Source organism: Lepidochelys olivacea (genome assembly GCF_965140295.1).
Source record: "Lepidochelys olivacea isolate rLepOli2 genome assembly, chromosome: 9".
Classification (NCBI taxonomy): domain Eukaryota; kingdom Metazoa; phylum Chordata; order Testudines; family Cheloniidae; genus Lepidochelys; species Lepidochelys olivacea.
The window spans coordinates 61514535-61798685 of NC_140419.1; the positions used below are offsets into that span (position 1 = coordinate 61514535).

Below are 284151 nucleotides of genomic sequence, written 5' to 3' on the forward strand. Positions count from 1 at the left end.
TGGAAGCGTTTCAAAAAGAAGTGGTTCTTTTATATGACTACAGTGGATGGAAATACAATAAGTAATGCTAGGAAAGAGGTCTTGTTAGTAACTGTAGCTGGTGCAGAGACCCTAGATATTTATTACACACACACACACAAGTTAAAAAAAATGTAAAAGTTGTGAAGTCAAGCACTCAAGTCAGGAAATGCCAAAATGAAGGTTGCTCATGCAGCCTTCATCTCCTCCTCTTCCCCCTCTTTCCACCCTTCCCCCCAGTTGTACCTAAGCATTATGATACAGTCTTTAAATGAACTATTCATCTACCCTGTGCTCTGAATGAGGCAAGACTCCTGTGGAAAAATAGTATGTGAACACTTATTTAATGAGGAGCTATTCAATAGTTTGTTGTATCCTTATTGTTCAGTGCATGGTCCCTTGCCTTATTTACTGCATACTACTCAAACCCTGCTCATGAGCTTTTCTGTGGCGTTCATCACTGTAGTATCTGAGTGCTTCACAAACATTAATTTATCTTCACCTGTGTGAGGTGAGGGAGTAGTATCCCATTTTACAGATTACCCAAAAACTACAATCGCACAGTTGAGGAACCAGACTGTATTGGGTTAAAAAACAACCTGGCTTAGATGGAAGAGAAGGCAGCTATAAAAAATTATATATAAGAAATAGAAGGGGAAGTTGGTAATGATCAATCAGAAGGTAGGAATTATAAAAAAATTGATAAAGGAAGCAAAGGAGAAATCTATGCCCAGCAGAGGTAGGGACAAGTTAAATGGCCCTACACTCATTAACATTTTTATTAATGACCTGGAAGAAATCATCACTGAAAGTTTGCAGATGACCCAAAAATTGGGGGAAGACAGATCAATGATACAGAGTGATCTGGATCATTTGGAAAACTAGGGACAAGCAAATAATAGGTATTCTAATATGGCCAAATGTAAATGTATACACTGGGAACAAAGAATGTAGGTCATACTTACAGGGAAACTAGTTGACCCAGGGAAGCAGTGACTCTGGAAAAGAATTGGGGCTCTGATGGATAATCAGCTGAACATGAGCTCCCAGTGTAACATTGTGGCCAAAAGGACTAATGGAATCCTGAAATTCATAAACAGGGAAATCCTGAGTAGGAGTAGAGGTGTTTTTTTATTATTATTATTTTTATTTAAGAACATAAGTATGGCCATATTGTGTCAAACCAATGGTCCATCTAGCCCAGTATCCTGTCTTCTGACAGTGGCCTTCTGACAGATGCTTCAAAGGGAGTGAACAGGATAGGGCAATTATCAAGTGGTCCACACTGTCATTCAGACCCAGCATCTGGCAGTTATACTTTTGGCTTTCATGACATCTCCTGGCAATGAGTTCCACAGGTTGACCATGCATTATATGAAGTACTTTACTTCCTTATGTTTTAAACCTGCTTCTTACTAATTTCATTGGGTGACCCCGGTTCTTGTGTTATGTGAAGGGGTAAATGACTTTCTTATTCCCTTTCTCCACTCTATTCATGATTACACAGACCTCTCTCACATTCCCCCGCTTAGTCGTCTCTTTTCCAAGCTGAACAGTCCCAGTCTTTTTAATCTCTCCTCATATGGAAGCTGCTCCAGACCCATAATAATTTTTGTTGCCCTTTTCTGTACCTTTTCCATTTCTAATATACCTGATTTGAGATGGGGTGATCAGAACTGCATGCAGTATTCAAGGTGTGGGTGTATCATGAATTTATAGAGAGGCATTATGATATTTACTGTTTTTATTACCTATCTCTTTCCTAGTGGTTCCTACTAGGGCCGTCGATTAATCGCAGTTAACTCACGCAATTAACTCAAAAAAATTAATTGCGATTAACTCAAAAAAATCAGTCGCGCTGTTAAACAATAGAATACCAATTGAAATTTATTAATATTTAGGATGTTTTTCTACATTTTCAAATATATTGATTTCAATTGAAACACAGAATACAAAATGTACAGTACTCATTATTTTTATTACAAATATTTGCACTGTAAAAATGATTAATTGAAAAATACGATTTCTTTTGTTCATCTCAAACAAGTGCTGTAGTGCAATCTCTTTATCGTAAAATCGCAACTTAGAAATGTAGATTTTTTTTAACATAACTGCACTCAAAACAAAGTAAAACTTTAGCGCCTATAAGTCCACTCAGTCCTACTTCTTGTTCAGCCAGTCGCTAAGAGAAACAAGTTTGTTTACATTTGCAGGAAAGAATGCTGCTCACTTTTTATTTACAATGTCACCTGAAAGTGAGAACAGATGTTTGCATGGCACTTTTGTAGCCAACATTGCAAGGTATTTGTGTGCCAGACATGCTAAACATTTGTATGCCCCTTCATGCTTTGGCCACCATTCCAAAGGACATGTTTCCATGCTGATGATGCTTGTTAAAAAAAATAATGCATTAATTAAATTTGTGATTGAACTCCTTGGGGGAGAATTGTATGTCTCCTGCTCTGTGTGTGACCTGCGTTCTGCCATATATTTCATGTTATAGCAGTCTTGGATGATAACCCAGCACACGTTCATTTTAAGAACATTTTCACTGCAGATTTGACGAAATGTAAAGAAGGTAGCAATATGAGATTTCTAAAAATAGCTACAGCGCTCAACCCAAGATTTAAGAATCTGAAGTGTCTTCCAAAATCTGATTGGGATGGGTTGTGTAGCATGCTTTCAGAAGTCTTAAAAGAGCAACACTCCAATGTGGAAACTACAGAACCCAAACCACCAAAAAAGAAAATCAACCTTCTGCTCCTGGCATCTGACTCAGCTAATGAAAATGAACATGCATTGGTCTGCACTGCTTTGGATTGTTATCGAGCAGAATGCATCATCAGCATGGGCACATGTCATCTGGAAAGATGGTTGAAGCATGAAGGGACATATGAATTTTTAGCGCATCTGCCACGTAAATATCTTGCAACACTGGCTACAACAGTGCCATGCAAACGCCTGTTCTCACTTGCAGGTGACATTGTAAATAAGAAGTGGGCAGCATTATCACCTGCAAATGTAAACAAACTTGTTTGTCTGGGTGATTGGCTGAACAAGAAGTAGAACTGAATGGACTTATAGGCTCTAAAGTTTTACATTATTTTATTTTTAATGCATTTTTTGTACATAATTCCACATTTGTAAGTTCAACTTTCATGATAAAGAGATTGCACTACAGTACTTCTATTAAGTGAATTTAAAAATACAATTTCTATAAATACAAATATTTATAATAAAAATAAATATAAAGTGAGCACTGTACACTTTGTATTCTGTTGTAATTGAAATCAATATATTTGAAAATGTGGAAAACACGCAAATTATATTTATTCATCTATATCTATTGTGATAGGGTCGGGCCAGATGGCTACAGGAGATTAATAGAAGGCAGATATATTAGCCCCAGGTTAAGTAGGTCCCTTTTCCCTGGGTAAGGTAACAGGGAAGTTTTTTTTGTTTTTTTTTTGAAACAGAAAGAAAGTTTATTGGTAACGCTTACAGAATTACCAAAGGAAACAAAATAACTATGCAACAAAACAACGCAATCAGAAGGTATAACACAGCAGCTTTCAGGAGGGAGAAGTGTTCAGGCTAGCCTGGGCCCAGAGCGGGGCGGCTTCCTCGACACTCGTGGTCTTCCACCCCCTCGAGTTACCCAGTGCCGCGCCCAGTGTCACCGATCCTCCCTCTCCTGAGAGTGCCCGGTAAGATGGGCACGGCTGCGGGGTGGGCGGTTTAGGGAGGGGGGGGATGTATTATAGGACCCCTCCTAGATGACAGGAATGATGGTATCCAGAGCGGCAACGGCTGGGGCTGGCGTCTCTCACTCTTCCCCTCAATCAAAGGGTTAGGCGGAGGGAACCGGACGGGGTCACCGAGCAGAGAACCCCAGACAGCGCCCACCGCTCCTCGAAGGCGTCAAGGGAGTCGGTGGACGCCGCCCAGAGGAACTCCGCCCGGATACGTGAATGTACTGAGGATCGAAAAACAGGGAAGTTTTTTTTGAAACAGAAAGGAACCTTCTGGGGACAATTAAGACAGACAGGCTGATTAGAACACCTGCAGCCAATCAAGAAGATGCTAGAATCAATTAAGGCAGGTGAATCACGGCACCTGTGTTTAAAAAGGAGCTCACTTCAGTTTGTGGTGTGCAGGTAAGGAGCTGGGAGCAAGAAGCGCTAGGAGCCAAGCGTGAGAATGCAGACTGTTGGAGAACTGAGGAGTACAAGCATCAGATACCAGGAGGAAGGTCCTATGGTGAGGATAAAGAAGGTGTTGGAAGTAGCCCAGGGAGTTGTAGCTGTTGCACACCTGTTCCAGGAGGCACTCTAAACAGCTGCATTCCACAGGGCCCTGGGCTGGAACCCAGAGTAGAGGGCGGGCCTGGGTTCCCCCCAAACCTCCCAACTCCTTGTCAGACACAGGAGTTGACCTGGACTGTGGGTTCATGAAAATGGCCAAACTGAGGGCTGCTGTGAAGCTCCAAGGCAAGCAAATCTGCCAATAAGCGCAAGACCCACCAAGGTAGAGAAGGAACTTTGGCACACTATATAGTAAACAATAATAGAATAACAGTGCAATTAATTGTGATTAATTTTTTTTAATCTCTTGGCAGCCTTAGTTCTTACCATTGTTAGCTTTTTTTGACTGCCACTGCACATTGAGTGGATGTTTTCAGTGAACTACCCACAATGACTCCAAGATCTTTCTTGAGTGGTAACAGCTAATTTAGAGCCCCATCATTTTGTTTTAGTTGGGATTATGTTTTTTCATGTGCATTACTTTCCATTTATTAACACCATATTTCATTTACCATTTTGTTGCCCAGTCACCCAGTTTTGTGAGAACGCTTTGTAAACTCTTCAGTCTGCTGCAGAATTACTCCAGACAGTTAAATTTACATCATCTGCAAACTTTGCCACCTCATTGTTTACCCCTTTTTCAGATCATTTGAGTATGCTGAACAGTCCAGGTCCCAGTACAGATCCCTGGTGATACCACTATTTCCTTCTCTCCATTGTGAAAACTGACCATTCATTCCCACACTTTATTTCATATATTTTAATTAGTTACTGATCCAGGAGAGGCCCATCTCTCTTATCCCATGACTGCTTACTTTGCTTAAGAGCCTTGGGTGAGGGACCTTATCAAGGCTTTCTGAAAGTCCAAGTACACTATAGCCACTGGATCACCCTTGTCCACCTGTTGGTTGACCCCCCCCTCAAAGAATTCTAATAGAGTAGTGAAGCATGATTTCCTTTTACAAAAGCCATATTGACTTCCCCCCGACCCCCCAATCATGTTCATCTATGTATCTGATAATTCTGTCCTTTACTATAGTTTCAGTCAATTTGCCTGTTACTGAAGCTAAGCTTACTGTCCTGTAATTGCTGTGATTTCCTCTGGAGTCTTTTTAAAAAATTGGTGTCACATTAGCTATCCTCCAGTCGTCTGGTACAGAAGCTGATTTAAGTGCTAGGTTACATATGACAGTTAATAGTTCTGCAATTTCATATTTGAGTTCCTTATGGGAATGCAGTTCCCATTTGGTCCTGGTGACTTATTACAGTTTAATCCAGTGTTTCTCAAATGCGGCCACCAGGGGTTTTTTCTTGTGGCCACAGCCTCTGGGCGAAGATTTAGGAGGGTGGGGATGTTGCAAAGCATTGGCCCCTCCTCTGAGGCAATCAGTAGTGGTTGGACCCTGCCCCCCTCTGGAGAGACACAAGCTGGAAGAGCAGGCAGCCAGTGAGTTCCTCACCTTCCTGGGGTCAGTGGGGTCACCTTCAGACCTTGGGTTGTGGGTGGCAGGCTCCAGCTGTGGGGCTTCAGGTTCCATTCCCTGGCCGTGTGGTAGTGGGTTTGGGCCCGGGTGCTTCCCCCAGTGCCCCGCTGCCACTGGCCCCCACTGCCTCCATACCCATCTCCCCATCCAGGGCTTAATTTGTCCCCAGGTTTGCCGGACTGAGTAAGTCTGCTGTGAAAAGTGATATTTATATGTTTGTTAATACACTTTTCACAACAGACTTACTCTCTAGCAACTCTTTTTTTTTAAAAAAAGGCAAAAAACCAAAAGAAAAAAGACAAGAATGTGCAAAGCACCTTATTTGTGTTTCTGTTGTCTCTATTCTTAGGTTCAGTAAATAGAGACAACAAACAGTACATTTTTAATATGATCATTGGTGTGTACCCAGCACAGTTCAGGAACTCCCCTGACAGCTGTCCTTTTTGCAGCGAGAGGGAGACCCTTACACATATCTATGTGGGATGCATCACGTAGCAGCCCCTTTTCTGGCTCCTTTAGGTCTTAGTGAAGTTCTGGCTGCAATTCTCCCTGCATACCCTGATTTATGGACACGCCATCTATGACCCCACAAAATTGCAAGACTTCCTCATCAACCTCCTCCTGGCGCTGACCAAGTTTTGGCCATCCATCACTCCAGGAGGAGGAAGTTGGATGGGTGGGTGCTTTGCAACTGTGGGGCCTATTTCTGTTCCCTCGTGAAGTCATGCCTCTGGGAAGAGTTCTTCTTGGCAGTGTCCAGTGATTCCTTAGACACCTTTTGAGGAGTTGGGGGTTTTCAGCTCAGTGTCCCTTTCTAGTTCCCTGATCTTTTTTCCCCCCTTTTATCTTCACTCCTACCACCCCCCCACCCTTTTTTTTTCCCATTTGTTGTCCACGGTATTTACTTGGGGCTTGGATTCAATGGTTCCTCCCCCTCAGTTGAGGCGGAGGGCCTTTAGTATTGGGCAGGCTTAAGCCCACCATCTCCAGGTAACCACAATAGGTATGCGCCTTCCATGCATGTAGTCCAGCATGGAGTGTGCTGGCACACCTTCCTCCACGTTCTCCAATACAGCTGTCAGCTCTTCTTTTTCCACGAGTAGGGCCCTACCAAATTCGCGGCCATGAAAAACGCATCACAGACCATGAAATCTGGTCTTTTGTGTGCTTTTACTCTATACTATATAGATTTCAGGGGGGAGACCAGTATTTCTCAAATTGGAGGTCCTGACCCAAAAGGAAGTTGTGGTATTGCCACCCTTATTTCTGCGCTGCCTTCAGAGTTGGGTGACCGGAAAGCTGCAGCTAGTGGCCAGGTGCCCAGCTCTGAAGGCAGCACCGCCAGCAGCAATGCAGAAGTATGGGTGGCAATACCATACCATGCCACCTTACTTCTGTGCTGCCGTAGGTGGTGACTCTGCCTTCAGAGCTGGGCTCCCAGCCCGCAGCTATTGCCCTCCAGCTGCCCAGCTCTGGAGGCAGCATCACCATCAGCAGCAGTGCAGAAGTAAGGGTAACAGTACTGTGACTCCCCCTACAATAACCGCATGACCCCCCACAACTCCTGTTTGGGTCAGGACTTCTATAATTACAACACCGTGAAATTTCAGAAGTAAATAGCTGAAGTAATTACATTTACAATTTTTAAAATCCTATGGCTGTTAAATTGACCAAAATGGACCACGAATTTGGTAGGGGAGATGTCTCATGTGTAACACCCTGAGAGCTCTCTGAGCTGCTGGTCATTTATCAGGATGCCCTCAGGACCTGGAAGCTAGATCCTGTGACTAGGTCCATATTGGCCACCAAGGCGGAAGACCTCCTAATGGAACCACTGCTACACAACTGCCATCTCTGTGTGCAGGTGCTGGAGTCTCCCTTGGTGCACTGGAGGATGGTCCTGGCTGGTGCCACCAGAATCTGAAACCTCCTGGACTATGGCCAGAGGGCCTGGGTGAACCCCATGATGCTTGGCCAACATATAGGGTTGTCCATCCTGCGTGTCCCGTTATGTGCTCCAGGAGGTGGGGGCAGCATTGCCTCTTGATTGGATCCTGAGGCAGGAAGCTTCCCACCCATCTGCATCCTTTGCCCTCCAGAATTTGCCATCGGAACCTTGCCCTGCAAGCCTCTCCAGCTGCCCACCCAACATGCCACCTGAGCTGGCTGCATGACATCCAGCCAAGCCACCTCCAAATTGCACCTAAAGAACATCCATCTGTACTCATGCTTCACACCATCCACTTCCTCATCCCCATGGCTGACCCCAACAGCAAGTGGGGTTGCCACCAAAGGAGGGCAAAGAACTCTGGTTCAATTGGCCCACAAGGGGCATTAGTTGGTGATTGCTCCATGGGACCGTAAGCATGGGCATGTCACCTGATGCAGTTCATGATTTCCCTGGCACTTGTCCCTTTAGCGGAGAGAGGGAGATCCTTGCACACATCTATGTAGGGGGCATCAGGTTGCAGCCCCAGTAAGGTTCTCTCTTACAGATATTCTGGCTGCACTTTTCCCTGCACCTCCTGATCAATGAGAACCCCATCCATGCCCCTACAAAGCTGTGAGACTGCCTCATCAACTTCCTCCTGGGGCTGGTCAAGATGGCCATCCACCATTCCAGGAGAAGGAAGCTGTGTGGGTAGGTGCTCTGTAACTGTGGGGCCTATTTCCATTCCCTCCTATGATCACACCTCCAGACAGGATTCCTCCAGGCTTCATCCACTGAGCCTCTAGACCCCTCTGAGGAACAGTGGGTGCTGTCAGGGTTCTTCACTCAATATCCCCCACTGCATCCCTGACTTTCAACCTTTGACCCATTCCTGCTGCTGTTTGTTCATTTGGCACATCCCTGACCCCACTACTTCAAATAATACATGCCTTCTATGCACATAGCCTGGGCATGGAGCATGCTGCATGCCTTCCTCTGCTATCTCCGAGGGCTCCACTACAACCAGCAGTTCCATCTCCACCCACATGCCTGTGTTCCTGGCTCCGTGGAGCTGCCAACTAATATCTCTGGCAGGCTGTGGAACTAGAGTGGAGCACAGACTGACCCACCAGGCTTCCCCACCCTCCACAGGTGCCAACAGGTATGGGTATTTGACATCCTGGGGACATGCCCCTCCCTCCATAATTAAAGGCCCTCCCCCTTAGAGCACATGGGACATGAGTGAGGCAATGGAAGGTGTGAAGCACAACTGTGTCCAGACGTTCCCTAGGTATGGTTTGGAGGCAGATTGGCTGGAAGTAGTTCCATCTGCTCAGATAGCATGGGGCGGGGTGTGGTTGGGGAGGCTTATAGGGCAGGGGCCCAATGATGAGTTCCAGAGGGCCAGGGAGCACCCTCCCACAGAGCCCACTTGAGAGAAGCAGGAAGCAAGGAGGCCTTCACCTCCTGGAGCACAGAACACACAGGGTGGGCTGCCCCATGCTCTCTAGCCAAGCAATCCACCCACTTCCTCTGGCCAGAGTCCAGGTGGCTTCCGAATGTGGTGACAATAGCCAGAACCATTCTCTGGCTCCATTTCCTTAACTTCATTCTTGGAAATGGCTGAACCATTCTGGTTGAAACTTTCCAAAACAATTCACCTTGAGGCAGACGCCCAGCATGTAAAACTAAAGTTTGGCAAAGTTATAAGCAACTGAAAACAGAGTCCTTCAGTGGAGGGATGTTAGAACTAAGCTGCCTCCTGGCTCAGTTGCCTAGCAACCATGGGCAGCTGGTATAGGCCAGGGGAGGCTCAGCCTTCCCTGGTGCTGCTGTGGCCACCAGACCCTCAGTTGCAGGGTTTTTGGGGGGGAAGTTTTCAATTTATTATGTCCCATGCAGGTTCTGGGGCAGCTGAGGAGGCAGTATGTGCTACCACCTCCTCAGCCACCCAGGAACCTGCATGGGGCATAGCAAAAGCTTCTTTTGGAGAAGAGAGAGACACGCTTTTGGGGAGGGGAGGCTGCAGCTGGCCTGGGCAGGGAAGCTCGGGGCTTCGGCTGGTTGGGGGCTCCTCCGGGCAGGTGGCGGAGGTGTCTCAGGATTAGGCCAGCTCGGGGCTCCTCTGGCTGAGGGATGGAGGTTTCGGGGCTCCTCTGGCCGAGGGGGGGGTGTCTCGGGGCTTCAGTTGGCTCAGGGCCCCTCCGGCTGCATGGCTGGGGGGGGGTCTTGGGGCTCTCGTGGGCTTGGGGCTCCTCTGGGAGATGTGGAAGTGAATAGGCATAAACATTGGCATTAAGGAAAAGGTGCAGAATTGCCACAAATACAACCATTTTGCCAGGCAATGCAGCTAAGGCGTCCAGTGATAGTGCCAGTGATGATTCCCTACACTAACGGTCACAGGTGCTGGTAAACAGGGAAGTGCATGCCACTGCAAACTAAACAGAACTGGGAGAGTGGCTGCCCAGAGTCCAGTGAGCTAAGTGCCACTGAATCCACAAATGAGACCAAGTGAATGTCTGAATTTCAACCGAAAGGAGACACACAGAAGTCGGAAGCAGCTTCTTGGCACGAAGCCTTTTCCAAGAAATACACTTCCCCCCTTCTCACCCAGGGAGACAGAAAGCAGGAGCAACATCCAGAATGCAGTCCCGCTGCTCCGGACACAGGCGCCAACTTTTGTCAGTGCCAGTGGGTGCTCGTGCCCCGCCCCAACTCTGCCCCAACTCTGCCCCTATTGGATCCCTCCCCAAATCCCCACCCCAGCCCCTCCTCCTACCCCCTCCCTCCCAGGCTTGCCACGCAAAACAGCTGTTTTGTGGCACAAGCACTGGGAGGGAGGGGGGAGAAGCAGGACCCAGTGGCGTGCTCAGGGGAGGAGATGGAGGCGAGCTGGGGTGGGGCGGGGGGTGCAATTTTTCCCCGTGGGTGCTCCAGCCCCAGAGTACCCATGGAGTTGGCGCCTATGGCTCCAGAGGCACCTGGACCCTGAGGAACTAAAACTCCTCCACCAGACAGCTGGGAACAGGTTCGATCGAGCCTTGCAGAAGTTGCTTCCAGAGGAGCAATAGTGACCAGTAAAGAATTCTCCAAAGCAGTCAGAGAGCCAGACTTGCAGCAAACATCTTTGAACACACATGGCCCAGCCTACAGTGAAATACAGTTTCAGAAAGAAAGGATTTATGGAGGATCTTAGGTATGACTTTCTTGGGAAAATTCATAGAAAATTTGTCTGCTAAAACTAAAGATATGAAAGAACTGCTCCCGGGTTGGAATGGAAAAGGGCAGCTGAACATGAACAAGAACATGGCCACACTGCAATATTTGACATTTCCTGCCCTACAAAAAAGTCTACAGAGACTGCAAAAGATGGACTAGACACAGTACTACTTCAAAGGGAAGGCTGTGATGGGAGACCTGTAGCTCACACATCCAGAGCTTCACAAACATTTTAATTTTGGAGAAGGGGAGGATGTGTAGAACAGCTTTCGTGCAATGACGTGGGGTGAAACCAAAGATCCTCCTCCATTTTAGAAGATGGGGCTCTTGACTGCAAGGGGCAGATCAGAGAGAGGCAGTCTGCATCTTCTGGTTTCTGTGTTATGTAATGTTTGAATAAAAAGCATATAATTGTTAAATCCACACTCTGATTGATGTGATACAAAGATAACATAGGGGAGGTGGTGGGCTGCAGACTGGCAGAGGGATTGGGGCAATCCAAGGGACACTAGAGGGGTGAGACAGGCCATGAGACAGCAAAAGCAGTGGGGCAGGCTAGGGAAAGAGAAAGCAGTTGAGCAGACCACATGATAGTATAGGCCCAGCTCCTGAAAGTTCTGTCTCCTACACTCAATTCCCCAGCCCCAAAGGCTATCTTGGGGATCACAGTTCAGAAGGAGAGTCAATCTCCCAGGTAGGAAAGGCCAGCCCCATGGAGGGGTTTGAAACCCAGGACAGAGTCCCAGAACCAGACGTTGCATTCATAAGAACCCAGGAATTGTCAGACCATGGCTCTATCGAGCTCAATTTTGTCTCCCCAGCAGCTGCTTCAGAGGAAGGGATAAGAAAACCCAGAAATGGACAATTATAGAATAAATTGCCCATCGAGGAAACTTCCTATTAATCCCCTGTGTTAGGCAGTGTTTTATGCCTTGAATCAGAAGCATGTGACATGACTGAACACAACATCTAGGGGCTCTCACCCCAAAATACTATTAATCAAATCAGAAGCAAAGTAACAGGCTCCCCACAGAACCAACATTGCTTTCTCAAGGCACCCTATGTACATTTTATTATTCTACATAGTAGTTCAGCCCCCTCTCCCTGTCACAGGCCCAGGGACCTTAGTGCTGAATCTTTGGTCATTTTGACCTAGGAGAAGAGGCCTGCCTTCACTGAGGACAGCATGGTCCAGATAACAATGGACTAGGAGTCAAGACACCCGAAGTCAAGACACCCATTTCTGCCACTGAATGGCTGTGAGACTGGACAAGTCCCTTCCCCTCTCTGGGCCTGCTTCCCCCTCACCCTTTGTCTGTCTGGGCTATTTAGATTGTAAGCTCTTTGGGGCACAGTCACTGCACATTTGTATAGTGCCTATCTCAGTCTGGACTGTGATCTTTAGACAGCACTGTAACACCAATGAGTATGAAAAATAATTTTCCCCAAAGGTGTGGACTCCAGGAAGCCTGGCCTGGAACTGTCCTCAGTTCTTATGGGAAGGCTCCTAGATGAATGGGCACCAGCCTCTTTCAACAGTTGGCTCCTGCAGCAACATTGGTTGGAACTGAGGTGATTCGGGCGTTGCTGTTCTCCCCAGGCAGATGACCACTAATCTGACTCTACTTCCTACAGCACCTACCTCCACAGAAGTCAAAAGTTCAAAGTTCTTCCAAGCCAATAGCTCATCGGGCTGACATGGTAAAGACATGTTTGTAGCCAGTGGTACACAACGGAGGGATATGGCCAGCATCATGTCCAACTGCCTTTGACTGCCCCAGTCAGATGGGTTAGGCACCCATTTTATTGCTGGGTGAATGGGAGGCGGCCTTTCAGTGTGGTAGCTGAGTGGTTAAGATGCTCGACTGCCGAGAAGGAAGCCCTAGAAATCACAGAAATTACTAGCAAAAGACCAAACTCTACCAACTTTAAGGGTCACCTGGCAACATGCCAGGAACCTGAGGGCAGCAACTAACTGGCAAAATTCATTTCCCCTTAGAGATAATATGGGGATCCCATCAGAAGAACACAGGACTCTTGTCTCTCCCCCTCCTCATCCCACTGCTCTCTGGAGCAAGGCAGTCTCTGCCTGCCCCCTCCCCACAGTTCTCCTTTGGTGGATGTCTCCCCCAGTTCCTCTGTGCAATAGGAAATGGACTGCTCTCTGCAGCTTCTTTGGTCCTCTACCACCATGCAGCTGCAGAGAAGGAAGTTACTATCCAGGCTACAGGAGCTCTTCAATGAAACAGCCCCTTACCTCACCCCGGCTGTATGATGCAGATCAGTGAAGACAACAGATGTAGTCATTCTGGAGAAAAAACAGTCAAGGGGCAGAGAACTCTGCAAAAGGGGATGTTAGAGAGAGGAGCAGACTTTCCAGAGCAGAGGAAGGACCTGAATCCCCAAGATGTAGGGGACTGGGCATCACAGAGGAAAGGCCCATAGTCCTGGGGTGGAAGGGATGGGGCACTACACAGATACAGACGGAGCCTACAGCTGCCAGGGCAAAGGAGATGGGGCACCTGGGGGAAGAGCATGTCAGGGCCTGTCACAGAGAGACTTATGGCCTCAGAGCAGAGGCGATGGGACACTAGGGTAGCACTTACGGCCACAGAGAAGAGTAAGGAAAAGTGAGAGGGATACCCAGAGAAAGGTCCACAGCCTGAGTGGAGGGGAAGGCCTATGGCTTGGGGTCAGAGAGGGGTTCGTGCAGCACCGCAGCTCCAAAGCAGAGGGCAGATGGCTATGAGCCCACTGGCTCATAGCTCCCAAGTGGAGTGGATCTGCGCAAGGTGGGGGGGAGTCTCATGTCACTGCAGCAGGAGAGACAGGGCACAAGGAGAGGGGCTTAGGGCCCTGGGCTAGAGGGCTCTATGATGGAGGACAACAGCTGCTGGGGAAGAGATAATAGCCCTGCTGTGGTGCAGAGGGGGGTGCCAAGGACCCATAGCTGCTGAGATGAGGTAGATTGGTTTGAGGAGAGACTCGTGGCCCTGAGGCAGAGGAGACAGAACATGGGGGGAGGGGGAAAGGGCACATGGCCTTAGGGTATAGGGAATAGTATGCTAGGGGGCGCAGCTCCTAGCATCAGGGGAGGGGCCAGGGCAGAAGAGACAAGGGAGGGTTCCAGTCCAGGGCAAAAAAGGGGACAGAGTGTGGGGAGAAATGAAGGGACATGGCCCTAGGGCACTGGAGGGGAAAAGGGCCCAAGGCAGGAGGGACAGTGTACTCAGAACAACATGGGGAAGAGAAGGTTCCAGAGCAGAAAGAGGAAAAGAGGTTGGGGGATCTGGGCAGAAGGGACAATGTACTGCATGGTGGGGTGAAAGGGCCCAGGGTCCAGCTCATGGGGGAGAAGGGACAGGTCTCTGGTGGAAGTAGGTGGGGGAGGTAGCTCAGAGTACAAGGAACAGGGCGCTGTGAGAAGGAGGAAGGGCACTAGGGGGAAGGGCAGAGGAGACAGGGTGCTAGAGGGAGGGAGAAGGCACAGGGCACTGGAGGGGTGTGAAGGCCCAGGGCAGAGGGGACAGGGTCTACAAGAAGGGCGGAAGGGAAAAGGGCCCTGCAGAGAGTGGGGGGTGACAGAGGGGACAGGGCTCTGTGGTGGGGGGGACGGCAGACAGGACAAGGTTGTGCAGAGCAGAGCCATACTGTGGGATGAACAGAGTCCTGTGGTGGTGGGGGGCAGAGGGAATAGGGCTGTGCCTGTGCAGTGCAAGGGCAGAGCCTTGGGGGGGGGCAGAGGGGCCACAACCCTGTGCTAGTGGTAGGGGGCAGAGCCCTATGGTGGCAGTGGGGGGACAGAAGGGACAGGGTTGTGTGGTGGATGGAGAGGCAGAGGGGACAGGGCTGTGCAGTGGGGGGGGGGCAGAGGGGACAGGGCTGTGTGGTGGGGGGAGAGGCAGAGGGGACAGGGCTGTGCAGCGCAGGGGAAGAGCCCTAGAGAGGGGATGGGGCTGTGTGGTGGTGGGGGCAGAGGGGACGGGGCTGTGCAGCGCAGGGGCAGAGCCCTGGAGAGGGGATGGGGCTGTGTGGTGGTGGGGAACAGGGCTGTGCGGTACAGGGCCAAAGGGTACAGGGCCCTACCATGGCAGTGGAGGGCTAAGCAGTAGTGAGAGCAGAGCCCTGGAGTGGGGAACAGAAGGGAAGAGCTGTATTGTGATGGTGGGGGCAGAGGGAACAAGGCCCTGTGGAGCAGGGGCAGAGCCCTGAGGTGGGAGAGGGCAGAGGGAATGGGGCCCTGTGCAGTGGGTGTCAGAGGGACAGGGCTGAGCAGTGGGGGGAGCAAAGCCCTGGGGTGGGAGGGCAGAGGAAACAGGGCTGTGCAGTGCACGGGCGGAGCCCAGGTGTGTGTGAGTGAGGGGACAGAGCGCTGTATTGGTGGGGGTCAGAGGAGCAGGGCTGCGCGATGCAGGGCAGAGCCCTGTGGGGGAGCAGAGGGGACAAGGCCCAGTGGTGGGGGGCAGAGGGGACAGGGCCCTGCACTGGTGGGGGACACAGGAAATGGGGCTTTGCCATGCAGAGGCAGAGCCCTGGGTGCAGGGGGCAGAGGGGACAGGGCTGTGCAGTGAAGGGGCAAAGCCTTGGGGTAGAAGGCCTGCAGTGGCGGGGGGGGGGAGCGGAAGGGATAAGGCTACGCAAGGGTATGGGGCAGAGGGGACGGGGAAGAGCCTGAGGGTGGGCTGGAAGACAGAAGGAGCAGGGCCCTGTGCAGATGCGGGTGCAGAGAGGACAGGGCTGTGCTGAGGGGACGCAGAGCGCTGGGTGGAGGGAGCAGAGGGGACAAGGCCCTGCGGTGGTGGGGCAGAGAGAACGGGGCTGTTCGGTGCAGAGCCCTAGGTGCGGAGGACAGGGCCCTGCGGGGGACCGGGAGCGAGGTCCCCACTTCCCCGGTGGAGGGAGGCGGCGGGGGAGGCGCTGGCGTGGCGCGGGGGCCGGGCTGCCCAGGGTGCTGAGAAGGGCCGGGCGTTGCCCTCGGCTCGGCCTGCGAGCTCGGTGCCCCGGGGCGGGGGCGCGGCGGCGGCTGCTGAGGAACTTGCGCTCCGCAGCCAGGGTGCGCCGGGCCGAACGCGGCGGGTCAGGCGGCACCGGCCGGTTCGCGGCACGGCGGGGCAGGCGGGTCGGTGCCGCGTCTCCCCAGGCAAGTGAGCCGCCCACACGCCGCTACCCCGTCTCCGGGCGGGGCGCTCGGGTCAAGCCCGGCCGGCTGGGGGCGCCTGGCCGCGCATCCCCGCCACACAGGCGAGGCGGCGGGCTGCCCGGGGGGCCGGAGACTTCTCCTGCGTTCCCGGGCCGGAGGGACCGTGCCTGCCCTCCCGGGGCGCAGGCTCCGCCTCCGACTGTGGGCGCCTGGCTCCGGGCAGCGCGAGGAGAAGTTCCTGTCAGCCCGGCCGGCCGTGGCCCCCCGAGCCCGGTGTGCGGCGCCCCCGTGGCTGTGCACCCCGCCCCCTCCCTTGGGCAGCGCCCGTCCAGTCTAGCCCGCCCCGCCGGGTAAAGCCCGCTCCCCGGGCGTGGGGCGCCTACCCGCCCCCCTCGAGTGTGAAGCGCGGTTCCCCGCCCCGGGTGTGGAGCCCCCCCGCCCCGGCCCCGGGTGTGGAGCCCGGCCCCCCGACCCGGGATGCAGCGCTCGGAGGCCCGGCCCCTCCCCGGGCGTGGAGCCCCCTCCCCTGGCTGCGCGGCGCTGCGCTGCTGGGTGCGGAGCCCCCTCCCACTCGCTCCCTCTCCGGACTCGGCTGGCTCTGCACACCCGACCCCCCCCCCCCAGCCGTGCGGGCAGGGCTAGGCGCGGCGCACCCTGGGAGTTGTAGTCCCCAGGGCTTGGCCCATTCCGAGAGGGCGCGGGGGCGGCGGGCGGCTGGACTACACTTCCCGTCAGGCCCTGCGGCAGCTCCCTCTCGCCCTCACACTCCGGCTGCCGCTGCCAGTGTCTCCGCCGCCGAACCCTCGCTCGCAGCGCCCAGTGTCCGACCCGCAGCCTCGGGCAGGGGCCCGGCTCGGCCCGCAGCGCCGCGGCCCGCCCAGCTCGGGAACAGGTGCGTGCCCCTCCCGTCCCCGTCCCCGCCGCCCCGCTCCGGACACCCGGCCCCTGCTGCCCGGGCACCCCGGGCCCGTTCGCCCCGCACCCACCACCGGGGAGCCGGACCGAGCGGGCGGCCGAGCGGGCGGCCCGACCCATCGCCTCCGGCTGGGTCTCCATGGAGACCGGCCCCGGGACCCCCTCCGGGCAGCGGGCGCTGCTGGCGGCTGGGGCTCGGGCTGGCAGGGAGGGGGAGCAGCGTCCGGAGTGGGACGGGGAGGAGGGCAGCGAATCCCGGAGCGGGGGAGGGTGGGGACGGGGATCGCGAAGGCTGTGACAGCGGAGGCGCAGCGAGCCTGGAGCCAGCGTCGCTGGGCACGGAGGGATCCCGGCGGGGAGCTGCTGCTGCCTCCTCTGCACGTACCTGGGACGGGCTCCGCGTGTAGCCGCCGCTCCTTCCTCGCTTCGCGCCCCATCACCTGCCGCTCCCAGATCTAGCCGGAGGACGGACCCCCAACTCTCGGAGTGCATCCCCTCGACCTGAGGGGCCCCTTCTTGTGGCGGGGGGGGGGAGGGAATCTTCCGTGCTTTGCTCCCGACTCTTCTGTGCATGTGCACGTTGTTCTACGGGCTACACAGCTGAGACCCGGACCTGGCCCCTCGCTCCTTAGACAACGGGACTGGATAGCGTGGCTCCTGGAGTTTCGCAGCATGGCCCCTAGCGACCTAATCTCTAGCATAGGGGGTGCCCAGCAGAGACTCGAGGTCCCAGCCTGTAGTGCTTCATCTTGCTCCCCAGTGGATTCTGTAATCCCTCTAGGTTGGCAGAACCTCACTAGTAAAGATAAAAGAGAGGAGTCAGCTCCATATTTTGCCAATTAGGTGTTGCCCTTGGGGTCCTGGCATGTTGCTCTGGTGGCCCTTAGTTGGCAGAGTTTGGTCTCCTGCTAGCACTTTGTGATTTTTTTTTTTTTTTTAGGGTTTCCTTCTGTGGAGGTTGGTGCTGTAGGAAGTAGCATCAGATTAGTGGCCATCTACGTGGGGAGAACAGCAGTGCCCAGGTATCATCCGTTCTCCCTGACCTAGCTTCAGGAGCCAGCTGTTGAAAGAGGACAGTACCCATTCATCTAGGAGCCTCAATATCAGAATTGAGGACCATTCCAGGCAAGACCCCAAAGAGGGGCCTGGGCAAGGGAGAGTAACACTAAGTGCATATATTTATTGGTATTACAGTAGTGTATAAAGATCCTAATCAGGATTGTGCTAGGCACTGTACAAATGTATAGTAAGACCTTGTCTGCATTGGAGTTCTTTAGGTGATATCGCTTATACCAGTTCCCCAGTCTAAATAAGCTATACTTGTAAAAGGACTTTTTGCCAGTGTAACTATCTGCAACTGGAGCTTTTGCTGGCATAGATACATTGGTTAGGGATGTGATTTCCCCCTGCCCCGCACACTACCAGCCAACATATCTATGCCAGTAAAACTCTTGTGTGTAGTCCAGGCCTCAGCGACAGTTTCTGCCCCAAAGAGCTTACAATCTAAGTAGACTAGACAGACAAAAGGTAAAGGGGAAGTAGGCACAGAGAGGGAAGGGGACTTGCCCAAGGTCACACAGCAGGTCAGCGGTAGGATTAGGAACAGAACTCAGGAGTCCTGATTCCTACTGCAGTGTCCTAGTCCACGTTGCCACTCAACATTACTTTCACTTTGCTCCTGGTGTGATTAATAATGTTTTGGAGTGAGGAATTGCTGGAGAGGGCTCCCAGATGTTATGGCCCATTCTTGTACACTGCATTCAAGATGAAAATTGTGACATAATCAAATTCAGGGGAAGAGCTGCCTTTTGTACAGCTAGGCTCATTGGGGAAGACATTGATTCCTTTCATTTAACTTTGATTTTTTATGGTGGATTTGAGAGAGCACCAAGATAGACTTTTATGGGGTCGTACCAAGATGGGAAGTATTGGGATAGTCTTTTGGGTCCTGATCTTGCAAGGGAATCTATACTTGTGGCTCTGTACGTCGGTGGGGGGAGGATTTGCCCATGTGAATCCCTCTGCAGATTTGAGGCCTTAGGCTGTATCTACATTCGCTTTTTTGCCCTAATATTTCCCACTATTGCTGCCATCAGTATAGATCCTTTGCCAGTACTTTTACCAACATGTCAACTATCTCTGCAAAGAGCAGCTCTGAGAAATTTGAGAAAACTGAATCTAGTGTAGACAAAGCCTTAAAGGAATAAATTAATGGAGGACTTTGAGGGGGTAGGACGGAACTGGGGGTGGGGAAGCATGCTTTGGGATAGTATCATATGTCCTGGGCAAGGAAAACTAAAAAGATTGTAAGATTGTGTACAATGTGTGATTTTCTTCCGATGTCAGAGATTTTGCAAAGATTTTCCACCTTTTGGTGGATTCCCCTCCCTCCCCCCTTTTTTAAACCACCTTAAGAATCTGCTGTGATAGCCTTCCACAGGGACAGGCTTTTTTGTTAGGCTGCAGTCAGTGACTTAGGTACTAGCTATAGCTTTAGCCAGTAGGGAGGATGTACTTTTTAAACACTGCTAAATTTTCAGGAAACTTTCCTAGTTCAAATAGGGATGTATTTTTTTTTCTTAATTTAACGTTTCTGTGTATTATGCTGGTCACTGCAGTGACTTAAATCAGGGTTAGTGTGTCTTTAAACTGGCACAGGTAGATTCATGCACACAAGCTCAGCGCAGCTGTAGCCAGTGGTCATACTATGCAACAGAATGGAAGACCCAAGTTTAGATCCAGATTATCATCTGCTCTGCAGGCCAAATGCAACATGAACAGTTACTACTGAAGACTAGGGTAGATGTAGCCTGGCTTATCCAGGACTGAATTTGGCTAGAGATTGGTATGACTTTATCACTGCTATGGTTTCCAAACTCTTTAAGGTAAGTAACATGATATGGTTTGCATTCAGTATTACATTTTTAAAACCTTTTTTCCAGTTGGATTCAAGACCCATGTATGACCCCTGCGAGGGGTTTTTATAGTTCTGTTGCAAACAGTTTAGTTTAAATGGTTTGTATGAAATGTGGGTGGAGCTGAAGCCATGTGTTCGGACAATTCTGGAAACTCTTTCAATTTGTGCTTATTTTGGACTTCAAAGGCACTCTGTCACCTCAAAGATCACATATGGTAAACAAACATAATTTTTTGCCTGTGTTACTAATGGTATCAAAGATAGTTAAACTGAAATTTTTAAAAAGTAAATGTGATTATTACTGGTGATGCAATTTGTTTCCCTTTGGCATTTCTGTAAGCTTCGCTAAAAATCAGTCAGTTTAACTTTTTTTTTTATAGTCACGCCCACTCAGGTTCTCAGGAGAAGCATCTGGGTTGCATCCAATATAGATGATCATTGATTTGTTCAAAACAGTGGTTTCCACTGGAGTTTAAAAATATAATAGAAATATCATATTGGGCTTAGGTTTTGTAACCCCTTTTTAATGTATTGTACATTTTGGTCATAAATTTTATTTGCAATATCCAGTCTCAGCTATCTTGTGTTTCCAGGGTCAAAGTGCAACCCTTCTTAGCATTCCACAGTGCCCCCTGGCCAAATGAGTTGCAGAACACCTTAAAAAAAGAAAGTATCCATGTGCTCATCCTCAGAAATTCTTGCTACAGGCTGGGAAATCAAAAAGGAAAATTTCAAGGTTGATGATTCCCAGTCTCCTTCCAGTCAAGGCAGACTTCTAGAGTGTCTCACTTTAGAGAAAGCAGTGGCTGAGAGCCCATCAGAGGGGGAAAAGGAGGGACGGCAGGCAGGCAGGGTTTACAGTGTTCTTCAAGTGCCTGAACTCCAGCTGTGTGTTTTTCTCAGGCTGCTCTGTTAAATAGTGTTAGCATTGAAATGGTCCAAGTTAGGCACTGAAGTGAACATCATTGCCCTCTGCTTTTCTAACATTTGCACCAGGCACAATCACTGGTGTAGATGCATCCTAGTGCAGACGAGCAGAGCCACTATTGGCACTGGTGGAGCTTACCCTTACGTAACCAGGATGTGCTGTAATGGTGCAAATCTTGGCTCCCAGGGGCTTTGCCTGTCTGCATTAGGCATGGCACTAGTGCACCTGTACTACTGGCTGGCCACTGGGCAAATCCCCAGTGGAGACAATCCTTTGTGCAGATCCCCTGGTGATAGAAATGGTGGGAAAGCTAGTGTAGACTGTCTGTCAGTGTTTTTACCACCCTGCCATCTGGTACTTGCTCTGAGCAAGGCTTGGATGAAACTCTGGTAAACTGCTGGCAGCTGCTTTACATTAGTGTTCAGATTGGTACAATAGCAGTGGTCAGAGAATTCCCTAAAAATCTCAGACCTTGTTGATACATGGATGTGTGTATACCAGTATAAGTAGAACCAGTAAAGTGTGTAAAAACTATACTAGTATAATTAAAGCAGTACAGATTCCTAATGTGGGTGCTTATACTGGCATAGCTTATTTCCATAAGGGAATGGGAATATGCTATACTAGTAGAAGGCAACTTTATACTGGTAAAATTGCATCCACACTGGGGGCTGTACCAATGTAGCTGCTTTGGTAGAAAATCATGCCCCCAACCAACAGAGTTAAATTGGTACAAAAACTGTATGTGGACCAGGCCTTAGTGCAGCTGTGTCCTCTCATAGGCAAGTGGTTGGAAGAAGGGGGAGTTCACTAAGGGCTTGTTTTCCCTATTAAAAAAAAAAAGTGTGTTCTTAACTCAAGTTGGCTGACTTGAGTTGCAATCCTAATAAGACAAGGCAGTTGGTTTAACAGGAGTTAACAGGTTGAGTTAAACCCTAGGCCCCTGTACAGTCATAAACTTGAACTGATAACTCATGTTAAAAATACAACTGCCTGGTCTTCTCTAGGATATAAACCTAAGTTAGAGTATGTCTACAGAGTTATTCCAGAATAGCTCAGTAGTGTCGAAGGGGCTGGTGGCTCCGCCCTACGTTTCTCAGATAGATTTATCTCTGCACCTGGCACCTCCTGCTTCCAGTCCACCTTCTTGAGGGTCCTCTGATTCTTTTGTTGCTTCCTCTGGAATTGGGGTTTGAAACCACCTGAGTCAGGTGTTTTATTTTGTCTCTACATTTGAATGCCTTGATCCCTTCTCTTGGTTGGGATTCTAATTTCCCTCCCTATTTCTTCTTCATTCCCTGGGAAATGTCTGCCTTTGGCATTTATCTTGCATCCTCCTTGGATAACAGAAATCAAGAATTCATTTAACAATGTCTATTCTGTCACTACATCTTCCTAACTTTCTCCTAGAGGCCCTGCAGGTTTCATCATTGATCTCTTCTTCCTCATGCACTCAAAAATGTTGTTGTAACTGCTTGTGAAATCTTGCTATCAACCTTCTCTCTTTAATTGCAAGCCACAATGGTTCTGCCCCATCAGTGCTTTCCTAGAGGTTTCCTAGTTCAGTCTCTCCACAAGTTTCCATTCTGTTTAGCACAGTGGTACATGTCTCTCTCTCCCCACTCCCATACAAGATTCTCTTGGAGCGCTCCTAAAAAGTCTATGCTGCCATTGTACCCTCACTATCATATGCTTTCCCTTTCCCTTTTTTCAGTTCAGCCCAGGATGGTGACACCCCGCAGATTGATTGTTCCCCTATTTCCTTTGGGTTCTTTCATTTCTCTCCAACCATTGCAAGACTCCATCTCTTCCCACCCCAAGCCACCTTTCATTCTTTCCGGGTACAACCCAGTTTTCGGGGGTCTATCACTCTGCCCAGGTACCCATTTCATTACTTAGTATTTCTTCCCTTTCCAGGTGTATTTATTTTGGCTGCTAGTTTCTCTTCTCATTTTCTGACTTCTGGGTAGCTTCTCTTCTCTGCAGTCTCTGCCTGCTCAGCTAAACTCTTTCCCTCATCTGTGGCTCACTCTGTCCTCTCAGCCAGTACACTGGTATTTCTCTGGTTCCTCCTGCTTCTATGTCCCTTGTCTCTTCTCAAAAGAGTCCCAGAAACACCCCACTGACCTAGACTGTGCCTCTGTGTACCAGGTGTGTTCATACCTGACACTGAATGAGCACCTTCAGCTTTTTAGCTTTCTATCTGATTCCTCAAACCTTCAGTCTTCTTATCCCTATACAACTGATTCCAGTGTGGACTGATACTACAGACTATTCCTTGTCCTACCAAGAGCGTATGTTCTTCTGATATGTCATGTAGGCTGACCAGACAGCAAGTATGAAAAATCGGGACAGAAGGTGGGGGGTAATAGGCACCTATATAAGACAAAGCCCCAAATATTGGGGCTGTCCCTATAAAATCGGGACATCTGGTCACCCTAATGTCATGAAAGAAAAAACTATATAAGACTTTGGATCACATGCTGTCTTTAGATTTCCTTTCTGCTCCCCCAAGGATGCTGCCCATTTGTACCTCTTTTGCTTCATGTATGTAACATCTCTGATACAGGAACCTGTCTGACAATTTGCCTCCTTAATCTCTCTTGCCCAGTCTAACCTAGCCTGCTCCTGCTGGCCATGCACTTCAGATCCTTCCCTTCCCTCATTGCTCTACTAGTTTTTAGCTCAATTCATTCTCCTGAGCGATGGGACTCAAGTAGCAGCCCTGCTCTTAAAGTGCTCAATGAGACAACACTACTGCAATGGCAGGCATTTCTTCCCCCGAAAAATTCCATCACAGAGGCAGGTATCTTGAGAGTGATTTGAGCATCGGCCTGCTAAACCCAGGATTGTGAGTTCAATCCTTGAGGGGGCCATTCAGGGACCTGGGGCAAAAATTGAGGATTGGTCCTGCTTTGAGCAGGGTGTTGGACTAGATGATCTCCTGAGGTCCTTTCCAACCCTGATATTCTATGATTCTATGACTCTCAAATCTCAGGGTTCTGCTCTACTTTCTGTCTCTAACCCTTTAGAATGCCTGTCACTTCCTAACAATAGTAAAGGGGAATTCTAGCAGTGAAAGCCCTGCAAAGTTTGTCAAGCAGTGCCCCACACATACTCAGAGTTGGTTCCATGCAGGTGGACCCTAGGCACTTGATTGCCTGAACAGTCATCTTCCTCTCTGTACAATTGTCTCCTGAGCTGGTTAGTGTTGACTGATAAAGAAATATAAAAGATTGGACAATTCTGTGGTTTTATAAGTCCGTTGTCTTGGGTAAAGCTGCCTTCTGCCTGCCTGCTGTGTCTGGGAGACCTTCTTGAGGAAGTACAAAAGGGTACAGGGGGATGTAGAGGTGTCTGCACAGAGTGCTTTTGGGGGAGGCCAAGTCCTACTACAGATTGAATGGGTTTGGTGAAAAATCCTAGCATGAGTGTAAGCCTTGTGTATTGTCCCTGCCCTGAGTGTACCCCTCTCCTGAGGGCTTTTTGCAAACATACTTGTAGCTGCTCAAACTATGTACCCCAGTTGCTTGGAAAGGAACCTGCAGTTGGCAAGTAAGGAGGAGGTGTTGCCCGCTCCTTTTCTCAGTGGTCTGGCTTGCAGATGACCTCTCTGAACTGTACCACAGACTCACAACTTTGTTGGAGAACTCCAAGGAATGGAACTTAATGCAGGCTTTTGTCTTTGTGTTTTGTCTTTGCAGGCGGAGTGGCCCCGTGAGCCCCAGCAGGTCCTGGTTGGTGGTGAGCAGCTGTCATGATCTCTACAGCACCTCTCTACAGTGGGGTGCATAACTGGACCAGTGCAGAGCGGATTTGCATGTGTGGCCTCAACGAGGAGAGGTGAGGTGCGTGGGTAGCTTGTTAGGGGAAAGACTTTAAGCAGGGAGCTTGGGTCAGGGAATCGGAGAGGCTAGAAGCAGAAAGCATACTCAATCCTGTTTAGTGGCTCTCTTTGGGGCCAGTGCAAGCCTATTATCTGTTACAGAGCTGAGCTCATAAGGAGCACAGGGGTAGGACAAGGATGCATTAAGCAGTCAAGCCTCCTTTATGGTCCTTGTGTTCCATGCCCAAGGAAAAGAAAGGGTCTGATGCTTGCAGGGGAATGATACTGGAGGCTCTCTGCTTTCTGGGCTTTCTGGGCAAGAGCCACCAGCTGTATGGAGCCAGGGTGCTGCTTGTGGCCTTGCTACCCCAGTGTTAAGGCTGCTCATGGCGTTGTTGCTACACACTGTACCTTTGCTCTTTGACTTTGTTAGATTTGTGCTCTCAACTGACTGCCATTCAGCCTGACAGGTTGGGACCTGGGAAGAGGGCTACGTGGACAGTACAGGCTATGGAACTGAGAAGTGTTTCCAGTACGTTTGCTTGGGCAGTGCAGATTAGATCAGTGGTACTCAGCCAGGGGTATGTGTATCCCTAGGGGTAGGCAGAAGTTTTAAAGGGGTACATCAACTCATATAGATATTTGCCTAGTTTAACAACAGGCTACATAAAAAGCACTAGCTAAGTCAGTACAAACTAAAATTTCAAACAGACAAAATGCGAAAGTCAGCAATTTTTCATTAATAGTGTGTTGTGACACTTGTATTTTTATGTCTAATTTTGTAAGCAAGTTGTTTGTGAGGTGAAACTTGGGGTACACAAGACAAATCGGAATCCTGAAAGGGGTACAGTAGTCTGGAAAGGTTGAGAGCCACTGGATTAGATAATTAGATAGGTGAATTGCATGAACACCACAGTCTAGGGCAGGACCTGCTCCTTGCAGGAGTCCTGATCTGTCCCATTTCCTTGCCCTGGCAGTCTCCTCCAAACCCACAGCATTAGCGCCTATCTAATCCTGCAGTTCTCAGGTGTTGTCCTCAGAACTGGCCAGCTGTTGGCCTCCCTGGTGTCAGGATGCAGTGGAGCTTTTTCAGCTGTGGGAAATGCTCTAGGAGGGTCTGAAAAGTCATGTTATATTGACTAAAATGAGCCATGTTTGGTGCACACTGTCCTTCATTTGGGATGGTAGGGTCTCAGGCATTAGGGATGCTGATAACTGCTGTAACAGACAAGCAGGAGAACAGTGGGGTAAGGGAGATTTTGGCATGTAATGTACGGCCTCTCAGCTTAGTTACCCCTTCATAAAGGCTATGCAGGCCTACTACTTGATCCTAATAAATTTCAGTGTTTCAGGCACCTGAGCACTGAGGGGTCTAGTACCTTAACAGAAATACCAAACAGCCCAAATACAAGATTAAATCAAGACAGACAAACCAGGTTGATCATAACTGAATGGTGGGTTGTTGTGTTTTTTTTTTTTTAACCAGTTGTTGGCCCCTACGTAAAGTGTGTGGGTGGGGATAATCATTTGGGGGAACGCTCATTCCATTTCCTTCCTGGACCAGGTTTCACATCACGGAGGTTTCACATCACATTGTCCCAGCTGGCTCCCTTCCTGGCTGTCTCTCAGCGCAGAGGCTAAGGGCCCATGGAACCTAAGCTCTCTCTGTACCAAGAAGTGGCTTCCCTAAGGCCAGGCTGAGGAATGCTGGCAGTGAGCAGTGTGGGTGCAGCTTGTTACTCCAGTGCCCAGGTTGTATGTGCTCTGGGGCTAAGGAGAAGAGCTCAGTCTCTGGGGCTGACTCTGTGGCCCCCTTTGCCTGCACCAGAGTCATTGTACTTCCACCTCCCCTCCCCAGCAGTGTGACAAACAATGTAGTTTGTATCTCCATTAGCTTTTGGAAGAGCAAGCTGCTAGTTTGGCTTTTGAGACAGTGGCAGGAACAAGAGGGGGTGCTTGCCCTGAGGCTGTCTCAGAAGCTGAGTGGCCAGCTCAGCTCCTTGCCTGGGCTCCCAGCCAGCCATTAACCTGTGCATCACCAGCCTGGGTGTGCTGATCTGCTGAGCCTTCTGAGACAGGTGCTGCCCTGGGGGAAGGGAATCGCTTCTCCTCCAAGGCAGAGGGAATGGCGTTGGGGGAGCTTGAATGGGATGGTGGTCTCCTCTAGGGGGAGAGGGGTTATGTAGAACAAGAGGGTATGTAGGACATGCCCCTCTGGCAGGCAGGCTGCCCTCACCTGTTGGAGCCCTAGGATGCCGGAGCTGCTTGGCGTCACTGACTAGCTCAGTCCCTCGCCTGGGCCTGACTGTTGAAGCTTCCTGGGCTGTTGCAGGGCCAGGAACTGCACTCTAGCTCCACCTGCTGCCCTTGCCACGTCCCTGCCTCTGTCTCCGAGGGGACCAGGATTGGCGTAGGAGCAGGAGGTGGAGCCAGAGCGGGGCTCCCAGCTCTGCTGCACAGTGCATAGGCAGCTCTCTGTGCCAGTTATCCAGCTTGTTGTCACGGAGATGCCTGCCTGGCCAAGGTCTCAGCTCCCTAACACCCCTGCTCTTTCACTGATCCCATCCAACTCCTCTAGAGCCTACCGTGGCTCAAGGCATGTGCTGCTTTTTGGCAGAGATCCCACGGGACAATAGTTGCGGACGGGGTAAAGGCCATGAGGTTTTTGGCTCCTCTCAGCATTTCAGTGGGGGCAGGGTCGAAAAAGTCCCCTTAACTCTGCCTTTCCTGTCATACCAAGGCTCCAGCTTCATGGCCTTCGGAGGAGGGGGAGGCACAAGGGTCGATACATAGACACTGTCGATACCTCTCTTGCACGTTTTCAAAAGTCCCCAGCCTCACAGTTAATGCAATTTAGATGTCTCACAGGAGGACACTGGCGGGGCCAGCTTAGGCCTGAGGTCCTGGGAAGTTCCATCCGTGCCCAGCTCTGTGGCAGTAACAGAACACACATGCTTGCTGGGTAGAATATGTGGCCTGGCTACAAATCCTACCTGACTGACCTTGGGCATGTTCCACCCTCCTGTCTCCATCGCCCTGGCTAGCAAACTGGGCAAGAAGCAGGAACCTGATTCTGCATCTGAGCTATGTTTTCCTGGGTTACAAACTACTAAAAGCCTATCTCAGGTGTTAGTTCTAAGGGCCGTTCTCTTGCGATTCCAGCCGCCCCCATCCCATCACCTCTCAGCTGCCGTTGGATCTTGCTGCTGCCTATTGCAGAAACCTGATCTCCCCTTATTAATAACAATCCTCTTAAGCCTTTTGCGGCCTGAGTAACTCGGGAAATCCAGGTTTAAGAAATCCATGTCAAATTATGTTTGTAAAGAATAACAGCAAAGATGATGTCTGGTGGAAAGGGTGCAGGGGGCTATGCGAGGTGCTGTGCTTTTGCCATAACACAAAGGAAGTAGTGCAGCTGTGGGGAAAACCAGCATTGCATTTGTAACATAGCTGTACCATGAGGTGGGGAAGCTGGTGTGGGGTCATGATACTGAGGGCATCTGAAAAGGTGTAATGGGCCAATACCAAGATGTTTAAACCTGAAGGTCATTATTCAGGGTACAGCTGCAGCAGATGTGTCCCTTCGAGGGCAACCTTTGGGTGGCCAAGAGAGTGGAGTACCAGTACTGGATACTGGAGTGATGGGGTTGGAGGTTTGCATTGCTTAATCCCTGTAGTAGCAGACAAGGGGAGAAAAGAAAAGACCCCCAGCATCACAGTGTTTGTTCTGCCCCCACTAGCTTCCCCTGTACTTAACTCTCACAGGCTGTTGTGTCAGCAGACAGAAAACATTAGGGTGGGGCCTCAAACCCTCCTAGGATATTGAACCCTGTCCTGGGCACAATGCTGTCTCCCATGGGTATAGCTCCTGGTTCAGATGTTGACTTAGGCAGAAGTATTGTTTGTTTCCATCTCTCCAGTGTGACCATATCATGTGCACAGTTGTTGTCATTGGCCTCCCCCCATCTCCTTTCCTTGGAGCTGGTCACGGTCCTTACTCTGAATTCACTTTTCACCTGGGGAACTCCTTTGTTTGAAGCAGTGAACTGCCCTCTTTCTGTCTTGCGGAGGATAAGGGGTTAAAGCTCCAATCACACACTCCAGGTCCCACCTGCTTTGAGGCTGGAGGGGAGTGATAGAGCTGAATGTGCTCAGGCTCCTGGAGCAGTGACAGGACTCCGCAGCTATCTGAAGGGTCTATGAGGTGGAGACATGAATGACACTAGTGCCCTAGGGATGGGAAGAGAAATGATAGGTGAGAAGTATAGATGGTTCTCGGAGGAGTGTAGGGGAGATAAGACTGGAATACTGGGTAGGTGTGGAATTAAAATTACCTGGGGTGGGGAGGACTTGGTTTTGGACCAAAACCAGGGTTACTGGTTAGTGTGTGGCTGGAAGATGTGGGGGTGGGGGGGCGGGAGAGGAATCAGGGAGTAGTATGCCTGGTGGGTGGGGAATGAACAACAGATGTAATGTGTGGGTGTGTGAGAGAGACTGGGAGGGTGGGTGGGATAGGAATGTGAGTCTGGTGGGGAGGGCAGGATTGGAAGGTGGGGGTTGCAGATTGCGGGGGGGTTGTGGGGTGGGCAGACCTAGAATGTGCAAATGGGGGAAGACAGGACAAGAACGTGAGGAGGCTGTGGGAGGGTGAGAACTCCGAATGAGTATGGGGCAGGCAGGACTGGGCCTGGGGGGATTGTATGGGGCAGGGCTGGGGGAGGGAGGGACTGCGGTCAGGAGGGGGAGTTGAGGGATGATGGGACTGCAAGTGGGGAGGGGAGTTCTAGGGGGGCATTGGGGGAAGGTGGGACTGCCAGTTTGTGGGGGGGATGGAGCACCTGTGGGGTGGTGGGAGGCAGGACTGGCAGGCAGGAGTTTGTCGGGAACACTAGAGGGGTTGGTATGGGGGGGTGGGGCAGCTCCCTGCCCTTTGGGTGATGGTCATTTTGTGGGTCTCCCCATCCCCCACTCTGCCACTTTATTTGCCAACTGTCACTTCCCAACTGCCGTGGAACTTTTAGGCCAGTGCTTTCCATCTCCTTCTTAAAGGGGCAGAAGCCTAAAAATTACCTGGTGGCTGTTTCCCGGGACCTGGCTTTAGAGGGATCCCTGGGCCCCCACTGCCTGTGCACCTGAGGCGCTGGCTGGCTCCCCAAAGTGTGCCTGCTGTGCTGAATTTGGGAGCTTGGAAAGCAGCACAGGGGCGAGCCTGGAGAGGCAGGGATTTGGACTCTAGGGGAGGAGTCCCCACTCCCCTATGGCCAGCAAGCCCCTTCTGACTCCCTGTGTGCAGCACGGAGCTAACGGTGGGCTAGGAGAGTGCCTCTGGGGTTCATTGTGCCTCCATTGTCTTGTCTCATCTCTGTCATAGGAGAGCCCCGCTATCTGATGAGGAGTCTAACAAGAGCAGCTCCCAGCACTTGGGGTCCCAGGAATTTTGCGTCAGCAGCAGCCTTTCCAAGGTGAGCTCCTTGTACAGAGTGGCTGGGCTGAGGAGCCAAGGACTGCAATGGAAGGGGCCATGCATGGGAGTCTGACCCTGACCTGGGCCCAAGTGATGAGTGCTCTATGACAGCATGGTGTGCAGGGCCAGAGACTGTCGAAAGCAAGAGTGCAGGGCCTGGAAGCAGCACTGCTCCCCTTTCCTGTGGGCTTCTTTCTGTCCCATAAAGACCTAGCAGAGAGAGGGAACAGCCCTTCCCATTGGGAAATGCTGGCTTAGCTTCCAGGGAGTCCCTTCTCCCTTTCTCATTGCAGGTGGAGCTCACAGCAGTCAGTGGTGGCAGCAATGCCCAGGGGCTGGACGCAAATAACAGCGTGGAGGAAAAACTTGGGCCCAAGCTGGAAGAGCAGCTACCCAAACCCTACCCGAAACCAGAGTGTGCTGGGAAAGCAGTGATAGAAGATAATGTGCTGGGCGCTCTGGCAAACCAAGGAGATGGCAGAGAGCTGGAGCCCACAGTCCCAGGAGCTGTGGAGCCTGAGACCAGCAGCACTGACAGTGCCTGGATGCCTGCAGAGCTTCACAGTGACAAACAGGCTGATGCTTCTCCTGCCTGCCCCAACGCTCCAGACAGTGAACATGCTGGGAAAGAGAAGGGCACCCTGAATGCTGAAACACAAGAGGCAGGAGTGCCGGTGGAGGAAACTCTGCCTGTGGTTGCTTCCAGCTGCAACACCCTTGCATCAACCCCAGCCACCTTCACCTTGAATAGAGTGTGTTTTTCCACATCTCAAGCCCCAGCTATGCAAAAAATGCCCCTCTCCTTTCAGTCCGGGGCAGTTCTGGCCCCAAGCCAGCCCCTTGTGTACATCCCACCCTCCAGCTGTGGGCAGCCACTCAGTGTGGCTGCTCTTCCGAGCCCCATTGGGGTCCCCTCCTCCCTTGCTCTCCCAGTTCATCCCTCCTACCTGCAGGAGCATGGCCCGCCAGGCATTATTGCGCCCCCTGAGCTGCGCTCGTTTCCCTGTACCTTCTCCGTAGCCAGGCCCTTGCCTTCGGATTCCAAAGTGGTGTCTGTGGAGGTGAACCAGCTGAGTTGCCCTTCACCTTCAGGTGGGAACAGCACACAAGCTGCTGCAGCTGTTGATGGCCCTTCCCCACCCATGGAGGGCTCTTCACTTTCACCCAGCCAGCCTTCCCTGACAGCGTCATGTGGGAGTGAAGCTCCCCCACCAGGTACTGGCCTACACACCAGGGCCTCTGGTGCTCAGGAGCAGGTTGCTCAAGGGGCCACCACTTCGCTTTCTCCCCTGAAGTCCCCCCCACAGCTGGAGCGTGAGATGGTCTCCTTCCCAGAATGTAGCGAGATGCCTCTTGATCTGTCCTCTAAATCCAACCGCCAGAAGCTGCCTCCACCAAGCCAACGCAAGACACCCCCCATGCCCATCCTAACACCAGTGCACACCAGTGGCAAGGCAGCACTCACTACGGTCCTGTCCAAGTCCCAGCGTGCAGCCCAGAGTGCAGGCAGCAGCGTCACCTCATGCCTGGGCACCACTCCCCCCTTAGTAATTTTTCCTGACTTCCTGCGCAATGGTGAGCAGGGCTCCTGGATGAAAAACTCAACCGCACTGATTAGCACCATTCCAGGCACCTATGTGGGCGTGGCCAACCCAGTGCCTGCCTCACTACTGCTTAGCAAAGACTCCAGCATTAGCTTCACCAGGGACCCACAGCACCTCCCCAAACAGGAGCCCATTTCCATAATTGATCAGGGAGATCCCCGAAATGTTGGGCCACCCTCTGGGAAAAAAGGCAGCCAGGCTAGTGTGGAGGGTCAGCAGGACCCAGCTAAGCGGTTCCTCTATGGCAGAGTTGCCCCAGGGGCGCCTTTGTGCCAATCCAAAGAACTCTCTCTCTGGAATCCTGGTCAGGGAAGCATTTACCCCCGATGCCCAGTTAATGGGAAACCATCCAGTCCCCAGCTTCTGCCCGTTGGGTGGTCTCCCTATCACCAGACCCCTCTGCTTTCAATTGGTATCTCCACAACCGGACAGCTGCCCCTGAATCAGAGTGGCTCCTCCAAGCCATCTGGTGCAGGTGAGTTCCCTGTGTTTCCCAGCATGCAGCCTGTAGAGTCTGGCATGGCAGCCCCCAAGGCCCCAGAGGGACTGCCAAGGCTTCCGTCTCTGGAATGGGAAGCCATGTCCAAAGCCAAAAACTGCAGGGTCTTGCCCAAGTTCTGTGAGGAGCCCATCAATCCAGTCCCCATGGCTGTAGCTCCATCTCTTCAGGCCAATACTGTGGATGCAAGGGGCGGAAAGGGGAAGGCAGAAAGCCCTTCCAGGAGCCAAGGGTGTGATGAGCCAGGGGCTGACTCTGCTAGAGACAGTGTTGTACAGACTGAGGCTCCCCAGGGGAGCTGTAGCCTCAAGCTGTTAGGGGACTCAAAACCTAAAAACCAAGTGTTAGCTGCCTATCTGTCACATGACCTGCCTGTAGTCAGTCAGCAAAGCCTACAAACAGCCTCTGAGCTACCAGCTGCACCTGTGGAGAGTCAACGCAAGGAGCTGGGATATGAGGCGGCCCAGGAGCAGCCGGCCTCAGAGGCCCCCCAGTGTATGCACCAGGTGGACCTGTGCAGAGTCAAGAAGGAGCGAGTGGAATGTGATGTGCCATTTGCCTCTGGGGCTTGTCTGCAAGCTGGGGTAGCCCCCAACGGCTTTCCTGAGACCAAACTCAAGGGAGCAGCCCAAATCAAACAAGAGGGCAGTTTATGCTGCAAATCCAAACGGCAACACGATGGGCGGGCCAAACAGGCCCACAAGAGGCTGAAGTGCAGAGCCAGAGCTGGAGAGGAGGCCCCAAGCAAGTCGGGCAGCCGGAGCTTGCATGGATGGAAGGTGGGTGAGGAGCCACTGAAGAGGGTCACCAGCCCCACAGAGGGAGGCAGGCACAGATAGTTCTAGTGCTGGGACTCTGTACTTCCTAGAATAATATTGGGGGTCAAAACCAAAGTAAGGGGGGAGGGGACAGCAGTGTAGGGAAGAAGAGGAATCTGTCATTTGGGCAGCAAAAGGGAATGGCAGCTGGGTGCAGAGATCAGTTTGGGGAACCTCACTAGGGGCTTTTTCATTCCAGGCATCTCAGTATTGCCTGGCATTGGATTTATGACTGGAATATCAGAGTCTGCGGGTTGGGATTGAGGGGCATTGGCGGAGCTGAGTAGCTGGGAGGGCTGTGGGTCAGGACTGACCGGTATTGATACAGCTGGCAGTGGGGGACACTATTCTGGGGTCCTTCCCTTCCCGCTGTCCCAGCATGATGCTTGTATTAAAGCTTGGACTGAAATCTGTATCTGTCCTGTGTTTGCAGTGGCGAAAGCATCATGGGGACCTGCATGAGATCAGCAAACGAGAAAGCCGGGTGAGCCCAGGATCCATGAATGAGCACAATAGCCTCAGGGTAAAGCGCAAGCGCAGGAGGCCAGCAAAGACAGAGCTCCAATCTCCAGGGCATCGTGGGGACAGCCATGAGGAAGGTACTGTTACAAATTCTGAATAGTGTTCTTCCCTTGCAAACCCAAACTGTAGCATTGTCTTGGCACTCTGCTCCCTTGCCTGCCAGAAGATCTGGCTACCAGTTTTCCTGGAGCTGAGTTCCTGTAGGCTGTGGAGCTGGACACTACATACAGCAGGTTAGAATCCCATGTAGGGGTCCGGTATAATGTAGTGTGTTGTCATTCCCAGGCCAGCAGTCTTCTGTCAGCTCCTGGATTCCCCATTAGCTTTTCGGTGGCGTTAGTCCTCAGGGTTCTCCTCTCTTCCCAGGTTACCTTGAGAAGAAACCCAAGAACAATTTCCGTGACTTCATCCCAGTGGTGCTGAGCAGCCGGACACGCAGTCAGTCAGGTTGGTGATCTCAGCAGACCCTGGAGGCCAGCCTTTGCCGGGGAGATTCAGCTAGCCCGTATGGCTGAGTCTGAGATGTCCTGTCCACTAGGCACTACAGGCCCTGTGCCTGGCAGATGGGAGCAGAGCACTTGGTCTCGTGACAGGCTCAGTAGGGAGTTGGGGGTGGGGAGAGCGGGATCATGTCCCTGCCCACATAACCCAATCAGTTTTGGGGGCAGGAAGGTCTTGTGGGGTGCTAAGGAGGGGCTGTCCTGTCCCCAGTTTCCTAACTGGGAGTGTTCTTGTGGGCACTTCTGGCTCTGCTTGTGTCTAGAGGTCTCTAGTCACTGGACACACCTTGTGTGGTCCTCTCTGCAGGAAGTGTTGGCGGCTCCTCTGCTAGTGTGAGAGGAGAGTGCGAAGTGACTGGCCAGGAGATCTTACCGCTGCTGGAGGAGGAGCAGGAGGAGGAGACGACCTTGAAACGCCGCAGGCTGAGGAAATCCCACAGAATGTCCCACTATCACAGCCGCAGGGCCAGAGACAGGTCTCAGTCAGAAAAGGGCAGCTGCCACCTGAGGAGGGCCCGGGAGCTGCCCTGGAGAGTGGAGGCACCAAGGCAGCTTTGGGACCCAAATGAGGAGGACAATGACAGCCATGTCAAGAGGAAGAAGAGGAGACGGCAGAAGAGCCGGAAATACCAGACTGGGGAGTACTTGACTGAGCGGGAAGAGGAGGAACATATGAGCTGCTACTCCCATAGGAGGCGGAAATCGAAAGCAGGTACCGGCACTAGCAGAGGGGAGGGGTCTTTGGTCCAGCTGGCTATTCTGCAAGATCTCCTCCAGGCCAGCCTCTTGTTCCAGAACTGCTCTTAGAGTTCTGGCATAGAACCAGACCATCAGCTCCAAGTCCTATGGGCCAAGTGCTGCATGTACTGCTGTTCAGGGACCATTCCCTCCATTGTGCTGCCACTGCAATGGGCCACCTGTCCTTTACAGGATAATTACTGTAAATGATGGGGCAGGGAACCCCAAATTATGTGGCAGTGTTAATTGGGTGCTGACCTCACGCCACAGTCATAAGCTGGGCTGGGCGCAGGGAAGGAGGAGGCCCAGTATAATTGTGCTGGGTAAGTGTGGACCCTAGGGAGAGGCATCCAAGGGTAGTGCCTGCCTGACAGGTATAGGGGGAACTGAGGCCACTACAATTCAGACTGGCTTTTACACATACAGCTAATGCTTTATACACAAGTAAGCTCTAAGTCTTATGCAGGGGAAGCTTTGTCCAGCAGGAGCCTAGGAGAGAGGGTGACTTGGAAGCCAGGGGTGTGACAGAGCCAGGCAAAGTGCCTGGATCTGTGGTGTGAATCCTTTCCCACAGTGCACATACAGAGCTATAATAGAAAGGTGCAGTTGTTCCCCTCCCATCTCCTCCTGTTCCAGGCCCCAGGTCTCCATTCACCATCTTCTGAGCTTCCTACCTGTGGCTCAACCAGTGACCCAGATCCTCCTGAGTCTAGGTAGCTGCTTGCCCCTCCTCCCCTGATTCTTTTCTGGGCATTTTGAGATATCTGCTGCTTTGCAGGCCAGCTCCTCCTTTCCGTGCTGTGGAGGTGTTTGTGAAGCTTTTGGAAATCAGTGAATTTTGTCAGCTTCTGGAGCTGCGGAACAGCCTGGCTTGTTTGTACATTGCTCTGCTGGTAACCTTCTGGCTTTGCTTATATGTGCCCGTTGTGGGGCTGCTAGTATCAGGCAGGAGAATGCTGCTGTGATTGTACCAGAGGGGAGTGCCTCTTTGGAGTGCTCCCACTCTTGACCCTCTTCTTTATCAGCAGCTGCATGGTGAATTTGAGAGTGAGCCAGCCACCTTCTCCTGGGAATGAGGCACAGTGCGAAGACACAGCTGGAATATCCAGGGGTGTAAACCTGGGGTTGGGGCAGGGGAAAAAGAACTACCATGGCCCTTGAGGGACTGCAGGAGCTACTAATGACTTGTGATGGAGGGAGCCCTGTGGAGCTGCCTGGGAAAGTCATGTAGCCTACAGCCAGACCACCTTCTGAATGGATGAGTGCTAACTCGAGAGCAGTTTGACCAGTTTTCTTCAGAAAACTTCTCCTTTGCTTGGCAACTTGGGCCAAACCAATGTTTCCAAGCAAAGTTATTGATGGAAGGGCTGGGGGCCACTCACATAAGGCTGGTGGGGGAAGCTGGTTGCAACCTTCACTGTGAAGGAGCCATCATCTCTTTGCAAAGTAGGAGGACAAAGTGTTACCTATGGAGTTATAGTTATGAACTGCACCCATGTTGCCCTTACATAACTGTCATGTGCATGCATTTCCCTGGGAGGCAGGTGGCCTTGTCTCCATGGAGCAGAGGTGGAGAAGCAAAGTGACTTATCCAGAGTGACTCTCTTGCCCTGCACTCACTCTCCTCAGGCTTAGCCTTTAACCCAGTCAAGCAGATAGTGGTCTTCTCAGGCAGTGTTCCTATGTTGCCTGCAGAGAACTATGTTCCCCTGCAGCCCACTTTAAAGCAATTGCTAATCTCTACCCACTGGAAAAGGGCCAGCACTGCAAATGCCTGTGCATTGCTCTGTGCACAGGGGTTTTATTCTCACCTTCTTTTCACACAAGGGCTTTATTTCCTCATCACGTACTTTAATATCTTCCACTTATAATTGTGCCCTCACTGTAACAAGCAACCCTGTATTACATAGTAGGAGGGAACAGTCCATATTTCCATTGAGAACCTTAGCTCAGAATGTTCCTACTTCTGTGCATGTAAAATCAGAGCCTTAATATTGCTCTTAAGAGGAAGAAATAAGAAAAATCACTGAAAAGGCAGCACAGACAGCAGTGCAGGGCATGGTTTGGCAGGAAGTGGAATAGCAGTTGCCATCCGAGGGTAGGAAGATTCCCTATTTTTCCCCTTAGTTGTCTCTCACCAGCACTACTTAGCTTTCAAGATCCTAATAGATCACACCCGTGGCAATAAGGCTAAAGGATACTGGTTTTGTTAATGCCTTTATTAAACCACTGGAGAACATGCCAACAAGATGAAAAATCAGACTCTGTTCTCCTGGGTACAGTCACAGTGCAGAATAACAGGCACGCGTTGTCTGGAGAGAAGGCATATCCAAGTGAGTGTATAACCAGCTCCACACATGCTCAGCTTAGAGACCTGCATAGGGTCAGACCAGTAAGGCCTTCTGTCATCATGCATCCCACTGATGCACTTTCATTTTCAGTGTGCTGTGTTCATCTCCATATACCCGTATTCTTCTGTACTCTGCTTCTAGGCAGAGTAACCGTGGCTTTGGTGGAGAACAACTCTAGAACCCACTAGAGTTAAGTTGGACCTGGGCCCAAGCTGTCAGGTGTGGCCAACGAAGTGCTGCAGGGGCTGACTGCTCTTGACCCACAGAGGGAAGTCTGGGCCCCATAGTCTTTGTCTCTGCATCCTGTGGACCCTGTCTCTCCTTAGATTTCAGGTACCGGAAGCAGAAGGAATGTACCCAAGGCAAAGGCTCAGAGCTGCGATTGAGGAGCAGGCTTTCCCCATCGCCCCGGAAGTCCCAAGGGCGCCCAGACTTCCGAAATGGTTTTCTCCTGGATCACCCGGACAACTCCTCCATCCAGGAAGCACTGGAGAAACCATCAGGAAAACGCAAATGTAAAACAAAACATCTGGCAGGGATCTGTGAAGAGGGGAAGGTATGATTCAGGCCTAGGGAAGGGGGATCATCAACCCAGCATGTGTAGAGGGGAGGGGATATGTGGACCCAGCCTCGTCCAGCTACGCTGAGAAGCTTCCTCCATCTGTATTTTCCAGGTGAAAGGGCACTGGAATCAGCCCAAGCCACGCTCTGTGAAGAAGCCCCAGGAGCTGTGGCCGCTCTGCAAGTCACGGCGGGCCAGCCCAGGAAACTCCCCTGAATTGCCCGTGACCCAACATATCCCTCCTGAGGCTCGGCGGCTGATTGTGAACAAGAACGCTGGGGAGACTCTCCTTCAGCGAGCGGCAAGGCTTGGCTACAAGGTGAGTGCTGGGCCAAGAACAGCTTTTACCCCACATCCTTCTGCTGGGGTTTGCTGCTGAGTACCTCGGGAGCCATGCCCCTCTCTTGTGGTTTGTGTAACTGGGCCTCTGGTGGTGTCATTCCTCCAGGACGTCGTACTCTACTGCCTGCAGAAAAAGAGCAGTGAGGTGAACCACCGTGACAATGCCGGCTACACAGCTCTGCACGAAGCCTGCGCACGAGGCTGGATTGACATCCTGCACATTCTGCTAGAGCACGGTGCCAATGTGAACTGCAGTGCACAGGATGGCACGAGGCAAGCCAGCTCCCAGTACTACTAGCCCAGAGAATTTGGGGTGGAAGCTAGTGAGACAGCAGGGCTGTGGGTCTGGGAGTCTTTCAGGCAGCATCATTAGCCATCCTTTGGCAGTATAGCCACCTAGCAAGAAGCAGATTGTTTGTTTGCTCTGTGGACTGCACAGACCTCCTTTTTCTCTGGTAACGCTCTTGTCCCTTGCCAGGCCTGTCCATGATGCAGTGGTGAATGACAACCTGGAGACCATGTGGCTTCTGCTCTCGTATGGGGCTGACCCCACACTCGCCACTTACTCAGGGCAGACAGCCATGAAACTGGCCAGCAGTGAAGTGATGAAGCACTTCCTGAGTGGTAAGTGGGGCATGGTAATTACTGATGTTTATACGGAGTACCTTCCACCCCAAAAGAACCCAAATGCTTTACAAGCTGTAGTGTTGAATACTGCCGTGCAGTTTTGTATTTAAGGGGCCATAGTTAGACACTCAGTCATCAGTAGATGCCAGAGTGAAGGCAGATTGAATAAACGTACGTCTGCCCCGGTGCACATTGCTCCCCAGTCCAGTCTATACTGTTTCTCAAATACTACAATATAGGACATGAATGCTTCTCCAATCATAGATGCACAACCATCTGCAAGAACCTGTGATCATGTAACTAAAGGTAGTATCCTAATTCAGGGCAGGGCTGATATGTGTTCAAACCTAACTGGCAATTCCTGCCTTTACTATGCAACCTCAGCGCTCCATTAACACGCACTTTTGCAGCTGAGAAGTGATGTTCTCAATTCTAAAATTACTCCCTTTGAAGCATGTTTACCTGCCATTGTTAGCAGTAATGCTTCAGGTCACTGTGACTGCACGCTTAGAGTAAAATGTCTGTTTGCTTCCTGTGCCGTTTGTGTGGAATTAGTGTTGCTATTTTCTTGTTGTTGTGGGTCTTGCACAGAAGCAAAGCAGAGAGAAACAGTTAAAAAAAGTAACTGTAACGGGTTGACACAGGTGTTGCCTGAAACTGTATTTAGCTCCTTTTTATTCCTCACTAGATTCAAGTTGATAGGTACCTTTTGTATTCCTGTAGTTTTGGAAAGTTGTGCCCCTGTACTCTTCTAGACTTAAATAAATTCTTAAGTGTGTGTGTTGGGAACCACCCCTTTCAAATAGCTATAACCTGAACTCTAGTGGGTTCTAGATTTGTTCTCCCCCCACACACACTTTTTCTCCTGTTTGCAGTCCCTGGTCACCCTTTTGGAGGTTGGGGGGCATGTTCCTCATGGAGTGTGGTCCCTTGTCTACCATTGCCTTGGGCTGCGGGGGGGAGTGAGTCACTTCAGCTCTCTGCAGCTTCCCCCAAGAGAATGTTGATGAGAATGTTGTATAGCTGCTCTATGGGTGCCTCCCTGCCTTGCTTTCCTCTTGCAGATTACCTCTCGGATCTGCAAGGGCGTGCTGATGGGGACCCCCGAACAGCATGGGATTTCTACAGCAGCTCTGTACTGGGTGAGTTCAGCTGATTCTATCTCCCCCTGCAGGACAGAGCATGGTGTGGCCGCTGGATGCGGACTGGACAAGGGTCACACAGGCTGGGACTTGCTTAACCTGTGGGCCTCCCTCCCAACCCATGTATAGAAGGAGAAAATCATCAGGGAGCCCTCACTGGCATGTGATCTGCTATAGTTTCACACCATTCACTGGCTCAAGAATTTACTAGTTCCTGAAAGGGACTTTTTCTTCAAATATTTGTCCATACGGATCCCAATCGACGGTCACACGTACCGTACGAGCATGAGGTTAGCTTCTTTTGCCCAGTGTTAGTTGGAGCTATGCAGGTACCCCGCATGCTCTTGAGCTCCTCCTCCAAAGGCATAAAGGACAAGGGGCTCCAGCCACCACTCACTCCCTTCCTGCTGCCCGTGGCAGCAAGGTAGAACTGCCTCAGTGTGTTTCACTACCCTGTAGCTATAACTTCTTTGTTACTCTAAGTGCAGATGATGTTTTTATAGTTAATGTCTTGGTAGTCCATTGGCAAAATAAAGAAGAGAAAACCTTTTTATTCCTTCAGAGAGTCTTCCAAGGTATTGCAGAGGCTAAGTCTCTAGGCTTTAAGTCATGCCCAGCCTGCAAGGCAGTCATTCTTTTAAATGATGGGTATTTTAAATGTCTAGTGTTCAATTTTTGTATCTTTTTTGGCACAAATTCCAAAGGCTAGAGATGCACATTTAAAATTATTTTTGTTAGATTACTCCATGAAGGGAGGGTCTGATTCAGAGATCCTTTGGCAGAAAGGAGCCCCTACCACTCCATGACCGCATTAAATCAGTGCTTCAGCTATTTGTGAGGTTGCTCCCAGATCTCAAGTCTCTTTGTGTTCAAAAAGACCGGGTATTTGTCAAAGGCTGCTGATACTCCAGCACAGATCCCTTCAGGTGAGTCTGGCTCCTGCTGCCCATGACAGGGAAAAAAAGCTTCTCTGAAACTGTCCTGGCACTTATCACCATCCCCAATACTAGTTTAAAAACGGAGTGAAAACATAGCCCTCATCTGACTCAGTGCAGGCTCGGTCTTCTAAATCCTGATCTGCTGGCTACAACAACTATGGTACCAATTCAGCACCATTCCACATCAGCTACCACCACTTCGTCTATCTTGGGTGTCATCTTCTGTGTCACTCAAGTTGTTCCAGCACTGTGCAGTGACGAAAGACCAGCATTGGTGACCATTTCTGCTCCAGTATCTATGCAATCAGTATCGCAGATCTTGAAGTCAGCTGTTTTAGGCATATCTGGAGACCTGAGCTGGTATATCCTCTACTTGATGTTTCTCCCTTGTCAATAAATCTCTCATTGATACTGGAGCCAAGAGTCCCAATAATGAAGATTTCACTGCACCCAATATCTTCGGTTTCAGTTTCAATATGGCATCACATAGTATCAGGTTCTCCACAATTTTCCTCAACTCCACAAAGATCAGCACCTCTTTCAGAAGAGTGTATTCTTCTGCCTCATCATCATTTTCAATCTATAACAGAAGTCCATTGCCTAGCACTGCCTCCTTTTCTCCTCAGTCAACTTGTGAAGGGGTCCCTGAGAAAAGGGTTTCAAGATGTTGTTCTTCTTCTCATCATACAAGACAGTTCAGGAAGATCTCAGAATTGTTGGATCCCTCCCTCTTGGACCCACATGCCATATCCATATGGGATGCAATCCTGGCCATATGTCCTCCTTGGAGCCCACAGCTCCGTTCACTCCATATTCTTCTAAAGCTCCTCTAGTTAGATCCACCTTAGGATATTTATCTGTATCACAACCATCTCATCCACCCCACAAAGTGCTTCTCAACACCTGGTTCAAGAATTCCTGAGAATTCCCAAGGCATCCAAGAGGATGACAACATGGATTGCTATGATGACACTTTGGTTCCATTAGCTATTTCTTCATTTCCTTATGAAGTTATTAATCCTTAGGTGCCTTCCACTGTCAAGGACTTAAAGGCCTTGCAGAACCTTCTGAAGAGGATCGCTGACACCTTAAAAATTCCTAGCAGGTGGTGCAAGAACAGTCACATAGAATGTTTGATTCTATTGCACACTGTTTATGAGGGCTGTTTGGCGATACCCATTAATGGAGGCATTCTCGATCAAAGAATGGCAGACCCTGGCCTCCATCTCAGCTACCTCCAAAAGAGCAGGCTGTTGCTTTCATTTTCCAAGTAAAGGCTCTGAGAACTTTATACTCACCTGGTTTCAGGTTCATTGGCTGCTGCCTATGCACAGTCAGCCAAGATTTACTCTTAGAGACAAAGAACCAAAGAAGTTGGACCTATTTGAGAGGAAGGTCTATTCCTTGCTTAGCCTTCAAGCCAGTATTGCAAAATGCCAGGTTTTGCTACCCCAAGTATGATTGTCTCCAGAGGGAGCGTCTGCCAGTTCTTGTGTAAAGTTCCACAGGATTCTAGGGTTGAATTTAAGTTCCTGTATTTAGTGGGTCCTTGCAACAGTGGTTCTTCAAGCTGCATTTGATGCCTCCAACACTGCCACAAGTTCAATGGTAGCTGCAGACACCATGTGTACAGTGTCTGGGCTCCAGACAGCCCAATAAAGGATTTACCCTTTGATGCTCATGGCCTCTTTAATTCTAAAGCACATGAAGCATTGCACGCATTGAAAGATACCAAACTGATGCTTCATTCCCTAGACCTTTACACCCCAGCCCAAAGGAGGAAACCATTCAAACCACAGCACCAAGTGAGATAGATGCCTCCTTCCTCTTATTTTTAACAGCGGGGACCATCAGAAACCTTTAAGAAGAGGCCTTATTATCAGAAGCAAAGGGGTTCTGCTGTAGTATCTCACAACACATCAGGCCCGAGGCAGCAAGTTTGATGCCACAGTTGAATGCCTGAACCAAATCGAGCATTTCTTCCCTCCATTTGACATTTGCCTCTCTGATGCATTGGCTGCAATTACTAGACTGCTGGGTCTCAGAGTCATCCAGAAGGGCTATGATATACAATTCCAATCTGTGCCTACTCCCCGCCCTCCAAACCATCCTTTTTCAGGGACCCCTCTTGTGAGAGCATGTTTTCATCACTAATCTCGTAGAATTCCCCAGAATGGCTGTTAGGGATTGATGTTTGCATCTCGAAGTCCCACAGACAGTCTGGTGACAGATGTCCCCAAACAGGACTGGGGAGAGCACAGCTAACTCATCTGCTAACCCAAGATTTATGGTCCACCTACAGAATCCTAACTACACATAAACATACTAGAACTTGAGGCAGCTTGTCCAGTTTGCAGAGCATTTCTATCTCTGATTCATGTCCATCTCATAGCCTTACTCTTATCTGAATTCTAAAATAATGCAATGGATGTTCTCAGTAGAAAATGCTCTTTTCCTATGAATGTTCCCTCAAAAACTCAGTTTTATTGAGAACTTTTCAGAAGTGGGCCCTTCCCACCATAGATCTGTTTCCAACCAGTCTAAACAACAAATGTCCCATGCTTTGCTCCAGGGGAGGAAGAAGTCCGGGCTCCCTCTCAGATGCATTTCTGATTCATTGGGACAGGAATCTGCTCTAAGGGTTTTTCCCGCGATCCCTCTGATCCACAGTGTTCTTACGGAAATAAAACTAGACAGGGCTCAAGCCATCTTAATAGCCCTGGCATGGGCATGACAATTTTTGTACTCAAATATGGTACATCTATTGATTCAACCGCAATTCAAGCTACCAGTCACTCTAAACATCATATCCCAGAACTGAGATCTGATTCTAAACCCAGATCCAATGTCCTGAAGATAGATGTTGCTCAGCAGAGGTACAGAACATTCTCATTCAGAGCCAAAATCCTTCAAGGCTTATGGGGCCAAATGGAAACGTTTTCAGTATGGGCTTTCCACCCTAACTTTTCTCCTGTGGGTGTGTCTGTTCCTCTCCTCCTAGATTACCTGTCTGTCATTGAAGCTTTCAGGATTCTCCAGAAGTTCTGTTAAGTTCACTTAGCAGCAATATCTCCAATACTACAGGGATGCATTTCCCCCGCCCCCCCTCCCCCTGGTTCTCCAGTAACCAAATTTTGGTAGGGGCTGTTCTGTCTGTTAAGGATTCCCCCCTTCCCCCTTAAACATACATGCAGTCCCCCTATCTCAGAGCCTCCGTTTCAACCTACATCGTTCTGTTCTTTGTGTTTTGTCTATTACGACAGCATTCTTAGATTGGTGCTCTACTTGCAAACCGAGACAATCCAAGCTCTGATGGTAGGACCACCTTCCATACGGACAGTTACTCCCCATTCTCAGTCTAAATTTCTGCCTCAAATGTTCTCGGTCTTTCACTTTAATCAGTTTATTCTCTTACGAGTGTTCTTTCCAAGACCTCACTCATCCCCTGCAGATGCTTCAGAGTTTTAAGTGCTATCTTATATTACCTCAAGAAGACAAAACCATTGCACAGAACACCCAGGCAATTTGTCTTCTGGTGATTAAGTCCAGAGGACTGGCTGTTCTGACACACACACACTCTCAAAATGGATGTCAAACTGTATTAGAATTTCTAGTGAACTGAATAAAGAGTTCAGGCAACCTCCTCAGCCCCTTTAAGAGACATCTCTGTACTCAAAATCTGTAGAGCAGCTCCTTGGATCTCCATACGTTCCTTTATAAGCGGCTACTCTTTAGTGTCAGCCTTTAGATCTGATACACAGTTTGGCAGGGCATTCTTACAGATCTTATTCAAATAGGACTCCTGGCACCCATCTGCCAGACACCTAAAGTGGGATCAGTGTGGGCAAATACTCAAAGAAGAAAGAATGGTTACTTACCTTACAGTAACTGGATTTCTTTGGGATCCTTTGTCTACACAGATCCCACCATCCACGCTCCCTTCCCCTGACTGTGGAGTCTCTTTGCCTTGGGATTTCTGTATTGGTGAAAGAACAGAGTGGAGGTTGGGGCCACTGAGCCCTTTATGTCCTCAGGTGAGGGGCTTGAGGACATGCAGGGGCATGAGTGGCCCCAACAAATACTGCTGGCAAAAAGAGCTATATCTCATGTGCATAGGGCCCAGAATGGGATCTGTGGAGGTAAAACGTCCCAAAGAGTCACAGTTACTGTAAGGACAGTAACTTTTCCCAGCTTTTCATGAGCCACAGGACAGAGTCACCACCACAACTTGACCTGCTGAGTAACTAGCTGTCTGGTGCACACAGCCCACTGCAGTGCTCCAGCTTGAGCCATGGGATTGGGCCAGAGGCTTAGGCAGAATCTGGTGGCACTGGTCTATTAGCGGCTGGAGGGCATGGGCTCAGGAAAGATGTTATCGATTGAACAGTCCTGAGTCAGCATTGCAGGGAGGGACGAGAGCAGGAGCCCTAGGAGGGACTCAGCTGGTACTCCCAAGTCTGCCATTTGATTCAGAGCAGGGCAGGGAATTGCTGGACAATCCCTGGGGCTGAGCCCTTCCAGTGGGAGTTGCTGGGGTGGATGGGAAGTGTGAGCCTCGACTGGGTTTTGTTTCTGAATTTGTTGTGGTATTTTGTACTCGTGCAGGTGAGACGTTAGTGGCACTGGGTAGAGCTGGGCAGTTTGGGCAGACGTGCCAATTTCCTCCACATGCCCCTTTGCTAGTAACCCTCAATCCTGACCTGCAGTTGTGAGCCACATGTACCCTGTACTTCCCCTAGACTGGCTTCTCAGTCATGTCAGATTGATCTGGTGGCTTGTGATGCACATACATGGGCACTAAAGTAAAAATACGTCCGATTGAAGCCTGGCTTCTAGCAGTGGCTGTTCAGGGCAGTGGGCAGCTGTGTACGGGGATTCCTCCAGCAGCGTTTGCAGCCAGCAGTGCAGGTTTCATTTCTCTGATGGTACCTTTGTGACACAGATCACAATCTAGCAGGTGAAACCCCTTCTTTGGAGACCTGGAACACCACCTATAGTGTCCCGAGTGGGCTGGGAGCAGAAATATGCAGTAAGATACCAAGCCCAGATTCCTGCCCAGGGACTCTGAGCTTCACTCTTGGTGCAAGAACAGTTTCTGTCCCTCCCTCCATCTCCTCCCCAGTTCCTAGGGAAACACTGTGCACCGCAAGAGTGAAAGTATGGGAGATGCCAACACCTAATTTTGCTTGTTTCAGAGGGGAAGGATGGGATTGGGTGCGACCTTCTGCTCAACCCTCCAGGAAGCTCTGATCAGGAGGAAGAGGAGCAAGAATCAGACAGCTTCATGTTTGAGTTCTCAGACAAGCCCCTGCTTCCTTGCTATAACCTCCAGGTGTCGGTCTCACGTGGGTGAGTGTTACTTCCTCTTTGCATAGCAAATCCTGGGCAGAGCAAATTTGGGACCAATTTGGGCAACCAGTGAACGTATTGAGAAGTGGAAGCAGGAACAGAGAACATGAGTCCTCAGGGTTAGCTGAGAGTGGAAGTAGGCCCCAGGCTGCCCTCAGAAGGGGGAAGAGCAATATGCAGAGTACATGGGCTGTCTCTATACTGAGCAACAGATGATGCCTGCTTGAGCGCTTTCGAGAGCCTTCGGCGGTTGCTCACCAAGGTAACAGGCTCTGTAGCATCCCAATAGAGAATGTTAATGCTTTGCACGTACCTTGCATATTCTATTGGTAGGTCTCAAAGCACTTTGCCAAGATGGGCGAAATGTCATTATCCTGATCTGACCAACTTCTGTTGGTGAGAGAGACAAGCTTTTGAACTTACACAAAGCTCTTCCTCAGGTCAGAAGAAGAAGAGCTTTGTGTAGCTCAAAAGCTTCTCTCTCTCTCTCTCTCTCCAACAGAAGTTGGTCCATTAACGGATATTACCTCACCCACCTTGTCGCTCATATCCTGGGACCAACACAGCTTTAGCACCACTGCAAACATTATCATTATGTGATAGTTGGGCGGTGGCGGCATGGAGAGGTTGCAAGTTCCCCAAGGTTACACAACAAGTCAGTAACAGAGTCAGGAATAGTACTCAAGTCTCTTGGTTCCCATTTTGGTGCACTACCCACTGCACAGAGTTGTCTCATAAAAACATAGAATATGGACCATTGTTCCATTCAGGAATGGAAGGGAGGACGCAAGCCTTACAAACCCCAAATAAAAAGACAAAAATAAGAGGTCAGTAATCCTGAACTTTTGGGTGGAGAATAGCACAGAGGTGTGAAAGGTCCAGACAAGAGCAGAGTTGTGAGACATGGGGGGAATTCCATTCAAGAAGAGAATAAAACGCCCCAGGCTATGTGGTTTAGGAAGGAGCTCAGACAGAGGCCTATAAAAGAATGAAAAATGCAGATGAGAGCAACAGTTTCAGTAGTTCATTTGTTTGTGAACTTCCTGTCCTAAACTCTTGTTTAGTATTGCTGAACACTTTTACAGCTCTGACTTCCTGCCCCAGAGGTGGGTGTGTTTCAGTGTCGTAAAGAATTGGGTGGAGATCTTTTGGGATACATTTACAAATTTAAAGTTATTCTTATTTACCCTTTTCCATAAAACAAGCACAGGAGTCACTGGATTAAAAGACATGTCATTTCAAAATACTTAAGAAATAATCTTTTTCGAAGTGAAGTGCTTTTAAGAACTACTTAGGATGCAATATGAGTTCCCTGATGAACTCTTTGCTGCAGGACATTGAGGCAAACAGATGGATACATTTCATAGCTAGAGTAAATGCATGTATATGAGTGACATCTACAGTTACATTAGCTAGGATAAAATCACAAGGCCTATCAATCTTTAATCTTTCTGGCATAAGCACATTGCCAGTTGAAGACCTGCAGGGATATCCCTGTGGGACAGTATGGCAGTGGTAGATGCATTCTGCTAGGAATTAGTTACTCTTGGCTTGCCATACTCAGGAACCTGAGCTCTTCATACACTAGGAAACCTGTCTTCGTTTTTCCCTCCATAGCTGCACTTGCTTCTGTTCAGCTCCAAGAGTGGCAGTAACAGCAGCAGCTTGTGTAGACTCGCCTCTGCTGCTGGGTTTTTTAATCATCATGTATGTCATCTGACTCTGCTCAAGTCTAAGCGACACAGTACTTAAACACCCCCATGCCCTGTCTACACTAGCACCCCCACAAGTTGAGCTGTGCCAGTTGTAGCAATGGGGGGAAGCATCCTAGCGTAAACAGAGCCTTGAGTTGAGTGGGGCAATTAAGTGGGGGGTTTCAGTTCGTTGGCAACCCTGAAAAATCAAAAACAAATGTCAGGTCATGGTGAGGACAGACCCACACTTACCGGTTTGTGAATCTAACCTGAAAAGTATTTCTGGCCAAAACTATTTAATGAATTTGTGTCAAATTCAGGGAGAGTTTTGAGACTACCAAAACTGAGGCTTTTGGCAAATCTATTTCTCTGAAAAATTTTGCGCAGCTGTAATTTTGAGTATTCATCTTTGTTTTCTCCATCTGTGAAATGGGGCCAGTGCCCACTTCACTGTGTGGGTGAGGGGTTGAGGCTTAGCTGATGTATGTAAAGCACTCTGAACACAAAAAGTGTTAACACAGGGTTCAGTCAAGGCTCCCTAGTTATGGCTGAAACTATGCTTCTCTTAGAATCAAGGCATCTGTCATGGCAAACTGAACCTGAATTCTCCTGCGTGGGCCATGGATTCTTTTCAATATGCCACGGATTTTTTGTGTTGACACCATGTAGCTGCACCCTATACGTATGCAGGGGCAGCTGAGGAGAGGACAGTTGGGCCACTTGGCACCCGGGAGATTGCTTCAAACTGTAGGATAAGTACAGTTCTTCTTCGAGTGCTTGTTCACATCCATTCCACATTAGGTGTGCGCGCGCTGCATGCACGAGCGTTGGAAACTTTTTCCTTTAGCGGCTCCCGGCGGGCCCCCCGAGTGGCGCCACTGCATCGTGCATGTATTCCCGTGCCGGCCCGACCCCCTCCAGTTCCTTCTTACCGTCCATGGCGGCGTTGGAACAACCTCCCCCCCACCCCATAGAAGAGCAGTCCCTTAGCCTTTAGAGTAGCTGTTATCAGTTAGTCCACATACAGACTGTGGACACTTAAATCATTAGGTGCTTGGAGGCCTCCAGCACCTGCCCCGGGCCCACGGCTTCAAGGCTTGCACCACGTGCCACAAACCTATGCCAGTTAGTGACATTCCACGACTCGTGTCTACGTAGCCTGGGAGACGGACATCAAACTGAAAGGTGTAAGATTTGCAAGGCGTTTAAGTCAAGGACAAGGAAAGAAAGAGACTTTTGCCTAAAGCAACTGTTGATGGAGGCCGCATTGCAGCTGCCGGGCCTGGAGCCCTGGATGTGCGTTGAGCGCTGGCGTTCTATTTGGAGCTCTCCAAGCCCTTTCGCAAATCCACGTAGCTATTTGTGGCTGTAGCCAAGAGGATAGAATCATAGAATCATAGAATATCAGGGTTGGAAGGGACCCCAGAAGGTCATCTAGTCCAACCCCCTGCTCGAAGCAGGACCAATTCCCAGTTAAATCATCCCAGCCAGGGCTTTGTCAAGCCTGACCTTAAAAACTTCTAAGGAAGGAGATTCTACCACCTCCCTAGGTAACGCATTCCAGTGTTTCACCACCCTCTTAGTGAAAAAGTTTTTCCTAATATCCAATCTAAACCTCCCCCACTTCAACTTGAGACCATTACTCCTCGTTCTGTCATCTGCTACCATTGAGAACAGTCTAGAGCCATCCTCTTTGGAACCCCCTTTCAGGTAGTTGAAAGCAGCTATCAAATCCCCCCTCATTCTTCTCTTCTGCAGGCTAAACAATCCCAGCTCCCTCAGCCTCTCCTCATAACTCATGTGTTCCAGACCCCTAATCATTTTTGTTGCCCTTCGCTGGACTCTCTCCAATTTATCCACATCCTTCTTGAAGTGTGGGGCCCAAAACTGGACACAGTACTCCAGATGAGGCCTCACCAATGTCGAATAGAGGGGAACGATCACGTCCCCTAATAAAAGGCCTCCTAGTGTCGGCGCAGCGGATTTCATCTTGCTGCATCCGGGCATGCTATGAGCTCGCAGGTGTTCTGGCCCCGATGATCACAGCCCACTCGACCAGGGCGCAGGCGACTTCCATGGCGTTCCTGTCACAGGTCCCGATCCAGGAGATCTGTAGACCAGCCACCTGGTCCTCGGTGCACACCTTCATGACCCACTATGCAGTCAACCAGCAGGCCAGAGAGGATGCAGCAGTTGGCAGAGCGGTCCTCCGAGCAGTTGTTCCGTGACTCCTACCCTCCTCCAGAAATAAGCTTGTAATTCACCTAATGTGGAATGGATGTGAACAAGCACTTTCTCATAACTGTTGTTCTTCGAGATGTGTTGTTCACTTCCATTCCACCACCCACCCTCCTACCCCTCTGTCGGAGTCGCCAGCAAGAAGGAACTGGAGGGGGTCGGGCCGGCAGGGGTATATATGCACGGGACAGTGGTGCCACTCGGGGGACCCCGCCAGCCCAACGGGAGCCGCTAAGGGAAAAAGTTTCTGATGCTCGTGCACGCAGCGCACGCACACCTAATGTGGAATGGATGTGAACAACACATCTCGAAGAACAACAGTTACGAGAAAGTAAGTAACTGTTTTTTGCAGTTAAAACGATCAGTAGTAAGTGAGTTAATATGAACACTACCATTATGTTGGGCTTCAGTGCTAATTTCCCCTTCAGATGAACGAACCATTCCAACTGCTAAGTGTACATCCATGCTACAGCTGGAAGTGTAGTTCCCAGCTTGGGTAGATAAACGTGCTAACAGTATAGCTCTAGCAGCTTAGGCTAACCACCTGAATACGTACGTAGGATGTATGGGATTGTACTCTGGGGTGCTAGCCTGAGCAGCTGCCCCTGCCACCGTGGCTACTCTGCTGTTTTTAACTCACTACCCCAATAAGAGCTAGTGCATATTCATCTACACAAGCTGGGTATTGCACCTCCAGCTTCCATGGCTAAACAGCAGAGTAAAAGAGGCAGTTAGAGGCAAAAAGACATCCTTTAAAAACTGGAAGTCAGATCCAACTGAAGAAAATGGAAAGGAGCATAAACTCTTGCAATCAAGTGTAAAAGTATAATAAAGCAGGCCAAGAAAGACTTCAAAGAGCAACCAGCTAAGGACACACAAACTCATAGCAATAAATAAATTAAGTACATCAAAAGGAGGAAACCTGCCAAACAGTGGGGCCGCTGGATGGTCGGGGTGCTAAAAGAGCACTCAAGGAAGACAAGGTTGTTGTTCAGAAGCTAAATGAATTCTTTGCATCGGTCTTCACTGAAGAGGATATGCGGGAGACCCCTACGCATGAAACATTCTTTTTAGGTGATAAATCTAAGGAACTGTCCCAGATTGAGGTGTCAGTAGAGGAGGTTCTGGAACAAACTGATAAACAGAAATAAGTCACCAGGACCAGATGGTATTCATCCAAGAGTTGTGAAAGAACTCAAATACGAAATCGCAGAACTACTAGCTATGGTATGTAATTTATGGCTTAAATCAGCCTTTGTGCCAGATGACAGGAGGGTAACTAATGCAATGCTGATTTTTTAAAAAAGGATCCAGAGGCAATCCTGGCAATGCCTGGTACTAAAGGTAGTCTTACTAGCCTGTAAAAGTGGTTGAAACTATAGTAAGGAACAGAATGATCAAACCCATAGATGAACACGAGATGCTGGGGAAGAGTCAACAAGGCTTTTGGAAAGGGAAGTCACGCCTCACTAATCTATTAAAATTCTTTGAGGAAGTCAACAAGCATGTGGACAAGTATGATCCAATGGATACAGTGCCCTTGGACTTTCAGAAAGTCTTTGACAAGGTCCCTCACCAAAGGCTCTTAAACAAACTAAGCAATCATGGAATAAAAGGGAAGATTCTCTCCTGGATCAGGTTTCAGAGTAGCAGCCGTGTTAGTCTGTATCCGCAAAAAGAAAAGGAGTACCTGTGGCACCTTAGAGACTAGAAGTGAGCTGTAGCTCACAAAAGCTTATGCTCTAATAAATTTGGTAGTCTCTAAGGTGTCACAAGTACTCCTTTTCTTTCTCCTGGATCAGTAACTGCTTAAAAGATAGGAAACAAAGGGTAGGAATAAATGGTCAGTTTTCACAATGGAGAAATGGAAGTAGCAGGCTCCCTCAAGGATCTGTACTGGGACCTGTGCTGCTCAATGTATTCAGAAATGATCTGTACAAAGGAGGTGAACAGTGAGGTGTCAAAATTTGCAGACAATACAAAATTACTCAAGATAGTTAAGACCAAAGTTGAGAGTGAAGAGTTACATGGGAGTCTCAGAAAACTGGGTGACTGGGAAACAAAATGGCAGATGAAGTTCAATGTTGATAAGTGCAAAGTAATGCATATTGGAAAACACAATCCCAACTATACATATAAAATGATGGGGTCCAAATTAGCTGTTACCACTCAAGAAAGAGTCACTGTGGGTAGTTCTCTGAAAACATCTGCTCAATGTGCAGCGGCAGTCAGAAAAGCTAACGGGGTCAGGAACTATTAGGAAAGGTTTAGATAATAAAACAGAAAATATCATAATGCCACTATATAAGGCCATCGTACACCCACATCTTGAATATTGCATGCAGATGTGGTTGCCCCATCTCAAAAAAGACACATTAGAATTGGAAAAGATATAGAGAAGGCAACAAAAATGATTGGGGTATGGAACAGCTTCCATAGGTGGAGAGAATAAAAAGACTGGAATTGTTCAGCTTGGAAAAGAGATGACTGGGGTGGGGGGGATTTGATAAAGGTCTATACAATCATGAATGCTATGGAGAAAGTGAATAAGAGTGTTTATTTACCTCTTCACATCACACAAGAATCTAGGGCTCACCCAATGAAATGAATAAGCAGCAGGATTAAAATGTAATGCATAGTTAACCTGTGGAACTCATTGCCATGGGATGTTGTGAAGGCCAAACCTATAACTGGTTTCAAAAAGAATTAGATGAGTTCATAGAGGATAGGTCCATCAATGCCTATTAGCCGGATAGTTACGAACCCAACCCCATGCTCCGGGTGTCTCTAAACCTCCAACTGCTAGAAGGTGGGACTGGACAACAGGTGGTGGATCACTCAGTTGTCCTGTTCTGTTCATTTCCTCTGAAGCATCTGGCATTAGCCACTGTCAGGGATAGGATATTTGGTTCTATGGAGCATTGGTCAGACCAAGTATGGCCGTTTTTATGTTCTAGCATAAATGCACTCTTAGAAATATTCTTCAGCTGAGATTCTGGAGTACGGTGATGTGTCAATAGGTGGATTTTCCTGACTGAGTTCATGGCATGCACCTTGACTTGCAAACCTTAGCTTTTGATGTGAAAAGGACTTTTCTTTCAAACTCTTCATGACTGCTATTGATAGGACTATAATATTTTGCTTAAACTGCAAAAAAACAAACAAACAAAAAGGCAACATAAAAATGATCACTCCTCTTTCGGTCCCTGCTTACTGGAAAAATGTGAATGTTTCCCCATTTACATATTCCTACTGTCTAAATGGACATGTGCTCATGGATAGGATTGATAGCCAGAAACTCAAAAGCCCTTAGCATTGCTCATCACTAAGTGGGTTACTGTTATAGCAGACAGACATTTCAAGTGGCAGTGTTTAGTGTTTAACTTTCAATTGCAAAAACTGAAAGGCTCCAGTGTAAGTAATTTTGACAGGGAAATGTGTCCAGTGCCAGTTTGCAGAGGACAGAGTGGAGGTGGAAATAAGTGGTGGTATTTCCTCAGACTGCCATATTCTGAGCTTCACCCAGTCGTGATGCCAAAATAAAACAATGCAGATCTTCATAACAATCGCCCCTCGTTTTTCTTGCATGCTTTAACTGGCAGTGACCATGCAAAAGAGTGTTTAAAAAATTGGGTTTATCCTGCTGCATTGTTTTTGTTTCTTTGACTTATAAAGGAAGGGCTGGAACGTGAAGGTTTTTTCACTAGTTTTTTGCCTTAAGCCTTCTTTACACACACACATTGTACTGTTTAATTAAATTAGTTAGGCCCTGACATAGTTGAGTGGTGCAGCCCCCAAGTATAGATGCTCTGAAATAGATTTGAGAGGCCTGAAAGTGACTTTAGCTTAGTGCCCACATGAGGGGCTTGGCACCAGTTAAACTAAACCAGTTTCTAAACTGATTTAGTTATAGTACAATCCTTGTTACAAGATGTAAAAACTCCTTTCCCTTAATTGCTCAGCTTTTACTCTCTTGACTCTTGTGATTTCACCATTGCACTAGTTCTTCAGCCCATCAGTCTAGACAGGATCTGAATTTCTCATGCTTAAAATGAAGTAGAAATAAAAACTCCGGTGGGCGGCAATGGACACTTCAGCTTTTCTTGATGCATCATAACAAAAACTGGGAGGGGCACCACCCCAGCTTTCCTTTGGTACCTGGTCCGCATTCCCACCCTGCTTGTCCAGTCCAGGCAGAGTTTCTCAGATCCACATGGACACAGTACAGCCCAGTACATGTATTGTTTGTATATGCAATGTATGACTATACTTGGCTGTGGAGGACCGCAGCTGTTGTGAATGTGGCACTTGGACATCACACTACATTTGGAGGAGGGAGGTCTCTGGCAGCTGTGAAGGAGCAACCAGTACAATTCAGCTGGTGAAGTTTTTGGCATCAACATTGTTTGCTCTTGCCCAGAGACTGCCCTTATGTGCTAGCTGTTACACAAGAACACAACATGACAAGTCCCAAAGAGCTTACATTGAAGTCTTTTCACCACATGTTGTGGTATGCACATAGGTCATTATGTGCTGCAAATAATTTGACACACAGTTTTTATGCACATAACCCTATATCTGACAAAGAGACCACAGTTCAGGAAGACTTCTGCATTGGATGCTTTATTTCAAAATAAGATAGAAGCTGAATGGTGCCTGGTTTGGCCTTCCTTCTAGCTGCCACTGATTTCCCCACCTCAAATCAAGTCTGTGTGTTAGGCCAGCAACTTGTACCAAAGACTGGGCCTGAGACCTTCCTGGATATGTCCCTGTGCAGCTTCAAAATACCACCTGGAGTAGGTTTACTGAGGAGGAACCCAGTGAATTCCAGACTGACTTTCCTCTTTGGAACAAGAGGAGAACTGGGCCTCCTCGGTCCCGACCTATCTTGTAAGGATAGTTCTTAAGGGCTGCAGGAGAATGAGCTCCCACAGTGGATTTCGCAAGGTTCATGGGAGCATCCTTTCTTCCTTTTTATAGACCTAGGAAATTCCATCAGAAAACACAGGGCTCATTAAGGCTAGACAGTTAGCAGCCAGAAGTCAGAGGATGCCAGGCCTCATGTAATAAGGCATTATGATAGAGGCTTAAAGACATGCACATACTGCATTATTGAAAAAATAGTATATCATACAGCTGTTCTGACAGCCTTGAAAGCTGAGCAGTGACTGAGGTGGGCTCAGTGCGAACTTTGGCCTTCCCTGACTTCAGAGTGTTTGAGTGCAACTTGGACCTTCACCCAACACAGTGCAGTTGATGGAATTTCTCAGGATTTTTGTGTACTCCCCATAAGTGTAAGTTACTGAAGCCTGTGCCTGGGAATGACAGAAGTGCCAAGTGTTCTCTTGCCATCACCAGAGCTGGACTACTGCTGATAGCTGGATTTTCCAGCATCCCAAGCATGTGTACATTTATTGCTACATCTGGCAGGCCATGAGACCACCAGATCTTCACTCATATGCTGATTGCAGGCTTGCTTTTGTCCTGTTTGAGTTCCAATGCAGTGTTAGAGACCACTATCACAAAGCAGTGCTGTAACTGTCTTCTCTCAAAGCAACTGGCAGACAGTTTCCAAATAGCACCAACTGCTAATACCTAGCTGGAACACTTTGTTAGACCAGCTGCTAGCGCCTTCTTGCAATTAAAGTGAGTTTGATGGTAATGAGACCAGGCCCTCACTCAAGAAGCCATCACTAGACATTAATGACCTCACTAGTCTATTCAGGGGTAGTACCATATGACTGGAGAATAGCTCACAATGTACCTCTATTTAAGAAACAGGGGAAAGTGAACTGGGCAATAACATACTCGTTAGTCTTGCAAGGCTTTAGAACAAATTGTGAAGGAAAGGATAATTACATTCATGGAGTTAAATGGTAGAGTTGGATGTGATGCAACATAGGTTTACCAAAGGTAGATCATGCCAGGGTAACCTGACTTCCTTCTTTGAGACAATAACTGATTCTTTTAGAGAAGGGAAGTGCAGCAGATCTAATATACTTGTGCTTCAGTAAATCATTTGGCACAGTACCACATGGGAAATTATTAAATAAATTATGGAGAATGGGGATCAGTACAAGCATTGTAAGGTGGATAAGGAACTGACTAAATGGAAGAAGGCAACAGGTTGTTGTGAAAGGTGAATTATCGGACAGGATGGAGGTTACTAGTGGAGTGCCTCATGGATTGGCCTTGGGACCGTCTTAGTCAATGTTTTTATTAACGAGCTTGGCACAAAAAGCAGGAGTGTGCTAATGTAGTTTGCCAATGATACAAAGGTGGGAGGCATCATCAGTACAGAGGACGATCAGAACATTATACAAGAAGATCTGAATAAACTTGAAGACTGGAGTGACAGAAATGGGATGAAGTTCAATGCACTTAGGGTCTAATAATAAGAATTTCTGCTACAAGCTGGGGTTCATCAGTTGGAAAGGGCAGAGATGGAGAGAGACTTGGATGACTGGGTCGTCAGGATGACTATGAGCCACCAATGTGATGCAGCTGTAAAAAAGGTAAATGTGATCCTAGGATGTATCAGGCAAGGCATTTCTAGTGGAGGCTGGGAAGTATTAATGCCATTGAAATTCTGTGTACAATTCCAGTCACCCATGACTGGAACAGGTGCAGAAAAGACCAGGAGAATGGAGGGCCTATCTTACAAGAGGAGATGGGAAGAGCTTGGCTTATTTAGCTTAGCCCTGAGAAGACTGAAAGGGGATCTGTTTGCTCTCTGTAAATACATCAGGAAGGTAAATACCAGGGATGGAGAAGAGCTCTTTGAGATAAAGGATGCTGTTGGCACAAGAACAAATGAGTATAAACTGGCCATGAACAAATTTTGGGCTGGAAGTTAGAAGTAGGTTTCTAACCATCCGAGTAGTGAGGTTCAGGAACAGCCTTCTAGTACAAGTTGTGAAGGCAAACAACTTAATCAGTTTTGAGAGAGAGTGGGACAAAATTTCTGAGTCTGATTGTATGATGGGGTTGCTTTTGATAGTGGGGGATGGGCTTGGTAGCCCCGGGGGCGGAGGGTCTCTTCTAGATTATTTTATGTTTCTAAAAGTTCATGCTTCAGGGCTTCAGACCGCCATCTGCAAGGGTCAGGAAGGGATTCTCCCTCTTCCCCGCCCATGTATTCTATCTTTTTTTAAAATCTCTTTCCTCTAAAACATCAGGGATGGCCTCGGCTGGAGATGGGACATAGGATGGGGTGGGCCAGTGCTCTGAGGTGGCACTGAGCATTCTCTCTCTCCCAGGTGCTTGGCTGGATGGTTCTTGCTCACATGCTCAGGGTCTAGCTCAGAGGTGGGCAAACTATGGCCTGCAGGCGACATCTGGCTCGCGAGACCCTCCTGCCTGGCCCTGAGCTCCTAGCCGGGGAAGCTAGTCCCCAGCCCCTCCCCTTCTATCCCCCCCCTCCCCCCCAGCCACGCTGCCGTGTGGGCAGCAGAACTGCATGCTCCTGCCACTTTGAGTGGCATGGTAAGGGGGTGGCGGCGACACACGAGCGGCAGTGCGGGGGTTTGGTACGGAGTCTCAGGGGTCAGTCAGGGGACAGGGAGCGGTTAGGGGTGGGGGATACTGGGGGGCAGTCAGGGGACAGGGAGTAGAGGACGGTTGGATGGGGCGGAGGTTCTGGGGCGGTCGGGGGGGTTAGATAGGGCGTGGGAGTCCTGGGGGGCCTGTCGGCAGGGGGGTGAATAGGGGCTGGCGGTCAGTCAGGGGACAGGGAGCAGGGGGCGTTGGATGGGGGTGGGTCCCGGGGGGCAGTTTGGGGCAGGGGACCCTGGGAGGGAGTGGTCAGGGGACAAGGAGCAGTGGGGGTTGGATGGGGAGCAGATAGGGGGCCGAGGCTAGGCTGTTTGCGGGGGCACAGCCTTCCCTACCTGGCCCTCTGTACCATTTTGCACCCTGATGTGGCCCTCAGGCCAAAAAGTTTGCTTACCCCTGGTCTAGCTGATTGCCATAGGTGGTTGAGAAGGAGTTTTCCACAAGGTCAGATTGGCAGTGACTTTGGGGGGTTTTGCCTTCCTCTGCAGTGTGTGTGGGTGCGGGTCACTTGCCTGGATTATCTGGGTATCTCTCACTTAATCATCTCCCTGCCATAGCAGGGGCCTCAGATACAGTGTGCCTTGTTCTCTACCTGTAGCACATAACAGTCTAGTCTCCTGTGGACTGAGATACTTTGGTCTCATCTCAGTTGTTGGGTTCAGTGTGTGAGTGCTGGGTGGTGTTGGTGGCTTGTTATATACAGGAGGTCAGACTAGGTGATCCTTTCTGGCCTTACACTCTATGACTTTGACAAGACAGCTCTGGATTAATCTGGAGTCCTCCAGGCCTGGATCCCTATCATTCTAGTTTCTGGCCTGGGAATAGTTCACAGACAGGACCGGGTCAGGGTCAGTGATCTTCTGGCTGTGCAGACACATCACATGTCCGGGCTGCTGCAGTTGGCAGTCTTTCATTGATCATGCTCTGCTACTTATCTGCCCCTGAGGGTCCAGCAGGAGGAGATGGTAGTTGGTAGAAGGCTCTGCACCCTTCTACAAGGTTTTAGGGGCCATGTTGGGCAATTTAATATCCATCAGAGGTCCTTCTCATGGGGGATCCTTTCAGCTCAGCATTTACCTTCAGGGGTTCGTGAGCTATTTGAGGCTTCCATGACACTGCTCCATATCTCCTCATCCACTTCAGGCAGTGCCTGCTTCAGAGGGACCTGGCTGGCTCGCCACCCTCAGAGTGGTTAGAAGGGGAAAGTACCATGAGGAATTGATGAGGCTTAAGGTTGCTCCACTGCTACTGTGGTACAGCCATCCCTTGCCAGAGAGATTCACTGTCATAGCCATGGGGCCCCTGGCTACTCATGGGTTCCCAAGGAGCCTCAGTGAACGAACGAACAAACAAACAAAGGGAACCAATGCAGAGAGAGACTGACTGGAAATCCTGTGTGTTATAGGAATCTGGGAGATTGCAGGTAACTCTGCAGGGACCAAATGCTCAAACCGAGCTGCGCTTTCCTAGCGGGCTGTCCCTTTAAAGCAGCTGTTGGCTTTAATCCTGAAAGCACTGCCTAGTTTGGGATGTGGCATCTGTAGGGACCACATCAGTTACTGAGATCAGCATCACACTCTTGCTGACAGTCCTAGATCTGCCCTTGGAGCTGGGGGCAGGGAGCACTGCTGTGCAACTTGGTCACGAGCATCTGAGGTGGCTGACTTGCAGAGCTTGTTGTGAGATGCATCTTCCTGGTCCAGCCCACACTAGCCAATCGGCTTGGGTGAGCCTGTGCAGGGAGAGAAGCTGCCGTGGTGCCTGTTTAAGGTATCATGCTGCTGCTGTTACTTTGCAGGGAGAACTCAAAAGCAGCAGGTCCCAGGTGCATGAAAGCCAGTCACTCAGGGTCATTCCACATGGGGCTTGAGGACCTGGGGGTGTGCAGGAAGACTTGTTCCTTTGTGGGGAGAGAGGTCTGGAGAGATGTCAAGCCCTGCGATCATGCAGGGCATGGAGTGACTGAACTTCCAGAGTGGGAAAGTCTTGGGCATTTATCTCAGGAAGAGGGAGTGTGAGGATGAGCAGGGGACAATTGGGGGCATTCAAAAGGTGTGCATGGTGGGGGGGAGAGGCGGTAACTGCTCCTCCCCTTCCTTGACTCCGTGAGTTGGGCTGGAACGGGAGGCAACCAGTTCAAGCCTGAGGGGAGCACAGGGGCCCAGCATGTGAGTGCTCCAGTGGAGATTAGGCCATGAAGTGCACTTGCCCAGCAAGGTGTCAGTTTCACTAGCCAGTCTGGCCAATGGCTTCTTCCTTCTGTAATGGGCTCCAACTCCCAGGACAAGACAGAGTCAAGGGCAGGCCTGAATTCTTGATCCCTGGCATTGTGGGGGATGGGTTGTTCAATGTGGCTTTGGAGGGGAGGCCCTAGCCTCATCGATTCTAAGGCCAGAAAGGACCATTGTGATCATCTAGTCTGATGTACTGTATGCTATAGGCCGTAGAACTGCCCCCAAATAATTCCTAGAGCAGATCTTCTAGAAAAACATCCAGTCTGGATTTAAAAATGGTCCTTCATGGAGAATCCACAACAGCTCTTGGTAAGTTGTTCCAATGGTTAATTACCCTCTTTGTTAAAAATGTACACCTTATTTCCAGTCTGAATTTATAGAGCTTCAACTTCCAGCCATTGGATTGTGTTATCGCTGCTAGATTGAAGAGCTTACTATTAAATATTTGTTCCCCATGTAGGTATTTATAGACTATAATCAAGTCACTCCTTAACCTTCTTTTTGTTAAGATAAATAGATTGAGCTCCTTGAGTCTGTCACTCAGAGGCATGCTTTCTAATCCTTTAATCATTCTCATGGCTCTTCTCTGAACCCTCTCCAATTTATCAACATCTCTCTTGAATTGTGGTCACTAGAACTTGTCGCAGGATTCTGGTAGAAGTCACATCAGTGGCAAATACAAAGTAGAATAACCTCTGTACTCCTATTTGAGATTCCCCTGTTTATGCATCCCAGAATCGCATTAGCTCTTTTGGCCACAGAGTCGCATTGGAAGCTCATGTTTAGCAGATTATCCTCCACCTCCCCCAAATCTTTTTCAGAGTCACTGCTCTGCAAGATGGAGACCCTATCCTAGAAGTATGTCCTACATTCCTTGTTCGTAGGTGTATGCATTTACATTTAGACATGTTAAAATACATGTTGTTTCCTTGCACACAGATTACCAAGCGATCCAGATCTCTCTTTCTGTTGTGTTAATAATTTACCTCTCCCCCAATTTTTGTGTCATCTGCAAACTTTATCAGTGATGATTTTGGTTTATTTCAGGTCATTAATAAAAATGTGAAATATCATGGGGTAAAGAACTGATCCCTGCAGGACACCACTAGAAACACATCCCGCTTGATGATTCCCTGTTCACTATTACATTTTGACATGTATCTGCCAGTTTTTAATCCATTTAATGTGTGCCATGTTAATTTTAATCTTTCTAGTTTTTAATCAAAATGTCATGCTGTAGCAAGTCAAATGCCTTACAGAAATCTAAGTATCAGCAGTATTACGTTTATCTACCAAACTTGTAATTTTGTCAGGAAAAAAAAAAGTTAGTTTGACAGGATCTATTTTCCACAAACCCATGTTGAATGCATTAATTATATTATCCTCCTTTAATTCTTTATTAATCAAGTCCCATATTAGCCACTCCATCATATGGGGATTAGTGTCAGACTGACAAGCCTGTAATTAGCCGAATCATCCCATTTACCCTTTTAAAATATTGGCACAATGTTAGTTTTCTTCCAGTCTTCTGGAACTTCCTTGGTGTTCCAAGACTTATTGAAAATTAACATTAACAATCCAGTGAGCTCCTCAGTCAGCTCTTTTAAAACTCTTGGATGCAAGTTATCCAGACCTACTGAGTTACAAATGTCTAACTTAAGTAGATGCTGTTTAACATCCTCCAGCGAGAATGTTAAACAGAATGGAAAGAGTGTAATCATATGATATGTTTGTCATCTGTTTTTTGCCAAATACAGAACAGACATATTTATTGAACGCTTCTGCATTTTCTTCATTATTATTGATAATTCCATTTCCATCTAGTTAATGGACCCATACCGTTGTTAGAATTCTTTTTGTTCCTGTTATACTTTTAAAACTCCTTCTCAATTTCCTTAACTCTACTGGCTGTAGATTTCTCCTTGTGTCTTTGCTTCCCTTATCAATTTTCTGCAATTCCTAGCTTCTGATTTGTATTTGTTACTATCAGCTTCCCCTGTCTTCTATTTATTATAGATGTTTTTTAAAAAATTTTATAGCTGCTTTCACTTCTAAGTTGTTTTTTAAACCAATACTGCCTTCTTCCTTGATGGTTGATTTTTTTTTTTTTTAGGAGCTTTCTTAAACAATTCCTAATGATCAATCACATTTTTCTGAATAAATTCTTCCTCTCAGCAGATTTGGCTCATAATTGTTTTCAGCTTTGTGAGCTTGGCCCTTTTTGAAGCACCAGCTACATATAGCACTGATTTGGACTTTATTCTACGTGCATGTTATAAATGTGATCAAGTCCTGATCACTTGTACCTAAATTACCATTCATTTTAGTTCAGTGATCAGGTCCTCTCTGTCTAGGTCTGTCATAGCATTCCCCAGTGTTAGCTGCAGTGCTTTTTGAGGTAGGAAATTGTTGTCTATAACATTAGAAATTACAAGGACATTTTAGTCCTGACAGCATGAGACCTCCAGTATATGTTGTTCAAATTAAAATCCCTTGTTATGCGGCTTTTTTCCCTTTCTGTCCTAGATAGGTGCAGAGGAGCCAATTTTCATGTGATTAGCAGACACCAACTAATAGCCCACCTTGTGCTGGATCTGTGTGGCTGGGCTGTTTCCTGTTGTGCTGGTGGGGGAGGATGTAGAATCGGTCCCTCCTCACTAATCTGTGCCTCTCTCACTGCTCTCACAGGCCCTGCAATTGGTTTCTCTTCTCTGACGTTCTCAAGAGGCTGAAGCTTTCCTCCCGCATATTCCAGGCTCGCTTCCCGCACTTTGAAATTGCTACCCTGCCCAAGGCGGAGTTCCAGCGTCAGGTGTCCTCGAGCCAGTTGCTGGCCCAGGAGGAGGTGCCAGAGAGCCCCGAGCCACGCCCCCAGGGCCTTGCAGAGACTGTGGAGCTGGTGCGTTACGAGCCAGAGCTACTGCAGCTCCTGGGCTCAGCAGTGGAGTTCCAGGCCTGGAGCAGCTGACGGGGGCTGGAGCTCTCCCCGCATCGGACTGCGTCATGAGGCAATAATATGGACTGATGGGAAGCAGCCTTTTCAATGCCAGCAGCGGGGCCTGGAGTCTTTGGCTGTTTTGCTCTCTCCTTGCAGCCCCTGAACTCCGACTGGGGAGAGACTCCACTTGTCTCCAAGGACTTCCCAGGGTCCCTTTCTAATGAGCAGCAGCAGCTGCAGCTCTCTGCAGGTCCCCTTCTAGCTCAGCCGGAAAGCTTGGACCTGCCCCACTGGGCTACCTTAGCTGGGCCTCCTGGCTGTAGGACCATGGGCTCTGAAGTGAGGGACAGTGGGTGCTTCTGCCCTGCCCCGCCCCGCCCCATAGAACTGCGCCTCTCTCTCAAAAGCTGCCCTCCCCGCAATGTCTTCCATAGTATTTATTTAATTAGTATTTAATTTGTAATGTTTCTTTTGTTTCTGCTGAGTCTGTATCACTGTGATTATTTGAGTCCCAGGCTGTGGTGAAGAGGGCTTCCTCTGGCCCCTCTCCCAGGATGCGCCCAGAGGACACTGCTCTCCCATGAGTAGCTAGCTGTCCAGTGACCGAACTGCTGCGGCCTAGCAGCAAGGGACCAGCTCTCATAACAGTCCCCAGGTTAAATTTTAGGGCCTGTGGGCAGCCCCCTCCCTCACCAGCTTCTCTTGGGGCTGTTTCCTTTCCAAAAGCAAGGCCAGCTGAGAGGTGTTCTCCAGCTCAGGGTTCAGTCTCCCCCAGGTGCTCGCCTGGCTCTCATGCATTTCACTTACATCGCTTGTTTCTGGATTCTTCTGGGCCACTTTGGAGAGGCAGCTGCAGTCCGAGAGCCGCTCTAAAGCCGCAGGCAGAGACTCCAGCTGCCTCCCATCCTCATGGGCTCCTGCTGCTGCTGGAGGGCCGTCCTCCTTGACGCAGCATCTGCATGCAGACAGGCCCCTTTCTCCTCCGCTGCCTGTGCCCCTTTCTTCTGTTCAGAGGAGCAGTTCTACTGCAGAGCGCTGGCCTGAGGGGGCAAGTGCCTGCCCCTGGCAGGAGCAGAGAGCAGGGCTGCACCGCTGTGTAGATGGTACAGTTTTATTGTACAGGTGCTAACAAGGATGCTGAGGACTGGACAATCTGTTTCCTAGCTCTCCCCTGTCCTGCCCTGCAGTGGGAGTGTTGGGTGGTTTTTTCTTTGTGTTGTGTTTCGTCCCAGCCGGGGCAGTTGTAGCCTCCCCCGACCACCACTTGTCTGCCTCCCCCTCCCTGGGACCAGACAGCTCCTTTTTTAAGCTGAGGGTTATTGCCTTTGGGTGTGTATTCTGGCTGCTCTTTCTGATTTCTGTTTTATTATAAACAACCGGCTGTGGTGTCAAAAAACACTTATGTACAGAAAAACCTGCATCAGGCCCTCTGCCTCCTGCCTCTTCTCTCGCTGTGTGTGTAGTGTTCCGTTACCCGTGGGGGGGAGTGGCGGGGGAAAGCACTGTTCTTGGGATGAGAACGCCTGTGCTGGCGGGGTGGAGAGAGAGAAATGACCCTGCCCCTTGGGCTCTGGGAGTTCTCTGCTGTCTGCACTGTGAGATCCACTGCTACAGCGTCTTGTTACTGCTGAGTGAGAACCCAGTCCTGCACCCTTGCTTGCCTGAGGGTAGCATCCTCCTCCAGTGTGCTCTCCTAGAGCCTTGTATCTGCCAGGCTGGGGATCAGCTGAGGCAACTGAAAGCAGGGTGCTCTCTCTACCACTCTGGCCCTGTAGCCTGAACTGCTTTAGTGCAAGCAGAGGGCCACCTATGCTTATGGCTACAGCAGCTGTGTACAGTAAGATGACACAAAAAGGCAAGGCTGGGTTCTCGCTCACTCAGCGTTTTAAATCTTCAGCTGTGCTTCAGCCCAGTTCCATGGAGGAGCTGTTATTCCCAAGGAGAGTAGTACTGGCCTTGGAGCCTAGGCCTGGCCTCTCAATTTTTGTAACCACCTCAGCACACGTGTACAGAAGCTGCTGGGCACCTGCTCACAGGCCAGGGCAGCAGTAGTGAGTAGCATAAGAAAGAACTTCCACCAAGGGTTTGAAGGCCCAGGTATAGACCTCCAGCCCCAGGACCTTGGCCCAGGCATGTCTGCTCTCCAGGGCCTAATGAACAGTGGTGGCAGGGGAAAGAACTGAGCCTAGGCTGTGGTGGAGAGCAGGGGCAATGGAATGAAACTGGTGTGATGGGCCTTTTCTCCTGCCCCAGCCTGTGTATTCATGTGGGAGGGCTCAGTGGGTGGAGCAGGCTGCTCAGGGAGTGTCACAAACATACCCTTTTCCCAGGTGTAGATGATGATGTTGTGTGGGAGTCAGGGAGATAAGGCCATGCTGCTGTACCACTCCTAGCAGCTCCTTGAGATGCTGTAAGCAGAGAGCCTGGTGCTGGGGCATTGCATGTAGTCTCCTAGCTGCACCTTGAAGGAAAGGTCCATAGGGCCGTGCTACAGCCCCACCCCCAGCAAGCTTGGAAAGCAAGCCTGAGACTTCCAGTGCAGCAGGGGCAGCTGGGGGGATGTATGTTCCCTGGAGGAGTCGGGGGGCAGTCCTTCCCCACAGAAGAGGGAAGGGATATGTGCATACTGCCCATGCCCTCCCCTCAAGAGGCCATGAAGAAGCTGGCAGGTGGGGCCTTAGCACCCCATGGCAAGCACCACTCAGAGAAAGCACAAGTGCTCGTAGTTGAGCTAAGCCCAGCTTCTATGGCTGCCTGTTCGTGAGGGCACCACTGGTGCTATGTGGACAGAGTGCAGGCTGGATGCCAGGCCCTAGTGCAATGGACCGAGCTGCTGGGAGCAGAATACACCAGCACAGCCACTCCCATGGAGGGGGCAAGTGTCACTCTGTGGTTTGTGGGGGGGGGCAGTGCATGTACAGTGTGGGGGGAGGGGGGTGGATGATGCTCTTCCAAAGCCAGTTTGCCATGTTGCATGGCACCTGGGCTCTGAACAATGCTAGGCAGGCAGGCCTACCCCTGCCGCATGATCGGTGGACCTGCAGCCCACATGCTATGGGTAATGGAAGGGTTAAATGCCCCTTGGTTGGGAGTGTGGTGGGGATGCTCAGGGCTGGGGGAGGGCACTAGCAGTCTGGGAGTGGGGGGGAGGTCTCAGGGCAGGGGAATAGGGCATGTGAATGTGAAACACCATGAAGCTAGTGTGCGTGGGAGCCTGAACCTGCTCTGCCCTGGCTCTCTGGGCCCCTTGCAATGCCTTCTGGGGCAGAGGCAGTAGGTGCCCAGGCATGGGCCCCTGACTGGCACAGAGGCCAGGCCCTGGCTTGCTGCTCTCGCTCCATGGCCCAGGTTACACATGGGGCTGCTCTATTCTAGTTCCCTGATCATTGGGCTTGGTGGACACCACCAGGCTCCTGAAGGGCTGCTGCTATTCAGCACTGCTCTGTGACCACTGTCATAAAGGGCCCATAAAGCCAGCATTGCAGGGACACCCCATTGCAGGCGAGGCCCCCCCCAGCTCAGTATGCTAGGGGGTGTTGGGGCATAAGAGGTGGCCTAGGGCATCCCTTTTTGCCAGCCTCCCGCCCTGGCAAGGCCCACAGGCCATGGCACCCAGGACACAAGTTAGGGCCAGAAGAGGTCCCAGGAGCCCTGCACTTAGAGCAGTGCAAGCAGCACCTCTGGCTGCCTGCAGCAGCCCTAGTGCAGGGGCCCAGCTGAATTCCCTCCCTCCTGGATAATGGGGAGCAGCTCTCATTCCAGCAGCTGTACTCGGGGCCAGGCCCAGCCGCTAGCTCAGCCCCTTGGCTCAAGCCAGAACACTGCATATTGGGGCCTAGCGTCTCTGCAGATGGCAACTCCTGGATAAGATGAGGAGTGGCACAGCCAGGTGCTGCCACTGCCCTGCCACAGCCCACCACCAGAGTCTGGTGTAAAATGTCTCTTTAATGGGTGAGGGCAAGAAGCAAAGGGCATGCAGCCTGTGAGGCTCCCCTCTCCCAGCGTTCCTGGCCCCAGCAGTCCCCAGCTCTGAGTTGGATCCTGTCAGTCCAGGGAACTAGGCTTTCCCAGCATCCTTTGGAGCCGAGGGTGCATCTGCGCACTTCACACCACATCCCAGCATTCCTCCTTGATGTCACCACTGCCTAGAGACAGCAGAGCTGCAGGGCCTGGGGCAGAGCTGGGCGTTGTCAGGAGCTGAGCCATCCGCTCACCAGGGAACGCCGCCTCCGAGCTGATGGCTAATTCCAGTTCCACCACAGGTGTCAAGCCCACCTTTGGGTGGCTGAGTTGGGTGCAGCTGTCAGTGCCTCCTGCTGGCAGGGCTGCTGTTGCTTTGCCATCCTGGGAGCTGCTTAGAGCTAGTGCCTGGAGCTCCTGGACCTTTGCATGGTCGGGCAGGCTCTCCTGCTGGGATGCCTGTGTCTTCGGCACACCGGCGAGCGTGGTAGGATCACTGGAAAGCAGGCTTGGGAGTGGGTGATCCAGCATCGCCAGGCAGCTGCCGTTGGCCTCCATTGTCCCAATGATGGTGGCAACAACAGTGCCTGGCTGGCCAGTCAGAGCTATTGGCTGGAGCAGACTAGACAAGGAGTGCTGGGTGGCAGCAGGCAGGAGGGGGCCTGCTGCTGGGATATTGCTGCCCGGGCCTGGCAGTGGCTGGGGGAACCCATTCATGGGGAACCCAGGCTGGAGCGGGATCCTGTCCGGAGCAGGGGTGCTGCTTGCAAAAGGAGAACTGGCAGCATTTCCCAGGGCCAGCATTGTGATGAGTGGGATGGGCTGGAGAGTCAGGGACCCCAGCCCCAAGCGACCGGGCAGGAGCGGGGAGCTGGGGAAGGAGAAAGGAAAACGGTCACATGCTGGAGTGAATGTGCAGACTGGGCCCCACCAACCACTGTAGGTGGGGGATGGGAAATCCACCTCCCTCCCCATCCAGGCCCCCACCGCACCCCATATCACCCCTCCGCTGACAGCTGGGGCACGAGCCCCAGTGCTTGTGACCCCCCAGCTGGAGCCTGTGTGCCCAAGGCTCTGTGCTGCCTGCCTCTGCTGACACTGAAATGTTGGCATTGATTGTCACCCATGCACCATAACCCCGCTGCCCTGCCGTGGCTCACTCAGCCTCGGGTCCCCTGCAACTGCCTCTCACTGTGCCGCCCCATCGGGCCTCCTACCACCTCCCCTTCCTGCCCTGCAGCACAGCTCTCCTGCCATGCCTCGCCAGATCCCCCCTTTGCCTCCCATGCCCCTGCAATGTCCCACCAGCTGGGCTCCCTGTCACCCTGTTCCCGAGCCGCTGAGCCCCTCAACACCATTGGCCTCCTCCAGCCCCATCATCTGGACTCATCACCGGCCCTCTTTCCACAACCTGCCTGCCCTGCACCCCTTGTTCTGGGTCCAGCCAACTTCTCCAGAGAGCTGGTAGCTTGGCCATGGAGGGTACCGCTGCCTGGGTGCATGATGGCAGCCATGGTCCTGTGCCCAGGTTTGGCACAGAGGCTGGGCAGAGCCTGTGGCCCTGGCTGGATCCCAACTCCCCTTGCCCAACGCTGCTCTCAGGAGAGTTGGAGGGTCCTGCCTGCAGTGGCCATGGCACCTTTGCCCTGCTGAAGACAAGCTGCCACTGTGAGGGGCTGCCCTGGGGCAAACACCTCCTCCCCCCGGGCCAGGCCCAGCCCTGGCCTGGAGGTTGGTCCACTCCACTCAAGGCAGTGTCAATGCAATGGTGGGCGAGACATTGTGTGGCCAGAGTCCATGCAGCCCCCCCCCCCCCCCCCAAGCCTGTGCTGGGGGAGAGGGGCTGGGGCATGGCTGGCATTCCTCAGCCCTGCATGTTGCAGAACGTGCCCTTCCTCCAGGCACTTACCCCACGGCATGGGCGGGTGGCATGCTGGCCCCCCGCTGCACCTTGGGGGCAGGACACGGTGCAGCTGTGGGCTCCCGAGGCTGGGTCACTGGTGCAGTCTCCCTCTTGCTGCGAGTGGGGAACAGGGCACTCTGGAGGGGGGCAGTCCTGGAAGAGGGCCTGGGGGCCGAGCGGCTGGCTCTGGGGTTCACAGTGCCCACTGTTTCCCCCTCATCCTCAATCACCACCAGGTCCTTGGGCATCTCCTTGAACTGATATACCAGCCGCTGCCCTTCCACCTTGGCCAGAATGCCACGCTGGTAATAGTACCTGGGGATGTCACCAATGCAGCATGGGACTGGGATCTCCCCATCCCCCAGTGCCACAACCTCCCCCCCCCCGCCTCCTCCAGAGACAAAACCGACCCCCCATTGCTCTCCTGCATCCCCACTCCGGCTCCACACCCTGGCCCCTGCACAGCCCCCCCTTATCCAATCAGCTCTGCACCCTCCCATGGGGCTCACCCCAGCACTGTAACCCCCCCCACCGCTCCCCTGCATCCCCACCTCAGCTCCACGCCCTGGCCCCTGCAGAACCCCCCTTACCCCATCAGTGCTGCACCCTCCGACACAGCTCTCCACCCCCCACTGTAGCCCCCCACACCGCTCCGCTCCTGCCACCATCCCTGCAACCCCCACCCCCCCAGCTGGAGGACCCTACCGCAGTGCCCGGCCCATGGTTTCATAGTTCATGCTGGGTTTGTTCTTTTGCTTTCCCCACAGCCTGGACACTGCCTTGGAGTCCACCAGCTTGAAGATGCCCCTGTCTCGCTGGGTCCATTTGATGTACTTGGGGCAGGTGTTCCTGTCCTGGAGCAGTGCCAGCAGGAACTCCCACAGGTAGAGGGCGTTACCTGGGGGGGAGGGCAGGGAATGGTGGGCGTGAGGGGCAGGCAGTGCACAGCCCTGGGAAGGGGCATCCCAGACCCTCCTCTCCTCTGAACTGCCCCCTGTGCTGAGGAGCCCAGTGCAGCCCTTGTTGTTCTAAGGGCAAGGAGTCAGGGCCCTACTGAGCCCCCGTGAGCCAGCCCATTGCCCCATGCGCCACCCCATTGCTAGCCCGAGTGCCCTCCCTCTGCAGCAGTAGCGAATGTAAGCCCTAGGTCCACAGCCCAGGCAGAGTGGAGAGCTGTTAATCAGTGCACTGCGGGTGCGGGCCACTCCCAGCTGACGTGTTGCAGAGTCTCAGCTCTCCTTCACAATGGGCTCTAACCCTCCTGGCTGCAAGGAAACCGTCACCGCATGTAAGGCACAGACAGGAGGGATGCGTCTGTCAAGACCAGCTAAGCAGCTCAGAGCTGTAGGCGAGTGCAGGGGAACTGCTGGGAAATCCTCTCAGTATCAGCACTGTTGGTGTCCAAGCACCAAAGAGGAGGAGGAGAGGCCTGGATACAGCTGCACAGAACGTCATCGCCTGCGGGTGGCATCTCGTCCCGGCCTGGGCAGAGGGCAGAGCCTGGGGAAGTACAACCACTCATTTTCTCCACTCTGAACCCTGCAACTCTGTGCAGTACGGATGCTGCCTCCTGGCCCAGGGAGCCTGGACTGATCTAGGGACATTAGCAGGAGCCAGAAAGTTCACCCAGCAGCCCCTGGCAGAGAGCGAGTCACCATTATCCACAGCAACACTGGACTGCTCCTGTCCCACTAGGCCTCCCCACATGGGCTGGAGGCTAGAGCTTTCCCAGGCTGCCATCCTGCTGCGCGCAGTTTGTCATAGAATCATAGAATATCAGGGTTGGAAGGGACCTCAGGAGGTCATCTAGTCCAACCCCCTGCTCAAAGCAGGGCCAATCCCCAATTTTTGCCCCAGATCCCTAAATGGCCCCCTCAAGGATTGAACTCACAACCCTGGGTTTAGCAGGCCAATGCTCAAACCACTGAGCTATGTCTGCCCCCCAAAGCTATCCCTTTGTCCTGCTGTCAGGGGAAAGGGGACTCTGCCGGGGCTGGGGGAGCTGCCTGGGCTACATTCAGAGCCCAAGGTGAGAAGGGCCCATTGTGATCAGCTAGTCTGTCCCCTGCACTCCACAGGCCAGAGAGCTGCCCCACAGGAATCCCTAGGTGATGAGGGAGGGCACTCTGCTGCAGCTGCCAGGCTAGTGGTGGGATGGGCGTGTGGGCAGGGCTCCCTGCCCTGAGTCAGACTGGCCAGGGGGCTCAGCCAGGCACGAAGTGTCTCCCATTCGCTCAGCAGCCTCTGGCTGATGATTTGCCCCATCAGGTGCTCAGCCAAACTCGTCTGCTCCCTGCCAAGCTACAGGAGCCGTTTGCTGTGGCCCTGTCCAACCTGACATCTCCCAGCCTGTCCCCCCTCCATGCTGCTCACTACCTTTGCCGTCCTTGGTCTTCCTGCAGATTGGAAAGCCTGGGGTGGTGATGGGGGAAAGGCAGCGGGGGGACTTCGGCTTGCGACCTGCAAGAGGAAGACAGGAGAAAGGAAGAGCACAGCCTCAACCCTCCTACCACCCAACCTGCCTCTCCATGGGCCTCCCCTAGGCCACCAGCTATTCTCACAGCAGGCGCTGGACCTCCTACTCCTGCAGCATCCTCTGAGTGGGGCCTGGGCACTGCACCTCCCCTGGATTCACTTCAGAGAGCAGCTTCCCTCTGACAGGTCAGGCTGTGGACACAGTGTCTGTCTGTCTCTCCATGGACACACTGGGACGGTGCTGTGTACACAGCCCAGAATCACTGCCCTCCCCACTGAAACGTAGCCATCGTCCGCTGGGGTAAGACTGCCGCTGTTCAAGATCAGGACAGCATACGATCACTACTGCAGGGTTGCTGTCTTCCCATCACAGTCCTGCACAGCACCACACTCGCCTCCAGTGTATCAGTGCTGGGTGAGAGGGGGGTGACCGGCCAACACTGTAGGGTTGGGTCTCAAGAGTCACACAATGGTGATGGAGACAGGCTCAGACCAGAGCAGCTAGTGGGGGTGATGTTGTCTCCACACCCTGGTGCACGGTACTGGGCAGGGGAGGTGGGCTAGGAGCTGGGGGCGGGGCCAGCACTGGTCATGGGGCAGGATACAAGATAATGATACAAGATAATGATGTCTCTGGTCCATAGTGGCGGAGAGGCAGGAGGACAGCTGGTTTGGCCAGTGTGTGGGGAGCTGCAGTGCAGGGAATGGCGATGGAGGTGGGATGTCCCGGGCAGGTTGGGCAGGGCCCTGGGGCAGGGTTAGGGCTGGTAGCTGGGACTCACGGGGATGCGGCATGTGCGTGCCAACGAGGAGGCTGGCTCTGCGCCAGGCGCTCCCCGCCAACAGAACAGGACATGTCACAGGCCCCAGGAGCCCTGCTGGGAGAGGAGGGCATAGCATGCACAGGATTTAGGGGACCCAGGTTACCTTTCCTCCTGGGCTGCTTCCCTGTTTGCTTCCTGGTGGACCCAGGCAGGGGATTCTCCTCATCCTCAGACCTGAGCAGGCCGCTGGCTTCCCCCAGACCCAGGGGGCAGGCCCCTCTGTCCAGGGAAGCCCCCGTGCCACCAACTACAAGGGATACAATGGGAGGGAAGCCTGGCTAAACATGGGGCACCAGATCAGCATCACGCCCCTAGGACCCTCACTTAGACTGGGCCATGCCAGCGACTCCCCCGCCCACCAAGATGCAGCCACCCTGAAAGAAGGCCTCTAACCTGCAAATAGACCCTATCTAGGTGTGAGCACCTCCAACCCTCCTACCCCGCCCACAGGAGGGGAGAGCCACCTTGCCCTGATGCTCCCCCGTGAGTGGGGGAAGGCCCCCAGCCACCACTCTGTGAGAGGGCACGGGCCCTTGTACTGCCTGTGAGGGGGTGGGGCCAGTTCCTCCTCCCCATGAGATGGGAAGGGCTCTTGCCTGCCCTGTGAGAGGGGAAGGCCCCCAGCCCTGTCCCTCCCACAACCTAAGAGGGGAGGGCCACTGCCCAGGAAAGGCGACTCACGCAGGCGCTTCTCATCCAAGATGTTGTTGGGTGACTCCACCCAGAGCAGGCCCTCGCCAGCTGCAATGGGGGGTAACGGCTGCTCAGCGTCACCTGCAGAGTAACAGCCTGTGTCAGTCCAGCCCCCCCAACTTCAGGGGGAACGGAACCAACCTGGGGCACCCACCTTCTGCCAGGCTTTTCAAAGAGCCCAGCCCCCAGCAGCACCTATTGTTTCGGTAGGGATGATGGGGCCGTTCCCCCTCTCGGTGCAGGCTCCATGCAGACTCTGGCAGGCAGTGCTGCACAAGGTTTCCTTGACCCCATCAAGGCTGGAGCCATGTCACTGCCCCTGCCAGTGGAGATGGTGGTGCATAAACATGCGGCTTGCTAGCTGCATCATCATATGCAGGGCTGGAGCTAGACTGGCTCTGCACACCAGGGGAGAGCCCTGAGCTCAGCTCTGCTGGGTCTCAGCAAAGGCCTGGCTTTTGGAGTCTTAGGGGATCTGCAATGGATGAAACGCCCTCTTCCCCCTTTGCCCCCGTATGACCCACCTGGCACTGTGACACTGTCCCCAACAACCTGCGGCTCGGGCTTGTCCAGCAGCCCATCTGCCATGATGCCACTGGGGACCTCATCCAGTTCCAGCCCCGAATACACACACAGCAGGTCTGTGCAGGGAAGCTGCTCCTCCAGTGGGGCAGGAAAGGCCAGTGGGTCATCAAGCTGCAGGGGAACAGACATACATCATACACAGTGCAGCTTGAGACTATCCCCCAGCATGCTTAGCACACACCCCCAGAGATCTCAGGCCCAGCCATTGTGATGGGATGCCTCAGGTGCAACCTGGAACTGTGGGACCGCTGTGCCCCCTAAACTCTCTGGCCTGGGCTGTCTCTCCAAATGCTTTGCTAGTGACAAGCAGCAAACCCCTCCAGACGCTGTTATCACTCAGCACAACAGCAGGGGGAGCCCCACACCCAGCTGGATTGCATGAATGCTCCCTGAGCCACTCACGAATCACACAGAGAAAGGCACTGGCCAATTTCCCCCAGCTTCCCATGCTTGCACCCCAGAGCTGTACCGTCTTGCCCTGGTCAGAAGCTTGACCAGTGTAAATTTATTACCCGGTCTACCCCTCCCTCAGCATGGAAAGGTCATGCACCAGCCTTTGTAGCCTGAGCTGAGATTTCCCAAGCACTTCAACCAAACCAAATTGTTTTAGATAAAATTTCAGGATCCTGACACAGGGAAGAAAGGAGTCCAGGAGAGCTGGCTGTATTTTAAAGAACCTTATTGAGGTTACAGGGACAAACCATCCCGATGTGTAGAAAGAATAGTAAATATGGCAGGCGACCAGCTTGGCTTAACAGTGAAATCCTTGCTGATCTTAAACACAAAAAAGAAGCTTATAAGAAGTGGAAGATTGGACAAATGACCAGGGAAGAGTATAAATATATTGCTCGGGCATGCAGGAGAGAAATCAGGAAGGCCAAATCACACCTAGAGTTGCAGCTAGCAAGAGATGTTAGGAGTAACAAGAAGGGTTTCTTCAGGTATGTTAGCAACAAGAAGAAAGTCAAGGAAAGTGTGGGACCCTTACTGAATGAGGGGAGCAAATCTAGTGACAGAGGATGTGGAAAAAGCTAATGTACTCAATGCTTTTTTTGCCTCTTGTCTTCACGAACAAGGTCAGCTCCCACACTACTGCACTGGGCAGCACAGCATGGGGAGGAGGTGACTACCCTTCTGTGGGGAAAGAAGTGGTTCGGGACTATTTAGAAAAGCTGGATGAGCACAAGTCCATGGGGCCGGATGTGCTGCATCCAAGAGTGCTAAAGGAGTTGGCGGATGTGATTGCAGAGCCATTGGCCATTATCTTTGAAAACTCGGTGATCGGGGGACGTCCCGGATGACTGGAAAAAGGCTAATGTAGTGCCCATCTTTAAAAAAGGGAAGGAGGAGGATCCTGGGAACTACAAGCCAGTCAGCCTAACCTCAGTCCCTGGAAAAATCATGGAGCAGGTCCTCAAGGAATCAATTCTGAAGCACTTAGAGGACAGGAAAGTGATCAGGAACAGCCAGCATGGATTCACCAAGGGCAAGTCATGCCTGACTAATCTAATTGCCTTCTATGACGAGATAACTGGCTCTGTGGATGAGGGGAAACCAGTGGACGTGTTGTTCCTTGACTTTAGCAAAACTTTTGACACGGTCTCCCACAGTATTCTTGCCAGCAAGTTAAAGAAGTATGGGAAGGATGAATGGACTATAAGGTGGACAGAAAGTTGGCTAGATTGTCAGGCTCAACGGGTAGTGATCAATGGCTCCATGTCTAGTTGGCAGCCGGTATCAAGTGGAGTGCCCCAAGGGTCGATCCTTGGGCCGGTTTTGTTCAATATCTTCATAAATGATGTGGAGGATGGTGTGGATTGCACCCTCAGAAACTTTGCAGATGACACTAAACTGGGAGGAGAGGTAGATACGTTGGAGGGTAGGGATAGGATACAGAGGGACCTAGACAAATTAGAGGATTGGGCCAAAAGAAATCTGATGAGGTTCAACAAGGACAAGTGCAGAGTCCTGCACTTAGGACGGAAGAATCCCATGCACCGCTATAGACTAGGGACCAAATGGCTAGGCAGCAGTTCTGCAGAAAAGGACCTAGGGGTTACAGTGGATGAGAAGCTGGATATGAGCCAACAGTGTGCCCCTGTTGCCAAGAAGGCCAATGGCATTTTGGGATGTATAAGTAGGGGCATTGCCAGCAGATCGAGGGATGTGATCGTTCCACTCTATTCGACATTGGTGAGGCCTCATCTGGAGTACTGTGTCCAGTTTTGGGCCCCACACTACAAGGATGTGAAAAAATTAGAAAGCGTCCAGCGGAGGACAACAAAAATGATTAGGGGACTGGAACACATGACTTATGAGGAGAGGTTGAGGGAACTGTGATTGTTTAGTCTGCGGAAGAGAAGAATGAGGGGGGATCTGATAGCTGCTTTCAACTACCTGAAAGGGGGTTCCAAAGAGGATGAATCTAGACTGTTCTCAGTGGTAGCAGATGACAGAACAAGGAGTAATGGTCTCAAGTTGAAGTGGGGGAGGTTTAGGTTGGATATTAGGAAAAACTTTTTCACTAAGAGGGTGGTGAAACACTGGAATGCGTTACCTAGGGAGGTGGTGGAATCTCCTTCCTTAGAAGTTTTTAAGGTCAGGCTTGACAAAGCCCTGGCTGGGATGATTTAGTTGGGGATTGGTCCTGCTTTGAGCAGGGAGTTGGACTAGATGACCTCCTGAGGTCCCTTCCAACCCTGATATTCTATGATTCTATGAGTCTATGATTCTATAAACCAGATTTATTAACTACAGAAAGATAGATTTTAAGTGATTATAAGTGGTAGGCATAAGGGGTCAGAGATAGTTACCAATGAAAATAAAAGATAAGTGCACAATCTAAATCTTAAACCTTATTACACTAGGCAGTATTTGGATCAAGCAATTTTCTCATCCCACTGGATGTTACAGTTCTTAATACACAGGCCTCCCTTAAGCCTAGACCAGTCCCCTCAGTTAAAGATTTTGTCTTCTCAGCGTTCCTGTTGCTTCCAGCGTAGGTAGGGGAGGAGAAAGGTCAAGGCATGCTGCTGCTGTTCCCTATTTTATATCCTCAGTCCGTGTGCCTAGAAGACACTTGCGCAGACATGTCCTGGTGGGCTTTGCTGAGTCACTGGGCTGGGCAATTCCCCAGGGTGTGGTCTTGTGCAACTGAGATATAGAGTTGAGCAGTCCCATTGTGTGGTGTTTAGGCAGCCCTCTTTGAACTGTAAATCCCTTGATTACACTCCCCTGCTGATTAATGGTAGTTGAGCACCCTCCTGGAAAGGGGTCCTTTGTATGTCACTAGCAAACTTACAACATATTTCAGTAACAACCGTACAGCAAAATCTCATAGCTTCATACACACTAATGACAGATATTTGGACAGAACAACGAGTTTCAGCAGAGCATGACCTTTCCTAGGATATTTTATATGGCATGCTTTGTACAAAACAGATCACAGTTACATGACGGTGGTGAATATGGGGGTTCCAGGGTTTTGCTTTGAGGTAGACACCCATACATTCCAAACACACCTCTCCAGGGGCAGGCTCTCTCCCTGAAATGCATTGCACCCCATGCAACAGACAGTCATTCTCTAGGTTGGAAGGAGGGACAAGGAATCCCAAGCCCCTGCACAGCTCCCATCCCTCAGCGGCTCTGCTGCCTGGCTGCACAGAACCCCCCACCCCCACCTCTGCGTGCATGGCTGGCCAGTGTAGCCATTGTGGCTGCCCCACCCCACAGTAAGGCGCCCCACACACTCCTAGCAATGCCCCAAGGGGGACAAATTCCAGAGTGCCAGTGGTTGGATTGGCTGCTGCATGACTCGCTGCTGTCGGGTCACTGCGAGAGCAGTCCTGACCCTTTGCAGAGATGCAGGCACAGGGCCCGCTCTGGCACCCAGTAGCGCTGCTCTGAATGCAGAGTAAGGGCCTCGCAGGCTGGCTGGCTACACCACAGATGAGAGCAGAAAGTGGCCAGAGCAAGGGAGATGCAGGTACATGCCACTGGAGGGCAGCACTGTGTCTCCTAAAGAAGCCTCCTGGAACAGGGGCTGCTGAGTTGCAGCCAACCACTGATGGAGAGTGCACTGCTCCCTCCTGCTACTCCTAGCTCAGTCTGAGTCGGTCTGCACCTCCCAGCCCCTTGGCTTCAGCCCTGCAGCAGCTGTCAGCCCCCAGGAGTGCCTGGCCTGCTTCCCCAGTCTCCTCTCCCTATAGCATAGCTGGGTCTTTGCTGTAACAGGGCGACACCCGATTGCCTGCTTAGCCCGTATGGCTTACACCTGCCTAGCTGTGTCAGTATATCAGAGAGACAAGCTTGGCTCTCTCACCAACAGAAGTTGGTCCAATAAAGGATATGACCTCTCACATCTTGTCTCCCTAATAGCATTGCCATCACTGTGTAAATGTGTCTTCCTACTCTTCCAGATGTTTAAAAAATGAGAAAATGATTCTCTGGCTTTGCCAGTTCTTGCCTTCACTCCTTTAATGGGCTGGCCATTAGCAGACATTGTACTTAAAAGTTAACCAAAGTCATCAACTCTTTCATACTCTTCTCCATCAGTCATACATGTGTCAATATTGACAGCATTCTCTGCTATCCCCATAATCTTGGTCTCCTGCATACTGACACGAATACTGATTGGCAGCTTTTACATTTATGCTCATAAAGACTCTTTGCATTCCATCCACGTTGGTATCCATATGACTATGTCATCTGCAAACTCTAGGACCCACAGTTTATCTCCCATCTCTCCGTCACTCATCTCATTACAAAGTCTAAGACAATGCAGAAGAGAAGTGGGGAAAGTACACAGCCTTGCCTTACATCAATAACAATTTTAAACTGTTCCTTGTCTCCACCATGCAGACTCGTCATACAAAGCTTTTATCCATTTGCAATTTTTGCTGGAATTCCATAGTGTCTTGGGATCTTCCAGAGGGCTTTTCTATGGAAACTGTCGAATGATTTGTGAAATCAATGAAGTAAAAACCTTCTTCTGCTGGTATTCTAAGCTTCCCTGGCGGTGAAAACCTGATCTGAACACAACCTTTCGGATCAAAATCCAGCCTGTTCATTCCTGGGTACTTTGTAAACGGCAATTTTCATCCTATTCAAAATGAGCGTGCAAAACACTTTCCCAGGTACAGGGAGACGTGTCATCCCACTCCACGTAACACAAAAAGGCTGGGTCCCCGTTTTAGGGATTTTTACAGGTGACACCTCTTCTCCAGTCTTTAGGGCAGGTCTCCTTTCCCCAGCCCATGCTACACAGCCTGCACACGTAATTCACCATGACTTCCTTTCCAGCACTTAACATTTCACTGTGCATCTTACCACAGCTTGGGGTTTTAACTCTCTTCAGCTGACTTATGGTCTTACTTGTTTTCTCAAAAGCAATTACTCCTAATGAGATGGGTAAGTCCACTGTTTCCTCACAACTCGCAATGTGTGTTAGTGGTTCTGGCTGACTGAGCACAGCCTGGACATGAAACACTCGGTCCTTCCTCTGTGGTTAAAATCATATCATCTCGGGCTTCACAACACGACAACAGTTTGAGAACTGTGAGAACAGTTGTTCGGGTATTAGGAATCCCCTCTCTTATACAATTCCTCATCTTCTCTCGCTTTGGTAGCCATCCAGTGTCCTGTCTCTTCTGGCTGATCTATCAACTTCCTCGTTTTTGTCATGCTGCATAGTCTTGCTGTAGAACAGTTCTTTTACTGCTAGCTTGTTCACACTGAACTCTTCTTTAATTCTTTCCTCAAGCCTCCCTGTATTTAGTTGGAGCCATTCTTCTGTCTTAGATTTTCTCACTCCTGCACACAAGGCTCGTCGGGAGAAAAATAAATGCTCCCCTGAGCCAACAGAAAGGGCTCTGGGATGCTTAGAACTCCAGCGGGGACAAGTCATTGTGCAAATGCCCATTCCCTGCCAAACACTGCCCCCTGGTACTAAGGCAAGATCCTGCCATAGGGCTCAGCCCCAGAGCACCAAAGCATCAAGCTCAGAGTCAAACTCAGCTGGCTGATTCCCACTGGACTCTCAAGGGGGAACCCTTGCCCCCATTTGCAGCCCTTCCCCTGCTAACAGCACCAGCGGGGTTATGGTTTGATCACACGACCTCCCCTGGCAGGGATTTAGGACTGCCCCCCCTGCACATTTCATAGTATCCTCCTGCCCCCAGACAGACACACCGGTGAGGCTGGTCCCCACTGCAGACAGGGTAGGAATGGGAGTGGAGTGCGTGCATCTGTCCCTAGACCCTACCTGGTGTATCTCCTCCAAGCTGCTGCTGGCAAATTCAAATCCCAGATCAGTGGGGTGGGCAGCTAGTGACATGGCCCAGCATCAGAGACAGGCACTGGCAGGAGAGATGGAGGGAGCTGTGGTGCCTTTGCCCTGCGGGAGCCGGTGTGACAGGACTGCAGCTGTCCGCAGCTTCATAGGGATGGCAGGGAAAGGCTGCTCCGCACAACTGGCCCAGCCCAGGGATCTGGATGAGGGATCCCCTCGGCTACCGCTGCATGCTGAGCAATGTCTCCACAGGCCAGGGCCTGCCAGAGAGAGAAAGAGATGTTACTGCTCTACTGTGCGGGAGCCAGCCAGAGGGAGCAGCTCATCGGCCCCCCAAGGGCTCCCCACGCCACAGTCCCCAGGCCCCACTCCCCTGCTTGCTCCCTGCCCCTATATTCTCCAGGCCTCCCCCACCCCGTACCCCCACACTCCTGAGGCCCCACATGCTCCCCAACCCTGCAATTCCCACGCCTAGGATTGCCAACTCTGACTGAAGCTATTCCAGGAGATTTTTCCCCCGAACATGATGTAATGTCATTTTCTTAAAATATCCTACTAAAATCTCCTGGATTGCTTTCTGTAGTCACCAGGAGATGGAGGCCGATTCCGGGAGACTCCAGGCCAAGTCTGGAGGGTTGGCACCCCTCCCCAGGCCTCCCTCCCCCCACGCTGCAATTCCCAGGCCTCCCCCGCCCCACCATCCCCAGGCCTCCACCTCCCCGACACACTCCCTGACCCCGCACTGCCCAGGCCCCACAGCCCCGCATGCTCCCCGCCCCTGCACTCCCCAGGCCTCCCCCTCCCCGCAGTCTCCAGGCCTCTTTCCCAACCTCCCACATTCTCCTCACTGCTCTGACCCCCGATATTCCCCAGCTCTGCACCAAACAGGGTGATAAGAATTGGAACGTGTTCTGAGCAGCTCATGCAGGGGGCAGTGCATCACAAACCAATCCCAATATTCAGGAAACATGATTTCTTTACCCTAACTGCTTACTAGAGTCGTTCGTCTTCCCTCTATTAATCAATGCTAATTTCCTTGTCACTCTGCTGAAGTTAAAGCAGAGTCAGCAGAGGAATTGCAGTGCATTCTGCATTCTTAAACCAGACATTTTCATCTCGGGGCCAGGCTCCCCACAGGCTCCCTGCAGAGTGTAGGCATAGAGCAAGGTGCCCCACACACGTTCCCTGAGAGCTGCCAAGGCCAGGGCTCAGTTCAATGCCCACAGCATGTCGCCATGAGGTACCCAGTACTGTGGCAACACACCACCTGCCAATGTTCTGGTTCCAGCAGAGCCCGTCTCACTGCACAAGTGCTTTTCACTTGTAGGTGCAGTAGTTCGGCAATGCAGGGTACAAACTTTACACTGACTGCCTTTCTCTATCACTTCCCCAAGCGGGCAGTGGGTGTCATGTCCAAGCAGAGAGAAATCCTTGTGACCGAGCTCAATTTGGGGAAGAGCCAAGCCCTTTTTTGAGCCCCGGGGGTGCGCAAAAAATGGTAGAAGAACAAGATGATTTTGTAAAATGCTGGTTTTGGGGGGGAATATAACACAGGAACCTCTTGTTCAAATAAACCCAAAGGTGGATCTTAATCTGCCCCCACCATGAGGCATAACAAATTTCAAGCCAATCCAAATCAGCATGTGGATTTTAGAGCACGTAGAGCCCACCTTTAAACAGGAAGCCATGCTCAGCCTTAGTAACAGCCCAGCTGGTGCCATGCTATAACACAAGGGAGGCAGTGTGGCCTAGTGGATAGGGCACTGAACGAGTACACGGGACAGCTGAGTTCTAGTCCCAGCTCTACCACTGGCCTGCTAGGTGATCTTGGGCATGTTCCTGCACCCCTCTGTGCCTCAGTTTCCCCATCTGTAAAATGGGGATAAGGATGCTGACCTGCTTTCTAAATCGTTTTGAGATCTGCAGTTGAAAAGGGCTGTCAGAGCAAGGTATTAGTATCTCTTGGCAATGAGAGCAGGGAGCCTTGTTCCTAAGTGCAGCTATTCCCATGTCTGTTCCATGTAGGGTGACCAGATGTCCTGATTTTATAGGGACAGTACGATTTTTGGGTCTTTTTCTTATATAAGTTCCTATTGCCCTCCACCCCCGTCCCAATTTTTCACACTTGCTGTCTGGTCACCCTAGTTCCATGCAGTTGAGGTTGTGTGCTGTTGCATTGCCGGCAGGCCTGCAGTGAGCAAGTGGGGGTCGTGCTAGGAAAGGCTGCCCAGACTGCAGTGGCTGAGCACAGTGCTTTGTGTTCTGCATTTGCATGTTTGCACTCTCTGCTCCCAGGCACAAATAGAAACGTCAGCCTCAAAATAGATTCAATAGGAAACTGAAACCAAAATCCAGCAAACATGTCACCCTGCAGCCTCCTGCCGAGACAGCTCAAAGCTGGAGGGGACAGCTGATCTAGCAACCATCTCATGCAAAGGGAGGCGACTGGGGGCAGACCCTACCCCCTGCTGCAGCTCTGGGGCGAATCCCTGACAAACGCAACACAGCAGGACAAATGGCAAAACACCTCCAGACTCCATAGAGAAGAAAAAAGCAGTTTTGTGCAACTCTGCCAAGTGCTGAGGCTTCACACATCAGCACAACCATGCCAGCTGCAAAGCAGCCACTGCATCCGAGGGCCGGGCACTGAGCTTCGCGTGGAATGGAAAGTTGAACTGTTAGAATGGTTAGCCTCTAGGTAGCGCCGTGCATGATATGGTACAGTGCCGTGTATCTGAACCCCTCTTATTAGGACCTTTGCATTATCTGGAATCCCTTCTGTCCGGCAACATGCGAGACAGCGATACGCACCCTTTGCAGCATGGCGAGGGGAGGGTTGCCAGGTGTCCGGTTTTCAACTGGAATGCCCGGTCAAAAAGGGACCCTGGTGGCTCTAGTGGGCACCGCTGACTGGGTCATTAAAAGTCCAGTTGGCAGCACAGCAGGGGGCCGGGGCTAAGCCTGCCCTAGCTCCACGTGGCTCCCGGAGGCGGCTGCCAGTTAGTTCCCTGTAGCCCCTAGACACATGGTCGGCCAATGGGAGCTGCAGGGGCGGCGCCTGCAGGTGCGAGGGCAGCGCACGGAGCCTCCTTGACCACTGTCGCAGCTCCCATTGGTCCCGGTTCCCAGCCAATGGGAGCTGTGGACTCAGGCCTTGGGGCAGGGTCAGTGCATGGAGGCTCCCTGGCCACCCATGCTTCTAGGGGCTGCAGGGACCTGGTGACTGCTTCACGGGAGACGCAGTAAGTGCCACTTGGACCCCACACACCGAATCCTCTCCCGCACCCCAACCCCTGCTCCAGCCCCCTCCTGCACACCAATTCCCTCATCCCCAGCCCCACCTCAGAGCCTTCACCCCTAGCCAGAGCCCTCACCCCCCTCCCGCACCCCAACCCCCTGCCCCAGCCTGGTGAAAGTGAGCGAGGGTGGGGGAGAGTGAGTGATGGAGGGAGGGGGATGGAGTGATAGGGCGCAGGGACTCAGAGAAGGGGCGGGTCAAGGTCAGGGCCTTGGGGCAGGGGCGGGGCAGGAGTGTTCGGTTTTGTGTGATTAGAAAGTTGGCAACTCTAGGGGGAGGTGCAAGGAAGGGAGACATGCAAAGCGTACCCTCTGCAGCTAAGGTTGCCAGGTGTCTGGTTTTCAATTGGAACGCCCGGTCGAAAAGAGACCCTAGCGGCTCCGGTCAACACTGCTGACCAAGCTGCTAAAAGTCTGGTTGACGGTGCAGTGGGGCTGAGGCAGGCACCCTGCATGCCCTGGCTCTGTGCGGCTCCCAGAAATGGCTGTCATGTCCAGCCCCTAGGCGCAGGGGCAAATAGGGAAGCTCTACGTGCTGCCCCACACCAATGGGAAGCCGCTCCTCCACTTAGGGGCAAGACATGCTGGCCACTTCTGGGAGCAGTGCGGAGCCAGGGCAGGCAGGGATCCTGCCTTAGCCCCACTGCACCACCAACTGGGAGCTGCCTGAGGTAAGCGCCGTCCGCACCCCAACCCCCTGCCCCAGGTCAGAACCCCCTCCCACACCCTAACTCCCTTCCAGAGCCCACACCCTGCACCGCTCCCTGCAGCCCAACCCCCTACCCCATCCTTGAGCCCCCTCCTCCACCCAAAGTCCCTCCTGGACCCTGCACCCCACACCCCCTCCTGCACTCCAACCCCCTGTCCCAGCCCAGAGCCCACTCCTGCACCCCCAACCCTTCATACCCAGCCCCAGCCCAGAGCCCTCACCCGCTCCTGCACCCTGAACCCCTCATTTCTGGCCCCACCCCAGAGCCCGCAGCCCCAGCTGGAGCCCTCACCCCCTCCTGCACTCCAATCCCCTGCCCCAGCCCAGTGAAAGTGAGTAAGGGTGGGAGAGAGTGAGCGATGAAGGGAGGGGGGCTGGAGTTTAGTGGTGGCAGGGCCTCAGAAGGGGCAGGGCCTTGGGGAAGGGGCAGGGCAGGGGACAGGGCAAGGGTGTTCAGTTTTGTGCAATTAGAAAGTTGGCAACCCTATCTGAAGTGTGGATCTCATGGGGGGGCAAGGAAGGGAGACACACTATACATGCCCTCTGCAGCATGCATTTCATGGGGAGTGGGAGGGAGCAAGGAAGGGATTTGGCTAATGCAGAGGTTCAGGTAACAGAGCAGAGACCCCAGTCAGGACTGCAAGGAGGAGGAGAAAGACAAGCCCCCAGCCGGGGGGAGGCCACCCTGCTGCTGAATGGCTCCTCCAGCAACACAAGGAGCCCTCTGCAGCCCCACTGTTATGGGAGTGAGTGAGCACAGCTGTGTGACAGCAGAGCTGAAGGGATTTCCTGAGCTGCTGCAGGATGGGTGACACCCGATCACTGCAAGCACAAGGTGCAGGGAAGGCTGCAGTTCTGGTGGGCAGAGCAGAGTCCTGGCCGGGGGTCTTTCCTCTGCCCCACCAGAAGCACAACCTCCCCCTTTCACCTTGTACTGGCAGGGATCGGGTGCCACTGGCCCTGCATGGAGGGAGTCCTCTGCAGTCCTGCTGTCACAGGAGTGAATGAGCAGGGTAGAGCAGAGACTCCTAGCCAGGACTGCAGGAAAGGCCACCCTATGGCTGCGTGGCTCCTGCTCTCTTGATTAGCAGAAGTCCTGATTAGCCAAATAAAATCAGTGTCCTCCAGACTACTTGGACACCTGAGAGTGTATCGTATACCTTATCTGAGCACAGAACCGCCCTAGCTGGCAGTGCATTAAAGTTTCTTAAAGAGGGTACATCTTCAAGTATCCCTCTGGGGTGGAAACTCTGTAACCAGTCATTATCTGATACATGACATGCAACAAAGGTAAAGGCAGTCTAGCCAGTGCCAGAGAACAGAAACAGAAGAAAAGCAGCAAGAAAGGTTGCAGGGTCGCTCTCACCAACATGCCAGAGAACTTCAACTTCAGGGAACTTCACCTTTGACAGACCTTCACAATGGACAGACTGGAAGCAGCATTTTGCAAGATTTCACATTGCAACCAAACTCCACAAGAACACTGGAGACATCCAGGTATACTTTGTTAGTCTCTAAGGTGCCACAAGTACTCCTTTTTTCTGCAATGTATGTTATGGGAGAGATGGCAGAGCATTTACCTTTACCGAAGACAGTCACAAAGATGACTGGGAAAGTGTTCTGGCTATGTTTGATGCACACCTTGCACCTCAGAGAAATGTGGGTTATAAAAGGGCACGTTTTCACCACAGAATTCCACAACTGGGGAATCTGTTGAATCTTTTATCAGAGCTTCACATGCATTGGCTGAAAACTTATTTGGGGCCTGTAAAATATGAAAATATTAAAGATAGATTGGTTATTGGCCTTACAGATTATAGTCGGTCACAGCAGCTATAATGAAAACCAGACATAACCCTACACACAGCTATTCAAATAGCAAAGCAAACTATGAAATTGTGGCAGCAAAACAAACTTAACAAACTAGACAAACTAGAAACTAGCTTAGAAGCAGCAAACACGAGCAGCATGAGTGCTAGAAGTCATCATCATAAAAGCCCTGAGGCAAGGAGAGAGAAATTCCAGGCTAACTACAAAGCCTTTCAGACTAAATATACAAAGTGTGGGAAAATTCATAGCCCAAGAGATGTATGTCCAGCCAAAGGTGCAAAATGTCATAAATGCATAAAATATGGACATTTTGCAGTGTTCCCCATACTAAGGCAGTCAGGGAGTTGATTCATATTACAGCCAATCAAGGAGATATTGTTCCTGGGCTCCATCATGTGTGATGACACACAGTCTACCTGGAGAGTGAAACTAAATATTCATGGCAAGACTATTGACTTTAAAATTGACTCAGGAGTGCACGTCACAGTCATCTCAGAAGGGACTTCCAATCACCTTCAACCCCTCCCAAAGCTGAAGTCACCTGACACAGCTCTGACTAGCCCTGGAGATATTCTGAACTGCACAGGCCAGTTCACCACAGAAACAACTTACAAGATAAAAGCTTTATATTCAGAGTGCATGTGATCAAAGGATCAAAGACCAGCAACCTTCTCAGCCACAGCATGACAACCAGGATGAAGAACTCAACGGAGTGCTTCAATAGTAGATGATATTGAAATTAGATCCAGTACAAATAACTTTAGGAGACAATCCTGAACAATAGAGTGACTATTTTTCCAGATAGAAATAATGTACATGAAATACAAAACATGTTGCAATGGTATCAAAAAACTGAAGTGCACTTTTACTCACTTCAGTATTCCAGAACAACTAGTGACAGTCAGTGGAGTACAATTCACTGCAGCAGAATTTGTCATTCCAAATGAAATGTCATTTTGATTGTATTACTAGCAGCCCACATTACCCACAAGTGAATGGAGAGGCTGAGAGAGCTGTACAGACAGCCAAGAAAATCCTACTGCAGGATGATCCATTCCTTGCTCTTCTGATACCAGCTACTGGATATAGTCCAGCACAACTCCTAATGAGGAGACAACTCAGAACTACTGCTCTGACTTCGGAAAAAGACCTATCTGCAAAGTGCCCAGACATGAAGAGAGTAGCCACATCAGCTAAAAGGGCACAAGAGTTTCTGAACACTTTTACAACACGTCACTCAGAGACCTGCCAAGTCTAGAACCTGGTGACCATGTTCATGTCAAACTAGAAGGAGAAAAAGGATGGACAAGTACAGCTGTTATAAAGAAAACTAATCACTCAAATTATGTGTGATTGAGACCAACAGCGAAGAGTTCAACAGAAACCATTGACATCTACAGTTTGTTCCTCAGAAAGAACCATCAACAGAGCGAAAGCTACCGATGGCGGGTATGGAACAAGAAAAAGAAGACTCAAAGATTCCAAATCGACCAGAGCCAGTCATTACAACTAATGGACAGACAAGGGACCAAGTTGTTATTCGTTCAGGTCTTGTCATTAGAAAACCCGTACAATTCAGAGACACTTAGACTGATACCTCCTGAACTTCAAAGCCAGCGAGAGAGTGTAAATTTTGGTGGGGATGTAGAACTTAAAGGGAGAGATGGAATGGAATGCTTAATTGTGGTGCTGTCTGTCATACACGTTATCTGAGCAGAGAACAGCCAGAGTAAACAGTCCATTCAAGTTTCTTAAAGAGAACACGTCTTTATTTCTCTCTCTGGGGTGGAATGTCTGTAATCAGTCAACATCTGATACAAAAAGAAAAGGAGGACTTGTGGCACCTGAGAGACTAACCAATTTATTTGAGCATAAGCTTTCGTGAGCTACAGCTCACTTCCAATGAAGTGAGCTGTAGCTCACGAAAGCTTATGCTCAAATAAATTGGTTAGTCTCTCAGGTGCCACAAGTCCTCCTTTTCTTTTTGCGGATACAGACTAACACGGCTGTTATTCTGAAACATCTGATACATGACACCAAGCACACCTGTGAAAGCAGGTAAGCCAGCACTCACAGCATGCTCCTTCCAGAGGCCTTCAGCTGTGACATGCTGAGCTTTGTCCCCTTGGGAAAGTCACAAAGCTTAAAGAGCCCCAGGCCCAGCTGTCTGGAGCACTCACCCCCTATGGCGCCCGCATGCTTCTCTTAGGAGTCTCTTGCACACACACCTGTTGCACATTATACATCAGCATTACACAAAAACACCACTACTGCTCCTTGCAGAGCCCTCGTGGTGCACGCGACCCGAGCCCCCTGCTCAGCCCTCATGGTGCATGTGCCCCGAGCCCCCTGCTCAGCCCTCGTAGTGCATGCACTTTGAGCCTCCTGCACACGCCCTGAGCCCCCTGCACATGCCACTGCCCATTGGTACTCTTCTCTATTTTTAATAAATTTCTGATTTTCCTGCTCACTTTTCCTTGCGAGATCTGTGCCCCACAGCTCCACCACTATGGCTGAGAGGAGCCTGGGAGGAGAGCTGACACTGTGCAGTGGAAGTTGGCATTGCAGGGCTCCTCTCCTTTTGGAAATGTAAGTGCAGTCCCCAAGTCTGTCCTGTAGGAGTGTTTAGGGCAACCTGGCACTGCCCCGTGCAGCACAAATTGCCAGGGCACCCAACAAGCAGACTCAAGAGACAGCGGCAGGGCCAGCCAGCCAGGCCTCAGCAGTGCTGGTAGGGCCCAAGCTTAGCATTTGGCTCCATTTAATAGAAGTCAAAGCTCTCTGGGCCCAGAGCAGGGAGCAGGGACTGCACAGGTCAGGTTCTACCACACTTCCATGCTAAGCCCGCTCTCGCCGGGTCTCCTGGGGCCCTTCAGGGCCTGCAGCTACTGGGGTCCCTTGGGAAAGCAGCCATTCACTGGGTTTTGAGTTCTAGAGCTTAAAAAATGGCAGCATCTCTTTCTGGGAACAGCTGTACCCAGAATGGCTGGGTACAAACTGCACTGAACCTGCAGGGGCCTCGCTCAGCACTTCTGGAGACACTGGTTCCATCCATGTGAAAACTGTCACCTCTTCCAAACCTCACGTAACCCATGTGCAGCACCTGGCTGCAGCTCATTTCTAGAGCAGGGCCATTCCTCAGCCCGCTCAGTGCCATTTCCTGATGTTCTTTAGAAAGCCGCCAGTAGGGGGCAGCAGTTCTGCATGACCCACTCCTTGGGAGCTGTGCTAATCAGAGCTCATGGGTGGGGTTAGAAACACAGGAGTGACACTTGCTCTGTCCTATACCCCATGGAACAGCTTCAACAGGGAGAGACCTGCCCCCGAATGCCCCATTGGCAGGGGGCTCACCTGGGAGATAGGTGACCTAAGTTCCTGTCCCCACTCTGACTCAGGCAGACTGGGAATTTGAATGTGGGTCTCTCACATCCCAACATGGCCACCAGAGGGGCTTGGTGCAGGGGCTGATTCTGTGGGTGTCCTCCAAGGAAGCCTCTATGCATGCTACTGGCTGGGGCCTTGCAAGCAAACTAGGCGGAGAAACCTCTAGTTTGAGGATCCCACCAGGGCTTAGACACTGGGCAGCTCAGTGGCAGCCGAATTTAGGTAGCTTTGTGCATGCCACCAGCAGAAATGTAGGTGCCATGGGAATTTACACACCTTTAGAGCAAATCAGCAGCTGAGAAGGGGTTGTGAGGATCTAAATTTTGGACTTAGGTACCTAACATAGCAATTAGGCCCCTAAATCCTTTTGTGAATCTAGCCTTGGTGGCAGAACAGTGGCGTGAGACCAGGAGAGGGAATTGCAGCTGTTCCCCGCCATGTCTTTAGCCAAAGTGTTCCAAAGAGTCTTTTCCATCAGAGAATCAAACTGAAAAAATTCTCAGTGAGCACTGCTTTGGGACACTGCTGTAACAAAGATGTGGCTAAGCCACACCACAGGAATGACAATTCTTTTGTGTGAATGAGCATCATGTCATCAGAATACCTAGCTCTTTGATGGTTGGGATGAGGGGCAGAGTTAAGGTTGATATAGGAACTTTAACTTCAACAAGCTAATGGTTTCCTAGATAGACTCTTTGGGTTGCGTTGCATTTTTTTCTGAGGGAAATAGATTGTCCTGCCTAACTGACAGTATTTCTCTCTGAATAGTTTCCAGTTTTAAAAAGCCAAAACAGTGTGGCCTCCATCCCACTCTCCCAAGCAGGAAGCCTCTCCTGAGATTCAGCGGCATGTTCATTTTCTTGATTTCAACTCCTTGCTCCTAACTCTGGCACCTACTTACTGCAGTGATGGGTCCATTAGAAACACTACTGCCTTGTATTGCTTCCTTCTCCGCATTGATGCCTTTGGATAGCCAGGCTGAATTCGGTTAGTCTCTCTGCACAGATCAGCGAAACTAGGAGTTTGTCACCCTTGCACTCCCACTAATTTGCCTGGATCGGTTCTGGTTCTGAGAGGAGCAGTGACACCCCAGCTGGGACTCTGGCCACCCTGCTCCACGGTAGGCGGTCTCTGTGTTCAGCATGCAGCCTAGAACCACAGTGATCTACCTGGGTGCCCACACTCACACCATGGATTTGTGTCCATCTCTCCTGCCACCCCTGTTCCCCCCTTTTCTGCCCTGCTGAATAGCTGGGTCTCGGGTTACTTTTCTCCCAGGTGGATGGTAACAAGTTGCATTTGTTTAGGATCAAGCATTTAAAACATATTTTGTGCGGAGTGGGTGCTACAAGAGATGAGGGCTGGGCCTTTCACCTCCACAGGGCCAGTTCAATTCAGTCTGGCTAAGGGGCAGCTCAGAGATGGGGTAAGAGCCTTTCACCTTGAGGTAAGCCATTCAGGGGCCTGCTTCAGGGACCTAGGCTGGTGCAGGGGGCTATTCTCCCATCCTGTTAAGGGCTCTATCTCTGACTATTGTCCTCTGCAGCTCCTTCAAGACAACCCCACATGTACCATTGTGATATGCAGAAGATCAGTGCCTCAGCCCATTTCTCATGTCAGGAACATGCATTAATGGAGGGAAGGGCTGGAAGCTCCATGGCTGGGTTTAAAAGAGCACAAGAGATACTAGAAAATGTATCGTGAAGAGCAATGCTGCCATGGCCACTGGAGAATGTGCTGGATGTCTCCCTAGACAAGGGCTTTTCCAGCTCTAATTTCTGTGATTCTGGGGGTTTGCCCTGACCACCCGTGGGACTGAACTCGTCCTTGGGGGGCAGGATGCAAAGTGCCTGACAGGACTTTACATCGCTGCTGCAGAGGGGGTCCCAGGGGCTGTGCAGCTGTTTGAGTGCAGTCCCAAGGCATCCAGGCACCAAGCCAAACCATTGCTTCTGGCTGCGGAGGGCATGACCATGTGTGAAATTCTGTGCCAGGCCTCCAGCTCACAGCACTCAGCTACGCCTCAGCTGCGGGACGTCTGCCCGGCTGACCACAAATGCGACAGCAAACTCCTTACGCTGTGTTCCTGTCAGGGAGCCTTCAGACAGGGCTGTGCAAACCCGGCAGGAAGAGGCTCAGAAAGAAGCTCAGCCACAGCCCTTTCCTCCTGCACAGCATACGCCATGCGAGCTCCACTTCTTGTGTGGGAGAGGAGGGCCTGTGCACATGAAATCTCCATTTGGGGGGGCCAGACTGTCTCTCAGCTAGGAGAACTCCCAGCAGATCTCACTCCCAGAACATGCAGCATGCACAGGGCTGTGGTAACTTTACAGATTATCAGCGGTAGATGGGCGGGCAGCGGGGGGGCAACACATGGCTGTTTCTCATAGAAACGTGGCTCTTCCATCCACTGAGTCCTGGATGTTTGCTGCTGCTAACACAGCAGTGATACCTCTGCATGGGGCACCTTCTCACCCCAAGAATCCTCCCTGCATTGGGGACAGCTCTTCCAGCCTGGGGGGGGGGGTCAAAGCCCCTCCCCAGCCCGGGATAAACCTCCCATCTCAGAGCATACATTGCCCAGTCCCAAATTAACTTTGCTGCCGTCCATACCTGAGACATATGAGATGTGCATCTAAGGCAATGGAAAAGCATGCATCTAAAATAATCTGTGCCCCTGTAATTACAGACTGTACTATACTGCATACACAGAGTAAGGTTGTGCGTTCAACCTTAACTTTGCTATTTCCTGATTTCTGAGCACCCAGTTGTACAGCCTTAAATCTCATAGTGTGAGATCCTGGCCTCATTGAAGTCAATGGAAACCCCCCATGGACTTCCAAAAGGTCAGGAATTCACCTAGAGATTTTAAGGCCAGAAGGGCCCATTACGATCATCTAGTTGGACTTGTCTATCACAGGCTAGAGAAGTAGTAGGCGGGGAGGGATAGTTCAGTGGTTTGAGCATTGGCCTGCTAAACCCAGGGTTGTGAGTTCAATCCTTGAGGGGGCCATTTAGGGATCTGGGGCAAAAATTGGGGATTGGTCCTGCTTCAAGCTGGGGATTGGACTAGATGACCTCCTGAGGTTCCTTCCAACCCTAACCTTCTATGATTCTAAGTACACCCAGGGATTCCTGCAACCAGCCCCTCACTTTGGGTTGAACTAGAGCAGAGCTTTCAGAAAGAGACACTCAGGCTTGATGACAAGACTTCAAGTGATGGAAGATCTACCACATCCAGTGGTTGATTACCCTTATTGTTAAACATTTGCTATGCCCCATTCTAGTCTGAATCTGACTACCTTCAGTTTCCCGCCACTGGATCTTATTCTGCCTTTGTCTGCTACATTAAAGAGTCCTCTGCACTTAGAGATCTCCTCCATATTTAGATACTTATGGATCAGGATCAATGTCAGGCTAACTCATCTGTAGTTACCCAGGTCATCCCATTTACCCTGTTTACATACAGGCATGACATTAACTTTTTTCCAGTCCACTGGCACTTACCAATATTCCAAGAATTATTAAATATCACTATCGATGTCCCAGATGCTCCTTTGCCAATTCTTTTAAAACTCTTGAGTGTCAGTTGGATCCTGCAGATTTAAAACTGTTTTAAGTTCAGTAATTGCTGTTTAACATCCTGCCTAGTTGCAATTGGAATGGAAAGTATTTCATTGTCACTGTAAGGTGTACATCATCTTGCTTCTTTCTATAGACAGAACTATTTATTGAACTCTTCTGCCTTTTCTGCACCATTAGTGACGATTGTAATGGCCTTGTCCAGTAACAGCTCTATAGCATTTCTTAGGATTCTTTTGTTCCTGATGGATTCTTTCTTATTGTCCTTCAACCCACTGGTTGTAGATTTTTCACTGATTCCTTTGGCTTTCTTTGTCAATTGTCTGCATTTCCTAACTACTGATTTGTACTCATTGCTATCAGAGTCCTCATTTTTCCAAATTAAAATACAATTGTTGTATTTTATTTGTATTTTGTTATTGTTGCTTTCACTTTCTTTCTTATTTTCTTCTCACTTTTTTGAATGGAAGAGGCTTTATATGGATTGCAGAATTGTGATTTTTTGGGCATCTAAAAAATTGTTTTATACAATTCCTAATTATAATTCACATTGTTTTGTCTAATTTTTTTCCTCACATTTGAGTGACAAGGCCAACCTTGGTAAACCTCTTGGACTTAGGTCCTATTTACATTTTTATATGAATCATGTATTTTAAAGTGATCCTTGGTCAGTTTTGACCACTTTGTTTTTTTTTCCTATCTGTTTCCCACATCATACCTAATCTTTTACCTTTCCTGGTCTTCTCTACCTCACCCTTTCCCCCTCTCCCTCATGTCCCTGGAATGGAAAGAGGGAACCCAGATGCACCATGCCTAGACATGGAGCTAACAATGGCCCAAGCAAGGACACAATTCAGGCACCTGAGAAAGAAATATTTGGCCTAAACACTCCTTATGGCTAATATTATAAATTGTGTTTCCTGGACCAACTAAGGGGTGAATCACCTAATAAAAAGAAAAAGAATTATCACCCACCTAAAGACACTGAAAGCAGATATTATGATCCTCCAAGAAACTCACTTTAATGACTTGGAGGCAGAGAAATTTAGGAGTGGGTGGATGTGGGTAGCAGTGTGTAACAGTTTCTCCTCTGCAGCCAAAGGTGTGGCAATATTGTTTCACAAAAGACTCACTGTACAAATTCTACATGTAAATAAAGAAGAAGGCGGCAGATTTTTGCTGATGAGAGCTAAGATCTCTGACTCTGTGTATACTCTGATTAATATAGAAGGACCCAATAAAGAGGATCCAAATTTTTTTAAACAAGTTTTTGCCAAATTAATTAATATCCCTCTAGAATCACTCATCACAGCAGGAGCTTTAATGAGATGTTGGACCATTTTTTAGACAAGTGAGGCCGACTCTAGCATACACAATCCCATTGTAGAAAAATACAAGATACATTATGCAAGAATTAGGGTTTAAAAATGTATAACAATTGCTGAACCCTGCAACAAAGGCTTTTACTGGTTTTCCTTCCTACATTCTACATATTCATTAATAGATTTCTTCCTGATTTCTATGAATCTGGTGGACTCAGTACTTAATAATGAAATCAAGTCTATCACAATCTCTGATCATGCACCAGTGATACTAAATTTTTCCCCTCCCAAGACAAATTGGCCTTGTAAAAGATGGAGACTGAACTCCTTTCTTTTGAAAGATAAACATTTGTGTGTGATGGAACACATCCCTGTATTCACATTCTCCACACTACTGTAATAATCTTAGTACAAAGTATGCTTTATAAGGTATCATTTGAAAACTCATAATTTGCTGGATGTATTGTCGTGGTAAAACGTGTATGGCAACATTGTGGGCGAAGTTATAAGATTCCCCTGCATGATGTTATTAACACACGTTCCAAACCCCACAGCCCTGCCCAAACACAAGTTGGTAAACAGGTCTGCCCTAAAGAAAGGAAGGTGTGCTTGCCTTAATTTGTATTTATGCAGTAAGCAGAGTCATCGAGCAAGAAGGGAAGACAAAGGCAGCTCAAACAGGTGAAGAAGAAACAGCAGGGAACATCCTTCCACATAGATACTTTGTCTCCTGGATCTCATCTGGAAATGTTTTTTCAAGAGGGGGACTGAAACTATAGAAAGGAGGGACAAACACCCCAAGGCACCCCTCTTTCTCTCCCCACCTATTGCATTCACTGCACCTGAAGAGACAGAGGAAGCAGCTGTTGGACTCTGGGGGAAGGGTCCTGACCTACAGAGTTTGGTCAGTAAGACTGCTGAAAGCAAGTGGTGAGAAACCTTTGCTTTGAATCTCATGTAGTTTGTTAAGTTAGGCACCAGTAAGTGTTTTATCTTTATTTTTCTTGTAACTATTTAAGTACATAAGACAGCCATACTGGGTCAGACCAAAGGTCCATCTAGCCCAGTATCCTGTCTTCCGACAGTGGCCAATGCCAGGTGTCCGAGAGGCAATGAACAGAACAGGTAATCATCAAGTGATCCATCCCCTGTTGCTCATTCCCAGCTTATCCCTCCACCATCCCTGCCCATCCTGGCTAATAGCCGTTGATGGACCTATTCTCCATGAATTTATCTAGTTCTTTTTTGAACCCTGTTATAGTCTTGGCTTTCACAACATCCTCTGGCAAAGAGTTCCACAGGTTGACTGTGCGTTGTGTGAAGAAATACTTCCTTTTATTTGTTTTAAACCTGCTGCCTATTAATTTCATTTGGTGACCCCTAGTTCTTGTGTTATGAGAAGGAGTAAATAACACTTCCTTATTTACTTTCTCCAGACCTTATTTACTTTCTCCAGACCAGTCATGATTTTATAGACCTCAATCATATCCCCCCTTAGTCGTCTCTTTTCCAAGCTGAAAAGTCCCAGTTTTATTAATCTCTCCTCATAAGGAAGCCGTTCCATACCTCTAATAATTTTTGTTGCCTTTTTCTGAACCTTTTCCAATTCCAATATATCGTTTATGAGATGGGGCGATCACAACTGTACACAGTAGTCAAGATGTGGGCGTACTGTGGATTTATAGGCATATCATAGATTTATTTCTGGCTTTTACGTCTCATCACTTGTACTCACTTGAAATCTCTCTCTTTGTCGTTAATAAATTTGTTTTACTGTTTTGTCTAATCCAGTGTGTTCAAGCTGAAGTGTCTGGGTAACTCCATTTGGGTAACAAGTTGTGTGCATATTATTCCCTTAAAGGAATAATGGACTTATCATATTTGTACTGTCCAGGAGAGGACTGGGCAGTACAGGACATACATTTATGGGGAGAAGATCTGGGACTGGGGATGTGTTGGAGTCACCCTGCAGCATAACCCTGGCTGATAAGAGCCAAGGTGTGGCTGTCTGGCTGCCGCACACACAGAGACATGGCTGGGAGTGACTTACTGCTGGATACTGTTTGTGAGGAGTCCAGGCTGGAGGTTGCAACAGCAAGGCATGGTAAATGGCACTCCAGGTTAGAGGGCAGGGGTGACACACCCACTCGTTAGCTTGGATTGTCACACCCACTAACAGCTTTTATTAGGGGCAGGACCACTGCCTACTCAGCTGATAGGAAGAGGGCTAGCCAGGCTAACCAAACAAATCAAGCTCTGGATTTAGAATGTGCAAACTGCCCCACCCAAGGGAATCTTAAACAATTCAGCTTCGGCAGCAAGGCAATTGGTCGACTTCGGGCTGATTTTGCTCTTGTTAGACACACACAAACCTAGTGGGAGTCCGGGGCGAGAGCAGGGAGCTTTCTCACATACAGATTACAAGTGAGAGGTCAAAGATCATGAATAGTATGACTCAAAATCAGCACCAGGGCAGATTACGACTAATCAAAAAAAGCTCAGTGATCAGTTTTTGAAATTCTACCATTTACTATAATGATTCACCACCTGACCCAGAAGAACTGAATACCTGTGTTAAAACTGTTATACTCCCACAAACCTCAGAAGAGGAGTAGGCCAGACTAGACTCTCCCTTGCAATCAGAGGAAATAATTAAGGCCATGGAGGAAATGAGTCTGAGCAAGACCCTCAGCCCTTGTGGCCTACTGACAGAATTCTATCAAAGTCTCAAAGAAATGCTGGCTCCTAAGCTATTATATATGGACAAAGATGCCTAAAAAGAAAGATATGGTGCTGCCTTCTGTGCGGGAAGCCCTAATTAGCACTACTTAAACCGAGTAAGGATGTGGGAAAGTGTAATAGCTACAGATCCATCTCTCTAATCAGTATCCATACAAAAATGCTTTCACAAATATTGGCCAAGAGACTTGAACAAGTAATGAATGATGTGGTTCACCCCAATCAAGTGGGGTTTATTTTTAAAAGGCCTGGTTTAGGTAACAAACGTCAATTGATTAACGTATGGCATTTAGGGTGACCAGATGTCCTGATTTTATAGGGACAGTCCTGATTTTTGGGTCTTTTTCTTATATAGGCTCCTATACCCCCCAGCCCCTCTCCCGATTTTTCACATTTGCTGTCTGGTCACCCTAATGGCTTTCCACTGGCATTCTAGAAATTCCCACCCAATCATTTCACTCCATGGACAGAAAGCCTTTGACAGGGTGAAGTGGCAATACCTGTTGCTTACCCTGGATAAATTTGGGTTGGGGAAATTCTTTATTTTCCTGGATAAACCCAACTCTTGTACCCAAACAAATAGCACCCCCTGCCCTTTGATCTGTTTCAGGGAACCAGATATGGATTCCCCCTCTTCCCCTCCTTTTCAATTTAGCATTAGAATCACTTGCAGTACTAATTAGGGAATGCCAAGGGATCAAATCAGGGTCTCAGGAGACAAAAATCCTTCTATATGCAGACGACATCTGGATCAATCTATTCCAAATATCCTAAAAACGATAGATAACTTTGGCAAATTCTCTGGCTACCAGATCACTTGAGATAAATTGAAAACAATGAAGATCTCATTGGATTTAGTTGGAAATGGGTCTCCTATAGGGACATTTAGGTGGCAACAGCATCTTGGCATCTGTTCCCTAAGGAAATTAAAAACATACTCCAGGTTAATCTAGCCCCATTAATCATGCAGTTAGCAAATGATTTCAGCAGGTGGCAGGCACTGCCTCTCCCCCTTTGGGGACAAACCAACATCCTGAACCTGCTCAGGATCATTGAGATTCTGACCTCCCTCCCTAGCCATATTCCTCCCTTTTAATTTACCAAAATGAACACCAGGTCCATGCCCTTCTTTGTGGGTGCTGGCAACAAGCCCAGAATTTCCTTACACAGATTATAGCTCCCTGTCAGTACAGGTGGGTTCAGATTTCCCAATGTTACACTTCACCGTCAGGCAATAATTCTTATCCAAGCAGCGCAGCACCTCATTCCCTCATGCTGCGGAGCCCCCGACTGGCTTCAGCTGGAAGTAGAATTGATCACACCTTAACCCCTTTCCAGTGCACTGCACTAGGATTATGACCGATTCCCTAAAGAGCAACTAATACCAACCAGATTACAGCAGCCAGAAACACCTGGCGTACAATGTCTGCTGAAGTTAAAGATCACCCCCTTCTACACACCAAGGCCTCTATCGGAGGTAACTCAGAACTCTGTCTAAAAGGCAACCCCATCATTCGGCCAATTTGGATTAGGAAAGGGATTTTGACCATCAGCCAATTTATAGAAAATGATACCTCCCTCCCTTCGACAATATTAATGGAAAGTTCAATCTAGAGACTAAAATGGAATGGCAATACATCCATGCAATCTCCCATTTGTTTGGCCCCCATCCCTAAGCTACCCCTGAGTCACCTGAACTGCTTTCATTTCTCCAAATATTGTCCATATTGCCAAGTCCTATGGTAACACTATGTATACACTTGGCCAGCAAAACTGAATTAAACACAGATTCCCTAAAAAAGAAATGGGAGGAGAAACGAGGCCAATTGTTCTTTCCTAATCAATGGAAACAAATTTTAGTCAATGCTCTGACCTATTTCTTGGATCTCTGTTTAAGATTAATCCAGCGGAAAATCATATGGAGGCTGCATTGCATCCATCTCTGACTGTTCAAAACAGGTGCCTCTGAGCCACCAAATATTGGCACTGGTTCAGCAGGTGCTAACGTAACCCATATGTTCTGGGAATGCGCCTGCATCCATATGTTTTGGGCAGAAATTAATTGCAGTTAATTTTTTCCTATCAAATAAAATTGCTTTATAAGCTAAACTTGTCATTTTAAATCTGATGGATGTTAATGGGAAACTGAATAAATCTGAAAAACTCTGGCTAAAAATTGCTATAGGACTTGTACAACAAAAATATAAATCCAAAAAGCAACCAACTTGAGGACTCGATCATAGGCCTAAACTGGGCCACCATGGAAATCATCATATACCGTCAGAGAAATATCCAAGAAAATTTCTCAGAGACATGGGATGCTTTCCTGGAAGTATCTGAATGACCCTATTAAATGCTTGCCACCCCTCCTGCTTCACCTTTCTCCCTGCCCACTTCCTCAGCTCTATCTCCCGCCTCTGAATGTTGCTTCTATTTTTTATCTTAATGTAATCATTTTTCTTTATTAGCTGGATTTTTATAAACAAATTTTGTGCGTGTGCAATACAAATAATTGATATAATTAACTGTTTCAAATATAGTTAAGGTTAGTTAGTGAATGGTTAATATATTATGAGACGTTTATGTATAGTTTATGTTTGTTTTTATATATAATATATTTTTAAAAAATTGAATAAAAAAGTTAATAGAAAATGTTTTTCCTCTCACACTCAATTTTGCTTCCAGCAATGGAAAACTGGCTCTTTTTAAAGCTTCAAGTATATATATATATATATATATATATATATATATATATATATATATATATATATATATATATATATATATTGCCTTAACACAATTCTTTGCACTTGATTTCTTAGATTTCAGAAGGAAGAATCAAGTCTCCAGTCCCAGGACTGAGCCCTGGGGAAACACACAGACATCAGCAGAGTGCCCACACTAGTCTTTAACAACTTTAACTAGTCTTTACCTGCCTCAACTTAACTGGCAATTGCTTAACCAGAGGTAGAAAAGGCTAGCGTAGACAAACCTTGGGAACTGAGGGGCTCTGCTCTGTTCTATTCAGTACAGACACTCCATACCTCTGAGCACCAGCCAAGAATGCATTGCATCCCATGACTGGCATCTGCCATGTGTGGTTCTCTTCAAGGAGAAGTTGGGGGTAGAGGTTAATATATCCTGTGTACTCTGTGCTGTGTCGCCAATCCCAAGTGATCAAACATCAAGAATCAGGCCCCAAAAACTCATGAACCTGTCTTTAAAATAACAAATGTTGGGTATTTCTCTTTGCCTTCTGGTATGTGAGCCTTCAGGCTACTCTTGGGTCCCAGTTTCCAGCTTTTCTCTGCAATCACCAGGACTAGAAACTGACTTTCTAATGCAAGCTGAGATTCTTAGTTTCACCTGAACCCAGGAGCTGGGACTTTAAGAAAACCATTGCATGTTCCTGCCCATGCTATGTGTTTATATTACCCAATGCCGGGGCCCTGCAGAGCAGCTCACCTTTGGCAGGAAAGATGCTGAGGTGAAGGTTGTGGGGATTCTTAAGGTTGCCACAAAAGTGTCCCTGTTTTTGATCTGGAAAATGTGGTTATCTTAGCCCAGATGTGAATGACAGCATAAGGGTAGAGGAGGACCGGCTGTAAGGGACAGGGGAGTGCTGTCAGAAGGACCTTGCTCTAAGCACAGTTCTAGCTATGCTATTTACAGAAGGGCAGGCAGCTACATGTTCTTCCCCGCCAATGGGGCTGGTTTCGGGTTTGCATTTTGTGGCAGAAGAGGAGCACGGTCAGTTTCATTTCTCTTTATGGTCACTTGGAGCCAGACTTTCACAAGAGCTCAGCTTGGCTGCCCACGGGTGCTGAGCTCTTCTGCCTTGGGACTTTCTGGCCTAGCACAATGCTGCGACATCTGGGCTGTGAGCCCCACAGAGGGAGGCATTTCCCCTTAAACACAGAGCTGTGTGCACTGCTGTTGCTGAAAACCATTAGCTCAGCTATTTCTATTGCTCTCAGGCTTCACCTTGGGGGCTTCGCCTTCCTGGCTGTACCCCCAGAGGCAGCAAGTTTCACAGCAGACAGATGGAGGGGTACATGCGGCTGCCGCGGTGGCAGGTGTGAGAGTGTCTGAAGGCTGGTGCATGGCTGTATGGGGCAGGGGCATGTCAAGGTGTTAGTAAATGCACTGCATGCAAGCAGTCTGGGCATGTGCTCTGTGACTCTCTTACACACCCCAGAGAACATCCAGGGGGCAGAGGGCCTAGACACCACTGATTAACAGAATTTCAGTTAGGGTTCCAGAAGAATTACAAGGGGTGGGTTTCACAAGAGACTATTCAGTGAGACTGATATCCCGCTATTCTAAAGCTCCTGCCTGCTCTGGCACCGTAACAGGTAGCAGAGCCTTAAAGGTAGCAGGTCTCGTCCTCCCACTCAGGAGAGCCCAGGCATAAGGGATTCCTCAGTGAGCATGTGACTGGCAGCTGGTCTCCACACTGCCCCCCTTCTACCCCCAGGGACTGCAGGCCAGACTGAGCACAAAGTAGAGCTGCTCGGAGGCTGAGCAAGCCCTGGCTGCCCAAGAACACAGACAGCCCAAAGGTGGCTTGGGCAGCCAAGGAGCTGGAAGAAGGACTGGCTATGGGGCTGCACATGGAGATTCCCAGCTCACTTCAGGGACGTGCAGGAGGCATTGCCTTCCATTGCTTCTGACCTGTCACTGCTCCAGCTGCCCAGTGCATTTGAGTGAGAGAGCGCCTCCTGGTGGCATTTAACATCAGCGCTGTGTGGAGCTCCTTGCCCTCCCTCTTTCCCCCCCTCCCTGCTACTTTGCACAAACCTGATTGGCTGTGAGGGCAGTGCCAGTCAACCCCGCAGAATTAACTCTGACCTGTTGGGGGTGGCGCTGAGGAGCAGACTGGGCGGGATGGGGAAGGGTTGAAAGAGGAGACACAGGAACAGGAGGGAAAGAGGCTGGCGCCCTGAGCAAGGGCAGGGAGGGAGTGGCTGGCAAATGGGGACTTTCATAAACTCTCATCCTGGAGCTGAGGGCAGGTAACCGATCCACCATCCTGAGCTCAGCCCACCCAGAAGCACCCAGCTTGGACTGACCCAGGACGGGAGGCGTTTGCATTGGTGCGGGGAGGGGCAGAGAGTCCATGTGTGTCTAGCTAGGGGGCGAGAGAGTCTGTGTAACCTTTCTAGAGATCCTGGCCTGGCTCTACTCCTGGCTTGGCCTGGGTTAGATAAAAGGGTGGTGCTATTGTTAAGGGCGGTGCTTGTTCCCAAGACAACCTCTGACCCCCTAGGAAGGAGGGCTGGGTTTGGGCAGAGGTGCATGGCTAGGAGCTGGGACCCCTCTCCATGGAAAGGCTGCTAGGCCTGGGAGCCTCATTCTAAGGGATACTGTGTTCCCACAACAGAGTGGCTTCTGAGACAGCCTAGAATGGAGATGCTCTCAGAGTAACAGACTCTCAGATCTCCAGGGAGCTGCAGGCCAACCTAACAGCAGAGACTGGCTCCTCTTGAGGCCAAGTTATAGTGATGGTGGGTGAGTGTGTGTGGACAGGTGCAGCCACCTCATGTACAACACAGGAGAAGTCCTGAGTGGGCTGGACCTGCAGGTGTTCCAGCTGCTTTGTGCTGCTGGAGTGAACCTGGGAACTGGGCCCCTGCCATAAGAGCTGAGTGCCTAGACTGGCAGCTGATGTGGGTGGCTCATGGACAGCTTAGGCCATACCAGCCGCAAAGCTCCGTGCACAGAGGGGAGCAATGGCATATTGTGGTCTGTGCCAAGGGCCACAGCAAACCGCGGAGCTGGGCTGTGAGAAAGACCCTGCCCCATGCAGGCAAAGTGAGCAAGCTCAGCCAAGACACTGATGCTGGTGGCTACGTTTGGCGGAGGATTTGGAGTAGCTGTGCACTCGATATGGTACTGTGGACACAACATACTGCTATACCTTCAGGGGCTGCTCTGAGACCCAGGGCAATGAGCACTCAGCTACTTTGCGGAGCAGAACAAGCGAGGGCTCCTCCCACTCCTCCCCTTAGCTGCTGCATCGGGGCTTGGAGCAGTGTTTAGCTGGGAATTTGCTGCTGCAGGACCTTTTGAGCCTCACGTCACAGCTGTGGGATGTCAGACAGACAGTGCTAACGAAGGAGGAATTGATCACGCATTCAGCGCCGCCTCACATGGGCTGGACTCAACCACCCAGGAAAAGGAGTGATTCCAAACAGCAGAGCCAAGCCGATGTCTCCATCCTAGAGCCAGGAGTTCGGAGCCCAGCTCCTGGACGGATGGCGAGGAGTGGGCAGGGACTGGCCCTGTGTTCTGCCCTCCACAGCCAGCGTTAGGGGAGTGGAGGAAGCATGATAGTGGTGACCCTGCGACTGTGATGGGGATACCTCATGCATTTGCTGTGTGTTAGCAGACATTGGTGGCTGAGACTGCGCCCAAGGATGAGGAGCGTGAAGAGCATGCTGGGCCTGGCTGGGAGGGTGTTCCCATTGTGCTCTGCGGGGAATGTGGAGACCGTACAGACAGCGCCTGCCCCTGGAGAGAGGGTCACAGAGTGAGAGTGAAGGAGCGGGCTGGGGAACAGCCAGCCCTGTTTAGAAATGAGCCCAACAGGCAGGTGCTGGGAATCAGCCGCCCCCAGCAGGACAGCATTGGGATAGTTCAGTCTAAAGCAGACTGTGAAGAGCTACAAAAGGATCTCACAGAGCCGGGTGACTGGGCAACCAAATGGCAGGTGAAATTCAATGTTGATAAATGCAAAGTAATGCCCATTGGAAAACACAATCCCAACTATACATCTAAAATGATGGGGTCTCAATTAGCTGTTACCACTCAAGAAAGAGATCCTGGAGTCATTGTGAGTAGTTCTCTGAAAACATCCGCCCACTGTACAGCGGCACTCAAAAAAGCAAACAGAATGTTGGGAATCATTAGGAAAGAGATAGATAATAAGACAGAAAATACCATAATGCCACTATATAATGCCATGGGAGTGGGGAGCTGAACGGGGCAGAGTGTTAATCGTGGTGGGGGGATGGGAGGCTGCACAGGACACAGCGTTAACGGCGGTGGAGGGGAGCCATCTATGCTAGGGCTGCTATCAGTGCTGGCAGCAGTAGGCTGCTGTCAGGAACCCCTTGGTGCAGCCAGCCTTTCATGCCCGCAGTCCCTGGCCTTTGGGAACACCCCAGTGGGGGAAGTGTCCCACAGAAACAGCCTCAGGCCCAAAGCTAGCAGGAGGAAGTATGGGCTGGATGAATGCACTATAAGGTGGGTAGAAAGCTGGCTAGATTGTCGGGCTCAACGGGTAGTGATCAATGGCTCCATGTCTAGTTGGCAGCCGGTATCAAGTGGAGTGCCCCAAGGGTCGGTCCTGGGGCCGGTTTTGTTCAATATCTTCATAAATGATCTGGAGGATGGTGTGGATTGCACTCTCAGCAAATTTGCGGATGATACTAAACTGGGAGGAGTGGTAGATACGCTGGAGGGCAGGGATAGGATACAGAAGGACCTAGACAAATTGGAGGATTGGGCCAAAAGAAATCTGATGAGGTTCAATAAGGATAAGTGCAGGGTCCTGCACTTAGGATGGAAGAACCCAATGCACAGCTACAGACTAGGGACCGAATGGCTAGGCAGCAGTTCTGCGGAAAAGGACCTAGGGGTGACAGTGGACGAGAAGCTGGATATGAGTCAGCAGTGTGCCCTTGTTGCCAAGAAGGCCAATGGCATTTTGGGATGTATAAGTAGGGGCATAGCGAGCAGATCGAGGGACGTGATCGTCCCCCTCTATTCGACATTGGTGAGGCCTCATCTGGAGTACTGTGTCCAGTTTTGGGCCCCACACTTCAAGAAGGATGTGGATAAATTGGAGAGAGTCCAGCGAAGGGCAACAAAAATGATTAGGGGACTGGAACACATGAGTTATGAGGAGAGGCTGAGGGAGCTGGGATTGTTTAGCCTGCAGAAGAAAAGAATGAGGGGGGATTTGATAGCTGCTTTCAACTACCTGAAAGGGGGTTCCAAAGAGGATGGCTCTAGACTGTTCTCAATGGTAGCAGATGACAGAACGAGGAGTAATGGTCTCAAGTTGCAGTGGGGGAGGTTTAGATTGGATATTAGGAAAAACTTTTTCACTAAGAGGGTGGTGAAACACTGGAATGCGTTACCTAGGGAGGTGGTAGAATCTCCTTCCTTAGAGGTTTTTAAGGTCAGGCTTGACAAAGCCCTGGCTGGGATGATTTAACTGGGAATTGGTCCTGCTTCGAGCAGGGGGTTGGACTAGATGACCTTCTGGGGTCCCTTCCAACCCTGATATTCTATGATTCTATGAAGCTGTGAGGTGGAAGGAGGGAGGCAGGCTGTGCTGACAAAGTTGCGGGCAGGGATAGAGAGTGGGTGAGGCCAGCAGGGGGAGGAAGGATGCTCTGCATGACAGGAGCTGCAGCAAAGGCTCTTGCCCTGCCCCAGTCCAGGCGAGCAGAAGGTCAGCACTAGGGGAGCAGGGAGGAGATTGGAAGAACAAGGCCTACGAGAGAGGCTGGACCAAGCACTGGGAAGTGCTGCTGAAATAACAGGGAGGGCTGGGGAGATGCGGGAGTGGTGGGTAGCTTACTGCTCAAACCACAGCAATGTGTGATTTTTTTCAGAGTAACAGCCGTGTTAGTCTGTATTCGCAAAAAGAAAAGGAGTACTTGTGGCACCTTAGAGACTAACCAATTTATTTGAGCATGAGCTTTCGTGAGCTACAGCTCACTTCATCGGATGCATGCTGTGGAAACTGCAGCAGACTTTATATATACACAGAGAAAATGAAAAAATACCTCCTCCCACCCCACTGTCCAGCTGGTAATAGCTTATCTAAAGTGATCATCAGGTGGGCCATTTCCAGCACAAATCCAGGTTTTCTCACCCTCCACCCCCCACACACAAATTCACTCTCCTGCTGGTGATAGCCCATCCAAAGTGACAACTCTTTACACAATGTGCATGATAATAAAGTTGGGCCATTTCCTGCACAAATCCAGGTTCTCTCACCCCCTCACCCCCCTCCCAAAAACCACACACACAAACTCACTCTCCTGCTGGTAATAGCTCATCCAAACTGACCACTCTATGCTAGCTGCTGTAGGGGGCTGGCTACAGGATGCTGATACTGCCTGGAGGCCATTACTAGGAGGTACCTGCCTTTGTTATGTCCAGGCCTTTCCAGGGGCTGGCTGCAGGGAGCCCCTCTTGCTAACAGATGGAGGAAAAGGCTGGTGTGCAGCAGAACTGCTGTTGGTACTCCCGTCCAGACTAAGAAGGCTTGGGAGCCACAGCCACTCTGCCCTTGAGTGACGGCTTCTACCCTCCCAGCTGCTCACGAGCTCCAGGCTGGGCTCAAAGCTAGGCCTGGTGCAGCCCCAGACTCAGCTCTGAAATCAGTTGCATCCAGTGCCCTGGACCGGAACAGCTGCTAGTGAGCTGGGCTGCTGTGCCTTGGTCAGTGAAGGCTCTGACCCTGTTCGCTGGGAAGGTGCTCAGCAACCCCTTGAACAAACAAGTGACCCTAGCAATGCCAAGAACAGCTGCAAACAAGCCACTCCCTTAGACAGCAACAGCAGGGCCCTGCCCAGGCAGCCCCAGCCCAAGCCCTGCTGGGTCCAAACAACGGAGTGCACACAGCCCCTCCTGAGCTCAGAGGGGCAGCAACACGGCACTCGGCTCCCATAAAACTGCACAAGGAGAGGCTGAGGCAGGCTGAGGCCAGACTCGTTCATCCTCTGCCCCGCTCCAGAGATGGCTCACTGCACGGGGAAGGCACTCCCCAACCCCCAAGTCCAAGGTGAACGGCCCTCCCATCTGGGGTGCTGATTACAGTGACTGACTCAACGTATTATCAAACATTAACCCACAGGAGGGGCAGGCTGGGTGCTCCAGCCAAGGCGTGTCCCTGTGAACATACAGGCCAGTGAGTGAGGCTGCAGCATGCGTGGTGGGGAGTGCAGGTGAGCGTAGGGGTGGGGGAGCAAGGCTGGCAGGTGCCTGGGGGGTGAGGAGCGAGCATGCCCATACCCCTGGGTGTAGGGAGTGAGACTAGGACAATGAACCCAGGTGTGTGGCTGTCCTGGGGGGAGGTGGCCTGCTCCGAGGTGGATTTTCTCAGGGCTGGAGATGGGCGAGGACCCACATGCTAATGTTCTGAGTGCCAGAGGCTGCAGGGCGGGTTGTGTCACTTCCTGGTTAATAGAAGGCTCTGCCCCAGGCAGGGCACATGAGCAAAGGATCCCAGCCACCTTTGCTATACATGGCCAAATGCCCCAAGAAAGCCCTGCTGGCTACCCATACTCCCAACCCATCCCCACCTCAGCACCTGCCCCCAAAGCATGCTTCACAACCAGCAAGGTCTCAGCAGAGCAAATCCCGCCCCCCCTAGCTCTGTCTCCCAGCCATGTACCTGAGGGCGCGCGGCCATGCTCCCGTGCACGGTCCCTGGAGCCCCAGAAGCTGTGCAGGAAGCGAGGGCTTCCCTGAGTAATCCTGTTTGAGCAGGATGGGGAAGTGGTGACATTCAAAAAGGAGAAGTACAACTTGGGCTTGTGCAAGTGAGTCAGCGAGCCGGGCGTGTCCCCGGGGCCCGCCTCCGGCTCCCCTCGCCAATGGCAAGCGCTGCAGACATGCAAATACCAGGTGAGCCGGATGACTGTGATCCACAGTGAGGGAAGGAGAGTGCGATGGGGAAGAAGCTCTAGTCACCCAGCTGCAGCTGTCATCATGCCTAAGATCTAGTGCCCTTAAGCTGCAAACTGAGTGAGGGGGACTGAGTGTGCAAAACAGAGGGGTGGGGGACTCAGCATGCACAGTGAGTGAGAGGGCAGAATGTGCACAATGCACCAGGCCCCTTCACCACAGAGAATCTCTGCACACAGCAGCACAAAACCCAGGGCTAAAGCAGAGCTCCAGCCACTGTACGGTGAGCACATGAAACAAGTCAGAGCCAGGGGCCAGAACTCTGAGCTACGCCCTGCACATGCTGCAGGGACCCTGTCCTCTTGAAGCAGGAATGTGCCCAGGTGTGCCCCTAGGGTGTGATTAGAGGGCAGATCCTCTCTTCCCATCACTAATATCTCCACCTATCCCAGGATGACTCTGACTAGTTCTGGGAGGCGTCTATGCTGCTGTAGTAGGGGCCATGACATCTCATGGGCCCCACTGAGGTTGCAGGGAGATGCTAATGTGGCTGGGGCAGATGAGAGAGCCCTGTGGGACTCTACCAGTGAGAACTCTACAGCTACTGCCCAGCTTGATCTCCAGGGGTTGTTTGGATGCTGGATCTGAAGCAACCTAGTGCCCAGCTGCCAACTCTCTGAGATGTATCTGTAGCAGCGCCTGGCCAGCTGCAGGGGCAGAATGCCCATTCATACCTGACTGCCAGCACAGGAGAGCCCACATCAAGTATTGTTCTGTTCAGTGCAGTAGCACTGGATCCTGTCAGCCCCACTCCTGCCCGCCCCACTCCTGCTCTCTTTGCTGCTGGGAGCCAGGGCCATTAAGCCACTTGCCTCTCTTCCCCTCTCCTGCACCCACCCACACTGTCCAGCAAAGGCTATTGCGAAGGGTAGCAGCATGTGAGCAACACAGGCAGCCAGAGCACCTTGAGGGAGGCAGGGGCTCAGAGGTGATTTGAGAGTTGAGCGAGGAGCTATAGGGGAAGGAGGAAAAAGGAAGGGTGTTCTGGGAGCAGGGGCGATTGCGAGGGGGGAGCAGAAACAGACCAGGGCAGCAAGGGGGCCAGAGAAGGTAACCTCCGTAAGAAGGGCATGAATGTCACCAAGAGCATTAATGGGAGAAGGGAGCTGGAGCAAATCCAGTCTGGGCTCCCATGGGGAGCAGGCACTGGCGTGAGTGGCTGACAGATTCTGTGCAGGCATCTCAGAGAGATGCTTTCTGTGGGGCCACAGAGGGGACAGTCCCAGCCAGGGCAGAAAGGCAGCAGGCTCTGTCCATGCTGTTTGCACTGGGCCAGGCCTTGGGTGCATGGCAGAGGGGATGCGACCTTGGCCATACCACAGAAAGAAGTGTCAGGGTCCAACAAACCACACTCTGGAGTGTGGCTCCCACCTGTCCCTTCCACCCCCTCCTTACAGGTCCACATTCCTACTTAGCCCTCAGCCCCTGTGCATGGCTGTCCAAGCCCATGGAGCTGCTGCAATGAGGGGAAGTGGGTTTACTGGTGTGGGCTGGCTGGAAGAGGGGACTGCCCAGGTGAGCTGGGTTATGGGAGCCTAATACTGTGCCGAGCCAGTGCTGTTTTCAGAGTTTCCGCTGCTGCTGCTCCCTCTGGTCCCTGCAGAAGCCCATCTACCTTAGGATCTGCCTCACCGGCCACAGGATCTGAGCACCTTCCTGGAATATAGAGCGACAACAGGGAGGCCTGCGTGGGCTTACTGGAAGCTGGAGCTGGAGTGGGTGGGGTCAGCCTGTGTTGGGTGAGGGGTGAAACCTCTGGTTAGTGCTGCCAAGGCTCTATCGAAGATGGAGACCTTGGTATTCCCCAAGGTGCCGAGACTGGAGTCACCCGCTTCCCTCTGGAGGTTGGCTCCAGAGCCAGCTTCCGTCAGGAGAGAATGCTTTGCCCCTATGGCTAAGGCCTCGCTTCCTCTTGTGCTGCTGGCTGATGTGCTAGAGAGCTGGGGCTGCAGCGACAGAACCTGCAGCGGGGGGGCTCTCAATGGGGAGCCGACTCAGAGCAAAGTGTCCCACCTAGAGGGGAAACACGGCGCTTCTTGTCACAGCACTGCCCCAGGGAAACCCAGCCTGAGGCCCTGCTCCAGCCACAGGCCAGGCTGGTTCATTCCCCTGAGCTGCTAGCACACAGCTCCCGGGCATGCAGGCTCATTACGCTTGCACTGCTTCCTGGGCTGTGGAGCAGGGAGCATTGTGGGTCCTATTAGTGGGGGGAGGTGGGCATTTTGGGGGCCCTCGCACCACCCTAGGCACTCCCCTTAAGCTCCCTGCTGGCCAGCCAAGGCCCTCAGTTGATGGGTCCATCCAGCTTCCCCGGCTGGTACCTGGTGCTGAGGAACAACCACCGCCATGGTACATGGCCTGTCACAGAGCAGGTCCTGGCACCTGGTCACAGTACACTCCCCCTCCCAGGCGTGTTAAGGAATCAGGGTGTGAAGTGCAGGTTTTCAAAAGTGGGAGGGCAGGGCCCCTCCTCCCTTGTCTCCAGCACCTATGCGTTCAGGGCCCCTTGAGAATAATTTGGGGGTGGTAAGTGCTTGCTCTGCCCCCCCAGGGGGAAGCTTACCCAAAATCATCTTTGCTCTTCTGCAGCTTGGGCTCTACCAGCTTTGGAAGCAGACCCCAGCTCCAGGGCCATATGGCTAAGTGGCTTCCTGACTAAACACCCCCTATGGTGCTGTCCTGAACTCGACTAATGAAGTCCCCTTAGATGCATCAAAGCTGCTGCAGGCATGGCTGAGCTCCGCACTCCTGCATCACTCTAGGACCTCTCACTCCTCTTGCTCTGACTAGGGATGGTACACCCCGTACAGAGCAGCTGAGTCACACAGAGCAGCTCTACTGGACAAGCCTGTGGCTGCAAAGCCCCTCCTTGCTGGGCTGTGCAGCATGCAGCCAGCACTCCAACTGTGTCTACCTTGCAAACACTGGGGTTAAAACAGCAGTTAAAACCTGGTAAGAGGAAGTTATTCACCTTGTGCAGTAACGCTGGTTCTTCGAAATGTGTGTCCCTCTGGGTGCTCCACTTTAGGTGTCTGTGTACCCCTGCACCTCTAAGCGGAAGTTTTTGGTAGCAGTGTCCCCTTGAGCCCACGCATGTGCTCTCCCTCCCTCAAGGCTATTTAGCACTGCATGGGCGAACTCCCTTCGCTTCCTTCTCTACCACAGAGCCCTATAGAGAACTTCAAAGTAGAGGGGAGGAAGGCGGATTGTAGAGCACCCATAGGGGGACACATCTTAAAGAACCATCGTTACTGCACAAGGTGAGTAACTTCCTCTTCTTCTTTGAGTAGTGTCCCTAGGGGTGCTCCACTTTAGGTGACTCCAGAGCAGTACCCACCACTCGAGGCTAGGACTTCGGAGCGGAGTCTTTTACTACAGAGAATACTGTGGAGTCGAAGATGGTGTCAGTGGCCAAATCTTCAGTGATCGCATAATGTTCTGCGAAAGTATGAACAGAGACCCCAACCACTGCTCTATAGATTGGGGAGTTGGGATACCCCTATGGAATGTGACTGAGGTAGGAACTGATCTCATGGAGTGCGTATGGACGGGAGCAAGTTGCACCCTTGCTAAGTGGTTAATGCAACTAGAGACCCATTTGGATAGTCTTTGAGGAGATATCACAGAGCTTTTGGATCTTTCTGTGGACAAAAGGAAGAGTTTAGGGGATTTCCTGAAGTCCTTAGTCCTGTCCAAGTAGAATGCTCATGTCCTTCTAATATCTAGCATATGCATGTCACGGAGTCCCTGGGCAATGCTCTGGAACTGCTCCCTACGAAGCCAGGCAGGACTCTGGGGAAGTCTCCTTTGTGTGAGCAGACTATCTGCAGGACACACAGCTCACATGGCTTCCACCCTCCTGGGTCTGACCTTGGAGCATTCAGCATCCTCTGCCCCTCCGTGCGCTTCCCACAGCAAGTCCGCCCAGGCGGGCTCCTGGGGAAGCCAGAGGGTCCTGCACCTCAACTCTGCAGTCAGACGTGACTCTCAGCCGGCTAGTAAAACAGAAGGTTTATTAGACGACAGGAACATGGTCTAACACAGAGCTTGTAGGTGCAGAGAATAGGACCTCTCAGCGGGGTCCATTTTGGGGGGCAATGAGCCAGACAACCACGGCTGCACTCTACTCCTCGTCCCCCACCAGCCCCAAACTGAAACTCTCTCCAGCCCCTCCTCCTCTAGGCTTTGTCCTTTTCCCGGGCCAGGAGGACACCGGATTCCTTTGTTCTCCAACCCTTTAGCTCTCACCTTGCAGGGGGGAAGGGCCAGGCCATCAGTTGCCAGGAAACAGGGTGTCAGCCATTCTCTGTGTCTAGACCCCTGTACACACCTGCCCTCTAGGGCTCTGCAACAATCATACACCCATATCCCACCCCCTAGATACTTAAGAACTGCATAGGGGAAACTGAGGCACCTCCACAATATTCAGAGGAAATATTAAGAATAGTCCCGCTTTGTCACAATGCACAATTGTCTCCCAGTTATCACAATGTGGTTTTGGGAAAAAACAGTGAGATAGATCTGTTGGAAACTGGAAACATCTGTTGGAAACATATGGAAACTGCAGAAAAAGTAGGGAGAAACTTGGGATATGGCCTTAGAGGTTTTTTGTTTTTTTTTTTATTTAAAGACAAAGGCCGTGAATGATGGGTGTGCCAGCAGGGCCGCTATTTCTCCTATGTGCCTAGCTGAGGTGATGGCAATTAGAAATGCTGTTGTCATGGACAGGTGTAAGAGAGAACAAGTTGCCCTGGACTCAGAGGGAGGGCTAGTCCAAGCCCTGAGAACTAGGTTAAAGTCCCAGGGTAGTGTCACATGCGGGAAGAGAGTCCTAATGCCCTTAAAGAGTCTACACATTAGTGGATGAGCAAGCTCTGAGTGGGAAGCCATTTTCACCAAGAGATGTACCTTAAGGGAGCTAAGCGAGTGTGTAAAATGTAGCGCAAAATCAGAGGGAGGAAAGATGAGGTTGGGTCTGTCCATGTGGAATGGTACAAACTTGGAGTCGTTTCCATTTTGCAGATCGGTATGTGGAGTGGTCAACCTGGGGTTGTGTTGCAACATGTGTTTCAGCTTGTCAGAGCATTCTGCTTCTAAGCCTTGGAACAAAGAAAGATCCAAGCCTGAAGGCGGAGGACCCATGAGTTAGGGTGAAGGGTCAGCTCATTGTTCTGAGAGAGATGGTGAGGAATGGGCTGATGTCAGAGGAACAGGAGGGCATATTGCCATCTGCGTCAGGTAAGGGAGCCAGACTTGTCATTGTCAAGAGGGGAAATCACAATAACTCTCGCTTTGTTTTGTTGAATTTTCAACAGAATCTTGGATAGGGTAGGAAACTGGGAAAAGACATACAAGTGGGCCCTGTCCACTGTGAAGTGGAGGGCAACTGCCAGTAAATGTTTCCCCAAGCCGGCCCTGGAGCAGTAACAAGGACCTTTCTTGTTCCGATAAGTAGCGAAGAGATCCATAGGCCGGGTTCCCCAAAGGGTGGCTATATCCTGAAGCACCTCTGAATTCAGTATACACTCATTGTCATGAGAAAATTCCAACTGAGACTGTTGGATATCCTGTTCTGTATCCCTTGTAGGCAAACAGCTAAGATGAGCACATTGTGATGGGTGCATCAATTCCAAAGTTTGAATGCTGTCTTGCAGAGGGAGGGAGATCTGGCAGCTCCTTGGTAGTTTATACAAAACATACAGGTCACATTAAGTCCATCATAACCTTTGTGTGTTGTTTTTGATGAAAGGCAGAGAGTTTGTGCACAGGCACTCCTGACAGCCCTTAGCCCCAAAAGAATGATATGGAAGGTCATTTCTGTGGAAGGCCATTTGTCCTGAACCTTGTTGTGTAGGTGAGCTCCCCAGCATATTAGGGAGACGTGTCCCAGGGTGGTGAATGTGGGTAGTGAGAGGAGCGCTCTCGCTTGTACTGCATCAGGTTGGTGCTGATAAAGTCCAGTCACTGTACAGGGGTTAGTATGCCACTACAATGAAGTGAACCTTGGAGAATACCCTGTGTGGAGCAGTCTATACCTATAATGATCCTGCCCAAAGGTAAGCAGTAGGAAATCTCCTGTACGATAGTTGTATTGAGATATGGAAGTAGGCACCCTGTAGGTTCAGGGCTAGAAATCAATGTCTTTGCTTTAGAGCTGGTCCTAACTGCTGAGAAATAAGGTAAGGTGACTTCTGAGTGGCGTGACAGGTGTATAGATGGCAGCCAATGCTGTAAGGTATCATTGTTCAGGCTCCTGATCAGCTCAAAGTGCTTATAAGAGGCAGTTTAAGAGGTCATGGACTGGGGTGCAGACTGTTCTCACTTTTGAGTCCTGGGCCTCTTACACTGTGGCTCATAACAGCACAGAGATCGTGAGTATTGCGAAGATTGTGATCTGTGGTGTGGCTGAGAGGTATATCTTCTCTTCTGTTCCACAGTGTAGATTCCTAAGGAGTGTAGTGTGGTCCAAGAATCCTTCAGAATGTGGAGGAAAATCTGTCTTCTCTGCAAAGAGTTTGGCCCTTCAAATTGGAAGTCTGTAGCTCTTTGGGCAATCTAGAGAAGTGTAGTGAACAAAAAAAAAAAATCCACCTCAGTACCACTGTCATGGAGACTGGGTGGGCAGCTGTAACAGCTACATCCAGTGGTGTTTCTACGACCAGTCTGGTTATTAACTGACCTTCTCTAAGAATGGTCTGAATCTGTTCTTTTTGTGTTTCCAGTAATGTTTCAGAAACATCCTGGGTTTTCCAAGATTAACAAAATTGTTTTGGCCATGACAGTTTGGTCATTTATGACTCTAAACAGTATTGTTGTCGATGAATATGCTATCTTGTGAAGCCTGATCATATGGAGCTGACTAGGCATCATGTTGCTTGCTTCATGCATTAACCACATCCACTATGATGGAGTTGGGTTGTGGATGCTGAAAACAAAGTCTGCCTCTTTGAGTAGCGATGTAGGGTTGTTTTTCTTTACACTTGGTTGGTGTGATGGAGGCTGGCTCTGCCAGATGACTTTGGTAGAATCAGCTCATTAATTGGGAGGGCAGTTCTAGATGAGAAGGTAGTGTGCAGAATTTCCACCAAATTGTGATGTGTATCTGCCACCTCCTGCAAGGGAATCTGCAGTTTGTCTGCCACCCTCTTGGTAAGATCTAGAAAGTTCTTAAAAAGAAAAGGAGTACTTGTGGCACCTTAGAGACTAACCAATTTATTTGAGCATAAGCTTTCGTGAGCTACAGCTCACTTCATCGGATGCATACTGTGGAAAATACAGAAGATGTTTATATTCATACAAAACCATGAAAAAATGGGTGTTTTACCACTACAAAAGGTTCTCTCTCCCCCTACCCCACTCTCCTGCTGGTAATAGCTTATCTAAAGTGATCACTCTCCTTACAATGTGTATGATAATCAAGGTGGGCCATTTCCAGCACAAATCCAGGTGTTCTCCCCGCCCCCCTTTTTCACACACACAAACCCACTCTCCTGTTGTTAATAGCTTATCTAAAGTGATCACTCTCCTTACAATGTGTATGATAATCAAGGTGGGCCATTTCCAGCACAAATCCAGGTGTTCTCCCCGCCCCCCTTTTTCACACACACAAACCCACTCTCCTGTTGTTAATAGCTTATCTAAAGTGATCACTCTCCTTACAATGTGTATGATAATCAAGTGGGCCATTTCCAGCACAAATCCAGAGTTTAACAAGAATGTCTTGGGGGGGGGGGGGGAAACAAGGGGAAAATAGGTTACCTTGAATAATGACTTAGCCACTCCCAGTCTCTATTCAAGCCTAAGTTAATTGTATCAATTTGCAAATGAATTCCAATTCAACAGTCTCTCGCTGGAGTCTGGTTTTGAAGTTTTTCTGTTGTAATATTGCAACTTTCATGTCTGTAATCGCGTGACCAGAGAGACTGAAGTGTTCTCCGACTGGTTTATGAATGTTATAATTCTTGACATCTGATTTGTGTCCATTTATTCTTTTATGTAGAGACTGTCCAGTTTGATCAATGTACATGGCAGAGGGGCACTGCTGGCACATGATGGCATACATCACATTGGTAGATGTGTGGCTGATGTTATTAGGCCCTGTGATGGTGTCTCCTGAATAGATATGTGGGCACAGTTGGCAACGGGCTTTGTTGCAAGGATAGGTTCCTGGGTTAGTGGTTCTGTTGCGTGGTATGTGGTTGCTGGTGAGTATTCGCTTCAGGTTGGGGGGCTGTCTGTAGGCAAGGACTGGCCTGTCTCCCAAGATTTGTGAGAGTGTTGGGTCATCCTTCAGGATAGGTTGTAGATCCTTAATAATGCGTTGGAGGGGTTTTAGTTGGGGGCTGAAGATGACGGCTCGTGGCGTTCTGTTATTTTCTTTGTTAGGTCTGTCCTGTAGTAGGTGACTTCTGGGAACTCTTCTGGCTCTATCAATCTGTTTCTTCACTTCCGCAGGTGGGTATTGTAGTTGTAAGAATGCTTGATAGAGATCTTGTAGGTGTTTGTCTCTGTCTGAAGGGTTCGAGCAAATACGGTTGTATCGCAGAGCTTGGCTGTAGACAATGGGTCGTATGGTGTGGTCAGGGTGAAAGCTGGAGGCACGTAGGTAGGAATAGCGGTCAGTAGGTTTCCGGTATAGGGTGGTGTTTATGTGACCATCGTTTATTAGCACTGTAGTGTCCAGGAAGTGGATCTCTTGTATGGACTGGACCAGGCTGAGGTTGATGGTGGGATGGAAATTGTTAAAATCACGGTGGAATTCCTCAAAGGCTTCTTTTCCATGGGTCCAGATGATGAAGATGTCATCAATATAGCGCAAGTAGAGTAGGGGCGTTAGGGGACAAGAGCTGAGGAAGCGTTGTTCTAAGTCAGCCATAAAAATGTTGGCATACTGTGGGGCCATGCGAGTACCCAGAGTAGTGCCGCTGATTTGAAGGTATACATTGTCTCCAAATATTTATGGGTAAGGACAAAGTCACAAAGTTCAGCCACCAGGTTAGCCGTGACATTATCGGGGATAGTGTTCTTGACGGCTTGTAGTCCATCTTTGTGTGGAATGTTGGTGTAGAGGGCTTCTACATACATAGTGGCCAGGATGGTGTTATCAGGAAGGTCACCGATGGATTGTAGTTTCCTCAGGAAGTCAGTGGTGTCTCGAAGGTAGCTGGGAGTGCTGGTAGCATAGGGCCTGAGGAGGGAGTCTACATAGCTAGACAATCCTGCTGTCAGGGTGCCAATGCCTGAGATGATGGGGCGCCCAGGATTTCCAGGTTTATGGATCTTGGGTAGTAGATTGAATATCCCAGGTCGGGCTTCCAGGGGTGTGTCTGTGCGGATTTGATCTTGTGCTTTTTCAGGGAGTTTCTTGAGCAAATGCTGTAGTTTCTTTTGGTAACTCTCAGTGGGATCAGAGGGTAATGGCTTGTAGAAAGTGGGGTTGGAGAGCTGCCGAGCTCTTGTTCATATTCCGACCTATTCATGATGACAATAGCACCTCCTTTGTCAGCCTTTTTGATTATGATGTCAGAGTTGTTTCTGAGGCTGTGGATGGTATTGTGTTCTGCACGGCTGAGGTTGTGGGGCAAGTGATGCTGCTTTTCCACAATTTCAGCCCGTGCACATTGGCGGAAGCACTCTATGTAAAAGTCCAGTCTGCTGTCTCGACCTTCAGGAGGAGTCCACCTAGAATCCTTCTTTTTGTAGTGTTGGTAGGAAGGTCTCTGTGGATTAGTATGTTGTTCAGAGGTATGTTGGAAATATTCCTTGAGTCGGAGATGTCGAAAATAGGATTCTAGGTCACCACAGAATTGTATCATGTTCGTGGGGGTGGAGGGGCAGAAGGAGAGGCCCCCAGATAGGACAGCAGCTTCTGCTGGGCTAAGAGTACAGTTGGATAGGTTAACAATATTGCTGGGTGGGTTGAGGGAACCATTGCTGTGGCCCCTTGCAAGGTAACCTATTTCCCCTTGTTTTTTCCTACCCCCCCACCCCCCTTCCTCAGACGTTCTTGTTAAACCCTGGATTTGTGCTGGAAATGGCCCACCTTGATTATCATATACATTGTAAGGAGAGTGATCACTTTAGATAAGCTATTACCAGCAGGAGAGTGGGGTAGGGGGAGAGAAAACCTTTTGTAGTGGTAAACACCCATTTTTTCATGGTTTGTGTGTATGTAAACATCTGTATTTTCCACAGTATGCATCCGATGAAGTGAGCTGTAGCTCACGAAAGCTTATGCTCAAATAAATTGGTTAGTCTCTAAGGTGCCACAAGTCCTCCTTTTCTTTTTGATAATACAGACTAACACGGCTGCTACTTTGAAGAAAGTTCTTAAATCTTCACCTAGTGATGAGGGGTGGGGCAGCACAGTCTCATCTGGGAGCGATGAGGAGAAGTGTTTTTGAAGAGGTAGCTTCCTCTTCAGGTGTTTTTTTTTCTTTTTTTCTTTTCCCCCTTCTTTCCTGTTCTGAAAAAGCTTTCTCCTGCCCTGGCTCAGGTGCCAGGCTGTAGCAAACCATCTGGTGGACTCTCTCGGAGAGACACTTGTGCCATGTGTGTGTTTATACCTGAAGAGTTACAATAGGGCCTTGGGAGGGAGAGGCAGGAAGGCAGGCACGGGCGGTTGGCGTGATGGAATTGGGGGATGACCCTTGTAGTGTGGTGGTGGGCCACCTTGAGGGGCCAGGGAATGATCTCCTCCTGGCCTGTGTCAGATTCGTCAGTGGGTAAGGGTGCCGCTGACTGGGGTATTGGCAGTATACAGCCCAGTGCTAAGAGCGATTCTGGGTGCCGGAATGTGCTCGATACAGGGGTCCTGGTACCAAGTAATGGGGAGTGTGGTTCTTCCCCTATCATCAGGTCTCCAGGGTACCAGAGCTCATGCAGTACCATGGGTTCATTTGGTACCACACAGGAGTGTCCATGGTACGTTGTCAGTACCGATAGTTGGGCAGAGCACTCCCTAAATGAGAGTTTTGCCCAGTACAAAACATTTGTTGGTGCCACTTTTTTTAGAGATGGTATGGTAATTGTCTCTCCCTGGATACTGAGGCCACAGGTCTCCAAAGTGTCAGAGCACCTGTGTTACCATGGGCTCATCCAGAACCCCAAAAGAGTGTCTGTAGTCGGCGTCAATGGTTGGGAAGGTGCAGAACACTTCCTAGATAGGAGTTTTGTTGCACCGGGTACCAAAGGGTTTCTCTGTGCCGCTCTTTTAGAGATGGGTTTCAGAGTAACAGCCGTGTTAGTCTGTATTCGCAAAAAGAAAAGGAGTACTTGTGGCACCTTAGAGACTAACCAATTTATTTGAGCATGAGCTTTCGTGAGCTACAGCTCACTTCATCGGATGCATACCGTGGAAACTGCAGCAGATTTTATATACACACAGAGAATATGAAACAATACCTCCAGCTGGAAATGGCCCAACCTGATGATCACTTTAGATAAGCTATTACCAGCAGGACAGTGGGGTGGGAGGAGGTATTGTTTCATATTCTCTGTGTGTATATAAAGTCTGCTGCAGTTTCCACGGTATGCATCCGATGAAGTGAGCTGTAGTTCACGAAAGCTCATGCTCAAATAAATTGGTTAGTCTCTAAGGTGCCACAAGTACTCCTTTTCTTTTAGAGATGGTATGGTAATTGTCCCCTCTCCTTAGGGGATGGTACCATTGCCTCAGACCATGAGGGTGGAAGCCTCTGGTGTCTGGGTGCTGAAGCAGAGCTGACAGCAGGGCTTCTCTGTGCCGCTCTTTTAGAGATGGTACAGTAACTGTGCCCTCTCCTCGGTGCAGTTGTTGCCCAGAGTAGAGCTCAGAGCAGCACAGAGCTCACAGAAGCCCCTTGTCGGTGCCGAGGGCAGAGCTCAGAGCAGGGCAGAGCTCACAGCAGGAAGCCCCTTCTCAGGTTTCAGCTTCCAGAGCTTCCCTGCCCAACTGTGCGGGCAGCTGAGCTCACAGCAGGAGGTTCCTCTGCTCCTTTTGTCCTACCCAGGTGGCCGCTCTGAGGAGTCCCACTGGCTGGCCAGCTACTTGCAGGGATCGGAGCTGAGATGGCCGCACTGGGGAACACCCCTCTGGCCGGCCAGTTGCTCGGAGGAGCCTTTCCAGGGGGAGTCTGCTGGTGGCTTTTTTTCCCTCTCTCTCTCTCCTCATCTTCACCACTTGACCCCTTTTGAAGTGAAGGCTGCGGGGATGATCCCGATGATCCCCTGCAGACTGAAGTGTTTTCTCCATAGGGAGGAGTTTTAACTTCAGCTCCCAGCTCCTGCGAGGCTGCCAAGCCGTTTTAGCTGTGGCAGGTAAAGCACCTCTGTGAGGGTCTCCCAGGCACAGTGAGTGTCTGGCCATTACAGGAACTGACTCCTGGCAGGAGAGGCACCGCTTGGAGCAGAGAGCGCCAAGCAAGCCCCTGGGCAGGGGTGTCATCCTCTAGCAGGGAGGAATATGTAGAACAACATCCTCTTTACTTTTTTTTTTTTTTTTTTTTTAAACTGAAAAAGAAAATAATTATGAGTCTACTAGATGTCTTGGTGGGGAGGAAATGCCCCCAGACAGGGAAGGAAAGTGAAGTTCTTTCCCTTTTTCTCTTTTCTTTTTAAACCAAAGGAATAAAATAAAAAAAAACAAAACACTAGCCTGAGTACTTTTAGGGAGAACAAAGGTAACAAAACAAACACTACTTATGCTAAAAGAAAAGGAGTACTTGTAGCACTTTAGAGACTAAACAAATTTATTTGAGCATAAGCTTTTGTGAGCTACAGCTCACTTCATCAGATGCATAGTGTGGAAAGTGTAGAAGATCTTTTTATACACACAAAGCATAAAAAAATACCTCCTTCCACCCCACTCTCCTGCTGGTAATAGCTTATCTAAAGTGACCACTCTCCTTACAATATGTATGATAATCAAGGTGGGCCATTTCCAGCACAAATCCAGGGTTTAACAAGAACATCTGGAGGGGGGAGGGGGAGGAGGAAAAACAAGGGGAAATAGGTTACCTTGCATAATGACTTAGCCACTCCTAGTCTCTATTCAAGCCTAAATTAATTGTATCAATTTGCAAATGAATTCCAATTCAACAGTTTCTCGTTGGAGTCTGGATTTGAAGTTTTTTTTGTTGTAATATAGCAACTTTCATGTCTGTAATAGCGTGACCAGAGAGATTGAAGTGTTCTCCGACTGGTTTATGAATGTTATAATTCTTGACATCTGATTTGTGTCCATTTATTCTTTTACGTAGAGACTGTCCAGTTTGACCAATGTACATGGCAGAGGGGCATTGCTGGCACATGATGGCATATATCACCAGCAGGAGAGTGGGGAGGGAGGAGGTATTGTTTCATGCTTTCTACACTTTCCACAGTATGCATCCAATGAAGTGAGCTGTAGCTCACGAAAGCTTATGCTCAGATAAATTTGTTAGTCTCTAAGGTGCCACAAGTACTCCTTTTCTTTTTGCGAATACAGACGAACACGGCTGTTACTCTGAAACAGATAAGGAAGGGACAACTGCTCCTTCTGTCAGAGGCCAAGTGCGGTTAAGAAGAAAGAGAGGGGTCCCGTCCCCCCCAGTGCTAAATAGCCTCCAGGCAGTCCATGAAGGAGGGAGAGCACATGCGGGGGCTCAAGGGGACACTGCTACCAAAAATCTCTGATTAGAGGTGCAGGGGCACACAGACACCTAAAGTGGAGCACCCATAGGGACACTACTCAAAGAAGAATGTGGCTTTTCACTTAGGGTAGCAGCTTCTGTTCAACCCCAGGCTCCCTTACAGGCAAACTGGAGTTGCAAACAGTAGCCCACAGAGCTAGCTGAGGTATTTATTTTATTTTGAACTTACAGGCCTGTACTCTGTAAGACACTGACTTCAACAGTTAGCATAAAGCTTGAGGCCTATGAAGTTTGGCACAGGTAAATGGCCTAACGGTCACCCCTAAGTTTTGGGGAACTGGGAACAGAGTATGTAAGGGGGAAATTTGTCCATACCACCACCAGCCAACCACAGGAACATGAGCTAACACCAGCTTTTAGATGTTTTAGGATGGGAACATCTGCAGATGTCTGACCACAAGACTGCCATGGCAACAAACTGACATATATGATAATGAGATCATTAATATACTAACCTGTAGGAGAGGGGTACCCCAACATTAGAAAGGTGAGGAAAAACAAACAAGGAAGAGGGGAGAAACCCCTACTGAATATGCATTACATAGAGTGGCATAAGCATATAATATATTATACAAGTTGTAGCCCATCCTATGTGAGGGGTGAGAGAGAGATGGGAGGTGCCAGGATGATGGCCACTGATGATGAGGAAGGTGATGGCGATGAGGAAGATAATGGCTAACATTTCAGGGTGTTCTGGACGGGAAGGGTGAGTCTGTGGATGTGCAGATGGACATTCTGTATTATCTCCACTTACCTTGCAGGGTTAGAGTTTGGTACTTTGCTAAATGTATTAAACTACTGTAAATATAGAGGGGTTCCTAAAGTCTGAGTGTTGCAGCTGTGCACAGCGAGGCTCCCCACTGCAGAGTGATTTCAAGAATACTCGGCCTGATGTTGGGCCAAGAACGTGTCAAACCTCAGAGCGATAAAGTGGGGAATTTTTAAGTAAAAGGGTAAACAGGATGACCTGGGTAATTATAGTCTTGTCTTGTCTGACATCAATAGCTGGCAAGATAACGGCATGGCTGATATGGGGCTTGATTAATAAAGAATTGTAGGGCAATATAATTACTGCCCATCATCATGGGTTTATTGAAAATAGATTCTGTCAACCTATATATATATATATATATATATATATATATTTAATGAGATTACAAATTTGGTTGATAAAAGGTAATAGGGTTGATGTCATTTACTTGGACTTCTGTAAGGCATTTGACTTGGTACCACAACTTTTTGATTAAAAAATTAGAATATAAAGTTAACAAGGCATATATTAAATGGATTAAAAGCCGACTAACTGATAGGTCTCAAAATGTAATTGTGAATGGGGAATCATCATTGTGTAGGCATGTTTCTAGTGCAGTCTTACAGGGGACAGTTCTTAGTCCTACGCTATTTAACATTTGTGTCAACGACCTGGAAGAAAACACAAAATCACAACTGATGAAGTTTGCAGACAACACAAAGAGTGGGGGAGTTGTAAATGATGAAGAGGATAGGTCGCTTGGTAATCTGGGTAAACAAACAATATGCATTTTAATATGGCTAAATGTAGATGTATATATCCAGGAACAAAGAAAAAAATTGTTACCTACTTTTCTGTGATTGTTGTTCTTTGAGATGTGATACCCATGTCCAATCCACTGGAAGTGTACACGTGCCTCATGCAGAATTAGAGAACTTTTCCCCTCAGCGGTAGCTGTCAGGGCGGCTTGGTGCAGATATAAGGGGACAGAGCCACCCCAGTGCCCCTCTGTTCCTTACAGGATAGATTCAATAGAGAGGGGAAGGAGGGTGGGTCGTGGAATGGACACGTGCAACACATCTCAGACAACAAGAAGTATGGAAAGGAAGGTAACCATTTTTAGTCTGAGTAATTGCATATGTCCATTAAACTGTAGGTGACACACGAGCAGCTACACATGGAGGCAGGCTTGGAGTCTACCTGAACAGCAATTGTTGCTCTCTGAAATGCTGTCTGAAACTGGTGGTATTGCTGGACTGATGGGAAATGGCATAATGAGCAGCAAAGAGATACACTGATGACCAAGTCACCGCTTTGCCAAGGTCTCATATAGGTACGTGCACCAGGAAACCTGCCAAAACTGCTTCCAATCTAGTCATGTGACCCAACACTTTAGCAGATGGTGCAACATTAATTAGTAACAGACAAATGCAAGAAGAAATCCAGGAGGAAATCCTCTGAGTGGAAACCAGCTGGCCTTTCATTCTGTTCACAACTGCAACAAATAACTCTGGTGAGAACTAAAGGACCTGGTGCAATCCAAGTAGAAGGCTAAAGCTCTTCTCACATCCAACAAATAAAGTTTCTCCTCATCTGTGTGTGTGTGTGTGTGTGTGTTGGGGGAGGGTGGGGGGTGTTGCGCTTCGGGAAGAAAGTTTGCAAATAAGCTGCCCAGTTATTGTGGGAAAGGAAACCACTGTTGTCAGGAATTTTGGGTGAGGGCAGAGGTAAACTTTATCCTTATGGAGAACTGTATAAAGAGGCTCTGAGGAAAGGGTCTTAACTCACTCACTCTCCTTGCTAAGGTTATTGCAACCAGAAATGGTACTTTCACAGAGAAATGGAGTAGGGAGCAAAACGCGAGAGTTTCCAAGGATGGTCCCGTTAATGTTGCTAGCACCAGGTGGAGATCCCATGGGGGAACAGGTTCTTGCACCTGTAGGTATAACGTGTCTAACCCTTTTAGAAATCTGATAGCTATGGGGTTGGAAAAAAGCAGTCTATTACCTACTGAAGGGTGGAAAGCTGAAATAGCTGCTAACTGTACTTTAATAGAACAGTCAGACCTTGATGTTTTAGGTGCAACAGACAGCCCAAAATGTGGGTGATGGAAGCTTGCACTGGAGAGACCAGATAGAAAAATGTTTCCCTTTGGCCAGGTAAGTATGCCTAGCTGAAAGCTTTCTGCTACTCAGAAGCATTTCTTAACAGCTTTCGAGCAATCCCTTTCCAATTGGGTTAGCTATGAAGCATCCACACTGTCAAGTGAAGGGCTTGCAGGGTGGGATGGAGCAGATGGCCATCGTTCTGAGAATCACATTTGGAGCCAACAGGAGAGGCAGAGGAGCTCTCACTAACAACACTAGGAGGGTTACCAAGGCCACCCTGGTGCTAATAGTATGAGATAATTATGGTCCTGTTTGGTCTTGAACAAGACTGGACAGTGATGGTAACAGAGGGAAGGCATACAGCAGGGAGTTCTTCCATGGTAGTAGGAAAGTTTCTGCCCACGACCCAGGCTGTGACCCCTGCCGCCCCCTGACAGCAGAATTGATGGCATTTCCTTTTTTCCTTTGTTGCAAACAGCTCCATTTGGGGAGTCCCCCCGCAGCTAGAAGTGGCTGGCCACATCTGGACATAGTGACTATTCCAGCTGAGTGGAGAAGGACCTGCTCAGGTGATCTGCCAATGTGTTCTGCTCTCCTGGGAGGTGTAAGCAGCTTTGAGGTGAAGGGAGCGGTGATGCAGAACTCTCCTGGCACAGTTGCGATGAACGTGCCCCTCCTTGTCCGTTTACGTAGAACATAGTTGCTGTGTTGTCTGTTAATACTAGCAGCTTCTCTCTCACAATATGTGGACAGAAAGCCAAGCACGCTAGACGGATTGCATGTAGCTTCCTGATGTTTATATGAGTCCTCAGACCCTGTGAAGACCACAAACCTTGAGTTTGCAGAGTTCCCATGGTTACAAGGAAAGGAAGGGAACTCCTATACAACCTGTCCAAGTCCAGAGAGGACAGAGTTACCTCTGGATGATGTCTGCCTAGATAAGGTCGATTGGGACCATACACCAATGCTAGCCATTCCTGAAGCCTCCTGAGGCGTAGTCTGGGAAGCTGTACTACATAGGTATATGCTGTCAGCTGCCCCAGGAGTCTGAGGACTGTGCGCTGTGGTAATGGACTGTGCTTTCAGTTCCATGCCCAGGCTATGGAGCGCTTGGAACCTTGACTGAGGTAGAAACGCTTTGGCTTTCGTAGAACCTCTGATCGATTCTGGAACCTGTGCAAAAAATAGAATGTATTTGTCCAGACTGAGCAATTGCAGGTGGACTGGATGATGGTCATGCTGCAAATTACTTGAGACTCAGACTGGGCTCTCATGAACCAGTCGTCCAGGTAGGAGAATACGTGATTCCCCAAGATCCCAAAGGTATGCAGATACTGCCACCGTGCTCTCTGTGAAAACATGAGAGGCTGCTGAGGGGCTGGATGGCAGCAGTGTGAATTGGTAGTGGGCTCTATTCACTAGGAACTTGAGAAACTCCTGGTGCCTGGACAGATCACTATATGCAAATAAATGTCTTAAGTCAAGGGCAGCATACCAGTCCCCGTGTTCCAAGGAAGGAAGGATGGAAGCTAGGGTAACCATGCAGAACTTTATTCTCTTCAGATGCTTGTTAAACTCTCTTAGATCTAAGATAGGCCTAAGACAGTCTTTTGCTTTGGGAATAAGGAAATAGTGGGAATAAAACCCTCCCCTGTGAGGAACTTGCTCTATGGCCCCTGCTAGAAGGAGAGATTGGACTCCTGCTGAAGAATGGTCTCGGGAGTGTGCTCCCTCACAAGGGACAGGGTGGGAACGGGGGATAGAAAGGAAAGGAGTATTTCAGATCCACCATGCTTAGGACCCGCTATACTCCTATCTGATGGGAGTCCAAGTATGGAGGAAATAGAATAGATGGTTGGTAAAGCTATATGGGTAGGAACAGATTGGTCTGTTGCCCTAAACAAACTGTCAAACTGGGCCGGTGGTCGAGAGGAACTTGCTGTAGCCAAGGAGAGGGGAGGTCATCGCCTCATGTAATTCCTGAACCCTTTTTCTTGGCAGGTCTTGGGGCCAAGGTATAAAGCACTGATATCTATGAGATTGCTGGGGCCAGATCTGCTTCCTCTGTCACCCATGTACAGATTCCGAGAAATTTCAGAGTTACCCTGGAATCCTTTATGCTATGTAGTCCTTCACCTTCAAAGGGCAGATGTTATTGGATGGTCTGCTGTACTTCAGGAGGGAAACCGGAAGACTGCAGCCATGAACATCTACTCACAGGTATGGTAGATGCCATAGATCGAGCTGCTGAGTCCATCGCATCCAAACTGTCCTGGCCACCAGCTTGCCTTCCTCCACCATCACACTGAACTCCTGCCTGGGGTCGTCCAGTAGCTTGTCTTTAAACTTCATGATGTTCTCCCACAGAGTGAAATCACAGTGATGTAGAAGAGCTTGCTGGTTGGCAATTCTAAGTTGCAGCCCCACATTAAATAAAGTTTACCATCAAGCAGGTCCAATCTCTTCAACTCCTTCCCCTTTGACGTTGATTGTCAATACCCATCTCTCCAATTCATTAGCTGCCGCCACCACTAAAGAACCTGTGGGAGGATGAGAGTAGAGGTGTTTGAAATCCTTAGAAGGGACATAGTATCTCCTCTCTGCCCATTTTGCCATAGGACGGAGGGAAGAAGGGGTCTTTCAGAGCCAGAATTGCTCCGTTAATCGGGAGTGCTGCTCTGGAGAGCCCCATCAAAGCTAATACATCCACTAGTTTGTGGGATTTCTTGCAGACCTCTTCCGAGTGAATGTCTAACAACAAGGCCACCCTTTTAAACAGTACTTGGTGAGCCGGGCAATCTTCCAGTGGTGGTGAATCACTCACCATTTCCATAACCTCATCTGGCGATGAAGACGACACATCACAATGCTGAGGCAATGACTGGTCTGTCTCTTGTGGTGGAGGAGCTGTCTCAGTAAATTCCAGCTGCTCAGTCCTGGTCCTTGTTATCGGAGAATGCTGTCTGCAGAGCTGATGATCTCGGTGCACCCTCAAGTAAGTCAACTGATATGGGTGAGCAGAGGTTCTAGCAGGGAGGCACACCCCAGTGCCCAGAAACACTGGTACTGAAAGGTTGATTAGTTCTCTAGCAGCTACATACTCCTCTGCCATAGTCAGTACTGGAATTGGGTTTTGAGTTTGATGTCTTGCATAGGAACTTCAGGGGTCAGCCTCAACAGACCTAGCACATGTTCCAGTGTCTACTATCCCCCCTTTCTAGATGAGGAATGCTTCCCTTCAGTCTCTTCCAGAGTCTGTGTTTCTAGATGGCCTTGGTACCATTGATCTTGCTGAATGGGGTACTGATTTGTCTCTTTTCTTCAGTACCAGAGACACAGAACGAGGTGCTGAAGACATCTCTGGTGGTGTGTGCCGTACCAAAGGTGCAGCATTTGGAGTATGTTCTGAACCTGACAGCTCTGATGGAGAGAGAATGCCACCTCCATAAAGAGACACTTAAATCTCGCTGCTCTCTCTTTTTTTAGAGAGATGTGGGACTTTTGTCACAGATGTGGGACTCCTCCAAACATTTTAGGCAGCTGGGGTGGGGGGGGGTCGCTGATCAGCACTGGCTTGGCACAAAACAGGCAGAATTTTAAACCCCCCAGAGAATGAAGCATGGCTCCAGTACTGGTCCTAGTACCAAGATTCTAATTTGGTCCAAAATGGACCTAAAACTAAAACCTATCACTAGCACTAACTATGCTCTTTACCAAGCCAACTACTAAGAGAACAAAAATGATATACAAAGAGTGAAGGAAAAACTCACAATAGCAAGACCAGACGTTCTCCAGCAACCATCACTGGTGGTCAGAAGGAACTGAAGGAGAGAAGGGGGTGGCTCTGTCCTCTTATACCTGCATACAGTGGTGCACAAATGGCAGAGGGCACTTGAGCTGCCCCAACAAGTACCACTGAGGGAAAAAGTTCTCCAATAACTGTACACGAGGGGCGAACACATACAGTGGAATGGACACGTGCAATTACTCCAAGAAGAATGTAGGCCATACTTACAGGATGGGGGACTCTATCCTGGGAAGCAGTGACTCCAAAAAAGATTATCCATCATGCCCAAAATCACCTGAACATGAGCTTTCAGTGCAATCCTGTAGCCAAAAGGGCTAATGTGGTTCTTGGATGCATAAACAGCGAAATCTCATGTGAGAGAGAGGTTATTTTACTCTGTATTTGGCACTGCTGTATTGGGCGTGACTGCTGCAGGAATACTATGCCCAGTTCTGGGGTCCACAATTCAAGGAAGATGTTGATAAACTGGAGAGGGGTCAGAGAATAACCATGAGAATGATTAATGGAAAACATGCATTAGCGTGAAAGATGCAAAGAGCTCAATCTCTTTAGCTTAAAAGAGATTAAAGGATGACTTGTTCCCAGCCTATAAATATCTGCATGGGGAGCACATATTTGATAATGGGTGCAGTTTTATGATCAGAACTCTGTGTTGTGATTTTTAAGCACACATTTGAGATTCTTCTCCCCCTCTTATTGCATAAATTCCTCCATCTGAATTTGCAGGATTTTAGCCAGAATTGAAGAACTGCCCTCCTAAAGCCAGCAAAGGATGGTAGTGCCAAGCACCCAGGGTAATACCGTGTGAACGTGTGCACTCAATCCCAGGTGGTAGCTCTGCAGGCTGCTAGAATGTGAACGTTAGCGGAGCAGACAACACCACTGCCCTCACCCTAGTGGAGCAAACAACAAGTGACTAATTTTTCCACAACAACTCACATCTTTAGGAAAAAGGCCTTGAATTTAGAAGAATCTGGTTTTATTTACTGGTGCAAATGTTAGAGTTCTAGATTACTGGAAATATTCACAAAGTACTCAGAACACAGAGTCAGCACTCCAAGGCGGGGAGAGCTCTCAGCCTGCAGCATGTGTGTCCCCACTTACACCGATGCATCCCAGCCAGACGGGTCTTGGAGCAGGGGTTCAATCTTCATGGATGTTGAAGAGCTTCGCTACTTCATTGAGGTCGGCATGTTCCTCTCCATCTTTAATGATCTGAGGAGACAGAAGAGGGTGTTGAGGGCTGCACACACTATGTATGTGGAGTCCATATTTCTAGTTGCCATTAGAGGGTTTCCTACACTTCTTCTGAACCACCTATTACTGGCCACTACTGGAAACACTATAACTAGGTTAGATAGACCAATGGTCTGGTCTGCTGTGGCAATTCCTATGATCCATTCAAAAAGACAGTACCCTGGCAAGTAAGGATGCCTGGCAAGGGATAAAAATAGGGTTACTCTCCCTACAAAAATAGCTTGTCTACCTACTTCCCAGCTGGCTGTAAAGACAGGACAAAACATCGCAGGTGAAGGTACATTAGATTCTAGTACTTAGCCACAATTTCCTACTATGAAAATTTATTCTGCTGCTCTAATATGTACGGTTGCTGCCGACTCATACTGCATACATGACACTTGGTGAACTCAAGTGCCCCAACCACTCATCAGTAGAGAGGAAACATCTGACCTTTCGAGCAATTGGCATCCGGTTGAAGATGTTCCATAAGACAATTCCCACCACCACTTTGTCCCTGATGTAGAAGATGACCCCTTTGCCATAGTCTTCTCCTTGCTTTGGAACTTGAGGTGTTGAGGGAGAGCTGGCAGAGATGGTAATCTCAGAGGCTTCTGCTTCTGTTTCACTTTCTGAGCGGATGCCAGTCCCTACAGCAAAAAATCCCGGGAGAGTCACACACTGGAAGTGTCATGCAAGAGTGAAGCTTTTAGTCTGCAAGGCAAAGCCTGTTGAAAGAGCTCTGAATTTCCTATCCAGACCATGCCAATAGCTGCAATGTTGCAAAATACAACGCACCACTGTGAAGAGGAGATGTGTCCTGGGTGAAATAAGCGTCTTTAGACAAGAGAGTCACTTGTCCGTTAAGTGTAGCCTGTAGAAAGTGCGTTACGATTTTGTTTGATATGTAACCATTTGTTTCCAAGACCCCTACTCACTATCTCCGGAATTTTTAGTCTTTAATGATAAACTTATTCTTGTTTTCAGAGTGCTGTGATGTTAAGCAAAGGGCTGATCCTGAGTGGAATCATGGTGTGTACAGTGACCCTTTGGGAACAGCAGACCTGGTAATTCTGTGAGCAGCCAGAGTTAGGGGCTGGCTATCACAGGGGAATGCTTCAAAGGGACTCAGATGCACCTATTGTTACCCTGCAAGCTAAAGAGCTGGCAGAGCCCAGAGGAAAGTGCTTGGGTGGCTAGCAGGCTGGTGTCAGGGAGCTGACACCCAGCCAAGCACAAGCAAGTGTCCCTGACGTTGGAGGCAGGAGGTAACAAAGGTGGTTCTCAGTCCTGGATACTGAAAGAGCCACCACAGCAGCATCCCCAGTATTGCTAGCCAACAATTTTTATACCAAGGTGAGTCGCTAAACTGTGTTCCTACATCTCCCCTCCACCCCCAAAACCTTTGGTCGGAGCTCACCCCTTGCAGCAAAACGACCTACCTTCTGGTGGAAGAAGGTTGGACACTGCTTCCTGCATGAGGCAGAGGAGATTCAAGCTGAAATGCTCTCTCCTTTGTTTAGGCTGATAATGCCGTCCCCAGATGCACAGATCACTGAACCTGACCAAAGGTGCACCGACACTGCCTAGAACTCACCCACAAGGATGCTGCTCCCCTCTCCAGAGTGGTGTGGCCAGAAGCACACTCTGCAGTCTGGGCTGGAGGTGAGCCAAGTTCAAAGGGCAGGTGTCTCCTGATGCTCAGCCACCCTGCACAGTTCTGAAACCCCTGCCACGGGGGAGCAGAGTGACTGCCTTCAATACATGACAACCTTCCACGTATTACCACTCTACAGACAGCTGTACAGCCTCCAGCAACGCCGCTCCCCTACCTGACTGCTCCGTTGCAGACTTCGGTGTGTCTTTTGCAGTTGCTTTAGCAAAAACTCCTACAGTGGGCAAGCTACTGTCTACAAGGCCAATGGCTTCATATCCGACATCAGGACCCAGGTCACTCCTAGCAATAAACAGAAACAGACCGTTGCAGTGTCCCAGTTTGAAACCTTAACTAGCCATTTAACAATTTGATTGATTTAAAAGAAACAGGAGGCCACAGAACACCCAATTTCTCCAGAACAGCTTTGAGCCGAGCTGGGTTACCTGGTGTGCAGAATACAAGAGGTGCCAGCCAGCACCTGCAAGACCTTTGGCTGCACAGCTCTCAATGCAGGCATTCAATGGACAAGTATAGATCTAACCCAACAGGGGAGAGGGAGATGGCCTAGCAAACTTGCCTGTTACCTCACAGTGAAATATTGCAGTGCACCATCCCCTACAGAGCTGCTTGGCAATCAGCTGTGCTTCTGGATGGCCAACTATACAGGATTTATACAGCAAGCGCCATGCCACGGTACCTGGTCTGGCAACATAGCAAGGCACTAGGGAATAACTTTTAGCCACTACACATTGACAAATGCTGAGCTAGACCCAGTCTGGCTCCCCCGTGGGTTAGTACAGTTAAAATAGAATGCTTGTAGGATGCTGCATGTATTAATCCTACTTAGAACAGCTGCTCCCATGGTACAAGGTAATGTTTAAACATTTGCTCAGACTGTAAATCCCCCCAGGCAGGGGAGAAGCATTGTCCAGTGTGAATTACTCATTCACCACAAGAGGTGTTATCCCCTGTCCATCACAAAGCACTACTGTGTCCAAACGGGCCATTGTAGAATAAGGACTTTGTTGATTGTTTCCCCCACAGCTCTGAGGAGGGGACATGCCCAAGCCCTCATCCCATCCCAGCTTGAACGCTGGGGGAAGGGAATAAAAAGGCCTGTTAAGGAGAACTGATTATTCCTTTGCTGCTTGAACTCTGAGGGGTGAGTTTCTTAGCCTAGACAAGGAGTCCCCAACAGCTGAGCTTAGGTGAGCCCTAAAGGACATCTCAAGTTTTTTTAAATTACAGAAGTTTCTATCATCATTTAGAATGGAAGGCTAACGTGCGTGTGTGTGTGTGTGTGTGCGCGCGCGCGCTGCTTTAATCTTGTAAATAACTCATTTCTTTTTCCTAGTTAATAAATCGTTAGTTCATTACAATATTAGCTACAAGTGCGGTCTTTGGTGAGAGATCTGAGTGCAAGTGACCTGGGTGTAAGTCCTTTGGGACTGGGTGTAAACTGAATATTATTGTGATTTTTGGTGTAAGGGACTATCTATCACAAAGGCAAGCTTTAGATTGGTGTGCCCAAGGGGACTGTGTGAGACTCCATGGTAAGACTAGTATATTGGGAGTTCACACTTGTTACTGGAAATCTAAAGAACATACAACCAATTTGGGGCTTGTGCCCTGCTCTGTGACAGTCTGCCCTGAGGCTGACACTCATGCTTGTGAGCCACTCCGGACAGCGTGACAAAAGGTATACAGAAAGAGGGAGTAAAACTACCAGAACATTGACTGATGCCAATATGGCTTAGCAGCTCCTGTCATGTTTTCTCCAGCTAATCTTCCACTCACAACAGCATGATCATGATGCTCCACGCGTCTTCTGCCTAGCTTGATATCGTAGAAGCAGGCAGCATCTCCTGCCTTAAAGAGAGATGCACACAATGAAAAATGGACAAGAGAAAAGGCAAGTTAAAGAGAAAAAGAACGATGGGAGATATTGCCCAACCATAAAGGGAAAGAAAACAAAAGCGTTGCAGGACTGCCTCCAATTTAGCAGGTCTCCATGGCTTCAGCACTCATGCCAGAACAGGGAAAACTAAGATAGTTTTGTGGTCATGCTGATTGCACTTCAAGGAGGTTTGGATTCCCTGCCAAAGGGACCTTTGTGTGTCAACACAGGACTCCTCTGGCATTAGGCAAAGAGGTGAGGAGGTTACTGGGATATGCCAACTCCTCATGCACACAGTGCTCATACTTGTAAAGTAGAAGTTTGCCCACAATTCTTACTACAGGAACAAGGCATGCCAGCAAGTGTGCATTAATGAGATACCTAAGATTGCTGCTCTCTGCATCTTACTTGTATTGTCAGACCACAATTCACCCATTCACCTAAATTGGGTTTATAATCACAGTTCTACATACATGCTTACTCATTGCAACATAAACAGCAGATAAAGAAGCATCTTCCATCTACACACACTTACCACCCAGATGTTAGAGCGTGCCTGCAGCTCTGCATTCACCCTGAACCCTCCAAAATCAGAGTCTACCTCCAGGCCAGCAGACTTTGCTAACTCCACATTGGGCTCCAGGCCCACCGCTGCCACTATGTGATCGGTCTCCACCTGATGGAGAGAGAAATCCAGACTGGTTACACTATTCGTTCCTTTTCCACATGGCCAAGTGTCTGGCTCGCTGCCTGCGCCTGGCATTTACCTTTCTTCCATCCTTCAGTTTAATTATCAGCTGGTTCCCACAGACAGAGACGGACTTCACCACAGCATTGGGCATGACATTAACACCCTCTGGAAACAAAACACAGAACACTCAGCTGGAGGCCAGGGGAGAAGAGCAGAGATTTCAGTGGAAGCCAAACTATGTGGTGCAGACACGCAAACGAAGTACCGCTTCTTGATTGTACCGGGCAGAATTGCGGATGGCTCAGCAGCTAAAGGACACTGGCTTCTCTTTGTTGTACACAGGATCCACAGAGTCCAGAGTAAAAGTGTGAACAGAAAGGAAACCAACTACAGTAGAGCCTCAGAGTTACGAACTGACTGATCAACCACACACCTCATTTGGAACTGGAAATACGCAATCAGGCAGCAGCAGAGACCAAACAAACAAAAAAAGGCAAATACTGTACAGTGTTAAACGTACACTATTAAAAAAAATAAAGGGAAAGTTAAAACACATTTGACAAGGTAATAAAACGGTTTCTGTGCTTGTTTCATTTAAATTAAGATGGTTAAAAGCAGCATTTTTCTTCTGCACAGTAAAGTTTCGAAGCTGTATTAAGTCAATGTTCAGTTGTAAACTTTTGAAAGAACCACCATAACGGTTTGTTCAGAGTTACAAACCACCTCCATTCCCAAGATGTTTGTAACGCTGAGGTTCCACTATAACAAGTCTGAAGAGGATTGTTTAGAAACACACGATCTACAGCAACAAGTGTTTGTCTGTAAGGAGATGCAAATTACGTGCACAGAAACCTGCAGGGATTGGGACCTCTGTTTTCCAGTCCTCAGGCACTATAATGGATACATAGGTTAGATATTGCTCCATTCCAGCCAGGTCCACAGACCTTACAAAGGATCTTCCAGGACCAGTGGAAGGGAAGCAGAGCAGCCTTTTCAGTCACTAGGCCCTCTGGCTAAGCCCCATGCCCAAAAGCCTATTCTGCCTCCATAGCAGGTTGGGTAATCAGTCCTCTTCCTTCCTCCACCCCAACCCTCGAGAGCACAAGAACTTATTCTCAATGGAAAATGCCAAAGAAGAAAAAGGTACTTCAGACCCTTCAGGGAGGGACAAACAGGGTCTTGCTTTCCCAAGGCGGGAGGCTGGGCAAGATGTGTTCCCTCTTCCACAAGCTTTGCTCCAGGCTATATGGCTGAGGCACAAAATGAGAGGCAGGATCCCAGGCTGTGGCTGTTGTGTTTGATGCAGCTCAGGAGAGGCGTGGGATGTCAAGTCTTGAAGCCATACTTTGCTCCCAGAATGCTGGGGCCACCTGCTGGTCTCGTTCCTGCCACAAATTAGAACAGCCTCAGGGCCATTACAGAGATCGCCATGGACAGGGTACTCCGGCCACGCCCCCTGCACAAGTGGTTGGGAGGACGGGTGCTAGAGGAGCCACCATGCCGGCTCTGTGGTACCCAGGAAATCCTCAAGCAGCCAGGTAAGCCAGCTTTAGGGCTGTTTTGTGCCATCTAAATAGACGAGTGGTTCTAGCCAAAACACGTCCTGTTCTGCTCATGGGTTGCTAGGCAACGGACTTGTGCCTCTTCTGCAGCAGAAATCCCCTCTCAGCATTAGGCAAATGCTCAAGCAGGACCCCCTCCTCTGGAGTGAAGGGACACTCCTCAGAGGGGATGCAGGGAGAGCCAAAACTCCAGCCATAGCTCCAGAGCTGCATGGAAAGGAGCGTATGATCAGGTCCAAGTGAGAAGAACCAGCTAAGCCTAAAACCTAAGCAGATTATAGATTCTACAACACATGCATGAAAGATTAAATCAGTGACACTACCAAAGATTTCAGAGTAGCAGCCGTGTTAGTCTGTATCCGCAAAAAGAACAGGAGTACTTGTGGCACCTTAGAGACTAAGGAATTTATTTGAGCATAAGCTTTCGTGAGGACACCAATTCCCATGGAAGGAGATGTCTGACTAAGAGTTCACTGACGAAAAGGTAGAGGCTCTTCCCTGGGGACAAGCTATGAGACAGCAGTCCTCTACCACCATGAGGTCTGCTGTCATATACTTTACAAGAGTAATACTGGTGAGGATGGATCTACTCTACTGCTCCCACAGGCTACCTCGTAGGAGGAGCAGGAGCTCAGAAGAAAGGAAGGGGTTAAGGAACAGCTTTACCTCGTTTGACTTTCTCTGTGGTCCAGTTGCTCAGGTACTCAGGCAGGACCTTGCCCATGTTGCCGTTCTCTGGGAACATCTGAATCACCTCCAGCCCTGTGGCATGTACTGTGAAGAGACCCAGAGAGCAGCCCCTTTATACCACATGGATAACAAGGAGCTACGCAAAACTTCAGAACACACCCCAAGATAGTTTACCCTGCTTAGACAAGAGGAGTTCAAGTCCTTTCTTACTGCAATTTCCTAGACACAAATCACTCTAACCCCATGTCCTGGCTTCCAGAGTTTGCATCACGGGTGAGTAACAAAGGGACTGTTTCTGGCCTTTGGGGTCAGACACTGTCTGGATCCCTGACTGGCACCAGCACACACTGTGGGATCAGACACTGGATTTACACACAGACAGGATTGTGTTAGCCTAAAACAGTCTCAGTGGTGTCCATTTAACTGCCCCGACTGCCTGAGGGGGGATTACATGCACGCAGAGAGGCCTGTTCCTTGGGAGACCTGCAGAGGTTAGGTGAGGAAGATATTCAAGAATGTATGCACACTTGCTGGTGAAAACCCAAACCAGCAGTGTTGGGCTTGTGCTCACAGGCCTTTGGGAGAATTACTGGAGTGGGGCTTCATTTACAAGGCAAACTTGACCCTTTCCACAAGGAGCACTGATCTCCAAATTTACTCAAACCCGCCTGCTATTCCAGACAGCAAGTCCAAAAGAGCCAGGCTCAAAGAACTGGGAAGCACTTCAAAATGCACTGGGGCCCTGGACTACTGGACCATTAGCGAAGGAGATGTCTGTGGGGCAATGGAGAGCCTGACAAGTCCACACAGCCAGCCAAGAGTTCATGTAATAATGCATCAGACCACTACAGGCAGGCAGACAGACATCCGTTCTGCTAGCCAACTGCCTTGACCGGCAGGGAACCCCAACCCCCAACTTCCCTTTCCAAAATAAGACCAGAGGTGGGTGGAGAAGAGGGAAGGACGTAATCTGAGGGTTTGTTCAAACAAACCCTTAGCTCGCAGCAAGCTGGGGTGTAAATCTACCCCGCACTAGCCTGCTGCATGATGAGCGTCTATGTGGACCCTGCTGCCATGCACTAAAAGTTCCCTAGTGCACTTTCACCTACCTTACTTTGAAACACGAGTAGGTCAAAGTGCACAGAGGAAGCGTTAATTCGCAGCAGCAGGGTCCACACAGACAGGCAGGCTAGCAAGTGGTAGAGTCACACCCTAGCTTGCTGTAAAGCTAAGCGTTTGACTAGACAAGCCCTCAGATTTTTCTAGCTTGGGTCTCTCCGGGGTTTCTTGACATGTGTCAGTCTCACATGTGTTGCCTCGTGCAAGAGACTGAAGCAAGCAGCCTGGTGCAAACCACTCACCTTTTCTTCCCAGAGCACAGGCCAGCTCACTACCCAAGAAGCCGCCGCCAATAATGGTGATGGACTTGACTTCTCTTGAAATCTTTTCTAGAGCTCTGAAGTCCTCAATCTGTAAGAAGATTTATTTCCATTTCAGATGCCCCAGTGAGTGACAACAGCAGAGAGCATTTTGCTCCAGATCCTGCCTCCAAATGATTTGTGAACATGAGGAAATTGGTCCCACACTCTCTGGGCTGAGTCAGCTGTACATACTTCCCCTTCTGTACTTTCAGCAGTAACTCTTGAATTTCCACTGCAGTCTGATTTGATCCACCTGCAGAGATCCAGAGCACAAAGAGATCCTTCCCACTCCCGGGGTGAACCATCTCCTCATAACAATTCCCCTCCAGCCAAGAAGCCTAATCCCAATTAACGGTGCTGCAAATGGGCCTCCACGTATCGCCCTAAAGCAACCTCAAACCATGTTGTCCACCTTCTCCCTTCCCCAGCTGAGCATGTCAACCTCACCAGGCGCTCAGCAGGAGTTCAGGACTAAAAGCTGGTCTGCCAATTGGTAGCACACAGCACGGCTCCTTAGCACTGGTTCAGTGACTGAACTAGAAAAGAGCCTCAACTTCCTCCCATTTATATTTCAAACCACCACCAACACTGGAGGGGATGGGTGGGGGGTGTTCGCAGTACTGCTTCCCTTACTTCTGTGCTGCTGTTGGTGGTGATGCTGCCTTCAGAGCTGGGCAGCTGGAGATCGGCAGCTGCTGGCCGGGATGCCAGCTCTGAAGGCAGAGCCGCAGCCAGCAGCAGTGCAGAAGTAAGGATGGCATGGTACGGTATGGTATTGCCACCCGTACTTCTGCACTGCTGCTGGTGGGGCATTGCCTTCAGAGCTGGGCACCCGGCCAACAGCCACTGCTCTCCTGCCGTTCAGCTCTGAAGGCAGCACAGAAGTAAGGGTGGCAATACTGTGACCCCTTTATAACTCCCTTTTGGATCAGCACCCCAATTTGAGAAATGCTGGTCTCCCCCGTGAAATCTGCATAACATAGGGTAAAAGCACACAAAAGATCAGATTTCATGGTGGGAGACCAGATTTCACGGTCTGTGACATGTTTTTCATGACCGTGAATTTGGTAGGGCCCTACTTATAAAGCATGCTGCCCTTGATGAAGGAAGAACAGAACTGTATATAGGAAAGGCCTCTGCAAGCAGGGATGAGATGCTTCCCAGGACACATGCACCATACTGGGGTTAAGGAGAGGGAAGCATGAGCCAAGGAGGTAACTTTCCACCCCCCATCCACATTTAGTTACTATTGAAACTGAAATTTCTGTGCACATGCAACGGTCTACCAAAGCTAGCTGGTCACGTGGTTAGTGGAATCTTCCTAGACTTTTAAATCCTCTGCTCTAATCCATCTGGGCCAGACAAGACAGGGGCAGAATGCTTTTGTGCTTATTGCACTGGCCTGGGAATCAGGATATCTTGACTCAATCAATATGGCTGTGGGAAAATAATTTACCCTTATTGTGCCTAATTTGTATCTAATCTAATGATAACCCCACCCTTTCCCTCCTGGGGGTTGGAGAGTGCTCAATTCATTATTGCATGTGAAATGCTTGGGAGATACGAGAAAGTCCTATGCCTAATTTATCTCTAAAATCCTGAAGCGAGGGCTCTAATTTCCTGGGGACAAAGTGGTGGGATGCTAACATAGCTACCCTGTTAGCTTGTTTGTGGCCAGCAAAGCCGTATGAGGGACCTTCTAGTTACTGATTGAGGCCAGTCCCTGATGGGCAAGATCGGTTAAGAATCCGAGTCAGCGCAGAGTTAGCACAGGCTGAGGGTAACCGACCCCATCGTGACAGGCTTCAGAGAGCACACAAGGAAAAAAGCCCCTTGGATTACCTTGCGGAACAGCGTCAGCCTTCGTTGCACATCTTTCCCTGCTCTCTCGATTGCAGGAAGATTCCTTGGGGAACCACCTGATAACAGGAAGAGAGACAACTAGCAACAACACTCAGATGAGAGCACTAGCCCTCCAGGCAAAGCTGTAGAATCTGGGTTTGGGCTCCTATTGCTGCAGAACTTACTCCAACCCCTACCAGACAGACAGACACATTCATGTACATCTCAGCTCTGTTCAAAACACAGGGTTCAAAAGAAATCAGTATTGTCAAATGGGACAAGGACAATTGACAAGCTCATCAGCGGGTATGAACGACTCAAAAGAGCTCAAAATAATAGAGCACAGTAAGCGTCAAACGTGGCCAAATACAACCCATCTGATGTATTTACACAGCCTCCAGGACATTCAGAACATGAAGAATCTTTGCGGGGGGGAAGTACTCATACGTTTCCAGCCTTTCTGTTTGTGAAGAAACTTTTCTAAATGTGCCTCAAGTGTAACCAATGCAGGGATGTCTGCTTGAGTCTGCAGACAGCCTGAAACAAGCATTCAGAAGGATGGACTCCCTTGTCCTCCACTAATCTCACTGGGATGAGAACTATAGCCCATAAAGCAGAGGTCCCCAAACTGTAGGGCACACCAGGGGGTGTGGAGCAAAGTTCAGGGGGGCTGGGAGGGAGTGCCACCCACCAACTCCGCTGCTGACCCTAGTCCCACATCCAGGGCCCTGGCTGCCAGGCCTGTGCGCCCAGGGATCCACTCCTGGCCACTTCCCTGCCCCTAGCTGTAGTCCCAGCCTCGACCCCCTTACCTCTGTATGCGTCCCCCCCGCTCCTGGAGCCATGTCCCCACAGGGTGGGGGGGCGGAAACAGGTAAGCGGTGGTGAGAGAGAAAGTCTGGGGACCTCTTCCATAGAGCTAACTGTGGTATTTATTTCATTCAGCAGTTAACACAAGGAACCTATAGGCCTGTCCCCTGTAAAACATCAGCTTCAGGCCTATGAAGTTTGGCACAGGTAAATGGCCTAATGGTCACCCCTAAGCTTTGGGGAACAGTGTGTGTAAGGGGGAAGTTTGTCCATAATGACACCAGCCAACCACAGGAACATGAGCTAACACCAGCTTTTAGATATTTTAGAATGGGAACATCTGCAGATGTCTGACCACAAGACTGCCATGGCAATGAACTGACATATATGATACGGAGATCATTAATGTACTAACCTATAGGAGAGGGGCGCCCCAACATTAGTAAGGTGAGGAAATACAAACAAGGAAGAATAGAGAAACCCCTACTGAATATGCATTGCACAGAGTGGCATAAGCATATAACATATTATACAAGTTGTAGCCCATCCTATGTGCAGGGTGAGAGAGAGATGGGAGGTGCCAGGACGATGGCCACTGGTGATGGTGAGGAAGGTGATGGTGATGAGGAAGATAATGGCTAACATTTCAGGTTGTTCTGCAAGGGAAGGAGAGTCTGGATGTGCAGATGGACATTCTGTATTCTCTCTACCTACCTTGCTGGGTTAGAGTTTGGGACTTTGCTAAATGTATTAAACTACTGTAAATATAGAAGGGGTCCTAAAGTGTGAGTGTTGCAACTGTGCACGTCGGGGCTCCCCCGTACAGTAATTTTAATAATAATGGGGCTGATTTTGGGACAAGAACCTTTCAAACCTCAGAGCAACAACTGGGAATTCTTAAGTAACCAATATAATACATACATAATCTGTAGATGGGGCTATTTAACTCTAAACCCTTACAATGACACCCTGAATGTCAATGTTAGCCATTTCAGTGCTAACCATTTTAGTGGAAGGGAGTGGGAACAGCTTCAGGGAGAAAATTGAAGGGAGAGAGAAAAGAAGGAAAACTAGGAAAGAGGTAGAGAAAGCCAGGAATGAGAATTGGGAAGGAACAGAACACACGGCAGAAAGATGATTTTCCCACTAAGTAACACTAAAGGTGGCAAGGTACTGAACAAATAATAGATAAGGTAACAACAAACAGTTTCGTTACCACCTAAAGATCATATTCCACACTTACCATGAGGGGTGAGGGTGGGAGGTTGCACAATCATGGGTGATCTCCCATAAACTCTGTCCTAATGTCACACCCTGGCCCACTGACCATGATAAAAAAAGGGAATCCAGCCCTCTCCACCAGATGAGTTTGCAAGCCGGGACTAAGAATCATAGGCTATAGCAGCAATGCCCCACTACAGAGGGGATCGGAGCTAGATTCTCCCCATCACTCCTCAGGCAGGCAGGACCTTGAGCCTTGCTTGGCACTCAGAGCCTTATCATAAAATACCAGGGTTGGAAGGGACCTTAGGAGGTCATCTAGTCCAAACCCCGCTCAAAGCAGGACCAATCCCCAACTAAATCATCCCAGCCAGGGATTTGTCAAGCCTGACCTTAAAAAGCTCTAAGGAAGGAGATTCTACCACCTCCCTAGGTAACCCATTCCAGTGCTTCACCACCCTCTTAGTGAAAAAGTTTTTCCTAATAGCCAACCTAAACCTCCCCCACTGCAACTTGAAACCATTACTACTTGTTCCATCATCTGCTACCACTAAGAACAGTCTAGATCCATCCTCTCTGGAACCCCCTTTCAGGTAGTTGAAAGCAGCTATCAAATCCCCCTTCATTCTTCTCTTCTGCAGACTAAATAATCCCAGTTCCCTCAGCCTCTTCTCATAAATCATGTCAAAAATATACAGCTACGGGTAGCATAAAATCCCTCCTTTACCTGAAAGGGATTAAGAATATCAAATAACCTGGTTGGCACCTGACCAAAAGGACCAATAAGAGAAGAAGATACTTTCAAATCTGTGGGGGAAGGTTTTGTTTGTGCTCTTTTGTGTGTGTTCCCTCTTGAGACAAATAAAGAGACCAAGCAGGTAATCCAGCTCCTACTGAAATTATACATCTAAAATTACAGAAATTGTAAGTAATAGCAAGAAAATGCAATAGATTATCTTTTGTTTTAGCTTGTGAATTTTCCCTATGCTAAGAGGGAGGTTTATTCCTGTTTTTTGTAACTTTGAAGTTTTGCTTAGAGGGGGAATCCTTTGTGTTTTAAATCTCATTACCCTGTAAAATTACCTTCCATCCCGATTTTATAGAAGTGAGAAGTGCTTCTTTTACTTTTTTCTTTATGATAAAGTTCTGCTTTTAAGAACCTGATTGGTTTTTAGTATCCTAAAAACCCAAAAGGTCTGGTCTGTGCTCACCTTGTTTACCTATTTGGTAGGTATATTATTCTCAAGCCTCCCTAGGAAAGGGGGTGAAGGAGTTTGGGGGGATATCTTGGGGAAACAGGAACTCCAAGAGGTCCTTTTCCTGTATCTTTGTCTAACTTACTTGGTGGTGGAAGCAATACCGTTCAAGAACAAGGAATAATTTGTGCCTTGGGGAAGTTTTTAACCTAAGCTGGTAGAAATAAGCTTAGGGGGTCTTTCATGAGGGTCCCCACATCTGTATCCCAGAGTGGGGAGGGAATCCTGACATATGTGCTCCAGCCCCCTAATCATTTTTGTTGCCCTCTGCTGGACTTTTTCCAATTTTTCCACATCCTTCTTGTAGTGTGGGACTGGATACAGAACTCCAGAGGAGGCCTCACCAATGCCAAATAGAGGGGAACGATCAAGTCCCTCGATCTGCTGGCAATGCATCTACTTATACAGCCCAAAATGTAGTTAATCTTCTTGGCAAAAGGGCACACTGTTAACTCATATCCAGCTTCTCATCCACTGTAACCCCTAGGTCCTTTTCTGCAGAACTGCTGCCTAGACACTCGGTCCCTAGTCTGTAGCAGTGCTTGGGATTCTTCCGTCCTCAGTGCAGGACTCCGCACTTGTCCTTGTTGAACCTCATCAGATTTCTTTTGGCCCAATCCTCTAATTTGTGTAGGTCCCTTTGTATCCTATCCCTACCCTCCAGCGTATCTACCATTCCTCCCAGTTTAGTGTCATCTGCAAACTTGCTGAGGGTGCAGTCCATGCCATCCTCCAGATCATTAATGAAGATATTGAACAAACAGTCCCAGGACCGACCCTTGGGGCACTCCACTTGATACCACTGCCAACTAGACATGGAGCCATTGATCACTACCCGTTGAGCCCCATGATCTAGCCAGCTTTCTATCCACCTTATATTCCATTCATCCAGCCCATACTTCTTTAACTTGCTGGCAAGAATACTTATGTCAGACTTGAAATGAGAACCTCCTTCCCCATATCTTCTCAGAAGTCAATTCTCAGCTTGCTGGGCATGGCTTAGCATGCCTCCCCTGCTGTCCTGTGGCACAGTCAGAGGAGAACAGAGACATCCCATGATTTCCATGGGAGGAGTTGGATTGCACTGGACCAGACACAAATTCCCATCAGGCACATCCCTGTCCATGTAACTGTCCTAGACAAGTCTGCTCGGTTCAAATCCCCATCAGCTGAAGGGGTCTGTATTACTGTCTCAGAGAACAAAGAACCTCGCCAAAACGGTGTATGACATTACCGTCAGCCCAAGAATTAACACGTGAGGGAAAGATGACACACCACGGAACTAACCTGTGGCAATTAAACATTTATCATAGGATATCTGGGTTCCATCATCAAGTTTCACCACATTGCCTCGAACATCCATATGCACCACCTGCAAGGCACAATGCAGAGAGCAGCTCAGGTTTACATGTCCTGTAGCCCTGATCAGTGGGCATAGGCTTATCAGGCAGAGAAGCCGTCACAGAAGATACCCTAGCTTGAACAAGGTTTCCCTGTAGAATCTCCCTTTTCTGGAGAAAGGGAGCTGAGGAAGGAGCACGGCTTCAGAACTAAACAAGAGGTTTTAACTTGGCCGTAGGTCGAAGCTCAGACTGAACCTTCCCTAGGCTTGTTCCTCTCCATGATTGCTGACTCTCAGGGGAATGCAGATCAGGCACCTGCTATTATTCTACAGGACTGATAGCTTTAGGAGCCTCCTTACAAGTTTCGTGGTCAGAGTGAGTAGGGAGCCTGGCTGCCCATTCCCTCCCCTGTACACCTGGTAGCTGAGCCCAGAATGCCTTTGGTTTCAGTGAGGCTAACTACACACACCAGCTCAGGGTCAGGTGGTGCTTGGCAGCCTCAGTAACACCCCATTGCCAGGCTTCAGAACTGGAGCTCCAGTCCAAATGTCTGCACAGCTGTTTTTAGTACCAGACCACGAGCCTACACCTGTCAACTGGGGCTCAGACTTACTGCTGTGGGTTTTAAAACGCAGTGTAGACAGACTCTTAGGCTGTAAGCTCTGCTGTTTGTAAAGGGCTGTGTAAATGTATGGCGCTGTAATGCTGTACCCACCTTCTTGCCACTGAGGACGGCCACACCACCATTCTCTATATAAGGCAGATCACGAGCAGGTACGTAGAAAGAAGGTGGCTGGAAATATATACTGTAGAGAAAAAGGGCTTCAATGTACACAGTATTGCTGGTTTTCCCACATTAGCAGCTACTCAATGACTGGAAGAGCACCCACCCATCGAAACACATATGGGAGTTTACAAAGAGAAAAACAACTTCTGATATGGTAACACGCTTCCCCTGCAAATTCTAGAAAGGATTTTGTTTCATAAAACTAGGATGTCTGTACTGTTCAAAACCAATCACTAGTACAGCAATGCTCTACAATGGAGGAAGCCACACAGGTCTAGTCAAAATTGCACGGAGGTCAGCTTTGCACCACATAATTGCATCACATTCTTTAAGCTCATTTCCTGGAGGTTATACAGTCCAGTTCTTAAGTGTTCAGTATTTTCCCTGAAGACAGAGGAAGATACAGGCTGTAGCACAACAGGGAGACACACTCATGCTCTGCACGGGCACTTCACCATAACAGTCTCCAGCGCTGCAACATCCTGGGTTTATAGTTTGTTGCTTAGTGCTCCCAACTGACAAGTCTGTGCACAGTCTCAGCATTTAAAGCCAGGGACTCAGTGTAGCCAGTGTACATAGTGAACTAAGGAGCTCAAAAGGGCAGCTTGCAGCTGTTATCGTCAGTACAAAGATGTGGCTCTTGGAAACCATGTGTACCAGCATACAGTGCTCCTGGAGCAGTCTAGCCACAATGCACGGCAGGATGCGTATTCTCAATAGGCTGTCCATCCATAGTGAAGATAAGTGCATGGAAAGCTGCTCCATTTTAAGCCCGGTGGCTTTCACGCACCTAAGCAGGTTGCCAGTGACTCCCAGATGAGCATAGTTTGGACACTCAAAGTGTCATTAAGCAATTAATTCAATTCCCATTAATCACTGCATGCAGATGGCACATACCTTCTCTCTTTGCCATTCCACTGTTTGAATCGCAGAGTCTCCGTGACATTCGGATCCTCTGAAAACCACAGTTCTTTGGAAAGAGGAGGACGCATATATGGCAGGTCAGGATCTTCAGAAACAATCAGCACCTTTAATATGGGAAATCATTAACAACCTCAACTATGTTTACAAGTTGAGAATGGCAGAATGAAATGTACAAGCTCTAAAGGGAACACATCATCTGGCTTTAGACATGCGCCATTCTAGAGGAGAGCTGTGCACATCCCTTACCCTAGCCCCAGGATCACGAGCCCGAATGGATCGAGCAGCAGCAAAAGCAGCAGTGCCTCCACCAATTAGCAGGAAAGGAGCATGGGATGGACATTCAGGGCGAGCACTCGGATCTGTCTCTGGAGCTGCAAAGCAACAGATCAGACAGCCTGTTGTGAATACAGCAACAAAGCTCCACCAGGAACACTGCCTGCCCCCAAACAGCAGAAGGAAAACATTCACCCTTGAAAGAATCATGACATCCTTTGGATTTCAAATACTGGTAATTCTCTTTGGTGGACTGCTGTCCCTTAGATATTCACTAAAGGTTGCTCTCTCCCATCCCCTCACCCAGAGGATGGCTTCTCAAATCCTGCATGACATTCTGGGAGACACTACCCTCGCCAAGGAGCAGCCTGAAACAGTGAAGGATGTTGATGTGTAGTTAGCATCAGAAGAGATACTATGAGCTGTAGCTCACAAAAGCTTATGCTCAAATAAATTAGTTAGTCTCTAAGGTGCCACAAGTCCTCCTTTTCTTTTTGCAGATACAGACTAACATGGCTGCTACTCTGAAACCTATGGAAAAACGGCTTCTTAACTCAGCATACCTAGCTCCCTCTACGTGCCAGTCAGGCCTGCTAAATTTAGTGACTAAATCAAGTTTTTAACCCAGTTACCCTGCAGAGCCAACACATCTAAGAGGCACAGCAGAGGATTCTGGAAAGAACAAAAGAATCCAATAAGATAACCCCAACAATGGAAGCTGTGCTCACTCACCTCCCTGCTCAGCTGTTGTCAACCCCTGCTCTGCTGTTAAAAGAGAGAGAGAGAGTTTGTTAAAGGAACCTTCATAATGAGGTTGAACTCTAACCCCATTGGGACAGCCTGTTATTAGGCATCAAATGGAGTTGCTTACTCATTTGAGCATTGCTACTGCTCTTAGCTGTAGACTGCTATTCAAACGTTCATCAAGGCTCCTGTTGTATTTATAAAACCTCCATTAAAAAAAGCTCTGCTTAAATGCACATAGCTGGGTGAAGTGGCTGCAGCACATTCAAGGACCCACAAAGCTTATTGTTGGCACTCAACGTGCAACTTTAAAAGCTTCAGATTCTCCTTATAGCACAAGATAGTAGTTTATTCCAGACAAAGCATCAAAGATTCAATGTCTTTGAACCCCACAGGATCAAACAACTGGTTAGTGCTGAGCAAGTGAAGTACTACAACATCCGTGTAAGTTACGCAGCCTGCAAAATGCTCAAACACCAGGGAGATGAGGCTACTAGGAGTTTGAAAAATGCCAAATTCCAAGTGGTTGCTTTGTTTAAATCTCTGATATAGGAAATCTTTACATTTTAAAACCAGAATCACTTACAGGCAGGATCAAAATTTCGCTCTTGCCATTTAGTGCACAGCTTGCAAGTAATCCAAAGACATGGAATACTTGAAACCACCAGGAAAAAATCCTGGGGGACATTTTCTTTCTTTTACTCATATACTGAGATGGAGACCAGCTCATAGGAATGTGTTTCTCCTACACACATTCAAACCCTGTTTTAAGGAACATATGACTATCCTGCATACAGAAATAAAACCAAGTTCAGAGTTACCAGGGCGATTCCTGGATTCCTTCCCATCTGTTGTGGCCTGGGAGGCAGCACCCTCTTCTGGAAGAGACAAGATACTAGACTTAATTCAGCAAGGTGCAAACAAACAAGAATGTACTTGGGAAGCCACAATTCAGAATTAATCTCTGGATTCCTCAGAATCAGCAAGCCTCAATGAAGGCGGGAGAGCTTCTAGTGAGTAACAGCCTCTGTCATTAGACTGCTGTTCCAACATTTAACCTAGAGAGTTCTCTCCCTCAACCCCAGCTCTGGCTTAGATCTGCTGTCGTCCAAGTTATTGGTCTCAATACCAGGGTAACTGCTGAAATTCACTGGCATGTGATGCAGGAGGTTAGACTAGATGATCTAATGGGATCTTCTGGCTTTAATCTACAAATCCTCCAAAACGCAGTGAATCTCCAGCTTTTTCTTCTTGTTAGCTTCATAAGAGAGCACTTCTCATGGACCTACCCCTCACTTCCCAGGACCAGTCCCCATTGGCCAGTTCTCAAGAGGTTTCATTCTTTGGCCCAGAAGAAATCTACAGACCGCAGTTTTGAGAAGTGATGCTCTAAAAGATGTGCGAGGGCCTTTGTGTCAAGCTGCCATTTCAGCAGCAGTTTGAGACACCTGACAGTATAAAAATTAAACTGGGAAATGTAATTGTGCAAATATAGTTTCTGAAATGGAAAGTAAGTTGGAAGTGGCTCTTGGACCACAAAGAGCTGCTGGGTTCACAAAGTGATGGAAGGGGACGATCTACAAAATCCAGGAAACTTGAAATATGGTTAAGTTTGGGGTTTTTTTGTTTTGTTTTTACAGTGCTACCAGATGGCCAAGAAAAGAGGTTTAGAAACTTCCCTATGCTTTCCTCTTGCCCTTTTACAGAGAGCCATTTGGATGGCTAGCACCACTGTGCATGCTTGAAGGCACAAGGCTGAGTGTACCAAAGGCTGACAAGTGCTCTCCTGCCCTGGCTTAGTGCTACATGGGGCTTTGAAGAGTGTTTTGTCCAATCTAGTTTTAGATGTCCCAAGTGATCACTTTTAAGAAAAACCCTTTCTTCTGAGACTCTTAAAACTGGGATATAGCTCGTAGCTATGATAGGCTATTACCCACCAGAGGTGGGCTTTACGTCTTGGGATTTCATAGCCATTGCTTCAATGCGGTCATTGAATCTCTCTCGGTCTTCTTTCAGCGTCTTGTACACCTGGAGAGGAGAAAAGTGGATGGCAGTTACGCATCTACCATGTGCATATCACTGCATCAATGTAACATTGTGCTTCAACTCATTGATAGGCTTTTGTCCACTCTGCTCGCTCAGAAGAGCCATCAATTAAACAAATGAAGCAAAATGCAGCTCATTGTTAAAAGAGAACACATGCATGTGTAGGTAAGTCTACAAAATAATGCATCTAGCGGAGGAATCTCAGATTCCTCCACTGTTCTATTTGTGAGACTTTGCTGTCTGGGTGCATTCCTAATCATGGACTGAGGATTTCTGCAGATGTCTGGGAGTCGAGCTGAAGATTTGTTTCAAGATGGACTGTATTTGTATGGGCCTTGCCACAAAGGCAACACACCCAATACAGACTCCCTCTAGGCTCTTTGCAAGGGCAGGCCATGGCAGGACAAGCAATTGGGTCTGCAGAAAGCTATTCTGGAGCAGAGAAGGAAGACAGCAAGACAGGATGTACACAAAGCTGCAGCAAGAAAAAGCAGACAGAAAGCAAAACAGCTCCCAACTGCACAGCAGAAGAGCACAGCAGAGCCTGGACTAGCTGGATAGGGCTCCAAAGCGGCAAACCAGAGTCTAACTGGGGAAGATGGCAACGACTGCTGAGTAGGACCATTCATATCTACGATGGAGAAGACCCTTGAGCATGGAACAGAGTTGGGAGATGCCAGGACACAACTGCCTTGTAACCCCCCCATTTTTGTTCTCTATTTGGAAAGAGAATGAGGAGAAATTCTGGCTGGAGAACTGCAACATGTACCCTAGGCCAATGGGGTGAAGGAAGAGGACAACAAGGTGATGGTTTTTTGCTTGTTTGTGGGGAAGACACTGCTCAGTTAAAGATGGTAGAATACAATGAAACACAAAAATTCACTGTCTTCAGAGGAGGAGTGAAATATTCAAGCCTTCCCCAAATACTGTAAAGCCTACACATTTAATGCTAGAGACCCAAGTCATCTTAATCTGTCTAGTGGCTTCCTACCTGTAAAAATCAGCACCACAAAAAGCATAGGTACTGAGAGTTTGACCTTCTACAACAGGAATTATACTGTGATTAAAGAATACTGGTTGAAGCAGCAAAGATGCCCAACTTTGACAGAGCTAAATCCTTTTTGATTCATGGTCTTAACAAGGCAAAAATAGAGTATGTCTCTTTCATTTAGGAGAAAACATTGGGTGAAGGCCTGGCAGTGTGACTGGCTTGGAACGTGCAATGGTCCCTGTCAGTTAGGACTTGAGAGTCATTCTGAGTCTCAACGAGGGAGAAACGTATTTTTATAGTTCTTGGTGGAAAGACAAAATCTTCCAGAAAAAGCAGAGATCCAAGGAACTACTTGAGTCCCAAGACAAGAAAAACTTGTAGGGAATTGAGCCTTGTGTAGGCTAGCATTTAAAGGCATGAGGTTAGCAAGTTTAAATCACACAACTTTAAATCCTACTCTAGACAAGGGCCTTGGAGGCTCTGAAATAACTCAACTTAACTGTCTTGGCTTAGAAAAGAATCCACATGAGATCTTTTAAACATCTCTCAGACACTTCTAGGGTCAGCAGCTAAGATGTCAGTGTCAGCACATCCATGGAAGGGAAGCATGGATTTGTGTCAGGAACTTGATACTAAACACCTGGAACCTATTTCAGCTGAGCATCTTTCCCCACGAAGATATGTGGAGACCTCAGGAAAATGATAGGAGAGCACAAGCTGTATTCTGGGGAGACTTTTATTCAGAGAACATATATGGAGGATATATTCCGAAACCAGTTTTCAAAAACTCCCATGTGCATGGGGAGTGGAAGAGAAAGGGACATTCTGGAAGCGGATCGTAGCAAGGTATTCCACCCTCCTACTCCCCATCAGAGAACTAATAAATAAAAGGGAAGCAAATTAACTGTCTGAAGGTATTCCCTAGCCTCGTGTGATTACGTAAAACCGACATGCATTGCATCTCTCGTAATGCTCTAAGGAAAAGCAACTGCTACAATTTAACATACAATAATTAGATACCACGTTTTGGACCCTTCTCAGAGGACATTAAAACAGCATACAAACTTGGATCTTTGCAATGTGCAACGTGTCACTTTAAATTCAAAGTCAGGGCAACTAAAGTTGCAACAGCAAAAACCAAATGACACTGAAGACATTTAACAGTTTATTAGCAAAATATTATGAGATCCAAACTCTGTTTAAAATGAAGTTAACTATTCTCTTGAGGTTTTTGGTATCGCTCCTACTGCCTACGCAGTTCAAACTTTACTTATCTCCAAGATTAAGCTTTGCATAGTGAAGCAAGGTAAAGTCTCAAATGAAATCTGAATGATTTCAATCTTAATGTAGAACAGGAATAAAAAGCAGAGGCAGACAAAAGCATATCTCTGGGATAGAAGCAAAATTTCAAGCATAATAGAAGTACTGTTTGAGAAAAATTAGCATAAAACATTTTAAACTGTTACTTGTAATCAACTGTACAAACCCAAGGTTTGTAAACCTACCTCTGTGTTTTAGAGAGAAGTAGAATAGTGTGAAGTTGAGAAATTAGTTAAAAAGGCAGCATACAACAAATCAAAATCTGACCATTCAGGAAAGCAGATACATATAGGTGCACGTATTAGATTGAACCACTTCAGGCACTACCTCTGGATAGCAGTGTCCCTTTGGAAAACCTAAGTACTTATAATAAAAAACAAAGCTACCCTCTTAGCTATTTGACAGAAGTGCTTTATTTAATGCTCCTTCTGTAGCATAATTACAAAAGTAGGTAAATGGATTGCCCCTGTTTTTCTAATGGAGCTTGAAGTTAGTGGGTTACTTCCTTATTTGTAAGCTTGGAAGGATTAAATCATCAGTATATGTTGGTGAATGTCTATTTCACCATACATGCAACCAAAGTATTTCCATAGATAACTGAAATATACAGATAGGCAAAGACAAATGCTGCTTGAGAACTAAGAGTCTGCTTTAAGGATATTTACTTTGTATACTTTGATGTAATGTTGACAACTTGTGTTTTAACATATATAAAGTTTTAATTTTTGAATATCAATATCTATCATTAAGAAAAATATTATCTGGGCACCCCATAATTTTGTACAACTGAAAATTTGAAATGACAAAATTGGGAAAAATGCTTAAAAATAAACATTTATATTATGGGTCAAAATTATAAAAAATGAAAATCAAATATTGCCAAGCCTATTTATTTGTACACCAGCTCAATGATGTCAGCATAAATCTGGTAATGTGACTCGTTAATTAACTTTGCTTCCCTGCTGGCTATGAAGAAAAGCAAAAGACACAGTCAGTCCTACACAAGCTCTGGCTATTTTGACTTTAGATATTCAGTGTAAAAAAATTAAACTCAGCAGGAAGTTTCCCCGTCACAGACTTGAATTGTGTGGACAGATCAAATTTGGAGTTGTATACTATTTGACAATGTCCCTTTAAATAAAACCGCAGAGAGGACACTTATCAGAGGATTTAGTTAAGTTATATGACTAACTGGATATTAGACATATGAGAGGCACAAAGATTTGAATCATGCCAGGGTATCCCCCACCCACCCTCCCACTAAAATGCATTTAGTTCAATCATCTTACATAAGCTCCTGCCCCAGTGACTGTTCCTCCTACAATTAAGTAGTACACTAGGTTGTTGCCATCTTTCCCAGGAACACCTGTAGACGTTAGAGATCTAGATGGGGGTCTTAGATGATGACACTGCAAAACTGTAGGTGAAGACAGGCAACGAAAGAAAAGAGAAGGAAAGAGTACTGAATATTAATGAGGACACTTCATCAAACACCTCTTGGTGAAGCAGAGTTCGTTTTCAGTTACCTTTTTGGTCAAAAGAAGCGTGGCTAATACATATTTATCATTTCAGGACTTAAATACTATGAAAGCCTCTTCCCTTTCTTATGAGCATATTCATTTCAAAGTGGACATAACATCCTCTAACCAGAAAGGCTCTTCTCTGATGCGGTGTCTGCTTTCCTGTGTGCAGCTGGGGAAGGAGATGGGCATGTCTCTCTCTCAAGGAAGATCAATTCACACGCCGGGCTCACTTTTTAGTTGAATTCTGAGTTTTACTGAAGTTTTCCAGCAGGAAAGCAGACAAGCAGCTTACCCCCCAGGCCACATGCTTAGTCCATGGCTTTTCCACATTAGAACACGGGACTTACCGTTCCCAGCCCTTTGTTCTAACAACTTTTCCACAGAATTTCCTTGCTAGATAAGCCCTCCTAAAGGACGACACAATATAACATGTGGTTCTACTCCCCAAGGAAGCTTTTCACATTCAGGAAGCTCCTGAGTGGCAGACTTATTTATTCTAAAATTTGATGGGGGGAATTATTTCTGACATTTCCCCACTTAGGTGCTCTACTTCCTGGCTGCAGCTCCATGACAGAGGTCAGATCACATTTGCCAGGCAGTTGGAGCTGGCATCTCTGAATTGGGGAGAAGGGTGGCAGGGCATACCTGAGAGCCAAAGGAATAGGTAAAACACATTTCTCCCCCAAATTTAAAAAACATAAATAAAAAGTTCTATTTCTCAGGCTCCGCCTGTACGTGAAGAGTTTCGTTAAGGTAAAATCAGGGCAATAGCCACACTAAGTGTTTGATGTTTTAAATCAAGACTATTAGCTGTAGATAAAAACGTACACAATGCTTCCCTGTAAGAAACAGAACTTCAAAAGGGTAGATTCATATTCCTTAAAATGGAACCTCTCCATTACTAAACACTATTTGTGTCTTGAATTCACTCTGCCTTGGAACCTGATTTACCGCCTCAGACTAGCTGAACCATTTTGCTCTTTTTCCATTACCTAAGGGGAGGTTAAAAGAGGTCTATAAATATCAGAGTTGGACAAATGCAGAACTTAAACTTTGAAACGAAAAAAGAAATTTGGCAAGCAATGGCCTGATTAAGTTTGTTGCTCAAAGGATAAACCATCAGAACTATGTGCTAATTATCACATACAAGATAACAGACAGAACTGTGGTTAATCACAGGATATAGAAAATAATGTTTTTCTAGTAAAGACAAAGGGTAACTGAAATGACAAGAGAAAATACTGGTTAATTTGCAGCCAGTTCCAGTTTGGACATTAGATTCCTAGGAATTTTTCCAAAGCGGGAAAGAACAGCAGAGATAAGAGGCAAAGGAGGCAAGAGAATGTAATCATTTAACAGGAGCTGTGTTGCAGCTTCTTTCATGAATTGCCTTTCTACTTACATATGCACCTGCTCCTAACGTTGATAAGCCCACAATAAGGACAAAAGCAGAACTATCGCCTTTGCCCCCAGGTGCACCAGAGCTAGCCATTTGTCTGCTCATCTGTAGTTTTAAGGGAACATTCCATCGCTGCAACAAGTTGCCTAAGGAACACAATTTTTTTTAAACAAAACACAAAGTATTGTCAATACATAGTCATGTTTTCAGGTATAGTAATTAACTGTATTATAAAGCCAAGTAAATCACCCATATTTGACTGACCCTAGTGACTTATTTTGTGCTAAAGCGAAACCACTACACTAAGTTTGAGATCCCACCTCCTCCCATTCAAACAGCAGAAAATGGAACTGCTACTATACTCAGTCTTCGGAATTGGTACTCAAACTCCCCTCACGGCCCCCAGTTATTGAATGCAGTACTGCCCCAGTAGCATGTTCACAGAAGAGGGATTTCCAGCACAATTTAGACCCTGTCCATACTGGGATCAAACTCTTAGCTGTACATGCTGGGGGTCAGCAGGGTTCCCCTGCAACCAGTGAGTAGTTCTGTGAACTTTGGAAGTCAAGCTCCCCCTCTTGCCCGCCCCAAGCTCTCCAAGAATTTATAGATGGTTCTAAGGTCTGGTCTACATGCCAAAGTTAGGCTGATGCAAGTCACCTTGTGTCAACTTATTTGTGCATGTGTCTACATTTAAATTAGTCTCCAGCCAACATCAGTGCCCCATTACAGTGACACAGTAAGACCACCTTCCGAACGGTGTTGAGCCATGGTTGAACTGCTAAGGTTGATGGCACCGCATGAACTATGTTGACCCTAACAGTCCTCCATCAGCTATCCCACAATTCCCCATTCCCTGTGACAGTGATTACAATTGTGACCATGGTGAACTCCACTGAGCAGGGGTCAGAGACCAAAGCCACCCCCCGTAAAGTCCCCTGCATATTTCTGAAATGCCTTTTCCCGATGGCCCACCTTGGCACGTACACCTAGCAGCTCACCCTTGCTGTATGCAATTGCCCAACCAACCATACTGGCTCCATGCGTCAGAAACTCTCCTGACTGGAGTACACGGGAGGTGTTGCAACTCCTGCGCCTATGGGGAGAAGAGGCTGTGCAAGCACTGCTATGGACCAGACACAGAATCATGGATACCTGCAAAGAGAGGCACAGGGGCGTGCAGGCAAAGGGGTATGGCAGGGACTGCGTGAAAGCAAAGGAACTTTGCCAGGCGCACCACAAGGCCAGAGAGGCCAACAATTGATCTGGTGCGGAGCCGCAGACCTGCCGCTTCTACAATGAGCTGCATGCCATACTTGGCAGAGGTCCCTGTAGTGTACCACAGACCACAATGGATACCTCAGAGGAGCCCGAGACAGAGCCCCCTGCCATGAACAGCAAGGAGGAAGACAGGAGTTAGGGGAGAGGCAGCTGGGGAGGAGCCTAGCCATGTCATGAGCCAGTCCTGCCAGCCAAACATGGATGAGCCTGCTGAAGGGGAAGGGACCTCAGGTAAGCACAGGCATGTATTTTTCCTTACAATGTTTAAATTTAAAGATGGCGCCCGGTCCATCCCCAAGTCAAGACAAAGGTATCAACTTTTCATTGTTCTACTCAGACTAGAAGAGTTAGTGGCACAACAAACAGAGGTAGAATTGGCATCTGCTTTTCATTCCCCTGTTGGGCTTGCTGGTGGGTAGGGTGAGCCATGCAGGGCAGTTTGGTTTTATGTACATAGGGGTGTCCCTCAATGAAACGTTCACGGAGATACTCTGCAATCCTCTGCCAAAGGTTTTAGGGATAGCTGCCTTATTTCTTCCTCAGTGGTAGGATGCTTTCCCGCACTGCTCTGCGATGAGTCCAGCTGGCACCACTGCAGTAAACAGGCTAACAGCCTACAGACCCAGGTGGCTTCAGGACGCCAGTAGCAGCTGCTCCCTCTGTGTCTTTGTTACACTCTGCAGTGAGATACCAGCTAAAACCTCCACTGCCTGTGGAAAACAGGGCCAGCACTCAGTGCCACTGCTCCATGCTCCCACCTTAGAATAGGGACTGAAATTTTATTGTTTCATGCAATAGAAATTCCTTTCCCTGGTCCCCCTTCCATCTTGCCCTGGATGGGCCATACTCACCATGCCTGGGGCTGGAGAGTGGAGCTGTGCCCAGGCACTCCATAGCTGAAGTGTCAATAAGCATGTCTATTAAAAGTGTTTATGGGAATAAGGGAAAGGAGTTTTGAATCTTATCTTTCTCTTCCCCTAGTGGCTCTAAATCCTGTGGCACATCTGACTATTTTGTTAACAGCAGATTCTGGCATGGAGGCCTTAAGGGCTGCCCCCTCCACTCCTATAGAACACCTGACCCTGACAAGGAGGAGAAAGAAGACGACCAGGAAAGATAGGTCCAGCAAGATCCTGCAAGCCAGTGCTGCATCAGACTTATAAAAAGGGCTTGGAGGGCCAATGTAGCAGAAAGCAAGAGTGAACAGGAGAAAGGCACGAGAATCCCAGCAGGAAAAGGAGAGGGAAATGCACGAGGATGTAATCGGTCTACTCATGCAGCAAACCCAAATGCTGCAGATCCTGGTGAGCTACAAGTCCAGAAATCCGAGACTCCTGACCCTTTGCACTCCTTGGAGAACTCCAGCTCCCTACATACCATATGGAATCCTGGGCCTCATCCTTATCCCTACTACTCCATGCCAGGAGACAGCAAGGGAAACCACAACTTCACATACTCTAACCTGAGAGACCAACGCCTGGTATACATGTAGTCACAATCGACTACACGTGTGCATTCAAACGTGCAGAAATGTTTGTTGCCTTTCCAATCTTCAAGTTCCATTCCATTAATTTACAATTAACATTTGTATTGCCTCGCATGCTTTTTGCGCATTGATTTTTCCTGCGCTGTTGGTGCAATTCAATAAATTTCTGTTTTTTGAGAATGAGATTCTCTTTATTACTTCACACCGGACACGGAAAGCACATGGTACTTGTAAATGTACAGGATCACAGTGCACACACGTCCTAGCAAACAGCCAGTCTTATTTATAAACAGACAGCAGGTACCACCTAATTCCTAGCAGCACCCACAGCACACTCCAGAACAGCACCCTACTGCAGCTCTTTCAAAGCTACCCTCAATCACCAGCTCCATTCTCAGCTCTTGTGATGGCCCCTGTGTCTGGCTGTTCAAAGTCAGCAGACAGCCAGTCATGACAGCTTCCCCCCCTTGGCCTCAAAGATCTGATGCAAGACACAACAGCCAACTATAACCATTGAGATATTTTTCTCAGTGAGATCTAATCTAGTGATTAAACACCACCAGCGTCCCTTCAATCCACCACAAGCATATTCAACAGTCATTCTGCACCTGCTGAGTCAGTAGCTGAGTCTTTCCTTAGTGGTCTTGAGGTGGTCAGCATAAGCTTCATGAGCCAGGGGAGCAAAGAGCAGGCTGGGTCCCACAGAAGCAATACTGGCATTTCAATATTGTCAATGGTAAGCTGCCAGCTGGGAAAGAAAGTCCCTGCTTGCAGCTTTCTGAGCAGTCCCGTGTTCTTAAAGATGCAAACATCATGCACCTTCACAGACCAGCCCGCACTGGCATCACTGAAGCGTCCCTGGTGACTGACCAATGCTTGCTTAACCATAGAAAAGGAACCCTTTCTGTTGATGTCTCTGTTGCAAGGTGGACTTGTGCTAAAACAGGGATATGTGTGTGGTCTTTTGCCCCACCGCAGTTTAGAAATCCCTCACTGCCTAGCAATCCACCATGTCCTGCACACTGCAAAGAGTCACAGTCCTGAGTAGCAGCAGACGACTAATAGCCCTACACACTTAACTGACAATGGTCCCTACTCTGGATTTTCGAACTCCAAAATGATTTCCCACTCACTGGTAGCAATTCAGCATTCCAAGTTTCCAGAGTGAAATCACCACACTCTTCTCCACTGTCAATGCAGCTCTCATTCTGGTGTCCCTCTGCTGAAGGTCTGGGGACAGCTCAGCAAAGATATCCAGCACTATGGCCTTTTACATCCAAAAGTTCTGCAGCCACTGCTCATCTTCCCAAACCTGCATTATGATGCGATCCCACCCACCAGTGCTCGTTTCTTGAGCCCAGAAGTGGTGCTCAGCTGTCTGCAGCTGCTCTTTGAACCCCACCAACAATCCTGAACTGTTTTTCGCTACATCCCTTAGTAAACTGTCCTTGAAGAAATCCTCACGTCCCCCATTGTTGCGGTACTTCCTGTGGGTCTGTAACTACGGAAGAATTGTGCCTCCTGTGTTTGCAACATTCATGAGAAAAGCGCAGAGCTCTGTGGGCTCCATGCTTCTGTCAGAGAGGGGAGACACTGAAAGTGCCATGCGGGTTGGTGGGATTTTTTTTAAAAAGGCACAACTATAGGCTATTATGGCATTATGGGATGGAGAAATGGCATTATGGGATGGAGAAAGTTGCATGCTGGTAACTTGACCCCTAGCTCCCAAAGGTCCTATGTGACTCATTTCTACTCTATACACATTGCAAAAAGTTCCCAAAAGGCATTACACCGCTGACGGCGACATGCAACACACTTTGCAGTGACACAAGCACTCCTGGTGAGCACATACAGTGCAGATGCAAGCAGCCAAGCATACATTCGCACGAGCAATGGTGGTCACTGTACAAGAATGTACTTTGTGTCAACGACAGTTTGTAGTGTAGACATGTCCTGAGATGGGGATTGGAGTCCGAGACACAAGTCAAGAAGTTACTAGAACCCAACTAACAAAAAGGGCCTTGTCTACACCAGAACACTTTCCTTTAGGGTCCTACCACTGACACCCCAAGTGGAGTCCAATCAGTGATATCAGTAAACATGCTCATGTGAACTGTGCACCAACAGTCACTGGCATTTTAAGTATTGTCATGCTAATCTGCTCTGAAGGCTGCACTTAATGCAATGGGATCCTGGAACCCTGCTTACCCTAGCTCCCAATGTTGCTACCATTGGTGGTAGCAGTGATGAGAAATGTTCACAGAAACCCCCAGTGCAGAAACAGATGACGGTGATTAAACAGTTACAGCTTGCTACAGCAGGCTGGACAGAATCTCATGATGCTTTCCCTACAGTAGACTTGCATACTGCAAGCGAAGATCATCACAAATGAGAACTCTGACATGCTTTCTACAAACACTGATGCCAGATGCTGTGTATTACCACAGATTAACGCCACATGAAAACCAATTCCAAAATAGAAGACAAAAAAGATACTGTCTAGAGTGAAGGAGGATTGTTACAGGGACTAAATGCCAATTGCCCTCATTCTAGTTATCCAAACAGCTCCAGTCCCATGTAAAGTGTCAGCAGGAACTTCCTTAATCTCAGAGGGGCAGCGTACAGCAGAGGGGCAAGGCATGTCTCCCTGACAGAGCAGTCCCTGTTAACTCAGGAAGTTTGCTGTTGTTGGTGCATGGGGGTGAGGGGAGAAACCAACTTGATTAACTCAGTCAACTCTCTCAACTTCAAAGAGAGAGCATCAGAATGTAATTACTCAGCATTGTTCATGGTGGACAAAGCCTGTATGGTGATCCCCCTCACCTCTCTGGTTTTCGGTTTGTGTCCCATAACATGCTGTTCTAGCACAATATTTCAATTGAAGTCAATGGGAGCCACAGGTGCCACGCACCCCTGAAAATCCAGCCTCAGGTACCCTACACTGGACTTGCAACAACTGAGACTCCTAAAATCAGTGGCCACTTCTGGAAAATTTGGCTGCATCCAGAGAGGCCTAACTGCAACAGAGACAAGAGAGAAAAGGACACAGAAGAGGGCGTTTGGGAGGGTCAACCAACAGTTCTGTGAATTAAACACATATCCATTATGTTTTATATTGAATTTGAAATATTACATGCAAAAAATGGTATTCACATCATACCACAGTTAAGATAATAAAACCTTGGGAAATGCAAAAGTTAAACTTGGCCACATTACACATACAGTATGTTTTCATAGTCTGTACTTCTAGGAACTTTGCTATTTCCCAAGAGAGAAAGACAATAGTACTTACATGCAACACAGCTGAGTAATGTTAGAATATTCAGATCGCATCAGTGAATGCAGCAGTCAATTATGTATTGTTAATGCTGCATTAACACACTTCTTTCCCTTTAATTTTAAGCTTACAGAGCTTGTAAATTCTTTTAACCAGAGCTACTAGACTGGCAAAATCTCCAATCTGTGCAGACTTCACAAGCCGCACCATAAGCTTCTTGAATCAATCTGTGCATGTACCTAACTAGCTGTGAACTTGTGAACAATCCATGTCTCCTGAAGCGTGCACATGGAAATTTAATTTTCTCCTGTGAAAGCTTGGCTTAGGCAATTTTTGAACTGTCTATTTTAGTCAATCAAAACCAAGGTATTTTAAGTGTAGTACAGGCACTACTTCTCAAGGAGGACTGCGTCTATGCCAAGTTTAAATCTTCAGCCATTTTTCATATAGCTCTCTTTAAAAAAGTGACTAGATTTTCTTAATACAGGGAAAAAGTATTTTTCAAGATCAACTGAAAGAATTTTGCTCCAATTTATGAAAAGGCCACTTTTAGATAGAGATCAACATGTAAAACTTAGGAACAAAATAAGAATTGGCCATAAATTTGTAAGCATGAAAAATAGAGGAGTAGAAGGGAAACTTTTGCATAACAGTGACCTGTATAAATATTAGCAACTTTCAAGGACGTGTGCTGCTAGATTCTCCAATGGCCTTCCAAGGTCATTGCTACACTCCCGTTTTACTTGGCTACCTATAGAGCCCTGTCTACACGACACACAGTGACTGTCTGAATAGGGCTTTGAAGAATTAAAATTAGCTGACAGGGTAGTCCAGGAAACATTTGTCAGCTATCTCAATTCTTCACCACCACATTCAAACACAGCAACAATCTGTAATGTGTACACGCCTAGAATCATAGACTATCAGGGTTGGAACGGACCTCAGGAGGTCATCTAGTCCAACCCCCTGCTCAAAGGAGGACCAATCCCCAATTTTTGCCCCAGATCCTTAAATGGCCCCCTCAAGGAGAAGACCGCAGCATGTCTGATGTGCCTCAAGACTTGCTATGAGCACACTAATTCAGATTTCCCCAAAAGCTGCCACGCCAAGAACAGCCACAAGTGAGAATCTGCCTCTGCCAGAAGAGGAAAATCTAGGGTTAGAACAGTCAAGATTCATCACTACAAATATCCGAGGGACCCCTACCACTACCCACATTAGGTGTCTAATACCAGAGCACACAGCTCTTCCTTGTAGCTCCTGCCCTCCAGCTAATGAAGAAATCCACTTCAGAGCTCCCTGCTCCACTGTTTCCATTACATTCACAGGGAGACCAAGATTCCTGACCAAGAAGTTCTCTAACACTAGAGCAAGGGAACATTCGAACAAACTGAAAGGTGCCAAACTCAAAATGGACAACAGAAACTATCTTTTCACATATCTACTGTGGAACCCACTGCCTCAGGATATTGTTGAAGACAAGAGCTTATCAAGACTCAAAAAAGGACTGGACGTTTATAAAGATAACAACGTCTGAGAATAGCAGTAAAAAAGAAAAAGTTTGGGAATTGATATCAAACCTCCTGCTTTGGGATTTAAACCAGTTTTAATTATTAGTGCTTAGGATGAAGACATTCATGGGGAGCAGATTATCCCACACCTGCCTACTACATGGTTTCTTGCACCTTCCTTTGAAATACATGGTGCTGGCGACTGTTCGCGACAGGATACTGGACTAGATGGACCATGGATCTGACCCAGTCTGGCAAGTCCTATGTAGGAGCTCCCCTCCACAGTCTGCATTTATCCATGATGCAAGAAATTTGGAAAGCATCCTAAGGCGATCAGTTCCTACCTGGCCAGCCAATTCAAAGTCACACACAAGCTGTGTCTATACTAGAGAAATTTTCCAAAATTTCTTGCTGTAGCTACCATCAGTTCATCTCCACAAGAGTTAACACTGGGGCTCCTAACTTTGTTAACAGATCACCAATTTTTAAATCATCACCTGATCTTGTTCACAGCAGGTCTAACACCACTGTGCTGAAAGCAGTGGCAGCAGTCCATCTACACTAGGGCTCTCAGGATTGCAGAAAGGGGAGGACCTGAACCAGGGCTGGCAATCATGGAAAGCATTTGCAAAATTTAGGCAAAGCTTGAGACCAAAAGTTACCTCGTAATATTTACTCCCAAATAAGAAGGTTTGGAGTTTTTTTTCCAAAGGAGTTAAAGTTGAAAGCGTGCTTTAGAGTCCAGCTACTACCTAAAAAATACACCCTCTTCATAAAAACCCTACACCTTTAAACAATCTGGGAAGTTAACATTGAAGGGATCCACTGCCATACCTTCTCCATCATTCTGCCATCACTTACTACCTTACCTGATTTACACCAGTAAGTGTAAGTAGTTTTCTTTGGCTGCTAGGTCTATGTTGTTTATTCAATAGATAGTAAATATTTCAAAGTGTAGAGTCTCAGGTACATTGTTACATCCAAGTTCCGTATATTTTCTCAGTGTGATATATTGGTGGAACAGAGTGGAAACACGACTCATCTGTGGCATCATAAGACAGGCTGACTCTATGGCATTGAAGGTTTATGTAATTGTGGGTACAGCTTGCAAGTTTGTATTTTTAACTCCATTAACAATAACATGTAGCAACTAACAAATGCAAATTTTGTAGCGAGTAGTGTTGCACTGTCTCTCTGCTATACTACCATGGAAATGGAGTTTGAATAAGAAACAGGATTTTATGAACTCCTAGTCATTTGGACCTTTGCACAAACTTCACTAGTTTTAGAGGGACAGTTAAAGATGGTTGGGTGGTGTAAAACAGGCAGTGTGAGAGCCAGAGGTGAATCAGTAAAGTTCAGAATTTTTAATTTTCTGGTTTTTCTAACAGCGTCAAATTTTGGTCAAGATTTGTTTTTGGAGGAGTCCACTGGAACACACTTTCAACATTAACTTATTAAAACAAGCTTTGTTTGGGAATCTCCCTGATTTTAAATGCGTGCCAAGTTTAAATTGGGTTGGCATATAAAGCCCAGAGGAAGGCCCCCTTGTCCCCTCCTCATAGATCATAGCAAGCTCAAAGCAGGGCTTTGTCTCCTGCATGAGGGATACACGGGATAGCGAACAATGGAGGAGGGACAAGCATTCGTGCACATGGAAACACTAATTTTTATGTCCAGAAAATTCAGTGTGGATAAAAGAACACTTGGCCTCTCTCTGTCCTTTCCAAGTGTCCCATAGCAACTTGCAACCCCCTCCCAGGGACTCCTCTATGGCCCCAAGTCCTCTGCACCATCTTTCCCCATTCTGCACCAGTCTGCTTTCTCCTACAGAGCCCCCTCCCAGCCCTTCATTCCAAGAAGCTAGGCAGAGTGTTTTTCCTCTAATTTGCCCCACACCCCCAAACCATGACTACCTTGGTTCCCTGTCAGCTCCCCCTGAACACTGCCCCTCTGCATTTGCCACTAGTCTCATACCCATTCGCCCCACTCCATACCCCTCACCTCTGGCTCAACCCAGCAGCTGCAACAGTAAAGCCTGGAATCAGCTGCAAGCCAGTTTACAATTCTGTATGAATGTAGCCCAGGTTGTGACTGTGGGTCACAGGAAAAAAAAAAAAAAAGAGGGAAAAACAAAGAAGAATCCCCCAACTCCTGCAGTCAGTACACAGCCTGGCCCATTGTGTAGGATTCAACATCATCAGACTTAGAGCAAAACAGCAAACCAGGATCATTTGCTTCAGTCAGGGGAAACACACACAAGTCTCCTATAAGAAACTGCAGAAGCAAGAGTCAGTTTCCCAGTTCCTCCTTGGTTCCAAGTCTCACTACAGGCCCAAGACCTTCCTGCGGCAGTTTCATTGTTGAGCTGAGAAGTAAGAAGAGAGCATCATTTTTCTTCTGCTCAGAGACTCTCCCCCAGCTTTCCATGACATCCTCTTTCATTTGCCAAAGTAAGTTATGCTGAATTTCATCCTCAATTGAAACTAAAGCCCCACTCTCCCTCCCTGACAGTATTTCACACACTCAGGAATACTAAAGATTTTTATCTAGTCTGGAGCATTCACAAGGAGCACTAAGAGTTTTGTTAGGCAAGATCATTTACGATAAATGATTATAACGGAATCTGCGTCTTGCAATTTCAAAGTTTAAATAAAAACAGTAGCTCCTTTCTGTGGAACTAAGACACAACATACGTAAAAAGATGTTTTAGATAGGAAAACTCGAGTTTACCAGGCTACTGGCAGCAGCAGAATATCACAAGTGGATTGGTTGTGGCACATGGAATGCAGGACTATAACCAGCTGACTATATTTGCTTCCATTTCCCTTCATTATCATCAAAGAAAACTTCATATCTTTTGCACTGTAAGGCTAGTCTTGAAACCTCTGCTACACCTTTTCCACTTAGAGAGTTCTCCAGTTTACATCCTTGCAGTAAGAGTCAAACTTCAAGACGGGAAAGTGAGACGGCAACACTGCATAGTTCTTATCTCATGTCATGCACCCCAGGAAGGAAGAGAAGGAGGGTGTGCGTGGAGGGGAAATAAGAAAGAAAGCTGAAAGTTCAAATCTGTCACCCTGTAGAGGAGGAATGGGTGGAAAAGGCAACAAGATTCTAAAAGAATTATAGATTTATTATTTCAGTAGCTGTTAGAAAACATGTTCACTCTCCAATGAAAAGATAATTAACAAGATTCTCTGGGCTATTAATTTGGCAGTGCTCAGGAACTACAATAGGCCATTCATCTTAATCGATGACCTGAGAGGAGCAGGGCAAATCTCTTCCACCAAGAGATATGCTGGAAGAGAAAGAATATGCCACATCCTTAAAGGTTAACTTCTGATGTCAAAAGTAAATGGAGAACACAAGGACAGATAGTGTAAAATAACCTGCTTCCATGCAAGGATCTGCCATAAAAAATTTGCTTGTATTTTCATTTCACTGCTCATGCAGAGCTCTCCGAATACTTTAAAAGTCCAAAAAACAAACAAACAAACAAACCAATACAAAACAAGAGAAGAGAAGATGAATTCAGGAGATCTCTAAGCACCAAGGTCCAAAGGCATGGACGTTGCTTAAAAATGAACTATGAAGCATAAAGTCTCCTTTATTATGTTCAAACACAGATGCAAAACCTCTCCCCCCATCCTAGAACAGTTTTCATATTTGAAACATCAGATTCTCCCTTCTTCTTAAAGGGCTCTGGAAAGATCATTGGAGGACCAGATTATTGACATCAAGCAGGGATGGGAAGACAAGAGAGAATGCCGATTCTTAGACCACGAACAGTAGTCTAAGGTTATCAGTTTCCAGTCTGAGAATCAGCATTCCTTCCCCATTTCATTTTGGATGGGGAGCTGAAGCTCAGGTTATAGCTTTGTGTGACATCAGTAACATCCTCCTCCAAGGAGCTTTTCCAGAAACTGCCAACAAAGAAGAAAATGAGGAGCAGATATTCCCAATATGAAAGACAGACAAGCAGAACAAAGTTTGAGATCCTCTTCAAGCCCTTCTATCAAAAGAGGTGTAGAAAGCAAATGCACACTGTGTGTGTTACTTCGTAGTTCATTTTTCAGGAAATAGCACTCTCACCTCTCAATCCTGAAGATTAAGATGGCCTTCCTACAACACAGGATTAGATTAATGGGATGGGAAGCTGCACAGGGGACTTCATTCACTGATCTCATGCTCTGAAAGCTCAAAATGACATCCTTAAACAGCCCTCACACTGAGATGTCACAACCTCAAGGACAATAAACACAGTAGTTTTAAGAATCCATTTAATGGTGCCATGGAAGCTGTCTCTCACTACCCACATTCTGATGCAAAAGATCACAGAAGTGGGTAAAAAGCAACACAGCTAAGAACCTCTAACATTTACCATTAAACCCTACTGGTTTTATTTCTGTTCTAGACTCAAAACTGTTTGAGGACTCACTCTCATCCTGTCTCTCTTCCATTATGAGGTACTCAACTCGAAAGTCATTCAGCAGGCAACGTAGCAAGGAGCTCTAGCAGACTGTCACTTCACACCTATAATACTTATTGGAATTCAGAGGCCCAACTCCTTCTAGTCATCATCCTGAGCCCTGCTGGCTTACAGCAATGAGATCAGGTTCCAGGAAGGGGTAAGAACACAAGAATTGCCATTCAGTCAAACCAATGGTCCACCTAGCCCAGTATCTTGTCTCAGACAGTGGCCAGGACCAGAGTTTTCAAAGGGAGTGTACAGAACAGGGCAGCTGGATTGATCCAACCCCACTTCCCCTCCCGGCTTCTGACAGTGAGGAGTGCAGGTGTCTGGAGCACGGGTTGCATCCCTGACCATCCTGGTTACTAGCCACTGATGGACCCACCCTCCATGAACTGATCTACCCCCTTGGCTGCCTCTGCTTAACCCATTCTGCCTTGGTGCCCCGCAGCCGCCTTGCTGAGGTGGCAGCGCTCAGAGCACGCCAGGCAGACACCGGTTCCTCCCCACCCACCGTCCGGCTTTCACACGCCCCCTTCCCCAGAGGCCCCAGGCAGCTCCCGAAGCCCTGGCTCCCTGCGTAGCGCCGGGCTGTACTTCTCAGCAGCGGCCCCAAACCAGGCACGGGCGGGGCTCGGCTCCGCCGGGCGCGGGGCTGGAGGCACTGGCAGCGCCCTGCTCCCGCCAGCAGCGGGGATTCGCGCCGGAGCCGCTGCGGGGCGGGATCTGGCTCGGGGGCTCCCCGCGAGGATCGCCAGCACGCCCGGGTAAGCGGGCGTCGGGAACGGGGGTCGTTCACCCCGACCCACCTGCCACCGCCCGGCCTCGCGGGCTCGGGCTCAGAGAGCGCAGGCTCCGCGCCAGCTTCTCCGCCACGGCGGCCACTCGGCAGCGGAACATGGCTGCAGCGTGCCCCGGCCTCCGCTCCGCTTTGCTCTGACCCCGGCCCGCCTTCAGCGCATGCGCCGCCCGCAACGCCGCTCCCCGATTGGGTGATCCCTCCACGCACGCGCAGTGCGCAATGGTCCGCCAGGGGAGCCTTCTCGCGTCGCGTCACTCACCTCTCGCGAGCGGGCCGGGCTGCGAAGTGTCGCTCGTGCCCCCCGTCTCCATAGTGCGTCCGCCGGGTCTGACCATGCGGTGGTTACCGGCGCGCTGCCTTCTCCGCCCACCGCGGCGGCCGCTCGCGGCCCCTCCCCGGCGGCGAAGCTCCGGGCCCGGCCGCCGCTGGCTTCTCACCACCCCGATCTTCTACGTGAACGGGCCGCCGCACATCGGGCACCTCTACTCGGCGCTGCTGGCCGACGCCTTGCACCGACATCGGGGCCTGCTGCGGCCGGGCCCGGGCCGCCTCGCCACCGGTGAGCGGAGGGGTCGGCGCTCGGGGGGTGAGCGGGGGCGGGTTAGGGGCGGCTCCGGGCCGGGAGCAGGACCTGGCAACTCTGCGTCCCCGCCGGCCCGGAGCGCTCGCCGGGCAGGGGCCGGGGGGGCGGGCCGGGCCGCGCTCGCCGGGGAGCCCCCCACTCAGCTGCCCCGCTTGGCTGTTCCAGGGACTGACGAGCACGGGCTGAAGATCCAGCAGGCGGCGGCAGCGGCCGGGACGTCTCCCCCGGAGCTCTGCGCGCAGGTGTCCGGCCTCTTCCGCGACCTCTTCTGCCGGGCTGCCGTCTCCTTCACCGACTTCATCCGCACCACGGAGCCGCGCCACCGCCGGGCGGTGCAGTGCTTCTGGGCGGCGCTGCAGGACCGCGGGCTGCTCTACAAGGACTTTTACGAGGGCTGGTACTGCACCCCGGACGAGTGCTTCCTGACCCAGGCCCAGATCACCGAGCGCCCCGACGCCCAGGGCCGCCCCTGCAAGGTCTCGCTGGAGAGCGGCCATCAGGTACAGCGGTGCGCTGCGCTGCCTTCCTGCCTGCCCTCCTCTTGGCATGGCCCGATGCTTCCCTGCCTCGCTGGCCAGAGCAGGTGGGCAGGTACTTTCTTCTCACCCGGGCCCAGGCCGTGTGCTCCCGTAAGGGATGCTCAGCAGACCGCCTGCTTAAGAGAAATAATAGCAGTTCTATAGTTAATGTAGCAAGACAGAAGCTGAAGTTTCAAATCTCTCTAGAATTTTCTTGTATAGTTAGATCAGCTTGAAATGTGGTGTGCCTGTTCATGGGCTGGAGCAGAGTTAGCGGTCTGAATTTGCACTCATGTAGTCAAAGGGTTCTGGAGATATAGAATACTATAAAAGGAGATGGTTTTAAAACCTCAACCTTCTTATACCAATTTCTGGGCACAAATGGAGACAAAACAGAGGGCAATAGCCACATCAATCCCATGTCTCTTCACTGCATGTGTTGAGAGCTAGCATTCAGCACCAAGAAAAACCTCCTATATGTAAAAATTAGGGCTGTCAAACAATTTTTAAAAATTGTAATTAATTACTAGATTTAAAAAAGTCATGCTTAATCTCAATTTTGATCACACTGTTAAATTTAAATTGGTATTCTATTACTGTTATAAATATTTTCAAATATATTTCTTTCAAGTACAACACAGAATACAAAGTGTACAGTGCTCACTTTATATTATTTTTTATTACAGATACACCTCTTCCCCGATATAACGTGACCTGATATAACGCAGGTTCGCACACAACGCGGTAAAGCTCCGACACGCTGCCCTGAGCAGCGTGTTAAGGGTGCCGGGCTGGGCTGGGGCCGAGGGGTTGGATAAGGGGCAGAGGGTCTCGGGGGTGGTCAGGGGCTCCTCCCCCCCCAGGGTCTGGGAGGCAGGAGCTGTGGGGGGGTGCTTTTGGGGGCCCCACAGTCCCAGAGTGGCCCTAGGGATTAGCGGGGGGCTGGGAAAGGTCCCGCACTCACTTGCGGCGGGAAGCGGAGCACCGCAGCTGGGAGCTGGTGGAGTGGAGCAGGCTGGGGCCGGGCTGCTCTGCTTCCACTGCTGCTGCTGAGTGCGGGGGGATCCCTTCCCCCAAGTTCCCTCCCTCGAGCAACACGGCTGGGGCCGGGGTGAGGGAAGCGGAGCGGGCTGGGCCCTGTTGTTCCACTTTCCACTGCAGGTGAGTACGGGGGGGCGTCCTTTCCCCAATCTCCCCGTACTCACCAGTGGCGGGAAGCGGAGCGCCACAGCTTGGAGGTGGCAGAGTGGAGCGGGCTGGGGCCACGTCGCTCCGCTTCCCACCACAGGTGAGTGCGGGGGGACGTGCTTTCCCCAACCTTCCCTTCCCAATCTGTGGCGGGAAGTGGAGCAGCCCAGCCCCAGCCCGCTCTTCTCTGCCAGCTCCCAGTTGTGGCACTCCCCCACTCACTTGTGGTGGGAAGCGGACCTTTCCCCAACCCCACCCCCAGTGACACTGCTCAGGCTGGGGCAAGGAAAACGGAGCGGGCTGGGGCTGTGTTGCTCCGCTTCCCGTCGCTGCCGGTGAATGCCTGTCAGGGGACGAGCGGTGTAGATAGGGGTCGGAGCAGTCAGGGGACAGGGAGTAAGGGGGTTGGGTAGAGGGTGGGGTCCTGGGGGTGATTAGGGACAGGGGTCTCTGGAGGGGGCGGTCAGGGAACAAGGAACAGGGATGCCAAAGCAAGTTCGATATAACACAGTCTCACCTATAACGCAGTGAGATTTTTTTTGGTCTCCCAAGGACCGCGTTGTGTCTGGGTAGAGGTGTATTTACACTATAAAAACAAAAGAAGTAGGTTTTTTTCAGTTCACCTCATACAAGTATGGTAGTGCAATCTCTTTATTGTGAAAATGCAACTTACAAATGTAGAATTATAGAGCCTACAAGTCGAAGCACGAAGGGGCTCACGAATGTTTAACATATCTGGCACATAAATACCTTGCCAATGCCAGCTACAACAGTGCCAGGTGAACAAGTGACATAAGAAGCAGACAGCATTATCTCCCATAATGTTTACCTTTGCGATTGACTGAACAAGAAGTAGGACTGAGTGGACTTGTAGGCTCTAAAGTTTTATATTGTTTTGTTTTAGAGTGCAGTTATGTTAAAAAAAAAAATTCTGCATTTATCTGGCAGATGTTGGCACATCAGCTGGATGTGAGCTCCTGGTCCGATGTCCTGGCTAAAATGTTTAACATGATCCTTGAGGGCGTAAGCCAGAACATCCAGTAGCAGTATAGAGGTGGTATGACCTCTGTATACCACATTAGTAAGACCATTACTGACTACTCTGTCCAGTTCGGTGTCCACACTTGAAAAAGGATGTTGGAAAATCAAAAAAGTTCAGAAAAGAGCTACAAGAGTGAAGCAAAGTCTGGAAACCTGCTTTACAATGAAAGACTTTATGTGGGGAGAATAGTTAATAACAGTGAGGATAATTAACTATTGGACGAATTTATTAAGGGTTGTGGCAATTTTTGAATCAAGATTGGATGTTTTTCTAATAGATTTGCTCTGGTTCAAATAGGAATTATTTGGGGGCAGTTCTCTGGCCTGTGCTATACAGGAACTCAGCCTGAATGATCACAAAGGTCCCTTCTGGCTTTTGAATCTATGAATGTTTCTGATAACAGAGGGCTTGTTAATACAGCAGGCAAAGGAGAGGCTGGAAATTGAAATCAGGCAAACTCAACCTGGCACTAAGATACAAGTGTTTAACAATGAGGGACAATTTACCTAGGGACGTGGTAGATTCTTCATCACTTGAAATCAAGATTATATGTATTCCTCAGAGATGTGTTCTGGCTCAGTCAAATAATTGGGCTTACTGCAGGAATCACTGGGTAAGATTCTCTGGCCTCTTGTTATGCAGGAAGCCAGACTAGATTATTATGATGATCTCTCTTGCCTTTAACATCTATGAATTCCCAGTTTGGCCAGACAGTTCCTGAGTTCACTGATCAAATCAGTCTGCAGCGTATATACCATTTTAACTAAAGTGAAATTTCAAATTAATTCAGTTAAATAAGTGAAAAAGGTGTTGTGGACACTCTTGTATCAGTCAGGTGTATATCAATTTATCTTCAGTGGATTAGGAAAAGATTTAAACTAAATTGAAGTAAAATACTCTTAAACCAAAGTAAAAGTGTCTACAGGGGGTTTTGAACCCATTCCAGTAAATGGTCTTAAAAACTAATTTAAATTAAACCAGTGCAACTTTTGTGTGTTGTCTGGGAAGTTTCATTTCCTGGTTTTCTAATGCTTGCCTAGGGGAGGGAGAGGTGCAATCCTTGTAGTAGAGATGTATGGGGACCATAGCTCTGCATTTCCTGGTTTTCCAAGGTTTGAATTTTGAGAATTAAGCTCTTGTGCGGTGGGAGGGCCAAAAGGGCACCAAGCACGGTTGGATGTCTAAAACCATAACTCCATGTTCACAAACGTATGGGTGTCACTTGTAGAACTTAGTGAAGGGTATTGATTGTAATTCATTTTTCTCTCACGCTCTCAAGGTGCACTGGACCAAAGAGGAGAATTACATGTTCAAGCTGTCTGAATTTCAAGAGCCGTTACAGAAGTGGCTCCAGGGAAATCGGCACGTAATCTCCCCAGAGCCCTTCTACCAGGTGGTGCGCCGATGGCTGGAAGAGGACTTGCCAGACCTGTCTGTCTCCCGTGAGAGAAGCCGATTACAGTGGGGTATCCCTGTCCCTGGTGATTCAACACAAACCATTTATGTGTGGGTAGATGCCTTGGTGAACTATCTGACCGTAGCGGGTTACCCTGATGCACACCATGCCTGGTGGCCAACTGCTCACCATGTTGTTGGCAAGGACATCCTCAAGTTCCATGCCATCTACTGGCCAGCATTACTCATGGCTGTGGGGCTTGATCCTCCAGAGCAGATCTGTGTGCACTCCCATTGGACAGTCCATGGGCAAAAGATGTCGAAAAGCCTGGGCAATGTGGTGGATCCAGTGGCATGTTTCAAGCAGTACACGGTGGATGGCTTTAGGTACTTCCTGCTAAGGCAAGGTGTCCCTGAGCGAGACTGTGACTATTACGAGGAGAAAGTTATTAAGCTGGTGAATTCTGAGCTGGCAGATGCGCTTGGGGGGCTTCTCAACCGCTGTACAGCCTCTAGCATCAACCCCAGTGGGATTTACCCACATTTCTCAGAGTCTTGCTTTCGAAAGGGCTCTGACCACGTGGATGTGGAACCCTCAGGTAGGGCTTTGGCTGAGGACTACGAGCTGGTAGCATCAGTTGATCACCTGCCTCTCCAGGTGACTGATTATTTTGAACACTTCCAAATATACAAGGCTTTAGAATCCATTGTTGCGTGTGTAAGGCAGACCAATGGCTTCTTCCAGAGACACGCACCCTGGAAGCTGTGCCGAGACAACCCTGCAGAGAAGTGCTGGCTTGACACAGTCCTTCATGTGACTCTGGAATGTCTGCGGATTTACGGGATTCTGCTGCAGCCAGTGATTCCAGCCACTGCGGACAAGTTACTTTCCAGGCTGGCTGTTAAGCCTGAGGAAAGGACTTTCACAGACTTGACCTTTCTGCCTCGCTACCATGGAAAGCCGAGTCCCTTTGAAGGAAGAAGACTTGGCCCTGACATGGGGACCTTATTTCCTAGGCTGGAAACACCAGGAAGGCGTCGGATGGAAACCAAAGGCCTTAGACCTTGACAAATGACTGCTGTGAATAAAACCTCCAGGGACACACCGAACATCTGTGTCTGTTTAAGTATGTTTTTAAAAAATGTTAACAGCTCCTTGGATCAGGCATCAGCTGGGTGGGTCTCGTGCACCCTCCTGGCTGGGATGCCCTTGCCAGAGCAGGAGGCCTGAATACCTCATTGTGATAGAACCCCAGAAGCGTGAGCCAGGCCTGTTGTCTTTTGTGGGGTTTTGAGTGGAGCGTTCTCTGATGGTGTTGCTGGTAAATATCCTCAGCCGCTCTGCTGAGTGGGTGGGACATGAGAAGAGATTAGGATAATGCCTGACTCTTTTTTAAAAGGGTAGATCTTTGTTGCTGGCCCTTTCTAAATAATATTTGGGCTCTGAAAAGTTAACCCCACCCTCATCTCTTACCCAGTTAGTTTCCTTTTCCATCCTGTCTGCCTCTCTCATTGACGTGAGGAGTTGGGTGGTCATTCTACTAATAACATCTGGGCAAGAGCACAGCAGCCTGTCCCCCAGAATGGCCTCTCCTCTTCTGGGGTGAGACCCCTCCCAGCTAGCATCTCTATGCAGAGAGGACCCAGAGCCCTCAGGGGCACTCAAACCTGCTGGCTGACTTAGCAGGGTAGGGGGTGTGAGAGAGAGAGTTGAAGTGAGAAGGGTAGGGGCTGATGACAGGGCATTGAGGGGTACTGGGGTTGCTGCCAAACCCTGTAGCCAGCTGTTCTGCACAGGGCTTTGGATGCCAAGGCCCTTGTGCTGGGCTCAGTGCCAAGGCTGGTGCCTTTGCCTGCTGGCATCAGTGGCAGCAGTGATAGCTGCTAGAGCGCTCTGCTAATGGCTGTAGAATGTTAGCTTCTTTTGTCCTCGGGATACAATGGCCCCTACATGTTGTGTTTAGCAGCTTCGTCCTCCCGAGGCATTGGGGGTTGCGGCTAGCTTGTTACAGATGGAGGGGAGGGCAGATGGGCTGGAGTGCATGCAGTGTTGATTTCCTGCTGAGTCTGACCAATTGACCCGCAGAGCTGTGGGATGTTATGCTGTGGGAAGGATGCAGGAAGGTACCACCATCGTACAGCTAATGAAATTGTATTCTGGGGCAATTGCTCATCTGTCCAGAGGTCATGTGCAGGCAGAACGTTAGTCTGTCACTGCTGCTGTTCAGTCTGGACACGGGGCTGCTAGGAGGATTGGAGGAAGCCTGGTTTCCAGTGTTACACTCTGTAGCCTTGGCCAGGCTGCAGTTGTAACTTGAGTCTGTAACCAGTTAATGGCTACTGGCTGTCAACAGGGCCAGTCTCCAGTTCTGTTAATACTGTCAGTAACCCTGGCAGCTGAGTCAGTGGCCGCAGCCAGAGGCCTAGATTGCACATGGTTGCCTCTGCTCACAGTCCTGTGGTCAGATCGTGGTTCCTACCTAACCAGCTTGGTCGCTGTCCTTCCTCCCAGGACAGCCCAGTGTACATACCTTCATGTGTCTCCCACTGGAGCAATATGGGCCTGGCCCTGATTTTGCGAGGATGCACAGATACAAACATCAGGCAGTGTGGCAAGTGCAGTTGCTCAGACAAGCAACAGGCTCATGTTGTGAAGACAACTCTTGTAGTTAGAGTAGATGAAAATGACACTAACTGGTTACAAAACCGTGCTGTACTTGTGGCGTGGGTAGATCCTTTAGCGCCATTCACTCGGGCCTGGCCCATGTATTGGAACAGTGCCCGACGAATGGGGACTTAGATGAGGATAAGCTGGCCGCGACTCCATCTGGGTAAGCTGGAAGAATGCTTGTGGGCTGGGGGAAGCCATGGGAAGAATCGGTGGGGGTTATTTTGGCTCTGTTGAGTAGGGGAGTTGCTCCCAAGGTTGTGAAACTGTACAGCAAGTCAAGTGCAACTGTTTCTGGCCATCCAGCAGTTATTGTGTCTGCACTTGGCTTGAAGGCAGCAACCTTGCTTTGGGAATGCAGAGACCTTGCTGCTGCTTTCCATGCCTTCACCACCCTGGATTGATTCTACAGCTTGCTCTACCTCATGCCCCACTGACAGCCCCACAGAAACTTAAGTCAGTGCTGAAGCCCTGGGACCTGGCCACCTGAGAAAGGGCCTCTCTCCTCATGTGGTACTCTGGGATGGACAGATGTGTGTTAGCTAACAGCCCCATGACTTTAAAAAAGGGGGCAAGGTGTTCCAGGGGCTCCCTCAATCCAGGAACTCTCTTCCCCCTTGTCCTCAGGGAGCTTGAGAAAAAGCTTAGGGCATCTGTGCTCCTGGCTTTTGGGAAAAGGTGAACCCTGAATGGCTGTCACGGGCGTGGCAGCCCCATAGCACCCCCTGCTGGCCAAGCCTGGATTTGCAGACACTTCCTCCCTACATTTCTGCTCACCAGAGTTTTCCATCTCTCTGGGGGATTCAAGTGGCTCAACCATCGGGTGAAGTCCAGTCCCGTTGTGCGTAACAAACGTCCCAAATCAACAAAAGGTTCTGCCATCCCACTTGGGCTTCTCTTCAGCCCACCCTCTGGGCTCAGTTCCCAGTCTCTTCTGGGCTACCTTTAAGTCTCTGGCTCTGGGATAGAGCACTGACTGCCAGCTCCACTCCTGGAGCCCTTCCAGACTCTGCTTCAGAACCTTCCACAGGAGCCCAACTTGTTCCCTGTCCCTCCAATCAGTTTCCCTCTGACTGGGTTCTCTTGTGTCTTTTTATTTACAGGCCTAGAGGTTCGCCTGCTAACACCTGACCCATTATCCATCCCTCTTCGGCTGGGAGGCAACTAATTATGGCACAGGTGGGCTGACTGAACAGAGCTGGCTAGTGCCAGGCCTCCTGGCCCTTAACTGGGCAGGCCACCCTCTTACAAGTGTAAATGCTCCCCATGTACATAAGCTAAGATTAAAAGGGAAACAAAGAAAAGCCAGAGAGAGACAATGGAATTCCCTAGTGCCCTCTGGGAGACACCCAAAGCACTGCACAGCCAGGGGCTGGGTTTGCAGATGGGATAACAGTGTGCTGCCAGTCCGGAGCAGATTATGTCCCAGCCCTGCTCTCTGGTAGCAGGCTCCAACCCCCGGCTTCAGCTGCACGGCCCCCGGCTCTGACCACGCAGTGGTGGTGCACTGATCCTTGGCTCCAGCCATGCAGGCTCACTCCCTGCCCCCCAATTGTCCCAAGCCCCCACTGCCTCCCCCAGCTCCACATCCACCCCCCCATCCAGGGTTTAATTTGTCCTGGTGCTTGCTGAGAAAAGTGATATTAACAAACATGCAAGTATCACTTCTCACAGCAGACTTACTAGCTAGCTGGGAGGCTGTGATGAGTGATACTTGTATGTTTGTTAATATCACTTGTAGCAGCCCCCCACCTAGCGACTAAATGTGCTGTGAAAAGTGATATTAATGAACATACAAATATCACTTTTCACAGCATTATTTTTATTATGGTGTCTGCAAAAAACAAACAAACCCTACATCAATAAATTGCAATGATTTAGAGGGGTATATTTATTTGTTTTCCTAAAGTGAATTGTTTTAGGAAGAAGTGTCAGTGCGGCCACCAGCAAGAGTTGGTGGCCGCACTCTGAGGCAGGAGCTGATGGAGATATGGCTGCGCCGCCCAAAGAGGGAGGGGCCTGCTGCTACTCTCCTGAGCAGGACAGGGGGAGTCTGAGCAGGGGCAGAGTTAGTCCCACTCTACCCTCTAGAGCCACAATGGGTGGTAACCGCTACCCTTGGGCCATTGGCCTGCCAAGAACACACTTTCTCTTGAGAAGATTGCCTTGTAACACAGCAAAATCCCCCAGAAACAACCACCCCCTTCCCCTGAGTGCAAGAGGAAATCCTGGCTGGGAGGATGCTCCCTGGGCCCTCCACCTTTGCTGCCTTTCCCATCTCCAGCTTTCATTTAAAGGCCTTGTCTCATGCAAACCGCTGTGCTGCTGTCCCTTAACCCAGCCTGGCAGGAAGCTTCCTCAGCAAAGCCAGACCTCTTCTCATTCCAGGGAGGGGCGAGTGCAGTGTCTAACTGGGACCATTTACATACCAATATTAAGCATGGGCCATTTTTTCCTTCTTTGACTGTCTCAGCATTTCTTCCCCCTGGGCTGGGGGAAGAGCTACAACTCGGGGTTCAGCCTTGTATTGGCAAGCAGGTCTCCCAGAGGTCCTGCCAGGACCCTCCCACACAGGGCAGTGAGAACCTGAGAATCCAGGTGTGGATAAGCTAGCAAAGAGCAAAGTCCTGCTGGTCAGGATGTTCTTCCACAGCAGGAAGGGGCCCCGTTGACAGGGTTGCAGTTCAGTTTGGAAAGGGTGTCTGAGGGAAGAGGACCCTGTGGCAGGGAGCAGGCTGCCATGCAGGTGAGGTATCAATGTGTGCATATGACTACCTCATTCCCCCCCACTGCCCATGCCTCTCAGTCCTGACCCACATGCCCCCTACTGTGCCAGGGCTGGGACCCCAGGCAGTTCTGCTAATGTACCCCACTCATGAGGGGCACGATCCACCCCTAGTTTGCTCCTGAGCTTGCCTCTTGCACAATGAAGTGGTTTGAGGAGGTGCACAAATTGGAATTTGAATGAGACCTTCCAGACTCATCTCACTTGTGGCTCTTTTCACAGGCGAAGGGTGAGTGCAGCTGTCCTATGCTGAGTCCTGTGCACTGCTGAGGTACAGGCAGACTCTGTTCTCCACTTTCAGTGCAGGGGTAAGCCAGTCAACCCTTGATAATGATTGGAGATTCCTGTGTATCTCTTAAATCCAGACCTGGTCTAGGACCATCACTGGGATGGGATCTGGTCTAGGACCATCACTGGGATGGGATGGGACTAATGGGATCCCCCTGAAAGAATGCTGTTCTGCTTCTTGCTGATGTGGGAAGATGCCAGAAGGGACATCCTCCCCAAAGGTTTTGCTGCTCAACTATTATGGTAGAAGTGTTGGGGACCCTGGCTGGTCATGTAGCTGGATTTGCTGACTCTCATCTTTCATTTTAAAACAAAAAGGAAATCTCTAGCCCTTCTCAATGTAGGGAAGTTTGAAAATGTGACCTCTAATGGCTGAAACACAGAGGCAAAACAACAGGACTGCAGCTTTATTAGTTTTCAAAATCTCATGATTGTTAAGCCAAACTTATGACTGTGTGAGGCCTGATTCATGGTTCTTGAGGGCTGGGGGTTGGCAGTGCTGCGTGGGAGATAGAGAATCACAGAAAAACATGATGGGAAGAAATCCAGAGGAGCCCAGCCAGTGCTTAATTTGTAGTGAAGGAGTTGCTGGGGCTCAAGCAATTTTTTTACTTTCATAACTGATGTGGCAAGCCCAGGGGTGCCAGGGCTATGAACTCACAAGTCTAGAGGTGCCAGGGCTAAGCATAAATTAAGTGCTGGGCCCAGTCAGTTCCACAGGTCAGAGTAGGGCCATGTCCTGTAGAATATTCACCAATTGAAATGACTCCTGACAGTGACCTGGCAGGAACTTGTTTCCATGCTAGGGCTTCTGTCTCTCCAGCCTACCAGTAGGAAGATGTCTCCTGATTTCAGCTTGTATTTTCCCTTTCAACACCCCCGCCCCCACTTTCCTCCTAATTCCACCTCCTTCCCCTACACTAAGCAGTCCCAGTATTGCCTATCCCTGTGCTTATCAGTTGTGAGGTTGGCTTACAACCCAAAGTTTGTGCTTACCCAGGAAACAAACCCAAAGGTGGGGGTCTGTTTCTTTGCCTTTTGGTGTCTGAGCCTGTGGGGGTTTTGTTTTAAAAACTTTTATTCAAAATGAGGACTGTAAAAGTGAGAACAGATTATTCCGTAATCACCTGACTCCAGGATCTGGGGATTTAAGAAAAACACCAAAAAAGCATGAGATTTATGATCAGATTGAGAGAGTTGGCAGAATCTGGCTTATATCTGATACCTTTAGGGAACTGTTCCCTAGCTCTACAGATCTAGCTCTTTTAATACCTTCTCACAAATTGCTCCCTCAAGATCCTATATGTTGCTCTTCTCTCAATTTCCTTACAGTCTGTCAGCATCTTTCCAGAATTGTTAGATTCACCCTACTTCTTGAAGCCAATATAGCATATTGTCTCATCAGAGTAGCAGTCTAATGTGAGACCTCTGCACGTGCAGCCCAAAAGTGCAGAAGATGGGGTCTTGTCCAATGAAGCATCTACCTCACAGTTGTGACTGCACACTACAAGCCATCCCAGAAGCATATGGAAGTGCTCCAGCAGCTGCCCTGTCCAATCCTCATCTGGGCTCGTTGTATAACTAGACACTTCTTGTTCCTGCTGGTTTGTGACTCCTTTGGCTCTCAGGGTATGTTTATACTGCAATAAAAATTCACAGCACTGAATCTCAGAGCTTGGGTCTGTTGACTTAGACTTGCGGGGCTCAGGCTGCAGGGCTAAAAATTGGTGTGTAGATGGTTGGGCTCGGGCTGGAGCCCAGGCTGTGAACGCCTCACCCCCCTCCACCCCGCCCCAGGTTTCAGAGCCTGCGCTCTATCCAGAGCCCAAACATCTACACTGTGATTTTTAGCCCTGCAACCTGAGCCCCACAAACTTGGTCAGCTGACCTGGACCAGCTGAGGCTATGCTGTGGGAGATGTACCCTCAGCTCTCCCAGTGCAGCCTGGAGTCAAAGTCTGCATCAGACTCCCCTGGGGAGGTTAGAATCCTCTGGGTGTGTTTCTAATGCACCGGTCACCAAAATATTCTGATATTATCCAAGGGAGGGACTGGAAACTGTTCTAAATCCCTCACTGTTACTGCAAACAAAGAATGCCTCAAAGCATTTTCGCCCATCCCCTTCTTAGCTGCGCTGTCTTTCACCAGCATTTTCTGGGATGTACATCCCTTTTGCAGCTGAGTGCCTTTCGACTGACTGCTCCTGTATGCATTTACAGTCCTGTCCAGGAGAATCCTCCTTTTAGCTACAGCAATGACTACTAGCCAGGTTCTAGCATGGTTTCCTTGACTACAGTGAAGGGTGTTAGAGCCATTCACAAAGCCACAGGGTTGAGGGGGAAGGGCCGCAGCACTATCTGGCTAGCATAGTTTGCAGCGCAGCCTGCGTGCACTGCTCCAGGGAGTCATGCTAGGCCCCCAGTGGCAGCAGTCACCACTCAGCTTCACCAGTGCTAATAGAGAGCAGCTGTTGTATCCCCCAGAGACGCTGTGGAGGGAAAGGCAGGCAAAGAGAAAGGAACAGGAGATTGAGGGGTGAAGGAGCACTGCAGAGACTCCTGGGCACTAAGGAAGACTCCAAGATAAAAGAGAGGGCCATGGAGGATGAAATCAAAGGTCTTGTCTGCACTCAGCTTTGTCTCAGCGCCAGCCAGTGGTGCAGGCAGCAAGTCCCGTATGAATCAGCTCCATCGTGTCTGCAATGGCAGTTTGCACTGGTGAAAATACACGGGCACTGGCTGTAAGTGAAGTAGATCCCCAGCATAGGCAAGGCCAAGGAAGGAAGAGAGGGAAGAAAGAATAAATTAACTCTGTGAAACAGAGTGAGGGGGAGAGTGGCCAAGAGACTGTGTAGCTGGGGGGAAAGCAGCAGTCCTGCCAAGGGAAGGGGCACAGGTGACATGAAACATTCCAATGCAAAGGGAGCTGGAGCCAAAGTGTCCAATGTGCGATGCCTCTCCAGGTATCAATCATGCTAGACTGAGCATCCAGCTGAAGGCAGAACAGTGACCCTATCCAGGGCACAAACGCTGAGGAGCTGGGCTGAGGTGAAGGGGACTCTTCCCCACATACCAGGGAGCAGGAGAAAGCTTCCCCCAAACTATCCAAAAGGATCCAAGAGCAATGATGGAAACTTGAGCTGACAGTGAGAAAGGAGAGAGGGCAGACACAGCATTGTCCAGGGGAGCCACCTGCCAAAGAGGCAGGAGCAGACTCGGGGCTAGTCTATACTCGAAGTGTTGTGCCACTGTATCACATCTGGTGAAGACACTACGCCAAGGGGAGAGAGCTCTCCTGTCAGCCTAATAACTCAGCAACAGGTGGTTATGTCAGCGGGAGAAGCTCTCCCACGGACAGCGATGTCCACACCGGCGCTTAGGTCAGTATAACTTATGTTGCTCGGGTGTGTGTATAAGTCACCACCGGGAGTGACATAAGTTACACCCCTGAGCACATAAGTGGTAGTGGGTACAAGCCCTCAGATGCCCTATGTGATGAAGTGGGAATTTTCTGTAATATTTTTTATTCCTATGTGACTCAGTTTCCCTATGTACTTGCATTGCTACCCAGTAGGTGCAAAGGGGGTAAAAAGCTGCTCTTGGGGCAGAACAGGATACATGAGATGTTGTGTCATGTAACTGTCTGGAGTGGAATTAATGGGTCATTAAAGGACTGGCTGAAATTGACCCATATCAGTGAAGGGTCCACAAAAACAATGGGACTGAGCAATTCATACTTATCCATGGGACTGTCTCGCAGGCGAACTCGGTATGACTCTGCAGGAGCTGGACGATGGCCTGAAACACATCAGGTAGCTGCAATAAGAGTTAGCATTGAGGAGAGAGGTGGGAGCTCTCACCTGGGGGTGAGGAGAAAGGGAGAGCGACAGAGAGAGAGAGCCAAGATGGCTTCAACGGCAGCATAGCTCAAGGGAGCCCTGGCCTAATTGGCCAGGCTGAACTCTTTTCATCTTAACCTTTTCATCTCTGCTAACAGCAGGATTGTCAGATTCTGTAGCCAGGTGACTAAGAACTCATTGCCTTTGTTTGAAAAGGCTGCCTGGTGTGGCTGCCAATACTCACAGAAAGCATTGCACCCTGAAGGGGCCTGGTAAAAGGCTTCTGCAAGAGTCTGGCTTGGCTGGAGTCATGGAGAGAGACAGAGACTGAAGGTGCCTGAAGGCCTAGTTTCTAAGTCTTGGAGGCCATAGGCCTGTCCCTGTGGAAATGTGTGGGTCCTTGGGGCCCAGCAAACTGAAGGGGTCACTCACAAGGGACTGGTTACAGGCTGGGGCACAGACTAGACCCTGTGGATCCATGACCTATCCCAGGCATGTGCTGATGGTCCCTCTAACAGAGACCCAGCATGTGTGTCTGTCACAGGTGTTGGCAGTGCCCATAATGAATTCCTGTATTGGATGCACACAGTCATGTCTGTACTTTGGTCTGTTGTAAATTTCTCTTCGCTCTCTGGCCTGCATGTAACCCGGGAAGTGCCCCCCTAAGCCTTGTGATCCAGGTCAGCCTTCTCCCAGCCACAGACCGCCTCTGATCTTGCCTACCCTGCTTCTGCCTTTCACCTGAGCTGGAGAGACTGGGCCTAGAAGAGCAGGTAGGGGTGAGAGGGCTGTCAGCTGGTATGTGCTGATGGTGCCAGCCCACTGCTGGCTAGATGTCATGCTGCTGTGGTCACGCAGGCTGTGCAAATGTGGCTCTGTTCACCTCTCCAGCCTGGCTGTCCCCACAGCAGCCTGCAGAGGAGGTGGAGGGCAGTGCTGCCTTTTCCTGCTTCCCGCGCGGGTTTGGAGAGATCTGGAGGGGAAGGTTCCCTGTGTGCCCCCTTTGGGCTGCTTGTTTCCCCGCCAGTATAATCAGGCCCGCCTGGGCTTTGCTGATGGGCTGGGCTGGGCGAGCCAGAGCGGGCCCTGGGAGGCAGCTCTTCTGGCCGCTCAGCAAGAGTTTTTCTCCCACCTGGGCCTTTCACTTCAATATGTGTGTTCAGGGCCCGGCCCACAGCATCCGAGCGCCCGCGGCGGCCCTTTCCTGGCCTAGGCTCCCAGGGGCAGAGGTCCTGGCCCTGGGCTAGGCTCCCGGAGGGGGCGTGGCAGGCCGCGCCCGGGGCCGCCCCTTGCTCCGCTGGCGAGCAGCCAGGGCCAGGTACCCCTGCGCCCCGGCTGCTGGCCCGCAGGCAGGCGCCGCGGGAGCGCGTGGGTCGGGCGAGCCCCGCTGCCAGCCCCACCCGCCGGCCGGCCAGGGGGAGGGTCTCCGCCGCGCTGAATATGTATCAGCCACCTGATCCGACGGGCTCGCCGCCGCGCTCGGCAGCTGCCTCCTGCCTTTGTGTGCGGGCCGCCGCCCGGCTCCGCGTAGCGCCCGGCATGCAGCCCTCCGGGCCGGCCGCCGCCGAGCTGGACGCCTCGCTGGAGCAGTACCTGCGGGTCCGCATCTTCAAAATCATCGTCATCGGCGACTCCAATGTGGGCAAAACCTGCCTGACCTTCCGCTTCTGCGGGGGCGCCTTCCCCGCCAGCACCGAGGCCACCATCGGCGTGGACTTCAGGGAGAAGACGGTGGAGATCGAGGGAGAGAAAATCAAGGTGGGGGGTGAGGAAGAGGAGGGCGATGGGGAAAGCAGGGGCTATGGGGGGAGCAGCAGGGGCAGTCAAGGAGGAGGGAATTGGGGGAGCAGAGCAGTGGGGGAGGCGGGGAATGGGGAGCAGGGAATTGGGGGAGCAGAGCAGTGGGGGAGGCGGGAATTGGGGGAGCAGGGAATTGGGGGAGCAGAGCAGTGGGGGAGGCGGGGAATGGGGAGCAGGGGCAGTGAGGGAGGAGGGAATTGGCGGGTGAGGGTGGTGAGAGGAGGAGCAAGGGGCAGTGGGGGATGGGAATGGGGGAGCGGGGGGGCACGGCGGCGGAAGGGAGTTGGGGGAGCAGGACGTGGTGGCAGATGGGGAGTGGGGAAAGGGGAAATGGGGAAAGCAGGGGCAGTGAGGGAGGACGGAATTGGGGTGGTGGTAGTAAGAGATGGAGTCAGACGGGGATGGGGGAGCAGGGGACAGTGGTAGATGGGAGCAGGGGGAATGGGGAAGCGGGAAGGATGGGGGAGCAGAGGGGAGTGGGAGATGTGGAGTGGGGGGAATGGAGGAGCAGGGACAGTGAGGGAGGAGGGAACTGGGGGTGCGGGATGGGGTAAGAGAGGGATGGGGAGCAGAAGGTAGTGGCAGATGGGAGCAGGGGGGAACGGGAGACCGGGGGCAGTGGCGGATGGGGATTGGGGGGGAAAGGAGGAGCAGGGGGAGGGAATGGGAGGTGGCGAGGGATGAGGAGTGAGGGGATTGGTGAGGGATTGGGGGGAGAGGTGGAGAACAAGCAGGGGAGTTGGTGTCAGGAAGGCATGGGTCAGAGAGAGTGGGGTGCTGGAGAGCAGGTGAGGTACAAGGAAATGGGGGAACAGCACCAGCAGCAGAAGGAGAGAAGGGGAACAGGGAGAGTGATTGGGGGGTTCTCCAGGTGTGAGACATCCATGGTGTGCAAAGGCCAAAGAGCAGGTGTGGGCATTGGAAGGGGCTGAAGAGGGGTGGAGGTGTGTGGTGAGAGGGCTAGAGGTTGCCTGGGGTGTGTCGGTGGTCAGAGGTAGGGGGTGTCACAGAGTGTGGGGGAGTCCAGGCCCTGCACCCCTCTTCCTGGAATTCACTGAGACTCTCAGCCAGCCAGTAAAACAGAAGGTTTATTGGACAACAGGAACACAGTCCAAAACAGAGCTTGTGGGTACAACCAGGACCCCTCAGTCAAGTCCTTCTGGGGGAGCAGGGAGCTTAGATCCCAGCCCTGGGGTTCCCTGGGTTCCTCCACCCAGCACCAAACTGAAACTAAACCCCTCCAGCAGGTTCCCTTCTGCAGGCAGAGGTCTTACCTCCCCCTACCCCTCCTGGCTCAGGTTACAGGCGCTCAGGTCTCCCATCCCCAGGGCACATTCCCAGGTCAACACTCCCCCCTCCCTGCTGCATCACATCGTCACAGGGAGGTAGTTGAGGTTGATGAGATATGTGTGGGTATCAAGCTATGAAAGTGTCACGGGGATGGGGGCACATCTACTGGGGGGCAGTGAGATAGGAGGCCATGAGTGGAGTGGGGGGCAGAGGTGGGGAGCTAGAGCAGAGGCAGTAAGGTACAAAGGCCCTGGGGTGGCAAGAATGTGTGGGAGAGCAGTGAGTGGAGTAGCAAGTTATTGGGGTGGGGGCTAAGAGGGTACGAGGTTGGTGGGGAAGTATGATGGCACTGGTGGGGAGGGAAGGGGGTGGGAAGGTACAAGGGCACAGGTGGGGAGGAGAGGGGGCGGGGAGGTACAAGGACACTGGAGGGGAAGAGGGGGAGGGGAGAGATGTATGAGGGCACTGGAGGGGGGCTACGAGGTCATCCAGGGGATTGGGAAGTCTGAACCCATTGGTGAAACATTGTGGGGGGGAGGGTGGTATAAGGCGCTGGGAGCATGAGGGAAGGAGGGAGGGGGCAGGGGGATATGAGGGGGCAGGGAGGTAGGAGGGGATGGGAGCGGTTGAGGGAGGGGGAACTATGAAATCATGGAGGGGGCTGGGGAGGGGAGAGGGTGGAGTGGTACAGGAGGTCGGGGCAGGAGATGTATGAGGATTGGGATGGAGGGAACATGGTGATAGATGGGATTGGGCAGAGAGCACTGGAGGTGCTGAGGTATGAGGGCATTGGGAAAATGGGGGCCATGTACCAGGCCCCTGGGAGGTTCCAAGATCTGTGGAGGAGGTGGTGGTGAGAATGCTGTGGAAAGGTCCAGTGTGCCCAGTTTTGGAGCAAGGGAGCTGCGTGGGGGAATGGAAGTGAGTGCTTGGAGGAAGGAGCTGGTAGCTGCTCCAGACCCCAGGACTTCTGCCACTGAGGAAAGCAGGGCTTTGCGGAGCTGGGCTGTAGGCCCAGTTTGCAGAGCAGAGCCGTGGGCCCACCCAGCCAGTTGCTGTGACTGTGGCTTGAGGCCTAGGGCTTGGTGAGTTGCAGTAGCTTGTGCATGCAGCTGGCAGCCCAGTGGGATGCTCCTTGCTGTGTCTGTGTGTAATGGCTACGCAGGGAACAGGCCTTGAGCAGCTGGCTCTGTGTGGGTGCCTTTTCTTGCAGCTTGCACCAAACTTTCTCCATAGGAGGAGATGACCACTCCACTATCACAACCCAATATTCCAAAATCACAAGCCAGGCCCCCAAATCATGAGACTGTTTAAAATCTTGAATGCTGGGTCTTTTTTTTTTTTTTTTGAGTCCTGGTTTCTGAGCCTTTAAGCTGCACTCAGGTGTTTTCAGACTTTCCTTTGCAAATGTACAGGCTAGAAACCACCTTTTTAAATGAAAGCTGAGTTTCTGCAAAATATTAACTTGTCTTGAGTTTACATCCATAAAGTGCATGGGCTGGATCTGGCTGCCTGCCCGCCCAGTGGGTTGACTCTGGTAATCCAAGCTCGATGGTTGAGGCTGGTAAACTTTGACTTGGTGGGTAAGGTAACAGAGAGCAAGGGAAGATTGGCAGGCTTGGCACGCTGCAGCGGGAGTGACCCCTGGAAGCTGAGCAGTCTGAGGGCTTCTGAAGGGGGAAAAACAGTGCAGTCAACCCGTGCCATTTTATCACAAGTCTCAGAATATTTGGTGTTTTTTCTTAAATCTCCAGATTGTGGGATCATGTGATTAAGGGAGACTCTCAGCTTTTTCATTGCAGAGGCGGGCGGGAAGTTGTCAGATTCTAGCCCTCCTGAATGCAGATAAAAGCCTGAAAACATGACCCAAGTAGACTGAAAGGCTCAGAAACCAGGCGAGTCATAACCACTGAGCTGTTGTCCCTCTTTCTGGCCTAATGAATATTTAATTAGTTATACAAAGTGAAACACTCCAACAAGACTCTATAGTCCAGGGGTCAGGACACTCACCTGAGATGTGGGAGACCCAGGTCTCTGCTTCTAATAGGGTAGAGCAGACATTTGAACCTGGGCCTCCCGTCTCCCCGGGGAAGTGCTCTGCCTTCCAGACTGTGGGCTGTTCCAGGCTGCTCTCCATCTCAATTTGACTGGTCCATCCTGGCCCAGGGAGCCATTTCAGTGGTGATAAAACGGCACTTTTCGACAGAAAGAAGCTTGGTCAAAATGTTTTCAGCCAGCTTTGTTCCTGAGTCCTGTGATCATGCTAGTGCAACTTACACCATATGTTGGTCTGAAACAAGTGTTACTGCTCCAGCCTGGAAGTGTCCAGCCTGCTGCTCTATCATAGCTGCTTACACTTGAGCAGTGAGGGGAGAAGGGTTAGTGGCCCAGGCTAACCTCCTGCCAGAGGGGAAAAATGAGGTGTATGTAGCCTGAAAAGAGGGTGTGTAAGAGGGTGGGGACAAGAGGGTCTGAAGGACAATTAGCCCAGGGCAGCCCCTCCTTTTCATGCTGTCCTCCTGATTCAAGTGCAAGGAGGAAGTGAATGGCAGGGAAATGAAGAACAAACATGTTTGCTTTCTGCCAGCGTGTGCCCAGCTTGAGACGCCCCTGCTGCAGATGCTGGCACTGGGTTGACAAGGAAGCCGGATGGTTTCAGCATCAGTCTGCAGTTATTGCAGCTTTAAAAAAGAAATAATAAAATCCCAGGCTTCAGGGTGCACCTGCAGGGGTCGGGAAGGAGTTCTACTATTTCTTCCCCTTCCAGATTCACCATTGTACAATTGGCTGGGTGCATTACAGGGTTCTTCGCATCTTCTGGAATAGGATGCTGGCGGCAGGGCTGTCCCTAGGGGGATGCAGGGCTGGGGACAAGTCAGCCTCCCTACTAGTCTCCTCACTGTCCACCCACCACCTCACACCTCCCCTGCCTATTGCTCTCGTCCTTGCTGTCTGCCCGCCTGTCTCCTCGCCGTCTGTCCAGCATGCCCCCTGTAAACCGCTCTCCTCCTGAACATCTGCCTGACTCCTTCCCCCCGCTTCCTCACTCACCACTTGCCTCCCCACTGTCCGTCCAGTGCATGTCCCCCCCCGCCACTCTCCTCCTTACCCCGTTTGCCCACTCGTCTCACCTAAATATAGGGACAAATGGCATAGATCTGTCGGGACGTGGGACAAAGGGCTAAATATTGGGACAGTCCCGATTTTATTGAAGTGCAGGGGCCCCCGAAAGCATGGGGCCTGGGGCGGTTGTCCCAATTCACCCTACCCAAGGGACAGCTCTGGCTGGTGGAGGTGGAGTAATGCCTGGTATGGTGTTGAAATGCCTCTTTAAGTGCCAGGTGTTTTGTGCACATCATTGCTATGGTGAAGATGGCAATGAAATATAGTTAGAAGAGGAAACACTCTCTTAAAAACAAGCTCACAGGGCCTGCCAGATAGGTGCTGAGCAAGAGTGATTGAATCCCAGACAACCACTTTGCCTGGAGCAAACCATGCTCAGTACAAGCACAAAGGAATCCAAGGCTTCTGGGCCAGAATACAGGGACTATTTGCAGGTAAAGCAAAGGGCTGCCCAGGGAGAGACTTCTCTCAAAATGTGCTGGACTCAGCAGTGTCAGTTGAGGTGAAGGGGAATTAGCTGTGTGGAGCTCTGCAGTTGTCTAGCCTCACTAATCAAACTGAACAAGGGTTATGTACATATTGAGAATGATCTAGACTAAGAGGAAATGCCCCAAGTCTCTGTGCCCCCAGCCTCTCCCAACAAGAAACTGCCTTTTCCTGGGACCCAAGCCCTTTGTGGGGGTGGGCTATATCTTGGCTGCCTCAGGCACACTGTGCTTTGTTTTCTAGGTGCAGGTCTGGGACACAGCTGGCCAGGAGCGGTTCCGGAAGAGCATGGTAGAACACTATTACCGCAATGTGCATGCCGTCATCTTTGTCTATGATGTCACTAAGATGGCTTCCTTCCACAATCTCAAAATGTGGATTGAGGAATGCAATGGGCATGCTGTGCCCCCTTTCGTCCCCAAGGTGCTTGTTGGGAACAAGTGTGACTTACGAGAACAAATTCAGGTGCCATCCAGCGTGGCCCTGAAATTCGCTGATGCTCACAACATGCTTTTGTTTGAAACATCAGCCAAGGACCCCAAAGAGAGTCAGAATGTGGAGTCAATTTTCATGTGCCTGGCCTGCCGATTGAAGGCCCAGAAGTCCCTGCTCTATCGGGATATGGAGAGGCAGCAGGGAAAAGTGCAGAAACTGGAGTTCACACAAGATGCTAACAATAAAAATTCCTGCCCCTGCTGAACGGAGGCTGTGCAGTCTAGGTTAATATTGTGGGGGGAGGGGTTTTGTGCCTGTATAAGACTGACACCTGCTTGTTTCACTATAAATTAATGTTAACAAAATAAAATTTGTATCACTGATGTCTGCTTTGAGTCTGTCTTTGCCTATCAACAGGGTATTCAGAGTAATTATATGCTTGTAGAAATGGGGTCTTGGCTAGGACTGGAACTCTCAGCAAACCCTCAAGCTGGCTGTTCATATCACCATGTAAGAGATTAACCCAAGGTAAAGTTTAAAGGGTATGTTGCTGTCATGCCCTGAGACTTGACTCTTTGATGCTGTGTTGAGAGGGATCCTTGTAGCTGTTCTACAACAGCTGAATGCCCGGTCTGTGCAGGAAGGACTGACTTGCACTCATTGCTCTGCGTAGGATTCCTGTCAGGATAAAATCTTCAGTTTCTTTCTGGTTCTGCATGACATTTTGATTTAAAAAAACAAACAAACCTAGAATGATATTGTGACATTAAGAACAGCCCTAGGACCGAGGGAAAGTGGCATTCTGCTCTCCAGCAGTGAGTTTCAGTTGGCCTGATCAACCCAGTATACCCCAACTCACTATTGTTACTACAAGACACCTTTTAGTGATACTGATATTGTTATAACTCACTGGTTAATATTGTGTAATGTAGATGCAAGCAACTCATGCAAAATTATGGACATAAACTGAAATTATAGTTCTTCAAATGTGTTTGCCAGTCAGAGGAGTTACCCTAAACAAAGGAATGTGATTTCTCCATCGGATATTTACTTCCAAAACACTTTGAAAGACACAATGAGAATGTAGTTACATATCTCAAACAGTCATCAAGCTAACAAGGGGTGGAGGCAAACCTCACACATAACAAGCAGGGGAGAAGACAGCCTGGCATCTACACCCATCAGAGAAGAGATGCTTGATCTGGGTTTCACTTTTCAAAGACTACATTGCAAAGGCTTACTGGTCTATGAAGACTGGAGGGCTGAACCTCAAGTGACAAGCAACTGATTGTACACTATTACTATATTATAAACATGTATAGAGTGTGGTATTTTCTGAAAGCTAATGACACACCAGTGATTAATATTGTGAACTGTACATATTAACACTATAAGGAATTATGGATACTCATTTATACTAGGCTGTACAGTTTGCCCAGACAGGAGGAAATGTCACAACTATTTATATGTAGTCTATGTAAATCAAGCATGGTGGAATCAAACAGTGGAAGCCCTATTTACATACAGAGGCATGGGAAGCCCACAGAAAAGAAAGAACAGCATGAGGTCTTCCTGCCTCCTGAAACATCACTGAACTTTGGAAAATATAAGCAAAGGCAGAAGCCACCTTTGGCATTCATCACTAAACAGGCATATGGAAACAGAGCTCTTGTGAGCTGAGAAAGATGAATCCTTTAAGGGGAGGGTGAAGTCTCTGGGAATTGAATATAGACGAGAAACCTCCTTAGGCAAAGATTGTACCTTGCTAGATTAATTTTTGGACTTTCAGAATTAGGTTTTGTTTTACTTGTAACTATCTTAATTCCTTGTACATGAACTCACTTAATCCTATGCATATTTTATTAAATTTATTTCATTCTTACCATAAACCAATTCAGCCCTGTGTTTAAAGGGAAGGGTGTATTTACTCCCATTTAAGATAGTAAGCTGTGATGTGGTTTTCTCTCTTTACAGGAGCAATGAACCTCATTATTTCTCTGAGCTGTCCAGAAGAGGGCTGGGCACTTCAGTGCACACAGTTTTGGGAAAATTCAGGACTGGGAGTGTGTTGGGGTCATTTTGCTAGTTGTAAACAAAGCTGGTAGAACCCAGAGTGTGACTGATTGATGTGTTGTTGGCAGGCTGCTAGGGTCAGAGCTGCTGGACCAGGGCTATAGCTACACACACACACTCGTGGTGTGATCTGCATGCTAGTAGGCTGGGTGGGAGCAGCCCAGGGAGCTAGAGCAGCAAAGCAGTGAGAAACCCCATGTTACAGGACCTGTGGTGACACAGCCCTTCAGTGGTATGGATTAAATCCCTCACTGACCAGACCATCACAGATATAAAAATAATGTTGCACATGTTAAATGGATTAAAAACTAGCTAACTCTGACAAGTTTCAAAATTAAACTGGAAATAGGGAATCATCCAGTGGGTATGTTTCTAATGGGGTCCTGCAGAAATCTATTCTTGGCCCTATTCTATTTGACATAATCAGTGACCTAGAACAAAACATAAAATCATCACTGATAAAGTTTGAAGATGAAATAAAAATTAGGGGAGTGGTAAATAATGAAGATGACAGGTCACCGATACAGAATGATCTAGATTGTTGGGTAAATGGGTGCAAGCAAACAATTTGCATTTTAATACAGCTAAATGTAAACGTACACATGTAGGAACAAAGAATGTAGGCTATATTTACAGAATGGGGGACTCTATCCTGGAGAGCAGTGACTCTGAAAAAGAGTTTTTGGGGGAATAGATAATCATCTGATCAAGAGCTCCCAGTATGATGCTGTGATCAAAAGGGCTAATGCAATCCTTGGATGCATAAACAGGATAATCTTGAGCAGGGGTAGAGAAGTTATTTTACTTCTGTCTTTGGAACTAGTGTTACAGCTGCTGGAATACTGTGTCCATTTCTGGCACCCACAATTCAAGAAGGATGTTGATAAATTGCAGAGGGTTCAGAGAAGAGGCACAAGAATGATTAAAGGATTATAAAACATGCTTTATAGTGATAAACTCAATAGATTGAGCTCTTTGAATCTAACAAAGAAACAGTCAAAGGGTGCCTGGATTACAGTCTATAAATACCTACATGGGGAACAAATATTTAATAATGGGCTCTTCAGTCTAGCAGAGAAAGGTATAACATGATCCAATGGCTGGAAGTTAAAACTAGACATTCAGACTGGAAATAAGGTATAACTTTTTAACTGTGGTGTTAAGGCTGATTCCCCACTCTGGCACTTTGAATGCAGAAGATGGGAGCCTGCAAGGACTCTAAAAATTAATACTTGCCACTCCAGGCTTGTATTAAACTCCCAAGATTACAGCTTTTCTCCGACCATGGATGGGTAGATACTGCCACCACCCAAGTGCAAAAACCCTTTGAGAACCCAGAAAGGCGCACTTGGGAATTCCTTCCTGTGGGGTACCCTCAAGCCCTTTCACACCCCCCCCCAGGGAAGAGCTGAGAAAGAAAAAAAGAAAAGAAAATCAGCTGTTGCCACCAGCTAATAAAAAAACCCAAAAAACACGTGCACAAACTTTTTAAGACACAGAACTCCAATCCTGTTCTTAAAAAAAGGTAAATTTTATTAAAAAAGAAAGAAAATACACCTGAAAACTCAGGCTATTGCTAGATTTAAAAAGAGCAAATACAAGAATTATGCTTTAAAAATAGCTCTCGAGGTCCAACTTAAAGATTACAAGCAAAACAAAAGCACCTGGGGTTAGCACAGAGGAATCCACAAGCCATAAAAAATAAAGGGATAAACCTAATTGTGTCTTTTTAGATATTTCCTAATCTACTTACATATCTGGGGTTTTAGATGAGTAGTTTCTAGGTATGATACCAAAGATTTTTTCATACTGGCCCAAAGCTTCTTACAGCATCACTGCTCCTTGTCTGCTTCTCCCCGAGAACAAACAAACAGACAGACAAAAGGGGAGTCTTGCTTTAATTTTAAAAAGTTCTAGCCTTCCCATTAGCTCTTTTGGCCAGGTACCCACTCCCTTTTACCTATGCATTGCAGTGAGACTTTTAACTATTTACAGGTAAAGCAAGTAGAGAACAGCTACTAAGACGGATTTTATAGCTAACTGGCTGGCTGGATCCATAAAAGAGGCTACCCCTCCCACTTCATTTATCCCAAGTGGTAATTAACCATTGGAACAATTTAACAATGACCATGGCGGATTCTCCATCACAGACAATTTTAAAGTCCAGACTGGATGTTTTTTCTAAAAGATCTGCTCTAGAAACTTATTGTGGGGGAAGTTCTCTGGCCTGTGTTATACAGGTGGTCAGACTAGATAATCACAATGGTTCCTTCTGGCCTTGGAATCTATGAATTTAATGAACGTTCTCTTTGCAGTTTTAGATAAATACAAGTGTCTTCTTTACTTCCTATCCTGTAGTGTTGCTTCTACACAGCTGCCCATGTTCCAGGTGTCCCATGTGTTGCTGTGGAGGAGTGAGTGATTTATTCTTTTCTCTAAAGCATACGGGGGACATCCTTTCCAATTGATAGTTACCAAAATAATATGAATTAAGATATTTTCTACTTCTCTGGAAAAGTGTTGTAGCCCTCTCAGTCCCAGGATACTAGAGAGACAAGGTGGGTCAGGGAATGTCTTATTAGAGCATTCTGTTGGAGAGAGACACAAACTTTTGAATTACACAGAGCTCTTCCTCTGGACCTGAGGAAGAGCTCTGTGTAGTTCAAAAGCTTGTCTCTCTCACCAACAGAAGTTGGTCCAATAAAATACATTACCTTACCCACCTTGTGTCCCTGGAAAAGGGCAGTCTAGTGACCAAAAATGCCTAAGCCCCTAGCCCTGCACACTGTAGAAAGGAAGTTGCTGCTTTCAGGTTGAGCCTGGAGCTAGCCCCTGCTGCTAAATCAGCTGTGCTGTGGAGGAGTGTTCTGGGGATGTCAAGCAGACTCAGCAATCCAGTAGCACCAGAACCTCAGTGTCTATGGCTACCAGTGCTAGGAGACAAGGACAGCTCCCTGGTTTGGTGTCAGTCACATTACTCACAGCTTGGTGACTCAAACATAGCAATGGTGAGATCATCACCTGCTAAAAATAATGAATCTGAGGAATAAATCTCTGGCCTCAAAATCTATTGGTTTTTTTTCAGTCTGATTTTCAGTGCTGCTGATGTCATCTACATCCATTATCTAAATGCATCACCATCACCCCATCTTACAACCTCTCCTGGCATGTCAGCAACGAAGAATCCAGTGCTCAGTATTAACTGGGGAACCTTCGATATTCAAGGTGATTTTCAAAGTTGCCAGAATCCCATTATATCTAATGAGAACTGAGTGTCCAAATCCTGATATGCTACACCAACCAGACAAATAGCCGTATGTGGGTTCACAGGGAGGGCTTCACTAAACAGCCACTGCCATGTTTTTGTAGTGCTGCTAATCAACAAGCCAAGGAAACTAGAGCAAAGTAGCTGTGTGGTGAGAGAGTATCTGGGGCGATGGGGCCTGGAATGGTGATGCTCTGGTTCGCTATTCAGGGAGAGAGAGGATGCCTGTGGAACAAGGGGACCAAGAAGCTCTTGTGCAGAGTCTCAGCACCTAGTGTCCTGTGTGGGGTACACAGAAAGAGATCAGTACCTGTTATGTCCGTTCATCACAGGAGGGTCTCCCCAGCAGGCAAACACAATATCATGCACAGAAACCAGGTCTTTGTCCAGCCTGGGGCAGTGTTCTCCATTTAGCAAATTTGTCACTAAATCTAGCAACTTCTTAGGTCTCATGAAGATTTTTCAATCTTTACTGCAACTTTTCAATAAATCGGTCAATATTCTGGAGACTTTTGGTTTTGTCCCAGCTTCAGTTCCCGACAGCCAGCCTTGCTTGGAGTTAGGGGGCAGTGGATTTGGAGGGAGGGAGAGGATGGTTGGTGCGGTTACTCATACAGCTGTAGGCAGCGGCATGTGGCAGCCACAGCCTAGCCTATTACTTTTGATGATTGGGAAGCAGCAGAACAGATGTTGGAGCCTCCAGCTGCAATGGTCACGCTGGGCTTGGCAAGTATGGGATGGGGCAACTTGGCAGAAGACCCAGGGGTCCCAGCCTCTCCTGGCCCTTTGACAGAGAGGGGAGGGGAGGGGAGGGCAGGGCAGGGCCTGGCTGGTCCCGGTTTCTCTGGTGGGGTGAGGGGAGGGAGAAGCTGGTTTGGGTCTCACCAGTGGGAGGTGTGATAACTGGGCCTACGAATTTACCCTAATTGTGAGTCCAAATGTAAGAATCGAGTAAGTTCATAAAATGTCACAATAACCGAAAACAACAACTGTTGATAGGAAAACATGCAAGAGACAGACAGCAAGACTGAACTAATCCAAACAAAAAGGCCTGTTGTTATAACTTGGACTATGTTAAGATAATGGTAAACAAAAACAGCCACGTGCAAGAGATCAAATATCAATGCACTAAAACTGTTGCATCAGAGATTAGGCCTAATTGATGGACAAAACAATGAAGGGATGGGCTATTCCATCAATCACTCCCTTCTGGGGTCCTTAAAGAAACGTTGGGGGAGAAAAATTGGCTACTGGAGTGAACTTCACCAAGCCAGCTGCCACCCTCACCATCTCCTGAGATGCCAGACCTTTATACCAATTCTGAAAGATGTCCTGAACAGACCAGGCCAGCAGGACCCAGGTGACATCACCACATCCACTGGCTCTGGCAGGGTTGTAAGACTTTGTTTTTCTCCCCCACAACGTGTCTTTTTCCTTCCCTACCTTAATTTCTTTTCTTTCCTATTCCCCTTTTTTTCCTTCTGTCTAATGAGAGTCTGGCCAAGTCAAGACTGTATATGTTACAACACTACTGTGAGCCTGTGCCCAGAAAACGGCAGCTAAAAGCAATGCCCTAAACAGTCCAACGCTGTTACACATTTGCCAGGTCTTGGAGTAGCTGACCAAACCATGTGCTGGGCCTGTGTTTTTCCAGCAATGAGGTTATAAGTGAGAGTCAACACCAGAGGCAGAAGCTGCATTTTCTATCTTTGCTGTTCTTTTCTCTCCTCTTTTGTATGTTTGGCATGTTTTTTCTTCTAGGAAATGAGATCAAACTTTAAGAATATCAACAACCCCAACACATCTCTACCTAACTTCTTTTTTCCCCCAAAAAGGAAATTACCATCTTCAAAACCCCTAAGAGACTGTCAAATAAGGGTGGGGGGGGAAGGGGTTCCCGCTAAAAACTCTCTCCAGCTACAGGGAAAAGGAACGGGAACAAGGTATGCTGTTAAAATGAAAGCCTTACTTGATACTTTACATTTCAAATGCTTTAACTGTTTTTCACTTTCTGGATCTTTAATAAAAGGTTACAAGGTTGTTTAATGGCATGTTTGCCCAGACATTAAGCAGGCTGATGTCTCTGTATACCAAACCCCAAACCGTGTTTTAACACTGCTTAATGTTGGACAATGACAGGTCACGTCAACACCTCTGACTCTCTGGGCCTATATATTCCATCTAAGGGGTTCTCAACCTTTCCTGATTACTGTACCCCTTTCAGGAGTCTGAAACCCGAGCCCTGCTGCCCAGGGCTGACACATGTAATTGAGCTTCACGTGGAGCCTGGGACAATTGCCCTGCTTGCCATCTCCTAACGCGAGCCCTCCACTTGCACCATCCCTAAACCCATCCTGCGAACCCCCAGGTTGAGAAACACTGATCTAGATGAGTTGATGTAGCCCCTAGAAAACCCTGTGGATCCCCAGGAAAATGCATATCCCTGGTTGAGAACCACTGATCTAAACTAATACAAGGGGGACAGGAAGAGAGTTCCTGGATGGTCCTGGTCTTTCCGATTGGAGGGGAGAGATCTCAACTAGTTTGGGTCTCTGGTGGGAGGATAGGGGATGGGGGAAAAGGTCTCACCATACTGGTTTCTCTGGTGGGAAGGAAGGAGAGGGGAGGGGGAAGCTCGGTCATTGCAATGCAAAGGGGGGAACCCAGGCCTCTCAGCCCCCTTAGGCAAATTCTAGTTGTGCCCTGTGGCTGGGCACCCGGTACCCGCATGGGTGTGTAGGAGTGAGAGTGAACCAGGGGTACCACTGCACCCGCCCTACCTCCCCAGAACCATCCCCTCTGCCTGCCCCGGGGACCCCGAGCCCCCCGCACAATCCCCTCTGCCTGCCCCGGGGACCCCGAGCCCCCCGCACAATCCCCTCTGCCTGCCCCGGGGACCCCGAGCCCCCCGCACAATCCCCTCTGCCTGCCCCGGGGACCCCGAGCCCCCCGCACAATCCCCTCTGCCTGCCCCGGGGACCCCGAGCCCCCCGCACAATCCCCTCTGCCTGCCCCGGGGACCCCGAGCCCCCCGCACAATCCCCTCTGCCTCCCCCGGGGACCCCGAGCCCCCCGCACAATCCCCTCTGCCTCCCCCGGGGACCCCGCACAATCCCCTCTGCCTGCCCCGGGGACCCCGAGCCCCCCGCACAATCCCCTCTGCCTGCCCCGGGGACCCCGAGCCCCCCGCACAATCCCCTCTGCCTGCCCCGGGGACCCCGAGCCCCCCGCACAATCCCCTCTGCCTGCCCCGGGGACCCCGAGCCCCCCGCACAATCCCCTCTGCCTGCCCGAGCCCCCCGCACAATCCCCTCTGCCTGCCCCGGGGACCCCGAGCCCCCCGCACAATCCCCTCTGCCTCCTCCGGGGACCCCGAGCCCCCCGCACAATCCCCTCTGCCTGCCCCGGGGACCCCGAGCCCCCCGCACAATCCCCTCTGCCTCCTCCGGGGACCCCGAGCCCCCCGCACAATCCCCTCTGCCTCCCCCGGGGACCCCGAGCCCCCCGCACAATCCCCTCTGCCTGCCCCGGGGACCCCGAGCCCCCCGCACAATCCCCTCTGCCTGCCCCGGGGACCCCGAGCCCCCCGCACAATCCCCTCTGCCTGCCCCGGGGACCCCGAGCCCCCCGCACAATCCCCTCTGCCTGCCCCGGGGACCCCGAGCCCCCCGCACAATCCCCTCTGCCTGCCCCGGGGACCCCGAGCCCCCCGCACAATCCCCTCTGCCTCCCCCGGGGACCCCGAGCCCCCCGCACAATCCCCTCTGCCTGCCCCGGGGACCCCGAGCCCCCCGCACAATCCCCTCTGCCTGCCCCGGGGACCCCGAGCCCCCCGCACAATCCCCTCTGCCTGCCCCGGGGACCCCGAGCCCCCCGCACAATCCCCTCTGCCTGCCCCGGGGACCCCGAGCCCCCCGCACAATCCCCTCTGCCTGCCCCGGGGACCCCGAGCCCCCCGCACAATCCCCTCTGCCTGCCCCGGGGACCCCGAGCCCCCCGCACAATCCCCTCTGCCTGCCCCGGGGACCCCGAGCCCCCCGCACAATCCCCTCTGCCTCCCCCGGGGACCCCGAGCCCCCCGCACAATCCCCTCTGCCTGCCCCGGGGACCCCGAGCCCCCCGCACAATCCCCTCTGCCTGCCCCGGGGACCCCGAGCCCCCCGCACAATCCCCTCTGCCTCCCCCGGGGACCCCGAGCCCCCCGCACAATCCCCTCTGCCTGCCCCGGGGACCCCGAGCCCCCCGCACAATCCCCTCTGCCTGCCCCGGGGACTCTGAGCCTCTTGCCTCCCTGAGCCAGACACCCACCATCCCCCCACACCCTCTAGATACCCAGCCCCGCAATCCGCTCGCAGCCCTCCAGGCGCGCAGCCCTTGGGCCCCTGCGCCCCGCTCAGCCGTGGCTACGGCGCAGGCTTCTGCGGCGCTCAGCCCTGGCCGGGGCCGTGACTTCCGGTCGGCGATGACTGGCCCTGGGCGGGCCCTGGGGACGCAGCTCCCGCTAGCGCAGCGCTCCCAACGCGCTGAGGAGAGGAGCCGAGCCGGGCCCCCGCCCCCTTTTCGCTCCGCCCCCTGCCGCCCCAGCAGCTCCCTTCTCCCACCCAGCAAGTGGCTACGAACAGGGCCGCGCGCAGCTCGGCCCAGGGGCGGGACTTACCGCCGGGAGCGCGCGGTCTCGCGTTCCGGGCGGGCTTCCCGGGAAGTGCGCGTGCGCGAGAGCTGGGGGCCTTGTAGTTACCACGATGAAGTAGGTTTGAGGGACCCGTTCTCCCGGTGGGGCCGCTTGTGGGGGCTACGTGGGCAGGGGGCTGCGTAGGGGATTATAGGGGCTGTTTGAGGCGTATGTGGGGGTGGAAGGCTATCTAGGGGGTTCCGGGGGGTTGTTTGTGGGGGCTGCGTAGGGATATGTGGGGGGCAGGGAGCTGTGGGGGATACAGGGGCTGTTTGGGGGGAGCGAGACAGCATAGGGAGTATGGGGGCTGTTTGGAGGTGGCTGCATGGGGGATATGTGAGGGTCCGGGAGGCTACATAGGTGGAATGGGGCCTGTTTGTGGTTGGCTGTAAGGGGATATGTGGGGGCAGAGGCTGTTTGTGGGGGCTACATAGGGATATGTGGGGGGCTGGTGACTGCATAGGGCATATGGGTGGGGGCTGTTCATGAGGGGGGCTGCATGGGGATATGTGCGAGGCAGGGAGCTGTATAGGGGATACAGGGGGTGTTTGTGGCTGACTGTATGAGGGGGTGGAGGGGCTGTGTGTGGAGGGAGGGAGGCATTGGACAGGGAGATGTCCATACCTTGGTAACTGTTTGGCCTTTGCCCTGAAGCCCCCTGACGAAGGTGAAACTGATCAATGAGCTGAATCAACGGGAGGCTGAGCTGGGCGTACAGGAGAAGGTGTCCTGGCATGCAGAGTACAGTGATAGTGCCTGGATCTTCGTGGGTATGTACTTGGTACAGCAATCTTGGTGCTGGTTCCCCCAGGTCCTGTACCATGACCTCTGTGAGTCAGCTCTGGAGGCTGAGCACCAAGTGAAGTCTATTTCACTGTTGCTGTGTCCTGTAACAATGTCAGTCTCTGTTGAGAGGCTCTGAGAGAACATGTTGTGGGTGCAAGGACTCTCAGGGTCTTCCTCTCTGGTATATTGCTCAGGGGATGGATCATGCAGTCTTGATATGCTTTAGGCCCAAAGAGGCTCAGGAATAAGGAGCTCTAGAATTTCTTTCTTTCCCAGGACTTCAGGATTCTTTCTTAGCTCTCCCAGGTTCAGGTTATAGACTTTATATTTGGACGTGCTGTCATGATGGGCATGTTCTCTGAAAGTGTAATCTCTTCTGTTCCTCTAGCTCTGGGTTCCTGATCTTGAACCACTTCTCTTATCCACATGTTGCCAACTGCCACTGGTTTTTCTTCATCCATTCAGCCTGCATTGGCTGGTAAAAGGCTGGTATTCACAGTTGGATTTTTTCTATTTGAGATAAAATAGCATTTCCCCTTCTGTCCTTTTTGCAGTATAGCCAGTCTCTGCTGCAGGATGTTCTTTCTGCTCTCTCAGAAGGTGTAATAATCTCCAACTCTCTGCACATCTCTCTGTGTGTGTCATGCAGACGGCTTGGCTTCCTTAGTAGTTGCTATCCACAAGAGGAACTTCCACTCAGCTACCTGTATGTCCTGCAGGTACCTCTCTACGCAGGGCTAACTCTTAGGACAGTGAGGACACATACCCCAAGGCCCTGATTTTTCAGAGTGCGCACTCCTGTGGCTCCCATTGACTTAAACTGAACATCTACAACTCTAACTTATCTGTAAACTGAACCCTGCATAACTGAAGATTAGTATACAAGTCCCTTAAGCAATTACAGTTCCAGCTGTTTAACTAGCCTGTGCATCCTCCACACATATCCTGACTGCTCCAGTCCAAGTACCCTTTCTTCTGGCTGGCAAATTATTTTACCCTCTTTAGCAGTGTACACCCCATCATCTCTCTGCTAACATCATGCCCTGTAGTTGAATGGATTATTAATGTAACTAACTCTGTGGGTAAGGTTGTAAGGTCACTTTCAGTTTAACTCCTAGTTCTCACTTATGAATAATTTTCCAAGGAAGTTTATCTAATTCTCCCCCATTTGTTTATTTTGTCCATCTGTTGTCTCTTGTCTTGTGTTAAATTGGGGACAGTTACTGTCTTTTTGTCCTGTGTCTGTAGAGTACCTGTCACAGTGGGGTCCTAGTCTATGACTGGGATCCTTACACACTGCCATAATACAAATATTATTACTATTAATAATGAAAATAACACTTTCAATGGAAAATATTTGTTTGTACCGTGACAAGTGTGGGAATGTTGGTGATATTTTTATGATTCTAATATGCATCTTAGTTTCCCTCTTTTCTCAGGCCTTGTCTACACTGCCTCTTTATAGCGCTGAAACTTTCTTGCTCAGGGGTATGAAAAAACATCCTCCTTGGTGATGCAAGTTTCAGCGCTGTAAAGTGGCAGTATAGACAGTGCAGCCGCACTGGGAGCTGCGCTCTGGCAGCACTGGGAGCCACGCTCCCCTCGTGGGGGTGGTTTTTTTTTTTACAGTACTAGGAGAGCTCTCTCCCAGCACTGGTGCTGTGACTACACATCCATGCTAAAGTGCTGCCACGGCAGTGCTTTAACATTGGTAGTGAAGACCTACCCTCAGTGATGCATGTCGTGAGTGGAAAGAGCAGGAGACCTGAGGTGTTTTGTCATGTAACTGTATGGGGTGTCATGAATGGGTTGTTCAGGACTGGCTGGGACCAACTCATATCAGTTGACTAAGACAATGGAAACCCCAGTGACTGAACAGTTCACAGCTATCAATGGGAGGCTCCCAGCTTAGCTGGGAAGACAATGTGGGGAAGTTACAGTAGGTGGTAAGAAGTACCACTGGTAAGAAGTACTGGGCTCAGAGAGAGACAGCAGGTTCTCCTGGACCTAAGACAAAGGGACAGGCAGAGAAAGGAAACCAAGATGACTTCTAGCAGCGTGGCTCAAGAGAAACATGGCATTGGCCATTATGGACTATGTCTTAACCTTTGCTTCTCTTCACTAACCTACAGACTTCCTGATGCTGTGTTTCAGTTGACTAATAAACCCTACTCTGTTTTGAAAGGTAGCCTAGTGTTTCTGCAAATACTTGCTGAGATGCATTGATCCCTGAACAGGGGAAAAGTCTCTTGAACAGGAGTCTAGTTCAGCTGGATTTGCTGGGCAACACTCATGGGAGTGGGGGAAGGGAAACAGGACTGCTGGAACCCAGAGGTTTGAGTGTTGGAGGCGTTGAGGCCATGTGGCCTATCCTTGAGGAAGAGTGGGACCCCTTGGGGGTCTAGAACACTGAAGGGATACCTCCCAAAACACGTTTAAATGTTAAGGCATAGCACAGATCCACTGACTATTATGTTTTGTTCTCTACTCTTTCCCTTTGTATCCTTGTCTTCTCAGTGCACTTAAACACACAGTGCAGTGTCTTTTTCCTACACTAGAACAATGGCATTGCTCATATGCATGCTCTGCCCCTCACTCTGCTATAACAGCAGCAATAAAGCTACAGGCAGGGGTGTGCGGAGAGAGGAACGGTTGCAGGAAGGCTGAAGGAAAGGTCCATAAAATCCTCCTAAACGTGATGAGGAAAGCAGAAACACATAACCACTTCTAAAGTCTTGGGTGTACTATTAAAGGGGGCTCACTCAGAAAATTGAAGTATTTTAAATTAGTTTCAAAGCAATTCAGGCTTACGGTGTCTCTTTTCAAAAGGAACATCGGGCTCTCTTGGTCTTCAGGTAACCAAATGTCTGAAGTTCACACACTCTGTGAATAAATCCCCAGTGAGGAATACTTTTACTGAGGGGTTGTGGGGATGAAATGTCACATTACTCTCTAAATAATTTGCCTAACTTCTTGGGGTGCTGTTGAAGAAACAAAAGCTTGAAGAGATAGTGCTGTAACTATGTATCAAGAGTGGTAAAGATTAATGCCTAAAGAAATCTACAGAATGTAATTCTTCTATTCTGTAGTGTTACAATAAGGGGATAACCCTTTTTCCTAACTGTTTTCTAAAAAAACAAACTAAATGCAAAACTTGCATCAGCAGAAACATTGAGGATACAAAATCAAACACCCACATCAGGAAATGCAAAGTTAAAGCTGTCAAATCAACCTTAACTTGTCCATGTTGCATATACTGGACCAGATTTTCAAGTGCTCAGTCCCCACCCCTGGGAATTAGATTTTCAAAAGAATTAAAAGCATTGGGTTTTGAGTACTTCTAAAAATCTGATTTTCTCTATAATGAGGTTAATCCAAATTTCTCCATGTCTCTAGTGTTAATTTCCAGACCTGGGTCTAAATTAAGATTGTTTTATGCATTTAAGAAAGTTCTGTAGAACTTCTTCAGCATTATGATATTGTTCTGAATAAATCAAGTGACTTGAATATTTGAAGAATTGTTGCTTAGAGTATGGGAGCCAGAGGAGAGGCATATTGGGTTGAGGAGATTGGCATGGTAATCCGCAAGGCCAGGAAGAAAGGCTGCACTACAGTCCTATTCAGTTGAGCAGCATAACACCTGTTTCCTTCTCCGCAGGAGGTCTCCCCTATGAGTTGACAGAAGGTGATATCATCTGCGTGTTTTCACAGTAAGTGGAATTTCATTTCTCATTTTCAGTAGTTTAGCAGGGTTGCAGCATGAGGCCAAATGGTTGGTGTTATGCCTTGATACTGCATGACACGTGGCCTCTCAGAGACCGCCCCTCCCTCCTCACCCCCCATCATTGCAGGATGAATCTTGAGGGCTGGTGACTTTTCCTTCTCTGTTGCACTTTTCCTATTAGGTTTTCCATGGAATTGTCATTTCCCTGGCCTTTGGTGCTAAGACTAAGCATTTGTGACTACACTTTTTTTCTTTCTAGATATGGAGAAATTGTGAACATTAATCTTGTGCGAGATAAAAAGACTGGAAAATCAAAAGGTTTCTGTTTTATTTGCTATGAAGATCAGAGAAGCACCATACTTGCTGTTGACAACTTTAATGGGATCAAGGTTCGTATGTCAAAGAAGAGAGACCTGCCTTTAAATAAAGCCCTGTCTGTGCCCAGATTGGCTGCTAGTATAGGGCTGTTATGTGCTATGACATTAGGGCATGCAGAGCTCCAGTTCACCATTCTTTTCATGTCCAAGAGTGCACAGTTAGAAGCATTTGTGGCTCCCATAGTGTCTGCAGAGGGAATTACAGCAGTATATTAGTGCCACAAGAGCAGAGACATCCAATATGGCACATGGGCTGGATCCAACCTTCAGAGCTGTTTCCTCCAGTGTGCAGCTTCCTCTATAACTCGCAAAGGGATCTCTCCAGCTACCCACCTTGGGCAGCTCAGGTATGGAGCAGAAGATGGAGTGAGTAGAATTGTGAAGGGAGCTTGTGTTTGATCCCAGGCACTTATCCCTCTCCCCACCTTAGCATCAGCCTTTTGTACAGCTGGCCTCACAGTGCCCCACAATGTGACCTGGAAGGAGGATCCTGTCCAGTCTCTCTGCTCCTGCTGTGAAAGCAGGCTCCTTCCTCCTCCCTACCACATTGACGCCTCCCAGTACTAGGGTCAGAGGTGGCTTCTTTTCAGTGACCCCCGCCGCTGCTGGGATGCACAAGGGAGGTGGCAGCTTCTAAGTTACAGGGAATAGATCTGGGGGTGGGGACAGAAATGCCCCAAAGGGGGTGGGGAAGGAGAAGTACTCAACAGTGTATATAACTGGAAGAGACTTCTTCACAAAAAAGTGTATATGTGGGTCATGCAAAGTGGTTATAGGAAATAACAGGAGTGGAGGAGTCAGTTTGTCTCGAAACGCCACACTGAAGTTCACTGACTAAAGAGGCTCATTTTGCAGGCAGACAATACTGCAAAACGGGACCTGTGACCTTATCCCTTGAACCTTTCACTTGCCCCAGAATGTGCTAGAGTTCTGGCAGAGAAGGCACTTCCATATTTAACCCCTGTTTTTAGGCTTGAGCTCTTCAGCAAAAGATATTTTTGCTCTCCAAGGAGAATGCTGTTGACATCTGATAAGATCTCAATCTCCTTGATAAACCTTCTCCTTGTGTCTGCTAGTGTTTCTAAAGCTTTTGTGAGCCAGCTGCTGCTGACACCCCCTTTATCAATGGACACATTGGACTCCTGTTGGCACCCACTGCCTCATACAATTTTGTTGGCCTTAGTCCCAGGGAGAGTCATGAGATTTCTTTCTGGTCATAGACCTACTCATTCTCCAAATCAGTACCACACCTGCTCTGAGTGTCATTGCAACCCTGCTTCACAAAAACTGCTATATCCTGGGCCTTGGAACTGACATGTGGTTTTGTCAGTCTTACAGACTCTCTTTGAGGTCTAGGAATGCAGATTCTCCCTCTCTGCTTCTTGTTTCTTCCTAACGCAGTGGTTCCCAACCTTTCTTGTGGGAATAGCAATATGCTATTCCCAGAAGACTGTGGTGGGCGCCAAACACCCCGCCGCCGAAATGCTGCTGCCGAAAAGTGGCAGCGGGAAGAAGTGTCGCCGCTGAAATGCCGCTGAGAAACGGCAACGCTTCTCGGCAGCATTTCGGCGGCGGGGTGTCCTGCGGGCGCACAAAAATGCCCTGGCAGGTGCTATGGCACCTGCAGGCACCGCGTTGGGGACCCCTGCCCTAACATATATATTGGTTCTCATCCAACTCCAGGGATTAGGACCCACCTCCCCTTTTACGCTTCTTGGTGGCATCTTATTTCTCTGTACAAGGAAACCCCTCTGACATGACTGTCCCAGGAGTGTTCCCCTGGCTTTTGGGCTCTGGCTGGATACTCTTCTTTGCAAAGCCCTCTTGCTCACAGCACTGAGGGGTCACTCATTATTTTGCCAGTGTATTAGTGATAACTTTTTTGATACGTAGGAGTATTTTATCAAGTGTGGAAGGCCACGGAAGGTGACATGTCTCCCACAGTCATCTGATGCTGTGGTAGAGTGGGGTGCAGGGATAGGGGGAGCTCATGGCTGCCCATGCTTGGATAGGGGATATTTCAAACTGTCGCTGGATTTATCTGGCCTTCTGGTGTCTGAATGGCTCTACTTTGAGTCCTGGGGCAGGGCATGTTCTCTATGGCAGGGGTTTGTAACAGGACCCCTACCAATGTAATCACAAAGAGGGAGCCTGATCATGCGTGAAAGAAGGAGGTCTTGAGCTCAGGCTTGGAGCCCAAGTCCTGTGACTTTCGCCTGTGTGCTGTGTACTTTCTGTAGCCTTGTGGGTTTATTGGCAACTTTACTAATAATCCAGCCTTTCCTTTGTATAGATAAAAGGAAGGACAATTCGGGTGGACCATGTCGCTAACTATCGCCCTCCAAAGGACTCTGAGGATATAGATGATGTAACAAAAGTCCTACGTGAGAGAGGCTGTGGGGCTAAAACTCCTCCACCTACTTCATCTGACTCTTCCTCAGAAGACAGTGAGGTACCAGTGAAAAAGCACAAAGGTGAAGCATGTTCCTACCAGAATCCTAATCCTGGAAACACACCATGCGAGAACTCCTCAATCCTACAAGGCATCGAGCAACACAAACAAGCACTTGCCAACGGGAACAGTATGGGGAGACATAGTCTTGGTGTCTAGGTTGTCCTTTGCCATCCTGCTAGGGGAATCCATTGTCCTGCATTCTGTCCTCATTCTGCTGGCTGTGGATCTCTCTCCTCTCCTCTCTTTCCCCCGCCCTTTCCTTCCCGCCTTCCAGACCCTGGGGGCTGTAATAGCTAACCTGCACGCGCTGCTTTACCAGATGGATCCTTTATGCACAGAGTTCTCAGTTGAAGCTCCTGGCTGGCTGCAGAGCTACACCTGAGAGCAGTGGGGTTTAGGGGGAAGGGGGTTGGGTTCCTGATTTTAAAGCTTAGAGGTACTTGCCTGTCTCATTTCAACATATCATGTGGGCCTTATATGGCTTGCCTGACACAATCAGATTGTGCAGAATCTAAACTTCTTTAAGTTAGAAGAAGGCACAACCATATCCAATGGTAGGAAGCTATCATTTTTACTCTGTTTTTTATGAGATTATAAATTTGGTTGATAAAGGTAATAGTGTTCATGTAATATATATAGACTTCTGTAAGGCTTTTGACTTGGTACCATGACATTTTGATTTAAAAAGTAGACAGATATAAAATTAACATGGTACGCATTAAATAGATTAAAAGCTGGCTAACTGATAGGTCTCTAAACATAATTGGAGATGAGGAATAATCTCAGGTGTGTTTCTAAGAAGCCCTGTAAGGATCGGTTCTTGGCTCTATGGTATTTAACATTTTTTATCAATGACCTGGAAGAAAGTATCAAATTATCACTTTCTTAAAGTATCAAAATGTTTGCAGATTATACAAATTGGGGGAGTAGTAAATAATGAAGAGGACAGGTCACTGATTCAGAGTTATCTGGATCAATTAGTAAACTGGGCACAAGCAAACAATGTGTTTTAATATATCTAAATGTATATATCTAGGAACAAAGAATGTAGGCCATAATTACATGATAGGGGCCTCTATCCTGCAAAGCGGTGACTCCAAGAGAGATTTGGGGAGCATGATGGATAATCAGCTGAACTTGATCTCCCAGTGTGATGCTGTGGCCTAAAAAGCTGATGTGATCATTAGATATATAAACAGGATACTCAGGTAGGATTAGAGAGGTTATTTTACCTCTGTATGGCCCTGGTGTGACCATTGCTGGAATCCTGTGTCCAATTCTGGTGCCTACAATTCAAAAGGGATATTAATAAATTGGAGAGGGTTCAGAGAAGAGCCATGAATTAGAAAGCATGCCTTATAACGATATACTCAAGGAACTCAAACTATTTAGCTTAACAGAGAGAAGGCTAAGGGGTGACTTGATTAGTCTATAAGTACCTACATGGGGAAGAAATATTTGCTAATGGGCTCTTCAGTGTAGCAAATGAAGGTCTAACAAGATCCAGTGGCTGGAAGTTGAAGCTAGACAAATTCCTATTGGAAATAAAGGTGTAAAATTTTTATAGTGAGGGTAATTAACCGTTGGAACAATTTACCAAAGATTATGATGGATTCTGTATCACTGGAAACTTTTAAATCAAGACTGGATGTGTTTTTTTTGTTTTGTTTTGAATGTTCTGGTTCAAACAGGAATCCTTTCCATGGCATGTGTTATAGAGGAAGTCAGATGGCATGATCACAATAGTTAGTTCTGGTCTTGGAATCTATGAAAGCCTTTAAATCAAGACCGGATGCTTTTCTAAAAAAAGTGCTCTTGTTCAAACAATTTATGGGCTTGAAACAGTTAACTGGGTGAGGATCTCTGGTTTGTGTTATACAGTAAGTCAGACTAGATGATTATAGTAGTCCCTTCTGGCCTTAAAATCTATTATATTGAAAAAGTAAGGTAAGGGGTTTTTTTTAAGCCCTCATGGCTTCAGGGAACTTTCAAAATGTTTACTGAGTGTAGCTGATATACCTGCCTGAGTGTGCAGAGAGCCTGAAACAATGGCTTAGATGTGAGCTCTTTGGCTCTCTATTAATCTCTTTTGAAATGTCAACTTTAAAGCCCAGTGCTAATGCTTCAGTGTGAACATTAACTATTTAACTGCTAATCATTTTAGAGGCTGGAACAGGGAGGTCTGTGGGAAGGAATGCATAGGGATCACAGAAGAGAGTCAGGGAAAGGATGGCAAAGGAAGAGAACTGCAGGGCAGGCACAGTATTGGATTTAATGGAGAGCAGATTTTCCCACTGAGTGGTGCTGAATGTGGCAATAAAACTAAATACATAAAGTATAGTTACTACCTAATGGATCTACATTCTCTCTCTCTCTCTATGCCCACTGACACCAGGAAGCTTGGCTATGGATGCATGGTGGGGAGGCTGTATAGTACACTGCCCCATGTCACTTAATTAAACATGGAATCTAGCCCTCTCCTTGGAGTCGAGCATCTCTGTCTTAAACACACCCACTGGGTGGATATCTTAATTCTTATTAAAGAAAACCAGTACAAATGTGTTAAGGATGGACTGCAGTAATCCCTGCACTCAGATACTTGGTACAGCAGATGGTACCAAGTCAAATCAAAATGTGACTGCACAGCCTAGCTGGGAAGCTTGTGTGTGTGTGTCTGGAACGGGGGGAGGGGAGCGGGCAGTGTGAAATCAGGGAATGGGGGAGAGCTTCCTAATTAGGGGTGCTGATAGCATGGAGTGGTGGGAAGGATGGGTGAAGGCAGCATGGGAGGCTAGGAGCCTTCTGTGGTCAGGAGCTGGAAATATTGGAAGAAAAACATTCTAGGGTGAATGGAACATGCGGAGTTGAGGCTGAGGCAGTGCTTGCATGAGTCTCTCTCTCTCACAGGGATCAATCTGTATTTCAGATAAAGTGAAGAGCAAAAGAGAGCAGAAGGAGAAGAGGAGGGACCTGCAAAGTGTGAAGAGGGCCCTCCCTGCAGGAGAGCTGTCTCCTACAGCCTGGATTAAAAAGGAAAAGGAAGACTCTGCCTATGACCAATATGCTAACCCAAGGCAGCAGTCCCGGAATGGGTCTGGGCGAAAGCATGCAAGCAGGACTTATCTGGAAGAGGAACCTGAGCAAGAGCAGTGTCGCAAGAGAGGTGTGGAGAGACGAGGGGACAAGGGGCACCAGGAGCAGAAAGGTCTGAGCAGTGCCTGGAAGGAGGAAAAGGCAGAAGACAAGAACAGAAAGGGGGAAGGCCACAGCAGCAGACAAGAAGAATGTCTAGGCACTAGATCAAGAGAGCGATGGGAGAGAAGCACCAGGGACCAGCATGCCAGGGAAAGAGAGCTGTCCAGCTCTCGGGACTCCAGCCACTATTGACCTGCTTGTCCTGTGGCTGCAGACTGAGCAGTACTCCAGGCCACTGGTGCTCCCTGTGGAGAAATACTGTGGGTAGCTAGTAATTGGAGGGGGGAGGAAAACCCCGCCTGTTTAATCCATTTCTAAGCTTGCTTCGAAGCCTCTCTCCTACTAAACTCCAAGCATTTGTGCCTCTGTGAGTGCAGTGAAATAGCACCCTATTTTCCTCCATCAGCTTTGTATCTCTGCTCCTCGTTCCTGCAGTCCTTCCTCAAGGACCAGAGAGCCAGGCACCCTCCTGCTGTTGTCTTAGCTGGTGGAAGTGGCTGGGGTCTGGGGCGCACACTCAAGTTGCAATCTACAGTAAATGCCCTATGGTGTTAACAGTGAGATGCCTCCCAGATAATGAGCTTTGTCTGGCCACTTCATTGTTGTCAAGAGAGCATGCTGGCCCCTGTAGTTCTCAGAAATAACCTGTGTCATCAGTTCTGTTGGTGAGGGTTCCCTGCCTAAACTGAAACAGGTGGTGAATGTGTCTTCAGTAGTCCATATAACCTGGATTTATGTCACCTGAGGAATTCTAACGTGGCCATTTGCTACTGCCATGAATTCCCAAGTGTTGCATTGTGGAGTCAGGATAGCTTACTGTTTTAAATGTCACTTAATGTTTACCTCCTCTCTCCAGATCTATGGCTGTTTTACTATTCTAGGAATAATAAAACTACTTTGAACAAATGGCCTGCTTCAGGTCATCCCTGAGAGAGAGTGTGTGTGACCAATCTGGGGCTGCTTATCAATACTTAGTTTTATATGTGTGTCTGATTGCAGTAAGGGGATCTGCTGTATGAATACAAGGGGTTTATTTAAGAAGAGGCTGACTACCTCCAATCCCCTGCTGAGTTTGTCAAAGGGGCGGGGCTGCCTGAGTCTGGGGAACTGAGAACAAAGAACTTTGGCTGGTTTTACAAAGACAGTCTTTCAAGGATGGGGGAACAGACGGTCGGGGTGTGAAGTAGGCCTGCCCAGGACTCTAGGTCAGATAGACATGCATGTAGACTTCTGTTTTTAAAACTATGCTATGCTTTGTTCCTACGGTTAAGATTAAACAATACTTTTGATTTTAAATGAGAATGTTTTGGGTCACTGTATTCTGTGCTTTCACAAGCTCCTGAAGGGAGGAACTGCAGGTGCCAAGTGAGACCTGCTGGTAAGCCCAGTTGATGCAGAGAGTGGTTAACCACACGGCATGGCCTAGGATTAGGGGAACTGTCAGAGTCCACCTCAAGGAAGATAAAGGCCTGTGACTTCAGGAGGGTGCCTTCAGAGATCAGAGAGGGATCAGAGGTGTAGCTCACCCTGTCACTATGACAGTTTGTACGAAGCACTGGAAGATACTATTCTAATTTTGTATGTTTTTATTTTAAGGGTCTGAAAGCAGTCTTAAGCGCTACCTGTAAACCGTTGAGGGAAGAGGCCCAATACAGCTTGTATTCCTTGGAGAGCAGGGAGAGAAATGCAGTCTGCCTCATGGTAAAACCTGCCATGGTCCCCGTACCCTGTTGCTGAGCAGTGTTCTAATGTCTAGATGCCAGAGGGTACCATTATGGCCATCCAGTCTGGCCACCTGTATAACACAGCCCAGAGAATATCACCCAGCTGTTCCTGTATGCTAGGTCCTTACTTTTCCAAGCTGTGCTAGCACACAATGCCATCTGCAGTGTATTGTGCATTCTCTCAGCTCCCGCTCAGTGGGGTTCAAATTCACTCATGGACTCTGCTGCCTTTTGTGGGCTTGGTTTCCCCTCACCCAAACTCGTACCCTGCTGAGCTTCTTAAGCTTCACTCCCCTTTGGAGGCAATAGATACCCCACTGGGCTCTGCTAGGTTCCTGGAATTTGGAATTTGGCTCCTAGAGTGGGGGGAGGGGATGTCACCCAAGCCCAGCACTTGTGGTGCTGAAAGAAGCTGTCACTCACAGAAGATTGTGCAGAGCTGCACATTGTGATTATCCCTCTCATTTCTTACATGCTTTAAGACAGGGATCTCAAACTTGAATCACCACGAGGGCCACATGAGGACTAGTATATTGGCCCGAGGGCTACATCACTCTCAGCAAATTTGCAGATGATACTAAACTAGGAGGAGTGGTAGATACGCTGGAGGGCAGGGAAAGGATACAGAGGGACCTAGACAAATTGGAGGATTGGGCCAAAAGAAATCTGATGAGGTTCAATAAGGATAAGTGCAGGGTCCTGCACTTAGGACGGAAGAACCCAATGTACCGCTACAGACTAGGGACCGAATGGCTAGGCAGCAGTTCTGCGGAAAAGGACCTAGGGGTGACAGTGGACGAGAAGCTGGATATGAGTCAGCAGTGTGCCCTTGTTGCCAAGAAGGCCAATGGCATTTTGGGATGTATAAGTAGGGGCATAGCGAGCAGATCGAGGGACGTGATCGTCCCCCTCTATTGGATATTGGTGAGGCCTCATCTGGAGTACTGTGTCCAGTTTTGGGCCCCACACTACAAGAAGGATGTGGATAAATTGGAGAGAGTCCAGCGAAGGGCAACAAAAATGATTCGGGGTCTGGAATACATGAGTTATGAGGAGAGGCTGAGGGAACTGGGATTGTTTAGTCTGCAGAAGAGAAGAATGAGGGGGGATTTGATAGCTGCTTTCAACTACCTGAGAGGTGGTTCCAGAGAGGATGGTTCTAGACTATTCTCAGTGGTGGAAGAGGACAGGACAAGGAGTAATGGTCTCAAGTTGCAGTGGGGGAGGTTTAGGTTGGATATTAGGAAAAACTTTTTCACTAGGAGGGTGGTGAAACACTGGAATGCGTTACCTAGGGAGGTGGTGGAATCTCCTTCCTTAGAAGTTTTTAAGGTCAGGCTTGACAAAGCCCTGGCTGGGATGATTTAGTTGGGGATTGGTCCTGCTTTGAGCAGGGGGTTGGACTAGATGACCTCCTGAGGTCCCTTCCAACCCTGATATTCTATGATTCGATGATCATTGACACCCACCCCCGGACCCGCCCCCACTCCACCCCTTCCATGAGGCCCTGCCTCTTCCCACCCTTCTCCACCCCCATTCCAACTCCTTCCCCAAAGTCCCCACCCCAACTCTGCCCCCTCCCTGGCCCTATTCCAACCCCTTCCCCAAATCCCTGCCTCCTCCCTTGAGATGCGGCTCTCCACTCCTCCCCCCTGGAAAGCGCTAAGTTCTGCCAAACAGCTGTTTGGTGTTGGGAAGTGCCTGGAGGTAGGCAGAGGAGCTGGGACACGGCGCACCGGGGGGAGGGGGATCGGGAGGAGGGGAGCTTGGTGGCCTGCAGGAAATAATTCTGGGGGGCGGGCACGGGGAGCTTGGCGGCTCGCAGGAAATAACTCCGGGGGCGTGGGGAGCTTGGCGGCCCACAGGAAATAACCCAGTGGGCTGCGTGTTTGAGACCCCTGCTTTAAGCAGTGAAATAGTTTATACTCTAATGGCAACATTTGTTATCAAGGAGTATCTTAGATAGTCTCCATCAAGATGAGTGAGGCACTGTTCTGGCTTATATGGCCAGGGCCTGGGCAGCGCACGGTCCTCTGCTGACCCTGCATGTAATGGCTAAGTTCTCCTATCACTTCAAACCTTGTCAGTTATTATTCTGAACAGTCCCTCTGCATAGTGGTCCAGTTTCCAGCACTATGGGATCCTGCAGACTTCTGTAAGCTAATGTCACAATGGGCAATGGCCAGCTGGAGCCACCAGCATTGTTCACCTGGGCAGAAAGGATAGGATTAACAGGCCCTTTATGGGTCTTAATGCTGTTCCTGAGTCTGAAATGTTTCTAGATTATCTAGATGTTTTGCTGTAGCAAATGGCAGCTAAATAAGTTTCTGCTATCTTCACTCAATTTGAAACTGAAAATAATAAACTTTAGATTGAATAAGCTGTTTTAAACTAAAACTTATATTGAGAAAAACATACCAGGGCTATCAGTCCATTCAGGTGAATAATGGTCCATAGATGTGGTTGGTTGGTATCTTCATGTTGACTAATACATGCTGGCTAGCATGTATATGGTATTATCTGCACCATATATGCTAGTATGCATTAAGCAGAAATATTTTATAGCAGTTATGTAGTCTAAATAGGTCTATACCTTTACTGTAATTCAGTTATGTTAAGTATCCCATAATACCTTGCATGAGTTGAAGTAAGCTTGGGTTAAATAGATACAAAAGCTGTCTGGATCAGGACCTATGATGATTTTACCATAGCAACAGGTAGGGATTTTCACAGGTCAATACTGGAGCGTCCCAGAGGAACAGGATGGATATGATTGTTCTACTGTAGTACAAATCTAGGAGGTGCCTTCACACTTGTGTTCAGAACAAAGAGATGAGGGGTACACCATGGTACCAGAAAGATAAGGTAGAAAGCTGAATAGTTAAATCTAGTTTCAGATGACATATAACGTACCTTTTATTTGTAAACAGGTAGGGTATAAAAAGATGGCTTGAAGGGTGTAACTTTGGGAGCATACCTGCTGTGTAAAGTGAATGTAACAACGCTGCATAAGGTGCCTTAATGAAGATTGGTATCATATTGAACCTTTCTCCTGTACTATATTCTTATTGGCTTATAGTAATAAATCTGACATTGGTTGTTTGGTCTCTTAAACATATTTTGTATCTTAACCAAAGTGTGGTCAAGCATTTCACTATAACATTTATCAACACTTCATGTTGTTAAGATAATAATAATAAAAAATTCCCTAATTGGGCTTTCTCAGGGGAAGAAGAAAGCCCAATGAGCTGGTGCCATTGTAGAACAGTCAGCATCCACCTGTTTCTGCACTAACACTCCTTACAAAATGGCTCCTTAAACCATCAGCAACACTTGTTCTTCAAATGCAAAAGAGGAAAAAAATCAAGGTTCTCAACTCTCGATGGATGGGGAGGGGGGTGGAACACTGATGGTTTGAAGAAGCAGGTCACCACTCGGAAGAGGAGGAGGCAGAAAGATGAATGCAGGGAGCAGGAGAGAAGGCGAATCTAGGCCCCAAGAGCACACGTGATACAATGACTAACATCAGCATCATAGAACTCAAGAGGCCATCTAGTCTAGTCCCCTGTGCTCATGGCAAGACTAAGTATTATCTAGACCATTCCTGACAGGTGGTTGTCTAACCTGCTCTTAAAAATCTCCAATGATGGAGATTCCACAACTCCCTAGGCAATTTAGTCCAGTGCTTAACCACCCTGCCAGGAAGCTTTTCCTAATGTCCAACCTAAACCTCCCTTGCTGCAATTTTAGCCCATTGCTTCTTGTCCTATCCTCAGAGTTTAAGAAAAACAAATTTTCTTTCTCCTCCTTATAACAATCTTTTACACACTTGAAAACTGTTCATGTCCCTTCTCAGTCTTCTGTTTTCCAGACTAAACAAACCCAATTTTTTCAATCTTCCCTCATAGGTCATGTTTTCCAGACCTTTAATCATTTTGGTTGCTCTTCTCTGAACTCTCTCCAATTTGTCCACATCTTTTCTGAAATGTGGCACCCAGAACTGAACATGATACTCCAACTGAGGCCTAATCAGAGCGGAGTAGAGGGGAAGACTTACTTGTGTCTTGCTTACAACTCTCCTGCTAATACATCCCAGAATGATCACTTTTTTTGCAACAGCGTTACACTGTTGACTCATATTTAGCTTGTGATCCACTATGACCCCCAGATCCCTTTCTGCAGTACTCCTTCCTAGGCAGTCATTTCCCATTTTGTATGTATGCAGTTGATTGTTCCTTCCTAAATGGAGTACTTTGCATTTGTCCTTGCTGAATTTCATCCTATTTACTTCAGACCATTTCTCCTTTGGTCCTAAGCCACAGCCTCTGAAGTATTCCACACTCATGGGTGCCACACCATCTAGAATGGCAGCAAGTCCTGTTTCTTTTGGCCCTGTACCCATTGCAGAATGGGTTCCTACAGTACTCTTGTGCTCAGGGCGGTCCATAGCTGTTCTGGAGCCCTACACAGCCCTCCAGGCCTCTGGGGGGGAGGGGGGGAGCTGGGCCACAGGCCTCTGCAGGGGCTGGCTTGGGGGAACGGCTCACCAGCAGTGTGGCTGGGGCCCAGTTGCTGCACTCTCGCTGCTGGTGAGTGCAGCGGCCTGGCTGTGCTGCACTCCTCAGGGGAGTGGGGACGGGCAGGGAAGAGCCAGATCAGGGGCTGGAGCAGCATGCAGCTGGTGCGCCATGCAGCTACCTGCTTTGCGCATGGGTAAGGACGGCCCTGCTTGTGCTAAGGTACGGCCAGTCTCCCATCGCTGCAGTTGCAATCTGTCTCCCAGGGACACGTTCAGCCCCATGGCGGGGTGGCACTGGAATCACATTTAACACCATTTTTACGAGGAACATCAGAGCGGGTGCGGAAACGCCGGGCCTAGCCCTGCTGTCTGGGGCGGAGGGGTTCTGGCTGCACCAGCTAGTGCTCTGTAAGAGTCCGGCAACAGGAGCCGGGCGAGACACCGCGCAGGGGCCGGGCCGGGCGGACCTGCCGCTGCGCAGGCGGGCAGCGCGCTTCTCCAGGCCGCCGCTGCGCCGAGGCCGGTCTGACCCCGCGGCGCCGACTTTGCGGGCGACGGGCGGGATTTCTCCCCTTTCCCTCATGCGCAAACGAGGCTTCCCGCCACACTCGCCCTCCGCGGCCGCGACTCCTCGGATTCGGAGCAGCAGCGCAGCCAGCCCGGGGACCCCCCGAGCCGCCCGGAGACAGGAGAAAACGGAGCGTGCCCATGGTCGCGCCGTGCGCGTTGCCAGGACAACCGCCCGTAACAAGCCTGATTGGGCCAAAAAAGTAAAACCCGCCCCAACACAGAGGGGAGTAGGATGGGCGTCCGTGCGTCACGACGCTGGGCAAGGATGGGCGTCCGTGCGTCACGACGCTGGGCGGGGGGCACCGTCCACTCCAAAGAGGCGGCCCTCGCGTGGCCCTGCCCCCCGTTGCAACAAGGGACAACAAGCCCGACGCCGCTGATCTCTGGCTAGCGGTCGCTCACGTCACTGCCCGGCGTCATCGCTCGCGCGGCTGTGCGTAAAGAAGGCGCGACCGAGGGACGCCGTAGTCCCGCCCCTAGCCTCTCTCGCGGGAGCCCCACCCCCCGCGTCCATCGCCGCGCCGAGTCTGTCCTCCTCAGCCGGTCACCGGTCCGTTTCCGGCGCGCGCCGCCGTGACGTGAAGTCCCGTGTCCGGCCCGGCCCGGGCCCCGCTCCGCCATGCGATGTCCGCGCTGAACTGGAAACCCTTCGTCTACGGCGGGCTGGCCTCGCTGGTGGCCGAGTTCGGTGAGGCGCGCGGCCGCGCCCCTGCGCCGTACCCCGCGGGCCTGTGGCCGGGGGCGGGGAGTTGCGCCCCTCCCGGCAGCCTGGCCCCGCTGGAAGGGCTCGGGGTAACGGCGGGCGAGGCGCTGAGCGGGGCTCCCCGGGCCGCGCTGCGGGGGGAGTGTGAGCGGACCAGGGGCGTGGCGATGGGCTCGCAGAGAGGAGCTGCAAGACCGACCTGAGCCTGGTCTGGCAAACCTTCCTTCCCGCGCCGCCTGCAGGAGCAGGATCTCTGTAGCTCGCCCCGAGACCATCGGGGCACCACGTGTGGGGAGATTTTTGGCAGCAGAGAGCTCTGGGTCACAGCAGGCAAAGGCAGAGTTAGTGCAGGGGTCAGCAACCTTTCAGAAGTGGCCTGCGGAGTCTTCATTTATTCACTCTAATTTAAGGTTTCGCATGCCAGTAATACATGTTAATGTTTTTAGAAGGTCTCTCTCTATAAGTTTATAATATATAACTAAACTAGTGTTGTATGTAAAACAAATAAGGTTTCTAAAATGTTTAAGAAGCTTCATTTAAAATTAAATTAAAATGCAGAGCCCCCTGGACCGGTGGCCAGGACCCAGGCAGTGTGATTGCCACTGAAAATCAGCTTGCCTGCTGCCTTTGGCGTGCATCCCATAGGTTGCCTACCCCTGCTCTAGTGTCTGAAAGCTAGATAAACTTGGACTGGAATTGAGGGGCACATTTTTACAGTAAACATAATTAGCCATAGGGCCAACTTTCCAAAAATGAATTCCATACCACAGTCTTTCAGTCAAGGCTGGATCTCTCTTTCTAAAAAGATCTGCTCTAGTTTACCCACAGATTGTTAGTTTCAACACAAAAATCACTGGGTGAAATTGTCTGGCTGGTGTTGTGCAGGAAGCCAGTCTGACCATCACAATGATTGGTTGTGGTCTTTTAGTATAAAGTGCCTGTCCTTGTCCCAGGGACACAAAGGAGGTGGGATGGGAGACAGCCTCTCTGTGCGACTTTACTCTGCTCAGTCTGTTTGAGCTCTTTAACGTAAGAGACTTATTTGAGCCCTGTGGGTGCCGGAGACCTGACTGGTGGTTGTACTCTTGAGGGTGCTAGTCTGTTTCCTGGGACACTGTTCCCCATCACCTTGCAGGGACTGCAGCCTGACTGGAGCCTTTCTCCATTTGTAGGGACCTTTCCTGTGGACCTCACCAAAACGCGCCTCCAAGTACAAGGTCAAAGCATTGATGCTCGCTTCCGAGAGATCAAGTACCGGGGCATGTTCCATGCCTTGTTCCGAATCTACAAGGAGGAGGGGATTCTGGCTCTCTATTCTGGGTAAGGTCTGATGCCTCCTTTTCCCAGCAAAAGGCTCTCTGCTTGATATCCTATGTGTGCAGAGTCTCCTACCCCATGCACATTGTCCTGCTGCACCCTTTGGGGAGAGGGCTACAGTCTGACCTGTGGCCATGTGCTTTCCCTTTTCTCACACTGAGCCACCACCACATCTTTTCGACTGAATGTTCGACTGATGTTTGTTAAAAAGCCTGGGAACACGGCCTGTCACTGCAAGTTTAGGTGGAACTCTTTCTAGTCCTTGGACTCTCCAGTGGCTGGTATGTTTGGTCAGTGTCCCAAGATGATGTGTGGGTCTGAAATATCCAAATAAAGACCCAGGAAGTCTCAGAGGAGAGAGGGAGGGAGGCAGGCCATCCTCTTTGCTCCTTCTCCAAAAGACTGCTTGGCTGCTATAGTCTAAACATATTTGGGTCTGGCTCCTTTGGAGATGTGTTGCCAGTCCATCCCTATGCCATGCCAAGATATTGTGCAAAGTTGTACTTCTCAGACAGCACTTTGCTCTCTCATTGGTGTTAGGCATGTGGGTGTGATAGCTGATCACTTCTTGGGAGCTGCTCTGCGTATAACAGTGACATAAAGGTGGAGAAGTAGGGGGTAACTCTGTCTCCTTGTTGAGTGTCTTGTACAAGCCCCTTCAAAACAGTTATGTGTCAGGCACTAGAATGTGGACAAGCTAGGTCCAGGTTTCTCCTTTTCTTCATGTTCGGACGGGTTGAGTTTGGCACCCAATAAGCTTTGAACTAGTAATTCTGCCATGAGCCACTCGCAGTGCAGGCAGGGTCTGTATGAGCTCACCCTGCTGAAGGGCTTATCCCTTACCATACAGTATCCTCTGCTGTTCCAGTCTTGGCCTGTTCTCAGAATCCATGGAGGTATTGTGATGCTGAGCTCCCTTGCTGAACTGTACCTGTCAGGTGCACGGGAGCCCACAACAGGTGTGTGTGTTACATGAGCTTGTATCTGAGGGGCGTGAGCTGTGCTGGAGCCTCCAGGGGCACAATGGTGCTGGTGGGCCTTGCAGTGTGTAACCAGATCTTGTGTTTGTTTGTCCTTGCAGGATTGCTCCTGCATTGCTGAGACAGGCATCTTATGGCACCATAAAGATTGGCATTTACCAGAGCCTGAAGCGGCTGTTTGTAGATCGCTTAGAAGGTCAGTGTCAGTGAAGCGTCATGTTGAGATGTCTCTGGAACTGTCACAAATGGCACAATATGAAATCTTGAGGCCAGCCCCTCACCCATTCCATTTCTCAGTTCTTTCCCTTCTCTACCCGGCCCAGCTGCTGAATCCTAAAGAAGCTGAGTTGCGTTCCATTTCCTGCTGTCCCAACACTGGGGATAGCTGATAGAGGTCCCAATGGTGCTGGTTGCCGCTCGGACTCACTTGAGAGGCAGGCCCTGCCTCCAAGTGCTTCCCATCTAAACAGAAAAAAGGGTGGGGAAAGGAAGGATTATCCCCATTTTGCCGTTGCAGCATTGAGGCCTGGATAGCACCTCGCCTTCCTCAAAGTATCTGATTCTTATTTATCATTCCAGTTTCCCAGCTGCCTTCAGGACAAAGCCCCCACTCCCACAGTCCCGACCCCAGGGACTGCCCTGTGCAGCAGCAGTTTAAGGCTTGGTTAACTAACCTTTCCCATCTCCATTCCAGAGGCTTTGAGCCCCAGTGCCATTGCTTTTGCTCAGAGCTTATCGTCCCCTTAGTTCCGTGCCTTCTCCCTTCCTCCAGAGCTGGGCATGTGTGAACAGTCCTGAGATGTGCTTTCCTGGCTGCTTTGGGGCAGGCCACAGGATCTCCATTCTCCCCACCTGCATACTGAAGCAATAAAAATCCAGTGCAGTTTCTCTCAAGGAGCTCTGAGCATTTGACAAACCCTGATGGATTTGATTCGCAGTTGCCACCTCAAGAGGTGGGCCTCTGAGTTACTGATGAGGAAGGACTTGCCACAGCCATGCAGCAAGCCTGGGATAGAATGCAGTCCCAGGTGCTGCCCTAACTCACAAGTGATGGTCCTTCCTTGCATCTGACTCCATGGAATGTGAATTGGGTCACAAGTTGTCTGTTTCCATTTGCTGCTGCAGCACTTCCAGCTTGGTACTGTGTTCTAAATGTTTGTTTCCCTGCAGGGCTGGGGCTGCCAGTGGCCTGGTCTCCTCTGGAGAGTGCTGCGGTCAGTACCATTGCCCTTTCCCAGCATAACCACTGCTCTAACTCTGGGCCTGGAGGCTTTTCCTTCTGAACTAATTGCTCCTAACCCACTCTGTCTGGGCTGTCCAGTCTCTGTCCTCTGTGTTTCGGATTCAGCTGCTAAGGATTCCAGCTCAAAGCTCTGCAGCACTGGATGACCCAAAAAATCATTTGCAAACCCAGTGCCCATGAAATCAGCTCACAGTGCCATCGGGGAGGTTGAAATTACAGATAATTATGTCTAGAAATGAAGTGCTTGGCAATCTGCTTCTCTCTCTCTCTGCCAGGCTCTGAGTTCAGAGACTGCCTTCTCCTCTGCAGAATACTGCTGAAGCCCCAACATCACTGCCACTGTCTTTGGGCCCTGGCAGCTAGGGGACAGGTTTGCCAACAGCTTACAGTAATTGGTTAGTCTCTGCACCCCACAGCTTCGCTCTCTGCATTGGTAGCTGGACTTTTCCATCCTTTTCTTCCCAAAGCTTTTCAGTTTCTCTGGTAGGCTCCCTGAATCACCATCTCTGGGCTCTGACCTTCTTTCCCCCTGCCTAATTGCAGATGAGACGCTGCTAATCAACATGATCTGTGGGGTGGTTTCAGGGGTGATCTCGTCCACGCTGGCCAACCCGACAGATGTGCTGAAGGTAAGAGGTGCCTGTTTTGAGGGACCGTCCCTGATGGGCCAGGTCCTGATATGATTAAGCTGATTCTTTCCTTTCTTCCAGCTGGAGTGGATTGCCCTCCAAGCCACTTGCCAGGCTTTGGCTTGGGTGTAGAAAGAAAGCACTACCTTGGTTGGGGGAGTGAAGGAGAGAGGTAATATGAGGGAGCCACAGCCCGGTGCAGGAAGGAGGTGGAAAATGCAGCTGCTGAGCTCTGTGGTGAAAGATGCTCTGGAGCCCCAGCACTGGGTGAACTGTGCAAAGGACTAAGAGTGCTGGCCAGTAGTCAGGCATGCCACAAGCCTTCTCCCCATGGCCACTACCCACAGCTTTGGTGATGGACCTCCATTCTGATCTGTAGCCCCCTGTTACTCCAGTCCTGCAGAGTGACAGCAGAGCCCAGCCTGGCCTATTCTTTGTCCTGGTGCTAGGTCTAGGGGGCCTCATCTGTGGGAGTCTCTCTTGATTGAATTCACATGGGGCTCAGCCTCTGTTTAAAAAAAAAAAAAATTGCCTCCCTTGCTTTGTTCTTTGTCTGACCTCTGAGCACTGAGATCCATTAGCTAGTCCTATAAGGTCCTGCCCTCTCCAGTCCACTGTCACTTTCATGGTGCTGCGACCTGCTAGCCATTCCTCCAAATGCACTTTCCTGGCGCCTGAATAACTCTTCCACTGGGCAGTTGGATGTTACTCCGCTATACTTGGCTATTTCTCCCGTCCTAGGTGGGAGCTGAATCTGTATGTTAACATAACTCTGCTTGGCAGCCACTGCTGCCTGATGGAATCTGTCCCCTCATTTCAGATTCGAATGCAGGCTCAAGGCAGCTTATTCCAGGGGGGCATGATTGGCAGCTTCATTGATATCTACCAGCAGGAAGGCACACGGGGGCTCTGGAGGGTAAGTACCCACTGCTGAGAGTCCTTTCTACTCAGGCAGCAGAATAGTAAACTGCTTCCTTAACTGCCATTTTCTGACTAAAGCCAGGTGATGAGTTCACCTTCTGATCCCGGTGTGCTGCTATCCCTTGGTGTAAGTGAAGCATCTGGAGAGTGACCGGGCCAAGGACAGGAGCAGGCTTGCTGTTTTGTCTGCTGTCCATGGAGAAACTGTGGCTAAGGTCACTCTGTGTATGTGTTGGATTGGAACACAAGCAGGATGTGAATGGGACAGGTCCCCTCATGCTCAGAGTCCAGTCTTCCAAAACCTGCCCCTTTCCCAGAATGTTCAGCTGCAGAATAGTTAACAGGCAGAGCAGGATCCAGCAGTTGGATCCTCCTTGTTCCTCCCCCTAGCTCACCTCTTGAAGAGTGACTCAGCCTAGGTATCTCTCAGTGGGTTTTGAACACCCTTGTGAGGTTAGTGAGGAAGAGTCTGTAGAACTCAGCAGAATAGCTTGTGGCATCCTCACAGAAGCCTGAGGCTGAGTACGCTGTCAGGGGAGGAGTTCTCAATGTCAGCGAGTGTTTCCCTTGAATGTCCTCACCAGAACACTTCAGTTTAAAGACACAAGTTGTTTAAAGGTGAGAAAATCCACAGTTAATGTTCTGCACCAGCCTCAGCTCTGCCTTGTGTCCAGCCTGAGACCCCCCTATCCCTTGTTGCCTGGAATCTGCCCTGTGTGTGTGTGTGAATGACAGCAGGATGGCAGCTTCCTGGTGACTGGTGGAAGGGTGGATTGGGAAGACAGGATCTTGAGCTTAAAGGTGCTAATATGCTTTAGAGCCCACTTGTTACTGTTAGTGCATTGAGGAGTTAGCCGCACTGCTTGGGGTTTGTGGTAAGACGCTTTGGCCTGCTTTTACTATAGTGACCTCGCCATAGAAATCCTTCCATGAGCTTGAACCAGCAAACCCAAACTGGAGAGAGCTCCAGTACTGGGATTCCCAAGTCAGATGGCTTTCCCAAATGGAGCATTCCCCTTTATCTCTGCCTTGTATTCAGTACAATCCTTCAGAGGGAAGATACTTGTCCCTAAATCTCTCGCTTACTCCAGAGCCTCCTGGGCTGGAAGGGAGGGGCAGGGTAAGGAGTATCTCCGCTGCTGGTTTTGGCTCAGCGGTTACTGTTAAGATTATTCCTGCTCTCTAGACAAACGCACACGAGAGGGGAAGAGAGGATAGAAAAGAAAGGAAAACATCTGTCTCACGGACACGTGCTGCAGGCAGGATACAGTACACAGTCAGGTCAGTCACAAGTGGGTGCGTGCTAGCCCTGGCCCCAGCTCACTCTCTTGGTCTAAAAGCTGGCATGCCCTGGCCCCCTCCTGCCACCTCTCCTTCATGCTGAGGTGAGCCTGCTTGTGAAGCCTCAGCTTGTCATACTGATTGTAGCAATGGTAGTGTGGAGGTGAATTAATGCTGGAGCTGACCAAGTTTGGTAATAGTTACACAGAAGCCGAAGAAGATAGGGAAGAGGATAGACATGAAACAGCTCTTGAGGGACGGGCAATGGGATTCTTAAATCAACCTCCCTCAGGTCACTGCGGATTGGTGTGGTCTGAAGGCCATATCTTCTCATTGGCCTGTTTGCCAGCTGGATGTACTGAAGAATTCCCCCAGCATCTGCAGGCCAAAGGGTTTTCCTTCGGGTGAGAGAGTGGCATCCAGGACATTAATGTCCTTACACTTCTCTACAGTGCCCAGAAGGGGCAGCCATCACTGTCCTATCTCCTTCTCCAGTCCATTGCCCATGGTTTTTCTCTGACCCAGGAATTTCTCGTCTGTTGTTGTGGAAATGGGTCACCTGTTTGGCCTCCTTGAGGGTTGCTTCGCAGTCAGTTCAGATGGCTCTTTCTAACTTACTCTTGTTTCCTTCAGCTGTTTTGTAATCTGTTCTCAGGCCAGAGCAACCTTCTGCCAGGTTGGACTCCCAGATCATAGGCTGTGGTGCAAAAGAGACTGGGGTCCTAGCAGCTCCTTGCCATGCTGACAGGGAGGATGTGGCCCCTGCATAACTGCATCTTGTTTCTGGTTAATCTATGCTGGCTTCTAGTTTTGTTAGGTGCTGCACAGTGGGAGAAGTTGAGTGATTTAAGGGCTTCAGCTGGGGTCTCTGGGGGCAGGTGAGGAGCCTGATCCAGCCAGGCTACAGGCCAGGGGACAGAGTGGCAGGACACACAGTTCATGTTGTTAGTGAAGTGATGTCAGGGTGGAGGGAGCATAACTCTCTAAAACCAGGATGGGGAGTCATGCCCAAAGGGAGGAGGGCTCTGGAAGTAAAACCAAGAGACAGTGGGCTTCCCTTATCCAAGGGCAAGTGCAGCTGGTGAACTAGGGGAGGCAGCCAGAAGGCATGGTCATGGGCTGCAGGGCTGACTACCGTGGGAGGGCTTTTCAGAGTGTCTAGGAGGAATGGGGCCCTGCCTCCAGTGGTAAATTGAGTGCTTGTGTTTGGTAGGGTGTAGTCCCCACGGCGCAGAGAGCTGCCATTGTGGTTGGAGTGGAGCTGCCAGTTTACGACATCACCAAGAAGCACCTGATCCTCTCAGGGTTCATGGGGGATACAATCTTTGCCCACTTCATGTGAGTATCTGCAATCCCCTCTGCTCTCTTTGGATCCAGTGGGGGTAGGCGTTGCCTGTCAGACATGCTGGAGAAGGGCAGGATGTAATTATGCAGTGCAGCCTTTGGGGTTAACCCTTGACCAGTTCCTGATTATGCTGAATGCAATGTCAGCAGCTTGGCTAGATCCTATTGAGGGGGCAAGGACTGCAGCTCTGCAGTGGCATCCACTTCTTGGGGGTCTACAGAGAGCAGTTCCACAGCAGTTCAGCTGCCTGGCATGTGGGCAGTAGGATGGCATGTGGTGCAGGTCTCCCAGCTAGAATCCAGTGGGACTTACAGGAGGAGAGGTGAAGGAGGTTGGGAACAGGAATTCTGTAGAGCATGTGACATGAGCTGCTGCATTCCTAGCTACTTTATTCCCCATTCCTCCCCTGCCCTGGCTTCTGATTCTAGGCTGTTGCTGCAGAGTGGTTCAGTGAGATGATTCTTTTGTCAGGGTTTCTTAGCTGGGGGTGCTGTGGGGCAACCGCTGAGTTTGCACCACATGGCTGGAGGGAGGAATTCAGCAGGATACAGTGAGAGCAAGGACAAGGGAGGGGAGTAGTAAGACGGTTGCCTTTGCCTTGCTCTACTCCAGCTGCCATTCTCAGTGTTGGTCTTCTGCTCTTGCAGCACTCACTCTGAGGAAGCATCCCCAATACCAGCCCTGCACCCAGTCCTTGAATTCAGCCCCTGCAGGCTTCCAAAAACCACCTGCCATGACTGCAGTGCCACAGCCCTTGGCGGATCTCAATGCGTCATGGCAAGAAACTGCAGCTTGTCCCTGAGTCCAGATTTAGGAGAGGCTTGAAATCTCCCCAAGCCCCAAGGGGGATTACAACCTCTGGGGCTTGGATTTAGGAGATGGTTGCAATGATGAATGTGCTCCTCCTGCCGGAGTGATGGCATGTGCATCTTGTCTGCACCATGGGTTTCTGAATGGCAACAGACAGCATGAGAACAGATGGAGCAAAAAAAGTTAGCTGCACTATGTTCTCGTGGAGAGCGCTCTCCCTGTGCCCTCGGATGTGTGTGAGGCATGTCACCAGCCTGGGCCCGGAGCAGCCTCTAATGCTTTGATGCATTTAGTTCCAGTTTTACATGTGGGCTGGCCGGAGCCATCGCCTCCAACCCAGTGGACGTGGTGCGAACACGGATGATGAACCAGAGGGCAATAGTGGGAACTGTGGAGCTCTACAAAGGCACACTGGATGGTCTAGTAAAGGTAAGAAGCCAGATAGTTATGGGCAAATGGGGTTACAGCCATCAGGGCCCAGTTGAGCCTGAGCCGGATCTGATGTCACACGTGACTCTGATCCTCGCAGCAAAAGGCACCAGCCATGGAGCATTCTTCTCCAGGAGTGTCTTGCAGTGCACTAAACATGGACTTGAGGAGCTGCCCCCTGGGCCTGTTCCTGTGAGATGGGACTTTGGGAGTTGGGGGAGAGACAGTCAGAGCAGGGACAGCCCAAGATCTTATTCATAGATTCCAAGGCCAGAAGGGACCATTGCGTCCTCTAGTCTGACCCCCTGTATAACATAGGCCAGAGAACTGCCCCAAACTAATTCCAAGAGCAGAGCTTTGAGAAGAACATCTTGCCTTGCACCAGCCAGTTAGACTGGAGTTGTTCTGTGCTGAAGGGTGCTACATTGTATGTAGGGAGGGGAGACCAAGTCTGTCTCTTCAGGAATAGGCAAGAGCAACTAGGACGCTACTGGAGTCATTTTAGCGGAAACAACCCTGTTTCATAGTGCACTTGGGGAGCATCTCGTGGTCACTCTGTCTCTCTCTTCTCCAGACATGGAAGAGTGAGGGCTTCTTTGCACTCTATAAAGGGTTCTGGCCCAACTGGCTTCGGCTTGGCCCTTGGAATATCATTGTATCCTTGAAAGAGTGACTGGGTGACAGTGTGGGTGCGGCTAGCAGGAGAAAGTCCAGGACAGAAAGAACTACACGAAGCAGACAGGGTTCTTGCTCTAGTCAGGCACCATTAGCCCCATTAACCAAATCAAGTCATGGCTCTGTCTTCCCTGCAATGGCGCACTCAGATGTACTCGCTGCCCTTCATGGACAGTGATCGTGCAGATTACAACGCAGCTGCAGCCTACTGCATGGCCAAGAAACCAGCAGGGGGTGCATTGTAGCTTCTAATGTAGTCTGCTGAGTGGCTAGTCCTATGTCCCACTTGTGTCGCCAGAGCAGGGAGTTCTGCTGTGGCTTTATAATTGTAAGGAAACCTTCATTACAGTGAGCTGCTTGGTTTGAGGTCCCCATATCTGCTCTGAGCCCTTTGGGGCTGGCAGTCTCTGAGCAGGCCCCTGCTTTTGGGATGAAGTCTGGGGAAAGCCTTGGGATGCATAGGACAGGTGATCGGAACAGGCACTGTTTGCAGTTATCCTGTACCTCAAGCCTTGTATTGGACCCTTTTTTACTTTTCTGAAAAATGTGTCCTCCCAGTGTGGAAAGCACATATACTGGAGAGGCAGAGGTGGCCAGCTGAGCCCTGAGTGAGCCCTCTATCCTGTCCCAGCTGTTTGAGAGGGTTAGAGACTTCCCTCTGCTGGGCTTCCATGGGGTTTGACCACTCCCCCTCCCCATGTGCAGGCTGCTTCTAGCTGTAGTGCCCCCTAAAGGAAGGCTTCTGGCGATATTTTCCTCTTGGAAGTGGTAGTGTGGCCTTGCCATGTGTGGGCGTTTAGCTGTATTGTGGTAACCCCTCACACTACTGTAGGAGAAATTCCGCCAGACTTTCTTGCAGATTTTCTGTCCTTCTGTGGGCATGTGGCAAGGAATGGGGCCAACAGGACTAACCTGTTCCAGCAAGTGTACTGTAGAGCAGTGCTTCTCAAGCAATCTGATGTGGGAGACCGGGAACCTTTTTTCCCAATGTGCGCGCAGACGGGCAGCCGATGGCTCGCGAGCGGGCCCCGGTCTGCGGACCACCACTTTGAGTAGCACTGCTCTAGAGTACAAACTCCTACCTGCTGGGGGTATCCCTACTCCATTCAGACATAGCTGCCAAAATAAGAGTCAGCCACAGCAGTTTGTTTACCAACCATGACCAGTAAAGCTGAAAGTCTCAGTGCACTTTCCTCCTCAGTGGCTTCTCAGAATGCCCCAGCAAGCCCTGGCCCCAGGGAGTTGTCTGCAGCTGCCACCTGTAGGATCTCTCTGAGACAGCTGCAGGACGTGGTCCTGTGTGGAGTGCCAGGGAGCTCCTTGGAGTGACTGACACTGGAGCTCCGTGATGATTTCCATGCTGGCTGTGAGGGTGGAGCTGCTCTGGCTTTCCTGCTGCATGTGAGCTTTGGTCAGCAGCAACTGGAGCGCTCAGGAGCCTGTGTGGGGTGGGAGGGCTGCACGAGTATGTTGGCCCCATTCCTTGACATGCCCCCCAGTTTTTTATCACATATGAGCAGTTGAAGCGACTTCCATTCTAGGGCTGCCTCCAATCCACGGGCACAGCCTCCAAGACATGCAGTTGGGAATGAGCAGCCTGAAGTTGCTGCCCTCTTTTTCACTCATTTCACCTCCCTGTGTCTTGATGTCTTGGCATGCGTGGATTGGGACCCGCAGTCCACTGAACGTCTGGTCCTTGGAGCACGTCCTGCCTGCAGCGGAGCGGAGGCCGGAGGAAGAGGTTGTGTGTTCTAGGGGAAGTATTAACTGTACCCAGGGGCAGCGAGTTATATCGCCACGTAGTGCCTTGGCACCAGCAATATTCAGAGCCCAGGGGCCCAGCTCCACCAATATTTGGGGCTGGGTGCCCCCTTGCCCGGCGCACTTGCCGCCCTCACGCACCTCCCCGCAAGTGTCCCCCGGCCCCCGCTTGCTGCCCCCATGCACCTCCCTGGGTGCCTCTTCTGAGCAGCGCTGTGTCCCTGCAGCAGCTGCTGCCACAGGGTCCTAGTGCCCCCCATCTTGATTGCCAGGGCAGACTGACTCAGCTTGCCTTTCCACCTCAGACCCTTCCCTTTTCCGGCGGGACCCGCCACCAGCACAGGGGGCCACCCTGCTCACAGTCACTGCTCCTGCCCCATGCTGGGCAAGGAGGCAGCCCCATCCCTCACCCCCAGTGAGGCTACAGTGAAGGGCAGCAGGAGGGGAGGAGGCACATGCAGCAGCCCCCAGCACCCACCATGGGGGAGGCAAGGGAGATTTCTGGACCTGAGAGGAGCCCTAGGAGCATGTGCAGTGACAGTGGTGGGGGTGAGTGTGCTGCTCGAGGGGTGGGAAAGGGGGGCTCCTCCCCCAGAGCTCGCTGCTGCTGGCAGGGAAAGGGCTGGGGGGAGTCCTCCTCTCTGGCCCCTGTCCCGGAGCAGCCTGCCTGCACCCCAGACTCATCCCTAGCCCTGCCCCACCCCAGAGCCCACACCCCCAGCCAGAGCTTTCAACCCCCCACACACCCTCAACCCTCTACCCTAGCCCTGAGCCCCTCCAACACCCCAAACACCTTATCCCCAGTCCCAGTCAGAGCCCTCATCCCCCTGCACACCAACCCTCTGCCCCAGCCCTGAGCCTCTCTAACACCCCAAACCCCCAGCCCCAGACAGAGCCCTCACCCCCCACACTCCTACTCTCACCCTGAGCCCCTCCCACGGCCCTCACCCCTGCACCCCCTACCTCTGCACTCCCTCCCAGAGCCTGCATCCCAGTCCCCTGCCCCAGCCTAGGGCCTGCACCCCAGACCTCCTCCCACCCAAACTCCCTCCCAGAGCCTTGGGCAGGTGGGGGGTGGAGTTTGGGCAGGGGCGGGTTCTGGGCACCACCAGAAATTATACAAACCTGCCGCCCCTGACTGTACCAGTGTCTGGGCATGAAGCGGTGTCTTCTGTGAAGACCAGTGTGGTGCGGTGGCCTTGCAGTACAGGTGTGGTATGTGTTGGTTGGGCTTGTGCGCATTGCTGCACCCTGCCTGATGGGCGGGACAGAAGATGGAGCTGGAGTGGAGGCGGCCATGTTTTCCTGCAGACCTGTAACCTCATTAAACTATTTATTGACAGGCTTGTCTGTTGCTTTTGTGTGGGTGTGATTCCCACAGCAGATGGCCTGTCTCTGCCCCTGGAGAGGAAAAGGAGCAACCATTTAGTGCAGCTGCAATGTCCGATTTTCTTAGAATATACGTTGCACTTTTTATAGCACCTTCTGGTGAAGGGCCCTAGCCCCCCTTTAACTTGGGAAACAGGCCCAGAATGCCTGGAGTTTTGCCCAGACACATACAGTATGACTCTAGGAATGTCAGGCATGGAACCTGAGACTCCTGACTCCCTGTCTGCTGCTTTACCTACTAGATAAGTGGTCCCTAAAGTGTGAGGTGTGCCTCCCTAAGGGAGCATGGAGGAACATGGGGGGGGGGGCTGTGGTGGGGCCTGGGCCATCCCACCCTGGGCATGGGGCTGGAGCGCCGCTCTGCCCCCCAGACCAGCTCTTATCCCAGCTGCAGCTCCCCCTCTAGCCCCAGCTCCTCTCCATCCCCAGTTCTGCTATCATCCTGAGTTTCTCTGCTGCGTCAACTGTGCAGTAATGGGGAGGAGGGTGTGTGTGGGGGGGGGAGATAACTGGAAAAGTTTGGGCACCACTGTGCTATATTGTGCTGCCTTTAACACCGAGTCATTCTGAAATACTGGCAAGAAAGCACTTGAGACAAAGGAGAGCAGAATAATGTGGAAGATCTCCATGCTCAAAACATCCGGGCTGGGGCAGATCGGGAATATTGAAAGGACATGGGATTTTCACTCCCTGTGGTTCAGTAAACCTGGATAAATCTAGGAGAGCTGTACATATTCTTGTAGCAAATTTGATCATTGCTTCCTAGTTCTGGTAGCTGCAAAGTGTGGTTCATCACTGAAAATGGTTCTCCCTCCTTAAGCAGATATTGTGTGTGTATCGGTGGATCTGCTCGTGGTGTCAAAAGTAAGATGTTCTAATTCCTTGAAGGCCCTCAGAGCCTGGTTCAATAAGTCGTGGTCAGTTGCATACCCCTCAAGGACAACAGGTCTGCACAGGCATCAGTGAGGGTAGGAGTTGGCTGTCAAATCTTTATGCTGTGGGGGAGGAAAGCCAAGCCTGCAGCATTTCCCCATGAAAGCTGTCTCTTTTATTTGCATACTGCGGCCACTTGCACGGGATTCACTGTCTGTCTATACAGCAATTAAACGCCTCGTTCAGCTGACTCAGGCTTGTGGGGCTAGGGCTGTGGGGCAGTAAAATTGCTGTGTAGACATTTGGGCTTGGGTTGGAGACAGACCTCTGGGACCTCTTGCTGGCTCCCAGAGCTCAGTTTCTAGCCTGAGCCCCAAAATCTACACAGCAATTTTTAGCTCTGCCCCATGAGCCTGTGTCAGTTGACGCAGGCCAGCTGCAGCAATGCTGTTGTCTCTGATTCCAGTATAGACCTATCCTAAGACCCCCAAGCTTGTGACTTCTACTGGCTCATTCAGATTTAAACTGAATTGTAAAGGTGATGCTCAAAGGGGAAAAAGTTGGGCCTACATCACTTTTTTGCTTCTCTTTCATAGCTGCATAGAGTTAAAGACCACATCGGCCCATAAACCGTTGTGCCCTGCTAACTGTAAAATGTACCCAGTCCTGCAAAGATCTGGTAGATGCTGCACCCTGAAGGTACGCATACAACAATTCCCCTTGTCACACACATCAGAGAGTGAAAAGCACATCTCATAATCACAGCTCTGCCACAACCTCAAAGTAATCCACACGCGTCCTCAAATCCCAAACATACCTTTAGGAAGCATCCCCAACCACCGTATAGTATAGGTTCACCTAACGCTCTGATTGCATAGGCAGTGTATCCAAATAATTTCCACTGGCTACTACCATCTCCTGGGGAATAGAGGGAAGGTGGTGTGGACACCCTTGCCTTTTTTTTTTCTTCTTTTTTTTTTGGTCTTTTAATAGTGTTAGATGGAATCCTGTGCATGAGAGTGACAGGGTTGGGAAAGGAGGCGAAGAGCTTGTACATTTCAGTCACTGTGGGGTTGGCAGAATAAAAGTGTGTGTATTAACTCTCTTTCAGCAGTGCTGCAACATGTCTATTAAGGTTGCATGGGCAACCTAAACTGCATTTCTGGTTTCAGAAGTTTGTTTTTTGCTTTACTCAACATTGTGCAAGGGGACAACTACCACCGAGCTGCCATAACTCTGAGTTAATGGAGCAATTTGCCATTGAATTGCCTAGGTTCTTTTTTTAATCAGGAAAATATATGTTGGTGATAGGAGTTAGTCATTTAGGCATTTGTACATCACATAGCCAGCTATTTGCATACCCAGACAGCCAACTCCCCCATATTAGCTGGGACCACAGCAGCCCACACCTCCCTACCTCCCAGTTCACCAACATTTCTGTTGCCATTGCTGCCACCCACACCCTAATTCATCTGTGAAGGACAGCTGCATTACAGCAAGACATGGTGTTGCTGCTCGAGTTTCACAAGGGTTTGAGGGTGGAGTTTATGGCAGCGCCAGTGAGATAAATCACCTGAGATATGGAACATGCAGGCCTCTGGCTCCTTCTCACTCCCTCTGCCAAATATTAGACCAGCTGCTGCTGATTCTGCTGTGTCCACAGGAAATCTCCCCATGAAATTAAGACATTAAACACAACTCCTAGCGTGAGGTATTGTATCTTTACTGCACAAGTGGACAAAGGCTCCGACTAGAAGCAGCAGCTTCTAGTGTTTCCTGGGGCATTGGCGTCAGCACGTTCCCTGTCACTAAACAGGCTGCATAGAAACCCTGTTATGTTTTTTTTCTCTAATGGTGCATATGCGCTGTAATCCTTCCAGACTACAAGTTAAATGTCCTTCAGGGTTTGGGTCCCTCAAAGCCTTAGGAGGTGCCAGGCACCACCTGTGGTGAAAATTGAGCCCCCTTTGACTTCCATTACAGCAATAGGTTAAGCTCTCATTCCACACACAGAAATCAAAACATACACCTAGCAACGTTTTGAAAAATGGCTGTGTTTTCAGGACTTATATCTTAGGAACCTGTGGCTCAAATGACCCCAAATTTGAGTCACTAACTGTACTCTGCACTCTGCAAGGCACAACAGGATTCAAGAAAATCTGTGGAAGCAGGAGGCGTTTCAAGCACTTGCAAGCATCCTTTAAATCACGGGTGGGCAAACTTTTTGTCCAGAGGGCCACATTGGGGTGCAAAATGGGGTATGGAGGGCCAGGTAGGGAAGGCTGTGCCCCCCAAACAGCCTGGCCCCTGCCCCCTATCTGCCCTCTCCCACTTCCTGCCCCCTGACTGCCCCCCTCAGAGCCCCTGAAACCATCCAACCCCCCCTGCTCCTTGTCCCCTGACTGCCCCCTGCCAGGACACCCCACCCCAAACCTCTCCCCTTGGGACCCTCCCTGCTCCCTGTCCCCTGACTGACCCCTGGCCCCTATCAACCTCCCCAACAGGGCCCCCAGGACTCCCACACCCTATCCAACCCCCCCTGCTCCCCGACCCCTGACCGCCCCAGAACCTCCGCCCCATCCAACCCCCCCGTCCCATGACTGCGCCCCGGGACCACCCGCCCGTAACCTCCCCCTGCTCCCTGTCCCCTGAGTGCCCCCTGGGACCCTGTACCCAACTCCCCCACTGCCGCATGCGCGCTGCCACCCCCTTACCATGCGGCTCAAAGCGGCAGGAGCGCACAGCCCCGTTGCCTGCATGGCGGCGTGGCTGTGGGGGAGGGGGAACAGAGGGGGCGGGGCGGGGGACAAGTCTCTCCGTCCAGGAGCTCAGGGGCCAGGCAGGAGGGTCCCGCAATCCGAATGTGGCCCTCGGGCCGTAGCTTGCCCACCTCTGCTTTAAACTGAGACAGAGGGACAATGGAGGGAAACGCTTCCATCTGCAGCATCGGAGGCTGAGGGGTGGGAAGTGGCCCGCCCATTTCAATGTGAGGGTCTCAGCTGAATGAGAACACCCCAGGGAGATGAAATAATAGCTCTGAGATGTGTGAGCTGCTCCATTGATCTCAGTGTGTTCCCTTCTGGCTCCAGAGTGCTTTACAGCCTACTGATATGCATGAAGTGTGTCTGTTCTCAGCTCCCCACCCAAAGGGGCAGGACTTGCCCAGATCCTGGCTCACATGGGGGCAGGGAGGGGGCCTCAAAAAAGAGTCAGTCCTCCCGCCCCGAATCTGTCTTACAAGAGAGAGGGGCGTCCAACCCCTGTAGATTGGTATGGACCCCCAGATCCTGGCAAACATGGGGTGGCAAAAGGTGCTCTGACACCCCAGAGGATCAAGGTCTGTATATCCCAGCTCACATAAGGGAGAGAGGCCTCTACAGGGGCAAGACATCCCTCCCCACCCAGCTCTGGGCACACACCTGGGAAGGGGGAATTTGAGGCCGAGAGGTACTTCTGTCCCATTCTCTCCCAGTCCCCCTGCTACTCACCCCACCTTCACCCCCAGTATTCCACCCTTGCATTCCCCCTAATTGCCATGTTTCCCATGCACAAAGCCTTGGAAACAAGCAGGGAGAACTGGAGGTCCTGGTGATGTCAAGGAATTATGACGTGATTGGAATAACAGAGACTTGGTGGGATAACTCACATGACTGGAGTACTGTCATGGATGGATATAAACTGTTCAGGAAGGACAGGCAGGGCAGAAAAGGTGGGGGAGTTGCACTGTATGTAAGGGAGCAGTATGACTGCTCAGAGCTCCGGTACAAAACTGCAGAAAAACCTGAGTGTCTCTGGATTAAGTTTAGAAGTGTGAGCAACAAGAGTGATGTAGTGGTGGGAGTCTGCTATAGACCACCGGCCCAGGGGGATGAGGTGGATGAGGCTTTCTTCCGGCAACTCACAGAAGCTACAAGATCGCACGCCCTGGTTCTCATGGGTGACTTTAATTTTCCTGATATCTGCTGGGAGAGCAATACAGCGGTGCATAGACAATCCAGGAAGTTTTTGGAAAGCGTAGGGGACAATTTCCTGGCGCAAGTGCTAGACGAGCCAACTAGGGGGGGAGCTTTTCTTGACCTGCTGCTCACAAACAGGGAAGAATTAGTGGGGGAAGCAAAAGTGGATGGGAATCTGGGAGGCAGTGACCATGAGTTGGTTGAGTTCAGGATCCTGACACAAGGAAGAAAGGTAAGCAGCAGGATACGGACCCTGGACTTCAGGAAAGCAGACTTCGACTCCCTCAGGGAACGGATGGGTAGGATCCCCTGGGGGACTAACATGAAGGGGAAAGGAGTCCAGGAGAGCTGGCTGTATTTCAAGGAATCCCTGTTGAGGTTACAGGGACAAACCATCCCGATGAGTCGAAAGAATAGTAAATATGGCAGGCGACCAGCTTGGCTTAACGGTGAAATCCTAGTGGATCTTAAACATAAAAAAGAAGCTCACAAGAAGTGGAAGGTTGGACATATGACCAGGGAAGAGTATAAAAATATTGCTCGGGCATGTAAGAATGAAATCAGGAGGGCCAAATCGCACCTGGAGCTGCAGCTAGCGAGAGATGTCAAGAGTAACAAGAAGGGTTTCTTCAGGTATGTTGGCAACAAGAAGAAAGCCAAGGAAAATGTGGGCCCTTTACTGAATGAGGGAGGCAACCTAGTGACAGAGGATGTGAAAAAGCTAATGTGCTCAATGCTTTTTTTGCCTCGGTCTTCACTAACAAGGTCAGCTCCCAGACTGCTGCGCTGGGCATCACAACATGGGGAGTAGATGGCCAGACATCTGTGGAGAAAGAGGTGGTTAGGGACTATTTAGAAAAGCTGGACGTGCACAAGTCCATGGGGCCGGATGAGTTGCATCCGAGAGTGCTAAAGGAATTGGCGGCTGTGATTGCAGAGCCATTGGCCATTATCTTTGAAAACTCGTGGTGAACAGGGGAAGTCCCAGATGACTGGAAAAAGGCTAATGTAGTGCCAATCTTTAAAAAAGGGAAGAAGGAGGATCCTGGGAACTACAGGCCAGTCAGCCTCACCTCAGTCCCCGGAAAAATCATGGAGCAGGTCCTCAAGGAATCAATCCTGAAGCACTTACATGAGAGGAAAGTGATCAGGAACAGTCAGCATGGATTCACCAAGGGAAGGTCATGCCTGACTAATCTAATGGCCTTCTATGATGAGATTACTGGTTCTGTGGATGAAGGGAAAGCAGTGGATGTATTGTTTCTTGACTTTAGCAAAGCTTTTGACACGGTCTCCCACAGTATTCTTGTCAGCAAGTTAAAGAAGTACGGTCTGGATGAATGCACTATAAGGTGGGTAGAAAGTTGGCTAGATTGTCGGGCTCAACGGGTAGTGATCAATGGCTCCATGTCTAGTTGGCAGCCGGTGTCAAGTGGAGTGCCCCAGGGGTCGGTCCTGGGGCCGGTTTTGTTCAATATCTTCATAAATGATCTGGAGGATGGTGTGGATTGCACTCTCAGCAAATTTGCGGATGATACTAAACTGGGAGGAGTGGTAGATACGCTGGAGGGCAGGGATAGGATACAGAGGGACCTAGACAAATTGGAGGATTGGGCCAAAAGAAATCTGATGAGGTTCAATAAGGATAAGTGCAGGGTCCTGCACTTAGGACTGAAGAACCCAATGCACAGCTACAGACTAGGGACCAAATGGCTAGGCAGCAGTTCTGCGGAAAAGGACCTAGGGGTGACAGTGGACGAGAAGCTGGATATGAGTCAGCAGTGTGCCCTTGTTGCCAAGAAGGCCAATGGCATTTTGGGATGTATAAGTAGGGGCATAGCGAGCAGATCGAGGGAAGTGATCGTTCCTCTCTATTCGACATTGGTGAGGCCTCATCTGCAGTACTGTGTCCAGTTTTGGGCCCCACACTACAAGAAGGATGTGGATAAATTGGAGAGAGTCCAGCGAAGGGCAACAAAAATGATTCGGGGTCTGGAACACATGACTTATGAGGAGAGGCTGAGGGAACTGGGATTGTTTAGTCTGCAGAAGAGAAGAATGAGGGGGGATTTGATAGCTGCTTTCAACTACCTGAGAAGTGGTTCCAGAGAGGATGGTTCCAGACTATTCTCAGTGGTAGAAGAGGACAGAACAAGGAGTAATGGTCTCAAGTTGCAGTGGGGGAGGTTTAGGTTGGATATTAGGAAAAACTTTTTCACTAGGAGGGTGGTGAAATACTGGAATGCATTACCTAGGGAGGTGGTAGAATCTCCTTCCTTAGAAGTTTTTAAGGTCAGGCTTGACAAAGCCCTGGCTGGTATGGTTTAGTTGGGGATTGGTCCTGCTTTGAGCAGGGGGTTGGACAAGATGACCTCCTGAGGTCCCTTCCAACCCTGATATTCTATGATTCTATGATTCTAACATCTGAGCCCTCAATCCCTCATCTACCACTAGGGTGACCCAGATGTCTCGATTGTAGAGGGACAGTGCCGATATTTGGGGCTTTGTCTTATATATGTGCCTATTACCCTGCAACTCCCAATTTTTCACATTTGCTATGTGGTCACCCTATCTACCACCCATCCCCATTTATCCCCCCTCCCCATAACCCCCTCTCCTCGCTGCAGCCCCAAACCCCCTCCCCTAATTCCCCCATTCCCTAATATCCCTCTTCTCCCAGGAAGCTGTCACATGTCTATTTCCCCCCACAAATACTTTCCATTACCCCCCGCCCCAATAAAATTTTCATCCACGACTCAAACCGATAGGAATCTCCAGCCACTCCAGCCTGGTCTCTATTGAAAAGCTAGGTCAACCCAGCTACCTCGCTCCCTGGTGTGAAAAATCCACACCCCTGTGCAGCATTGTTAAGCCAACCTAGCCCCAAGTATAGATAGCAGGGGCAGACAGGTCTCACTTCTCTAGCTCTGCTGGACCCAGACCCAGCAATCCGAGGCGCGCTTGTAAACCAGCACAGGCATTGATCCACTCCCTGCCAAAGCCCTCCCCTTCCCCTGGCGCACTGCAGGCTCCACTACCCACATGGCATTATATGCACTGGTGTCCAAATGAGGGTGCAGGCAGCACCATCCCACCTGTCAGCCAAATGCACATTCCACCTCCATCGTGCATCTGCCCTGTGCATTTATCTTCTGCCAGCTGTGCTCACATCAAGGTGGGCTGCATGCCCCAGGGTAGTGGAGAAGGGTGGGGCTCCCAAAATCACGTTATGCACAGACACCCCATTGAGATCCATATTGTTGGGTGGGAATAAAGTCCAGTTTGTCCCACTTTGAAAATGCTGGATCTCCAGAATGCTCTGGTATGTTGGACCCTGCTGGTGCCTCACATTTTGGTGTCCGTGACCCTCCCGCAGCCAAGGCCTGCATTATGAATGAGTACTGTCCTTTCTGGTGCCTGTGTCCATGTGCACTTTGGGGTTGGGATTGGGGGTAGTGGGGAGACTGCTCTCCACACCCACAATTACTCTGGGGACATCAGCAACCTGAACCATCTGTGGGTGAACTGCAGCAATAATTGCCATATAAACCTCCCCATCACAGCACTGGCTGCTGACTTGTCAGCATCAGACTGGTTAGTCACTGACCGTCAGCAGCCTCCAGATGGCAATAGCAACCTGCCTCTGGACTGGTAGGGTGTCTCTCATTGCATGTCCTGGCTGTGAAGGTGCCAAGGCAAGCTCCTCTCACAGCTCCAGGAAGGTGGTCTTTCTCACACAGCAGTTCTGGAGCCGCTGCTGGCCATCCCAGGGCTGCGTGACAGTGTAGTCCCACCGCACTGTGCTTTTGGCCCTACTCCAGACCCACTGGCCAGCATAGGGTGATTCCACAGCTATTAAACCTGCATCAATTGTCTCCATTGTGCCATGAGTGCCTTTGCAAGGCATGCTGCTGCCTTCTCAGGGCGACAACCCTCCACTGTGTCTCATGCCCTGTATCTGTCTCCTGGCTTCAAAGTGAGAATTGCCTTCATGCCATCAGCTTGAACAGGTTATTATCCTGAGCTGGATCCAGGCCTTGCCACCAGCTGGAACAGAGGCTGCAAACCGAACTCTAGAGTGTGCCAAGCCAAAAATGATTTATCTACTGAATTCATGGGCTAAGAGCACCCCAGGAAGGACAGACACATTCTCCCACAATACACTGCAGAAGAATAAATAGAGCAGCGCAGTTTAACGCAATGCCACTGTGGACACAGTAACTCAAGTACGACCTCGCAATGTGGACACTCACACCTGGAATAGGCCAATCCAGGAACCCAGACCCAGGCGCTGATCACCTGGGTTAACTCAGCAGTGTAGACATACCCTGAAGGTTGCTCAACACTGCCACATATGCTTCTAGAACGTTGAGTGCACCTAGACTTAAACATCTGAAAAGCAGGAAATCCAGAGCTAAGATACACACTAAGCTCTACTCTGCAACCTTAACTCTGCCCCCTGGATCTGGCAAGGGCCAGTTGTCAGTATGCTTCAGGTAGGACCACGTCATAATATGCATAATAAGGAGTGACTAAGTAAATGTGCCATTTTTGTGGTGTGATGTGACCCACAGAATTCTCTGTGTCATCTGCATGCACTCAACCACCCTGTGCTGTGTTGGGGTAGCTGTATAGACTGGGGCAGGGGTCACTTTCTGCAGGTTGTCACAGATCACACTACACTGTCAGGGCCTCTGCACCCAGCAGGATCACAAACCCCTAGTTTCTGTTCTGAGTTACGTGAGCTGTGCTGTACAAAGGACTGTTCTTGCTGAAGGGATTTGTAACCATCTGGTAAGGCACATGACTGCGCACTCCAGGGCAGAGGTAAGTGTGGGTGACGTTCCACAGAACAAGGGTGAAGGGGTGGGACACTGGAGTCTCGGATGGGGTTGTGCAGCTGACGTTTGCGGAGCCTGCCCTAACTGTGACTTTTGCCTTGGTGAGGACACAACCAGACAGTTTCTCCTCCTGTTTCCACAGTGCTCCAAGGTAGAGAGCTAAGATGTCTGTCAGGGGTGGGTTGGGGCTATCAGCTTATATCACGGAGACTAAATTGGTCCATAGCTTAGAGGAAGCCTAGTGGCAAAAGCATGAAAAGAGACAGGAGTGCTGCGTTCAGAAAAAGAAAAACCTACATAAATAAATTACAGTGAAATGGATGTGTACCTGTGTATATTTATTTATTTTCCCTAAGTTTAATTAAGTATTTTAGGGAAAAGTGTCAGTGTGGCTGCCAGCAAGAGTTGGTGGCCTCACTCTGAGGCCACCAAAAAATGTGTTGTGAGAACCCCGGCACTAGAATAACCCCTTTGTATTGAGTCCAGGAAGTGTTTAGCTTACTAATTGAATGCAGGGATCTTTTCAGGTCAACTTTTAACTTGAACAATATTTTTCTAATAAGGACACTTGCTTATTCTTAACTAACCAACAATTTATTAATTCACCCAGAACCACATTCATATACAATCAACAGTTCACCACTGAAATGTAGACACAACCAATTGTGTGTACTATACACAAAACAATCTTGCAAGTGATTATCACAGGCCAGAGTTAAGACTTGGCACTTATATCCAGGAACAGTGCAAATTACCTAGATTTCTTACTACATTTCTTATTACTGAAATAATAAATTCTCAATTCCAAACACATTTATCAAACTTCCGAGGATGCACTTGTCTTTAAGCCACCTTTTAAGAGTGTGGTTACTTCTCTTTTCTTCTCGTGTAGTCCGTTGGTTTTTTTGTGGATTCTGGAGTGACGCTGACGTCCAAAGCATGACGCACATGCTTGTGAGCAGATAGGGCAGACAAAGTCATCTCTTTGCTTGGGTTGGTCCAAAAGGGATAAGTTTAGAATATTAAAAACAATTGCTTAAAACAATTCATTTCAATTTCTTTTAGGCCAATTTGCTTGGACTTATAAAGGAGTTAAAAAAACATGGTTAGTTGAGGTCTCACTAGTGAGTGTAGTCTCAGCAAGGCAACCTACAGTTATCAATACTGAAGAATAGAAGGGGAATGGCTGGTCTGGGCATCTGTCACACTTACGGTTCTTCAGCTTCTTGTTGGGTTTAGTCAATTCAGTTGACACATGGTGACTTCAGTTTACACACCCTAGTGTCAGGGCTGATAGGAGGGGGCCACCCTCTTATTCCTACTGCACGTGCCAAGTGAGTGACTTGATTTTAGCTCTTTCAATTTCTTTGCTGCTTCCTTGGTGTTCAGTAGATGGCGATGGTGTATAACAAATTTCCTTAATCCTTTTTGTGGTAGCTTTTTAAGTTTGATTCATTTCAAGGCTTGTATTTCCCTACTATCGCTTGGGAAGCCCCCCCAAGCAATTTCTCTTAAAGTCCCTCAATTATACCATATTTTTTATGTTTTAATATTTCATTTTCCTTGTGCCAAACAATTCCTATTACTTCTAGAGCACAAAAATTATTTACAATGAAAACCAACTCCTTATCATCTTCTTAAAATTGGAGGATATACTCCATATATTCTTTGATTATACTTAAGCATTTCACATTAATTAGGACTTACAGTAGAACAAAACACATTATTCACATATAAATCTGACTCACAAGGCAAAAAATAAGTTCAATAAAAGATATTACCTCACCCACCCTGTTTCTCTAAGACAAAAAATGTGACACTTCTAATTTGGGGTGAAAGACAGTATATCCATAAAATACTTGATTAACATATTGATTTACAAGGAAAACAGTGTATAGTTTATAATTTGGGGTGAAAGCATGTGGGCTTGGCTTTCTTGGGGGTAACAGGCAGTTTGCCTGTCATTTTTAGTTTACTTAACTTGCAGCTTCCCCATCTATTGATCCAGGCAAGATGCAGTGGGCTACTTTGCATAGGAAAGCAGGGTGTGACCCTTGCTTGGTAATTTGGAGTTCTTTTTAGCTAGGTTGGGAGGGAGAAAGAGGTGTTATCTGTATGCAGATTATAAGGGATTCTTACATAGGTGATTAACAGACCTGAAGAAGAGCTCTCTGTGGCTTGAAAGCTTGTCTCTCTCGCCAGCAGAAGTCCAATAAAAGATATTACCTCACCCACCTTGTGTCTCTAATACTCTCATTTAGGTGTTTTAGTTTCTATTCTTGGGGAATCTCCAACCTTGGCTGATCTGTGGGTCCTTAGACAAGATGTCTCACATGATGTGAACCATTTTCTTATTGTCTTCATAAGTGGATCCTATTCCGGGATAAACAGAGGTGGATAGATTTTTTTCTAATTTTTGAGGGCCAGAAGGAATGATTAGTTATTAATTATTCAAGGATTATCTAGTCTATATATCCCTTACTGCTCTCCCATTCTCTCATCCCAGGCTCTGGCAGGCTCCCACTGGAATCAGTCATTGCAGTGCAGCTGACAAGTGGAAATACTCGTTCACTCAGGCTTTATCCCTGTTCACTGCAGACTCTTGGAGACCAACCCACCAATTTTTGTGTCAGCTGCAAACTCTACCATCATTGATTGTGTATTTTCTTCCATATTGTTGATTCACAGATTCCAAGGCCAGAAGGGACCATTGTGATCATCTTAGGGTGACCATATTTCCCAAAGAGAAAATGGGACACCCCCAGCCGCTTGTCCGAGCCCCCCCCGGGCAAGGCTGTCACCCATTGCTGGAATCCTACATGGGGCCCCCTCAAGAGGCTATCACCCTGTGGCTGGAACCCTGCTGCCCCCTCCCATGCTGGAACACTGCCTCCCCTCCCCCCATGAGGGCTGGTATCTCCGCTCCCCCCCACATTCCTCTACATTGCACCCCACTTTTTTGACAAAAGTGAGCATTTGTCCCATTTGCTCTTGCCAACTAATGGAGTCAGCAAGAGCAAACAGGACAAATCCCTCCTTTTGAAAAAAAAAAAAATGAAGTCAGGACAGGCCTTAAAAAAGGGAACTGTCCCGGCCAGAATGGGATGTATGGTCACCCTAGATCATCTAGGCTGACATGCTGGATAACACAGGCCATGGAAGGGGGGAGGGATAGCTCAGTGGTTTGAGCATTGGCCTGCTAAACCCAGGGTTGCGAGTTCAATCCTTGAGGGGGCCATTTAGGGGGTTCTGGGGCAAAATTGGGGATTGGTCCTGCTTTGAGCAGGGGGTTGGACTAGATGATCTCCTGAGGTCCCTTCCAACTCTGATATTCTATGAATCTATGAACTTTCCCAAAATAATTCCTACAGCAGGCGTGTTGGAAGAAACATCCAATCTTGATTTTAAAATGGTCAGTGACGGACAATCCACCATGACCCTTGGTAACCTGTTCCAATGGTCATTTACCCTCACGATTGAAAATTTACATCTTATTCCCAGTTTCAATGTATCTAGCTTCAACTTCCAGCCATTGGATTGTGTTAGACCTTCCTCGGCTAGATAGTAAATATTTATTCTCCATATAGATACTTATGGACTGGGATCAAGTCACCCTCTTAACCTTCTCTTTGATAAGCTAAATATCAAAGAGTTCCTTGAGTCTGTCACTAGAAGGCAGGTTTTCTATTCCTCTCATCATTCTCCTGGCTCTTCTCTGAACCCTCTCTAAGGGCTTGTGTACACTTAAAACGCTCCACCGGCACTGCTCCAGCTGTACTGCTGTAGCGCTTCAGTGAAGACTCTACCTACACCATCGGGAGAGCTTCTTCTGTTGGCACAGGTACTCCCCCTCTCCCATTGACCGCGTGCTGTCTACAGCGGGGGATTGGGTTGGTTTCATTGTGTTGCTCAGGGGTGTGGATTTTTCTACTGACTTAATTTCCTAATGTAGACCAGGCCTAATTCATCAACATTCTTCTTGAATTGTGGACACGGGAACTGGACACAGTATTCCAGCAGCAGTTACACCAGTGTCAAATGCAGAGGTAAAATAACCTTTTTACTCCTACGTGAGATTCCCCTGCTAAGGATATTGAAAAGCACTGAGCCAAGAACAGATCCCTGTAGGACTGTGCTAGCAATACCCCTATTGATGACGAATCCCCATTTACAATTGCATGAGCAATCACTCGGTTTGCTAGTTTTTAATCCATTTAATATGTGATATTTTGTTTTATGATTTGATCAGACTATCATATGTTCTAAGTCTATCAGATCTACACAGATACTGTCATGCAAACTTGGGATCTCATAAAAACTGATGCAAAGTTCGTTTGACAGACCTATTTTCCATAAAAACATATTGATTGGCATTATTTATATTACCATCCTTTTCTTCATTATTTGCTTTGCCTGGGATTTGCCTACAGTTACCTGGGTAATCCTGTTTACTGTTTGTAAATATTGTGATACAGTATGGCCAGAAGGAGAGTGATATAGGAGAGATATGTAAGCCCCAGGATGAGGAGAAGCCTTATTCCCTGTAGAGGGAAGAAAGGTTTCTATAGATTAATTAAAAGCACTTGAAGCCAATTAGAGCACCTGAAGCTAGTCACCTGATAAAACCCCCCTGCTTCAATCAGTCAGGGAAAGGAGTTGGAGCAAGAGTGCAGTTTGGAGGAGTTGAAGTAGAGGAGAATTTGGAGAAGTGCTGTGGCTGGCTAGAAGACCAAGACCCTAGGTAAAGAGACACCTGGCTTGTGCAGAGAGAGAGGGCAGGAAGCCCCACAAACTGAAGAACAAGAGAGGGAAGTAGCCCAAAAGAAGGAAGTACTAGTTCAAGGGGTTTACCACTATCCCTAGGGCCCCTGGGTTGGGACCCAGAGTAGAGGTGGGCCTGGGTCCTTCCCTCTCCACTACCCTTCTCTGGGTTACTAGTGGGACAGTAGATACCCTAGTTCAGGGGCAGGAAACTCCCCTGAAACCCCCGCCAAGAAGAGGAAACGTGGGATCCATCATAATTGTACTGCCAATTTGCCACAATATCAACGCTTCCCCTCAGTGTTTTGGGCCTTCCCCAATTTTCCATGATTTATTTAGAAAGCAACACATGTGGTTCAGAACACTCCTTGACCAATTCTTTTTAATACTCTTGGGTGCAATATATCAAATTCTGCAGATTTTAAAAATCTTTAATAGCTGCTGTTGATGTCTTTCCTAAGTGATTGTCGGAATAGAAAGAATTATCACTGTAAGATGTGTTTCAGAGTAACAGCCGTGTTAGTCTGTATTTGCAAAAAGAAAAGGAGTACTTGTGGCACCTTAGAGACTAACCAATTTATTTGAGCATAAGCTTTCGTGAGCTGCAGCTCACTTCATCGGATGCTGAGCTGTAGCTCACGAAAGCTTATGCTCAAATAAATTGGTTAGTCTCTAAGGTGCCACAAGTACTCCTTTTCTTTTTGCAAGATGTGTATACATCATCCTGCTTCTTTCCAAATAGAGAACATAAGTATTCATGTCTTTTCTGTGTCACTGACAATTTTAATATCTTCATGATATATCGGACCTATACCATTACTAGCATTCCCTTTATTCCTAATGTATTTTTTTAAAATTCCTCCTTATAATCCTTAACCTTAGCATCCATGGCTATTTTGAATGATACTTTTAGTTTCCCTTGTCGGGTCTTTGTATTCCCTTAATTTTAATGTATTGTCATTTCTATCAACATCCTGTGACACTTTCTCAGGGTGCTCAGGACTGTGAGTCAACTTGTTACACCCCTGCTTTTGTGAGAGGGAGGCTTGTTGGTGCTAAACTGGGTGACGCCCAAACATCTCCTTAGGGCTCTGCCAGCCCTTACTTTACCTGGCAGGTTAACACTTGGTACGCTCCAGTCCCCGACACCCTTCCCACCCCAAGCATCCCCGTGTAGTGTCCAGTTCCTGTCACTGGACTCTCACAATAACTACCATGTTCACTGTTCCCAAGGGAAGAGAATATGCAGAGCTTGACAGATACAGGTCCTTTATATCATCACAGCACAGATATATAGTTATAGTAAAACAACCTGAAGTTTATTATCAAAGATTAAGATTTAAGAGATACTGAGTATGGACAATGGGTACCTAAGAAACAAAAGCACAACATGCTTCTTAGTCTAAACTTACCTTTAACAGGCTAAAATTCTTGTCTAGACTGGAGCACCTTCTCACCCAAAGCTTGCTTTTCATGTCACCCACCCACATGGCTGGGATCCATGTTCCTGGATGTAAAAGCACTGCCCTTTTTCTCCCTCAGTGAGGGACAATAGGGTGCTGTCCCTGTGCCCCTCCCCCGGTTAGAGTCTAATAAACCTCGAAGTGCACCTCTAAACCAGCGGTTCTCAAATGTCATTGCCCTGCGACTCCCTTCTGACAATGAAAATTACTACACGAACCCAGTGCCCGGTGTTACTCTGGTGTTAGGGGGTGGGGAATTGTGTGGGGCCCTATGCCACAGGGGGCCCCAGGAAGCTAAGTTGCTCAGGCTTCTGCATCAGCTCTGCAACACAGGGCTCAGGCTTTGGCTTTTTGTTTTGGGCCACAGTGAGTCTAGTGCTGGCCCTGGCGACCCCATTGAAACACACTCGCAATCTACTTTGGTGCTGCGACCTAGCTTGAACTGCTGCTCTAAACAAAGTTCTTTTCCCTGCGGTTCTTTTTCTGTTGACTTCCCATTCCCCTGTTGACTTCTATCTGAATAGACTTCCATTGTGTTGGCTTGCAGTGCTTAATCTACATATGAAGAGGTAATATACATTCCTTTGTCTGGCAAAGCCTGCCTGTGTACCTTGCTTGGGACGCAGATTTAGCATATCTTTTCAGTACATAGACCTAACTTTTAACATACCTTCAGTGCATACGTTTCACAATGATAGTAATGACCAGCAGGACCCCAGCTTTCCCTGAAGATTGTTCTTTATGGCTAAATACAGTGATAGCAGTGTGTGGGATGTAGTGAGTTTGTCAGGCCTGTGAGGAGCTGCTGACACAGAGCAGCGACCCCTTTGCCACTGGCAGGGCCTCGGATTCACACGTCCATCTCCTAGGGTTACCAGACGTCCGGGTTTTCCCGGACACAGCCTCTTTTTTGAGCCTCTGTCTCTGTCCAGGAGGATTTTTCAAATAACAGGCAATGTCCAGGTTTTTGCAGAGCAGAGAAACTCCCCTGTATCTGCAGCTGATTGGTCCATTCCCCTGCAGCCACTGCTGCTGGATCCTGCCCACCCAGGCCCCAGCTCCCAGCCCCAGGAAGGGGGTCCTGCAAGGAGGGACTGACAGATGCCTGTTGCTGTGTCCTAGGCTTGCACCAGCCGCCCTACGACAGTAACTGGGAGTAACACTTCCCCTCACCTCCAGTGAATACTCCTGTTGCAAGTACCCCCTCCTGCACCCCCAACTATACCCCCCCACCCCGTTACCCCCAGCTCCCCTTCCCCTTCCAGCAGTGTCCGCTTTTTGGGAACCTGAATTATGGTAATCCCACCCTCCCTCCCCCATTTGTTTTATATACAGTAGAACCTCAAAGATACAAACACCAGTGTTATGGACTGACTGGTCAACCAGACACCATGTGGAACCAGAAGCAATCAATCAGGCAGCAACAGAGACAAAAACAAAACCAGCAAATACTGTACTGCAGGGGTTCTCAACCTTTTTCCTTTCTGAGGTCCCCTTCCAACATACTATAAAAACTCCAGGGCCCAGCACAGAGGTCCTTGGGGCTTTAGCCCTGTGAGGCTGGGGGGTTGGAGTTGCAGCTGGGGGTGTTTAGGGTTCTGGAGGGGGAGGTGGGGGCTTGGGGCTTCTCACCCTCGGTGTGTCGGTGCTCTGGGTGGGGGGTCTCAGGGCTTCTTCCCCACAGGAGCACCATGTTTCAGAGCTTTAGACATGGGGGAAGCGCTGGGGTTCAGGCCTTCAGCCCTGTGGCTCTGTTCCCAGCATCAGCCCCGCAGGGGGCACCAGGGCTCAGGGCTTTAGCTACTGGGGGAGCACCAGGGCTCCTTGTGGTTCTGCTTCTGTTTTTAGCCCCAGCAGTAACTAAAGCCCTGAGCCCTGGCACACTCCCCTACCCCAGCTGAAACTGGGAACTGAGCTGTGGGGAGCCCCAAGCTCTGACGCCCCCCAGGTGTGTCCTGGGCCTCCTGGGCTTTGTGCCTGTGAAATCCCAGTGGCGCCAGATGGGGGCACCAAGAGCAGCACCTACTGTGGTGTTTAGATGCTGCTTGTAATTATTAGAACTGGGAGCACCGCTGTTGGGAGGACAGGAAACAGAAAGGACAGGGTGGAAGTTGAGGAGGTGGAGTGAGATCTACCGAGGGTGCAGCAGCAGCAGCTTGGTAAAGAGGTTTCCACTTTAAAAATAAAATCCTGTTGAAGTTTGTTAGTACCTTGCCTGGTTGCTACAACATTTTGGCAATGAGGATGGACCTTCTGCCTCTGAACCCAGCTGCACCCTTTCTGCAAAGCCCAGGTGAGCCTCCAATTGCTTTTACTGCCTGGATCCATATGTTTGAAACTTATCTGCTTGCAATCAGTGCTACAGAGATTTCTGAAGTAAGAAAGTGTGCTCTGCTAATCCACTGCCTTGGAGCAGAAGGGCAGCATATATTTTACACTTTTCCCCTTGCAGATGATGATAAATATAAGACTGCACTCACTGCATTAAAGAACTTTTTTGTGCCAAAATTGAATGTAGTAGCTAATTGCTACAGATATTGCCAGCATGAGCAGAAAATAGGGGAGACTATAATGCAGTATATTACTTCCCTGAGGAGTCTGATTGTAACTTGTGACTTTGGGAATATGGCAGATGAGATGATTAGAGACCAGCTCATTGAGAAAACAGCCATGCTTCATGTAAGAGAACGCTTACTTCTAGAACCACAACTTACACGAGAAAAAGCAATAACCATTGCTACTCAGATTGAGTCAGCTACAGCTGAAGCCAAAATAATGAGCATGGATACAGGAGGCACAGTCCAGGTTGTGACTCCTTTGCAGAAAAGTTCACTATCGCTGCAGACAAATGATTACAAGAGGAAAACTAATAGAAAACCACCGAATCAGCAAATTCAAAATACAGTAAAAGCATGTTTTCGCTGTGGATCCCCACAACACCTTGTAAGCTACACAGGATGTCCGGCAAAAGTAGCTCAGTGCAATCATTGCAAAAAGATTGGACATTTTGCTAAAGCATGTCAGAGCAGCCAGTTCAATCAACGGGTGCATGCAGTTACAATACCAGATGTTACTGTGCTGAGCGTGGACAAAATCACTACTGCACATACTCCAGAACAAATAAAGTGCACTGTAAACATTTCCACTGTACCCGCAGGCAAATCACATTCTATTCAGCTAATGTTGGACACTGGCTCAGCAGTATCTATACTACCTGATTCCATCTATCTGCATTACTTTAAAGATGTGCCTCTTACTGAACCCAAACTTCACTTGGTGTGTTATTAGAAAAACCATATTCCAGTACATTGCTGCCTGCCAGCAATAGTTACTTTTGGTGATTGCTGTGTAACTGCAGAGTTCTACATTGTCCACAAAGGCACTCCTATTCTTGGCAGAGATTTATTGGCTGTTTTAAATCTCGGGGTAGTTAATGGACGAATTGATCTTCCTCAGCAAACCACTCTTGCGGTACACACACCAGTTTCAGCTGGGACCCAGCACCAGGTTGAGGAGAAACTCGGCTGTGCTTATGGGTTTCTGCATAAAGTTAAAATGCGGAATAATGTGATGCCTGTACGACAGAAGTTACAGCGCTTACCATTTTCAGTCAGGGAAGCTGTTTCAGGGGAACTTAGAAAACTTGTTCAAAAGGACATTTATTGAAGAGATTGACTCCTCAGAATGGGTTTCACCTATAGTAGTGACACAGAAGAAGGGTGGAGGCATTCGCCTTTTGTGTGGTTCCTTCGTTAGAATACGAAAACCTGGAATTTTATGCAAAGGGGACCATAAATTCACAGCTCCTCTTAAAATCATAGAGAAGAAGGGACCTTACACCTATCGACTTTCTGATGGGTGGGTATGGAATGCTTCTTATCTTGCACCTGCCTATGCACCAAGAGGAGATTATACGAACACCCAGTCTGCATTGGATGACTTCACCATAGTGTCAACACAACAAGACATTGCACTGGAACCGGGGCTTGAGAGACGGCCTGTCAGACCCAGACGACCACCTGTCTGGACTAGAGACCGTTATGTAGTATCTGCAGTGTTTTCAGTGTAATATTTCTGCCAACAGTATAGTGTCTTGTTTCATTTTTGTTCCTGTGGTTAGAACAACAATGTTTATTTTAATTGGGAGAGTTTCTTGAGAGAGGAGGGAATGTGGTGTTTAGATGCTGCTTGTAATTATTAGAACTGGGAGCACTGGCTGTTGGGAGTCTGAAAGGACAGGAACCAGGAAGGAGGGGGGTAAAGAGGTTTCCACTTTAAAAATAAAGTCCTGTTGAAGTTTGTTAGTTCCTTGTCTGGTTGCTACAACACCTACAGAGTCGGGATGTTCTTTGCCGCTGCTGAAACAAAGCAGGAAAACTTGGGTAGCATCTCAGGTGGCCTCTGGCCAGCCTGGGCTTGCAGGGAATGCTCCAGGATGTGGGTTAGGGCAAGCTGAGAAAGGGGTGGTGTCCAAGGTGGATCTTGTGGCTGCCCTGCCCTCCTCATTACATCTGTGCTCTAGTTTGATTAGATGGGATGGCACAGAGGTTAGGCTGGAGCACTGCATGCTGGGAGCTATAGTCTCCCCAGCTGCGCAATGAATAGGAGAAGCTGGAAGTGGTTCCATTTCATGCAGACAGGTGTGGCCTGGCAGGATCCCAAGCCCCAAATGTGCAAATCCCACAAGTCAATTAAAAACAAACAGGAGACTTGAAAGTCTAATGGTTCCTCCCAGCAAAGCAGCCCACCACCAGTCCTAGTGAAAGGAACTGGAGATGGTGGCCAGAAGCCATGGTCCATGAGTGAGTAGGAACCTGCAGAAATAGGAGTCACCACTGGTGCAGGCACAGGCGCTGACTTCTATTTTTCCCCAGGGGTGCTCCACCCCCGCTCAGCCCTGAGACCCTGTCCCCACTCCGCCCCCTCCCCTGGGGCCCCGGCCCGCCCTCTGCTCTTCCCTAAGCCCCTTCCCCTGCTGCCAAACAGCTGATCAGTGCTACCGCTGAACAGTAGTGGCTGATGGGTGCTGAGCACCTACTATTTTTTTTTTTCTGTGGGTGCTCCAGGACTGGAGCACCCACGGAGTCGGTGCCTATGGGTGCAGGTATTGGACGCATTTCCGTGGGACACCAGTGTGCTGCCGGGGTGTGGGTGAGGGAGGCTGCCTCTACAGAGGTACTCAGGCACCAGCGGTAGATGCAGGCAGGACACCCCCTTCCCTCTCTCACTGGCACTGCTCACTTTCTTCCCCTCTTGAGCCTGATAAAACCAACACAGTCTTGACTGGAGAGACGAAATGGCTGAGGTAATCTCTCTTTTTGGACCCTGTTGGTGAGAGAGAGAGAGAAGCTTTCAAGCTTACACAGAGTTCCTCTGATGGGCTGGGAAAAGTACCAAGAGTATCACAGCTAAGGACAAGGTGGAACAGATAGTTTAGCATAAGTAGTTAGCACATATTCTAAGGGACCATTCAAGAGCAGGCTCCGTCCATACAGTGCCTATCCCCAAGTCATTGCATGGCTGCGGTCTCAGAGAGAAGGGCATGGCTGGTCGCGGAACTCCACCCCTCTGCTCTGTCAGAGCGCTAGCTCTCAGATCGGCATCTGGCAGAGCAATGGCTTCCTCCCCTGTCCCAGGTCCCATTGGGATGCACAGCTCCCATCACACAGCTCTCCCCTTCCAGTAAGCGCCATGATCCTTCATCTTGTATCTCATCTGACTCGGTCCACAGAGGTGTTCTCCTCTCTCCCATGTCAGCCTGGGATCTGGTCCAGAGACCTGAGGCATCTGCACAGGCACAAGAACATGCTTTTATACAATCTAATTTGCACCTGCTAAACTTCTGCTCCAAAGAGACCCAGTAACAGATGAATCCCCCAATCCTGGTGAGAACACCCAGCAGTCTAATTTCTCCAGGATGTTGTCTCCCACCCATAATCATACAAAGAAAGTGGTTCTTTGGGTACTTTCCCCCTTTCCGTGATGGGCTAGATATGGGGAACTTGACTTGTAACAGGATTACATTACCCTGAAAGGGCAGCTCCATCTTGGTCTACGTTGTCCAGTGTGTATTTACATGTCCCCCAGCACACAACTTGGTGACTGGGCACATGTAGTAGTTTTGCCCACCTGCACAAACTTGTTATTTAAGTTGTGCATGAGTATGCTCCTGAACACTTGGCTCCCTTTTCCCAAATTTCACTCCAGCTCCCTTGAGCTGAGGATAAGACAAGAAGCCATGGGCTTAAATTGCAGCAAGGGAGGTTTAGGTTGGACATTAGGAAAAACTTCCTAACTGACAAGATAGTTAAGCACTGGAATAAATTGCCTAGGGCGGTTGTGGAATCTCCATCACTGGAGATTTTTAAGAGCAGGTTAGACAAACACCTGTCAGGGATGGTCTAGATCAGGGGTTGGCAACCTTTCAGACGTGGTGTGCTGAGTCTTCATTTAGTCACTCTAATTTAAGGTTTCGCCTGCCGGTAATACATTTTAACGTTTTTAGAAGGTCTCTCTCTATAAATCTATATTATTTAACTAAACTAGTGTTGTATGGAAAGTAAACAAGGTTTTTAAAATGTTTAAGAAGCTTCATTTAAAATTAAATTAAAATGCAGATCTTATCAGTTTAGTGCAGTGGTTCTTAACCTGGGGTGCACACACCCCTGGGGGTGCGAGATCTGCCAGATTTTTTTAGAAGGTAAATCATCAAAAACACAAATTAAGCACAGGCACATAAGTACAACTACTTTGTGTCATCAAACCTATGTATTTATTAACATTATACATTTTTTAACCATTACTGTAACATACAATTTTTTTAAGTTTTCAAGTTTTTAAGCTAATTGTAGTGTAATTTTTTATAAGGGCTGCAGAGTGCTGGGCCCAGGCCAGGAGCAGAGCCCTGGGCTGGCTGCCAGTACCCCAAGCCAGCAGGAAGGCTGAGCAGGGCCGGAGGCCCGGACCCCAGATGGCAGGGGGCCGGGTGGCTGGAACCCCAGGCCAGCAGCAGGCTGAGCGGGGCAGATGGCTGGGACCCCAGCTGGCAAGGGACCGGTGGCCGGAACCCCGGACTGTCAGCAGGCTGAGCTGGGTGGCGGACAGAACCCCAGACCGGCAGCGGCTCACCCGCTGCCGGTCTGGGGTTCCACCGTCTCCTGCCAGTCGGGGTTCCAGCCGCCAGACCCGCTCAGCCTGCTGCCATCCAGGGGTTCTGTTCACTCAGGCTGGCAGCGGGCTGAGCGAAGCCAGTGGATGGAACCCCAGACCAGCGGCAGGCTGAGCGGTCTTGGGTTCCGTCTGCTGGCTCCTACCAACCGGGGTCCTGGTCTCTGGCCCCACTCAGCCTGCTGGTGGCCTGGAGTTCCGTTCACCCAGACAGGCCGCAGGCTGAGCAGGGCTGGCGGCCAGGACCCCGGCTTGGCAGCAGTATGCCGGTAAAAATCAGCTCACATGCCGCCTTTGGCACGAGTGCCGCAGGTTGCTGAGCCCTGGTCTAGATAATACTTAGTCCTGCAGTGAGTGCAGGGGACTGGACTAGATGACCTCTTGAGATCGCTTCCAGTCCTATGATTCAGTTCCCTCCATTCCTTTCATGCCATATTCCCTTGAGTACGGTTCATATAGTTTTCCATGACTCCTAACCACCTACAAAGAGCAGCATTCTCCTGAATTAACATAGTGGAAATATTTCAGCAAGGATCAAGCCCATTTTTAGAAGCATCTCCACCAACCCCCGTTGCCTATGCTGTGTGAGGAGTTTAGTTCATTCTCTCATTATCCACCACAGATATCCTGGCAACTGAAATGTCAAAAGCCAAGTGCAGTTGTGACGTAGATGACTGTCAGTTGCCGTTCTGTAAGTGAGTGTGAATGCGCTTGATTCACCCAGATTGCAGGTCAGTTGAACTGTTATCCCCGCAGGCACAGGCTGTAAGTCAGCTCTCATAGATAGCAATTCAGAGTAATTTCCAGTCATTATGGAAGATATGAGGAGGAAATGAATTGCCTAACCTAGCTTATGCACTAGCAGAATTAATGTGGCTCAGGAATTCCCCAGTGCAGAAAGTGTAACTATGGTAACCTTCCAAATCAATCCCTTGTTTTCTGAATCATCGTCCCGCTGTACAAGGTAATGCCTGGCAGGCCTTTCTCTTGCAAATTTCCATATTCTTCCACATCTTTCCCTAGAAGTGCCACCTATTGGTGCTTTGCCATGCCAACTGATTACAGAATTCGTTCATCAATGGAGTGCGCTTTCCAGTCTCTGCCCCTCCTGGGGGATTCTCCATGGGATGAGATGCTCCGGCCTTTCATTTTCTCTTAATTTTTCCTTTAACTTCCAAATCCAAAATTACAAAATACCCTCTTGGAACACCCTGGCTGGTGTCTGTGTCCATCAGGAAAAAAACAAGCCAACAGAGGGATCTGGAGTGAGGGGGGAGTTTTCCTCCCAACTCTGCCTGACCCCAAACCCATGGCAGCTTCCTCCACAGCTCCTGGGGCTGAGGAGGTGCTGGTATGCTGTTGTAGGCTGACAGAGCGGTGCAGGATAGGGCTGTGGGGAAAGCTTGTTCTGTGGCTCTATATCCATAGCTGAGAAATGGGCTTTATTAACACCCCTATCCCCTGGATCAATCTGCTGGGAAGTGGGGAAGGCGGCTGAGCGTGGGACTGTGGGAAGCCAGAAGCTGGCTGGGCATTAATGCTGCTGTTTCAGTGTTAAATGGGCACTCTTGGAGGAGACCTCGGTCTGGGGTGGACATGTGCCCTTTGATATTACTTTGTTTATTTCCTTTGCAATGTTCCTGAGGAATGGAGTGGATCTGACTCAGCGTTAGGGTAAGCAGGCACGGCTGCCCATTGACTTTGATTGTTACCCAGGTCTGCCCTTGCCTGCCTGTGGCAGGCATGCTCCCAGAATGGGAGCAAGTGCTGCTTATGTAGCCCCCATGCGGAGGGTGAGGACTCCTGCTCCGGGAGCAGCTGCTCTCAGAGGACAACAATCTTGCCTTCTTTGGGTGATGTCATTTCAGCCATTGGGCTTCATGTGGGTGAAGTGCAGGGGAGCCTGGGGTGGGGGTGGGGGGGATGGGGAGAAGAGGACATGCTGGTTGCACTCAGCACTACAGTGATTCTGGGATGTAGAGCCTGGGTAAGGCTGGCAAAGTCGAATCTCGCCCCAAATCAGTGCATTTCCTTAGTGGCTCCTCTTTTTGGTGCCCATTCTATTTTCTCTGTATTCCCTAAACTGCAGTGTCCACTCCCTTCTCTCATGCAACCCGGGCATGGAAATGGCCTCACATCATGAGCTTTTTTATTTTCTGCCATGCTCCCGTGTGACTCTGAGGGGCGAGGCCTCCTCCCTTGTGTACAATCAGGTACGTCTGAGTTTGGAACTCCTCTGGTTGTGCGCGCTCACAGTTCTGATCTTCCAGCTTGCTCTCTGGAGCTGGGGTCTGGGCTCACTTGTGTGGGTCTGCGCAGCGCTCGGCAAAGGGCTGAATGCACCTTTCTCTAGATCACTTGATGGAAGTGCTGAATAATGTAGGTTCCCCTATGGAGGCCCAAGCCAAAATGTTCTTGTCACTAATGGAGGAAGCCAAGGTGGGTGTGGTAATCTTTTTTATTGGACCAGTTTCTGCGGGTGGAAGGTACAAGCTTTCGAACTACACTGAGTTCTTCCTCAGGTCAGGGGAAGGAAGCAGCGTGTCTGAGTTCAGTGACAATTGTGGATCTTGTCACTAATAGTTACTCTCTGTGCCCAGTCCCACTAGCTTCGCCTCTTCCTCCTGTTTGCTAAGAAACATTGCTTTGTATATCTCTTATGTGGCATTTAGTTTATTTAGTGCTTTGTGACAGACAAGTATACTCTCTCCATTTCCCTCCATCTGTCTCTGTCTCGCGCTCAGCGCTGATGGCCAAGCAGACTGTTTGGCTTTTATAAACCTGTGAAGTAGCTATGTCTCATGCAGATTCAATTTGCTCAGTCTAGGCACTTACGTGGCCCTCACGTTCATCGTACTGGAATGTCCCAGAAACAATGGGGGAGGACAGGTGCTGTGTTCCAGTTTGGGCACTGTAGTACCTCAGAGAGACTGGTACTTTGCAGGGAATAGAGAGACGAGAAAGAAATTATCAGAGAGGGGATGAGTTAAGAAAGAGCAAGAAACATTTGGAGGGGCCCAGTTTATCACTGGTGTAACCCTTCTGAAGGCAATTGGGTGACATCAGGGACATTTCTGACCCATTCTGTCTAGCATGGAGTGTGCTGCTGTCTGAAGGGGATAGAAAGTCCGTATTGGCGTTGTCCCTTCCTGCCCGATGGTGAATGGTGACGGCGTAGGGCTGCAGAGCCAAGTACCACCGCATAAGCCTGGCATTAGTGTCCTTCATCTTACTGAGCCACTTCAGGGGTGCATGGTCCATAACCAATATAAAGGGGGCCCCGAGGATGTAATAGCCCACTTAACAGAGTAATTCCTTTCTCTGGGGAACAGCTTCTGACTGAGGTATATGATAGGGTGTTCCTCCCCGTCCACCTCCTGGGAGAGGACTGCCCCAAGCCCTACTCCTGAGGCATCGGTATGAATGATGAATCCACGATGAAAGTCAGGGCTGAAGAGTTCTGGCTTGCTACTCAGCCGTTCTTTGATGGTTTGAAAGGCCTTCTCACGTTCATTGGACCAGCAAACTCCGTAGGGGTTGTCTTTGGTCAGGAGCTCTGTCAGAGGGGTGGCAATGGTTGCGAAGTGGGGTACAAACTGCCGGTAATATCCAGCCTCTTTGTGGTCGGCGCCTGATATTCCTGGAGTGCTTGGACTTTTCCGATGAGGGGTCGTAACTATGCTACTATTTCAGAGTAACAGCCGTGTTAGTCTGTATTCGCAAAAAGAAAAGGAGGACTTGTGGCACCTTAGAGACTAACCAATTTATTTGAGCCTAAGCTTTCGTGAGCTACAGCTCACTTCATCGGATGCATGTATGGTTAAATTGGTTAGTCTCTAAGGTGCCACAAGTCCTCCTTTTCTTTATGCTACTATTGTTAGAGCATTAGCTCGGACAGAGTTCATGCAGGTCCGCCTACCAGAGCTGGGAATTACACTTCCAGCTGCAGTGTAGACAAACCCTAAACCTGGGAAGGGAGGGAGGAGGGCTGTTTTCACAGGACTCTGGGGGTAAAACCAAGAGTCAATGGACTTAACCTTAACCAAGGCCAAGTATAGGTGTTGAACTAGGGGAAGTGTCCAGAGGGCATAGCCATATGGACACAGAGCTGATTGCCAGAGAGTGGTTCCTGGCAAACTCACCGCTATGGACCAAGGCTGTTTGTATAAGTGGCCATTAATTTTGGTGCCCAACTTGAGACATGCCAGATCAGTGGGTGCTTCTGAAACTGTGGTTGCAACATTTACATTAGTGCTGAATTTGGCCTTGCCAGTGTCTGCAAAATGGAGCCCAAAAGCCTGGCCCAGACATCCCAGCAAGTTCCTTCCATCTCGGTACCCTCCGAGCCTGTGACTCTGCCAGGGGAGGAAGAGGAGAAAAGCCCACATTTCCTTTCCTTACCGTATCACTCCTGGAGCTGTGGGTGGGATATGGCACGAATTGGCGCTGGACCCCTGCTGGGAACCCGAGGGCCACGCTCCATGTGGAAGAGAGGGAAAACTTTCCTCTTCACGCACAAGCACAGCTGGTAGATCTGCAGCCGCACCTCCTTCTGCCAGTAGGCGTAGATCAGCGGGTTCAGCAGAGAATTGCAGAGCCCCAGCAGCCACAGGTACCTCTCAATGACATCGTATGGGAGGCACTTCTGGCACATGGTCTTCACAATGCTAGCTATGAAGAAAGGGGACCAAGACAGCACAAAGCACCCGATGAGAATAGCCACGGTCCTCACGGCTTTCATGTCACTGGTGTTATGAGGCGAAGGACTGTTCCCTGACAGCCCAACCTGTGCCACTTTTCGGATGTGCTGTACGTGCAGAGAGGCAATTTTCAGGATGTCACAATACAGGTAAATGAAAATGAACAAAGCTGGGAAGAACCCGATACAGAAGACGATGAGCATGTATGTGGGCTGGAAAACTCCAAAGAAAGTGCACTTCCCCTCATAGCTCTGCTGAAAGCCCTGCACTATTACTGGGAGAAAGCCAATAAAGCAGGCAGCCAGCCAGAGACCCATAATGCAGGCACCAACTACCAGGCCACTCATGATTCGGAAGTACTGGAAAGGTCGTTTAATGGCCAAGTATCTGTCAAAAGTCACCATGATCATGGTGAGTATGGAGGCAGCTGAAGGGGAGATGATGAAGGCCATCCTCAGGATGCAGACCATCTTCGGTGGGGGGTGTCTGTGTGCGGAAAGCTCGTCTGTGACCAGCCCAGTGATTGTGACACCAACCAAAGAGTCTGCAACTGCGAGGTTCAAGACAAAATACAGTCCTGTGCAGCCGTTCTTCTGGATCAGCCTAAACAAAGCAACAGCAACAAGTGTATTTGTAGCAATAATGAGAGAGGCCAAAACAGAGAGAACCACTCCAAACACAAAGCCATCCATAGCTAATCTCTCATAAGGACATGGCAGATCCAACCTTACTGACTTGACTCCATGGCATTCCCTGGGCTTGCTACCAGAATCACAGATCAGCTAGGAATCCTGGGGAAAAACATGTCCTGGAGAAACGTCAGACAGTCGCCGTGCAATGGTCCTGGGCTCAGCTATAAGAGCTGACTTGGAAAGCTCAGTGCATGAGGGTGTACTTGTCTCCTCTCTGGTTAGGGAGCCCATGAGGTTGAACCGTGCCTATGTATCCCCAGCTGTCAGCGGACTGGAACTGCAAGGCTCATGCTGCCAGCAGCAGCCAGTGACCAGGTCTAGTCCCGCCCCTCCAGGAACCCAGTTACCAGACAACTCCAGAGAAGGGAGGGGAAATGCTCTCGCTGCTTGCCAGGCTGCTCTGACAACCAGCTGGGTGGCTCAGCATCCCATCTGCATTCATAGCATCACCCCAGGGGTTGGCGGACTGCAGCAGGCTGTGCAGAGTCTATGCTGGGTCTGATGAGAGCAATCACAGTGAACGATCCCACCAGGAGCTCCAGACTGACAATGCCAATGCTGTTTTCCATCCAGGACAATCACCCAATCCTTTGTAGTTATTGTCACACATCCCAGCTCATAACTCAGACATCCCATGTGCCCCCTTCCGGCCCCACACATCCAGAATCCCTCCACATGCTGCTGCTGTTTCTTCCCCAATGTCTTTAAGGTCCGTTCATTCTTTTCTCCACCCACAGCTAAAGCTGCTGGAATACAGGGGTGCTGGGAGATGACCAAACAATTGTTATTAGAATTCATTTTTTTTACAGCACCTAGATGTGGGTGGGGCACTTTCCAGCCCCCTCAGAAAGACACAGCCCCTGCCCCAAAGAGCTAGCCTGCTGCATTTGGGGGTAAGGAACAAGGTGTGGAAGGACAAAGGCTGCAACATCAGGGTAACAAAGTTAGGCACATGAATATCTTTGTGAAACAAGAACTGGATTCTGCTGCCCAGCTCCCTAGAACCAGACTTTGGGGTTGTCATGGTTCCCAAGGTAACTGCACCTCTGACTGCTTCATGGCCTCTGTAAGGGCCCCCCCGCACTGTTGTCTCAGGCCATCACCTTTCTCAGGTTCCTGGCGGAAATCTCTCAGCCTCTCCCTTCAGACTGGGGCCTTCGGCTGCAGACTTCCGCATTTCACTGTGATGATCTCAGCAAGGCTGGCTTCAGCTCAGCACCTGCCGTCCTGTCCTGCCAGGGGCAATGACAGGGTAAACCAGTGGCCAGCCAGCTCTCAGGAAGCAAAGTCCTATTTTATATTCAGAACAAAAGCATGACAGAGAAAACATTTTAAAAACAATATAGAGCCTATATGCAGGGCTGGCTTTTGGGCATTGCCCATCTTCCACCTGGAGGCTCTGGCAGGTTTCAGAGTAGATCAGATCCTCCCCAGGACCTGCCCCTCCAGTCACAGTCTTACGACCATTCATGGATCAAGGGTGAATGACCATCTCCATGACACGTTGGTCACTTTATGCAGTTCTCCATTCTTTGTCTCCCAAGCCCCTTGAACCAGGTCCAGCCAGTCGGTGTCATTTCCCAGAGGGGAAGGGAAGGGTAAAATGTCCCCAGACTTGTCACCTGCCTAGCGACTGACATTCGTTACCCTGGTGACTTTAGTTCCTGCAGGAAACCCAGTAACTCCTCCGCTGCGACAGGAACACAATTGCAAGCCCTCCGATAAGGATGCATATAGCATTTGTAAAGTAAATGTAACAGGCTTTACATGGTTCATGTGTCCACAGGATCTGTCAAAGGGGCTCATTCCTGAAATGTTGCCTCTGAAGGCAGGAAACTGCACCCCACCTGCATTTGGAGATCGTCCCCTTCGGAGTACCTGCCACTAACCTGGCAGCTGCTGTCGCCTCTCCAGCAGGAGCCTGTGAGGGATGTGTGGTGCATCTGCCGGAGGAGCAACCTCCTGCTCTGGCTGCTGTTGGGTGCCTCCCTCTCACTGCTGCTCTAGAGATTGAGCTCTGCCTCGTGATGCAAGTGTTTCTGTGCTTCCCCATCTCCGAGGCACATCATCCTGTCTGTGGCACTGAGCAGCCACCCAGCCTGGGGTCACGTTTGGGTTCAGTGGCTGTCTGGCATTTAAAGGAAAGGGTGGTGTCCACACACATTTCTACAAGAACATCAGGATATTGGTTCTTTGGGTTCCATGGCTTCTTCTGCCATTCCCAATATCTTACAGATGGGTTAACTGCGTCCAGGAACATATCCTGACAGCTCAGTCAAGCCCTGCCCTAAGGTCTTTCTCCGACGCACCCAGGCAAGCCATCCTGCACACAGCAAAAAATTTGGAGTATAAGCCATTGGCTTGGGGATCAGAGGCTGCCCCCAGCCCTCCCTGTGATGCCAGTGTCACCGCAGGTACTGTGCCCTGGGAGCCATCTCTCCATTCTGTTACCCCAAGACACCATGTTTATAGTGCTCCATGTGTCTCTTTGTTGCTGTTCTGGGGCAATAAGAAATAGAAAATAATAAGACCCTCCAGCCCTGTCCTAAGAACTCTTCTTCTCTTTAGTGAGATCAAATTTAAAAAGTGATTCCGTAGCAGCTATTCAATATCCAGCCTTAATTCCTTCTTCTGCCTTGTTCCTGTGCATTTTACCTGGTATTTATTTATCCCAATACATTTCAAAGCCCTTCTCCCTTTTCCCACAGCCCTTTTGGCAGCAGGAGTTCCTTCTGCTCTTTCCCTGGCCCTTGGGCTGCTTTTTATTTCTTTAAACTTAAGTCACAGTGACATTAACTGCACTGCCTCCCTGGGCAATTGACTGACATAAGCCATGCGAATATTGTCATGCTAGATTGTTGAGAGTCTACTGTTGTTTACTTCCTGGCAGTCTGCTAACAAGGGTCTGATAGGGGTTTGTTTCCATAGGGTGGGTCACCCTTGGTGAAATAGTTCACAAAAGGAATCCGGACAAATTATTGCTTGTTTGTATCTCATTTGACTTTTCTGTCATCCTAGGCAACGTGAACTCTGGCTCATCATGTAACGAGAACACTTGGAGTGCAAAGGAGGGGGAAGGTGCTCCTGGACTGGAGTCGGAGGATTGCATACTCACTGGACATTGCTGTCGATGACAAGGGCACAAAATGCTGGGCCACAGAGAATCCCTCCTTTCCCCCAAAAGGATCACAGAGGAGCTGGACTCATTTGCAACTGACCAATTGTGAAGATGCGTAGTGGGAGAACTGTCCCATGGGGTGAAGCAGGCATAGCTGATGCCTGTGCCAACGGTCGCCCACTCTAGCACAGGTGTGTGTTGCAGCGTGGGAGTAAAGCTGGCCCAGAGCTTGCCCTAGGATCTGCAGCAGGTCAGCCCTGACCGTGTTCTTCACCAAATGGGCTGGCCCTGAGCACTGATTGTACCTGTGACCCTAAGAGCCCTGTGCTCACACGCTACACTCCACTGTAATAATCTTTGTATAACATATGCCTTGTGCAATATCATCTGCAAACTAAAAACTCACTGGTCAATAACATCATGGTAAAATGTCTCCTTAAAGGTCTGATCCAGCTCCTGCTACAGTCAGTGGGAGTTTCTTCACAGACCTCGCTGGGAGTAGGATTGGGCCCTAAGCCAATAAAGAATTGCCTGTCGCAACCCCAGGACGTTGCTAAGCCCAGGGCGCCTGCATTCTGCAGTGTACAAGAGACCTGGCTAGACAGGGCTCTGGTTATATAGTGTTATCAGCTCTCCCAAGGTTTTCCCACTTATGGGATTATGGCTGGGGGCAGTTTGGAGCCCTTCTGGCAATGCCAGAGACGTGCTAGTGAATTTGGGCCCTGATTGGTTGCTCATCCCGCTCACCTGCCTCCTGGGGCAGCATTACTAGACCTGCTGCAGAGATGGCTCTCTTCCTCCCTGGGGCAACCTAAAGCTGTTCTCACAGAAGGGGTGGGGGGAACAAAGAGCTCCGCAGTTCAGGGCAGCTCCTTCCCCTCCCTGCTCCTCCCTGCAGCACTTGGCCTGGGTAGGGCAGAGGGTGGTGAAGAGTCCCTGCAGCCCCCCAGCCTGGAAGAGTGGGTGAACAACCCCAGGAGGAGCAGAGGTGCATCGGGAGAGCACTGAACTGATGGGGTGGGGGCTGAACTGGGGATTGGGAGGACTGAACAGGGGTTGGACAGGGCTGAGCTGATGGGATGGGGACTGGGTGGGGGCAGAATTAATTGCTGGCAGAGGATGGGCAGCTATGGGGGTGAGAGCTCCTGCAGTGAGGGCCAAAATCACCTTACCCAATACATCTGGGAGAGTGGGCAACATGATTGATCACCCACACACTGGGCATGGGCACAGGGAGTTCAACAATCAAAAGGCAGACCAAAAACAATAGAAATTGTGACGCTGGCAGGCCAGGGGCCAGCTCTTGCCAAGGCTTTAGGCCTCAGCCGGGCACTGACAAATTCATTGCTGGAAACCAGTCTGTGTCACCTGTGTGTCAGTGTGACTAAGATGGGTATTGGACTCATAACCATGAGTTTAGGGTTTGGATTTCATGAATTGCTTGCAAGTTGCTGCCTGCATTAATGTCACATAATATGTTTATCACACGCTATAAGATAATATCGAAGTTTTTGCTTTATAACTGTAACAACTGTTTGCTCTGAAACTGTGCACCTGTCAGGAGGGATTGTCCCTGGCCCATCAAGAAGGCCTATCAAAATTAAATGGTCCATTGTAGGACATCCCAATACAAAGACTTTGCTTATTGGCCCTGCACACCCATGAAAAGGCTACGTGCAAAAGGGCTCATCCCAGTAGCTTGAATTCTGGAAGAAGGAAATAAAGATCTGTTTTGCTGTTTGGACTCTCACATGGCTATGAAACAGAATCAGAGATCCCCAGAATCAACCTGGTTTAGCACTAAAAGACATTCAGAGCTGGCAGATTACTACAACTCTGTCACTTTTTAAAACCATACACAGACTGTAACTCATTTGTGTATATATGTTTGTTTGCTTTAACCTTGTAATAACGCTCTCATTTCTTTTTCCTAGTTAATAAATCTTTAGTTAGTTTAGTAAAGGATTGGTTATAGGTGTTGTCTTAGGTGAGAGATATAAGGTATAAATTGACCTGATGTAAGTGATTGGTCTCTTGCGACTGGAAGTAACCTGCATATTTTGTGATCTTTGGTGTATAGCAACCAATTATCACTAAGTCTAGCTTGCCTGGGTGTCAAGATAGATTGGAGTGGCCAAGGGGACTGTCTAGGAATCCATGGTAAGGCTGTTATAGTGCTTTAGGAGTTTACATTTGTTACTGGGTTGGGGATATCTAATTATAGGACATGCAGGCAGTTTGTGGTCTCTGTCCTGCTTCTTGACAGTTTGCCCTGAGGTTGGCACGGATGGTCATGAGCCACTCCAGACAGCATGACAATCTTTAAAAAACAAAAATCTCATGATTTTCTGGGGCTTGCCTCAGGCTTACCAGTTAACCAACCTTAACTGTTAAACCCTGGCCACGCCACTCCAGACCCCGGCCGCACCACACCAGACTGCGCTGGCTGGATCCTGGTCCTGGTTGTGCCAGACCCCACTGTGCTGGCCAGACCCCGGCCACACCACGCCAGACCCCACTGCGCTGGCCGCACCCTGGCCGCATGCTGGCCACGCTGCATTGGACCCCACTTTGCTGGCCAGACCCTGTCCCCAGCCGTGCCACGCTGGACCCCGGCTGCACCATACTGGACCTCGGCCATGGCGGCCAGACTCTGGCTGCGCCAGACCCCAGCCATGGCCCCACCCAGCCGGCCGGCCCACTCCAATCCTAGCTCCTGCCTCACTGGCCAGAGCAACCCCAGCCTCTCTCCCTTTAATCAGCTAACTGGTTAAACAATAGAATTTGAATAGTTCAAATGGTTAGCTTTTAAACTATATTTACATCCCTACTTCAAAACCAGTCACATAAGAGGTACCAGCACCCACTGACTCCAATAGCTCCTGTTACTTCTTCCCATCCTGGAAATCAGTTGCAAATATAATCATCTCAGTGTGAAGTGGAACTTACCAGAACATGGTTTCAGAGGAGCAGCCGGGTTAGTCTGTATTTGCAAAAGAAGAGGAGGACGTGTGGCACCTTAGAGACTAACATTTATTTGAGCATGAGCTTTCGTGAGCTACAGCTCACTTCATCGGATGCATACCGTGGAAAATACAGTGGGGAGATTTATATACATAGAGAACATGAAACAATGGGTGTTACCGTACACACTGTAAGGAGGGTGATCACTTAAGGTGAGCTATTACCAGCAGGAGAGCGGGGGGGGATAAACACCCCCAGAGAGCAGGGGAGACAAGGTGCCCTCCCCACGTGGGGGCAGACTCATGGGCTCTTGGGGCTACTGGTACAGCCACAATAACCAGGGACTGATTTGGGATGGGGGGAGGGGCAGGCTGAGGATCTCTGAGATAAGAACTTCACAACATTAGGGACTTTTGTTTCAAACCAGGATAAGACACCATGGGGCAGCCCTGATGTACTGCAGGGCAGAGCAGCTACACAGGAGTGGCCCCTGCAACCCCGCCACGGAAACAAGTCCTAAAACACGTGCAGTCCCAGACACCGTGCTGAGTCTAAATGGAACCTTGGCCATGTCCCAGAGTCAGAGCTTGTCCCACAGACAGCGTCTGGCCCACAGCCGGAGCCCACCCCACAGCCAGAGCCCATCTCCTAGCCCCCACACATCCCCAAGCCGGAGCCAGGCCTCACTGTGACAGAGAACCTGGGAAATGCATAACCACCTGGGGACACGACAGAATGGGCCTGAAGTGCAAAGAGCACCAAGGCCTAACCCAGGGGATAGAGGGGGCACCCTACATCACTGGAGGGTAAAGGTATTTCCAGTGGGTCAGGGCTGTTGGAAGAAGCTGGGTGGCACTTCATCCGCTCAGTGGCAAGCATCCACAACTCACCCTTCCTCCCAATCGATAATTCCTCCCTCATTCCTTCCAGCTGCCAGTTGCTCCTGTGCTTCCCTTGCCTAACTTCCCTCCTCACTGTTACTCACTCTTGCATTACCCAGTGACAAACACCCGCACCCCGCCATTCCCTTTCACCGCACACTGACAAACACACATATCCATCCCCCAGGCTCCTCCTGATGTGCAAACCTGACATTACCCTCCTTGACAGTCCTTCTTACTCGTGTCTAGCCCACTAGCCCCTGGGTCAGCTCCTGTCCCAGTGGAACTCCCTTCCTGTGATGCTGGGAAGAAAGGTGTCTCGGTTGTTTGGAGCAGAGTCTGTGGACCCTCATAAGAGGTGGAGCTGATCTGGCCTGTGATGGGGTGTATTTACCCTGCACTGGCCCTGCAGGGCTTAATTACACCCTGTGATCCAAGAAGGCCATGCCCCCTCACTCTTGCTGGGCATGCGCTGACTGGAGGCAGACTATAAAAGAGGGCAGCCCAGCTCAGTCTGGGCTGACCAGGGAGGAGAGTGGAGGTGTGTTGCAGACTCCTGCTCCGAAGCTGTTAGAGCCCCAGGCTGCAGAGACCAGCCATGCTAACACCCCAGTGAGCAGAATCATAGATTCATAGAATAACAGAGTTGGAAAGAAAAGGAGTACTTGTGGCACCTTAGAGACTAACCAATTTATTTGAGCATGAGCTTTCGTGAGCTACAGCTCACTTCATCGGATGCATGCCGTGGAAACTGCAGCAGACTTTATTTATACACAGAGAATATGAAAAAATACCTCCTCCCACCCCACTGTCCTGCTGGTAATAACTTATCTAAAGTGATCATCAGGTGGGCCATTTCCAGCACAAATCCAGGTTTTCTCACCCTCCACCCCCCCACACAAATTCACTCTCCTGCTGGTGATAGCCCATCCAAAGTGACAACTCTTTACACAATGTGCATGATAATAAAGTTGGGCCATTTCCTGCACAAATCCAGGTTCTCTCACCCCCTCACCCCCCTCCCAAAAACCACACACACAAACTCACTATCCTGCTGGTAATAGCTCATCCAAAGTGACCATTCTCCCTACAATGTGCATAATTAAGGTGGGCCATTTCCAGCACAAATCCAGGTTTTCTCACATCCCCCCCACCCCCATACACACACAAACTCACTCTCCTGCTGGTAATAGCTCATCCAAACTGACCACTCTCCAAGTTTAAATCCAAGTTAAGCCAGAACATCTGGGGGGGAGGGGGGTAGGAAAAAACAAGAGGAAATAGAGTTGGAAAGGACCTCTGGAGGCCATCTAGTCCAACCCCTTGCTCAGAGCAGGACCAATCCCAACTAAATCATCCCAGCCAGGGCTTTGTCAAGCTTGACCTTAAAAACTTCTAAGGAAGGGGATTCCACCACCTCCCTAGGTAACGCATTCCAGTGTTCCACCACCCTCCTAGTGAAAAAGCTTTTCCTAATATCCAACCTAAACCTCCCCCACCGCAACTTGAGACCATTACTCCTTGTCCTGTCATCTGCTATCACTGAGAATAGTCTAGATCCATCCTCTTTGGATCCACCTTTCAGGTAGTTAAAAGCAGCTAGCAAATCCCCCCTCATTCTTCTCTTCCGTAGACTAAACAATCCCAGTTCCCTCAGCCTCTCCTCATAACTCATGTGTTCCAGTCCCCTAATCATTTTTGTTGCCCTTCGCTGGACTCTCTCCAATTTCTCCACATCCTTCTTGTAGTGTGGGGCCCAAAACTGGACACAGTACTCCAGATGAGACCTCACCAATGTTGAATAGAGGGGAATGATCACGTCCCTCGATCTGCTGGCAATGCCCCTACTTATACACCCCAAAATGCCATTGGCCTTCTTGGCAACAAGGGCACACTGTTGACTCATATCCAGCTTCTCGTCCGTTGACTCATATCCAGTGTCACCCCTAAGTCCTTCTCTGCAGAACTGCTGCCTAGCCATTCAGTCCCTAGTCTGTAGTGGTGCATTGGATTCTTCTGTCCTAAGTGCAGGACTCTGCACTTGTCCTTGTTGAACCTCATCAGATTTCTTTTGGCCCAATCCTCCAATTTGTCTAGGTCCCTCTGTAGTACCTGGATGTCTGCTGAGGCCCATGTAGGGGAAGGAGTTGCCAGAAATCTCACCTGCTGAATATCCCAAGGAGATGGAGGACGTGCAGACTTCAGACTGGGGAGGCAGGGTAGGAAGTATCCCATGGGAACCAGACATTGGTCTGCTTGTGATACCAGGAACAGAGTCAGTATGTTTCAGAGGGATACCTGCTGACCCAGTGGTGGGACCACTTGCCACTGATATGGCCCTCAGCTGGGATCTGGTAGAGTAGCGAGGACTTGGGTCCCCATACCCCAGCTGCCAACTGCACCACTGGGCGGTGGCTGCTCCCTTTTGGGCCACAAGGGGGGAAAGTTTATTGCTGACATGCCCCAGCCAGGAGGCTGTGGGACCCTAGATGGTGAGGGCTGCTTGCCCTGTCCTATTAACTCTGGGCCCTAGGACATGCTGTCCTTCTCCAAAGGGCTTAGGGTTACCCCCTGGGTGGTATTTGACTGGCCTGGTTGTTTTTTTAAATAGATTTGCCAGTTGCTAGAAAAATAATGTAATCTGCTGGGGTTTTTTCATGTGGGTCTAAAGATTTGCATTATCATCACAATACATGGGGATATCTAATGTTAAAAGTTTCTATGTCCAGCTAAAGATGCTGCAGTGTTCCCATTTCTGCAGTTTAAGTGAGAACAGATCAAAACTTGAATATACAGCAGCCATCAGTCACCAACACACAAGTGCACGGTGTGTGAGAGAGAAGGTTTGAGTGATGTGAGAGTGAGATGTGCAATATGACAGGTTTCAGAGTAACAGCCGTGTTAGTCTGTATCCACAAAAAGAAAAAGGAGTACTTGTGGCACCTTAGAGACTAACCAGTTTATTTGAGCATCCGATGAAGTGAGCTGTAGCTCACGAAAGCTTATGCTCAAATAAATTTGTTAGTCTCTAAGGTGCCACAAGTCCTCCTTTTTCTTTTTGAGATGTGCAATGTTATCAATCTTTGTGTTATCTCGCTAGATACTGTAAATGGCTGTTGAAGGAGGGGTTGCGGAGCTGGGATTGTCGCAGGCTTGCCTTGTGGGGGAGGGGTGGTGCCATTTTTTTTGGCATTTCAAAGGTGATAACCCTACAAGGGCCATCCTGTTGACTTGGGCCAGGCTGCCCTGCACAGGAGGGTAGCCACCTGATGCCCTCCCAACACCCTGCGACAGGGCGTACTTACCGCGTGACATGGCCCCAGTATGGGGCAATGATCTCTGCTATCCACCATGATACCAGACAAGGTGTGGGGGTGGAGGCAGTGAGAGCTCCCTGGTAGATTCTGCACCAGGACCCAGGGGCACGCTACATGATATCTCACCACTTAACAATGGCCATTAACACAGTGAGCACTGAACAAACCAAGGCTCCTAGATACCAGTAACATCTAATGTCAGGGCACAGAGGCAGCCTAGGGCTGCAATCTGTTACTGTTTGGCTTTGGCTGGAGAGCACTTTTCATAAGGTTAATGAGTAATCAGGACAAAGCTGGAACGAGTGAATGACATAGGAGGAAAGGCTCCCATTGAGGTGTCTTTGGCTTGTGCCACAGCGTTTGGTGGGACAGCGCAGAATGGGGGAGTTTCAGCCGCACTCTCCAAGATGGGGAATGTCAGGATCCATGCTCCATACTGCAGCACTGTATCTGGGTTAGCCAGGGTGCTTGAGCCGGGACATAGCTCACAACCTTCGTGTCTGTCAGAGTGTGACAAATGACCAAAATGTAGATCCACTGTCCTTGTGTGCATCACCCCCTAACTTTTAGATGATCAAGTTGTTTAACTATGATGCCTGTTTCAGGGGAAGCTTTCCTGCGGTGTGAATTAAATAACTAAGATTTTAAAAGAGAACATATTCCCTTATGCGTGACCATGAGAACCCCACTTGGTTGAACCTCGGTCTGTTAGTCCCGCAGCACTGACCTTGGCCACCTGAGCTAGAGGAACACCAGTAGACACTTTTCCAGTGCCTTACTTCACTACCTGCTAGACAGCAGTAGGGCACAGGGGGCCAGGAGTCCTGAGCTCTCTTCCTGGATCCAGGAGGGAGTTCACTTGTACCAACCCCAAATCTGAAAGCAGTGTCATCCCACATTGTATGTACCGGGGGGGGGGGGGGGAGAAGGGGAGGCACAGCTGGGAAAGAGTTCTCTGGGAGGCTGTTTAAAAACAAAGTTGTGGCTCTCTGAAGCAGCTCAGAATAAAGGAAGCAAACAAAACGCTCCCCCCCAATATAAACCCCCTGGAATTAGCGAGAGGTGACTGTGTCTGTGTGCCTCCCCCACTCACCACCTGCATTTTCTCTTCCTAGGCTATGTCTACACTTAGAGTGAGGAGTGCGATTCCCAGCATGCACTGATGCACAGATATACTTCCACTAGCGCTCACTGAGCTAGTGAGCTCAAAACACTAGTATAACCACAGTAGAGTGAGCAGCGGTGAAGAGTGGTGTGGGTTAGCCACCCTGAGTACAAACCCACCTGAACCCTGTGTGTACACACAGGCTCATACCGTGACCTGTACTACTGCAGCTACTCTGCTCTTGCTAGCTTGGTGAGAACTGGCAGGAGTATGTTCTCACCAAGCTGGGAATCGCACGCCTAGCTCATAGGGTAACCATAGCTGTGGACTGTATGGTGGTCTTATGGGCAGGGACTGCATCTTCCTATGCTCTGTACGATGTCCAGGGGGCAGGCCTGGAATGCTGTTCATCACAATAGTCCCTGCAGCGATGTATTAGCATGCAGAGTAAAAGGACAGGAGAAGTGCCATTTATCTCACAAAAAGAAAAGGAGGACTTGTGGCACCTTAGAGACTAACAAATGTATTTGAGCATGAGCTTTCGTGAGCCACAGCTCACTTCATCGGATGCATTCAGTGGAAAATACAATCACCCGATGAAGTGAGCTGTGGCTCACGAAAGCTTATGCTCAAATACATTTGTTAGTCTCTAAGGTGCCACAAGTCCTCCTTTTCTTTTTGCGAATCAGACTAACGTGCCTGCTACTCTGAAATTTATCTCACAGTCACAGTCAAAGAGTTTAAAGCCAGAAGGGACCACCAGTTCTTGTAGTCTGACCTCCTGTACATCACAGGCCACCACCACCAGCTACCATCCACACACTGATCCATCAGCCAAAAGGAGACCAAAGTAACACAGCCCACAGGAGACTAGACTATTATGGGCCACAGGCAGAGAATAGCAGGACTGAGGTGCACCAGTGCAGTAATAGGGAAATGATTAAGTGAGAGATACTCCGATAATTCTGATCAATGAGCTGCAACCATGCAGTGCAGAGTAAGGAGATCCGTGCCCCCCATCCCCTACAAGGTCACTGGCAATCTGACCTGGGGGAACATTTCTTCCCTGCCCCACTTAGTGATCAGTTAGACCCTGACCATGTGAGCAAGAAGCAGCCAGCCAAGCACCAGAGAGAGAAAGAATGCTCAGAGCCACCTCAGAGCCCTGTCTCACCCTGGCCAATGTCCCATCTCCAGCTGTGGTCACCCCCGATGCTTCAGAGGAAGGAGATAAACAAAACCAGAACGCATTGTGGGGGAGAATCCTGTCCTGACCCCTGCAGGTGCAGCTGAAACCCCTGAAACATGAACTTTTAGGCTCGTAAGACACAAACCGGCTGCTGTGCACTGCCCCCTGCCATCACAAGCAATCCCATCATACAGCCAAACTTAGAAATTTGTCCTGCTCTCTCTCAAAACGAATTCAGTTATTTGGCCCCACAACTACTTGTGGGAGACTGCTGCAGAACCTCACTTCTCTGATGGTTGGAAACGGTTCTTCTAATTGCCAGCTGAATTTCTCCATGGCCAGTTTATACCCATTTGTTCTTGTACCAACATTGTCCTTTAAATAGCTCTTCTCCCTTCCTGGTATTTACCCCCCTACTGTATTTATGGCAATGTTTCCCAGGGTACCCAGGGTTGTGAGGCACCTCACTATCACCTGCCCTTAGCATGAGTTTGTGCATGCTGTGGGTCAGCTCTCTGACTATACCAGCCTCTGGTAACACAAGCCCTCCCCTCCAGGTCATTTACAAACCCACAGGATGCAATTTTCTATGCTGACCAACCCCTTTTCCATTTCCTACAGGCTCTCTACTTCAGGGCTGAAAGTAAAATGGAGCTCTTACCAGAAGGGGCGGGGCCTCAGGCAGAAGGGGGCAGGGCTGGGGACAGCGTCCCCCTGCCAGCCTATCTACACTGCCTGGCCCATGCCGCCCCAGGACAGATACTTCTTTTAAATTGCGCCCCCCCTGCCCCCCACCAATTGGTGGCCGGGGGAGGGGGGGACGGGAGAAAAGGGGCAATGATATTAAACATTGCTTTAACATCGCTGCTCCTTTTCTGCCCCCCCCCCATCGGCAGCCGTGCCGGGTCGTCACTGCCCCTTTTGTGTCCGTCCGCGTCCCCCCCCGTCCCCCAGCATCAGCAGCCCTGCCAGTAGGGACCTAGCAGGGCTGCGGACGGGGGGGGGGAGAAGGGGAGCTCACAAAAGGAGTAGCAACGTTAAAGCACTGCCATGGCAGCACTTTAAAGTCAGTGGTACAGGCTGGTGCTGGCGGCTACATTTTACCGGGATTGTGATCTTACCAGATCTTAGGGATAATGGCAGGATGACAAATGGGAATGAAGATATGGAGGTAGATGTTACCATATTTGAGGTAGAAGTGAAACTCAAACAGCTTAATGGGACTAAATCAGGCGGCTCAGATAATCTTCAAAGAATATTAAAAGAATTGGCACATGAAGTTGCAAGCCCATTAGCAAGAATTTTTAATGAATCTGTAAATTTAATCAGGGGTTGTACTGTATGACTGGAGAATTGCTAACATAGTTCCTATTTTTAAGAAAGGAAAAAAAAAAGTGATCTGGGTAACTACAGGCCTGTTAGTTTGACATCTGTAGTATGCAAGGTCTTAGAAAAAATTTTGAAGGAGAAAGTAGTTAAGGACATTGAGGTCAATGGTAAATGGGACAAAATACAACATGGTTTTACAAAAGGTGCCAAACCAACCTGATCACCTTCTTTGAGAAGGTAACAGATTTTTTAGACAAAGGAAACGCAGTGGATCTAATTTACCTAGATTTCAGTAAGGCGTTTGATACGGTGCCACATGGGGAATTATTAGTTAATTTGGGTAAGATGGGGATCAATATGAAAATTGAAAGGTGGATAAAGAATTGATTAAAGGGGAGGCTACAGCGGGTCCTACTGAAAGGTGAACTGTCAGGCTGGAGGGAGGTTACCAGTGAAGTTCCTCAGGGATCGGTTTTGGGACCAATTTTATTTAATCTTTTTATTACTGACCTCGGCACAAAAAGTGGGAGCGTGCTAATAAAGTTTGCGGATGATACAAAGCTGGGAGGTATTGCCAATTTAGAGAAGGACCGGGATATCATACAGGAGGATCTGGATGACCTTGTAAACTGGAGTAAAATAGTAAGAGGATGAAATTTAATAGTGAGAAGTGTAAGGTTATGCATTTAGGGATTAATAACAAGAATTTTAGTTCTAAGCTGGGGCCGCATCAATTAGAAGTAATGGAGGAGGAGAAGGACCTTGGAGTATTGGTTGACCACAGGATGACTATGAGCCGCCAATGTGATATGGCCGTGAAAAAAGCTAATGCGGTCTTGGGATTCATCAGGCGACGTATTTCCAGTAGAGATAAGGAGGTGTTAGTACCGTTATACAAGGCACTGGTGAGACCTCATCTGGAATACTGTGTGCAGTTCTGGTCTCCCATGTTTAAGAAGCATGAATTCAAACTGGAACAAGTACAGAGAAGGGCTACTAGGATGATCCGAGGAATGGAAAACCTGTTTTATGAAAGGAGACTCAAGGAGCTTGGCTTGTTTAGCCTAACCAAAAGAAGGCTGAGGGGAGATATGATTGCTCTCTATAAATATCAGAGGGATAAATACTGGAGAGGAATTATTTAAGCTCAGTGTGGACACAAGAACAAATGGATATAAACTGGCCATCAGGAAGTTTAGACTTGAAATTAGATGAAGGTTTCTAACCATCAGAGGAGTAAAGTTCTGAAATAGCCTTCCAAGGGAAGCAGTGGGGGCAAAAGACCTATCTGGCTTCAAGATTAAACTCTAAGTTTACGGCGGAGATGGTATGATGGGATAACATGATTTTGACAGCTAATTGATCTTTAACTATTCATGGTAAATAGGCCCAATGGCCTGTGATGGGATGGAGTGGAAAATACAGTAGCAGGTATATAAATCCATAGTACATGAAAAGATGGGAGTTGTCTTACCAAGTGGGGGGTCAGTCTAATGAGACAATTCAATTAACAGTAGAATTCCAAGGGAGGAAAAAATCACTTTTGTAGTAGTAAAAGAGGGTGGCCCATTTCAAAAACTTGACAAGAAGGTGAGTAACAGTAGAGGGAAATTAGTATGGTAGAACATATTATTTTCTTTCTCCGTGCTGTACATATTCTTACCTTTTAGTGTTCCATTATCCCTTTTCATATATCATCTTTTAGCTGATTTTTCCTCCTCAGCTGTAGATTTCATGAGTCTCTCCCAACCTCCTCCCCTCATCTCCTAGTTTAAAGTCCTTATCAGTCACGACAGCCTTGATCCCAAAAGGTTAATACCCCAGGTACTTGAGTGGAGTCCATCAGTCAAGAAGAGTTCTCTCTCTGAATGCCTCCCAATGGTCTATCATGCCAAAACCTTCCTTATTGCACCAAACCTTGAGCCATCTGATTATCTTGTCATGCCTTCACCCTTCATCTCTAAGGACCAGAAGTATTCCACTGAAAAATCACCTGAGCTTCCACTTCAAGTGTCTCATCCAGCCACGCATAGTCATCCTTGACCCATTCCAGGGGGAATCTAGAACGGTCATTTATCCCAACATGCAGCAAAATCAGGGGGTTTCCCCCACTCCTATCAGGGTCCTTTTCAGCTTCACATCCACATCTCCTATCCTTGCTCTTGGCAGGCAGCACACACTTCTGTTTTCTGTATCTGGTCTGGTGATAGGACTGTCAGTTCTTGGGAGTGTGTAGTCCCTCATCACATAGACCTGTCTCTTCCTGGTGCTGATAGGAATCTGTTTTATGTTCTCTTTCTGACCCCTGTACATAATCTTCATTTGGAATCTGGTCCCTGGCTACCTCCATTATTGCTTCCTCTCTTCTGGAGAGACTGGCTTCTCTTCTTTTCTTCCTCACTATCCCATCTTCTGCCTGTTTCTCCTTCTCATTCCCCAGTGCAGCAAACCTGCGACTCAACTTGATTGCACCACCACAAGCTAGTCTTTCTCTGCCTTATCCTCAGTCACATTCTTCCATGGATCACCATCCTTTTCTGGCAGTCCTCCCTCTGGACCCCTTTGTTTAGCAAGTGTCTGTGAACCTTGAGTTGAGAGTGCCATCTCCTTTCTACACTTCTGCATTATACATTCAAATTCCCCATCTGCATTCCAGCATCGCCTCCAACTGCATCTCTAACCCTTGAACCTTTTCTGTCATAGACTCAGACATTTCATGCATAAGCAGCTTTTATCATATACCCACTCAAGGATGATGTATATCCAGTGATCTGGTTGATGGGATTAATTGCACCCTCAGCAAGTTTGCAGATGACACTAAGCTGGGGGCAGAGGTAGATACACTGGAGGGTAGGGATAGTGTCCAGAGTGACCTAGACAAATTGGAGGATTGGGCCAAAAGACATCTGATGAGGTTCAACAAGGACAAGTGCAGAGTCCTGCACTTAGGAAGGAAGAATCCCATGCACCACTACAGACACAGACATACATTGTTGCGCAAAAGTCAACATGGTTTCTGTAAAGGGAGATGTCATAAATATAAAGGGAAGGGTAGCCACCTTTCTGTATACAGTGCTATAAAATCCCTCCTGGCCAGAGGCAAAACCCTTTCACCTGTAAAGGGTTAAGAAGCTAAGATAACCTCACTGGCACCTGACCCAAAATGACCAATGAGGGGACAAGATACTTTGAAATCTGGAAGGGGGCTGGGGAACAAAGGGTTTGTCTGTCTGGGTGATGCTTTTGCCAGGAACAGATCAGGAATGCAGCCTTACAACTCCTGTTAAGTTAGTAGGTAAGCTAGCTAGAAATTCATTACATTTCCTTTTGTTTAATGGCTGGTAAAATAAGCTGTGCATGGGTATGTATATTCCTGTTTTTGTGTCTTTTTCTAACTTAAGGTTTTGCCTAGAGAGATTGACGTGAAGTGGAGACTGAAGTGAGCTCCGTTTTAAAATCCAGGTGCCCTGATTAGCCTGCCTTAATTGATTCTAGCAGCTTCTTGATTGGCTGCAGGTGTTCTAATCAGCCTGACTTAATTGTCTCCAGAAGGTTTCTGATTGTTCTGGAACCTTCCCTGTTACCTTACTCAGGGAAAAGGGACCTACTTAGCCTGCTCTCCTGCTGTTGCCCTCTGGCCTGGGCTTTCCTTGCTTTTTGCCCCTGCTTTCGGCTTCCCCCCGGACCGGGCCAGACGCTCTCCCCACTTTCTTTTCTTTTTGTTTTTTTTTTCCTTTCTCTGCTGTTGCTAGAGTGCTGGCTGGCTGCCGGCCGGCTGTTAGCAACCCCCCACCCGCCCTCGGACGCTGCTGCCGCTCCAGCTGAAACCCCCCCCAAAAGAGGGGGGGCCTGCTGACCCGCTCCCCGGAGGGGGGGAGAGGAGGGACCCAGCCCCCAGACCCAGCCACTTGCTGTTTGTTTGTGGACCCGTATTCGGCCGAGGGGAACTTTTATCATCTGCTCTGGCATCCCTGGAATGTTGCAGCTGAGGAGAAAGCCCGGAACAGAGAGAAAGAGAAACAGCCATCTACCGGAGGAACACCGCCCGGGGAATTTACAAATCGCCGTGGAGGGGGGCCCAAGACTGAGTAACTTTTGAACTATGCTCTCGTGTGGGGGGAGGCCTTGACTGTGTCTTAACTGTGTTTGTAGGGACACAGGGGGTGTGTCACGGAGCTGCCCCCCGATCCATCTGTGTCCTCCCAACCCCTACACTACAATCTTCCTCACTGCCCCCTCCATCGTCATTGCTGGCTGTTTAACATCTGCCTCTGGACTTAGCTGTTCACGCTGATTCCACCATGTGGGCCAGAAGCACCAGCCCACCAAATAGGACTCTCTGGACAAGCGTACGGTGGTTCATGTGCCCCCCCACCTGAACTGCCCATCCCACAGCCTGTCCCTTTTTACCTGACCCCAACTCCTGTTAACCACCTGCCACCGCCCCCGCTGGGGCATCGGCAATGGAGGGCACCAGGGTGACCTCCGCCGCTGCCATGCCCACCGCCTCCCCAGACTCTAGGGGAGCCCCCCCAGCTGGCAGAAAAGGTCAGGGCAAGAAGAAGGGGAAGGGCCCCACTAAAACCACCAGGCTGTTGGGGGCACTGGGCATGGCCATTAGGTAACTCGAGGGGATGGAAGACCACGAGTGTCGATGAAGCCCCCTCGCACTAGGCCCAAGTGTCCTTGGCCCCCCCGCCTGGAGGCACTCGCAGCAGTTATGCTGAGGATCTGCAACAATATGTTGCAGAGTCAGACTGCCTGAAACTAAACAAGACCAAACAAGACAGATATGGAAGAACAATGCTGAATAAAGCAGCTTTATGTATGATTTAACAGCTGGCACAGAGAACAAGGGAACTAGCTAGTAACTGGATTGGCTGGCTATATGGATACTTAGGGCAGCTTGCTATTGGATAAGTATGCTGAAGAAAGGATGTATAAAAGCCTGTGTAACTTCCTGATCTGTGTGCAGGATTTGAGATTCTATTCTCCCTGTACCTTCTTTGAAGCTTCAAATAAACTTTTCTGCTTCTCCACCCCGTTGTGATTATTGGGTGACGTACACCGGGCAGCGAACCCCCTGCTGTTGCTCGCCTCTGGCACGGGGTGCCGGCAACAAGGCCCTTCGTGGCAGGGGCCACCCCCATTGTTGTGGCCCCGCCACCAACCACGGCGTCCTTCCCCACTACCCCCTCCACCAGCTCTGCGGGTGTCCCTCCCTCGCCCCCCAGGATGTATGCCTGGGCGGTGGCAGCCCCCCTGCCTGCTGCCTCGTCATCTCTCCTGCCCATTGCCTCCGCCACCATCAACAGCGGCCGGGGCCCCTTCCCCACCATGACAAGGAAGCACGGTGTCCGATGCCTCCTGGTGCCTGCCTCGCCCCACGTGGAGACCTACATGCGGGCGTTGGCGAGGGTGGTGGGGCCCTCGGCCATTGTGGCAGCCTCCAAAATGTATGGGAAGGTCGTCTTCTTCTTAGCATCGGAGGTTGCTGCCCAGGAAGCAGTGGAGAGGGGCCTGGCGGTGGGGGGTGGGGGGATGTTTGTCCCCCTAGAGCCACTAGAGGACCTGGGCGTCCACCTGGTCCTGACATCTGTCCCTCCTTTTCTCCCCAATGCTGCCCTGTTACCCGCCCTTTCCACCCTGGGGAAACCTGTTTCTGTCATCAGCCCTCTCCCGTTGGGCTGCAAGGACCCCACCCTCCGTCATGTCCTTTCGTTCCGCTGGCAAGTGCAGCTTCTACCGCTGGCGGCGGTGCGTGACGGAGAGGCGCTCGAGGGGTCCTTCCTAGTCCCCTACCAAGGAGCCCGCTATCGGGTCTTTTACTCCACCGGAGAGGCCCGGTGCTACCTCTGCCGCTCAGCGGGGCATGTCCACAGAGACTGCCCTTTGGCTCAGCGGGGAGGGGCACCCGAGACCCCCGAGACCTGGCAAAACATCGGCCCCGTCGTTGCCGACGCCCCTAGCCGCCCGGCACCTGAAACCAACACTTCTCCTACTCGATCCACCGCTGCTCCCATCCGGGCCCAAGAAACACCTTCCCTACAATGCCCAGGCGAGCAGGGGAGTCCCACCCTTGCTATTACCAATCTGGTAGAGCCTATGGAGGAGGGTGTGGCAAAGATATTACCGGGTATAGGAGAGGGCCCGCCCCAAGGAGAACCCCCCGCCCCTCATGCTGCCTTACTGTTACCCCCCCGAACCCCTGAACCATCACCTCCGCCCCTCGACATGACCCCTGCTAACCAACCCCCAGACGACGCTATGGAGGGCTGGACCCTAGTCCAGGGGAAGTGAGACAAGCGGAAGGCTCGAGCTCCACCTCATTTACCCAAGACGGAGGCCCCCTGGAAGACCAGGAAGGGGGGCACCGATGTCAAACCTTCCGCTTTGCCCACAAATGCGTCCCATCCACTGGTGTCAGCCGGGAAAGACGTGGTAGCACCGGAGGGTAGTGTCTCCCCTCCATGGGAGACCCTCCCCTCCGAGACCCTCGAGGAAGCCCCTTCTGTCCTGACACTACCCGAAGCCCCCGTGAACCCTGAGGCAACTGTCGTGGCGGGTGCCAGTGGGGAGAACCCTGGGGCGACAGAAAGTGTCCTCTCCTCCATGTTCGAGGAGATCGAGGCCCTAGATCTGACCCCGGTCGCCCAGGGGGAGGGCGACCTTTTGCCAGCAAACCTCGATTTGGGCGACCTCACTCCACCCTTCTTTTCCCCATGCTCCCTCCCCCTGACTGCTGCTTCTGCTCCCACCTCCGAGGAGCCCCTGGACTCCTTCATCGACCCGGCCGCTGATGGCACCCCGCTGACGACCACCGAGCCTGCTCAAGTTACAGCCGGCGCCACGCGGCTGGGACATGAGTCGCCGGGCACCCCCCGTTGGTGCGGCGCAATCGACTTCCTTCCTGAGCGGGGATCCAACAGAAGATAATCCACCTTCTGATGCTGTGGCCGCTAAATCCACCATAGAGCCCCTGCCCAGTATCACTGAGAGCTCCTTCCCCACCCCCTTAACCCTCGAGCCTGATCGGGAGGCGCCACCATCCAGCTGCTTGCCTCCCAAAACCCAGAACCTCGCCTCTGCCCCTGCCCCTACCCCTATCCAGTCTACCTCCTGAGATATTATCACCGCCCCTGGGGCTGTCTCCTTCCCTTTTCCAACTGATGACCCCCAGGGAGTGGCCTTTGCGTTCTCCTGCCCCGACCCATTAGGGTCTGCTCTTTCCCCTCTACTGCCCCCTATCGCCCCAGGGCTTGAGGCGGGCCTAGAAGCTCCAGCCCATCAGGCACCCCGTCGGGGGTCCGCACGCTGCTTGCCTGTTTTAGTGGGCCATGGGGCTGCACCAGGGGCCCCGCCGGGGAACAACCGGGAAACTGTAACCCCGCCCCTCCCTGAGCTGCGAGGAGAGCTGCGGAAGTTTTTAGAGGATATCCGTGGCTCCCGCAACAAGGTACAGCTTGCTCTCCAGTGCTGGGGGGACGTTTTTCAAATCCTCCGGGCCACAAGGGCCCTCATGGGGGAAGGTAAAGTGATGGGGAAGCAGGATGCCGTGGCCTACTGGCAGGTCCGCGTCTTCCGTGACCAATTACTCACCTACGGGACGGGTCAAAGACTGTTGCGCTGCCCGCTGCGGGATGCGAGCGTCCCTGCCAGTGAGGATCCCCCCCCGGCCCTCCCCATGACACCTCTCACCATCGCAACGTTGAACACCCGGGGTTGTAGGATGGCTCTCTGCAAGTCCCAGGTGCTCTCCTTCCTTCAGGAGGGAGGATACTCTGTGATTTTCCTGCAGGAGACCCATACGGATCCGACCGCCGAAGACAGTTGGTGACTGGAGTGGGGGAACAGGGTCAACTTTAGCCATTCCACGGTTTGACAGGCTGGAGTGGCGACCCTGTTCTCTCCCGACCTACGGCCCGAGGTGCTAGGGGTTGCAGAGGCCATGCTGGGTTGCCTGCTGCATCACCGGGTCCGTATAGAGGGGCTCGTGGTTAACCTTGTTAACGTCTATGCCCCGACATTGGGCCCGGAGCGGCTGCAATTCTATCAGCAGGCGTCCGCCTTCCTTGGCACCTTAGATTCTCACGAGTGCCTGATCCTGGGAGGGGATTTTAATACCACCCTCGAGGAGCGAGACCGCTCGGGGGCCGAGCAGAGCCCGGCAGCCTCTGACATCCTCCGGGAGATAGTTGAACATCACTCCCTAGTGGACACCTGGCATGACCACCACCCGGATGACACTTCCACGTTCACCTTTGTCCGGGTGGAAGCCCATCGGTCGAGCCACTCCCGGTTGGACCGCATTTATTTATCACGCTTCCATCTCTCACGAGCCCACTCTTCCAGCATTCAGCTGGACCCATTTTCTGACCATCACTTAGCCACCGTGACAGCCTCCCTCTGTGCGGAGAGGCCGGGGCCGGCCTATTGGCATTTTAACAACAGCCTGTTGGAGGATAAGGGCTTTGTGATGTCCTTCCGGGAATTCTGGCTGGTCTGGCGAGGGCAGCGGCATGCCTCTCCCTCGGCGCGGCGATGGTGGGACCTGGGGAAGGTGCGCGCCTGGCTTTTCTGCCGCGACTACACCCAGGGCACCAGCCGATGGAGAAATGCGGTGATAGAGCAGTTGGAACGGGAGGTCTTAGAGCTGGAGAGGCATCTGGCCACCAGTTCCAAGGACCCGCTCCTCTGCAGAGCATGCCGGGAGAAGCGGGAGGAGCTCCGGGCCCTCGAGGACCATCGGGCCCGGGGCGCCTTTGTTCGATCCTGCATCTGCCTCCTTCGGGAGATGGATCGCGGCTCCCGCTTCTTCTATGCCCTGGAGAAAATGAGGGGGGCCAAGAAACACGTCACCTGCCTCCTGGCAGAAGACGGCACCCCCTCACGGAACCGGTGGAGATGTGCAGGAGGGCCCGAGCCTTTTACGCAAGTCTTTTCTCCCCGGATCCAACTGACCCTAGTGCTTGCAGAGTGCTTTGGGAGGAGCTCCCTAAGGTCAGCGCAAGTGACTGAGACTGGCTAGAGTTGCATCTCACTCTGGCTGAGTTCTTGGAAGCCCTCCATCGTATGCCCACTAATAAGTCTCCAGGCATGGATGGACTGACTGTGGAGTTCTACCGCGTGTTTTGGGACCTCCTCGGCCCAGACCTAGTTACCGTCTGGCCCAAGTCTCTGCAGAGCGGGGTCCTCCCTCTTTCGTGCAGGCGAGCTGTGTTTGCCTTATTGCCGAAGAAGGGGGACCTCCGTGATTTACAAAATTGGCATTCCGTCTCGCTCCTCAGCACGGACTACAAAATCATAGTGAAAGCAATCTCACTGCGGCTAGGGTCTGTGCTGGTGGATGTGATCCACCCAGACCAGACCTACACTGTCCCGGACCGCAGTATCTTTGATAACCTATTTATGGTTCGGGACCTTTTGGAACTCAGATGTAGAGACGGTCTGTCGTTCGCCCTCCTGTCCCTAGATCAGGAGAAGGCGTTCGATAGGGTGGACCACGGGTACCTCCTGAGCAATCTGCAGGTGTTTGGCTTCGGACCCCAGTTTGTGGGTTTTCTCCGGGTACTGTACGCTTCCGCAGAGTGTCTGGTTAAGCTCAACTGGACCCTGACCTAACCGGTCAGCTTTGGGTGAGGAGTACGGTAGGGGTGCCCCCTCTCGGGCCAACTGTACGCTCTGGCGATCAAGCCCTTCCTCTGTCTCCTCCACAGGAGGTTGACAGGGTTGGTGCTGCGGGAGCCGGAGCTGTGGCTGGTCGATGACGTGCTCCTCGTGATCCAGGACCCCGGGGACTTGGCGTGGGTGGAGGCTTGCCAGGCCATCTATTCAGCAGCCTCCTCCGCCCAGGTCAACTGGGTCAAGAGCTCTGGCTTGGTGGTAGGAGACTGGAGGCAGGCGAGCTCCCTCCCACCTGCGCTTCAGACCATCCGGTGGAGCGCGGGTCCGCTGCTCTAACTCGCCGTTTACCTTTCTGCCACGCATCCCTCTCTGCTGGAGAACTGGGAAAATTTAGAGGGTGGGGTGATAGAGCGGCTACGGAAATGGAAGGGACTACTCCGATGTCTCTCCCTCCGAGGGAGAGCGCTGGTGCTTAATCAACTAGTCCTGTCCACGCTCTGGTACTGGCTCAACACCCTGGTCCCGGCCCCGGGTTTCCTGACCAGCCTCCGGACATTGATTCTGGGGTTCTTTTGGTCAGGAACGCACTGGGCCCCTGTAGCGGTTCTTCATCTACCCCTGAAGGAAGGAGGACAGGGCTTGAAGTGTCTACACACCCAGGTCCTTGTCTTCCACCTTCGGGCCCTACAGAGGCTCATCTACGGTGTAGGCAGTTCGGCGTGGAGCACACTGGCACACGCCATCCTGCACCGCATCCGAGGGCTCCGATATGACCGGCAGCTCTTTTATCTCCATCCGGGAGGTCTTCTGCGAGACCTCTCCAGGCTGCCGGTCTTCTACCAGGACCTCCTCCGGACTTGGAAACTGTTTTTAACTACCAGGTCCGTGGCGGCCACCGAGGGGGTAGATCTACTCGCGGAGCCCCTGCTACACTACCCCCAGCTCCATGTGCAGGTGTCGGAGTCCCGCTCGGTGTGCCACAGCTTGATCCTGGCAGAAGTCACAAGAGTTGGAGACCTCCTGGACTACGACCGAGGAGACTGGCTGGATCCCCTGACGCTAGCCCGGTGTATGGGGATCTCCAGACCTCGTACCCTCTGGCACATACTTCAGGAGGTGAAGGCCGCTTTGCCTCCAGCTGCTTGAGCTTACCTCGACCAGGTCCTGCTTGAGGGCACGCCCCGCCCACCCTCTACCCCAGGCCCGCTGAACCTTTTAATTGGACCACTGCCCCGCAGACCCAATTGACTCCCCCACCCCTTTACTGCAAGCCGGCTGCATGAACTGCAGCTGGTATGCTTCCAAACCGCACCAAGGAAACATCTATACACGCTCGTGCTCCACACCCTTCACGCCCTCAGCCTAGTGTCCCACCCCGACACAAAGTGGCGAGATCTTCTGCCACCTTTGGAGGATGAGCAGCCCCGGTGGACCAGCCTATATTCCACCTCGGTTCCAAGGCCCATCGGGGACATCAGTTGGCGGCTCCTTCACGGAGCTGTGAGCACGGGCACATACTTGGCGCGGTTCACCCTCATCCCAGATACTTGTCCCTTTTGTGGTGTGAGGGAAACCCTGGCGCACGTATATTTGGAGTGCGCCAGGCTGCAGCCCCTGTTCCAGCTCCTCACAAATCTCCTACTACATTTTTGGTTGCATTTTTCCCCTCACCTTTTTATTTATGCACTCCCCATCTGTGGCCTCACAAAGTCGCGGGATCTCCTAGTTAACCTCCTCCTGGCCCTGGCTAAAATGGCCATCTATAAAACCAGAGAGAGGAGGTTGGCCGATGGAGTTTCCTGTGACTGTGGGGCCATTTTCCGATCCTCGATCTGTTCACGTATCCGGGCGGAGTTCCTCTGGGCGGCGTCCACCGACTCCCTTGATGCTTTTGAGGAGCGGTGGGTGCTGTCCAAGGTTCTCTGCTCGGTGTCCCCGTCTGGGTCCCTTTGTCTGACCCTTTGATTGGGGGAGAGAGTAAGGGACCCCAGCCCCAGCCATTGCTGCTGCGGACACCACCACCTTAGAGGGGTCCTTTCACACGTTGGTGCACGTGCCTCCCCCCCCCCCCGGATTGTCCACAGCCTGCCCCTCTTGTTGGGTGCTTTCAGAGGAGGGAATTGTTGGTGACACTGGGTGTGGCACCAAGTAACTCAAGGGGGTGGCAGACCTTGAGAGTCGATGAAGCCCCCTTGCTCTGGGCCACCAGGTAACTCAGAAGACCCCGAGAGTCGAGGAAGCCCCCACTCTGGGCCCAGGCAAGCTTGAACACTTCTCTCCCCTGAAGTTAATGAGAAAACAATTGTGACTGGTTGCTGTGTTACACATTGCATATGCTGCTGTTTTTACTTTGTAAGTGTGTTATGCAAATAAAAACATCTTTTGCTTAAAAAAAAAATTACTCTCCTGTAGCCATCTGGCCCGACCCTGTCACAGTACTTAATGATATTTAAAATAAAATAAAACAAAATTAAAAAATATTTCAACTATTTCATTGTCTGATTATGCATTACTACAACTGACATGTTATGAAATAATATAGAAATGAAACATCATAAAATATAATTTACCTACATCCCCTTTGTGAATCTAGCCCCAGATTATTTCTGGTACAGCTGATAACTCGGCCAAAGCACAATTCTTGTGAGAAATAGACTGGACTTTGCAAAGAACAGTGGATATTTGCAGAGTCAGTGAAAACTGTGCTTCCCAAAGGAATGTTTTAGCAAGCAGTGTGAGAAATGAAAGGCATCTAATCCAAAATGTACTAGGAGAAAATTCAAGGGAGAACAAAGTGCCAAGAGAAATCAGATGTGTTGATAAATGGAGGGTATTGCAGCACACAGGGGTCCAGCACCTCTGGTAAGGGACCAATTCTTATATCCTGGCCCCAATCTCATTTGAAACAGGTGTAGTTACAATCAGTTAAAAGGCCAGACATGAGAGTTGTCAATATCCAATGACTTCTATGTTTACTGTTATACCTTTTTAAAAAATCAAGTGCACCAGCAGTCCTGTGCATCACACCTATATTACAATGATCTAAATATGGAAACCTCTATGTCGGTGCTAAGTTTTTGTAGTTAAATGACGGCAAACAACTAACTGATAAAAAGAGGACTTTGATATGCAGGACCTTTCACCAGCCATAAAAATGCACTAAATAAGAAAGTTCTGTGATTCAGAGGTCCAAAAAGATTGAGACTGTCTGAATAACTTGTCCCAAATACTCCCACTGGCCTTTGCAGTCAATGAATGGATGTTTGGTAACCTCTATTTGATTGCTAGGTTTGTATGTGTGTATCATGACAAAAGTCAATACCTGGATAAAAATAATCACTGAAGATGAGGAGGACTTGTGGCACCTTAGAGACTAACACATTTATTTGAGCATAAGCTTCCGTGAGCTACAGCTCACTTCATCGGATGCATTCAAGAGGATAGCTCAGTGGTTTGAGCATTAGCCTGCTAAACCCACGGTTGTGAGTTCAATCCTTGAGGGGGCCGTTTAGGGATCTGGGGCAAAAAAAATAAATAAATTGGGGATTGTGCCTGCTTTGAGCAGGGGGTTGGACTAGATGATCTCCTGAGGTCCCTTCCAACTCTGATATTCTATGATTCAGTGGAAAATATAGTGGGGAGATTTATATACACAGAGAACATGAAACAATGGGTGTTACCATACACACTGTAACGAGAGGTTTCAGAGTAGCAGCCGTGTTAGTCTGTATTTGCAAAAAGAAAAGGAGTACTTGTGGCACCTTAGAGATTAACAAATTTATTTGAGCATAAGCTTTCATGAGCTACAGCTCACTTCGTCGGATGCATCCGACGAAGTGAGCAGTAGCTCACGAAAGCTATCCGATGAAGTGGGCTGTAGCTCACAAAAGCTTATGCTCAAATAAATTTGTTATTTATTTATTTATTTGGACAGTCTCTATGTAAAAGAATAAATGGACACAAATCAGACGTCAAGAATTATAACATTAAAA

At 49.6% G+C, this 284151-nt stretch overlaps 8 protein-coding genes across 12 annotated transcripts; 5 read left to right on the forward strand and 3 right to left on the reverse strand.

The window, feature by feature from the left end:
• Window positions 1-16856: 16856 nt before the first annotated feature.
• On the forward strand, window positions 16857-64220 carry BCORL1 (BCL6 corepressor like 1). 2 transcript variants are annotated; one of them, XM_084638841.1, is made up of 15 exons: window positions 16861-16987; window positions 17951-18032; window positions 24560-24698; window positions 30053-30143; window positions 30439-33027; window positions 33500-33665; window positions 33955-34035; window positions 34396-34800; window positions 37504-37733; window positions 37852-38058; window positions 38188-38354; window positions 38560-38705; window positions 39773-39850; window positions 45984-46137; window positions 62546-64220. In XM_084638841.1, the coding sequence occupies exons 3-15, from the start codon at window positions 24613-24615 to the stop codon at window positions 62823-62825; spliced, it is 4680 nt and encodes a 1559-aa protein (XP_084494967.1). In that variant the 5' UTR covers window positions 16861-16987; window positions 17951-18032; window positions 24560-24612; the 3' UTR covers window positions 62826-64220. The 2 variants fall into 2 exon arrangements, with proteins under 2 accessions (XP_084494966.1, XP_084494967.1); XM_084638840.1 differs by lacking the exon at window positions 17951-18032 and having other exon boundaries at window positions 16857-16987.
• Window positions 64221-66744: 2524 nt separating this feature from the next.
• ELF4 (E74 like ETS transcription factor 4) lies at window positions 66745-106839 on the reverse strand. Its single transcript, XM_084640323.1, has 9 exons — window positions 106805-106839; window positions 79498-79784; window positions 73175-73346; window positions 72639-72731; window positions 72061-72204; window positions 71035-71118; window positions 69364-69556; window positions 68665-68973; window positions 66745-67626 (listed from the first exon to the last, which is right to left on the reverse strand). Exons 2-9 carry the CDS (start codon window positions 79567-79569, stop codon window positions 66900-66902), a joined length of 1794 nt encoding a protein of 597 aa, XP_084496449.1. The 5' UTR covers window positions 79570-79784; window positions 106805-106839; the 3' UTR covers window positions 66745-66899.
• Window positions 106840-128396: 21557 nt separating this feature from the next.
• On the reverse strand, window positions 128397-166054 carry AIFM1 (apoptosis inducing factor mitochondria associated 1). 3 transcript variants are annotated; one of them, XM_084639509.1, is made up of 18 exons: window positions 165906-166054; window positions 151435-151562; window positions 147726-147816; window positions 146610-146666; window positions 145777-145809; window positions 145018-145142; window positions 144745-144875; window positions 143776-143866; window positions 143005-143089; window positions 138431-138507; window positions 136529-136637; window positions 135144-135251; window positions 132992-133080; window positions 132760-132900; window positions 132054-132196; window positions 130503-130627; window positions 129124-129320; window positions 128397-128649 (listed from the first exon to the last, which is right to left on the reverse strand). In XM_084639509.1, the coding sequence occupies exons 1-18, from the start codon at window positions 165994-165996 to the stop codon at window positions 128578-128580; spliced, it is 1893 nt and encodes a 630-aa protein (XP_084495635.1). In that variant the 5' UTR covers window positions 165997-166054; the 3' UTR covers window positions 128397-128577. The 3 variants fall into 3 exon arrangements, with proteins under 3 accessions (XP_084495635.1, XP_084495637.1, XP_084495636.1); XM_084639511.1 differs by lacking the exon at window positions 151435-151562 and adding an exon at window positions 153071-153213 and having other exon boundaries at window positions 165906-166034; XM_084639510.1 differs by lacking the exon at window positions 151435-151562 and having other exon boundaries at window positions 165906-166037.
• On the forward strand, window positions 166049-171734 carry MARS2 (methionyl-tRNA synthetase 2, mitochondrial). The gene is made up of 3 exons (XM_084639512.1): window positions 166049-166457; window positions 166647-166981; window positions 170509-171734. The coding sequence occupies exons 1-3, from the start codon at window positions 166118-166120 to the stop codon at window positions 171691-171693; spliced, it is 1860 nt and encodes a 619-aa protein (XP_084495638.1). The 5' UTR covers window positions 166049-166117; the 3' UTR covers window positions 171694-171734.
• Window positions 171735-181518: 9784 nt separating this feature from the next.
• On the forward strand, window positions 181519-187719 carry RAB33A (RAB33A, member RAS oncogene family). The gene is made up of 2 exons (XM_084639513.1): window positions 181519-181960; window positions 187145-187719. Exons 1-2 carry the CDS (start codon window positions 181643-181645, stop codon window positions 187598-187600), a joined length of 774 nt encoding a protein of 257 aa, XP_084495639.1. The 5' UTR covers window positions 181519-181642; the 3' UTR covers window positions 187601-187719.
• Window positions 187720-197291: 9572 nt separating this feature from the next.
• RBMX2 (RNA binding motif protein X-linked 2) lies at window positions 197292-209179 on the forward strand. The gene is made up of 6 exons (XM_084639361.1): window positions 197292-197421; window positions 198001-198116; window positions 201791-201842; window positions 202116-202245; window positions 204527-204707; window positions 207615-209179. The coding sequence occupies exons 1-6, from the start codon at window positions 197417-197419 to the stop codon at window positions 208073-208075; spliced, it is 945 nt and encodes a 314-aa protein (XP_084495487.1). The 5' UTR covers window positions 197292-197416; the 3' UTR covers window positions 208076-209179.
• A 5841-nt stretch (window positions 209180-215020) lies between these two features.
• On the forward strand, window positions 215021-260775 carry SLC25A14 (solute carrier family 25 member 14). 2 transcript variants are annotated; one of them, XM_084639362.1, is made up of 9 exons: window positions 215023-215384; window positions 216572-216719; window positions 217798-217892; window positions 219483-219568; window positions 220389-220484; window positions 222984-223108; window positions 224219-224354; window positions 224929-225009; window positions 226529-228132. In XM_084639362.1, exons 1-9 carry the CDS (start codon window positions 215321-215323, stop codon window positions 226568-226570), a joined length of 873 nt encoding a protein of 290 aa, XP_084495488.1. In that variant the 5' UTR covers window positions 215023-215320; the 3' UTR covers window positions 226571-228132. The 2 variants fall into 2 exon arrangements, with proteins under 2 accessions (XP_084495489.1, XP_084495488.1); XM_084639363.1 differs by lacking the exons at window positions 224929-225009; window positions 226529-228132 and adding an exon at window positions 259651-260775 and having other exon boundaries at window positions 215021-215384.
• Window positions 255646-256757, reverse strand: GPR119 (G protein-coupled receptor 119; the record flags this gene model as incomplete). The annotated part of the gene is made up of 1 exon (XM_084638096.1): window positions 255646-256757. Exon 1 carries the CDS (start codon window positions 256630-256632, stop codon window positions 255646-255648), a length of 987 nt encoding a protein of 328 aa, XP_084494222.1. The 5' UTR covers window positions 256633-256757.
• Window positions 260776-284151: the final 23376 nt, after the last annotated feature.

Coding starts and splice junctions, on each gene's coding strand:
- BCORL1 (XM_084638840.1), top strand. CDS start 24,613: ATGATCTCTACAGCACCTCTCTACAGTGGGGTGCATAACTGGACCAGT. Junction 37,734..37,851: donor GGATCTGTGAAGAGGGGAAG/GTATGATTCAGG, acceptor TGTATTTTCCAG/GTGAAAGGGCACTGGAATCA. Junction 38,706..39,772: donor GATGAAGCACTTCCTGAGTG/GTAAGTGGGGCA, acceptor TTCCTCTTGCAG/ATTACCTCTCGGATCTGCAA.
- ELF4 (XM_084640323.1), bottom strand. CDS start 79,569: ATGTCACTAGCTGCCCACCCCACTGATCTGGGATTTGAATTTGCCAGC. Junction 71,119..72,060: donor GAAGCAGCCCAGGAGGAAAG/GTAACCTGGGTC, acceptor TTCCTCTTGCAG/GTCGCAAGCCGAAGTCCCCC. Junction 69,557..71,034: donor GAAGACCAAGGACGGCAAAG/GTAGTGAGCAGC, acceptor CCTCCCCCCCAG/GTAACGCCCTCTACCTGTGG.
- AIFM1 (XM_084639511.1), bottom strand. CDS start 165,996: ATGTTCCGCTGCCGAGTGGCCGCCGTGGCGGAGAAGCTGGCGCGGAGC. Junction 153,214..165,905: donor GCGAGGCCGGGCGGTGGCAG/GTGGGTCGGGGT, acceptor TGTGTTCCTTAG/GCAACTTGTTGCAGCGATGG. Junction 145,810..146,609: donor GGAATCCAGGAATCGCCCTG/GTAACTCTGAAC, acceptor CTCTTTTAACAG/CAGAGCAGGGGTTGACAACA.
- MARS2 (XM_084639512.1), top strand. CDS start 166,118: ATGGTCCGCCAGGGGAGCCTTCTCGCGTCGCGTCACTCACCTCTCGCG. Junction 166,458..166,646: donor CCCGGGCCGCCTCGCCACCG/GTGAGCGGAGGG, acceptor TGGCTGTTCCAG/GGACTGACGAGCACGGGCTG. Junction 166,982..170,508: donor CGCTGGAGAGCGGCCATCAG/GTACAGCGGTGC, acceptor CACGCTCTCAAG/GTGCACTGGACCAAAGAGGA.
- RAB33A (XM_084639513.1), top strand. CDS start 181,643: ATGTATCAGCCACCTGATCCGACGGGCTCGCCGCCGCGCTCGGCAGCT. Junction 181,961..187,144: donor TCGAGGGAGAGAAAATCAAG/GTGGGGGGTGAG, acceptor TTTGTTTTCTAG/GTGCAGGTCTGGGACACAGC.
- RBMX2 (XM_084639361.1), top strand. Junction 202,246..204,526: donor ACAACTTTAATGGGATCAAG/GTTCGTATGTCA, acceptor TCCTTTGTATAG/ATAAAAGGAAGGACAATTCG. Junction 204,708..207,614: donor ACCAGTGAAAAAGCACAAAG/GTGAAGCATGTT, acceptor TCTGTATTTCAG/ATAAAGTGAAGAGCAAAAGA.
- SLC25A14 (XM_084639362.1), top strand. CDS start 215,321: ATGTCCGCGCTGAACTGGAAACCCTTCGTCTACGGCGGGCTGGCCTCG. Junction 217,893..219,482: donor GTTTGTAGATCGCTTAGAAG/GTCAGTGTCAGT, acceptor GCCTAATTGCAG/ATGAGACGCTGCTAATCAAC. Junction 225,010..226,528: donor TTGGCCCTTGGAATATCATT/GTATCCTTGAAA, acceptor CATGCCCCCCAG/TTTTTTATCACATATGAGCA.